General features: G+C 44.2%; 3 protein-coding genes across 5 annotated transcripts; 2 read left to right on the top strand and 1 right to left on the bottom strand.

Annotated features, from left to right (window-relative positions):
• Nucleotides 1–105,807: 105,807 nt before the first annotated feature.
• Nucleotides 105,808–141,989, top strand: MPP2 (MAGUK p55 scaffold protein 2). Of its 2 annotated transcripts, none has more exons than XM_044298083.1 (13): nt 105,808–105,908; nt 116,688–116,790; nt 125,247–125,335; nt 125,715–125,867; nt 126,848–126,997; nt 127,101–127,328; nt 127,935–128,066; nt 129,083–129,188; nt 135,775–135,843; nt 136,264–136,425; nt 137,374–137,576; nt 140,643–140,771; nt 141,380–141,989. In XM_044298083.1, the coding sequence occupies exons 2-13, from the start codon at nt 116,754–116,756 to the stop codon at nt 141,554–141,556; spliced, it is 1,635 nt and encodes a 544-aa protein (XP_044154018.1). In that variant the 5' UTR covers nt 105,808–105,908; nt 116,688–116,753; the 3' UTR covers nt 141,557–141,989. The 2 variants fall into 2 exon arrangements, with proteins under 2 accessions (XP_044154018.1, XP_044154019.1); XM_044298084.1 differs by having other exon boundaries at nt 105,815–105,923.
• A 2,664-nt stretch (nt 141,990–144,653) lies between these two features.
• On the top strand, nt 144,654–193,707 carry LOC122942047 (all-trans-retinol 13,14-reductase-like). The gene is given in 13 exon segments (XM_044299540.1): nt 144,654–144,720; nt 147,376–147,501; nt 154,629–154,811; nt 155,577–155,806; nt 160,937–161,132; nt 186,451–186,645; nt 187,686–187,805; nt 189,122–189,260; nt 189,730–189,802; nt 189,804–189,840; nt 191,880–192,046; nt 192,863–193,022; nt 193,560–193,707. Coding segments are annotated over 13 exon segments (1,839 nt in total). The 3' UTR covers nt 193,706–193,707.
• Nucleotides 193,708–195,788: 2,081 nt separating this feature from the next.
• TMEM92 (transmembrane protein 92) lies at nt 195,789–212,638 on the bottom strand. 2 transcript variants are annotated; one of them, XM_044299179.1, is made up of 5 exons: nt 212,332–212,638; nt 206,165–206,184; nt 203,483–203,542; nt 196,605–196,755; nt 195,789–196,254 (listed from the first exon to the last, which is right to left on the bottom strand). In XM_044299179.1, exons 1-5 carry the CDS (start codon nt 212,533–212,535, stop codon nt 196,138–196,140), a joined length of 552 nt encoding a protein of 183 aa, XP_044155114.1. In that variant the 5' UTR covers nt 212,536–212,638; the 3' UTR covers nt 195,789–196,137. The 2 variants fall into 2 exon arrangements, with proteins under 2 accessions (XP_044155114.1, XP_044155113.1); XM_044299178.1 differs by having other exon boundaries at nt 203,477–203,542; nt 212,332–212,632.
• Between the last annotated feature and the right edge of the window lie 75,720 nt (nt 212,639–288,358).

Genomic DNA, 288,358 nt, shown 5'->3' with positions numbered 1-288,358 from the left:
CGTAGAGAAAGCCACCAGAACAGACGTGAAACCGCCCAGGACAGCTGATTCTTTCCAGGGTGCCCCGCGGCCTTGGAGTTATGGTAGGTTCGCAACAACCGAGTGCGCAACTCCTCAGGCACAAAACATCTGCCGTTGGGTCTCCCAGAGGGAGCACCAGATTGAGCCGCCAAAATCTGCTCACCCAGAGGAGAGGTCAGGCTGGTGCGAATAGCAGCCAGGATCTGATTCGGGGGTATGACCGTAGTCGGAATCGACTCCTCCCCGGACAGCTCGGAGTACTGCCGTGATAAGGCATCCGCTCTGATGTTCTTGGAGCCGGGTAGGTAGGAGACCACGTAATTAAAACGTGACAAGAACAGAGCCCATCTGGCCTGACGTGGTGTCAATCTCTTGGCCTCAGAGAGGTAGGTCAGATTCTTGTGGTCCGTCAGGATGAGAACCGGAACCACCGAGCCCTCGAGCAAGTGCCTCCATTCTTTAAGGGCCTGCACGATGGCCAATAACTCCCTGTCACCAATCTGATAGTTGCACTCCGCGGAAGACAGTTTCCGGGAGTAAAACCCACAAGGAAGCAGAGGACCCTCTGGTGTTCTACGCTGAGACAGGAGGGCGCCTACTCCCGTCTCAGACGCGTCCACCTCGAGGACAAAAGGCAACCCAGGGTTGGGATGCGACAGAATCGGAGCCGACACAAAGGCGGACTTTAGAGCCTCAAAAGCTCGGATGGCCTCGAGCGGCCAGACCTGAGGATTACTGCCCTTCCTGGTCAGATCCGTGAGAGGCTTGGTTAGCATGGAAAAGTCCCTGATGAACTTCCGATAATAATTGGCGAAGCCCAAAAAGCGCTGCAGGGCACGAAGCCCACTGGGCTGGGGCCACTGTAAGACAGCCGAAACCTTCTCAGGATCCATGGAGAACCCCTCAGCGGAAATGATGTAACCTAAGAAGGTTACCTGGGATCGGTGAAATTCGCATTTCTCAAGCTTACCGAACAGCTTGTTCTCTCGTAAGCGTTGCAACACTCGTCTGACATCCAGAATGTGGGCCTCCATGGATGCAGAATATACCAAGATGTCATCCAAATAGACCACCACACACTGCTGCAACAGGTCACGGAAAACATCGTTGATGAATTCCTGGAAGACTGCGGGCGCATTGCACAACCCAAAGGGCATAACCAAGGATTCATAATGACCGGTCCTGGTGTTAAACGCGGTCTTCCACTCATCGCCCGCCTTGATCCTTACCAGGTTATATGCCGCCCTCAGGTCGAGTTTGGTAAAGACCGTGGCCCCTTTGAGGCGATCGAACAGCTCGGAAATCAAGGGTATCGGGTAAGCGTTCTTGATCGTGATGCGATTGAGACCCCTGTAGTCGATGCAAGGCCTCAACTCACCGCCCTTCTTTTTCACAAAGAAAAATCCAGCCCCTGCCGGGGACGAGGATTTGCGAATGTGTCCGCGTGAAAGCGCCTCCCTCACGTACTCCTCCATGGCCTCATTCTCCGCTACCGACAGTGGATAGACTTTGCCACGAGGAGGAACGGCACCAGATTGTAACTCTATGGCACAATCGTATGGGCGGTGCGGAGGTAGGGCAACCGCACGCACCTTATCGAATACATCCCGGTACTCCTCGTATTCAGGAGGCAACAGAGAGTCCGAGGAAGTACACAGCAACTTGACAGGCCCATGGATGCAACTAGCCCCACACTGCGGTGACCACGAGAGGATCTCGGCCGATCTCCAATCGAAAGTCGGATTATGCTTCTGGAGCCAGGGGTACCCCAAGACCACCGAGTAGTGTGGAGACGAAATAACCTGGAGACAGACCGACTCTCTGTGAACGGCACCAATGGCCATCCCCACTGGAAGGGTCTCCTGAGTCACGTGTGGCGGCAGAAGGGGTCTGCCGTCTATCGCCTCAAGAGCCAGTGGGGAACCTCGAGGCTGCAGAGGAATGGAATTGGCGGCGGCGAACACACTATCAATGAACAAGCCACCAGCACCAGAGTCCACCAACGCCTGGGTCGTCACCGAGCCCCCGACCCAGGAGAGGACAACAGTAATCAGTGGTTTGTCAACACGGGAAACCGGGGACGAGGAGACTCCACCCAAGATCTGCCCCCGACAGGATCTCAGGTGCAAGCGTTTCCCGGACGGTTCGGGCATGCCAACCGAAAATGCCCACCGAGACCACAGTACATGCATCGGCCCTCGCGTCTCCGGAGTACCCTCTCCCCCTCGGACAGGCGAGCAACCCCCAGCTGCATGGGTTGACCCCCAGACCAGTCATCCCCAGGAGGCGTGGGAGGAGAGGGAGGCACGGGTGGGACAGCAAACGTAGGCGCCAATCTGTTAGAAGGCCTCCGCAGGCTCTCCTTAAAGGAAGGTCTCTCCCTGAGTCTGGTGTCAATCAAAATCAGGAAAGAAATAAGGGACTCGAGCTCCACTGGTAGGTCCTTGGCTGCAATCTCATCCTTCAAGGCATCCGAGAGACCATGAGAGAAAGCAGCGACCAGAGCCTCATTATTCCAGCCCACCTCTGCTGCCAGGGTACGAAACTCAATGGCGTATTCAGCTACGGATCGTGAACCCTGTCTGCTGGACATAAGGAGCTTCGCAGCAGAGGCAGCACGAGCCGGCACATCGAATACCTTCCGAAGAGAAGCAACAAAACCGGAAAACTCGGCAACCACCGGATTGTTGTTCTCCCATAAAGGGCTGGCCCAGGCCAAGGCCTTGTCCGAGAGCAGCGAGATCAAGAAGCCCACCTTTGATCTCTCAGTAGGAAAGGCATGTGGCAGCAACTCGAAATAAATGGCCACCTGGTTAAGGAAACCTCGGCACTGAGTTGGCTCTCCCCCAAAGCGCTGTGGAAGGGGGGCAGAACCGGTCATACCCCGAAACACCGCAGGTGCAGCAACAGGTGTCGGGGTAGACTCTGGCGCAACAACCGGAGCGGCAGTAGGAGCGGGCCCAGGAGCGACAACCGACCCATCGGCAACGGAAGCTAAATGAGCCGTGCGTTCAAGCAGGGTTTGTAACGCCACAGCGAACCGACCCAACAGGTGATCCTGCTGATCAAGTCTGGCAACCAGCGTAGGTAGCGAGGATGGCCCTGTACCGTCAGAATTCATGGCTTGGTCCTAATGTCATGGAACCATGAACCAGACGTACAACAGAGATAGGTGGAATAAGAAGGCTTTATTGAAAATCAAGCCGTAGCTAAAGTCCAAACGGATGGCTAAACTGAAGCAGGGTCTTGCGTAGACGGAGGTCAGGAACCAGGAGGGTAGTCAGACGTAGCCAGGATCAGGAACCAACGGGGTAGTCAGACGAAGCCAGGATCGGGAACCAACGGGGTAGTCAGACGAGGCCAGGATCAGGAACCAGAAGCAGCAGCAGTCTTTGAAGCATGTGCACACAGGAGGACCAAGCAAGGAACTGAAGCCACAGACCTTCTATATATATGAGCTAGGCATCCAGCTCCTCCCAGTGGGAAGGAGGAGCCGCAGGGTGGGAGGCTACAAGAAACCCAGAAACCAAGATGGCCGCCAGCACATGTCAAACGAAGGAGAACAGTGAGAAGGTAAGACCATGACACTGGTGAACTCCTGTGGCAGAATATGGAACTGTAGGTGGAACACTTTCTGGAAGATCCGCTGTAGACTTTTGGCATTTCATCATAGGTAACAGATTCTCCAGAAAGCAGCAGGAGATTGCTCCTAGATTTCTCATAGCAAGGAGCTCTGCATTGCTGCAGAGGTTAAAGGGGTAGGGGGTCAGCCTGTCAGTGCTCAGACCATATGCCGCACACTGCATTAAATTGGTACTCCCAGAAGGAAGCCTCTTCTAAAAATGATACACAAGAAAGACCGCAAACAGTTTCCTGAAGACAAGCAGACTAAGAACATGGATTACTGGAACCATGTCCTGTGGTCTGATGAGACCAAGATAAACTTATTTCGTTCAGATGGTGTCAAGCGTGTGTGGCAGCAACCAGGTGAGGAGTACAAGGACAAGTGTGTCTTGCCTACAGTGAAGCATGCTGGTGGGAGTGTCATGGTTTGGGACTGTATGAGTGCTGCCGGCTGTGGGAAGCTATAGTTTATTGAGGGTACCATGAATGCTAACATGTACTGGGACATACTTAAGCAGAACATGATCCCCTCCCTTCAGAAACTGGGCAGCAGGGCAGTATTCCAACATGATGATCATCCCAAACACACCTCCAAGACAACCACTGCCTTGCTAAAGAAACTGAGATGAAAGGTGCTGGACTGGCTAAGCATGTCTACAGACCTAAACCCTATTGAACATCTGTGGGGCATCCTCAAACGGAAATTGGAGGAGCGTATGGTCTTTAACATCCACCTGCTCCGTGATGTCGTCATGGAGGAGTAGAAGAGGATTCCAGTGCCAACCTGTGAAGATCTAGTGACCTCCATGCCAAAGAGAGTTCAGGCAGTGCTGGAAATAATGGTGGCCACATAAAATATTGACACTTTGGGTGCAATTTCCCCATTTCACTTGTTTCCAGTGGTTTAGACAGTAATGGCTGTGTTGAGTTATTTTGAGGGCACACCAAACCTACCCTGTTATAGAAGCTGTACAGTGACTACTTTATATTGTATCAAAGTGTCATATCCTTAGTGTTGTCCCATGAAAAGATACAATAAAATATTTACAAAAATGTATATATACATCTAATCTAAGTGTAAAAGTTATTCAGACGGATCCGTCCAGACTTTGCATTGAAAGTCAATGGGGGACGGATCCGTTTGAAATTGCACCAAATTGTGTCAACTTCAAACGGATCCGTCCCCATTGACTTACATTGTAAGTCTGGACGGATCCGTTTGTCTCCGCACGGCCAGACGGACACCCGAACGCTGCAAGCAGCGTTCCGGTGTCCGCCTGATGAGCGGAACGGAGGCCAAACGGTGCCAGACTGAGACATTCTGAGCAGATCCGCATCCACTCAGAATGCATTGGGGCCGTACGGATCCGCTAGTGTGAAAGTAGCCTAAGGCTGTATATGTTTAATTTATTTGGTAAATAAATTCCATTAATCCATTCACAATGTCATGCTCTTCCAGAGGTTTTTGTAAGATTATTGGGCAGTTTCTCTGCCTACAAGATATTATCACAGATGCTTGGTTTACTTTTGCAGTTCTCAAAACTGAATTTGACTCAGCAGAGATCACATGCCTCTTCTTCACAGCAAAAATGTTATAACATGAACAGAGTTGAAAAAAAGACCTTAATCCTAACTTATACAAACCTATGAATACAGAATCAACCTAATCAAACTAATATGAAAAGTTGTTATTCTAAAAATCTTCATCTACTACTACTTCATATTATAAATTATACCAGCAAGAATTAGTCTTTATGTAGAAAACTATGATTTAAATCAAGCCTTACTGACTAGTGATTTAAATCGTGATTTAAATCAGTTTGATTTAAATCAAATCCACCCTGATATATGTATATATATATATATATATATACAGTACAGACCAAAAGTTTGGACACACCTTCTCATTCAAAGAGTTTTCTTTATTTTCATGACTATGAAAATTGTAGATTCACAGTGAAGGCATCAAAACTATGAATTAACACATGTGGAATTATATACATAACAAAAAAGTGTGAAACAACTGAAAATATGTCATATTCTAGGTTCTTCAAAGTAGCCACCTTTTGCTTTGATTACTGCTTTGCACACTCTTGGCATTCTCTTGATGAGCTTCAAGAGGTAGTCACCTGAAATGGTTTTCACTTCACAGGTGTGCCCTGTCAGGTTTAATAAGTGGGATTTCTTGCCTTATAAATGGGGTTGGGACCATCAGTTGCCTTGTGGAGAAGTCAGGTGGATACACAGCTGATAGTCCTACTGAATAGACTGTTAGAATTTGTATTATGGCAAGAAAAAAGCAGCTAAGTAAAGAAAAACGAGTGGCCATCATTACTTTAAGAAATGATGGTCAGTCAGTCCGAAAAATTGGGAAAACTTTGAAAGTGTCCCCAAGTGCAGTTACAAAAACCATCAAGCGCTACAAAGAAACTGGCTCACATGCGGACCGCCCCAGGAAAGAAAGACCAAGAGTCACCTCTGCTGTGGAGGATAAGTTCATCCGAGTCACCAGCCTCAGAAATCGCAGGTTAACAGTAGCTCAGATTAGAGACCAGGTCAATGTCACACAGAGTTCTAGCAGCAGACATCTCTAGAACAACTGTTAAGAGGAGACTGTGTGAATCAGGCCTTCATTGTAGAATATCTGCTAGGAAACCACTGCTAAGGACAGGCAACAAGCAGAAGAGACTTGTTTGGGCTAAAGAACACAAGGAATGGACATTAGACCAGTGGAAATCTGTGTTTTGGTCTGATGAGTCCAAATTTGAGATCTTTGGTTCCAACCACCGTGTCTTTGTGCGATGCAGAAAAGGTGAACGGATGAACTCTACATGCCTGGTTCCCACCGTGAAGCATGGAGGAGGAGGTGTGATGGTGTGGGGGTGCTTTGCTGGTGACACTGTTGGGGATTTATTCAAAATTGAAGGCATACTGAACCAGCATGGCTACCACAGCATCTTGCATGCTATTCCATCCGGTTTGCGTTTAGTTGGACCATCATTTATTTTTCAACAGGACAGTGACCCAAACTCACCTCCAGGATGTGTAAGGGCTATTTGACCATGAAGGAGAGTGATGGGGTGCTGCGCCAGATGACCTGGCCTCCACAGTCACCGAACCTGAACCCAATCGAGATGGTTTGGGGTGAGCTGGACCACAGAGTGAAGGCAAAAGGGCCAACAAGTGCTAAGCATCTCTGGGAACTCCTTCAAGATGGTTGGAAGACCATTTCAGGTGACTACCTCTTGAAGCTCATCAAGAGAATGCCAAGAGTGTGCAAAGCAGTAATCAAAGCAAAAGGTGGCTACTTTGAAGTACTTAAAATGTGACATATTTTCAGTTGTTTCACACTTTTTAGTTATGTATATAATTCCACATGTGTTGATTCATAGTTTTGATGCTTTCAGTGTGAATCTACAATTTTCATAGTCATGAAAATAAAGAAAACTCTTTGAATGAGAAGGTGTGTCCAAACTTTTGGTCTGTACTGTATATATATATATATATATATATATATATATATAAAATCTTTTTTTGATTGAATAAAAGCACTCAGAGCTACGGGAAATGTATATTGTGGACGTGCTAGTGGCAATCTAGCATCACATGTCCTCAGCTCTATAGTCTAAAACTAGCTGACAGAATCCCTTTAACAATATATAACATAAATAACATTTGTACCCAGGTCTGGGGTACAGCACAAATAGATTATTACAGCTTCCAGTGCTGACAATGGTAACTATCTAGATTCCTATGCACTGAGCTTCCCCTAATGGTGGCTGCAACTAGCCAGCTTTGTAATAGAAGGTAAGCAGGAGATTTGTCATTCTATTTATGCCAGTTGTTTGCTATAAAAACATTGAGAAATATGGTGTTCAGAATGAATGCCATATTTTTGAGGCATCTGTTTCAGTTTTTCCTGATTTAGGTGACTTTTTCAATAACTTTTTTTTATTAGGATTTCTTCTGCTTATTAAAAAAAAATCATAAATCTACAGAGTTGCACTTTGCATTGGCTGTGTTTCACACATGATAAGTGAGAAACTAGATGGTACAAGGTGTCCATTGGTAGCATAGAGTAAAAGACTATCCCAATAATGCCAAGCCTATTTACATGTATGATACAATTCACCTTGAAGGTTAACATTGCTGTTGTGACTTTGATACCAGCACAGAATCTATTACATTGACTTTCTAGATAAATTATAATTGATCAGCAGACGCATGGTCAATTTTGATGTAGAAGAGCCAAATAAGTCGTTGTGCCACTGTTCTCTGTGCACGAAGACTGCAGATAATTCAGGAGGTGGGCTTGCAGTCTTATGCAATATACACTCACCTAAAGAATTATTAGGAACACCTGTTCTATTTCTCATTTATGCGATTATCTAGTCAACCAATCACATGGCAGTTGCTTCAATGCATGTAGGGTTGTGGTCCTGGTCAAGACAATCTCCTGAACGCCAAACTGAATGTCAGAATGGGAAAGAAAGGTGGGCTACAACAGCAGAAGACCCCACCGGTTACCACTCATCTCCACTACAAATAGGAAAAAGAGGCTACAATTTGCACGAGCTCACCAAAATTGGACTGTTGAAGACTGTAAAAATGTTACATGGTCTGATGAGTCTCGATTTCTGTTGAGACATTCAAATGGTAGAGTCCGAATTTGGCGTAAACAGAATGAGAACATGTATCCACCACCAACTGTGCAGGCTGGTGGTGGTGGTGTAATGGTGTGGGGGATGTTTTCTGGGCACACTTTAGGCCCCTTAGTGCCAATTGGCCATCGTTTAAATGCCACAGGCTACCTGAGCATTGTTTCTGACCATGTCCATCCCTTCATGACCACCATGTACCCATCCACTGATGGCTACTTCCAGCAGGATAATGCACCATGTCACAAAGCTCGAATCATTTCAAATTGGTTTCTTGAACATGACAATGAGTTCACTGTACTAAAATGGCCGCCACAGTCACCAGATCTCAACCCAATAGAGCATCTTTGGGATGTGGTGGAACGGGAGCTTCGTGCCCTGGATGTGCATCCCTCAAATCTCCATCAACTGCAAGATGCTATCCTATCAATATGGGCCAACATTTCTTTTTTGTCAAATCTTTATTTTATTGTTTTGACAATGCAAGTTCACAATCACAAAGACATTTTGTAATAAAGAACAAATAACCATAATACCCCGTACTCAAACAATGGTCGTCAATGCAGAGTGTACAATATCATATGCAGGAATGTAAGCATAATAAATTATAAACGTCAGGCATACGAGTAGTAAGTAATCAGTTATAATAGAATCGCACATTCTGTCATAAAGCAATAAATAAATAGATAAGCCATGGCCTACACCAAACAGGGCCAATGAAGCCAAGTGGTCAACACATTTATTGCAAACCTTCTCTTGCTGAACATGCACTTAACCAAGTGTAAGTATCCCTAGGTGCATGTAAACCATATTCCCTTACTTAGTGCGTTTTTTGTACCAATCTATCCATTTGTCCCAGGTCAGTAAGAACTTGTCATGCGACAGCGTTTCCCAGCTTGTCAACTCCTCGAGTTGGCATATCTCCTGAACTTTGTAAATCCATTCCTGAAGGCTGGGGGTATCCTTGGATAGCCAATACTTCGGTATGAGCAATTTCGCTGCAGCTATAAGCTGCGCCGACAGGGAATGCTTGGCAAGTTTGTAATTACAATCTGGCAAATTTAGGAGAGACACCAATGGGGTGATAGGGGAGTTTACTAAGCAAATGTCTTGCACTGCTTTGGATATCATATCCCAATATTTAGTGATAAGAGGGCAAGGCCACCATACATGGAACATGGTGCCCCTGTCCCCGCTACATCTCTAGCAATCTGCGGAATATGTAGGGGTGATAATTTGTAATTTTGCAGGGGTTTTGTACCATCTGGTAATTATCTTGTAGGAATTTATCTTGTAGGAATTTTCTTGTGTTTTAATACATCTCGAGTGGCCATGGGAATGGGTTAGTATTCTCCTGGTAGTGTCATCATCTAAAGGGTGTCCAATCTCCTTCTCCCACTGCTCAATAAACCAAGGTTTGGCATCCGAGTCGATCTCTAAAATTTTATTATAGAGATGAGAAATCGTACCCTTTTTGCCCACAGATTGATTCCACAGCGCTTCATACCAAGTAGGGGTGTAGTTGCTCGGTGTTCTAGATAAGTATTGCTTACAATACCAGTTAAGGTGGGAGTATTGTGGTACAGTCCAGGGGATATGCCCAAAACGAGACCTCAGAATCGACACCTCTGGAACTAGACGATCAGCTAGGAAATCACCAATTGCTATATCACCCAATGCCTCCCATAAACCCATATCATCATGAAAGTCTGTGTTGGATAAATAGGGTAAATGTCTGATAGGTGTGAGAGGTGATATGGAGTTGGAGGCGTTTAAATAGCCTGACAATTTGTGCCAACAATCCACTACTCCTCTTAACGATACAGGTATTGTGCAGTTGTGCTGAGAAGACCTACCCAGGTCCCACAGCACTGCTAAAGCTTTTGACCCCAGTACTCTCCTAGCAATTTGACATCCTAATTTGTTTACTCTGGGATTTATTATCTCTGAGTGCAGTCTTATTTGTATAGCCTTATAGTAACCACCTATATCAGGCAAACTAAAACCTCCTTTGGATCTAGGCAGTATTAATCTCTTGTAGGCTAATCTAGGTTTAGCTTCCAGATAAATGTGGAGAACGTTTTCCGAGTTAAGAAGTGATGAGGTATTAGTACTGGTAATGTCTGCATTAAGTATAGTAATTTAGGAAGTATATAGGTTTTTAAGACATTTTTCCTCCCTAACCAGGTTAAAAAAGGTATTTTTAGCTCTTTCAGTTGGAGTTTGATATCAGCTAATAGTTTAAGGTAATTCTGGGAGAAGAGTTTGTCTGGATCTCTGGTAATTTGAACTCCTAAATAGTTGATGCAGTCACTCTTCCACTGGAAGGGATAATTTGCTTTGAGGTGGGCTACAGTCGTCTGAGGAGTATAAACTCCTAGAGCCGCACATTTGGCCAAATTTATTTTGAAGTTGGATACATACCCAAATTTATCTAGCTGCCGCAGTAGAGCTGGAAATGCTACTTTTGGGTCTGATAGTAACAGGAGCATATCGTCAGCAAATGCAGCTACTGTGTGCGATTGGGGGCCAATACGTAGTCCCTGAATTTCTTCATCTTGCCTAATAGCCTGTAGGAAAGTTTCCAAGCATAGAATGAAAAGGGTAGATGAGAGCGGACAGCCCTGTCGGGTCCCATTACGGATATCAAAATGAGGCGAGAGAATGCCATTTATACGAATTTTCGCCATGGGAGAGGAGTACAAGGACAACACTGCGGTTACAAATTGAGGAGGGAAACCGAATTTATGTAAGGTGGCCTCCATGTAATGCCAGTCGACTCTGTTGAATGCCTTTTCGGCGTCTGTGCTCAAAAGGGTAATTTTCTGACCACGAGACAGAGCATATTGCTGTGCTTGTATGACCCGGAATGTGCTGTCCCTGCACTCCCTGCCATTCACAAATCCGGACTGCTCTGGGGAGACCAAACCATCTAGCAAAACTGCGATCCTGTAGGCCAGGATTTTTGCCCAAAGCTTGATATCTGCGTTAAGCATAGAAATTGGGCGATAACTAAATGGGAAATTTAAGTCTTTGCCAGGCTTAGGCAGGACTGTGATGTGTGCCTCTAATGACTGCTTGGGAAGGGGAGTACCGGTCATTAAGGAGTTAAATAGGGACACTAAATGGGGGCCTAGTGTAGGAAAGAACTTCTTGTAGTAAGCGACCGTCACACCATCAGGTCCTGGGCTCTTGCCTTTGGGAGTTGATTTTAGGGCCTTCTTAACTTCTTCCAAAGTCACTGGGGCTATCAATACTTCCTTATCGGAATCTGATAATACTGGCAAGTTAAGACCTTGTGGATAGGAGGTTGTCTTGTCTTGACGGTCTCTAATCACTTCACCAGAATCATCTTTCCTCAGATTGTATAGATCATGGTTATACGTAGTAAACACCTTAGATATGACCTTAGCATCTGTGGAGAGAGAACCTTCTGGTGTCATCATTTGCCTAATATAGGATTGCTCTGCTCTTTTTTTAATCATTGCCGTCATGATCTTACTGCCTCTATTACCGTGGATATAGTGTTTTTGTTTAACCCTCAGATATGCTTTGGCAACCCTAATGTTAAGCAAAGACTTGAGTTCCTGCCTGAGTGATACCAGTGTCTCAAACTCTTTTTCTGCTAAAGACCTTTTGTGTGAACTTTCCAATTGGGAGATACTGGTTAAGAGTTCCGATAAGCACTTTGCCCTCTCCTTTTTAATATATGAACCTAACGCAATGAACTCCCCTCGTATTACGGCCTTATGCGCCTCCCAAGAGACAGCTGGAGATGCAATGGTGTTCACATTCAGATCAAAATAGTCTTGCAACTTCTTTGTGATAGAGTCCACATGAGCTTGCATATCTAATATTGTGTGATTTAGTCTCCAAGACCACTCTCTCCCAACGAAATCGGGGAGTTGAATGGCGCAGGATACCAAAGCATGATCCGACACTGTTATGCTATCAATAGTGGCAGACTTAATCAGGTAATCTAGTCTTTGGTATGATCTGTGTGGGTTAGAATAAAAGGTGTAGTCTCTTCTATTCCCATGTACGGACCGCCAGATATCTGCTAAATGTAGTGCCTTTAAACGTACCTGTAGGGATTTCAGGGCCCTAAACGAAATAGCTGACCTCTGGGATGAAGAGTCCAATAGGGGATTTAAAGTCAAATTGAAGTCTCCCCCTATTAAGATCCATCCAAAAGCAAAGGCAGATATTTTGTCCAGTGACTCTAGTAACCATTTGACCGTTTTGGGGGCGTATAAATTACATAGGGTAAATTTCGTATGACCTATTTCACAGTTCACCAACAGGTATCGCCCCTCCGGATCAATTAGTTGGGAATGCAAGGTAAAGGGTACATGTCTCCTCAGCCCAATGCTAACCCCCTTGGATGCAGCTTTATCGGAGCATGAATGGAACCAATAGTGGAATGCGGAATTGCCTAAATTGGGAATGTGATTGGCAGTGAAATGTGTTTCTTGCAGCATAATTATATCCGTCGCCGCTGCTTTGATTGTCCGGAAAACCCGGCTCCGTTTTACTGGGCCTTTGCAACCATGGACATTGAATGTTGCGATATTTAAGTACTAACGGTGCAATTTATGCGTTGCACAAAAAAAAAAAATTCACCCTGCACATACCTATCAGGACCAAGGGATGGAGTATATAACTTAGAATGCATCAAAAAATGAACAAAAAACATTGTACAACTTAAGCAATAATATAGATGAGCCAGACTCCTAGATAAAACTTTGTTCCTTGGGGGGGAAAACTCTGATGTCACAAACATATCCTGATCGGCCTAGATCCTTCTTCATACCCGATAGGGTAAAATTGAATCATAGCGAAGGAACTACCCATTATAACATACATCTATGTTAACACTATGTAAATTCTAGCTACAAAATACTGTAGTATAAGGCATTATAGAGAGCTAATGTACAGCATTTGTCACATAGCTTAAGATAAACAGCGGTCGGAGGGTGATATTCAGGAAGGTTAACAAAACTAAATATACTTCTCTAGAGAGCATGAAAGGGAGAGTAAAGGCGGCCTCTTATGTGTATATGGTCGCGTGTAGCAGCCATCTATTAGAGGTTCAGATGTCCACATCTCTGCCGTCAGCTTTTCTGTTCCGCCCGCTCCTCTGTTGTTTCGGATTCAGCCATGGTGAGATCGTCGGTAGGGGCGGCAATTCTTCTTCTGAAGGGACTGACAACCAGGAGGGGATCTCCACAGGGGTTAAGTCCAGCATTTCCCAAAAGGGGACTAAGTCTGCAGGAGTTCTTACAGTGAAGCGGCGGTTCCTCGCAGTGATCAGTATGCAAAAGGAAATAACCACCTATAAGGAAACTTTGAGGTACGCAGGAGATCCGTTAGTGGTTTCAACAGTCTCCTCTTTTGGAGAGTAGAAGCTGCCAAATCTTGAAATATTTGAATATTTCTGCCTTGTAAGGTTACTTCCCTCAACTCCCTTGCTTTTTACAAAATTTCCTCAGTGTCCCTGTAACTTAGTATACCACAGATGACGTCTCTGGGGTTCTCTGAGGTACTAGGTTTGGGTCTCAGTGCACGATGGACCCTTTTGACAGTGATGTGCTGAGCTCTTTCTTGGCCCAGAAGGGAGGTGAACAGTATGTCCATAGTTTTCATCAAGTCCTCTTTATCATCAGCCTCAAGGAGGCCTCTTATCCTGATATTACGACGTCGACTCCTATTCTCCTGGTCCTCCATTTGTAGCAGCAGGCTGTTCATGGCTCTAGTGTGGGAGCCCAATGAGCTTTTGACTGCCGTATTAAAAGAAAGCATGGCGTCTTGCACTTGCTCTAGGGACTCGACTCTGTCCCCAATATGGCGGACGTCCGCCTTTATAGTAGCCAGGTCAGCTGCAATGGGGGCTAGAGCTTTTTGCAGAGCTTGCTGTATGAAATCCCGAGTGAGCGCCGCTTGCTCAGCCTCCACCTGTGACCCGCTCACCTCACTTGCTTCCTCGTTCAGTGCTTCGGGACTCGAGGCCTCACATGAGTCTCCTGCCCCATGCCGTTTCAGCGCCATCTTTAAAGTGCTCGCAGGTGTCTGGGGAGCTGATTTCTGGAAATACTTCTCCATGTCAGATTGATGCGGTGAGTCCCTCTTTTGGTCCGAAGTGACTCTAGTCAGTTCCTTGGACTGAATCTTCATCCCTGTTCTCCGGGTAGTGCTGTTATAAGGCTGAATTAGAATCTAGTGGCGGGAGCTCCGCTCTCAAGCAGCCGCCATCAAGCTCGGTCAGGCCCCCATGGGCCAACATTTCTAAAGAATGCTATCAGCACCTTGTTGAATCAATGCCACATAGAATTAAGGCAGTTCTGAAGGCAAAAGGGGGTCCAACACCGTATTAGTATGGTGTTCCTAATAATTCTTTAGGTGAGTGTACATGCAATATAAGGCGTCATAATCTCTACCACCTTCAAAGTCAGCCCTGCTACATCTTTAAATATATTTGGGTATCATTGCTCTACAATTCAGTTATTAGAAAAAATTACGGTAGGATTCTCCTTCATCCATTATTATGAGGTATCAAGAGGTTTGTGTCTTTTTAATGCCATTTGATGAATTCATACAAGATTAAATGGGTACTCCCATCACATACAATGGGGGCATATCGCTAGGATATGCCCCCATTGTCTGATAGGTGCGGGTCCCACCTCTGGGGCCTGCACCTACAAGGACAACGGAGCGGGGAGAGCTGTGGCTGGAGGACCCCGGGTTTCCCGGGGTCCGTCCACCACCAAGCACTGCTCCCCGCTGCCCCCATACAAGTGAATAGGAGTGCACTGCGCAAGCGCGGCCCCTGCTCCCATTCATTTCTATGGGGCAGACGGAAATAGCAGAGTGCGCCCTCAATTAATTTTCACGCTACGTTCTCATTGTAGGTTTTTATGGGGGCATATCCTAGTGATATGCCACCATTGTATGTGAAGGCAAAACCCCTTTAAGAGAAGACATAGAGCAGGGATGCTCAACCTGCGGCCCTTCCGCTGTTGCAAAACTACAAATCCCGACATGCCCTAATACCTGTAGGTTGTCTAGGCATGCTGGGAGTTGTAGTTTGGGCATCCCTGACATAGAGGATATAGGTACCAGACAAAAAAGTGGGGGAGACTTATCAAGAGGTTTTGTGACTTTTTAATGCCAGAAATCAGGCACAATAAACCTACTCCTATGTTTTTTTTTAGTTTAGAGGTTAGTAAATTAAAGAATGTGAAGTGTAGTTTCCTTAGCAAAGACATGAATGGAGTAATCTGGAAACACATTGAGGCAGCTGCCACAAGAATAAGTTTTCTCTTGTTCTATACTTGACATTTTGTTTGATAAAATTTCTAATGGTGACATCACAGGGTATATGCACTGGTAGAAATACAGTATTGTAGAGCACATCAGAAGTAAATGTTCTACAAAGACTCTTATTGCGTTACAAAAGGCCTATGGACCCAAGATTTCAGGAACTGATTTTTTTTCAATTGCTAATACCAGAGAATTCTACCCCAAGACTCTTTACTAGAATGGAGGGTCAAATCAAGTGTTTATGACCAAAATATGTAAAGTGGAGAAATGCCACATATTTTGGCTAATGGAACCAAGGGTATACTTACCATAGAGGCAGACTATGTGGTTGCAATGAGGTCCTTGAAAAGAGGTGCCACAGCCCCTTTTGATCTCATCAAGTTTGCTACTGGGTGAGAAGAACTTGTGCAAAACTTGAAGAACTACATATAGTTTTCTGAAGTGAGGTTTAGGGATAGAAGGGGGCTCTTTAACACTACATGAGGCAACAGCCTTGTCTTTCAAAGTTTTTCTACTAAATAGTATTTCCAACTGTTCGCTTGGCTATGTTGCTTGGGGGCAGCAATTGGCACACAGGGTGTACCTTTGTACTGGATGCCTCCTCAAAGGTATTCTCCTCTGATGTACATGTTCCCCTTCCTCATCTTCCCCATTGGCTCAGACTACTATGATGACTTCTTCCAGGCAGCCAAAGTTTGACACACAGGCATCTAACATTCCTCACGTTTCCATTTTTCTCCCAACCTTCTCAACACAAACAACACTGTGCCTGCTTTACTCCCCAATGCTCCTAAATACTATACTGCAGAAAACATAATGTACTAGTAATAAAAAGGCCCACTGTAGTGCCCACAGTGATGATAATGCCACTATAGTGCCCCCACCAAAAAAAATGGTCCCTATGGGTCCCCCAGTAATAACAATTCCTCTATAGTATCTCCACTAAGAATAATGTCCCCTATTGTGCCATCAGAAATAATAAGGTCCCAGTAGTGCCTCAGTATTAAAATGCCACCATAGTGCCAACCCAACTTTTGAAAAGTCCAAAGAGGGACAATTTATTTTTACACTAAGCCTCTATGCCCCCTTACTACCCCCCACACAACAGTTTATGTCCCCTTTGTGCCCCTACACAGTAGAAAAGTCTCTGCTACTAAACACTGGTCCCAGTCTGCAGACAAATAGGGGCTCTGACTGCTCTCTTTATATACAGTTGCTAGCTGAACTAGAATCTTCTACTGGGTGGGGTGGGGTGGAGTGGAGATTCACAGAAACAATGTTGCAATTTTAGTCCATCATAGACCTGTATAGGGTTTCAAAGAAAGTCTATGGAAATGAATAAGCAATTTTTTTGAGACTTAAACAAGTCTTCAGACATACACAACGGAGTTAAACCAAACAGTCAAAAGGTCAGTGTGTCTGTTTTTTCCCACCAAAACTGCATAGGTAGAAAGTTACAAAGTCTTAATATTAGCTGGCTATGCATTAACCCTTTCGACAAAACAGTGCATATACAGGTCCTTCTAAAAAAATTAGCATATTGTGATAAAGTTCATTATTTTCTGTAATGTACTGATAAACATTAGACTTTCATATATTTTAGATTCATTACACACCAACTGAAGTAGTTCAAGCCTTTTATTGTTTTAATATTGATGATTTTGGCATACAGCTCATGAAAACCCAAATTTCCTATCTAAAAAAATTAGCATATTTCATCCGACCAATAAAATAAAAGTGTTTTTAATACAAAAAAAGTCAACCTTCAAATAATGATGTTCAGTTATGCACTCAATACTTGGTCGGGAATCCTTTTGCAGAAATGACTGCTTCAATGCGGCGTGGCATGGAGGCAATCAGCCTGTGGCACTGCTGAGGTGTTATGGAGGCCCAGGATGCTTCCATAGCGGCCTTAAGCTCATCCAGAGTGTTGGGTCTTGCGTCTCTCAACTTTCTCTTCCCAATATCCCACAGATTCTCTATGGGGTTCAGGTCAGGAGAGGTGGCAGGCCAATTGAGCACAGTAATACCATGGTCAGTAAACCATTTACCAGTGGTTTTGGCACTGTGAGCAGGTGCCAGGTCGTGCTAAAAAAAATGAAATCTTCATCTCCATAAAGCTTTTCAGCAGATGGAAGCATGAAGTGCTCCAAAATCTCCTGATAGCTAGCTGCATTGACACTGCCCTTGATAAAACACAGTGTACCAACACCAGCAGCTGACATGGCACCCCAGACCATCACTGACTGTGGGTACTTGACACTGGACTTCAGGCATTTTGGCATTTCCCTCTCCCCAGTCTTCCTCCAGACTCTGGCACCTTGATTTCCGAATGACATGCAACAGTCCAGTGATGCTTCTCTGTAGCCCAGGTCAGGCGCTTCTGCCGCTGTTTCTGGTTCAAAAGTGGCTTGACCTGGGGAATGCGGCACCTGTAGCCCATTTCCTGCACACGCCTGTACACGGTGGCTCTGGATGTTTCTACTCCAGACTCAGTCCACTGCTTCCGCAGGTCCCCCAAGGTCTGGAATCGGTCCTTCTCCACAATCTTCCTCAGGGTCCGGTCACCTCTTCTCGTTGTGCAGCGTTTTCTGCCACACTTTTTCCTTCCCACAGACTTCCCACTGAGGTGCCTTGATACAGCACTCTGGGAACAGCCTATTCGTTCAGAAATTTCTTTCTGTGTCTTACCCTCTTGCTTGAGGTGTCAATGATGGCCTTCTGGACAGCAGTCAGGTCGGCAGTCTTACCCATGATTGCGGTTTTGAGTAATGAACCAGGCTGGGAGTTTTTAAAAGCCTCAGGAATCTTTTGCAGGTGTTTAGAGTTAATTAGTTGATTCAGATGATTAGGTTAATAGCTCGTTTAGAGAACCTTTTCATGATATGCTAATTTTTTGAGATAGGAATTTGGGGTTTTCATGAGCTGTATGCCAAAATCATCAATATTAAAACAATAAAAGGCTTGAACTACTTCAGTTGGTGTGTAATGAATCTAAAATATATGAAAGTCTAATGTTTATCAGTACATTACAGAAAATAATGAACTTTATCACAATATGCTAATTTTTTGAGAAGGACCTGTATAGTCTAATAACAGTGCAAATAAACAGGATATATTGCAATAAAAATTTTAAATGCAGTTTAACAATATAAAACAGTATAAATGGACACAACAGCATAAATCATAGCACAAGTTAACCCTTCAAAGTGCAATAAAGTAGTGAATTGATGGCTTTGTGTATTATTAATAGGGGCAAATGTCCATAAACGTCCATAAAGTATCCTTGCACCAGGGCAATACATTCTCCCCTACTTTAACTGTGGCTTCCCTTACACAGTCAGCATGGTTATCAGCAGACATCAGGATCATTGCGGGTCACTGCTGGGGCAGGACAGGATCGCAGGTACTTTGGTCAAGTCACAGATCTCAGAAATATAGGGCTGGGCGCTCCCCTAATTTTTCACTGACACTCTAGCCAGCATCTGCACCTGCAGCAAAACTCTCAATGGAGCATCATTTGCAGGACTGCATTAATTACTGGGCTGGTAGACAATAACAGTACTGCCAACATAGTCAACAAGTAGAATATGCACAGTGTACATAAAAATAAGCCCTTTCTCAGGGCAGTTGTCATATCAAGCATCATTTTGACAATTTTTCACGTAGCGCTTTATAGGTCTGACCATAATGCTTTAGCCTTTTATTATGGCTGGCAATATACCACTCTTCCCTTGCTGAATTTGATCAGTACATAGCTTTTTACATAGATTTTCTCTAGTCACGCAGGATGCAGGAAACACATACAGCTACAGCTTATGTGGTTGGTTCACCTCAGTTGCGGATTGGAGTGTTAAGCTAGTCACCACTGGCTGTCTTGATCCACAGCAGTTGGATCCACATGTGTTGCTGGTGCCAGACTATGTCCTGTTTATGACGATAAATTGCAGTGGCCGAGTTTGGGGTGGCCCAAATGCTATGCTACAGTTATGTTCAAAATAATAGCAGTCAGACATCACTAACCTGATCAATCACTGTTTTTGGTAGAAATTATATTTCTATATGGCAAATAATTTACTAGCAGGTGTAATAGAGTAATAGAAACCCAAGAGACCCAACAATCATGACATGCATGCTGCTGATTTTCTGTAATTGAATCACTTATTGAAAGGGGCATGTTCAAAATAATAGCAGTGTGGAGTTCAATGAGTGAGGTCATTCATTCTTTTAAAAACAGGTGGCAATTATTGCCCTTATTTAAGGAAGGAAGGCAGCAAATGTTGTGCATGCTGGTTACAGTTCCTTTTGTCTCTGAAATTCTGAGGAAAATGGGTCGTTCCAGACATTGTTCAGAAGAACAGTGTACCTTGATTAAAAAGTTGATTGGGGAGGGGAAAACATATAAAGAAGCGCAGAAAATGATAGGCTTCTCAGCTAAAATGATCGCAAATGCTTTAAAATGGCAACCAAAACCTGAAAGATGTGGATGAAAGCGAAAAACTACCATTCAAATGGATAGAAGAATAGCCAAAATGGCAAGGACTCAGCCAACAATCAGCTCCAGGAAGATCAAAGAAGGTCTAAAGTTACCTGTGAGTACTGTTACAATTAGAAGACGCCTATGTGAAGCCAATCTATCTGCAAGAGGAAGGAGCAGCCACTGAGGAAGGGGTAAGAGGTCCCCGAAACGCGTCTGGCGTAATCAGCTGAGAACTCCCACCGGACCGAACGAAAGAGGCCTCTATACAGATGATATGAAAATTTGCTAATATTTTCAAAAGATTGGAGCGCTCCAAATAGAAGAAATCTTTTGTATGTAACTTCCGACATCAGTTCCCGCGATATCTCGCTACAAGCCGCAAGTCAGAACTACGTCACGGACCATGTGACTTGTCGGCGTCTGTTTGAACAACGTGGGATTAAACACGCATCAGCGAGTCTAAAGTCGGTTTTGTTATGCCGTATCATCACATTTACTGAACCGCAACTTACCTAGGATAAGGTAAGATCCATATATTTCTCTTTCTAGTGCACACCAGCACTTTATCCATCATTATTTATAATCAATCGGGTCTGGATAGACTTTACAAAGAAAGTTTAGGAGTATATATCTCCGCTAAAGTCTTTTCAGTCTGCGGACATCAGCTACGATCAGTGATGATATAGTACAAAGATGCTGGGTTGTACAATAAGGGGAACAGATTTTTTTGGGGGGTGCAAAATGATCAAATGTAGTTTAGAAGAGGTTATAATGAGGTTAGTGTATGATAACATCACACTGATGAGTTGCTTAGATAAGGTGTCTTTAATCTTAAAAGTCTTCCCACTGATTGTTGTCTGCGGTGACCAGGAACGGGGTAGACAAATAGTTTGTAGTTTTGTTTGTGATGCCAATTGCAGCATGCACAGGGTACTACCCCAGGGCCCTCCAAGGTGTTTTAACGCACGTGCCAGGTTAGAAATGCCAGAGTGGTGTGATTGCCTATAATGTCTCTGTATGGTGATGATAATGGTGTCAACGGTGTCTCCTACCTGGGTACGGGCGGACTCATGGCTCCTGGCTTGCAATAAATTGAGTGTAGTGACAGTAGGAGTAATAGAGGGATTTTGCAGCAGAAATTGATATTCAGACCTTTAGGTGAAGTTCAAACTTGTCTTGACTCTTTACTGAAGATAACTTTCATTCAAGCAAAATACAGCTCTGGTCTTTGGTCCCAGCAGGTTTTGGCAATGGTTGGCAGGAATAAATCTTCTGCCCTTTAAATCAGGAGCTTGCAGGAAAAGACGTCTGCTTGTTAGCTCTTTAACTGTGGCAGGAATTTGGCTTGTGCACTTCTCTATATCTTCTGCTTTGTGCGGACTGACTAGCTGAGGAGGAATATGGCTTCTCCTAGGTCTCTGGACTTTACTCGCAAATATATTCTCAGGGAATGCTTTTGTCCTGGAACTCTGGAGATTGTCTGCTTTCTTGTCATCCAGCTGAGGCTGCAGGGCTCAGTCTGGGTATATGATCAATGTCTCAGCTGAGACAAGATCCTGGCTTTCTTCCCTATGCAGGGGATCTTCTGAATAGTGATGGACGAACATCTGCTGGGACAGTTCGTGAATCAAATGTTTGCAAACATTCATTTTAATGGCAAGCGAACCTGAAAAAACCTTCAGCTCATATTTGCAGCCAGGAAATAATTACTAGAAGTGCACAAATAGTCCCACAACATGGACAGTGACATACCAGATGTATTATTCGAATTTGAGATTTCCATATTTTTTTTTTTCAATGCAAAATATTGGCAACATAATTTTCGTGTACACGCATGCGCAAATGCACTATACCATACCCAAATGCACTATAAAGAAAGTATATTGGTATATAACACCCCGCTTGAATCAGTGTTTTTGGGGGGCGACTGGTATATCACACCAGTAGAAATTATTTGTTCCAATAACGCTTGTCCCTCTATATACCTGCAGTATCGCAGCAGAACCGCACACAACTGCTGCACAATACAAATGCACTATAATATACATTCTAACATAGAAAGTATATTATAACATTGTACAAGGAAGACAATCTATTAGAATATACATAAAGATAAAACATAACCTTTAATAATTTTACTATGAGGGTCCATTTACAACGTCCATAAGTGTTTTGCAGATCCGCAAAACACGGACACCAGCAATGTGCATTCTGCAATTTGTGGACCGCACATCGCCGGCACTATAATAGAAAATGCCTAATCTTGTCTGCAATTGCGGGCAAGAATAGGACATGTTCTATTTTTTTGCGGAAACTGAAGTACAGATGCGGAAGTGCAGATCCGCAAATCCGGATCCGCAAATGCAGATGCGGACAGCACATTCCGGCCCCATTGAACATGAATGGGTCTGCACCCGTTCCGCAAAATTGCGGAACGGATGCGGACCCATTTTGCGGACATGTGAATGGAAAAGATATCCTTTAAAATGAAAATAAATTAAATTATTAAAGTTAAAGGGGTACTGAACTTTGTTTTAACTGATGATCTATCCTCTGGATGGTATAAGTATATCGCACCCCTCTGTGTATCACACATATAGATAGCACACCTATACTAGTGCTTAAAATGACTTTTGTGGCCCTATTAGCTAGCGTTTGGTGTCTCTAACAGTCTGTCCCTGCTGCACACAGCAACCTCTCCCTACACTGGCAAAACACTGAATGTAAAATGGCGGCAAGATCAGGTTTATTTATAAGGTAGGGGGTATGTCCATGTGCTGAAACGTCTCAATTGGCTGTCCTGTACCACCTGATGGATGTGTCATGGGTCAAAGTTCTTCATAATGTAAAAGAATATGTCCGCATGTTCGGCGAATCGCGAACACGCAAAGTTTGCCTCGAAATGACCGCCGGGCAAACCACAAGGCCATCTCTACTTCTGAACTCTATCACACAGCCTTCCCCAACAGGGGTGGCTGGCACACTCTGACTCTTACTTCCTTCTCCACCCAAGGTGTAGGATGTGGGAACAGTCCACACCTCCACAGTGGGGGGAGCTAAGCTAGAATGAACCATTCCAGCCTACAAAACTAAAACTAATTGCTGCCACCTGCTGGTGAACATGGAAAATTACAAGGAAATTTACATTTAACATAGTTTTAAATGCACAGTTGTGAAAACATAAGCAAAATCATATCAGATCACTGGCAGATCGGGGAGGGGGGGGGCAATGGGGCAATTGCCCCCCCCCCCTAAGCTGCTCAGAAGTGGGGGGGGGGGGCGGTGGCAGTGGGGCACAGGGAGATGAGCGCTCATCTCCATAGTCATCTGTATTGCTGTCCTAGCACATAATGGGGGGGCTGTCATTACTGGCACATAATGGGGGGCTGTCATTACTGGCACATAATAGGGGGTGTCATTACAGGCACATAATGGGGGAGCTGTCTTTACTGGCACATAATGGGGGGCTGTCATTACTGGCACATAATGGGGGGCTGTCATTACTGGCACATAATGGGGGGCTGTAATTACTGGCACATAATGGGGGGCTGTAATTACTGGCACAAAATGGGGGGCTTTCATTACTGGCACATAATGGGGGCTGTTATTACTGGCACATGATGGGGGGCTGTTATTACTGGCACTTGATGGGGGGCTGTTATTACTGCCTGCTTGTGGAAGCGCTCATCTCCATAGTCATCTGTATTGCCGTCCTCAGGTCAGCGATACAGATGCATGTGCTCAGGCAGGGGAGGGAGAGGTGTGTCCCTTTCCCTTCCTCTGATAGGCTGCAGGCACAAGGCCGGCAGTCTATCAGTCTATCAGAGGCCGGTGCAGGCGGTGCGATGATGTCATTGCGCCGCCTGAGCCCTACAGCGCGGGACACAGGCCGGAAGAGGCCTGCATCGCATCGCTGCCAAGGAGGTAAGTATATGTGTTTATTTTTTTTATTTTTATATATACAATACTTTTACTAGCACTTAATGGGGGGCTGTCATTACTGGCACATAATGGGGGGCTGTCATTACTGGCACATAATGGGGGGTGTCATTACTGCCACATAATGGGGGGCTGTCATTACTGGCACATAATGGGGGGCTGTCATTACTGGCACATAATGGGGGGGCTGTCATTACTGGCACATAATGGGGGCTGTCATTACTGCCACATAATGGGGGGCTGTGATTACTGCCACATGATGGAGGCTGTCATTACTGGCACATAATGGGGGGTGTCATTACTGGCACATAATGGGGGTTGTCATTACTGGCACATAATGGGGGGCTGTCATTACTGGCACATAATGGGGGACTATTATTACTGGCAAATAATGTGGGGCTGTCATTACTGGCACATAATGGGGGTCTGTCATTACTGGCACATAATGGGGGGCTGTCATTACTGGCACCTACTGGGGAACTGTCATTACTGGCACATGATGAGCAGGCTGTTATTACTGGCACATGATGGGGGCTGTTATTACTGGCACATGATAGGGGGCTGTCATTACTGGCACATGATGGGGGGCTGTCATTACTGGCACATGATGGGGGCTGTCATTGCTGGCACATAATGGGGGGGCTTTCATTACTGGCACATAATGGGGGGCTGTCATTACTGGCACATGATGGGGGGCTGTCATTACTGGCACATGATGGGGGCTGTTATTACTGGCACATGATGGGGGGCTGCTATTACTGGCACATGATGGGGGGCTGTTATTACTGGCACATGATGGTGGGCTGTTATTAATGGCACATGATGGGGGTGCTGCTATTAATGGCACATGATGGGGGGTGTTATTACTGGCACATAATGGGGGGCTGTCATTACTGGCACATAATGGGGGGGCTGTCATTACTGGCATATAATGGGGGCTGTCATTACTGCCACATAATGGGGGGCTGTGATTACTGCCACATGATGGGGGCTGTCATTACTGGCACATAATAGGGGGCTGTCATTACTGGCACATAATGGGGGGCTGTCATTACTGGCACATAATGGGGGACTATTATTACTGGCAAATAATGGGGTGCTGTCATTACTGGCACATAATGGGGGATGTCATTACTGGCACATAATGGGGGCTGTCATTACTGGCACATACTGGGGAGCTGTCATTACTGGCACATGATGAGTGGGCTGTTATTACTGGCACATGATGGGGGCTGTTATTACTGGCACATGATGGGGGGCTGTCATTACTGGCACATGATGGGGCTGTCATTGCTGGCACATAATGGGGGGGCTTTCATTACTGGCACATAATGGGGGGCTGTCATTACTGGCACATGATGGGGGGCTGTGATTACTGGCACATGATGGGGCTGTTATTACTGGCACATGATGGGGGGCTGTTATTACTGGCACATGATGGGGGGGCTGTTATTACTGGCACATGATGGAGGGCTGTTATTACTGGGACCCATGATGGGGGTGCTGCTATTAATGGCACATGATGGGGGTGTTATTACTGGCACATGATGGGGGGATGTTATTATTGGCACATGATGGGGGCTGTTATAACTGGCACATGATGGGGGGGATGTTATTACTGGCACATGATGTTGGGCTGTTTTTACTGGCACATATTGGTGGGGCTGTTATTACTGGCACATTATTGGGGTGGCTGTTATTACTGGCACATTATTGGGGGCACTTATTACTGGCACATTATTGGGGGCACTATAGGGGCATCTACTGAGGCCACAAAGAAGGGGTATTTTATATGGGGGGCTCTGTACAGTAGAATTTTATACTGGGACACATTGGGGAAGGGGCGAGTGGAGTACTATGCGGTCATCTACGGGGGGCACTAAGAAGGGGTATTTTATACTTGAAAATTATGGGGGACACTGAGGGCATCTACTGGGGCATTTTATACTGGTACATTATGGGGGGCACTAGGAGGAAGGGGGGAGAGGAGCACTATGGAGGCATTTACTAGGGGTACTATATAGGGGTATTTTATACTGGCACATTATGGGGGCACTATGGGGATATTAGCTCAACTGGGGGCATTACAAGGGGGTTGCACTGTCACGTTATAAGGAGAACTATTTCTACTGGGGGGGACATTATGGTGGGCTTTATTACTCCCCCATGGTATGACCCCCTAGTAGCCGCACCAGCCTCTCCCTGCTCTGCTATCCCTCTGCCCCTTCTCCAAATCCTTGTTATGAAATCTTTCTCATTAGGATAAAACACATCAGCTTCGCCGAGTCCCCGGTCAAAGTGTTGAAGTGGTGTTCGAGATCCCCAAGGGCCAAGCCAAGTAACTGTAAGTTTTCATGTGAAATATGTTTATGTTATACACATATAGCCTACACTGTGCCACACAATATACAGTATACCGCTACACTGTGTAGTCTGTTCTATAAGCACCATTGTTTTGTGGCGGCGGACAGAAAATAGTCTGGAAGTGCCCCTCCCAAGACCAGGCTCTGGATCCGCCACCATATCAGATGACAAGGTAAAGGCTCTTAGGAGATAGTAGCAGGGTAGAGGCGTGTCGTAACACAACTACAAAACTACTAGTGTTACATATCCAGTAAAGGAGTTATGCAAAAATTTGCACAAGAAAGCACTTATCACAAGATTCTCAAAAGAAAATTGTTGAGAAGAATATGTTCCAACAGAGCTCTCTAGTGTTCTGAAGGGGAACTACATGTTCAAAAAGGGTGACTGAAGGCATATGCATATGCTGCGAAGATACAAGATGCGCAGCACCTGAAACTACGGATACTGGAAGCCTGTGCTAGCATTTCTCCTGCAGTGTTGCTATCAGTGTGTGAAGAGTGGGAGAAGAGGGTTGCATTGACAATCCAACACAATGGTCAACACATTGAACACATTTTATAAGTGGTCAGAAACTTGTAAATAACTCATAAAGTTACGTTAAAACCAAGCACACCATTGTTTTTCTTGTGAAATTCTCAATGCGTTTGATACGTCACATGACCCTCTTCTTATTGAAAAAAACAAAAGTTGGATTCAAAATGTCCTACTTCAAAATGGCCGCCATGGTCACCACCCATCTTGAAAAGTTTCCCCCCCTCACATATACAAATGTGCCACAAATAGGAAGTTAATATCACCAACCATTCCCATTTTATTAAGGTGTATCCATATAAATGGCCCACCCTGTATATATATATATATATATATATATAAGCAAAAAACGGAACAGCACCTCCTGCTGCTACTTTATTTGTTTGCTATATATATATATATCTGACAACTGCTGTGCGTTTATAACTCAACACACAGCCATTAATGTCTAAACCGCTGGCAACAAAAGTGAGTACACCCCTAAGTGAGAATGGCCAAATTGTGCCCAATTAGCCATTTTCCCTCCCTGGTGTCATGTGACTCGTTAGTGTTACCTCTCAGGTGTTGAGCTGCAGAATGGTGGCCAAGACTAGAGATGAGCGAATCGAAGTTGACGAAGTGGAATTCGATCCAAATTTCAGGAAAAATTTGATGTACTACAGCCACTTACAGGGGTGTATTAATAGGAATGGTACTTACAACCCATTAGCTGTTCTGTGTTGATTTTACATAGTTTTTTTATTTTCGGGTATATTAATAGGAAAAATGTATGTCATAATTGTTATTCAGCTGTGAAGTTACATTGTACTACAGCCATTTATGGGGTGTATTAATAGGATAGATATGTACGTCCTATTAGCCGTCCTGTTTTTTTTTTACATTGTTGAACTTTTTGGGGTAGGTGTATTAATAGGAAAAAAAAGAAACAAATATATGTCATAAGTGCGGTAAATTTCCCTCTTATCTTTGCCCTACCATTCCTCCCTTAAACCCCCTTTTCCGCGGAGCTACCATCGTGATTCTAAGTGTTTTCATTTCCAGTTACCCCATATTCGCAGCCAAACTACTTTTTTCCCCGCTGTTTGGGCAAGACTGTGTTCATACTCCTTAACCCTGTACATATACTCCGTCCATTCCTGGAAACCATTCCTGGAGTATTTCGAGGAGCCCCAATATTGGACTAATATTACCTTGGCGAGAGCTATACCCCTCAACCAGAGTAATTGCTCAGTTTTATTTATTTTTATCTCTGGGAGGGTGCCAAGAATTACATATTCAATAAGAGCTTCATATTTCGCCGGGGAGCTGTTCTTCAATTTCTGGAATATTTTACTCCAGTAGTCTTTTATACCTGGGCATTCCCATAGTAGGTGTTTATAGTCTCCTCTATCTTTATTACATTTATAGCAATTTGATTCTTTGTCTTTATATATAGTATGTAATAGTACTGGTGTATAGTAGAGACGGTGTATGATTTTCAAAAGAATCCATGTATGAGCAAGAGAAACTGTAGACTTTTTAATATTTCTATATGCGGTATCCCACGGGATCGGTTCTATATTCTGCAAGTCTTTTTCCCATTTTGCCTCACATCTAAATGTAACCGATTTTATATATTCATATTTTAACTTTGCATAGCTGTGTGATATAGCAGGAATGTTTAATGTCATATCATAACAAAAATCTAAAAAGGTGTTCCGTGCAATATTTAAAAAATTCTTATTATTGGTATGGTGTATAGCGTGTCGTAGCTGTTCATGTCGAAATGTATCAATTAATCCTAGTGTAGTGTCTGAAAGGATTTCGGTTAATGGCTTAACCTGTCCTTTGTGAAGAACCTGTGAAATTAAGTGTATCCCCTGTTTTTCCCAGTACTCAATATCCACTAACTGCCTGACTTGCGGTAGACAGACGTTCCCCCAAAGAGAGGTAAACTGAACCGCAGGGCATAATCCGACCAAAAGCCTAACGTGTTTCCAAATATGCCTAAGCATTCTGCTAAATGGATTGGTTGCTGTTTTCTTCTCAATAGTGCCCGTTTCCAAAATCTGAAAGAGATCTTCCCAAGGTCTGCATTCCTCCCTAAAAATTAGCCGTATACAGTTATTCTTTCGATTTCTCATACACCATCTCAATTGTGCAGCTACATAATATCCTTTAAGAAAGGGGATAGATAGTCCTCCCTCTTCTTTGTATAGGCCTTGTAGTTTAATTCTAACCCGTTTGCGACCCCATATTAATTCGTTAAAAAGGGTCTCCAGTTTATTAAAGAACTTATCTTTAGAGTTGAGCGAACACCTGGATGTTCGGGTTCGAGAAGTTCGGCCGAACATCCCGGAAATGTTCGGGTTCGGGATCCGAACCCGATCCGAACTTCGTCCCGAACCCGAACCCCATTGAAGTCAATGGGGACCCGAACTTTTCGGCACTAAAAAGGCTGTAAAACAGCCCAGGAAAGAGCTAGAGGGCTGCAAAAGGCAGCAACATGTAGGTAAATCCCCTGCAAACAAATGTGGATAGGGAAATGAATTAAAATAAAAATTAAATAAATAAAAATTAACCAAAATCAATTGGAGAGAGGTTCCATAGCAGGCCCTTGCCACAGATGGCGTTGCGCAGTGCACACTTGATTTTATCGGATACTTGGTTGTGCAGGGAAGGCACGGCTCTCTTGGAGAAGTAGTGCCGGCTGGGAACAACATACTGTGGGACAGCAAGCGACATGAGCTGTTTGAAGCTGTCTGTGTCCACCAGCCTAAATGACAGCATTTCATAGGCCAGTAGTTTAGAAATGCTGGCATTCAGGGCCAGGGATCGAGGGTGGCTAGGTGGGAATTTACGCTTTCTATCAAATGTTTGTGAGATGGAGAGCTGAACGCTGGCGTGTGACATGGTTGAGACGCTTGGTGACGGAGGTGGTGGTGGTGGTGTTGGTGGTACATCCCCTGTTTGCTGGGCGGCAGGTGCCAACGTTCCTCCAGAGGCGGAGGAAGAGGCCGAGGCGGCAGCAGCAGAATAGGCCGAGGCGGCAGCAGCAGAAGAGGTAGCAGGGGGAGCCTGAGTGACTTCCTTGGTTTTAAGGTGTTTACTCCACTGCAGTTCATGCTTTGCATGCAGGTGCCTGGTCATGCAGGTTGTGCTCAGGTTCAGAACGTTAATGCCTCGCTTCAGGCTCTGATGGCACAGCGTGCAAACCACTCGGGTCTTGTCGTCAGCACATTGTTTGAAGAAGTGCCATGCCAGGGAACTCCTTGAAGCTGCCTTTGGGGTGCTCGGTCCCAGATGGCGGCGGTCAGTAGCAGGCGGAGTCTCTTGGCGGCGGGTGTTCTGCTTTTGCCCACTGCTCCCTCTTTTGCTACGCTGTTGGCTCGGTCTCACCACTGCCTCTTCCTCCGAACTGTGAAAGTCAGTGGCACGACCTTCATTCCATGTGGGGTCTAGGACCTCATCGTCCCCTGCATCGTCTTCCACCCAGTCTTGATCCCTGACCTCCTGTTCAGTCTGCACACTGCAGAAAGACGCAGCAGTTGGCACCTGTGTTTCGTCATCATCAGAGACATGCTGAGGTGGTATTCCCATGTCCTCATCATCAGGAAACATAAGTGGTTGTGCGTCAGTGCATTCTATGTCTTTCACCGCTGGGGAAGGGCTAGGTGGATGCCCTTGGGAAACCCTGCCAGCGGAGTCTTCAAACAGCATAAGAGACTGCTGCATAACTTGAGGCTGAGACAGTTTCCCTGGTATGCATGGGGGTGATGTGACAGACTGATGGGGTTGGTTTTCAGGCGCCATCTGTGCGCTTTCTGCAGAAGACTGGGTGGGAGATAATGTGAACGTGCTGGATCCACTGTCGGCCACCCAATTGACTAATGCCTGTACCTGCTCAGGCCTTACCATCCTTAGAACGGCATTGGGCCCCACCATATATCGCTGTAAATTCTGGCGGCTACTGGGACCTGAGGTAGTTGGTACACTAGGACGTGTGGATGTGGCAGAACGGCCACGTCCTCTCCCAGCACCAGAGGGTCCACTAACACCACCACGACCATGTCCACGTCCGCGTCCCTTACTAGATGTTTTTCTCATTGTTATGGTTCACCACAACAACAAATATATTATTTGGCCCAATGTATTGTATTCAAATTCAGCGGGATATAAATTTGAGGCCTAGTATTTAGGCGCTGGGTGACCGGTATGGATTTAGTGACAGAATTAGACTTGGAAATGCACAGAAGCGTGTGTGTGAAGTTATTCTGAATGACCCTATGTGCACCTTCAATATGATCTACCCTTTTAGGGATAGATTTCAAATAGCTCTGATATAGCAGAAACGACTAAATTATGAAATTGCTAAATTGGGAATTGTATTTCAACCCAGAACAAAAAATGTGCTTTGACGGACACTAAATAACTTTCCCAGCCACAACAGGACAGCGGTAACGAGAGATTTAGCGGGATATAAATTTGAGGCCTAGTATTTAGGCGCTGGGTGACAGGTATGGGTTTAGTGACAGAATTAGATTTGGAAATGCACAGTAGCGGGTGTGTGAAGTTATTCTGAATGACCCTATGTGCACCTTGAATATTATATACCCTTTTAGGGATAGATTTCAAATAGCTCTGATATAGCAGAAACCACTAAATTATGAAATTGCTAAATTGGGAATTGTATTTCAACCCAGAACAAGAAATGTGCTTGAACGGACACTAAATAACTCGCCCAGCTACAGCACTAGGGACAGATTTAGCGGGATATAAATTTGAGGCCTAGTATTTAGGCGCTGGGTGACAGGTATGGGTTTAGTGCCAGAATTAGACTTGGAAATACACAGTAGCGGGTGTGTGTGAAGTTATTCTGAATGACCCAATGTGCACCTTGAATATTATATACCCTTTTAGGGATAGATTTCAAATAGCTCTGATATAGCAGAAACCACTAAATTATGAAATTGCTAAATTGGGAATTGTATTTCAACCCAGAACAAGAAATGTGCTTGAACGGACACTAAATAACTCGCCCAGCTACAGCACTAAGGACAGATTTAGCGGGATATAAATTTGAGGCCTAGTATTTAGGCGCTGGGTGACAGGTATGGGTTTAGTGCCAGAATTAGACTTGGAAATACACAGTAGCGGGTGTGTGTGAAGTTATTCTGAATGACCCAATGTGCACCTTGAATATTATATACCCTTTTAGGGATAGATTTCAAATAGCTCTGATATAGCAGAAACCACTAAATTATGAAATTGCTAAATTGGGAATTGTATTTCAACCCAGAACAAGAAATGTGCTTGAACGGACACTAAATAACTCGCCCAGCTACAGCACTAGGGACAGATTTAGCGGGATATAAATTTGAGGCCTAGTATTTAGGCGCTGGGTGACAGGTATGGGTTTAGTGCCAGAATTAGACTTGGAAATACACAGTAGCGGGTGTGTGTGAAGTTATTCTGAATGACCCAATGTGCACCTTGAATATTATATACCCTTTTAGGGATAGATTTCAAATAGCTCTGATATAGCAGAAACCACTAAATTATGAAATTGCTAAATTGGGAATTGTATTTCAACCCAGAACAAGAAATGTGCTTGAACGGACACTAAATAACTCGCCCAGCTACAGCACTAAGGACAGATTTAGCGGGATATAAATTTGAGGCCTAGTATTTAGACGCTGGGTGACAGGTATGGGTTTAGTGCCAGAATTAGACTTGGAAATACACAGTAGCGGGTGTGTGTGAAGTTATTCTGAATGACCCAATGTGCACCTTGAATATTATATACCCTTTTAGGGATAGATTTCAAATAGCTCTGATATAGCAGAAACCACTAAATTATGAAATTGCTAAATTGGGAATTGTATTTCAACCCAGAACAAGAAATGTGCTTGAACGGACACTAAATAACTCGCCCAGCTACAGCACTAAGGACAGATTTAGCGGGATATAAATTTGAGGCCTAGTATTTAGGCGCTGGGTGACAGGTATGGGTTTAGTGCCAGAATTAGACTTGGAAATACACAGTAGCGGGTGTGTGTGAAGTTATTCTGAATGACCCAATGTGCACCTTGAATATTATATACCCTTTTAGGGATAGATTTCAAATAGCTCTGATATAGCAGAAACCACTAAATTATGAAATTGCTAAATTGGGAATTGTATTTCAACCCAGAACAAGAAATGTGCTTGAACGGACACTAAATAACTCGCCCAGCTACAGCACTAAGGACAGATTTAGCGGGATATAAATTTGAGGCCTAGTATTTAGGCGCTGGGTGACAGGTATGGGTTTAGTGCCAGAATTAGACTTGGAAATACACAGTAGCGGGTGTGTGTGAAGTTATTCTGAATGACCCAATGTGCACCTTGAATATTATATACCCTTTTAGGGATAGATTTCAAATAGCTCTGATATAGCAGAAACCACTAAATTATGAAATTGCTAAATTGGGAATTGTATTTCAACCCAGAACAAGAAATGTGCTTGAACGGACACTAAATAACTCGCCCAGCTACAGCACTAAGGACAGATTTAGCGGGATATAAATTTGAGGCCTAGTATTTAGGCGCTGGGTGACAGGTATGGGTTTAGTGCCAGAATTAGACTTGGAAATACACAGTAGCGGGTGTGTGTGAAGTTATTCTGAATGACCCAATGTGCACCTTGAATATTATATACCCTTTTAGGGATAGATTTCAAATAGCTCTGATATAGCAGAAACCACTAAATTATGAAATTGCTAAATTGGGAATTGTATTTCAACCCAGAACAAGAAATGTGCTTGAACGGACACTAAATAACTCGCCCAGCTACAGCACTAGGGACAGATTTAGCTGGATATAAATTTGAGGCCTAGTATTTAGGCGCTGGGTGACAGGTATGGGTTTAGTGCCAGAATTAGACTTGGAAATACACAGTAGCGGGTGTGTGTGAAGTTATTCTGAATGACCCAATGTGCACCTTGAATATTATATACCCTTTTAGGGATAGATTTCAAATAGCTCTGATATAGCAGAAACCACTAAATTATGAAATTGCTAAATTGGGAATTGTATTTCAACCCAGAACAAGAAATGTGCTTGAACGGACACTAAATAACTCGCCCAGCTACAGCACTAAGGACAGATTTAGCGGGATATAAATTTGAGGCCTAGTATTTAGGCGCTGGGTGACCGGTATGGATTTAGTGACAGAATTAGACTGGGATATGGCCAAAAAATAAACAGACTATTGCTGGTTAAATGCACTTGGTGTGACAGCTTCACCCTGATGTAGGCTTTAGCCAAAAAACAACCACACCATTGAGGGTTAAATGCACTTGGTGACAGGCGCAGCTTGCCCCTGATTTAGTATATGGCCAAAAAATGAACAGACTATTGCTGGTTAAATGCACTTGGTGTGACAGCTTCACCCTGATGTAGGCTTTAGCCAAAAAACAACCACACCATTGAGGGTTAAATGCACTTGGTGACAGGCGCAGCTTGCCCCTGATTTTGTATATGGCCAAAAAATGAACAGACTATTGCTGGTTAAATGCACTTGGTGTGACAGCTTCACCCTGATGTAGGCTTTAGCCAAAAAACAACCACACCATTGAGGGTTAAATGCACTTGGTCGCAGCTTGTGCTGGCGCACCACAAGACACAAAATGGCCGCCGATCACCCCAGAAAAATGTGACTGACAAACGGTCTGGGCAGCCTAAAAACAGTGAGCAATTGAGGATCAGCAGCTCAATGATCCACAGCTGCAGATCGATCAGTTAATCAAGTCCTTTGGAGGAGTTAATCTGCCTAATCTCGCCCTACTGTCGCAGCCGCAACCTCTCCCTACGCTAATCAGAGCAGAGTGACGGGCGGCGCTATGTGACTCCAGCTTAAATAGAGGCTGGGTCACATGGTGCTCTGGCCAATCACAGCCATGCCAATAGTAGGCATGGCTGTGATGGCCTCTTGGGGCAAGTAGTATGACGCTTGTTGATTGGCTGCTTTGCAGCCTTTCAAAAAGCGCCAAGAAAGCGTCACAAAAGCGCGAAGAAAGCGACGAACACCGAACCCGAACCCGGACTTTTACGAAAATGTCCGGGTTCGGGTCCGTGTCACGGACACCCCAAAATTCGGTACGAACCCGAACTATACAGTTCGAGTTCGCTCATCCCTACTTATCTTCAATCGTTATTGGGCTTGCATTTAGTACATATAACATTGGTAGTAATGTCATTTTTATGAGAGCAATACGATTGATTTGTGACAAGGAGTTTTAGCCACGCTCTAATTTTTTCCCTTACTTTGTCTATTATTGGCAGTATATTCATTTTCGTATACTGTTCTAGTTTAGTCCCTATGTGGATGCCCAGGTATAATAAAGAGTCCGATGGATCCAATATGCTAACCCGGGACTTATAACCCGGAGGTGCTGGATGTCTTAATGGAAGAAATGTAGATTTTTCCCAGTTTATTTCGTATCCAGATAAGCCTCCTAAGTCGTCCACACTTTCCATAATCCTTGGTAAGATCGTATATCGCCTCCCCCAGAAAAGCAAAATATCGTCTGCATATAAGCTTATTTTATCAACCTCTCCCTCGCAACCAAAGCCCTGTATTTTCTTGTCTGCTCTAATTTTACATGCCATTGGTTCCAGGAACAACGAGAAGAGCAGAGGGGAGAGGGGGCATCCCTGACGAGTTCCTTGAGTCAAGGAGAAAGGTGACGAAGACTCCCCATTGATTCGGACTCTGGATGCGGGGTTTTGGTACAGGATGCGGACCCATCTGGAGAAGTATTCGCCTATTTTCAGCACTTTCCAGAGGAAGGGCCACTCCACCCTGTCAAAAGCTTTGGCCGCATCCAGAGACAGGATGGAGCAGTCCTCCCCCTCCCCCGTCTGTATGTTCAAAAAAGCCCTCCTCACCTTGTCCTGTATGTTCCTTCTGGGGATAAACCCAGTTTGGTCAGCGTGGATGACTTTGTGGATTACAGTTTTTAATCTATTAGCTAACAGTTTGGCGAGGATTTTATAATCTGTGTTCAACAGAGAGATGGGACGGTAAGAGGCCGTTAGTAACGGGTCCTTCCCCTTTTTGGGGATTAAGGTAATAATTGCTTCCATCCAGGAGGGGGGTAGCGAGCCCAGTATCCAGGACTGGTTTAATACTTCCAGCATTTTAGGGAGAATAATTCCTTCATGCTTACAGTATAGTTCGAATGGAAAACCATCGTGCCCTGGGGATGTATTGCCCTTAATGGATTTCAACGTGTCTTGTAACTCAATCAGTTGAATCGGTCTATTCAACCATTCTATATCTTGTTTGTCAAATTCCGGGATCTTAATATCGTCTAGATATCGATCTATTTTTCCTCACTGATCTATAGGCCCCGCCTGGTATAGCCCAGAAAAATATCGGGTAAATTCCCCTAGGATGTCGTCGGGGTCTCGTAAGGTGCTACCTGCCTCTGTCCTAATGCCGACAATATTATTACTCCTTCTTTGATTTTTTTTTATTATAGTGGATAACAATCTACTTGGTTTACCGGACTCGCTAAAGGTCCTCAGCCCCAAAAAGAAAATTTTATTCTGCGCTTTTTTATATAGATATTGTTTATATTCATCTCACGCTTTTTTTTAGCTGGTATTGTTTTTCTGGGGTGTTTAGCTGAGTGATCTCCTTGGTTAATTGATTAATCGTCCCTTCTAATTCTCTTTGTGTTTGGGCGAAGGAGTTTTTCTGTTTCCTAATTTGATATGAATATAATCCTAGTAGGTATGCCTTTAGCGAGTCCCAGACCATGTTAATATGTGTTGGATTAACATTGTTGGTCCATAAGGACTCAATTTCTGTATTAATCTTATCCATATCTCTTATCAATGTGATCCAGTAAGGGTTAAGTTTAAAAATCCTATATTTTTTTTTTTTTTTCAAACTGTCAATTAATACCATGACCGGGGAGTGGTCGGAAATTCCGTGGCTTTCGTATTTCATCTTCCTAACCATATTAATAAGCCTGGGGCTGGCGAGGGCCAGATCAACTCGAGACATGGACCTGTATGTATTACTAAAGCAGGAAAATGCTCGTTTATTTCCGTAAAGGGACCGCCATATATCGACCCGTGCCATCTCTTTGCACATTCTGAATAGTAATGTACTTGAACTGGCATTTTGTTCATAATTGGTTATTGTAGATATCCTGTCTACTTTTACGTCCATGACCGAGTTAAAATCGCCCACCACCAGCACCAGGCACTCCTCTCGTAATGAAATGTATTCCATCAATTTACATAACACCATTACTGTAAAAGGAGGTGGGATGTAGATGAAGGCAATAATACTCCTTTGACCCTGACAACGACAGTGGAGAAAGATGTACCGACCCTCTTGGTCAATTAATTGTTCTATTGGGTCGTAATCTACCTGTCTATGAACATAGACGCTAATTCCACGAGAATATGTAGTATGACAGGAGTGATTTTCGTGTGAGGCCTATCTCCTTCTGCCGAACGCTGCCACTTTTTCATGTGATAGGTGTGTTTCTAACAAGGCCACTATAGCCGGTAAATGTCTAAAAACTAAATCAAACACTGCACACCTCTTGATTTTATCCGCAAAACTGCGAATATTCCATGTCAATATCTTGGAATTTTTTTTTTTCTTTTATGACAGTGCAGAGCAGAAGGAGAGGGGCACATCTAACAACACTTCGGTAGTCCCCCGCGGAAATAACCCTCCCTTCCACCCCCACCCCCGTGCTGACCTGCGAGCCGCAAAATGCAACTCATAGGTCTCTAACTATAGGCTATCCACTCCCCCCGCTATCGACCCCCCCCCCCCCAGCTCCCCCCTTTATTGCTTTATCGCTACGGATGGTTTATTTAATGCCCTTAGAGTCCATCCATTCTGCTGCATAACTAGGATTGGAAAAGAATTGAACCGTCTTTGTAAATAACCCGTAATTTCGCTGGGTACATCATGGAGTATTTTAATTGGGCATGTATCAGTCTCTTCTTAACCACCTCCGGACCGCCTAACGCAGATGTGCGGTCCGGAGGTGGCGGCCCTGCGCAGAGTCACGCATATACGCGTCATCTCGCGAGGGCCGGGATTTCCTGTGAACGCGCGCACACAGGCGCGCGCGCTCACAGGAAAGGAAGGTAAGCGAGTAGATCTCCAGCCTGCCAGCGGCGATCGCTCGCTGGCAGGCTGGAGATCCGAATTTTTTAACCCCTAACAGGTATATTAGACGCTGTTTTCATAACAGCATCTAATATACCTCCTACCTGGTCCTCTGGTGGTCCCTTTTGTTAGGATCGACCACCAGAGGACTCAGGTAGGTCAGTACCGTCGCACCAAACACCACACTACACTACACCCCCCCCCCCCGTCACTTATTAACCCCTTATAAACCCCTGATCACCCATGATCACCCCATATAAACTCCCTGATCACCCCCCTGTCATTGATCACCGCCCTGTCATTGATCACCCCCCTGTCAGGCTCCGTTCAGACGTCCGTATGATTTTTACGGATCCACGGATACATGGATCGGATCCGCAAAAAGCATACGGACGTCTGAATGGAGCCTTACAGGGGGGTGATCAAAGACAGGCGGGTGATCACCCATATACACTCCCTGATCACCCCCTGTCATTGATCACCCCCCTGTAAGGCTCCATTCAGACGTCCGCATGATTTTTACGGATCCATGGATACATGGATCGGATCCGCAAAACACATGCGGACGTCTGAATGGAGCCTTACAGGGGGTGATCAATGACAGGCGGGTGATCACTCATATACACTCCCTGATCACCCCCCTGTCATTGATAACCCCCCTGTAAGGCTCCATTCAGACGTCCGCATGTGTTTTGTGGATCCGATCCATGTATCCATGGATCCGTAAAAATCATGCGGACGTCTGAATGGAGCCTTACAGGGGGGTGATCAATGACAGGCGGGTGATCACCCATATACACTTCCTGATCACCCCCTGTCATTGATCACCCCCCTGTCATTGATCACCCCCCTGTAAGGCTCCATTCAGACGTCCGCACGATTTTTACGGATCCATGGATACATGGATCGGATCCGCAAAACACATGCGGACTTCTGAATGGAGCCTTACAGGGGGTGATCAATGACAGGCGGGTGATCACCCATATACACTCCCTGATCACCCCCCTGTCATTGATCACCCCCCTGTAAGGCTCCATTCAGACGTCCGCATGTGTTTTGTGGATCCGATCCATGTATCCATGGATCCGTAAAAATCATGCGGATGTCTGAATGGAGCCTTACAGGGGGGGTGATCAGTGACAGGGGGGTGATCACCCTGATCACCCCCTGTCATTGATAACCCCCCTGTAAGGCTCCATTCAGACGTCCGCATGTGTTTTGTGGATCCGATCCATGTATCCATGGATCCGTAAAAAATCATGCAGATGTCTGAATGGATCCTTACAGGGGGGGTGATCAGTGACAGGGGGTGATCACCCTGATCACCCTAATCACCCCCTGTCATTGATAACCCCCCTGTAAGGCTCCATTCAGACGTCCGCATGTGTTTTGTGGATCCGATCCATGTATCCATGGATCCGTAAAAAATCATGCGGATGTCTGAATGGATCCTTACAGGGGGGGTGATCAGTGACAGGGGGGTGATCACCCTGATCACCCTGATCACCCCCTGTCATTGATAACCCCCCTATAAGGCTCCATTCAGACGTCCGCATGTGTTTTGCGGATCCGATCCATGGATCCGTAAAAATTATACGGACGTCTGAATGGAGCCTTACAGGGGGGTGATCAATGACAGGGGGGTGATCAGGGAGTCTATATGGGTGATCACCCCCCTGTCATTGATCACCCCCCTGTCATTGATCACCCCCCTGTCATTGATCACCCCCCCTGGTAAGGCTCCATTCAGACATTTTTTTTGGCACAAGTTAGCGGAGATTTTTTGTTTGTTTTTGTTTTTGTTTCTCATATTCTACTAACTTGTGTCAAAAAATAAAATCTCACATGGACTCGCCATACCCCTCACGGAATCCAAATGCGTAAACATTTTTAGACATTTATATTCCAGACTTCTTCTCACGCTTTAGGGCCCCTAAAAAGCCAGGGCAGTATAAATACCCCACATGTGACCCCATTTCGGAAAGAAGACACCCCAAGGTATTCCGTGAGGGGCATATTGAGTCCATGAAAGATTGAAATTTTTGTCCTAAGTTAGCGGAAAGTGAGACTTTGTGAGAAAAAAACAAAAAAAAATCAATATCCGCTAACTTATGCAAAAAAAAAATATTCTAGGAACTCGCCATGCCCCTCATTGAATACCTTGGGGTGTCTTCTTTCGAAAGTGGGGTCACATGTGGGGTATTTATACTGCCCTGGCTTTTTAGGGGCCCGAAAGTGTGAGAAGAAGTCTGGGATCCAAATGTCTAAAAATGTCAAAAACACCCCAAAACACATTCCCCAACTTCTCCTGAGTACGGCGATACCAGATGTGTGACACTTTTTGCAAAAAAATCGTTACATTTTGATTAATAACAAAAAAAGTAAAAATGTCAGCAGCAATAAAATACCACCAAATGAAAGCTCTATTAGTGAGAAGAAAAGGAGGTAAAATTCATTTGGGTGGTAAGTTGCATGACCGAGCGATAAACGGTGAAAGGAGTGTAGTGCCGAAGTGTAAAAAGTGCTCTGGTCATGAAGGGGGTTTCACCTAGCGGGGCTGAAGTGGTTAACATCTTTGTATCCTCTTCTTTTGTCTTGCGTTATTTTTGAAAAGTCTGGATATATCTCTATATTAGAGTAATTTAATTTAACCGTTTGTATCTCTCTTTTCCATCTGAGGATGTCATCTCGATCTCTTGAAGTTGCTATTTTAATTAGCAAAGGCCTTGGTGCTGACCCTGGTGGTGGTTTTCTTGTTTGAATTCGATGCGCTCTCTCCACTGTATATGTTGGGGCTGCTTCTACAGCTGTTACATTATCTAATAGCCATTTTTGGATAAAGCTCGTGGGGTCATCTCGTTCTGCTCCTTCCGGAAATCCAACCAATTTAAGGTTGTTTCTCCGGGATCTGTCCTATATCTGCCATTTTTTCTTTTATTGCCTTATTATCACTTTCGACTGCTTCAATCCTTTTTTTTTATCTGATTAGTTTATTTTTGTAATTCTGTGGTTAACGTTCTAGACTCTTTTATACGTTGCCTCATTTTATTTAGATCATCTCGAATCACTGAGATGTCAATCTGCACCGCTGCCACCGTAATTGTCAAGGTGTTTAAAGATTGATTAGTTATTTTAACTGCCTCCTCCAGTATGCCCGCTAATTTGTGGTCATTGTTACTCATTTGGTTGTCTGCATCTGATGTCCTACTTTCTCCTGCCCTGTTTAGCTGATTTTCAATTTCATCATGATCCTCCATTTCCTTTGACTGCTTCTGGTTACTCCTCGTCTTGCTTAGTGGGGGAGGGGATTTGAGATATTTATCTAACTGCGTCATGGTATTCCGTACTGCACCTCCTTTTGGTGATGAATTTCCCACAGACTTTCTGTTCAGTAGTTTTGGAGCCATTTTTTTATTTATTTTTTATTTATTTTATTATTAAATATGTTTTTGTTCCCCCGTATATCAACCCCTAATACCCTGCCACCCTTGTCCGCCTCAAACACTTGCTTCAATCAGGGGTCCTCGAGTGACAAAGGCAGAGGTATTAAAAGGGATTGAGTATCAGCCCCCAACTCTTGCTGCTTCAGTGTAACTATCAAATTCCAATGTTACTCAAACCTCTATATTTCTGAACAAGCAATACTACATATCTTATATAACGGGAAATCTTTATAAGCAATTCTTAACATATATAAATAAAATCAAAACCCCACTTTTTAAGGACCAGCTGAGTTCTAAAGTCATTTTGTGGGGCTTACATAGTAGAAACCCCCCATAAATAACCCCACTGTAGAAACTATACCCCTCAACTTATTCAAAACTGATTTTACAAGCTTTGTTAACCCTTTAGGTGTTCCACAAGAATTAATGGAAAATGGAGATGAAATTTCAGAATTTCACTTTTTTGGCAAATTTTGAATTTTAATCCATCGAGGGTTAACAGCCCAAAAAAACTCAATATTTATTACCCTGATTCTGCGGTTTACAGAAACACCCCATATGTGGTTGTGCCTGTAAGGGCACATGGCAGGGTACAAAAGAAAAGAAGCTCCGTATGGTTTTTGGAAGGCAGATTTTTCTGGACTGGTTTTTAAACACCATGTCCTATTTGAAGCATCCCTGATGCACCCCTACAGTAGAAACTCCCAAAAGTGACCCCATTTTAAAACTACAGGATAAGGTGACCGTTTTATGGGTACTATTTTGGGGTACATATGATTTTTAGTCGCTCTATAGTACGTATTTTGCAAGAAAAGGTAACCAAAAAATGGCTGTTTTGGCACTGTTTTTGTTTTTACAATGTTCATCTGACAGGCTAAATCATGCGCTATTTTTATAGAGCAGGTTGTTACGGACGCAATGATGTCAAATATGTCTACTTTCTTTGTCTGTTTCAGTTTTACATAGTGTAATAAAGCATTTTTGAAAAAAATATGTTTTTGTGCCATGAACGCCATATTTTTTTTATTTTTTTCGCCGATCGTCTTGTGCAGGGGCTTGTTTTTTGCAGGAAGAGATGACGTTTTTATTGGTGCTATTTTTGGGTACATATGATTTATTGATTATTCAATCTTACCATTTATGTTGCAAGGTGACCAAAAAATTGGTTGTTTTGGCACAGTATTTATTTATTTTTACAGTGTTCATCTGAGGGTTAGGTCATGTAATATTTTTATAGAGGAGGTTGTTACGGACGCAGCATTATCTAATATGTATACTTTTTCTTATTTATTTAAGTTTTACACAATAATAGCATTTTTAAAAACAATGTGTCTCCATAGTCTGAGAGCCATAGCTTTTTTATTTTTTGGCCAATTGTCTTAGGTAGTGTCTCATTTTTTGCGGGATGAGGTGACAGTTTGATTGGTACTATTTTTGGGGCATACGCCTTTTTGATCGCTTGGTGTTGCACTTTATGTGATGTTAGGTGACTAAAAATGGCTTTTTTGGCACTGGTTTTATTTTATTTTTTTAACGGTGTTCACCTGAGGGCTTAGGTCATGTGATATTTTTTTATAGCTAGTTGTTACAGATGCGGCGATACCTAATATGTCTACTTTTTTTAATTTATTTCACTTTAATACAACAATAGCATTTTTGAAACAAAAAAATGAAGTTTTAGTGTCTCCATATTCTGAGAGCTATAGTTTTTTATTTTTTGGGCTATTGTCTTATGGTTCATTTTTTGTGGGATGAGGTGAAGGTTTTATTGGTAACATTTTAGGGGGCATACACCTTTTTGATCGCTTGGTGTTGCACTTTTTGTGATGTAAGGTGACAAAAACGGCTTTTCTTGACACAGTTTTTATCTATTTATATTTACAGTGTTTATCGGACGGGGTGGATCATGTGATATATTTATAGAGTCGGTCGTTATGGATGCGGCGATGCCTAATAAAATCTGGGGAAAGGGTTGTTTTTTTGTTTTTGTTTTTTACTTGAAACTTTATTTTTTTATTAAACACTTTTTTTTCTTCACTTTAAAAAAAAACAACTTTATTTCTGTCTCACTCTGGTACTTCAGTTTTTGGGGGTCTGATCCCCTCTGCGATGCATTACAATACATATGTATTGTAATGCATTGCCTGTTAGTTTATTACTCAGTGTAATAGACTAATAGGTTGCCTAGAAGACCCAGCCTGGGGCTGGATCTCCTCGGCCCCTGTAGAAGGTCCCCATGCGATGCAAGGCATTGGGCAGCCTCTGCACGGCCTGCGCCGCCCACTCTATGAATAAAGCAGGCGGCGTGGGCGCATGACGTAGTGACTCGCGCTGCCAGCGCCCGTCCTCCCGGCCTGCCTCTTCCCTCCTCTCTGCTACCTACCGAGCGCTTGTAGTTGTAAGTAATATACAGTGAGCGGGGCCCATGTAGTAGAATACAGTCACTGCACGGGCCCAGCTGTCATTATAAAAGCAGATGCGACCCCCCACCCCCTGTATTGAGGGTCATTCACTGCAGGGACACTTATGGAGGGGATCTGTGGGTGACACATAGCATATGATGCTATATATGTGTCATCCACAGATACCCCCCCCCCCCCATAACTGTCATACAGAGATCCCCATAACAGTGCCACCCACAGATCCCCCATAAGTATCTGTAACGGATCACCTGGCACCCCGACTGAGTACCTCCATTGATGGATGCTCCTAGCGTTTCCTGAGATCTCCAAGCACTCTGGCAGACACCACAATCACCGAACCGAAGAAGCAGATAAATCCTCTTCAAGCCTGAATGCTGTAGACAGTTGAATAGGAAACCATACGAATAGGTTTACACTCCTAGCAGTCAAACTGGGACAGCATGCAATAAATCCTCCCCCAAGAATGAGACGACACTTCACCTTGAGGGTAAAAACAGGAACTGACTTTATTTGGACATAGCACACCTACTTTAAACCCCCCCAACAGCCTCATTTGCATACAATAGGGCACATGGAGGGCTATGGTACAAGGAAGGGTGGGGCCCGACAATAGCAAGGGCTGATGGGAGATGGAGGAGGGACAGGAAAAGGGGGAGGAGAAGAGGCACAGAACAGCAATGCCTTTAACATCACAGCAAGATACACACAGCCCACAATACATCGCAATACAATCCAACCGAACCCATAACAACATATACAATATTCAAGACAGCCCGAATGCAATCTGCTACACAGTCTCAAAGGCCATTGTTCTCACCATGTGCCTCTGATACATGAAATGGTGGCCATCCAGTAACTCCACAGTATGTCCCCAGATGGTTCTTAAAGGGCCATAATCCAGGGGCAGGAGGCGGGCAAACAGCCCCCTCCAAAACACCGTGGTGAAGTGGCTTTCGCCACATATCTTCCCATTCGGGGGGAGACTAACCAGGTAGCTGACCTTTTGTCGGTCAGTGCCTGAGTTAGTCAAGTCACCCACCCACAGTAAATTACAATCAACAAGGTAGCCCCCCCACAATAATATACAATCCGCAGTGTAGTCCCCCCCCAACACTTGGTTACTGCACCCGGGCAATTTTGTAGCTTGTTTCGGTCCCATGGCTTCACCATGGCTGTGTTGGGCACTGGTCTCTTGCCTTTGTGGGTAGCTAAGTGAGCCGATACCGGCGGTACTCTGCCCTGGTGCCAGCGCTTCAGCTGGTGGGACCTGCAGATAAACAAGCCTGGGACAAGGGGACAAAGGAGGGCAGAGGCCAACTGTGTTCTGCCCCGTTGCCAGCTCTTCCGCTGGAGCAACCGGGGTATAGTCCTGCCCGGTGACAAAGGGAAAGTTAGGGCAGAGGCCAGCGGTGCACTGCCCAGATGCCAGCTCTTCTGCTGGGAAGGGGTCAGAGGAAGTTAACGGCTCCTCTACTGACCTCAGTACCTCGGTAGGGGTTAGCTGTGGAGGGTAGGGATCGCTTACCTCCTCCTCCTGGTACTCACACTGCCGCTGGAGATCTGGGCCGACTGCCCAGCATCCCTGTAGGGCCGGTAGAGAGACTTCGGTCCCATCTCCCCCTGCCTGCTGGGAGTCCTCCCAGGACCAGTCTATGAGGTCCGCGACCTCCGGTACTTCTGGTTCTTGTCGGGGGAGAGGACCGACTGTCTCTTCTCCCATGAATACACACTGGCGCTGGGGAGAAAGGATGGCACCTTCCAATCCCTGTAACTCACACTTCCGCTGGGGAGCAAGGACGGTACCTTCCGCTCCCTGGGTCTCACTTGGCTGCTGTGAAGAGGGACCAACTGTCTCCTCTCCTAAGGGTGGGCTAGGCTGCCGCTGGGGAGGGGGAACGAGACTCTCCCCTCCCGGTTGAATATTCTGCTGCTGGGGATCTGGGCCAACTGCCTAGCATCCCTGTAGGGCCGGTAGAGAGACCTCGGTCCCATCTCCACCTGCCATCTGTGGGTCCTCCCAGGACCAGTCGATAAGGTCCCTCATTTCTGGAGCTGGTTGGGGAGTAGGAGGTACTGAATGCAAGTCTCCTGATGACGGGCTTAGTTGTTGGGGAGGGGGAACGAAACTCACCGCTCCCAATGGTGTACAGTCCATAAGCCCCATCAGGTTAGAGACAGGCAGTGTCACTTGATCATATAAGTCCGCATAATTCTGTTCGATCTCCCACTGCTCTGGTGGTACTTGCAGGGTATAGGGTGACCGACTGGAGCTGACTTGGTGCTGGTAATCCTGCTCCAGTTCCCATTTCTGGACAGCCAGTTCAATCAGGTCTGGCCTTAGGTCTTCGGCCATAGGGAGATCCAGCACGGCCTCTCTGTAGTCAAATATGTCCCAAAGCCGTGACTCTGCCGCACTCCCAAATTCCGGTTCTGCAAAGGCCCCCCATAATAAGCCAGGGCCATTATAATCCTTGCCCTCGGGTTTGTCAAATTTGGCCATTCCGGGAACCCGCTGAACCGCGTACCAACGTAGCGCTTGGTATGCATCATCGAGACCCAGTTCCCTCCATGCCAGTGAATTTAGTTGCATCGCCAATTCCTCCTGGGCCTGTTCTCCCAGCATAGGTATCCGTAGGGCCACTCTGGCCTGTAACCGCTGCTCCTTGCTGGGAAGACGCTCACCTCGCCAACGCTGTACACCTTCTAGGGTTTCTTCCCACATCTCTTGTCGGACGCTCTCTCTGCAGTCCAACCTGGTTGCCTCTCCTATTGGCTTGACCAGTGGTGCCAAGAGGTTCTGTAACCTCTGGTTAAATTCATTTCCTACCTCGAGCGTTGTCCAGGGACTCGCTGGTTCTATGCCGCTCCATAATAATTCCTGTGTCTCCAGGGTGTTGTTCCTCTCACACCAGGACGACATCCCACTGCTTGCCACCAATGTAACGGATCACCTGGCACCCCGACTGAGTACCTCCGTTGATGGATGCTCCTAGCGTTTCCTGAGATCTCCAAGCACTCTGGCAGACACCACAATCACCGAACCGAAGAAGCAGATAAATCCTCTTCAAGCCTGAATGCTGTAGACAGTTGAATAGGAAACCATACGAATAGGTTTACACTCCTAGCAGTCAAACTGGGACAGCATGCAATAAATCCTCCCCCAAGAATGAGACGACACTTCACCTTGAGGGTAAAAACAGGAACTGACTTTATTTGGACATAGCACACCTACTTTAAACCCCCCCAACAGCCTCATTTGCATACAATAGGGCACATGGAGGGCTATGGTACAAGGAAGGGTGGGGCCCGACAATAGCAAGGGCTGATGGGAGATGGAGGAGGGACAGGAAAAGGGGGAGGAGAAGAGGCACAGAACAGCAATGCCTTTAACATCACAGCAAGATACACACAGCCCACAATACATCGCAATACAATCCAACCGAACCCATAACAACATACACAATATTCAAGACAGCCCGAATGCAATCTGCTACACAGTCTCAAAGGCCATTGTTCTCACCATGTGCCTCTGATACATGAAATGGTGGCCATCCAGTAACTCCACAGTATGTCCCCAGATGGTTCTTAAAGGGCCATTATCCAGGGGCAGGAGGCGGGCAAACAGCCCCCTCCAAAACACCGTGGTGAAGTGGCTTTCGCCACAGTATCACCCACAGATCCCCCATAACAGTGCGCCATCCACAGATCCCCCATAACAGTGTGCCATCCACAGACCACAATTAGTTCAAAACCCACCAAAAGCACACCTTTTAGTTCAAAATATTATTTTTCTTATTGTCCTCCTTAAAAACCTATGTGTCTTATGGGCCAGTGCGTCTTATAGGGCGAAAAATACGGTAGTTATAGGAAAAGAATATGTCTTATTTGACCTTCTTGGCAAATTGTGCTAATTTTTTTTTTGGGGGGGAGTTTATTAATCTGAAAAAATATATAGATATATATAGATATACAGTACAGACCAAAAGTTTGGACACACCTTCTCATTCAAAGAGTTTTATTTATTTTCATGACTATGAAAATTGTAGATTCACAGTGAAGGCATCAAAACTATGAATTAACACATGTGGAATTATATACATAACAAAAAAAATATGTTATATTCTAGGTTCTTCAAAGTAGCCACCTTTTGCTTTGATTACTGCTTTGCACACTCTTGCCATTCTCTTGATGGGCTTCAAGAGGTAGTCACCTGAAATGGTCTTCCAACAGTCTTGAAGGAGTTCCCAGAGATGCTTAGGACTTGTTGACCCTTTTGCCTTCACTCTGCGGTCCAGCTCACCCCAAACCATCTCAATTGGGTACAGGTCCGATGACTGTGGAGGCCAGGTCATCTGGTGCAGCACCCCATCACTCTCCTTCATTGTCAAATAGCCCTTACACAGCCTGGAGGTGTGTTTGGGGTCATTGTCCTGTTGAAAAATAAATGATGGTCCAATCCATTCTTGTTTAGTGTATTACGTATCGTAGATTCGCTAACAGGGATGTTAGCATATGCCAGAGACTTTTGTAAGTCTTTAGCTGACACTCTAGGATTCTGCATTGATTGAGCAGTCTGCAGTCATCTTTACAGGACGGCCACTTCTAGGGAGAGTAGCAGCAGTGCTGAACTTTCTCCATTTATAGACAATTTGTCTTACTGTGGACTTATGAACAGCAAGGCTTTTGGAGATACTTTTATAACACTTTGCAACTTTATGCAAGTCAACAATTCTTAATCGTAGGTCTTCTGAGAGCTCTTTTGTGCGAGGCATCATTCACATCAGGCAATGCTTCTTGTGAAAAGCAAAAGCAAACACTGGTGTGTATTTTTTATAGTGCAGGGCAGCTATAGCCAACACCTCCAATCTCATCTCATTGATTAGACTCCAGTTGGCTGACACCTCACTCCAATTAGCTCTTGGAGATGTCATTAGTCTAGAGGTTCGCATACTTTTTCCACCTGCACTGTGACTGTTTACATTCCATGGTAACATTTAATTATATGTCTTAATTGCCATTCAGTGGTGAAGTAACATTGTAATACAGCCATTTATGGGGTGTATTAATAGGAAAGATACGTACGTCCCATTAGCGTTCTGCGGTGAATTATGATTGTTATATTTCTTTTTTGGGGTTGTAGAAATAGAAAAGGAAAAACATATGGCATAATTGGCAGTTAGCGGTGAAGTTACATTGTACTACAGCCATTTACGTGATGTAGAAAAAGGAAATATGTACGTTCCACTAGCCGTTCTGCGGCGAATTGTGATTGTTAGATTTCTTTTTTTGGGGTGTAGTTATAGAAAGAAGAATACGTTTTAATTAACCTTCTGCGGTGAATTGTGTTTTTTTTTGTGTTTTTTTTGGGGGGGGGGTTTATTAATCAGAAAAAAAATACATATGTCTTAATTGCCGTTCAGCGGTGAAGTAATATTGTACCACAGACTTTTTTGGGGGCAGAATGTTTCTGTCGCAGGCAGCAGAGGAAGGGGGGAGCAGGAGTCGCAGCGAGAGGCCTGAACTCCCGGTGTCATCTAGCGGTCGTGTCTTGACCAGCATCCAGTGGTGCTTGAATGATTGACTCAGTCTTCGACTTGGTCGCAAGTGATATCAGACACTCCCAGCCAAGAGTCGGTGGGTTCCTCTGACACAACGCTTAGTTGACATAGCCCGGGAGCAGGCCCTGTGCCCCCACCTGGGGGGAAATGGGGGCCTTTTTTACACCCACTTAGAGGGAGGACAAACTGAACTATTATCGAGACATCCTATGTAGTCAGTTGGCCGCTGCCTATGTGTGCCATCGCCCATCCTCACAAAGGTCTGGCCGGGGGGGCCCTCTGTGCTCACGTTCCACTGCCATGGCTGCTGGAGGGTTTTATTCTGCTGCTGGAGCAGTTTTCTACTGAAGAAACTACTCCCCATCAGCAGCAGCTAGACATAGAGCAGAACCTGAACTAGCAGGTTGTGGCATACTTGGAGTGCCGCCTGCCCCCCCCACATTGAAGATCCCCTAGACTATTGGGCAGCCAAACTCGATTTGTGGCCGCAACTGACCGAGTTTGCCCTGGAAAAGCTTTCCTGCCCGGCCAGCAGTGTGGCATCATAGCGGGTGTTTAGTGCGGTGGAGGCAGTGGCGTATCTATCACGAGGCAAACAAGGCATTTGCTTAGGGCGCCACTTGTTAATGGGGCGGCAAAATGCTTCGTTTGCCCCTTGTCCCATCAGTCTTATCTGCCTCCGGTATACTCAGAAGATCCGATGGTATATTCTAACCCCCAGGCGTTCCCATGGTGACGGGGACGCTTGCCTGGGGGTTAGAATATACCATTGGATCTGAGTTTTCACGCTCTCAGTGAGAGCGTGAAAACTCAAATCCGATGGTATAGTCTAACCCCCAGGCGTTTCCATGGTGACAGGGACGCTTGCCTGGGGGTTAGAATATACAGGGCCCCGCCGCTCACAGGAGAACATTTAAAAACGAATCAGTAACCTTAACTTTATTCATTGGTGATCTCTTTACTGTATACCTTACTCTGTCTTTCAGATCCGGTAACAGCAGGCAGTGCGGGCGGGCAGTGCTCACTCACTGACTCACGCACCTGCGCCGCCTGATGCTGCCACACCTGCTGCCAGGTGCTCCTACTGCCATCCACCATCTTCAGCTGGTACAGGTATTGCCATTTGCCTCCCAACTCCCCATTCTGTCACTGGGCCATTCTGTAGTCTTCTCATGCTGCTGCTACATTACCACTTTGTGGTCTCCTCATGCTGCTGCTACCTTAACACTATGTCACTGGGCAACTCTATGGTCTCCTCATGCTGCTTCCACTTCAACAACATGTCACTGGGCAACTTTGTGGTCTCCTCATGCTGCTGCCACTTCATTACTCTGTGGTCTCATGCTGCTGCCACATCACTACTCTGTGGTCTCCTCATGCTGCTGTCACTTCACCACTCTGTGGTCTCCTCATGATGCTGCCACCTCAACACTAATGTCATTGAGCCACTCTGTGGTCTCCTCATGCTGCAGCCACATCACTACTTTGTGGTCTCCTCATGCTGCTGCTACCTCAACACTATGTCACTGTGGTCTCCTCATGATGCTGCCACTTCACCACTTTGTGGAATCCACATGCTGCTGCCACTTCACCCCTCTGTGGTCTCCTCATGCTGCAGCCACATCACTACTCTGTGATCTCCTCATGCTGCTGCTACCTTAACACTATGTCACTGGGCAACTCTGTGATCTCCCCATGCTGCTGCCACCTCAACACTATGTCACTGGGCCACTCTGTGGTCTTCTCATACTGCTGCCACATAACCACTCTATGGTGTCCTCATGCTGCTGCCACATAACCACTCTGTGGTCTCTTCATGCTGCTGCTACCTCAACATTATGTCACCTGGCCACTCTGTTTTCCTCATGCTGCTACCACTTCACTACTCTGTGATCTCCTCATGCTGCTGCCACATCACCACTCTGTGGTCTCCTCATGCTGCTGCCACATCACTACTCTGTGGTCTCCTCATGCTGCTGCTACCTCATCACTATGTCACTGGGCCACTCTGTGATCTCCTCATGTTGCTGACACCTCAACACTATGTCACTGGGCCCCTCTGTGGTCTTCTCATGCTGCTGCCACTTCACCACTTTGTGTCCTCATGCTGCTGCCACATAACCACTCTGTGGTCTCTTCATGCTGCTGATAACTCAACATTATGTCACTGGGCCACTCTATGGTCTCATCATGCTGTTGCTACCTCAACACTATGTCACTGGGCCCCTCTGTGGTTGTCTCATGCTGCTGCCACTTCACCACTTTGTGTCCTCATGCTGCTGCCACTTCACCACTCTGTGGTCTCCTCATGCTGTTGCTACCTCAACACTATTTCACAGGTCCACTTTGTGGTCTCCTCTCATGCTGCTGTCACTACACCACTCTATGGTCTCCTCATGCTGCTGCCACATCACTACTCCATGGTCTCCTCATGCTGCTGCTACCTTTTCACTATGTCACTGGGCCACTCTGTGGTCTCCTAATGCTCCTGCCACTTCACCACTCTATGGTCTACTCATGCTGCTGCCACATAATCACTCTGTGGTCTCCTCATGCTGCAGCCACATCACTACTCTGTGGTCTCCTTATGCTGCTGCTTCCTCAACACTATGTCACTGGGCAACTCTGTGGTTTCTTCATGCTGCTGCCACCTCAACACTATGTCACTGGGCCACTCTATGGTCTCCTCATGCTGCTGCCACATAACCACTCTGTGGTCTCCTCATGCTGTTGCTACCTCAACACTATGTCACTGGGCCACTCTATGTTCTCCTCATGCTGCTTCCACTTCACCACTCTGTGGTCTCCTCATGCTGATGCCACTTCACCACTCTGTGGTCTTCACATGCTGCTGCCACCTCACCACTCTGTAGTCTCCTCATGCTGCTGCCACATAGCCACTCTGTGGTGTCCTTATTCTGCTGCCACTTCACCACTCTGTGGTCTCCTCATGCTGCTGCTACCTCAACACTATGTCACTGGGCCACTTTGTGGTCTCCTGATGCTGCTGCCACTTCACCACTCTGTGGTCTCCTCATGCTGCTGTTACCTCAACACTTTGTCACTGGGCCATTCTTTGGTCTCCTCATGCTGCTGCCCATTCAACAATCTGTGGTCTCCTTATGCTTCTGTCACTTCAACACCTGCCACCTAGACGTCACACGCTGTTCCCACCCTCCCCACTTCATGACTGGTCCCTATTTTGCTTCAGAATTGGCTTATGATTTGGTAGCAAAAAGCAGAAGTGGGTACAAAACACAAAAGACATGCAAATATTCCATTCCATTCACGTGTCATCTCACGTGTTTTGGATCCACTCCTGATTTTTTTTTGTTTTAGCAATACTGATGGATAACTGACCAAATACTGAACGATTTAAGGCGGATGCTCAACAGACAGGTTCAGTTTTTTGGGGGTTATTGGTTTGACAGATCAGAGGAAGGGCAAAATAATCAGTGACGTCAACACAAACTAACTGCTGACGTCCTCGCCACTCTGTCTCTACTTGTATAAGCGTTAATAGAACAGGTTCTGTAGACATCTATGTGGAATCAGCTGACGACGGTGTAAATGGAGTGTGCTTCTTCTTGACTCTAACATTGACCTGTAAGGCTGAGTTCACACTTTAGTTATTTGGTAAATTTTGGCCCCATAACTGCCCAAATAAGTGAAGTGTGCAGTGATTCCAAGAACGACACCTGTCATCTGCATGTCATACTGACTCACAGCATTGTTTCACTACTACAGCAGACTCTATATGCGTGTTGCTGCAAGGCACAGTGTTCTACACCACTATACAGTCTGTCTGCAGCCAGGAAATAGCTGTTTTTTAACGCAACTCGCCATGAATAAATTTGTATCGAATCAAATCTTTTCGGAAAATTCTGTGAACCGACCGAATCAAATTATTTAGAAATTCCCTCATCTCTAGCCAAGACCATATAGCGGTTTAACAAGGAAGGTTCCACTCAGAACAGGCCTCGCCATGATTGACCAAGGAAGTTGACTGCACGTGCTCAGAGTAATATCCAGAGGTTGTCTTTTCAAAAAAGGTGTTGCTGCAGAGGTTAAAAGGGTGGGGGTCAGCCTGTCAGTGCTCAGACCAAACGCTGCACACTGCATCAAAGTGGTCTACATGGCTGTCATCCCAGAAAAAAGCCTCTTCTAAAGATGATACACAAGAAAGCCTGCGGTTTGCTGAAGACAAGCAGACTTAGGGCATTGATTACTGTAACCATGTCCTGTGGTCTAATGAGACCAATATAAACTTATTTGGTTCAGATGCTGTCAAGCGTGAGTGGCGGTATCCAGGTGAGGAGTACAAGTGTGTATTGCCTACAGTCAAGCATGGTGGTGGGAGTGTCATGGTTTGGAGCTGCATGAGTGCTGCCGGCTGTGGGGAGCTACAGTTCATTGAGGGAACCATGAATGCCAACATGTACTGTGACATACTGAAGCAGAGTATGATCCCCTCCCTTCGGAAACTGGGCCGCAGGGAAATAACATAGCAACCCCAAACACACCTCCAAGACGACCACTGCATTGCTAAAGAAACTGAGTGTAAAGGAGTTTGGACTGATCAAGCATGTCGCCAGATCTGAACCCTTTTGAGCATCAGAAGTTGAAGGAGAGCAAGGTCTCTAACATCCACCAGCCCCATGATGTCATTATGGAAGAGTAGAAGAGGATACCAGTGGCAACCTGTGAAGCTCTAGTGACCTCCATGCCCAAGAGAGTTAAGGCAGTGCTGTAAAATAATGGTGGCCACACAAAATATTGACATTTTGGGCACAATTTGGCCAGTTTCACTTTTGTTGCCAGTGGTTTAGACATTAATAGCTGTGTTTTTACACTGTTATACAAGCTGTACACTGACTATTTTATATTGTATCAAAGTGTCACATCTTCAGTGTTGTCCCATGAAAAGATATAATAAAATATTTTGAAAAAATTTGAGCTGTGTACTCACTTTTGTGAGATACTGTATATCCTGTTTGTTTGCACTGAGTTTACACTTGACTGTGGAAAAGGTACCGAGAGACTTTTTGGACTTTCTAGCTAATAATAAGAAGCTAGCAATTTTCCACAGCTACCATAAGGCTTAAAGAAGAATGTGTTTTGGAGGAAAAAGCCAGACTTGTTTACCACCAAAAATAGACAGACTGATCTTTTGAATGTCTGGTTTAGTTGTTGTTATGTCTGAAAACATGCTTTTGTCTGGAAAAGCTGCCATCTCATTGCCATTGAGCCTCGTTGAAGCTCTAATGCAAGTCTATGAGAGATAGGAGTTTTAATATTGTAACTGTTGAGTTTTTCCACTCCACACCTCCCACTGAGAGGTTCTAGTTCAGCTATAATCTTTATATACAGTATAAGGAGATCATTCAGAGCCCCTAGTATTCTGCAGTTGGGAAACAATGCTTAGAGGAGGAGACTCTGGCAAACTATTCAGTGACGAGAAGAAGACACTGAGACGGGGATACTCTGCCACAGACCCTGGATTACCAGCCTTTAGCCAGGGTACCAGCCTTCTGAAAGAGAGAGAGGGACAGCTAGCTCGGGCCTTTTCTCAGCATTAAACCCTTCTTCTGCCATGGACAAGACTGGAGAAGCCAGCCTTATGCCTCACCTGTATTGTTTTGCACCTCAATTTCCCCAGCAAAGAAGGTCCCTGGTTTACTACAAACCTTGACTTTCTGGACTTACCCCTTTGGGGTGCACCATGCCTTGCCATCCCCTCCGAAGAGCAGCAACAAGTGGTGACACCTTGATGGAGTCCGGGGGACCCAGCATAGCGTTGGGGCCACCCCAAACCTGGCCATTACACGTCAATCATGGCTTTACCAGTTTAGGGTGAAGAGATTCAAAGAACCAGTAAGGCTCCATTCACACGTCCGCAAAATGGATCCGCATCCGTTCTGCAATTTTGCGGAACGGGTGCAGACCCATTCATTTTCAATGGGGCCGGAATGTGCTGTCCACATCCACATTTGCGGATCCGCACTTCCGCATCCGTGTTTCCGTTTCCGCAAAAAAATAGAACATGTCCTATTCTTGTCCGCAATTGCGGACAAGAACAGGCATATTCTATTAGTGCTGGCAATGTGCGGTCCGCAAAATGCGGAATGCACATTGCCGCTTTCCGTGTTTTGCGCATCCGTGGCTCCGTGTATCCGCAAAACAGGTTGCGGACGTGTGAATGGAGCCTAAAGGGAGGATCTCTATGCCAACACCCTCTCAAGCCTGCAGAGATCAGTTTATCAGTTTTGTGCTCCTTTAAGGAACTAAGCTAGCATTGGTGCATGTTAATTCTTATCATCATTAGGATCATTGCTAGATATGAGTGAATTGATTCAAAATTAATTGGATTCGACCCAAATCTGAATTTTTGTTAAGGAAATTGAGTCCTGAGAGACCTCTTAGCGTCATACACAAATTTTCAGGCCGACTGACACATTTTTTACTCTGGTAGAATTTATTTAAACAATCCAATTCCGTTCAGTACGCATCAGGATGTCTTCAGTTCAGTCACTCTTACGGTATTTGGCCGGAGAAAATACTGCAGCATGCTGCAGTATTTTCTCCGGCCAAAATTCCGGAACACTTGCCGGAATGCCAGATCCGGCATTAATTTCCATTGAAATGTATTAATGCCGGATCCGGTACCAAGTGTTTCGCATACGCAGACCTTTAAAAACTTGAAGAAAAAAAAATACTGTATCCATTTTCCCGGATGACACCAGAGAGACGGATCCAGTGTTTCAATGCATTTGTCAGCCGGATCCGCATCCGGATCCGTAAACAAATGCTATCTGTTTGCATATAAATTTCCGGATCCGGCAGGCAATTCCGGCGACGGAACTGCCTGCCGGAATCCAACAACGCAAGTGTGAAAGTACCCTAAGGCTCATAGCACTCATCTGCATCATTTTTATTATGTCACATTGTTGTTTGGTTTATTATCTTCATTGATGGTAATAAAGTAGATTCTTTTCATATTACAAGTGTGGTTCAGTTTATTTGGTTGGTTAGGGGAATATATGGAGGAGTCAAATCTAGTACATAGTAAAATAATTAGTGATCTAAAATCACACTGAGCTTCTAAACTTTTTACGTTCAAATTTATTGAAATTCTTTACTTGCCTCTAATGAAAAGCAACCCCAGAAGAGTGCCAGTGAATGTTCATTTTCACAGAGGTCCTGCTAGTCAAGGTCTCCCCCTGGTGGTCAATATTGTTATTGACCTAAATCATAGAATATACTGTATTTAAGAACTGTACATTAGAAAATAATCTCTCTCTATATGTGAAATAAAATGTGTCACATAACATAATGTTGTATCACATCTACATAAAGACATAACAGTTCAGACTAAGGAAGCAGTTTCTTTCTAGCATTACACCAGAAGTGACTTTACTGCTGCCACAATGTCCAATGATATCACTCTTACTAGTTGACTCTGCGGTGAATATAAAACATGGAGACATTAGAGGGGTTGTCCGAGACCCCGAAGTTTTCTCCTAACAATGGATGCATATCTACCTCTTGCAACGAGCCGGACCGCAGGAGAAACACATGAGGCTCGTGGGTAGTAGTGGTTTGTACTCACGGTTAGCAGAGCCTCCCTGGGCCGGCAGTGCAGTGGAGGGGAAGACAGCACTAAATCCTCAGGGGCACTCTCTATTGCAGGGAACACCAGCCAGATGGAAGTTAAGGTGCCCTTGATGGTATAGGTGTTTAAGGTGCTTTGGTGGCTGGGCCCCTGTGTTCGTGACACCAGCACCGTAAGGTGCAAATGTTGAGTGTAGTAGTAGTAATGAAGAGTCAATTGTTGTAAAACAATTGAACATTTACTTGAATCAATAGTCTCAAGGCAGATGTTACAGTCCATCAATAAAGTACATTCATATGGCACCAGTAATGATTCAGATGTTAAGGTAATTGTTATCCTTATATCAGGTTTAGGCGATTGTCAATGGAGGGATTTTCTAATGCTGTGACTTGACAGGCAAAGACTGAGTATATTTACTTTAAGTCCCAACTATAGCACTCTGGTACTAAATATGCAGTTTTTTTACTTATCTTGAGCTATCCAAGTTCTCCCTCATGGCAGGCATCAGTCTTCTGCTACATTATTTGCAGGATGCTCTCCTAAAAAGGTTTAGGTTTTCCACTATGTCTGGAAGGCTTCTAGTGAATAAGGACAATTATGCCCAGGGGCGTAGCTAAAAGCTCATGGGCCCTGGTGCAAGAGTTCAGCTTGGGCCCCTGTCCCTCGGTGCTTGTTGGCAAGGGGCAGAGAAGCACATAGCCTTCCTGCTGCTAGAGGCAAACATTGAAAGGGCACCCCCTCATGCCAAATTCTTAACCTAACCTCTTCCCTCCAGCCAGAGGTGTAAATTGACCAGTATGCACTTTCTATAATGCCAGTGTCTTATGTGGCACAAGGGTCTTTGGCCCCCCTCAGGCTCCTGGGCCCGGTAGCGACTGCTACCTCTGCGCCCCCTATAGCTACGCCCCTGATTCTGCACACTAATTATCCATTCATAACCGGGCCGGCACTTGGAAAGTTGCTCTTAGGCACTTGTGCTGATGAGGTTCATAAGCTAGATTCAGCTATAACCCTCAGTAGACGTGCTTCATATTTAGACATAGACTCACTGTCTGGTGCTTGGTTGCTGTGTTTGTCTTCTCCAGGCTTGATCCGGGTCCAGAGGAAAGGAAAACAGCTACATGTCGATTTAGGCCTGTTTCTGTCCTCCATAAGCTTGCTTTCCTCCTCTCACTAACTACTTCACTTCCTGTTATTCTCTCTTCTAGACACACCCAAGCTATATATATTATGTGGCGTCAGCACCACGCAGGGGTGAATGGGTGAAATGACATTGCCAGCCTGATAATAGGAAATACCATACAATGCAAATACATAGACAGATATTTAAAGTGTCCCATCTACACACATATGTGGGACGCTGCACTCTTGCCACGGATTCCACGCTTTCCCAACAAAAAATACCAACCAAATTTACACAGGTAAAAAAATGGTGTGATTTTGAAGCTGTGACTTAACATGGGGAGTTATTTGAGCTTTGTGGCTTTTTTAAATGAAAACTCTTTTTTTTTTTCTTTCATTTTTAATACAAAATGCAGCGAAAATTATGCAAAGGTCTCATGTGAGAACAGGTGTACTTGAATGAGCTCATATGCAAAAGCAAAAAGCAAAAAACAACAACTGAAAACCAAGAAAAATATATCCCCTATACTTAATTCAGTGCTGCCCTGAACTGTGGAGCTCTATGCAGGGTACTAGTTTGCCTTGGTCTGTCATACAGGTTTGATTTATAAACCAAAAACTAACTGAAAACAACCATTTATGGTGACAAAGAGAGAAAATGTATTTTCTGGCTGGTCAAAAGATTTAGATATTCCTCTGTAGTGATAAATAATTGTTATCACTAATACTGCAGCATATAACAAGTATAGCTAAATAAACAGTTCACATGTTTTCCTCTACAGATCCTGTCTGTGTCACAAGCCCCAGAGGAGTAGAGCAGAGGATGGGAGTGGTAGTGACTCTAATAGCTATTCAAAGTAGCAATGCTCACACTGAGGCCAAAGCAGTGATAGGAGTTTGGTGGAGGGCAGAATATGTAGGTCCTGTGGTTGGCATATGGTGCTAGAGTCAGTAACCAGGTCACTTGTAGGAGATAAACATCTCTCTTTACTAAAGTGCAGAATGGGGGTTGTTGTACATACAACAGTATCAAAGCTCACTTCTAAACAATTCTCAGTGCAAATCTTCCCAGACAGCAATGTATGGATATAGGACAGGATTGCAGTTGTAGTACTACTTCCATCTAGCTCTACAAAGTCTTTTTCTGCAGAATCTTAGGAAGGTAATATTATTCTTGCACTGGTAGCTGTAATTCCTGGCTGAACAGACAAGCTCCTCCACCAATCAGCTGTTTCAGGGAGCTGCGATGCTCACCGGAGCGCTGGTGAGCACTGTGGCCTCCTAGCAGATTACCAAGCACAGCACCCTATACTGTATAGCGGCTATGCTTGATATTGCAGCTCCGTCTTATTGACTTGAATGGGGCTAAGCTGCAACTAAGCCATGTGACAGATGTATGGTGGCATCACATAGCCTAGGAAGAGGCGACAGTGCTGTAACAGCTTATTTGACCTATTAAATTATGGGGTCCAGATGGCATACACTCTCGGATTCTAAGATAATGAAGTTGTGTAATAGACAGAACCTTATTTCTATAATGAGAGAGTCTGTTCCACAGGACTGGCGCTTAACAAATGTTAAAATATTCAAAAAGGGGTCTGAAGCAAAGTCTGTAAACTATAGGCAAGTAAGTCTAACATCTGTTGAGGGTAAACTGTTTGAAGGTTTTCTAAGAGATGCTATCCTGGAGTATCTCAATTAAATAAGCACCATTTCAGCATTGGTTTATAAAAGATCTGTCCTGTCAAACTAATCTAATCAGTTTCTATGAGGAGGTAAGTTCTAAGCTGGACTGAGGTCAGTCAATAGATGTCATATATCTTGACTTCTTCAAAGTATTTCATACTGTACCACATAAAAGGTTAGTACATAAAATGAGAATGCTTGGACTGGTGGACCACATCTGTATTGGTCCCATGTTTATATGGGATTGCTGAGAAAAAGGATGCTTTAATATATGTTAATAAGCCTCTAGGAGCAACAGGAGCGTTGCCGTTACACTTAGTCCCCTTTCACACGGGTGAGTATTCTGCGCGGATGCAATGTTTGAGTTGAACGCATTGCACCCGCACTGAATACCGACCCATTCATTTCTATGGGGCTGTTCACATGAGCGGTTATTTTCACGCATCACTTGTGCGTTGTGTGAAAATCGCAGCATGCTCCTCTTTGTGCGTTTTTCACGTAACGCAGGCCCCATAGAAGTTTTCACGCACGGTTGCTAGGAGACGATCGGGATGGAGACACGATCATTATTATTTTCCCTTATAACATGGTTATAAGGGAAAATAATAGCATTCTGAATATAGAATGCATAGTAAAATAGCGCTGGAGGGGTTAAAATAAAGAAATACAAAATTTAACTCACCTTAGTCCACTTGATTGCACTGCCCGGCATCTCGTCTGTCTCCTTTGCTGAACAGGACCTGTGGTGACGTCACTCTGGTCATCACATGTTCCATCACATGATCTTTTACCATGGTGATGGATCATGTGATGACCGGAGTGACGTCACCACAGGTCCTGTTCCTGCAATGAATGCTCACCACAGGTCCTGTTCAGCAAAGGAGACAGAAGATATGCCGGGCTACGCGATCATGTGGACTAAGGTGAGTTAAATTTTTATTTATTTTTTAACCCCTCCAGCGCTATTTTACTATGCATTCTGTATTCAGAATGCTATTATTTTCCCTTATAACCATGTTATAAGGGAAAATAATACAATCTACAGAACACCGATCCCAGACGGGCGTTGCGGGAAAATGTGCGGGTGCGTTGCGGGAACACCCACGATTTTTCAGCGCGAGTGCAAAACATTGTAATGCGTTTTGCACTCGCGTGAGAAAAATCGTGCATGTTTGGTACCCAAACCCGAACTTCTTTGGGTACCAAACATGCACGATTTTTCTCACGCGAGTGCAAAACGCATTACAATGTTTTGCACTCGCGCAGAAAAATTGTGGGTGTTCCCGCAACGCACCCGCACATTCTCCCGCAACGCCCATCTGAAAGAGGCCTTAGAGGCTCAGCACGGCAGTTGCAGAGCTTCTAGGTGTAACAGCAATGCCCCTGTTGCACCTAGAGGCTAATTTGCATATATTAATGGGACGTTCCAATCTTTGACAATTGGGGCATATCACTAGGATATTCCCCGATTGTCTGCTAAGTGTGGGTCCTACCTCTGGGACCCGCATGTATCTCGTAAACGCAGCCAAAAACAAAGCCGGCCAAGTGGTGGCCGGCAGTGCCAAGTGTTTCTAATGGCCCGCTGAAAATAGCCAAGTGCGCACCCGGCTATTTTTGGAATCCCTATAGAAACAAATGGCCACCGCTTCCATTCAGTTCTATAGGGCCAGCGCTCGGCTATTTTAAGCAGCCCCATAGAAATGAATTGAGGGCGTCCGTTCATGTGCAGTGCTCTCTCCTTCACTTTGCTGGCTGCATTTACAAGACAGTTGTGGGTCCCAGGAGCGGGGCAGTGTGCCAGAGAGGAACAGGGCAGTGGGGAGCAATGTCAATGTGCCAGAGAGGAGCGGGGCAGTGAGGAGCAGTGCCAGTGTGCCAGAGAGGAGCTGGGCTGTGTGAGCAATATGGAAGGGTGCCGGTGGGCATATAAAAGGGAGGTTGATGGGAAGGGCCAGCAAAGGGGGCACTGAAGCAGCGCTGTGCATCTTGGGACCCGACAACACTTGGCAATGGATGTTGTGGAGAGAAGCCAACTCGAATGTCACATGACCGCAATTCAGAGAGCACCAACGGGGCAGAACTCAAAATTTAAGTGAATTACAAGGTTGTTGGAGTGAGTGGGGGGGCAATATTAAGGCTATCTAATGTTTTAGGTCTTGGATAACCCCTTTAACTGAAGCAACCAGTGTCAGGGGCCAGCTGTCAAGGCCTGTCCTGTGAACGAGGGTGAGAATATAATTATGTCATCAAGGTAGATGAGCAGACACTCATAGTTCAGGTCCCCCAGATATAGCTCCATCAGTCTCTAGAATGTGGTCAGTGCATTATTTAGTCCGAACGGCTTATGCAGGAACCCAAACAACCCTATGAGGGTAATGAAGGCTGTCTTTTACTTGTCTTTCTCATCAATTGGAACCTGCTATTACCCTGTGGCAAAGTCGAGAGTAGAGAAGTATTGGGCACACCTCAGTGTTGCCAACAAATCTTTAACGGAGGGAATCTGGTAGGCATCTCTCACCATGCAAGCATTGACACATCTATAATTCACACAAAATCAGAGGGTGCAGTCCCTTTTTTTCACTAGTACAATTGGGGAGGCCTGGGACTCTTGGTTGGATCACCTGCTGCTCCTGCATCTGCTTCAGCATGGCTTTTACCTCTTTGTACAGGGATGGAGGAATATGTTGGTAATGCTGCCGTTGAGATCTCGTGCTCCAACGTCTGAGTTAGTCCAAAGTATGCTTTGTGCAGGGAGAAGGCACCCAAGTGAGTAGCCAGAACCTGGGACAGTTTGGCATGCTCAGTCACGTTTAACTTGTCCCCCTCTGAACACACTTCACTTAGAATGCTCTCAGCTTAGGGTGGAGCGGTTCTCTACCACCACACCTTCCTTTCACCATTCAACACCAGATGTCAATATCAGCTTAAATGACCCCAGGGCTTGAATAGGAAGGTTATTGGCAGTTTTCAAGTTCACCCACAGTGCGCTGTCTTTAAACAGGGTAGATGGGAAGTATGTTTCAAATGCCACCTCTACTAAATAAGAAAGACATGGACCACTCTTTATCAACCCCAAGAGAACCCTGCTTATGAACATGAATAGAACTTTGTTACAGATGTTGCATGCCCTGGAAAAAAGAGAAAGATGGCCAGACTTTGTAGCTGCATTGTTGTGGGTATAAAACAATACCGTTCACTCTACCACAGGACACTCAGCAGTAACGGTTGATGTCTCTTGAGCCTCATGATGGTCCAGAACAAGGAGGAAGTGGAGGAATGGACTCCTCAGACTTGGATGGGTGATCATCGACAGAAAGTGCAGGAGATATACAACCTAGTCGCCCACCGTATTGGCCCCCGCGCTTTGGTGGTGAGCTGAGGGTTGAGAGCGCTCAGCTATTAGAAATGAATGGAGGGCAGCTGTGCATATGCAGTGCACCCTCCGTTCATTTCCTCGCTCCGTTCTCATTGTAGGTGTGGGTCCTAGTGGTGGGACCCACACCTATCAGACAATGGGGCGGTGGGGGCATATCCTAGCGATATGCCCCCATTGTCTGAGATGGGACAACCCCTTATAGCCCAGGTGATGGGGTGTAACAAGGGATTGCAGTGTGACCTCTTGTCCAGTAGATGGTGCTAGAGCACAGGGGAAGCACTGTGGCCAGAGAATCAGGAAGTCTGGATGGTGGAAGCAGGCAGTGCTGGGAGGATGGAGGAGGAGAGTAGGGTCACTAAGAGGCTTGAGCAAGAGAGGAGTGTGTTGTGGTGTGATGCTCCTCACACAGAATAGGGCCTGCAGAGTAAGGAGTACAAAGGAATCTCTGAGTGCCCCAGTGCAAAGGACTGTGATAGAGAGAGAGCTGGCAGAGAGAGAGAGAGAGAGATAAGGAGTCTCCCGACCCTCAGGCACAATGCTGAAGGGAGAGCTTCACTGCCTGGTAGGCCTTATGCAGCATCACTGACTGAAAAGCTATTCCTTACAATTATTATTACTTTCATACTTTTGCTTGTTTGTGCTATATTTAAAACGTCTGTAAAGTTTAGTTAAAGCCACTGGAGACAGTGGAGTCGTGTTTGTCTCCAGGGCACAGTATTACAGGCCAATAAAATTATTGGGTGCATCAAAAGGGGCATAGATGCACATGATGATAACATAATCCTTAGTCTGCAGTGACCGGACCGCAGGGGCAGTGTGAGTGTAGTGTACAGTGGGTCGATGGGGTAGTAGTGTTACTCACTGTTCTGTAGCTCCCAGGGTCGGATTTCAGTGAAGGGAAGGATGGCACAAAATCCCTCAGGGCACTCTCAATTTGTGCAGGGGTTCCCAACCAGATGGTAGTCGAGGTGCCCTTGATGGTGTAGGTGCTTTGGGTGCCTTGGTGGCAGGCTCCCTGGTGTTCGTGAAACCACTACCGTAAGGTGCGTTGAAAGATGGTGTAGAATAAGGAGAGAGGCAGTGGTTGAACCAATAAGAACTTTACTTGAAATGTTTGCCTTGATATAGGTGGTATCCATGCAGATACTACCTTGGTACAGAAAAGGTATGCAACCTGCCACTTCATACAACAGGCCCGTTGTGACAGTGTTAGATGGCAAATTCCAACTCAATCTGTGAGAGAATGACACTTTCCTTCAACTGACTTGCTCTAGAAATTCTGCCTTTCGGGTACTTGGATCTTCCTCTAAACTAGAACTTAGTACTTGGCAGCGAACAGGGCGGTCTCCCTAGCGGCAGGTATCAGTCATCTGCTCGATTATTTGCACAGGTTGCTTCAATACCGTTAATCCACTTAGTCTCTGACTCCAGGACAGTGGCACTACAAAAAGGTGATCCAGTAAGGCTCCATTCACACGTCCGTATAATGGATCCGCATCCGTTCCGCAAATCGCGGAACAGGTGCGGACCCATTCATTCTCTATGAGGACGGAATGGATGTGGAGAGCACACTATGTGCTCTCCACAGCCGCATTTCCGGAGCTCGCCCCAGATCTTCTGGTCCAACGGCTCAAGAGAAAAATAGAACATGTCCTATTCTTGTCTGCAATTGCGGACAAGAAAAGGCAGTTCTATGGGGGTGCCGGCCGGATCCGCAATGCACTACAGACGTCTGAATGGACCCTAATCCTTGAGCTTAGTTCCATATCTTCATTTACCCCTCTGGGGGAGTACCCAGGGGCACACAGTATAAATTACATATTCTCCTCCCTACTCCAAACTAACTCTAAACTAATTTCCTATCACTAAGCTGTCCTATATAAATGAAGGGACAGCACCACCTAGTGGCAAATGTTTGTAAATGCAGCCACCAGCCTGTTAGATGGAATCAGCAGCTTTAACCATTCACACGTCCGCAGAATGGGTCTGCATTCGTTCCGCAAATTGACCCATTCATTCTCACAATTGCGGACAAGAATAGGCAGTTCTATAGGGGTGTCGGCCGGGTGTATTGCGGCTCCGCAATACACTACTGACGTGTGACTGGAGCGTTAGGCTACATGCACACGACCGTATGTGTTTTGCAGTCTGCAAATTGCAGATCCTCAAAGTAAAATGGATGCCACCCGTATGCCACCCCTTTTTTCTTTTTCGCGGATACATTGTAACAATGCCTAAAACGGACAAGAATAGGACATGAGGAGAAAACCGGCACTCCAATTTGCTGAAGGATGTTTTCTTTATTGGTCACTCCTACATGCAATAGAAACGCGCGTCACTATTGCATGTATGAGTGACCAATAAAGAAAACATAATTTAGCAAATTAGAGTGCCGGTTTTCTCCTCAATGATTTACCTGGGATGACACCCGCTGACCGAGCACCCACTTAAACACAGTGCCGCCCGACATTCTTATACAAGAATAGGACATGTTCTATTTTTTTTTTTGCGGGGCTACGGAACAGACATACTGATGCAGACAGCACAAGGTGTGCTGTCTGCATTTTTTGCGGACCCATAGAAATAAATGGGTCTGCATCCTATCCGCAAAAAAACGGAATGGACACGGAAACAAACAGTGCATGTAGCCTAATACATAGCAATAGAGAATTAGAAATTGATTATATCCAAAAAGTTTGAGGTGTCCCCTTTTCGAACATAGTGGGGCACTGCAAGTCCACTTAACAAATCACTAGTCAGACCACACATGGAGTACCATGTACAGTTCTAGGCTCCTGTGAACAAGATAGACAAAGCTAGAGAGGGTTCAGAGGAGGGCAACTAAAGTAATAACTGGAATTGTTAGACTACAGTTCACAAAAAAAAAAAAATGGTTATTTAGTTTAGAAAAAAAGATGTATAAATATATCAGGGGACAGAGATCTCTCCCATCATCTATTTTTCCCCAGCACTGTGACGAGGGGGGATAAAAGGGGATTCTTTACTGTAAGAGCAGTGAGACTATAAAACTCACTGCCAGAATAGGTGGCGAACTCGCTAAAGGAGGGGTCTTCATGTATTTTTGGAGTGTAATAATATTACAGCTTATAGTTACTAGATTTTTGGAGAAGGGTCGCTGATCCAGGGAATTATTCTGATTGCCTGATTGGAGGCGGGAATTAAATAATTTTCCCCCTAAAATAAGGAAATTGGCTTCTACCTCATAAAGATTTTCTTTTTCTTCCTCTGGATAAAGTTTTCAGGATTATAAGCTGAACCGAATGGATACCTCTTTCAGCCTTACAAATTATTTTACTATGCTACAATACAGCCCAAGGAAATTGGGTCATGAGATCTGCAAGCAGTACCTCTCACTCCCGTCGCTAGCACCATGATCCTGGTTTTGGTTTGCAGCTTAAATTCATAGCTTTAGCTCATATTTTTAAGTGCTATACAGCCTGGGATTTACTATGGGGAGAGGTTATATGGAGTAATAGGAGGAGATATAGAGAGAGGTTATATGGAGTAATATGAGGAGATATAGGGAGAGGTTTTATGGAGTAATAGGAAAACATATAGGGAGAGGTTAAATGGAGTAATAGGATGAGATATAGGGAGATGTTATATGGAGTAATAGGAGGAGATATAGGGAGAGGTTATATGGAGTAATAGGAGGAGATATAGGGAGAGTTTATATGGAATAATAGGAGGAGATATAGGGAGATGTTATATGGAGTAATAGGAGTAGATATATGGAAAGGTTATATGGAGTAATAGGAGGAGACATGGGGAGATGTTAAATGGAGTAATAGGAGGAGATGTAGGGGAAGGTTATATGGAGTAATAGGAGGAGATATAGCGAGAGGTTATATGGAGCAATAGGAGGAGATATAGTGAGAAATTATATGGAGTAATAGGAGGAGATATAGTGAGAAATTATATGGAGTAATAGGAGTAGATATATGGAAATGTAATATGGAGTAATAGGAGGAGATATAGGAAGATGTTATATGAAGTAATAGAAGGAGATCTAGGGAGATGTTATATGGAGCATTTGGAGGAAATACATGGAGAGGTTATATGCAGTAATAGGAGGAGATATGGGGAGAAGTTATAAGTAGTGTTGGTCAAGCACCAAAGTGCTCGGGTGCTCGAGTAGAGCACCTCGGGATGCTCGGGTGCTCTTCCAAGCACCCAAGCACAATGGAAGTCAATGGGAGAACCCGAGCATTAAACCAGGCACCCCCTGTTCTGAAGAAGGGAGGGTGTCTGGTTCAAAGTAAAAGGTCAGAAATTGATGGAAACACCACTGAAATAAGAACGATATTGTCCGAGTAGTACGCCACTTTTACAGACTGACAATAATACGCATCAAATCGAAGATAAAATCGATTTTAGAGAAAAAATAGATGGGAAACATTCTTTCCTGTATATTTACTTGTATATAAAGGGAAAGGGCTGCTAAAAATTACAAGGAACCGGCACTCCAATACACCCTTTATTACACATAAAGGACGGCATTGTACACAGCCTTGAAAAATTATAATTGATGGCATGCTGGTGACCCTCAAAAACATTAGGAGCAAGGGCCTGCTGGTTACCCTCTGAAGCATTAGGGGCGAGGGCCTGCTGCTGATCTGACCATCCAAAACATTAAAGATGAGGGTCTGCTGCTGAGCTGACCGTCTAAAACATTAGGGGGGAGGGTCTGCTGCTCAATTGACCATCTAAAACATTAGTAGTGAGGGCCTTCTGCGGAGCTGACCATCTAAAACATTTTGTGGGCAAGGGCGTGCAGCCGAGCTGACCATCTAAAAATTTTTGTGGGTGAGGGCCTGCTGCCGAGCTGACCATCTAAAACATTATGGGCGAGGGCCTGCTGCTGAGCTGACCATCTAAAAAAATTGTGGGCGAGAGCCTGCTGCGGAGCTGACCATCTAAATAATTTTGTGGGCGAGGGTCTGCTGCTGAGCTGACATCTGAAAAATTGTGTGGGCGAGGGCCTGCTGCCGAGCTGACCATTTAAAAAAAATTGTGGGTGAGGGCCTGCTGCCGAGCTGACCATCTAAAACATTATGCGCGTGGGCCTTCTGCCGAGCTGACCATCTAAAAAAATTGTTGGCGAGGGCCTGCTGCCGAGCTGACCATCTAAAAAAATTTGTGGGTGAGGGCCTGCTGCCTAGCTGACCATCTAAAAATTTAAGGGTGAGGGCCTGCTGCTGAGCTGACTCTCTAAAACATTATGGTTGAGGGCCTGCTGGTGACCCTCAAAAACATTATGGGTGAGGGCCCGCTGCTGAGCTGATTCTCTAAAACATTAGGAGCGAGGGCAGCCTAATAAACATGTTGATATGATGGAGGAGGAGGACGAGAAAAGGAAGATTGAACCATATACTCTTTTTAGTGGTGGAAGGGGTGCATGGGAATACAGTGTATTCAATACACCATGAAAGCCACATTTAGAGTTCCTTTTTGTTCAGCCGCTTTCCTCTGGTGGAGTAGAGAAGTCAGGGGCAATCAAGGCCTAGTTCATTTTTATAAATCACAACAGAAAGGAGATATATAATAAAATATAAAGTTTATTAATATCAATATAAAAAAATGTGATTCACAATTCATACTTGTGAACAAGCGGGGACAAAACACAGTAGCACACCACCTTGCTAATAACCCCAGAACTGTAACAGTTAGCAGCAATACAACAATGACCTCAGCTGATGTAAATAACAAATCCCAAACAGGGTAAAGATGGTCATATGGATATAAAGTGCGAATGCAATGAAAGGTATGCCAAAAAGTGACCAGTGCATGGCGAACATAGCAGGAAAAAACAAACAAGTGTACTAGCTATATAATTCATGTAGCATAGATGGCGAGGAAGCGATCACAAGCGAAACGCGCGTCGAGGAGCGCCACCACTTGGCTTTCATCCCCTGTTTTATTGATATGTCGCCATCTATGCTACATGAATTATATAGCTAGTACACTTGTTTGTTTTTTCCTGCTATGTTTGCCATGCACTGGTCACTTTTTGGCATACCTTTCATTGCATTCGCACTTTATATCCATATGACCATCTTTACCCTGTTTGAGATTTGTTATTTACATCAGCTGAGGTCATTGTTGTATTGCTGCTGTTACAGTTCTGGGGTTATTAGCAAGGTGGTGTGCTACTGTGTTTTGTCCCCGCTTGTTCACAAGAATGAATTGTGAATCACATTTTATAATATTGATATTAATAAACTTTATATTTTATTATCTATACATGGTTTTTTTTCGCACTCCTTTCTGTTGTGATTTATCTTGATTTCGGGAGTGTATATGAAGTAATAGGAGGTTGATTTCAGTTTTATAAGCGTTAGGCCTCATGCACACGACCGTTTTTTTTTTAAGGTCCACAAAAACGGGGTCCGTAGGTCCGTAATCCGTGACCGTTTTTTCGTCCGTGGGTCTTCCTTGTTTTTTGGAGGATCCACGGACATGAAAAAAATCTAAGTCAAGTTTGCCATTGAAATGATAGGAAAAAACGGACACGGATCACGGACACGGATGACAATCTTGTGTGCTTCCGTGATTTTTCACGGACCCATTGACTTGAATGGGTCCGTGAACCGTTGGCCGTGAAAAAAATAGGACAGGTCATATTTTTTTCACGGCCAGGAAACACAGATCACGGATGCGGCTGCCAAACGGTGCATTTTCCGATTTTTCCACTGACCCATTAAAAGTCAATGGGTCCGCGAAAAAAAATGAAAAACGGCACAACGGCCACGGATGCACACAACGGTCGTGTGCATGAGGCCTTAACCCGTCAGCATTTTCAGTTGACAGGCGGATGCGCTTATCAGTTATTATGCCCCCAGCAGCACTAAATACATGCTCTGACAATACGCTGGCGACGGGGCAGGCCAGCACCTCCAAGGCTTAGAGCGGCAGTATGTGCCGCGTGTCCGGCTTGGAAACCCAATAGTTGTAAGGCACACAGGGATCACTGAGGACACTGACATGGTCTACTATGTAGTCCTTCACCATCTTCCAAAATTTTGACATCCTTGTGACACTAGGCCGCGCATCAGGTGGGGGGGGGGGTGCGGTGTCATAAAACTGTCCGAGGCCTTGGTGAGTGTTGCCCTGCCTCTGTTGGAAATGCTGTGTATTCTCCTCGTCTCCCCTCCTCGGTTGGCCAAGGAACTACGTACTCTGCAGCCAGCGTTGTCAGCTGGGAAGTTTTGGAGCCATTTTTCCACAAACACACTCTGGTATTGCACCATTTTGCTCGTCCTCTCCACCACAGAAATGAGAGATGAGAAGTTCTCTTTGTAGCGGGGGTCGAGAAGGGTGAACAACCAGTAAAGGGTGTTGGCCAAAATGTGTATAAAGCGAGGGTCACAGGAAAGGCAGCATAACATAAAGTCAGCCATGTGTGCCAGAGTCCCGACAGACAAGATGTTGCTGTCCTCATTAGGAGGATGACTCTCAATCTCCTCATCCTCTTCTACCCATCCACACTGAACAAATGGAATAAAACTTCCATGGGTACTACCCTCTGTAGCGGAGGCAACCATCTCCTGCTCCTCCTACTCCTACTCATCATCCAATTCGAGCTGAGAAGACGAACTGAGGGTGGTCTGGCCATCACCCTGTGTATTTTCTTCCCCCATTTCCACCTCTTCCACTAAAATTTGCTGTGGGGTCCAGTCAGTTCTAGCTACATCACTGCACATCTCCTTCTCTCCTCCAAGCCCGGCCCAGGGGTGACGTCATGACGTGTGTCTCACTGCTGCAGCGGGCCTAAGGTGAGAAGGAGCGCAGGGAGCTCCGGTTAGTGAATGACAGGACTGCCGGCTCCCCTGCGCTCCAGCAATGATAGGTATGTGAGGGGGCTACTGGGGGGTCATTACACTGTGAGGGCCCCTTCTTACATAATATATTGACCCCCGGTGCCCCCCATTTAGTATAATGATCCCATTGACCCTCCATTTAGTATAATGACCCCCAGTGCCGCCCCCTCCATACAGTATTCACCCAGTGTGGAGGCTACTGGGGGTCATTATTCTAAATGGGGGGAGACTGGGGGTTATTATTCTGAATGGAGGGCCGCTGTGGGGTCATTATACTGTGTTTGGGGCCACTGAGGGTCATTATACTGTGTTTGGGGGCCACTGAGGGTCATTATACAGTGTAAGGGGGCATTATACTGTGTGAAGGGCCACTAGTGGTCATTATACTGTATAGGGGCCACTGGGGGTCTTTATACCGTGTGGGAGCCACAGTGAGACATGTAAATGTAAAAAAATGCCTCAAGGGGGCCCACTAGGATTTATCACCCAAGGGCCCACATGAACCTGGAGCCGGCCCTGGTAACTGTCTGCAGCGGACACCGTCTACAGAAAAAGTACACTGGATGTCACAGATATTTTTAGGCTGCGCACATGTTACACAGGAAATGTAGCGCAGATAATGTCGCTGTCACCAGCGGCAAAAAAAATTACACTGAATTTCACTGATATTTAGGATGCGCTAACGTTATACTGGAGATGTAGCGCAGGTAATGTCGCTGCCACCAGCAGCCAAAAAATTTGACTGAATGTCACTGATATTTCGGATACGCAAATGTTATACAGGAGATGTAGTGCAGGTAATGTAACTGTCTGCAGCGGACAGTGTATACGAAAAAAGTACACTGGATGTCACAGATATTTTAGGCTGTGCACACGTTATACAGGAGATGTAGTGCAGGTAATGTAACTGTCCGCAGCGGACACTGTATACGAAAAAAGTACACTGGATGTCACAGATATTTTAGGCTGTGCACACGTTATACAGGAGATGTAGTGCAGGTAATGTAACTGTCCGCAGCGGACACTGTATACGAAAAAAGTACACTGGATGTCACAGATATTTTAGGCTGCGCACACGTTATACAGGAGATGTAGCACAGATAATGTCACTGTCTGCAGCAGCCAAACAGTTGCAAACTATTTAGAGACGGTTGCGCTAAAAATATATATTGCTGCCAGATGCAGCAATAGTCCTTAAAAGGACTCTTTGGTCTCTAACAAGTTTTAGAAATTTAGTGCAGGTTGCACCAAAAAAATGTATTGCTGCCACATACAATAGTCCTTAAAAGGACTTTTGGGTCTACAAGTATAAAAACTAAAATATTGCTATTTCAATCCCTACACTATCTCCCGTTCTGATCTCCAGCTCACCCTGACTAATACTGAGCCGAACACGTGTCATCGGGTGCTATATAGCACCCAATGACACGTTCCGGACAGCCAATCACTGTAATGCCAACAGCCAACATGGCTATGGTATTACAGTGAATAGCAGTACTAAGGCTACTTTTACACTGGCATTTTGGCTGCTTAGCAGCCAACAAACGTGCGGGGAGAAGACTCGAGCACCACAATGTGCCGAATATTGCGATGATCCATCCGAACTGGTGTTCTGCTGAGTAATATAACGAGTAATAGAAGGAGATATAGGGAGAGGTTGTATGGAGTAATAGGAGGAGATATAGGGAGAGGGTATATGAAGTAATAGGATGAGATATAGGGAGAGGTTATATGGAGCAATAGGAGAAGTAATAGGAAGACGTTATATGGAGTAATAGGAGTCGATATAGGAGGAGGTTATATGAAGTAACAGGAGTAGATATATGGAAAGGTTATATGCAGTAATAGTAGGAGATATTGGGAGAGGTTATATGGAGTAATAGAAGGAGATATAGGGAGAGGTTATATGGAGTAATAGGAGGAGATATAGAAAGAGGATATATGGAGTAATAGGAAGATATATAGAGGTTATATGGAGTAATAGGACTCGAAATAGAAGGAGGTTATATAGAGTAACAGCAGTAGATATATGGAAAGGTTTAATGGAGTAATACAAATAGATAAAGGGAGATATCTGGAGTAACAGGGGGAGATAAAGAGAGAGGTTACATTGAGTAACAGGAGGAGATATAGGGAGAGGTTATATGGAATAATAGGAGATATATGAAGAGGTTATATAGAGTAATAGGAGGAGATACAGGGACATGTTATATGAAGTAATAGGAGGAAATGTATGTAAAGGTTATGTGAAGTAATAGAGAAGATATTGGAAAAGGTTATATGGATTAATAGGAGCAGATACTGGGACATATGGCTATATGGAGTAGTAGGAGGACATATAGGGTGAAGTTATTTGGTGCAATAAGAGGCGATATAGGAGGAGGTTATATGGAGTTATAGGAGGAGATATAGAGAGAGGTTATAAAAAAGTAATAGGAGGATATATAGGGAGCGTTTTTATGGAGTAATAGGATATTTACGTAGATGTTATATGGAGTGATATAAGAAGAGGTTATTTAGAGTAATAGAAGAAGATAAAGGGAGAGTTTGTATGGAGTAATAGGAGATATAGGGAGGTTATATGGAGTAATAGGAGGGGATATAGGGAGAGGCTATATGGAGTAATAGGAGGAGATATAGGAAGAGGTTATATGGAGTAATAGGAGGAGATATAGGGTGAGGTTATATGGCGTAATAGGAGGGGATATAGGAAGAAGTTATATGGAGTAATAGGATGAGATATAGGGAGAGGTTATATGGCGTAATAGGAGGGGATATAGGGAGAAGTTATATGGAGTAATAAGAGGAGATATAGGGAGATGTTATATAGAGTAATATGAGGATATATTGGGTAAGGTTATATGGAGTAATACAAGTAGATATAGGCAGAGCTTTTATGTAGTAATAGGACGAGATATAGGGAGATATTATATGGCAGTGGTGGCAAACCTATGGCATGGGTGCCAGAGGTGGTATTAGAACCCTCTCTGTGGGCACCCACACCCTGGAAAAAGTCTATGGTGTACCAATATGCCTTAGACTTTTCTTGCCATTCATTCGCACAGGGCGCACTATGAAAAGCACAGGCAGCACATTGAATATAGGCAAGCTATTATAGCCAAATGATAAAATACATGGAAGAAATAATATATTGGTATTCAGGTTAAATTGCCGTGTTGGCACTCTGCGATAAATAAGTGGGTTTTGGGTTGCAGTTTGGGCACTAGGTTTCTAAAAGGTTCACCATCATTGTTATATAGAGTAATTGGAGGAGAGAGGTTGTATACAATAATATTAGGAGGAGGTTATATGGAGTAATAGCATGAGATATAGGAGAGGTTAATATCAGAAAGAGAGATTAGATCAGACATAGTAAGATTAGATACTGATGGCCTGAGGATAGGTCATCAATATTTTCTTCCAGAACCCTATTGATAGGCATTGTAAGAGACACAGAGTAAGTGATAAAATATGAACATTTTTATATAATACCAATGTTGTATATATTCTAGATGTACCCTATAGATTAAGAATGTTCAAAACCATTAAGATTCCATTAAAATCATTGCTAGGTGGTTTTGAAATGTGTCAAAATGATCATGGAAAATATTGTATCTCACTTAATAACTACCAAGCCATGATTCGTCCAGGCGTAAATGTCCACTTTTTTTGTGAATGCGAAGCTATTGACTTGGAAAGGTGACATGTTAACATTGAGTAACGGAGGGGGGTGAGCATGGAAACAGGGGGAAGGATGAAGGCATGACGACAATATGGGAGGGCGCTGGAATACAGATAAAATCTAAGCTGTTAATTCAGGGTTAATTCTAGACACCACTGAACTCACCAAGGTAAGATAACATCACCCATATTCCGTATCTAAATTTTAGTCATTGTAAAAATTCCAACAGGATGATTACAGGGTAATTTGTTTGGGCCTGCTGATAAGAGAGGACAGGTGGTTTAGGCACATAGTGGGGTCTTTGTACTGAAATCAATATACTGTACATAGTAATGACTGGTATAGGTTGACTCATATTATAATATAAGATATATGAAGAGTTTTCAGACAGATATTAGCGTTCCCTGATGAATCTCATGGACTTATAATAGGGTCCAACATGTTTCCTTCAGGGGTCCACTGTTTTGACAGAAAGAGTAGATCTGTAGACTTTGTTATTCTTGCTGTCAAAAATCACTGGGATCTTGAACAGAACTGTCCCCAAAACTTAACCTATTAATCTGTATTACATCTCCAGTGTGTGGTTTCATTTCGGAGGCACATTAGATATAGTGTGTGTAAAAAGGTCTCCTCAGACTTCTAGATACAAAAATGAGGCTTCCATTCTGTGTAGTCTGCAGTTTTAGGCTCTGTTTGCGTTACCATTATAGTTTCCATTCACAAAAGAGCCATGACCCATACAAGGGACTTGTTTTCAGACAGAGTTTGCTGTATCTTAATGATAATGAGGTCCAACGTGTTTCTTTCAGGGGTCCAGTGTTTTTGACAGCAAGAGTAACTCTGTAGACTATGCTATTCTTGCTGTTGAAAATCACTGGAAACCTGAAAAGAACTCCCCTAAAAACTCAACCTAAGAATCTATATTGACCTAAGAGTCAATGAAAATATGACATCCTGAATTAGGTTATAAGATTAAAGTTGGCTAGGAAAAACATAAAGGAATGTGGTCAGGAAGGAGAGCAAGCAATACAAAATGCAGGATGGTCAGAGAGGTAACTATCTCCTTAAAATCACATCATGATAAGCCCTTTCCATGTGGCCTAATAGGGTATATCATTGTCATACATGACATGTGGACCCTCCGGCATGAGGCAGAACAGAGAGTTGGAAACATAAAGAGGCTTCATTCATGGTGACTCTTGATGGGGAGACAATCTCTCAGTTTCTTGCTGTACTTCTCTTCTATGCAGATGCTCAGATACGTCTCCGCTGTCTTTTTCATTCTTCTGGCTCTGAGTTACATGTATTCTGCTACACCCAGTGAGCCTCAACATCCAGGAGATCAGGCCTCTCCGGAGCAGATGGCCCAGTATTACTCAGACCTGTGGCAGTATATCACCTTTGTCACTCGTCCTAGGTAAGGAAGTTATTCATCATACAGTTAAGGCTATATAAATTTGAACCTGGCATGTAGGGGTATTTAATGGGGCAAGACCTGGTAGAGATCTTCAGTAGCAAAGTATCTTTATTGTTTCAGATTTATTGATAAATCCTTTCCATTTTGTGAGATTTTCATATATAAATGGCATAAGGATTAGCACTACCGTTACGTTAAATGTCCTCCCTTTACATGTAGATTTAATCCATAAGTTCTGGTGTCTTCCCACTAATTTAAAAATTGCCTTCCTATGAAGCCTGACCTTTGCCTGTGTGCTTTTTGTAAACGTACAACTTTTCATTTTATTGAGTTTCAAGATATATACGATCTGCTAATAATTGCTTTCCAGGATGTAAATGTGCCTTTACTCCAAGAATATTATGTGATCTCAGGGTCATAGCTATAGGGGCTACAAAGATAGACATTGCAATTAGGCTTAGGAACCTGATTGAGCCACAAACTCTCTCACAAAAGAATAGACCATTCTAATATTTATTATGGCACCTGGTAGGTGGGGGCCCTCTTAAAGATTTGCATTTGGGCCAGAATGCATCAGGTTCCACCTTATGTGTAGTGTTGAGCGCGAATATTCGAATTACGAATATTTATCTTGAATATCGCAACTTCGAGAATTCGAGAATATTTCGAATATAGTGCTATATATTCGCTATATCGAATATTTGTCATTTTTTAACATCTGAAAACATGATTCCTCCCTGCTTCTTGCTTGTGGGCCAATGAATCATTGGCCCCCAAACAACTCAAGCAGGGAGGAATCATGACTTTAGATGGGAAAAATTACGAATATTCAAGAAAATGAATATATAGCACAATATCGAATATATTAGTTTTTTTTTTGAAAATTTGTCTTTTTTTTTTTCAATCTGTACAGTTGTTCCACTTACATACTCCTCCCCGACAAGCGTCCCCGTTACCATTGGAACCCCTGTGGGTTAGCATATACAATCGTATCTGAGTTTTCACAATCTCAGTGAGATCGTGAAAATTCATATCCGGTGGTATATTCTAACCTCCAGGTGGCCCCATGGTGATGGGGACGCTAGTTGGGGAGGAGTATGCCGAAGTGGAACAACTGTACAGATTTAACAAAAAAAAAAGACAAATATTCTAAAAAACTAATATATTCGATATAGTGCTATATATTCATTTTTTTGAATATTCGTAATATTCTAAAACAAGAATATATAGCAATATAGAGAATATTCGGGAGAAAAAACGAATATAGAGCAATATAATATAATCTTCTTTGTCTAATAGTTGTAATTTTTTTCTCAGCTGAAGTTTAGATTGGAAAAAAAATTAACTATAAAAAAAAGAATCTAGCACTATATTAGCTAAATTGCTCTATATTCGTATTTTTTTTTCTAATATTCGCTATATTGCTAGATATTCTTGTTTTAGAATATTCGTCATTTTTTTCCATCTGAAGTCATGATTCCTCCCTGCTTAAGCACTAATAAGCAGGGAGGAATCATGACTTCAGATAGAAAAAAATGACGAATATTCTAAAAAACTAATATATAGCACTAAATTCTATAGTGCTATATATTTGTTTTTGATACACGCCTGTATTGATCGTGTATTGCATATTACGCGATCATTGTAGAATATAGAATATAAAGAATATTCAAATTCGCAAATATTCTACGAAATATTCGCAAAATATTGCGAATTCGAATATGGCCCCTGCCGCTCATTACTGCTTATGTGTTGCCTATAGGGATGTGTATTATGTAAATGAACAAAAAACAGAATATTAGTGGCTAGGTATTTAACTGATCACTCATTGGTTTCTTTAGATTTGGAAAAAGATGGAATGAAGTCGGAGTGGAAGATGTTCCCAGCTATTAAACTTTAAAGTAAGTCATATATTATAGGAACACAAAGGGTAGATTTTACACTGCTTTGCCTTGGCATGCTGCAATGACAACTCTGTCTGCAATGGAGACCCAGCACACTAAGCCATTGTCATGATATTAAAGTAGATAAATGTGAGGTGGGGCCTTGTTTTCTTTGCTATATTCCTACAAGAATGCATCAGCAACTTGCAGATACTAATGGACTAAAGCCTGTATTCAGGGGCGTAGCTATAGAGGAAACAGGGGAAGCAGCCGCTATGGGTCCCGAACTCAGAAGGGGCCCACCCAGGAGGATCACTAAAAGATTTTATTGTTAAGGCCCCCTCAACAGTATTATAAAACAAAATGATATACAATGACACTGTAGAAATAGAGCAGCTGCCAGTACTCGTCTGAGAGAGCGATCTTGACTAGCCACAAGAGTGGGGGTTGCACAGGAGAAGGGGGTTGTGAAGAATTTGCTGAGGGGTGAGCCCATTTAAAAATTTGCTGTGGGGCCCAGTCATTTCTAGCTACCCCACTGCCTGTATTACACAGGCCGACTGAGCAAGGGATTGTTGAGAGGGAAACGTTTCCTCCCGGCAATTGCCTGCTCTCTAGCAGAGGAGACACCTGCTATTACATGCTGTAATGGAGGAGCCATCGCTATGCCATCACTCGTTCCCATGCCGCCTAGTAATTTGCCAGCGGCAAGTCGTTATTGGACAGCACAATTTGCTGCCGGCAAACAATGATTTTTTCAGTGCTTATCTTGACTTAAAGCAAGGAGGCCACTTCCCCCTTGACTTCAGACTGACATGCGAGATAGTGCTGATGGTGATTAAAACATTGTTTTTGTCATGTATGGAGCATCAGATTAATAAAAGACTAGGGGCTACTAAAAGGCAATGATGGCGGTTTTATATGACGGGTTCCCTTTATTATGACATATATTTCATCTGTAGCATACATAGGGGGACTTTGCTATGGAGTTGTAGGTACTCACTGTATTACAGAAATTTTCTCCTTTAGAGGCAATGAGAGAATTCCTCAGTAATACAGCAACCTATGGTACATGGCATGATCTGTATAGCTCCAACAGGAAAAACTTCTGCGTGGCCACATACCTCAGCAACGCGCCACCCCCCAGGGCCCTGTCGCGTGCAAGGTGTAGTTGGAATGCCGAGTGGTGTAGTGCGCCTTGAATGTCTCTTTATTTGTCATGGTGCTCCTAACTGGATACTGCTGGAGTCCAGGCTTTGGCTCCGAAGCAAAAAAATAGGGGGAGTAATTGAGGGATGAAGGAAAAATAACTTGAGTCTAGACCTTGTGGTGAAATTCAATGGCAGCTTTACTTGAATAAACATTCATCCAAACGATTGGCAGGCTTTGTCTTGGTTCCAGCAGGCTTTGGCATAAACTGTCATCTAAATTCAATGCCTCTGCTTTCCCTCTTTCTCTGCTGTACTGACAGGCTTGGTTAAATACTTTGCTTTCTTTCTTTGCGCTGCACTAAACTTTGCTTAAGTCTGGTTTCTGTACATTAGGTCTGTTCTAGTATCTTTGGATGGAGTGCCATCGACTGTTATTCCCCTAATGACACTCAGTAAAACTTATCTTCAGCCAAAGAACTCTTCCTCTTGCTGATTTATCTTATGGTGGCCGAAGAACTATTCCCCTATGCCCCTATGGCTTCCAGACATCTTTCTTCATGGCCTGTAGAGCTTAGGGTGCTCTGGTTGGCATAGGCATGCCTAAGTGTACCCCACCTTGCTCCTCTGCTGTCTTAGAACTAGAACTCAAACTAACTGTAAACTTCTGCCCCACCCTTGAAGCAGGAATGGACCACTTCTGCCCAAAAGGAGGAGAATGGAATGGTGAGTTCCATTCTGTCTAAGGATAGCTCTGCCATCTACGCTGCCACCTGCTGGTGAACCAGGCATATTACATGAACAAAACAGTTGCATAACAATCATAGCATTGCACAATGTAGAGAACCTGGACAGAAATACATAAGATGTCATTTATGTTAGACTATGAAAGATAGTAGCAGAGTGCAGGAGTGGTAACACCACACTGAGGTGTTACATACACCCTTACTTAAAACCAAGTCACCCTCGGCTTGTGCTTAGGGTATGCTGTAGGGTCCCCTTTTAAAGTTCTGCTTTAGATTATTTTCTGTTACTGTATACATAAACTGACAAAGCAATTTCTACCCATAGGTCTCTGCCCATGTGAGTAGGGTGTCTATTTACTGTTTCCCTCTCGGTATAAACCAGAGAACCAAGCACTCAAATACTCCACGACCTGGTCAAAGTAGTATATGGAGCATGGGGTGTCATGTACTTTAATCCCTCCACAATACTATGAGACGCCTGCAAATAGAAGGGTGGCTTCATCCTGTAATCACTTCCTAGCACCAAGGTCTAATTATGCTTTACGCTTCGTCACCTTGATGTCTGAACTGGTAGCTTCACATCTTCCCTAAGGCAGTGCACAGTACCTTAAGGTACCTAAAAACATACATTTAGCAGCAGGGTTACCCTTTAAAGATGTTAAGACTGCTTGTGACGTAACCACTTGGTCCTCCGTGTGTCGCAACAGCAAATAACCCTAAAGACACAGTACATACTGTCTTCTCGCCTCCTAAGTCTGTGGAGAGAAAAAGGTTAAGGGCATATCCAAATAATACAGTACAATACCTAGGCTTTCTAAACTGACACAAAGCAAAGTACTTTGGAGTCCTCAGAGGCAGTCCAAATGAGCAATGAAGAAAAAGGTGCTAACTATCTAGCTAATAGTCCAGTGCATAGGAAACCACATTGCTGTACCTATAAAAAAAAAAGTCCATACAATGGGCAAATACATAAACGTTACTGGAATTTTTTAATACATTAGTGCAAAAATATCACAGTAGAAATCACAAAAAGCTCAGGTACACATTTTAGTATTTTCTTTGGGTGCTGGCTTGTAACGTTGCAACCTGTAGCACGTAGTGCAAAAAAGAAAAAGTAATTTGTAATCCACATGAGGTAGAACAACATCAGCAAATCTAATGAGAACCCGTAAGGCAGGTGGGGTACCCACTTAACCTGAGAATGGGGAAAAAAGGGAATTTGGCACGCAACTTGGAGATATTTGAAGATACTGAAGATGGGCGGAGTCCTAACAGACATGTCCATCTGGGTGAGGACCAACAAGGGGCAACAAAAACAAAACAGATGGGCAAACACGTTCTCACTCTTCAATTTCAGTACAAGATGTGGCTCTGATAGTCCATGATTTTTCTTAGCTTGACTGCAGGGAAACTCCTTAGAGCAGTGTTTCCCAACCAGTGTGCCTCCAGCTGTTGCAAAACTACAACTCCCAGCATGCCCGCACAGCCAAAGGCTGTCCAGGCATGCTGGGAGTTGTAGTTTTGCAACAGCTGGAGGCACACTGGTTGGGAAACACTGCCTTAGAGGAGGAATGTGAAATCCTCTTTACTGCTGGAGCTCCTGAAGCTCATCAGGGGTCATCCCTGCTCTTGGCAAGCAAGACGCTCTGCAGTGGCAGAGCTTCACTGCCCTCTAGTGGAAGACCCTGGCGATGACCGGTTAGTAATGCTGGCAATTGCTGCGGCCATGTCATGCTTCAGGTTACCGGAACCTCCTGCCGGGGCAGGGTTCTCGGAATATCTGGCTGCACGGGTTAAGGTAATTGAGGCTCCTCAGGTGGTGATGGGAACTGGTGACCCTTTACTGCTGCGGATGCCATTTTCCAAGGCAGTTGGTAACTGACCACTGTGGGGTTGTAAGAAAAAGCAGTGGTCACTTGATATTCCAGCTGAAAGGTAGGTGGAGGCGGTAGGCCTGGTAGCAGTAGCTCTGGCTGGGGCTGTGGTTTCTCTTGAAAATGGAGGACTAACTCTGTGGTTTCTTGAAGGCATCGCACACACCCTGCACCTTCTGGATCCTCTGGCCAGTGTTCAGCTACTGGACTAGGGGTTTGTTCAGTAGGGTCACCCCAGTGGCAAAACGTCCCATTGTAGAGCCCATATGGGGGGGGGGGGTATTCTACATGTATGTAGTCCCCCACATACAAGTTATGGCGGGCCTGGGGAAGGTAGGGGCACTTGACCGATTGACCACCCACAAACAGCTCCTCACCGTTGTCGTCGTCTGCCAAGAAGCCGCTCCCCTGATCCACCGAAAACCAGAGGACTGTGCCCAGGCGGCACTCCAGCTGCGGATCTTCCGGCCGCCTCCAGCCCAGCCGCCTCCACCACACCAGCTGGAACGGCGGACCCCTCTGCTTCTCTCTCTGATGTCCGCTTTACTTGGGAGACTTAGACCTCAGCAAGGGTGGCCTTTACTTCAGGCTCGTCGCCCCACACCAGCTCTCCCCAGTTTGGTCTGAGCTGACAGGTCATCTTGCTCTGCGCTGGCTGGCTCAAATTGGCTGGTTCAGGGGCGGACCCTTGTGGGCAGAGCTACTGTTTCCCTCGCTTTGGCTGGGTGGAGCTTTGTTGTCCCGCTCTGGCTTGGAAAAAATAACATACACCATCACTGGCAAAGAAGGTGGATTAACCCCCCCTGTAGCCGTTGCACACCTGTCACTCCGCAATAAATGCAGCAAAGTAATTTTTTAGGTGGTTCTCTGTCAACTCTGAAGGCCTATAGCAGTAAGGCACAAACGTTAATCCTGTTCGTGACTCCAATTTTTCAACATGCTGTTCCCCAGGGCCCTGTCGTGCTCCAGGTGTAGTTGGAATGCCGAGTGGTGTAGTGCGACCTAAATGTCTCTTTATGTGTCACGTGCTCCTACCTGGATAATGCTGGACCTCAGGCTTTGGCTTCAAAGCAAAATAAAGGGGGAGTAATTGAGCGATGAAGGAAAAACTTGAGTCCACACCTTGTGATCAAATTCAATGGCAGCTTCACTTGAACTATTCCTCTGGCCCCTATGGCTTCCAGACATCTTTAATTATGGCCAGCAGAGCTTAGGATGCTCTGGCTGGCGTAGGCACGCCTGAGTGTGCCCCACCTTGCTCCTCTCCTGTCTAGCATAGAACTAGAACTCAAACTAAGTGGAAACTTCTGCCCCACCCTTCTGGCACGAAGCAGGAATGGACCAATTCTGCCAAAGGGGGGAGAATGGAATGGTGAGTTTCATTCTGTCTGATAGCTCTGCCATATACGCTGACACCTACTGGTGAACCAGGCATATTACATAAACAAAACAGTTGCATAACAATCATAGCATTATACAATGTAGGCATTTATGTTAGACCATCAAAGATAGTAGCAGGAACTCCAGCTGTTGTACAGCTCCCAGCATGCTCAATTAACTTCTATGGGAGTTCCAAGAACAGGCAAGCAAGTTTGCATGCTGGGAGTTGTAGCTGGGTGTCAGTAATTGCTTATCCCTGCTTACAGGATAGAAAGTACAATTCTCAGTTTAACCCCATTGTTTTTCTTCCTCAGGTTGGGGACTAATTCTATGTGTCATGGACAATGATGGGTCATCCTGAAGACTATCAGAGACTATATTACTTGCTTTACTATAATCCATATCTTATGGTTCAGTCATATGTAATAACACATAACCTCAAATCATTAGTATAATAAAACTTTGTTACTTTGATTAAGATGTTGTGTGAGTACTTGTGTACCTCTACCCTGGGATATGATACTACATGATCAGATGGTCTAGGAGCTGAAATTTCCCTCATACTTTCAGGGATGTCATTGGCTAAGTAGAATTATTCTTTAATACATTTTTACCCATGATGACCCTAATAGGTCATTACTGAGGTTTGTGTCCTTCCTCTATGAAGGCATGTTTGAAGTTAGCTAGAAAGCCACAGGCTGCTTCCTGTAGGTAACTGGTGATCTGGAAAAACACGATGCAGCTTTGAGGTGATACTGTGACAACAACTAAACACCCAGGACTGGCATAAAGTCCACACCTGTGGCAGGCTTTACGATATCCTCTTCTGGCAGAGGCATGGCCCAGACACTGCCAGGGGCCACTGGACTCCATTTGTGCCAAAAACCCAATAGACCCTATTTATACCGGATGGGATTTGATGGGCCCCAGCAGAATGCCTGCCACAGGTGTGGACTTACCCTAAAAAGCTTTGCAGTGGTCATCTAGTGCAGTCCTAGCCCAGGCACATTTTGCCTGATATTTTTATTATCCAAAAACCAACAGGAGACAGTATTGACATCAAACATTATGATTTAAGGTGGGGCGCCTATGGAAAATTATGGTTTTCATTGAGGTTTCTCTTTAAATTTTGAGACCTATCAAGTTCAAAGTTATTCATACAGTACACCTGTGTGGCATATTTTAGGGTTATATAAATATCTAGTAGGGTGTTTTGAGTTCTTCTGTCTCTGGGAGCAAACACAGACACAAAATACTTTGAAATACTTTGGTTACCATGAAAAGTCAACTGATTAAATATGGCCATGCTATCTTGCCCAGCTATTTACAATGTATATGTGTTGCGTGTAAGTGGAGCATACTTATGGTATGCAGATAGGACTACTTTAATGTTTTGCTGTATTAAAGGGGTTGTCCGGGTTCAGATCTGAACCCGGACATACCCATATTTTCACTCAGACAGCCCCTCTAATGTTAGCTTCGAAGCATGTCATGCTCCAATGCGCTCCCTTGCCCTGCGCAGGATCGCGCAGGGCAAGGGCTTTTTTATTTACAATAATACGGTTTCACCCAGCAGTGTATTCAGTGACGTCACCGGCTCTGATGGGCGGGGTTTAGCGTTTTACAGGCTAGTGGAGCACTAAAGCCCACCCATCAGTGTTGGGGACATCACCAGACTCACTGCTGGGTGGAAGCCTCCACCTGGCAGCCCTTAAGGAGAGCCCAGTTTGTCACTGGAACTCTTCAAAATGCCTTTGCCCTGTGCGATTCAGTGCAGGGCAAAGGAAAGCATTGGAGCCTGGGTGAAATTCTGGATATGTTCGGGTTCAGAGCCACTAACACTTTCAGGGCAAAACGCGTCTAATCTTGTAAATGATACACAACTGTAGCTCTGTAATTGATTACGGTATATGGCATCTGTCATCCACAGTTTCAGATTAATTTTGGGCTTATTTGTTTAGTAGACGCTTTTACGATAAGAGCCATTTGTCCATGTACTAGGGATAAGGCCACAGCTGTTTCTTAAAAAAAGTAGTTTTAGCTCTAATATGGCTATATTTTGCAGTAGCACGTTTCAAATAGTCAATCATAATTCACTTCTAGCATGCTTATGATATAATTATATTTGACAGATGTGGTTTGTACAGTATTATTGTATCACTCATGTTCCACTTTATTTTCTTTATATACCTTTTAGTATTTCTTCTTTCTCTGAAAAGGTAACTAAGCTTTAGATTACCATGGGGAAAAAAGGAGGGTCAACGCATGAAACCCTTTATGAATGTTGGTAAAGGGTTACAAATAAACCTACTGTAGAGAATTCATGGTGGAAGGTCCTCCACAATGTACATTCATAATCTTGTTATGTAACTGTTTATTACATGTAATGTCCCTAGTTCACCAGCAGGTGGCAGCGAAAATGTCAGCGCTATCCTTAGCGAGAATGGAACTTACCATTCCATTCTCCCCCCTTTGGGCAGAAGTGGGCCAGTCCTGCTTGCTACCAGAAGGAGGTTGGGCAGTTCTGGTTGGTTCTGGTTGAGACTCCATGTTGTAACTGCCAGGATTTTGCCGACTACAAGAGTGAAGTGCAGCATAAAGAGGAAACAAAGACACCAAGTTAGCTTGTCAGTGCAGCAGAGTGAGAGAAAGATACAGCAGAGTTGAGTTTGCCTGCCAGTTTAATGCTAAAGCCTGCTGGAACCGAGACAAAGCCTGAAACTATTTGGAGAAACGTTTATTCAGGTAAAGCCGCCATTGAACTTCATCTCAAGATCTGGACTCAAGTTATTTTCTTCAAATCCCTCAATTATTCACACTATTGCTTCAGAGCCAAAGCCTGGGGTCCAACCGTATCCAGGTTGGAGCACCATGACACACATAAAGAGACATTTAGGCCGCACTACACCACTCGAAATTCCTATCAAACCTGGGATGCGATATAGAGGGCCCTGGGGAGAGGCCGTCCGTTGCACAAACCAATTTCAGGGCATAGACTGGAGCAGATACTATGTAGATCACATAATAATACTGAGGATAAATAGGAGAGCTTTAAATCCACATTGAGTTATTCCTGTAGGTGACAAGTATAAAGGGAAATAAATGACAAAAAAGGGCATTTAAAAAATACAAATCTGAGGGGTTAGCTGTAGCCTTTGAAGTTAACAAAGGGCTTAAAAAAATCGGTAAAAAGGAGATAAAATCAGCAAAATGCAAAACAAACAGCAGGTGGCAAAAGAGAGAAAAACAAATCCTAAAAGGACTGTTAGTACACCCAGTAATATACTCAACTAGCTAACTGTAGATATGTTTAAAGCTAAGGTAAATTAAGGTAAATGTGAGCAAGGCGCCGGGTCCAAATGAAATACATCCAAAAGTTCTTAAAGAGCTCTGTTCAGTTATTGCAGTGCTCCTGTTTAACCCTTAGGATACCAGCACTGGGACAGAAATCCCAGCGCCGTACAGTTACTGCGCTCTGATCGGCTGCAAGGGGTCAGGCAGTCACTGATAGCCGGATTCCTGTTGTATGCGCTGGCATCGGTGAACACACAAATGCCATCGCATTAACCCTTGCACTTCCGCGGTATCACGATCGGCGTGACTATCACATACGTGACACAGAGGGAGGGAAAGAGGAAGGCCCTGCCCAAGTGAGAGGGAAGGTGGTGACCCCTGACTCGCCTTGCGGCTGGCACCTGGCTGACCTGACGTCCCTAGACGGGTTCCTCACCCATACGCCGATCACGTGCCTAAAACCCTGGCTTTCCCTAAGATGAGCCCTAGATAGTGAACAGGGCGGTGGGAACACTAGTCCACACCACTAGCTCTAAAGGAAAACACCAAGGGGAGGACAGACAATACAGACTCAACATATAATCCCAGGTGGGTGACAACAGGAGACAACAAAAAGCCCAACAGGGATCCGGAGGGTAGCACTCTGGAACAACAACCAGGATTCACAGCTCCAGTGGGTCAGTATAGAAGTCCAGGCAGGAAGCTCTATAACTGGCAACTAGAGAAGTGTGAGAGGAGAATATAAGGAGGTTGGGAGTGGCAGACAAGAAACAGCTGAGGAGGAGAAGCTACGGATCCCTGAGTGAGACAAAAAGGATTGCAAGGCAAACACAGAAAACAATCACTAAGAAACAACGTGATCTTTAGACATAGAGCGCGCAGCCACCCGCTGCGACTTCCTGACCCCGGGTATAACGGAGTCAGACATGGCTCTTGACACCCTCGTGACACGCGGTCAGCGTTGAGCGCTGCATGTGCGGTATCCTGGCGGGTGCGGGGTGGCCATCAGGTCCCCGCGCTGCTGTGACAGGGACGAGATGGTAGGGAAGGCAGCCCAGTGCCTTCCTTAGGCATTGTAGCTGCCTTTCGTCTGAGCCTGTGAGATCCAGCCCCCTGGATCTCACAGGCAGGAAGCTGTAAGTGTATTACACAGTGTAATACACTTACAGCCAATACATTACAATATGAAAGAATTGTAATGCATTGTAAAGGTGCACTGTGTAAAACTTAAAAAAAATTAAAATGATAGACATATTAGGTATCTCCGTGTCCATAACAACCTGCTCTATAACAATATCACATTATATGCCCCCTCAGCTGAATGCTGTAAAAAGAAATGTAAAAAAAACTATGCCAAAAAATCTTATGTACCCCAAAATTGTACCAATCAAACCGTCACCTCATCCTTCAAAAAATGAGTCCCCACATAAGACAATAACTTAAAAAATAAAAAAACAATGGCACCCGTAAACCCATTCAATAAAATCTACTCTGCAAATGCCATAAGGCGCTCCTTCCATTCTGAATCCTGCCCTGTGCCCCCACAGCAGTTTACCACCACATTATTCAGGAGAAAATGGGTAACAAATTATGGAGTGCTTTTTCTCCTGTTACCCTTGTGAAAATGAAAAATTTGGTGCTAAAGCAACTCTTTATTGGAAGAAACTAAACTATTAATTTTCATAGCCAACTGTTTCCAACTTCCGTAAAACGCTTAGGGGGTCAAAGTGGTCAGTACCCCCTTTAATATATTCTTTGAAGGGTGTAGTTTCCAAAATGTTAACACTATTTGAGGGTTTCCACTGTAGGGGTACGTCAGGGTCTCTTCAAATACAGAATGGTGTCTAAAAACAATTTTAGCAAAATCTGCCTCCGAAATCCATATGGCGCTCCTTTCATTCTGACCACTGCCACGTGCCCATAGAGCACTTCACGACGACACATGTGGGGTATTTCTGTAAACTGCAGATTTAGAGTAATGTATATTAAAGTTTATTTTGCTGTTAACACTTGCTGTGTTGAAAGAAAAAAATTGATTAACATAAAAAATCTACCAAAAAAGTGAAATTTTTAAATTTCACCTCCATTTTGCTTTAATTCTTGTGGAACACCTCAAGGGTTAACAAAGTTTGTAACATCAGTTTCGAATAATTTGAGGGATGTAGTCTCTAAAATGGGTTGTTGTTTATGGTTGGTTTTCATTACGTAAGCCCCTCAAAATCACTTTATAACTGAAATGGTGCTTTAAAAAAATTTGTTAAAAATTTGAAAAATTGCTTGTAAATTTCTAAGCCTTCTAACGTCCTAAAAAAATAACATGACATTTACAAAATTATGCCAACATAAAGCAGACATATGGGGAATTTTGATTGATAACCATTTTATAATCTGTCTTAAAAGTAGAGAAATTCAAATTTCGAAAATTGTGAATTTTGGGTAAATTTGGGATTATTTTATAAATAAAGGTGAAATATATCGGCTCAAATTTACCACTGTCGTGAAGTACAATGTGTCACAAGAAAACAATCTCAGAATGGCTCGGATAAGTAAAAGCATTCCAAACGTATTACCACATAAAGTGACAGATTTGTCAGATTTGCAAAAATCAGCCTGGGATTTAAAGGGTTTCTACCACTTGCATATCACATATTTGGTGTTCAGACACTAGCGATCCGCTAGTGTCTGATGTAGCTTACAAGCTAATTATTACATTAATCCGTTCGGCCGATACCTCAAAAAAAGCACTTATATCTTTATGCAAATGAGCCTCTAGGTGCTATGCAGGCGTTTTTCCAGCACCTAGAGGCTCCGTCTACCTTGCAGTTTGCCGCCCAGCGCCTCGCTCCAGCACACCCATCTCTTACTGTATTCGATCCTCCCCCTGCTTCAGCCTTCAGAAATCCCGCGCCTGCGCCGTTCGTCGCGGCATTCGGAGGCATTCGGCGCAGGCGCAGTCAATGTCTGACCGCTCCCCGCTCAGACATTTCCACTGCGCCTGTCTGAGCACGGAGCGGTCAGACATTGACTGCGCCTGCGCCGAATGCCTCCGAATGCCGCGACGAACAGCGCAGGCGCGGGATTTCTGAAGGCTGAAGCAGGGGGAGGATTGAATACAGTAAGAGATGGGCGTGCTGGAGCGAGGCGCTGGGCGGCAAACTGCAAGGTAGACGGAGCCTCTAGGTGCTGGAAAAACGCCTGCATAGCACCTAGAGGCTCATTTGCATAAAGATATAAGTGCTTTTTTTGAGGTATCGGCCGAACGGATTAATGTAATAATTAGCTTGTAAGCTACATCAGACACTAGCGGATCGCTAGTGTCTGAACACCAAATATGTGATATGCAAGTGGTAGAAACCCTTTAAGGTGAAAATTGGCTCGGTACTGAAAGGGTTAAAAATCCTCAGTAAAGATTATATTGGTACTGGTACAGTGGCGCAAGGCAAATGTGGTGCCTATATTCAAAAAGAGATTTAGGTCCTCCACAGGTAGTTATAGACCAGTTAGTTTAAGTTCTGTGATAAGTGATAGCCAGCATGGGGTTACCAAGGAGGTGAGTAGTAGCCTGGACAGAGGGGCGGCTGTGGATGTAGCGTGATTACGATATTGCATACAGGTGAGCTGGGTATTTTAAAAGGAGCACACTTACAAGGAGAGCCCACCCCCCAGAGGAAGGCATCGTTGAAACGCGCGTCGGGGTACGTGGCTCTCCTGAGGTGGATATCCCTAATATGGTGGGTATGTGATAATACTATGTATTACTGTGAGGTTTAAGTTATTAGTGTCGTGATTGTCTACAGATTTGATATACATTATTCCAGTCTTGTCCCTTAACATTTTGTTCCCTAATACATGTATTTGGGTTGTTATGGTAGCCTTATTGTTATGCTACTGGCGGCTACTTGTTGATATGGAGATTTAACTGATAATATGCACATGCACTTTAGTCCTGCTTTAGTCCTATATATGCATACATATCAATTGTGGACACAGGTGTACGTACAGTATTGGGCCAGATGACTTTTTTTATCACTTCTGTTCCCTTCTTTCCACTACATGTATACTTTGTAATACCTCCTCAGGTGTAGTCCACTTTTTTATCTGATGTATTATGTTCTCTTTTTTATTTATGTAATTTGTATTTATTAAATTATATATATATTTTGATGTTAAACCTGTTTAGTCTCAGTTCATTTTTGGTATAAGTCTAAGTAAGATGTCCACAAACTACAAGCTAACTTGGATACAATAAGTGATTGGGCATCAACTTGGCAAATGAGGTTCAATGTGGATAAATGTAAAGTTATGCATCTTGGTAGTAATAATCTCTGTGCGTCATATGTCCAAGGTGATGTAACACTTGGAGACACACCTGTAGAGAAGGATTCGGGGGTCCTTGTAGATCGTAGATTAAATAACAGCATACAATGTCAATCAGCCGCTTCTAAAGGAATTGTCCGGGTTCAGAACTTTTATGCTCTGAAGCTCTCCTTTGCCCTGCGCTAAACCGTGCAGGGCAAAGGCATTTTCTGGAGTTTTGGTGACGTACCGGGCTCTCCATGGGGCTGACAGATGGAAGCTTCTGCCCAGCAGTGAGCCCGGTGACATCACTGGCACTGATGGGCGGCCTTTAGCGCTGCCCTAGCCTGCTGAACGGGAACCTCCGCCCAGCAGTGTGTTATTGTAAATAAAAGATCCCTTGCCCTGTGCGATCCAGCGCAGGTCAAGGGAGCGCATCGGAGCATAAAGTGCTCCTATGCTCAAGTCAGGGGGGCTGCCTGGGTGAAAATGGGGATATGTCCGGGTTCAGCTCTGAACCCGGACAACCCCTTTAAAATCCATTGATTGACATTGCATGCTGTTATTTAATCTACGATCTACAAGGACACCCAAATCCTTCTCTACAGGTGTGTCTCCAAGTGTTACATCCCCTAGGACATATGATGCACGGAGATTATTACTACCAACATGCATAACTTTACATTTGTCCTCATTGAACCTCATTTGCCAAGTTGATGCCCAATCACTTAGAGTATGCAAGTCAGCTTGTATTTTATGGACATCTTACTTAGACTGTACAGTACTACATAGCTTAGTGCCTGGGTGAAATTATGGGTATGTCCGGGTTCAGCTCTGAACCCGGACAACCCCTTTAAGGCTACCAGGATATTGTCATATATTAAGTGAGGCATGGCCTCTCAGAGAAATTTACAGTGAGAAAACCATCTCTACTCCACAGCGTTCCAGGAGAAGAGAAAGAAAAGAACTAGAATGCCCAGAATCTGCATGGCCGAGCACTGGAGTCAGTCAGTAAGGTATTTAAGGCTGATAGAGACTTTACTGCAGTGAAACAGACTTTGCTAAAACATCACATTTGGACACAGCATGGCCAACATATCTTAATACTGTACCCCTCAGCTGAGAACGACAGAATAACACTGCCAGCCTTAGATTCTGCAGAGAGACAGAGGGAACTAGTACTACAACCCCCATCCTGGCCAATAATTATACACTGTTACCTAGGAAGAATTGCGCTATCAATTGTTTGGAACTGTGTTTTGATACTGTTGGATGTACTACAGCACTCATTTTGCACTTTAGTATAGATAGATTTGTTCATTTTTTACAACGGACCTGGTGCCGGCCACAGCACCTATATCACTTGCCTTACACTTGTACAATACTCATAACACCAAGGACACCCCAACTACCATCAGTCAGAAGCCCCAAAATCAAGGTATTCCCTCCTAAAATTGCCCTGGCCCTAGGGATCATTGGTGGGAGGATTGCAACTTCAAATAATTATTACACCCAGAGCCACTACCACTCCTATCTGCTGTCCCCTCCCTCTGGGGCTTGAGGCAATGTCAGGAGAGGTGACAGGTCCTCTTTAAGGCTTCTCATAACATCCATCTGACATCAACAATCAGCTACTTGACATGCCAATTGTATCCCAATGGGTGGTACATTGGAATAAAGCCATCAGAGAGGGAAGGTGGTGAAGTCCCTAGGGCACGTGCCCTATGTGCCTTCCCCATAGTCCAGCCCTGCTTTTGTCATATCTCGTTCAATGTTAATGAGCCTATACTCCGTCCTCTTGTGGGAAATGACTTTGTCATATTACAAATATTCCCAGTGCAGCTTTAACCCTATTACATTATGGGTCCTGCTGATGATTTCACCTTTCAGTAGACCCACAGGTTGATGGGATAATTATATAATTGTAGCTGAATAATAACCTTATGTTACCTAGCTCACCAGATGCACTCTTTAGAGGAGGTGTAATTGAATAACTGGCTTAATCACTTTCGGGTAAATTGCTTATGTACACAGTGTAATGCTGTTAATGTGCTCCTGTCCTTACAAAATAGCATTTTCTCAATGAACAGTAAATCAAAAACCAGCTCTAATACATTACTCACCATTTACCCCCGGAGCCTATTTTAAAGATTTTTTTTCTCTCCACGGAGATTGTAGAGGGTGACATCCTGAAAAAAGAGGGTACTATATCTAGGGCTGCCACTATGAATTTAAGGGCCCCATACAGGCAAGTTGTGTGCCCCTCTGTGCATCTAATGGCACGCCCTGAGTGTTCCCAACACCTCCCTGCACATCCCAACCTTCAGAATGCTACCCGATCATACAGGAGAATACAGCACTATATATCTCTTACATCCAGTGATGTCTTCTCTAATGGAAATGCTCCCTTTCCTGATCTTCTCCATTTGGACCAGACCGGTATGATGACTTCTTTAAGCCATGGCTCATTTTGCAGAGTTTGTTACACAGACATTTTAGATTTCTAATTTTTCCATCACCCTCCCCACTTTGTTAATACAAATTCCCCATCCTGATACCACAATAGTGTCATCCTGGTACCTTCCATTGTGCCTGCTGTGCTCCCCAATGTGCCCATATAATGTACCACAGAAGAATAGTGCCCCCAGTAATAATAATGCCCCCCCATAGGGCCCCTAAAATTCCTCGACTAATAATTCTGACTCTTATCATGAAACCAGTAATAAAAAAGCCCCTATAGTGCCCCCAGTAATACCCTTTAATGCTCCAGTATTAAACATTTTCCCACAGTGCTCTCTGAATTAGACATGTACCCAAAGTGACCACAGTAATGCCCCCAGTATTGGACATGTGAAATAAAAATCTAATACTCACCTGGGTCCCATTTCCTCCTCAAACCTGAAAGGCGTTTGTCCTTGTACAGGAAGTCACGATGATGGCATCACTTTGCAAACTCCTGCTCAATTGTACTGTCTCATAGGCTCCAGGTCTAGCAGCCTGAGTCCTTTGATGGTGAACAGCAGGATAGGGAGCCATCAGTTCCCGTGTCTCACTGCAGTATTCTACTGTATTGTCATCCTGAGGACAACGATAAAGTTGAATTCAGAAGGGGGACCTGCCATTTACAGCTGGGGACATACGTACATGACACTCACAGCATTGATTAACAGAACAAGTCACTAGAAAATTACTTGTGCCAGCCTCTGCCTCCCCTCCCCCGAGCTTAGGATTCACATTGGGTTACTGATGGGAGTACTGGCTGTAGCAGTGGTGTCTAGCTGGCCACAGCTTCCCTCAACCACCAACTGTTTCTGAACTACTAATTGTAATTAGCTGATTTTGGGGCAGACCCAATGATAAGCTGGGTATCCCCAGACACCGTCAAGGTGTCGCCACATGTTGCTGCACTCTGGAGGGAATAGCAAGACATGGTGCATGCCAATGGGAAATAAATCCAGAGAGACAGGGTTTGCAGTAAACCAGTGTATTTCTTTACTGGAGTAACTCTATCTGGTCCCTCTCTGACTGCCCTCCTTTTATATAGTTTCTTAGTGAACTAAATCCTTCTGGTGGGCAGAGTGGAGTGGAGAAATGCCGCCTAAACAGAAACATTGTTGCAATTTCAGTCTGTCATAGACTTGTACAGAGTTTCAGTATAAGTCTATGGGAATGAATAAGCAGTTTTTCCAGACATAAACAAGTCTTCATAAATAAACTACAGAGCTAAACCAGATGGTCAAAAGGTCAGTGGTCAGTGTGTATGGCATTAATCATAGTGCAAGTTAACCCTTCAAAGTGCAATAAAGTCATGAGTTAATGGCTTTGCCTAGTAGCAAAAGGGGCAAATGTCCACAAACGTCCATAGTCAAAAGTACCCATGCTCCAGGACACTGATGATCACCCAATTAGCTTGCTTTGTAAAAACTTTAACCTCTTAATGACCAGGACTGAAACTGCCTTTATCACCAGCCTCTTTTGACTCTCTGCATTACAGCAGCCATAACCTTTTTATTTTTTCACTGACTTGGCTGTCTGAAACCTTGTTTTATACAGGAGAAATGTAATATTTTTTTACGTAGTTTGGGAGTACATATAAATTACAGTGTCATATATATAATCTTTTTTGTTGTTGCAGAAGGATAGAAAAAAAAGATTTTTGCTGACATTTTTATTTAGTTTTTACATTGTTTATGTTTCACACTAAATAACCTGATAATTAAATTCTTACAGTTGTGTGGATACCTAATATGTGCATTTTCTTTATTTAATGTGTGCACAGTTTTTAGTGCACAATGTATTTTGCACTAAATATTTTTTTTGCAGGGGGGTTGAGATTTTCTTTTGCTTTTTTTTTTTGAGACATTGAAAAGACAGAGAGGAAGGAGTACTGCACTCCCATCCTCACCTATATCCTTTGCTGTCTGGGAAGATTTGCATTGTCAATTGTTTGGAACTTAGTTTCAATACTATTGGGTGTACTACAATTCCCATTCACTTTAGTAAAGATAGACGTGTACCTTCTAAAACTTGCCTGGTTACTGACTCCAGTACTATACACTGGCCACAACACCTACATCTCCTGTTTTGTACCTACACCAAACCCACAACACCTAGAGCAGTGATGGCTAACCTTGGCACTCCAGCTGTGGTGAAACTACGACTCCCAGCATGCTCCATTTATTTCTATAGAGTTCTGAGAGCAGCCAAGCAAGCGGGGCATCTTGGGAGTTGTAGTTTTGCCACAGCTGGAGTGCCAAGGTTAGCCATCACTGACCTAGAGCATCACAACTACCATCAGGCACGAGCTCCAACATCAGGCTGTGCCACGATGGAAGAAAGGGAATGCCCTCTTATCAATGCCCTGGCTCTAGGAAACATCGATGTGAGGATTGCCACCATGAATGATTATTGCAACTAGAGCCACTACCACTCTCATCCTCTGCGGCTTGCAGCAGATGTGCTGCTGATAATGAATAGAAGAGAAAGCGAGAGAAAAACGACTGTGGTAGCAACCTTTCCTCCCACATTCAGTTTGCATTGGTCGGTGTTATCATTCATCAACTCTCATCGAGCAGTGTAATAGGGCCCTTAAATTAGACAGTCGTGCCGTTAATGAAAACACAGAAGCAGTGGCGTAGCGTGGTAGGGGCCGTTGCCTCAGGCACCAAATTGCAGGGGGTGCCAGGCAGCTGGAATTTCAATGAGGGCCCCTCCGTTATACCTCATAAGCTTCAGGCCCTTAACAGTGGCGTTTACTGGATCAGGGGGGTGTCCTCTTGAACAGCTCACTCTAAGACAGCAGCACTGTGCTGTCTGAGTGGGATCTGCAGGGAGAAAGTCACCCTCCCTCCTACCTCTGCAGCTGACAGAAGTAGATTTTTACCTTTGTTTTTTAAATCCCTGTCAGCTAAGAGGTGGAGGGGGTGTCGCCTAACCCGATATGGGCGAACAGCTCACTCTAAGGGTCAATTCAAACATCCGTAGAATGGGTCCGCATCCATTCCGCAATCATGCAGAACAGGTGCGGACCCATTCATTCTCTATGGGGCCGGAAGAGATGCGGACAGCACACAGTGTGCTGTCCGCATTTCCGGAGCGTGGCCCCGATCTTCCAGTTCGCAGCTCCGGAAAAAAGTAGAGCATGTCCTATTCTTGTTCGCAATTGCGGACAAGAATAGGCATTTCTATGCGGGTGCCGGCTGGGTGTATTGTGGATCCGCAATGCACTACGGACGTCTGAATGGAGCCTAAGTGTAGTGGAGCCTAAGTGAGTGTGAGCTGCAGGGAGAAAGTCACCCTGCCTCCCACCCCTGCAGCTAACAGAAGTTGATTTTTACCTTCATTTTTTCAATCCCCATCGGCTCAGGAGTGGGAGGGGGCGTGGTCTAACTGGATCATGAGTGTGGTTTAGCGGGACCTGGGGGGCGTGGACACATTGTGGCAGGGGGCGTGTCTGGGCTCCTTCCTGCAAGAGTGACGCCCCTCTGTGCACCTTACTGGCTCATTTGCATATCAAATAAACTGGATTTTCAGAGGATAAAAGCATCTATTGCTGGAACAAAGGCATATCTTGAAATAAGGTACTAAGTGCTATTAGGCCATGGCTTTCCTTCAATAGCAATTATCCTGGTGACAGATTTCCTTTAAAGCTCTCTTACAGCAGTGAAGATAAATAGCTGGGTTGTTATGGAAACCTGGAGTAAAACTGTACGTGGAGGCTGGAGGATCTGCAAGCTTCTATTGGCTAATAAGGGTCATGTGACCAAGCTTCTATTGGCTAATTCAATTTTTGGGAATATCTCGGGAACGATACGTCCTAGAGAGCTGAGACCTGCTCTAAAACCTTTCCGGACACCTGATGTACCTGTGTGCCAAATTTGATTGTAAATGCGACGGTGCGGATTCCTTTAGCGGACATACACACACACACACACTCAGCTTTATATATTAGATAAAAAGGGGGCCATTATATTAATAAAAAAGAGGGGGCCATTATATTAATAGTAATAATAATAATACAGAGGGGGTCATTAATATTAATAATGTTAATAATATACAGAGGGGGCCATTATAATATACAGGGGGAATAATATTATGGGGAACTATCTGTCTGGCTCTAGCACAGTATTGGGGGGCAGCAGGATGACAGTGTTGAGACACCAGGAAGGAGAGGATGATAGTAAAGTGAGGAACCTACATTTTTTTTCTGTGAAACTCTGCAGAAACGAGAAGCGTCTGAAAGAAGGTATCATGGTGGTCTTATCTCTGAAAGAAGACGTTGAGGAAAGTCTACATCACAGGAGACGTCACTGAATGTAACAGGTATGGTGCTGTTTTCTCCTACATATAATATTGTCTATCCACATATCTATTGCACAGTAGGCAGGGGCGTAGCTAAAGGATCATGGGCCCTGGTGCAAGAGTTCAGCTTGGGCCCCTCTTCCTTCAGTGCTTTATGGCCAGGGGCAGGGAAGCACATTGCCTTCGTGCTGCCTAAGACAAACATTGAAACGGCACCCCCCCGTACAAATTCTTGAAATTACCCCTTTCCCTCCAGCCAGAGGTGTAACTTGAACACCATGCACTTTCTATAATATTGGTGTTTTCTTATGTGGCACAAGGGTCTTTGGGGCCCTTTAGGCTCCTGGGCCCGGTAGTGACTGCTACCTCTGCACCCCCTATAGCTATGCCCCTGGGTTTTGTCACTTCAGCAACTGGCATTTATCATGTAGAGAAAGTTTATACAAGAAACGTATTAATGTATTGTTATTGTTCATATTGCTTCCTTTGCTGCATGGATTCATTTTTCCATCACATTATACACTGCTCGTTTCTATGGTTATGACCACCCTGCGATCCAGTAGTGGTGGTCCTGCTTGCACACTATAGGAAAAAGTGCCAGCCTCTCTGAGCTCACATAGGGTGGTACTTTTTTCTAAAGTGTGCAAGCACGGCCACCGCTGCTGGATTGCAGGGTGGTTGTAACCCCTGGAAATGAGCAGTGTATAATGTGATGGAAAAATGAATCAAGCCAGGAAAGGAGGCTATATGGATAATAACAATACATTAGTAAGTGCCTTGTATTACCATAACTTTCTCTACATGATAAATGCCACTTGCTGAAGTGACACAAACTCTTTAAGACATCCTCACTTGGGTCCCTTAGGGTGAGGGCAAATTTGACCCTTGTAAGTAGCCACCTACTCCAACATTGTTGATTGGAGCTGTTGATGCCTGTTGTCATACCATAATTATCAGGTTTGCATAATAGGGCTGACTGCGGTCAGAGAACAAAGCATAAAGGGGTTGTTATGTTCACATTAATAACCATTATTAATGCACAGTGATCATCAAGATAAATCTCTTACTAATGTCCACAACTGAGTTTTGGTGCTGGAGCACAACTCCTAATAAATTTGTCGCGTATTGTGATGTCCATGTGCCACCTTGATTTCCAACTTATAGTTTGATGGTATACATAGTAGGTCTAACTCTGTGCTTACCTGATGTCACTGTAACTTACCTAGCTGAACCTGAAGCTCATGTGATATCACAGCAGCTTACACTAGGTTCACATTAGCGCTAAGAAATCAGGCAGTCTGTTCAAGCATACATACTGGCTGCGGTTGAATGCCACCATTTATGTCGTAAAGCGGAACAGCCTGGCAGATTTCATAATGCTACTGTGAACCTACCTTTACCTGATGGAAAATTACTTAGGATGTCAATTTTGACATGGACCTCAATTTTAATGGCAATATACTTCATGGAAACCTACGTGTGATGTTACAGAACCTTACCTGACTGAAACAGAAATGTAATATCACAATCTTGTAATATCTTAAGCAGGGCCAACATTAACAGCAGAGGACCCATGTGCAAGAACAGTAGATGGGCTCCTTGATTTACTAATTAGGTTATAAATTGGAGTACTTCCCGCTGATCATCTCACTCTCCAGAAAAATCCACCATGAATTGTGAGACATGGATATGAAGGCACTTAACCCTTTAAAACTTGGAATCTAAGAGGAACCAGCAGGACCCCTGTGTAGCTGCTCAGGTTGCTCATATAATAGAGCAACTGCACATAGTCGTGTGACAACTAGAATTGTATTTATCATGTACCTTAGAAAGAAATTTTTAAAAATGCAAGCTATCAATAATATATAACAGACAATAAGATATTTATACCATTCCATTCTCATCAAGCTGGGCTAGCTAGCGCCTCTTCTCACTGCGCTGCCGCCGCCTGTCACTGTGACTAGTGAGAGTAGAGCCGAGTCAGAGAGAGTAGAGCCGAGCCGAGGCTAGTCAAGAAAAAACTCACCTCGCGAGTCGCGCCGCACAGTCACTCGTCACTGCCACTGCCGCCTGCTGCTTCTCCTGAAACCTGACAGACAGTATCTGACTGGGAGCCGGAGATGCGCGGAAACCACGCCTCCAGCTCCCAGTCACTCAGACTTCACACTGCTTCCGCGGCCGGCGCCCCCCCCTCTGACTCACGTGGTGAGCTGAGCTGCCGGCCCTAGTGCCTGCCTACTAGAGCCTGCGCTGCGCCGTGCGCACTGCCCCGGGCCCCGGCCGGCAGTACTATAAGATAACATTTTGAATAGGAGGCGGTGGGTGGGCCGTGGGCCCCCCTGGCTCAGGGGCCCGGTCGCAATTGCGACCGCTGCGACCCCTGTAGCTACGCCACTGACAGTAGGGTTGGGGGAGGAAATTGAGAATTTGGCCCACCCTGACGCATTCTGGCCCCAAAACATCAAGTGATTATGTGGCTAGAGTTATATTAGACGGTCAGTGGTAACAATTTTACTGCAGGCCAGTGGAGTACAGGCCCCAAACATTAGGCATTCACCGGACAGAAAACATCAAGTGATTATGTGGCTGGAGGTATATTAGACGGTCATTAGATATCAATTTTATTGCAGGCCAGTGGACTACAGGCCCCAAAAATAATTCATTTACCGTACAGAAAAGAACAATTGATAATGTGGCTGGAAGTACATTAGCCGATCACCATATAACAATTGTACTCTTGGCCAGTTAGATTACAGGCCCCAAAAATGATGCATTCACCGTACATAAAAGATCAAGTGATTATGTGGCTGGAGGTATATTAAACAGTCAATGGATATCAATTTTACTGCAGGCCAGTGGACTACAGGCCCCAAAAATTATTCATTCCCCGGACAGAAAACATCAAGTGATTATGTGGCTGGAGGTATATTAGACGGTCATTGGATATCAATTTTACTGCAGGCCAGTACAAATACATGTCAAATACATATGTTTAAAAGAACTAAAAATATTAAATTGATTAAAAACATAGCTAACGAAATGCCCCTCTTGAATAAACCCCAAATGATAATAGGTAAAAATTCGATAACACGTGGTCGTCACAGGTGTTGAATTCCTCTGAGGCCCCAACAATTAGGCATTCACAGTACAGAAAAGATCAAGTGATTATGTGGCTGGAGGTACATTAGGCGGTCACCGTATAACAATTTTACTGTTGGCCAGTTAGATCACAGGCCCCAAAAATGATGCATTCAACTTACAGAAAAGAACAATTGATTATGTGGCTGGAGGTACATTAGGCGGTCACAGTATAACAATTTTACTTTTGGCCAGTTAGATTACAGGCCCCAAAAATTATGCATTCAACGTACAGAAAAGAACAATTGATTATGTGGCTGGAGGTACATTAGGTGGTCACAGTATAACAATTTTACTTTTGGCCAGTTAGATTACAGGCCCCAAAAATTATTCATTCACCGTATATAAAAGATCAAGTGATTATGAGGCTGGAGGCTTATTAGACGGTTATTGGATATCAATTTTACTGCAGGCCAGTGCACTACAGGCCACAAAAATTATTAATTCACCGTACAGAAAAGAACTATTGATAATGTGGCTGGAGGTACATTAGGCAGTCATCGTATAACAATTTTACAGTTGGCTAGTTAGAACACAGGCTCCAAAAATTATGCATTCACCTGTAGAAAAGAACAAGTGATTATGTGGCTGGAGGTACATTAGGCGGTCACCGTATAACAATTATACTGCAGGCCAGTTACATTACAGATCCCAAAAATTATGCATTCAACGTACAGAAAAGATCAAGGTACATTGAGGCTTGAGGTACATTAGGCGGTCATCGTATAACAATTTTACTGTTGGCCAGTGAGATTACAGGCCCCAAACATTAGGCATTCACCGTAAGGAAAAGAACAAGTGATTATGTGGCTGTAGGTACATTAGACGGTCATTGGATATCAATTTTACTGCAGGCCAGTGGAGTGCAGGCCCCAAACATTAGGCATTCACCAGGCAGAAAACATCAAGTGATTATGTGGCTGGAGGTATATTAGATGGTCATTGGATATCAATCTTACTGCAGGCCAGTACAAATACATGTCAAATACATATGTTTAAAAGAACTAAAAATATAAAATTGGATTAAAAACATGGCTAACGAAATCCCCCCTCTTCAAAAAACGTCCAATGGTAATAGGTGAAATTCTATGAAACAAGGTCATCACAGGTGTTGAATTCCTCCGAGATCAATACCTTTTTTAGAAATGTGAGGTAATCCACACTGTCGTGAGCTGTGCAAGTGCGCTTATCGGTCACGATCCCTCCTGCTGCGCTGAACGTCCTTTCAGACACTCGACGAGGGGCAAGCCAAGAGTTCCATGGCAAATTGTGTCAGGTCTGGCCACAGGTCAAGCCTGGCCACCCAGTAGTCAAGGGGTTCCTCGTTTCTCAGAGTGTCCACATCGGATGTTAACCCGATGTAGTCGGACACCTGTCGGTCTAGGCATTCCCTGAGGCTAGATCCGGAGGGTGGCTGTCGATTGGTTGGCTGCAAGAATGATCTCATATCCGAAGTGACTAACACACCTTCAAACTGCCTGCTTCTTGCATGCGCGGTAGGATTGGTACCCGCACCTGTTTCTCTGTGGGTGAAAATTCCTCTGCCAGAGCCCGCAACAGCAGAATGCAGCATCTCTCGAAGCAAGGCCTCGAAATGCTGCATTGTGACAGCCCTCTGTGATGCTGGTAACATGTCTGCCATTTTGTGTTTGGACCGGGGGTCTAAGTACGTTGCCATCCAGTACTGGTCCTTGCCCTTTATGCTTTTTATACGAGGGTCCCCTTTGAAACACTGGAGCATAAAGCAATTTGAACTAAATTGGAAGCAGTGGAGCGGCCTGGCTCCTGCTCATCGCCAAGGAGAATGTCGTCCTCGGTCTCCTCCCCCCATCCAGGGACAACACCATGGATCCCAGAAAGGTTTAAAGCTTGCTCTTCTTGCTCCTCCTCCTCTCCCCAGGAACTATCCTTCTCCTCCTCTTCAGACTCCTGCTGACGTGTCTCAGATGGAGTACCCCCCCCCCGGGAATTCATTCAGCATTGCGACCTTCTCATCTTCCTGCTCCTCAATGGCTTGATCAATAACACAACGTAATGCACGCTCCAGAAAGTAGGCATAAGGTACGATGTTACTGATGGCGCCCTGGCTGTGACTGACCAGTTTGATGATGTCATCAAATGGCCGCAGAAGTCTGAATGCGTTGCGCATGAGCATCCACTTGCACGGTGAAAAAAAATAAGCTCCCCAGAACCTGTCCTGCCGCAGAGTTCGTACAGGTAGTCGTTAACTGCACGTTTCTGCTGGAGCAGCCTATCAAGCATATACAAGGTGGAGCGGGGTTAGGGTACTTTCACACTTGCGGCAGAGGATTCCGGCAGGCAGTTCCATCACTGGAACTGCCTGCCGGATCCATCAAAACGTATGCAAACTAATGGCATTTGTCAGACGTGCTGATACAGAGGATGAGGAGAGTGCAGAAGCAGGAGGCTTAGTGAGCCATTCAACCAACTCTGGTGTGTCCTTTGTAATTGCACGCACCTTCTCCAACTTCCCACTTAGGCTTCAGCCTGATGCACCTGCCCGACTTTGCCTGTCATTTTCAAAATTACCCTGTGACAGTCTGTATAAGAAGCAGGTATATACAACCCCTTAATGATTATTTGCTGGAAGCAGGTATAGCAAACCCCTTAATCAGTTTTTTTGGGGGGGAAACAGGTATATGACACCAGTTGCAATTAGTAGTTCCAATAGCGTTTGTCCCTCTGTATAGCTGTGGTATAGCAGCAGAATCGCACCCAACTGCTGCACAATACAAATGCACTATATAGAAATTATATTATAGGTATATCACACCCCTGACTCAACCCGTTTTTTGGGGGGCAACTGGTATATCACACCAGTTGCAATTAGTCTTTCCAATAGCGTTTGTTAGTTTGTATAGCTGCGGTATCGCTGCAGAACCGCACACAACTGCTGCACAATACAAATGCACTATATAGAAAGTATATTATAGGTATTTCGCACCCCTTCCTCAATCATTTTTTGGGGGGGCAACTGGTATATCACACCAGTTGCAATTAGTTGTTCCAATAGTGTTTGTCCCACTGTATAGCTGCGGTAGCGCTGAAGAACCACACACAACTGCTGCACAATACAAATGCACTATATAGAAACTATATTATAGGTATATCACACCCCTGCCTCAATCAGTTGTTTTGGGGGGGAAACTGGTATATCACACCAGTTGCAATTACTTGTTCCAATTGAGTTTGTCCCTCTGTATAGCTGCAGTATCTCAGCAGAACCGCACACAACTGCTGCACAATAAAAAAAAGCACTATATAGAAAGTACATTATAGGTATATTACACCCCTGCCTCAATCAGTTTTTTGGGGGGGCAACGGGTATATCACACCAGTTGCAATTAGTTGTTCCAATAGAGTTTGTCCCTCTGTATAGCTGCAGTATCGCAGTAGAACCGCACACAACTGCTGCAAAATACAAATGCACTATAATATACTTTCTATGTTAGAAAGTGTATTATAAGTATACCAGTCCTTAAAAGGACTTTTGTGGCCCTATTAGCTAGAGTTTGGTGTCCCTAACAGTCTGTCCCTGCTCCACACAGCAACCTCTCCCTACAGTGGCAAAAGATTGAATGTAAAATGGCGGCCAGATCGGGTTTATTTATAGGGTAGGAGGTGTGTCCATGTGCTGAAAAGTCTCAATTGGCTGTCCTGTCCCATCTGATGGGTGTGTCATGGGTCAAAGTTCGGTGCAATGCAAAAGAATATGGCGCCGGCGGACATCGCCATATGTTCGCAAGTTCGGCGAAGTTCGCCGTGAAACGATCGCCGGGCGTACCACAAGGCCATCTCTAATTATCTGTACTCAGAGAGTTATTACTGTTATCTGTGGTGTGACATAGGACTGCAAGTGACATCTACTACATTCTCTGTACTCAGAGGTTTATCACTGTGTTATCTGAGGTGTTACATAGGGCTGCGGGTGAATCTACTACATTATCTGTACACAGAGAGTTATCACTGTTATCTGTGGTTTTACATAGGACTGCAGGTAACATCTACTACGCTATCTGTACTCAGAGAGTTATCACTGTGTTATCTGTGGTGTTACATAGGACTGCAAGTGATCTACTACATTATCTGTTAAAAGGGGTGTGCCCACAGGCTGGGGGGTGCAATTTTTCGCTTGCCCCAGGTGCTGGCAACCCACGGTACGCCACTGCGCAGAAGTAATACTTCTCACAGTTGGGAGTTTGCTACAATGTATGCAGAGTCCTTGGAATCCTGTAAGTCAGTTGACTCCAACCTAAAACTACAATCCCTGCGGAAGCTGTAATGGCAGCCATCTTGGCTAGTTGTTGTCTATCTTTCCCAGTAAAAGATAACTAAAAAATTAACTTAATGATAGAACAAGAGAAATAAAAAAGGACAGATATTCATATTTTCCAAATTGCCAGTCCCTTTAAGGGTCCATTCACACATCCGTGTGTGTTTTGCAGATCCACGGATTCGTGGATCCGCAAAACACGGACATCTGCGACGTGCGTTCTGCATTTTGCGGACAGCACATCGCCAGCACTTAATAGAAAATGCCTATTCTTGTCCGCAATTGTGGACAAGAATAGGACATGTTCTATTTTTTGGGGGATTGGAAATGCGGACCCGGAAGTGCGGGTCCGCATTTCCGGATCTGGGCTGCACATCGTGTGGCCCCATAGAAATGAATGGGTCTGCAATTCCGTTCCGCAAACTGTGGAACAAAATTTTGGACCTGTGAATGGACCTTAAAAGTTCACAGAGCAGCAATGTCATTGTTTGCCGAATACATGGGAATGAAAGAGCTTAAAGTAATAACAATATCATCAGATTAACCTCTGCAAGAGTCAGCCATCTCCGTAAACCATTTGATAATTATCATGTCAATTGTCCCTCTGTTGTATGTTGCAGTACCCCTTCAAGCCCCCCTTTGCATTGGTTTTCACTGTTCTTGGCATTACCCTTTTAAGAACCAGCAGATTCCAAGCTGAGCTACATCTGGGTGATAGGACATATACCAAAGAGAGATCACAACCTAGAAACCCCAAACCTCTGTATTCTGACATCTTTATCAAGGGGAGGTGGGTAGAGTACATGTGAGTGACATTTACATATTCATGTGTGTGGTTGTAGTCTATATCTTGATTTTTACATGTGTGCTTATCTATTTATATGTGTGTACAGTATGTATGTGTATATAGGCATTTGTATGTTTATGTGTCTGTGTGACTGTATGTATGCATGTGAGCTTATTGATATGTGTGTGTGCGTATGTGTATATTAACCTCCTAACAGTAACATTAAACTGGAAAAAAACCTCTGAAAAATGTCACTTTTCTATTGTAAATTTTTAATATGTGTCCGCAGTAAATCTTGTTGGCGCACAACTCAGGGGACACAATTGCATTTTAACCCCTTAGTGACATAATTGATTTTAGCCTTAAGGATCAATAATATTTCCCCCCTTTGTGTTTAATTTTTTCTTCTAAATTCTTTTTTTATTTTGTGGGATTAGTTGTGCGTTTTTTAGGAACCATTTTGGGGTATATATAGTGTAGTAAATAACTTATTATTTTATCTTTAGTGAGAAAGAAAAACTGCAATTTTAACATTATTTTGTGGAATTTATTTACGGTGTTGACTGTGTGGTAAAAATAACATAACTTTATTATGTGGGTCACTACAATGATGATAATGCCACATTTCTATATATTTTTACTTTACTATTTCTTAATATTTTTACTATTTCTTTCCTTGCTGGCATTCCAAGCTTTCAAACAATACCAGAATCACAGCATTATCTTCAGTACATTGAAAGATATCACTGTTAGAAATCGGGATGCAATGAATGTAGCTGAAAATGAAAGTAAAAGCAGGTTTTACTCGATTTCTATCAAACAAGATCAGGCTTCTAGCTGCTACCAATCAGGAGATATTAGCAGCTAAAGCAGCGCCCCCCCCCCCCTTCCAGTTCTGCCCGAGCCCAGCCCGGGAAGAACTGTTAAAGGGGGTTGTCTCATTTCAACAAATAGCATTAATTATGTTGAGAAAGTTAATACAAGGCACTTACTAATGTATTGTGATTGTCCATATTGTTTCCTTTGCTGGCTGGATTAATTTTTCCATTACATTATACATTTCTCGTTTCTATGGTTATGACCACCCCGCAATCCAGCAGCAGTGGGCATGCTTGCACACTATAGAAATGTAGAAATGTCCTCCTTTTTGAAAACCAAAATATGGTCACCCTAATGTATTCTGAATATATATATATATATATATATATATTGTAGGAAGGTACAAGGGGTCATCATTGATGGTAGGTATGTGTCACCGAGATTCCTGGCCTCGGTGAAGTAAGAGCCGGTATTTTCATGGGCAGCTAATGCTTATTGACACTTTTGCTATTTAGTTAGTCTTGCCCAACCTGCCAGACAACTAGCCCCCAGCCACATTTCCGTAGTTCCCTGGTACCTCTCCCGATTATCGAGGTTCCGTTCAAGCGAATCTGTATGAATCTCATAGGCCCAGTACCGAAGTCCGCTAGATGGCACCAACACATCTTGGTCGTCCTAAACTATGCCACTCGGTACCCGGAGGCGGTGCTCCTGCGACATACATCGTCCAAACTCACAGCTAAGGAGTTAATGGAGATGTTTTCTTGAGTGGGGCTACCTAAAGAGGTTCTGACCGACCAAAGGACCCCTTTTATTTCAAAGGTCATGAGGGAACTCTGCAAATTACTGCACATAAAAGAGCTACGGACGTCCGTTTATCATCTGCAAATGGACGGACTGGTAGAAAGATTTAATCAAACATTAAAAAAACATGGTAAAAAGAGTGGTGTCTAAGGATGGGAGGGATTGAGACCTTCTTCTGCTCTATCTCATGTTTGCAGTGGTGCCCCAGGCTTCTACTGGGTTCTCACCCTTCGAACTGCTATATGGACGCCCTCCTCGCGGTCTGTTGGACATAGCCAAAGAGGCGTTGGAACAACAACCCACACCATATAAAAGTGTCATTGAATATGTCACCCAGATGCAAGAGCAGATAGAGACAGTGTTGCCGCTTGTTAGGGAAAATATGGAGGCAGCCCAGCGAGCCCAGAGTAGGGTCTATAATCAGCATTTTCGGGTCCAGATCTTTAACCTGGGAGATCGGGTTTTGGTTCTGGCACCGACGGTCGACAGTAAGTTCCTGGCTAGGTGGAAGGGACCCTATGAAGTACTCGAAAAAGTTGGTGAGGTAAACTACAAAGTACACCTGCCAGGGTGGCGAAAGCCGGAGCAGGTGTACCATGTGACTTTACTCAAATCTTGGAAAGATAGGGAGACCAGTACTAACGAAAGAACGCAGCTAGGTTTTCTAGGAGAAGAGGTTCCAGCCCCACGGTCTGATACAAGGGAAGCAGTTGCCACAGTGTAGATTGCTGACAGCCTTTTCTCTAAAAAGACTCAGGAGGCCAGGAAGGTTATCAGCTGGAACACGGATGTGTTCTCGGACCTCCCTGGACGCACTTCTATCATCCAACATGACATTGGCACTGAGCCTCAGGCCAGAGTCCGGTTGAAACCATACCGGGTACCCGAGGCAAGGTGACAAGCCATCTCGGAAGGAGTGCAGCTAATGCTGCAACTAGACGTAATTGAGGAGTCCAAAAGTAAATAGGCCAGTCCAATAGTCTTGATTCCCAAGCCAGACGGGATGTTACGGTTCTGTAACAATTTCCGCAAACCAAATGAGATTTACAAATTTGATGAATATCCTATGCTTCGTATGGATGAGCTTATTGAGAGGTTAGGCCAAGCCCAGTATTTTTCTGTTTTGGACCTCACCAAAGGGTACTGGCAGGTACCCTTAACGGAGGCTGCCAAAGAGAAAACTGCCTTCATCACACCAGAGCGGCAGTATCAGTATAAGGTGTTTCCCTTTGGTCTGCACGGCGCCCCCGCCACCTTTTAATGGCTTATGGACATTGTGCTGCGTCCACACCGTTGGTACGCTTCGGCTTACCTGGACGATATTGTCATCCACAGTACCGACTGGGAAAGTCACTTACCCAAGGTAGAGGCTGTAGTGGACATCCTTCGAAAGGCTGGACTAACAGCTAACCCAAAAAATGTGCGATAGGGTTAGAGGAGACAAAATATCTGGGGTATGTCATTGGGCGCGGAGTCATCAAACCCCAAGTGAACAAAATAGAGGCAATACGGAATTGGCCCCGACCTGTCACTACTAGGCAAGTAAAGTCGTTCCTGGGAATAGTGGGATATTATATGAGGTTTATCCCCCACTTTGCTACGGTGGCATAACAGGGCTCTTGAAGGATTGCGAGTCAGTGATGGTTCACTAGGATGATCAGGCGGAAAAGACTTTCTCCGCTTTGAAGTCGGCCCTGTGTGGGTCCCCGGTTTTGGTGATGCCTGACTTCAAAAGGGAGTTTATAGTACAGACCAATACCTCCGAAGTAGGCCTCAGTGCTGTACTGTCTCAGGAAGTCAACGGGGTGGAGCATCCCGTTGTCTTCCTCAGCCTTAAAGAGGACCTTTCATTACGATAAAAAATCTAAACTAAGTATTCAGATATCGAGAGCGGCGCCCAAGGATCTCCCTTCACTTACTATTATCCCTGGGCGCTGCTCCGTTCTCCCGGTATAGGCTCCGGTATCTTCAGATTTTCGGCTTAACCGGGAGGAGCCTCCTTGTTCTCCTGGGCATCTCCTTCTCCCAGGCTGTAGTGCTGGCCAATCGCAGCGCTCAGCTCATAGCCTGAGAGGTTTTTTTCTCCCAGGCTATGAGCTGAGTACTGCGATTGGCCAGCACTCCAGCCTGAACACAAGAGCAGGCTCCTCCCTGTTGAGCCGAAAATCTGAAGATACAGGAGCCTATACCAGGAGAACGGAGCGGTGCCCAGGGATAATAGTAAGTGCAGGGAGATCCCTGGGCGCCACTCTACATGTCTGTATACTTAGTTTAGCTTTTTTATTGTAATGAAAGGTCCTTTTTAAGCTTACCCCAGCCGAGACCAGGTACAGTATAGTGGAGAGAGAGTGCCTGGCTATCAAGTGGGCACTAGAATCTCTCCGCTACTATTTGTTGGGGAAAATTTCCGCCTGGTGACTGAACACTCCCCTCTCAAATGGATGGCCAAGGACAGAAATGCCTGGGTCATCCGGTGGTTTCTCTCTTTACAGAACTTAAAATTTTCAGTGGAACACAGGGCAGGCTGGTTACAGGAAAACGCGGATGCCCTGTCCCGGGTATACTGTCTAGCATGTGTTCACTCCCTCAGGGTTGAACATAGGGGGTAGAGGTATGTAGGAAGGTAAAAAGGGGTCATCATTGATCGTAGGTATGTGTCACCGAGGTTCCTGGCCTCAGTGAACTAAGATCCGGTATTTTCATGTGTCAGCGACAGCTAATGCTGATTGACATTTTTGCTATTTAGTATGGCTGTAAATAGCTGATCAGGGACGGCTCTTATTGGGAGTAGTCAAAGTGCTGGGTGGGTGACTACTCCCTACGTTCCAGGCCGGGTTTTGACAGCACCTGGCTATCCTTAAAAAGGCAGCTGGGCTCAGCAGCAGAGAACGCCCTGTGTGTTGTCATCTGAGCACTGTGCTGAAAAGCTGAGACCAGTGTGTTAGGAGAGCAGGCCACCTAAAGTCTGCATTTAGACTGCTGGAGGCAGAACCGCCTACAAGGTGATGTTTTTTGTTATGCATGAACTTTCTACTCAGTGTAAATAAACACCAACCCTGCAAAGAGTGTTTTTTGTTTGACCTTATGTGATTAAACATGCACATTTTACTTACGAACTTGTACCTTTCCTCTGTATATATATAAATATATTGTGGGCATTCGCTCTGGTAGTTGGGATAAGCGGGTGCAGTACAGAGGAAAGGTACAAGTTCGTAAGTCAAATGTCCATGTTTAATCACACATAAGGTCAAACAAAAAACACTCACCTAAAGAATTATTAGGAACACCTGTTCTATTTCTCATTAATGCGATTATATAGTCAACCAATCACATGGCATTTGCTTCAATGCATGTAGGGTTGTGGCCCTGGTCAAGACAATCTCCTGAACTCCAAACTGAATGTCAGAATGGGAAAGAAAAGTGATTTAAGCAATTTTGAGCGTGGCATGGTTGTTGGTGCCAGACGGGCCGTTCTGAGTATTTCACATTCTGCTCAGTTACTGGGATTTTCACGCACAACCATTTCTAGGGTTTACAAAGAATGGTGTGAAAAGGGAAAAACATCCAGTACGCGGCAGTCCTGTGGGCGAAAATGCCTTGTTGATGCTAAAGGTCAGAGGAGAATGGGCCGACTGATTCAAGCTGATAGAAGAGCAATGTTGACTGAAATAACCACTCGTTACAACCGAGGTATGCAGCAAAGCACTTGTGAAGCCACAACACGCACAACCTTGAGGCAGATGGGCTACAACAGCAGAAGACCCCACCGGGTACCACTCATCTCCACTACAAATAGGAAAAAGAGGCTACAATTTGCACGAGCTCACCAAAATTGGACTGTTGAAGACTGGAAAAATGTTGCCTGGTCTGATGAGTCTCGATTTCTGTTGAGACGTTCAAATGGTAGAGTCCGAATTTGGCGTAAACAGAATGAGAACATGTATCCATCATGCCTTGTTACCACTGTGCAGGCTGGTGGTGGTGGTGTAATGGTGTGGGGGATGTTTTCTGGGCACACTTTAGGCCCCTTAGTGCCAATTGGCCATCGTTTAAATGCCACGGGCTACCTGAGCATTGTTTCTGACCATGTCCATCCCTTCATGACCACCATGTACCCATCCTCTGATGGCTACTTCCAGCAGGATAATGCACCATGTCACAAAGCTCGAATCATTTCAAATTGGTTTCTTGAACATGACAATGAGTTCACTGTACTAAAATGGCCCCCACAGTCACCAGATCTCAACCCAATAGAGCATCTTTGGGATGTGGTGGAACAGGAGCTTCGTGCCCTGGATGTGCATCCCTCAAATCTCCATCAACTGCAAGTTGCTATCCTATCAATATGGGCCAACATTTCTAAAGAATGCTATCAGCACCTTGTTGAATCAATGCCACGTAGAATTTAGGCAGTTCTAAAGGCAAAAGGGGGTATTAGTATGGTGTTCCTAATAATTCTTTAGGTGGGTGTATATATATATATATATATATATATATAACTGCATGTAGTAAGTCTCTATATGCACATGCTTGTATGTAATGTGTGCACATATGTGTGTAACAATTGTGTGTCTGCATGCAATGAACATGCATATACAAGCCTATATAAACATATGTGAGTGTGTATTTGTCTGATGTACAGTTGCAAGGAAAAGTATGTGAACCCTTTGGAATGATATGGATTTCTGCACAAATTGGTCATAAAATGTTATCTGATCTTCATCTAAGTCACAACAATAGACAATCACAGTCTGCTTAAACTAATAACACACAAAGAATTAAATGTTACCATGTTTTTATTGAACACACCATGTAAACATTCACAGTGCATGTGGAAAAAGTATGTGAACCCCTAGACTAATTACATCTCCAAGAGCTAATTGGAGTGAGGTGTCAGCCAACTGGAGTCCAATCAATGAGATGAGATTGGAAGTGTTGGTTACAGCTGCCCTGCCCTATAAAAAAAAAAAACACACCAGTTCTGGGTTTGCTTTTCACAAGAAGCATTGCCTGATGTGAATGATGCCTCCTACAAAAGAGCTCTCAGAAGACCTATGATTAAGAATTGTTGACTTGCATAAAGCTGGAAAGGGTTATAAAAGTATCTCCAAAAGCCTTGCTGTTCATCAGTCCACGGTAAGACAAATTGTCTATAAATGGAGAAAGTTCAGCACTGCTGCTACTCTCCCTAGGAGTGGCTGTCCTGTAAATATGACTGCAAGAGCACAGCGCAGACTGCTCAATGAGGTGAAGAAGAATCCTAGAGTGTCAGCTAAAGACTTACAAAAGTATCTGGCATATGCTAACATCCCTGTTAGCTAATCAACGAAACGTAAAACACTAAACAAGAATGGATTTCATGGGAAGATACCACAGAGGAAGCCACTGCTGTCCAAAAAAAACCTTGCTGCACATTTACAGTTTGAACAAGAGCACCTGGATGTTCCACAGCAGTACTGGCAAAATATTCTGCGGACAGATGAAACCAAAGTTGAGTTGTTTGGAAGAAACACACAACACTATGTGTGGAGAAAAAGAGGGACAGCACACCAACATCAAAACCTCATCCCAACTGTGAAGTCTGGTGGTGGGGGCATCATGGTTTGGGGCTGCTTTGCTGTGTCAGGCCCTGGACGGATTGCTATCATCAAAGGAAAAAACAATTTCCAAGATTATTAAGACATTTTGCAGGAGAACTTAAGGCCATCTGTCCACCAGCTGAAGCTCAACAGAAGATGGATGTTGCAACAGGACAACAATACAAAGCATAGAAGTAAATCAACAACAGAATGGCGTAAACAGAAGAAAATACGCCTTCTGGGGCGGCCTAGTCCGAGTCCTGACCTCAACCCGATTGAGATGCTGTGGCATGACCTCAAGATAGCGATTCACACCAGACAACTCAAGAATATTGCTGAACTGAAACAGTTATGTAAAGAGGAATGGTCAAGAATTACTTCTGACCATTGTGCACGTCTGATCTGCAACTACAGGAAACGTTTGGTTGACGTTATTGCTGTCAAAGGAGATTCAACCAGTTATTAAATCCAAGGGTTCACATACTTTTTCCACCTGCACTGTTAATGTTTACATGGTGTGTTCAATAAAAACATGGTAACATTTAATTATTTGTGTGTTATTAGTTTAAGCAGACTGTGATTGTCTATTGTTGTGACTTAGATGAAGATCAGATCACATTTTATGACCAATTTGTGCAGAAATCCAGAACATTCCAAAGGGTTCACATACTTTTTATTGCAACTGTAAGTGTGTATGCATGTAGTGAATGTTTGCGCCTGTATTTTTAGTATGTAAGGGTACGACCACATGGCACAGTCATGTTGTAATCATACTGCAGTTAGGGAATGTATGCGGCCGACTGCATACGATTACCTCATGATTTTAGGGTGCGGTTTTTGCCTGTGATCATTTATGGACTGTTGTTTGAACTTGTTAATTTTCGTAATTCTTTAGCGTTCTGATTAACTTCAAACAATGACACATGTGGTAAAATATCTTAAACATATAATGCAAGTAGATGATCAACTGTATACCCTATGCGCAGGGGCGTAACTACCATAGCGGCAGACTATGCGACTGCTATGGGGCCCAGGGCAAGAGGGGGCCCAGTCTTAGTTGGCATTATCTCCTCTCCTACTGGGGGTGAAAATTTGGTAGGGACTCTACCCCCTAAAGGAACAACTTTTAGCAAATGAAGCAGTGGAAAATGTTTTAGGCGGAAACCCTTCTGTCCTGTGAGGGGGGCCTGGTTTGATCCTTGCTATGGGGCCCCTACTTCTCTATGTACACCACTGCCCATACAGGTAGCAGCTGCAAGCAGCAGGGCATCTTATGTGCCGTAAGTCAGGTGCCAAGTCTGCGCCGTATGGTCGGATCCTCATGTTTCTTACCTTTAAAATTAGACTAGATATTGAGAGATACATTTGTTATTTTCATATCTATCTCAACCTTACCCAACTCTAAAGCCTCATTCACACATCAGTGTTTAACGGACGTGTGCTGTACATGTTCTCCACGGACAGCACACGTTCCCATTTATTTTAGGGTCCATTCACACAGCCGCAAAATGGATCCGCATCCGTTCCGCAATTTTCAATGGGGCCGGAATGTGCTGTTCACATTTGCGGATCCGCATCCGTATTTGCGGATCCGCACTTCCACATCCTTGCTTCTGTTTTCGCCAAAATCTTATATTCGATCCGATGGTTTGAAACTTTGATTTTTCGAATATTCAATTTTTCGAGTATAAAAGTCCTGTCTGCATGGCCATGCAACTAGAGAAATATCGACAGGTGTATGGCGTATCATAGTGGCTGTCCTCACACTGATACTCCCTAGGGTCATGCATTGACAGGAGGGTGAAACCTTTTCTTTCCTCAGGGTACACCATGATTTTGGAGTTCCTGCTTGGTTGTAGTTGGGGTGTCCTTGATGTTAAGTGTTGTTCCGGGTGCAAGGTAGTAGGTTGTAGGTACAGTGGCCAACATATGGTGCAGTGAGTAACCAAACCAGTTGTAGTAAATAAATAAGTCTCTCTTTACTAAAGTTCCTCTCCAATAGCAATGCATGGATAGCAGTAATGATGGGGGTTGTGGTACACCATCTCTCTGTCTTTCTAAAGACTTTCTGCAGAACCTAAGCATGCAGCTGAAGTTCTTATAAATGTTGTTCCCTGGCTGAAGTTCATATAAACATCTGGTCCATCTTCAAGCTGCCAAAAGGGGTGGAGTAAAGGTGCTACCCCTGACTTATCCATACAATACTGTTGGGTATACAATTACAATAAATTAGAGCATTTCAATTAGCAATGCAACATTACAGTTAGCCCTTTTACAGTAACCCTGTTCTGGGGTGCTGCATCTGCTTTCTCCATGAAATCAAAATTCTGGAGCAATTTTTATTTTAGACCTATCCATTCCTCTGTTTTTCGCTCTGGAACTGTATGAATAAAGGGCAGCTGATTGTTAGCATGACTATTATCAATGGGGTTTACCATTACATAATCTTATAGTGTCCACAGCAGACAGGGTCAGGCTGCAGGGATACTCCCTAATGACATGTTGTCAGGTTATTCATGTATTTCCAGGGGCAATAAATTCATATATTTATTAAAACAGACATGTCAGGAGCTGTTTGGCTTAAACATCCCTTATTGGGACAGTCCAACTAAAGTCAGCTAAACTACCAGCATTTCTGTGGATACCACCAAACACCCTGTATTGCAGAACAGGTGTCTCTAGACCCCTGTCATCCCAATCGGTAGGAGTCCCAGAGGTCAGGGTCCCATATATTCAACATTTAAGGCTTATTGTGTGGTATATCTAGATCACTCTGTGATATTCCAAGAACAAACAAATGCTCAGTAGATGACATGATATTCCAAAAGCCATTATTTTATTTGCTACAATGGTCTATGAGGTGGATTAAAATGTAGGTGGAAACAGAAATGTATGTTCTGGCTCATTACTGAAAATTTCGACCTCTTCAGGTTAAGGCTTTTGTGGGAATCCCAACTCAAAAAAACAACCAGGAACATATCTAAGTGGCATAAAATCTCTAGCTGATGGGAGTTGGGTAGAATAGCTGCCACCCAAACAATCATTATAAAGTCATGGGCTGTCTGTGTAATACACAGATGTTCCCAGTTCCTCCAGGCCATGTATTGTAATGCACCTTAGCTAAATGCATTAGAAGAGGTTTGAGCTGTAATACCACAGTCTATGGATTAGGGTTGACTTGTTCTCTACAAACCCTTTAAAGGTACCTGTTGGCCGAACACATATTCAGCTATCTCTCTCAGCTCCCCCATACACATACATGCTTGTTTTTGCTTCCTACCTCTGACAGAAACTTCTCTCCTGGGAGAACAAAAGGATTGGGCATACTAAGAGGTAGTCCGCGAGGCACTGCAGAGGAGAGCTGGTGTGCAAGGCTTCATGGGATATTTAGTGGCCACTAAATGAGTCCTGGGATAGGGGAATGTGTTCTTTTGGTCGCTTTTTCTTTTTTTGCTATTCAGGAAACCTCTTTAATTCTCAGACCCATAATATTCCGTGGACCCAGCTGCCACTACATTGTTATCCAATCTAAAGTATTAAATGTCTCAATAAATATGTCAAATATTTTCTTTACTCCTAGGAGTCTCCTGTGATATTCTCCCAAGATATAGTCTGGCCCTTGTTTTCAATATCTATTGAGGTCTCAATGCCTGTCGCTGTCCCATCCATCAACTCTGACTCTGGTAAGTTACAGACACAAATAATTATTTGTGGCAGGCGCAGCACTATGAAGTGCCTTTTGCGCTGTGGCATTAGAAGGATTCTGATATCTCTGACTTTTAGTCTAACCAGACTGTCTATTACTCTGTAATTCCTCTAGCGCCGTTCTATGGAAACAGTAGGTTTAAAGAGCACACCAAATGCTTGAAATAACTTCTTTATTAACTTCAACTTTTCTTCATATAACACTGCCGCCTCCGCAGCAGATAGTCCATGTACAAAACACTTGTTAAAAAGGTATCATAAAATGGCGGTATGTATAAGATGGTGGTTCAACTGTTCAATCTTGTCATTCAACATAAAATGTTGGATATATTTCTCTCTTGAGTATCTGTACTCTCACTTTAAGTTATTTAAGCACTTTATGATCCCTCTGAGAGGTATATCTGAGGTCTAATAGTTCACTTGCTGAATTTGGTCACAATTTGCAGTATGCAGTTAGCATGCAGTAACTATTTGCAGATTGGTTGAGTATGATCTGGTATGGTTGTATGCAATTTGGATTGCAATATGGATTTTGAATTTAGATTGTGAACTTTGTAGTTTGCAATTGGTGGAAGTGTAAGTAAACACACATATAACTGGTTCAGTATACAGTTCTAATCACTATATTAACAGTAGGAACATTATATAACTGTTTTAAATACCTATTTTGTCCTGTTTGCTTCCATAAAACACAGCTCTCAGTGGAGTTTATGTCTGTTCAGCTTCTCTCTTCTGGTGTCATGATTCTAGCAGCTCCTGCTAGGGGGAATTCCCACACAAGCTGTGTGTGAGGCTGGCTGTGATTGGTTAAAACTCCTGGGTTGTGTGAGGCTGGCTAGGATTGGGCAAGACTCCTGCTTAGCAACAACAGTTTAACTCTATGTTTTCTGTTGAGTCTGCTGTGTCATTGAACTTACCTCACATTCATATAATGAATCTTAAGGCATATTATCTTTTCTGCTTCTGTGAACACAATATATATAACAGGTTTTTATGACATCCATACATGAAGTCACTGTAAATAACTTTGCTTTTGTCTTTAACACACAAACATAGGAACTGTATTAAGGTTATTGGCAGGTCTAGTTGTATAAACATATAAGCTATGTTAGCAACCTAGGACAGGTCTTAGCTGGCCAGCTACAGTATTCAAATTGGCAAGAGATTCTGACAGGGACATGGTGGCCTGATCACAGCCTCAATAAAAAAAAAATTATAATCAGTGTCAGATATACTGTATGCGGAAGGATTTATATGACCATTTACTAAATCAAATTGTGTCACTAATTAGAGATGAGTGAATTTTTTAAATTTGATTCTGAACCAATTCACCGATGTGATTTCAATCAAGTCCGAATATATACTACCCAAATCAAAAGAACTCTGATTGCCTGGAAAAGTCTCATGGGGAAATTTATTAAAACTAGCTTACAGGAAAACTGGCTTAGTTGCCCATAGCAACCAATCAGATTTCACCTTTCATTTTTCAGAGCTCCTTTAGAAAATGAAAGTGGAATCTGATTAGTTGCTATGGTCAACTAAGCCAGTTTTCCTTTCTACATATTCTTTTGAGTCAAATCAAACTAAATTCCGATTTTTTTTTAGGATTAGAAATGTTAGAAAAACTCAGGTTCGAATTTCCAAATTTTCCAATTGATTATATTTCCAAAAAGGCTGTAAAAATAGTTGCTCCCTATTATTTTAAATTTTTCTGGTTGTCCCACGACTGAATATTTACAGAGAACAAATAATGCTCCTGTATGTCACTCCTTGGTGTTCTTTTGACTTCTACCTAATGTGGCTTCTAGTGCACATTGACCAGCCTGAACCATAGCAGGAATCACTCCGCTGCCCATGTATAAAGGGATACAGACAGTCTCACTGTGCAGGGGCGGGCTGACCATAGACCTTACAGGGAAATTTCCCAGTGGGCCGCTACCCAGGGGGGCCACCAAAGCCCTCCTCTCTGCTGCCTGCACTCAGTTATCTGGCCAGCACAGCACATGCCCTCCTGAATTCAACAAGTGTGACCCGAATCTCACCATCTAAGCCCCATGCTCCATATCTTCATTAGAGATAACTGGAGAAAGACAGAAAATGGCAGCTATAGATGGCCACAAAAGAGAGAAAGATTTTGGGGCAGAATATTGTGCTGCCCTGTGGTATATAGTTCTGATGGGATATTATTTTGTGTTATGGTATTGCTGACCCCACATATTTGTGTTGTCCTCCCTTCTGTCAATTTTGACACGCCTACAATATGGGGCCACTTTTAGGGTTTTTTTTCAGGACTATTTTAAGTTCCCTGTACACCTCTGAGCAAGTGTGACCGCCAGCACTGGATACATTACATGTACATTCTGAGAAGGAAAAAAAGAGAGAGAAAAAAATGTATTAAGGGTACTTTCACACTTTTCCGGTTTTGAGTTCCGTCCTAGGGGCTCTATACCGGAAAATAACTGATCAGTTTTATCCTAATGCATTCTGAATGGAGAGAAATCCGTTCAGGATGCATTAGGATGTCTTCAGTTCAGTCACTGTACGTCTTTTGGATGAAGAAACCAGATGCAGACCTTTAAAAAATGTGAAAAAGATAAATACCGGATCCATTTTTCCGGATGACAATCCGGTATTGCAATGCATTTGTGAGATGGATCCGCATCCGGATCCGTCTACAAATGGTATCTGTTTGCATACAGATTGATGGAACTGCCTGCCAGAATCCAACAACGCAAGTGTGAAAGTACCCTGAGGCCTTCAATAATACAGAAATGGATCCGCAAAAAACTAATGACATACGGAAACCATTCCTAAATACGGATGCGGACAACATACTGAATGTTGTCCGCACATTTTATTCACCCATAGGAATGAATGGATCTGCATCTATTCCGCAAAATGCGAAACGGATGCGGAAACAATTATACGGTCGTGTGAATGTACCCTTAAATGGAGTTTATCATCTAAGGTATTTATGGCATATCCACCAAATAGTGGAAAACAAAGCAGAATGGAGAGATAACCACATCTCCTACTACTCCCCACATCTCTTCCTATTACCACTACCGCTTTCTTTAACTTCTCCTGATGCTCCATATACATATAATCTCTCCCTACCTCCTTCTATAACTACATATAACATCTCCCACACAAACACAGGGAGAAGTACAAACTCCACACAGTTGTTGTCCTTGGTCGGATTCAAACCTAGGACCGGAGTACTGCAAGGCATCAGTGCTAACCACTGAGCCACCGTGCTGCCCCTATATCTCCTCCATTTACTCCATATAACCTCTCTCTATATCACCTCCTATTACTCAATATATCACCTCCCATATCTCCTCCTATTACTCAATATAACCTCTCCCTATATCTGCTCATATTACTCCATCAAACCTCTCTCTATATCTCCTCTTATTACTCCACATAACCTCTCTCCATATCTCCTCTTATTACGCCATATAACCTCTTCCTATATCTCCCCCTATTCCTCCATATAACACCTCCCATATCGCCTCCTATTACTCCATATAACCTCTCTCTATATCTCCTCCTATTACTTCATATAACCTCCCCCTATATCTCCTCCTATTACTTCATATAACCTCTCCCTATATCTCCTCCTATTACTCCATATAACCTCTTCTTATATATACTCCTATTACTGCATATAACCTCTCCCTATATGTCCTCCTATTACTCCATATAACCTCTTCTTATATATACTCATATTACTGCATATAACCTCTCCCTATATGTCCTCCTATTACTCCATATAACCTCCCCTTTATCTCCTCCTATTACTCCATATAACCTCTCCCTATATCTGCTCATATTACTCCATCAAACCTCTCTCTATATCTCCTCTTATTACTCCACATAACCTCTCTCCATATCTCCTCTTATTATGCCATATAACCTCTTCCTATATCTCCCCCTATTCCTCCATATAACACCTCCCATATCGCCTCCTATTACTCCATATAACCTCTCTCTATATCTCCTCTTATTACTCCACATAACCTCTCTCAATATCTCCTCTTATTACTCCATATAACCTCTTCCTATATCTACTCCTATTACTCCATATAACCTCTCCCTATATCTCCTCCTATTACTTCATATAACCTCTCCCTATATCTCCTCCTATTACTCCATATAACCTCTCCCTATATCTCCTCCTATTACTCCATATAACCTCTTCTTATATATACTCATATTACTGCATATAACCTCTCCCTATATGTCCTCCTATTACTCCATATAACCTCCCCTTTATCTCCTCCTATTATTCCATATAACCTCTCCCTATATGTCCTCCTATTACTCCATCAAACCTCTCTCTATATCGCCTCTTATTACTCCACATAACCTCTCTCCATATCTCCTCTTATTACTCCATATAACCTCCCCTATATCTCCTCCTATTATTCTATATAACCTCTCCCTATATCTCCTCCTATTACTCCATATAACCTCTCCCTATATCTCATCCTATTACTCCATATAACCTCTCCATATATCTCCTCCTATTACTCCAGAAAACCTCTCTCTATATCTCCTCCTATTACTCCATATAACCTCTTCCTATATCTCCTCTTATTACTCCATATAACCTCTCCCTATATCTCCTCCTATTACTCCATATAACCTCTACCTATAGCTCCCCTATTACTCCATATAACCTCTCCCTATATCTCCTCCTATTACTCCATATATCCTCTCCCTATATCTCCTGCTATATCTATATATCTATCTATCTATGTAATCTATCTTAGGGTGACCACTTTTGTAACCCCCAAAAGGAGGATACCATATCCAGGAAAGTGGGTGACAATTCAACAAGTAGAATAGAGACCGTAATCTATATAATAGCATCAGAGAGGATGTACGAGAGGAGAAAACTACAACTCCCAGCATGTAGGCCAATTCAGAGAGGGAATAAAGAGGAGAGGACTACAACTTTCAAGGTGACATCCTTTCAGGTCCTTACCGCTTCTCCTCTCCACTAAACTCTGGTCTTGCAGTGATCACATGACGGTGATGTCATCACATGTCCTTTAGCTCATGCAGTGCAGTAGGTTATAGTGCCCCCCACTTTAAAATTCCAGACATTTTTGGTAATTTATATAATTTATATAAAAATACATAATTTAAATCTGTCTATCTATCTATCTATCTATCTATCTATCTATCTATCTTTACATCATGTTAGACATCACTTTCTTATTTCATATAGCATTCTACGCCCGACGTCACTGCTTGTCTCCTTTGTTTTTCTTTCTTCCCTGTCTTTCCTGCCTTCTGTGTGAATGTCACTTTGTGCGGCATGGTTGTGTGACACCCCCCTCCTTCCACGGGAGGTGGAGACAAATCCTCTCGTACATTAATACATTTGCCCTATTTAATTGTTGCTTTTGCTATCTGGATTATGGCATTTTACAACCTCACGATGTGATTCGCATCCTGAAGCCGAGCAGATGGAGCTTTAGAATAACCCTCCGGTATCATTAGTCCACATTGTATTGTTATGTGACGGCTTTATGCTCCTAGTGTAGTAGGAGCTGCTATGTATAGTAATGCTGATACTACAGCAACTATAATCATTGATATTATAGTCACATAATATATAATTGATGCAAAAAAAAGAATGATATGGCTGTTGGGTGGTGAAAGGGTTAATCATCGCAGCATCCAGGCTGGTACCCATCCTGTGTAATCCTCCAGTTGCTATGGAAACTAGAGAGCGATGTTCAAAGCGCCAAGCCTTAAAGGGGTCTTACAGTAATCCAATAGCAAGCAGTGGGTTCTGCAAACACTGATGCAGAAAACCCACTTCATTGCCCCCTCCCTTCCAGCACATAGTATTTGCACCTTTTGGCCCCGGCCAACCATTATGCTACATGCGTTTTGCCCTATGTTTTTTCTGGTTAAGCAGTCCTATACCCTATGTAAAATACACAAAATGGTAGTATAGGGATGCAATGGTTTCTATGGCCACTGCTACCCATGTCTCCCTTGGTCATTATCCTGCTCTTGTCAACCTCAGCATCTGGCCCTAATTCATTCAGACTGATGTGGCGGTGACATGGAGAGAAGGGAAGGGATGGACGAATAAAAGAGTTAGAACAGGAATGGAATAGGGAGGGAGCAGTGAGGAGTATCGAAAGGGGAAACTGTAGAAGAAAAGCCTGATAGGAACGAAACACTACAACCAGTTGGTCTAAGCTGTAGTTGGTGTCGGCTATGGAGTCTACAGAAGAGACTATTTCACAAAACGAAGGTAACTTCTCCACATACTTTCTACATACTATCACTTGGCTGACATCATCATCCTCAGCTCTCCACCGCATTACCTTATAACAATTCTCTACACTTTACACTATACATACAACCCTCAAGTTTCTTCATCATCCACCTCATGACCTCCCAGAAATCTTCTATCGCCTATTGCTGCTGGCATTACTTATTGTCTATTTCTTCTCTATGTTTATTCTCGGTCTTAAAGAGGTTCTGTCACCAGGATCAACCCTATTAAAGCAGGCATACTGGCTTGTAGGACTCATCATGCTGATTAAAACCAAAACTTTCTTTTGTCTGTATGCTAAACAGCTAGAGAGAAGTCTATGTTTTTATTCATATGCAAATGAGACGTTTGAGCACCAGGAGGTGGGGGTGAATCTGTTGAGCATTGCTTTGTAACACCCCCTGTGCTCTGCACACCCCCACCTCCCCTTTATTGACAGGGCTAAACATCAGCATGCTGAGGGCAGAGCTGTATCCTAGCATCTACATATCACATCCTCTATGTACTATAGCTTTAACACACTGAGATATGCTTAGAAAGCTAAATTATATATTACTGCTTTAGGTCTCCTGCACACAAACCCGTCTCCTGCACACAAACCCGTGTGATGCCCGTTGCCGTATTGCGGACCGCATTTGCGGATACTCAATACACGCTCGCCGTTCAGTCGGCTTTCCGCATCATGGATGCGGACCCATTTACTTTAATGGGTCCGCAAATCTGGAGATGCGGAATGGTGCGGAACGGAAGCACTACGGAGTGCTTCCGTGGGGTTTCGTCCCATACTTCCATTCTTCAAAAAGATAGAACATGTCCTATCTAATTGCAGAAGGGGCGGATCCCGGACCCCATTAAAGTGAATGGGTCCATGATCCACTGCGGCTGCCCCACGGTAGGTGTTCGTGCATTGCAGCCCGTAATTTGCGGGCCGCCTCACGGCCACAGGGCGCACACGTTCAGGCCAAGGAGGCCTTATTCACAGACACAATATATAATTATAAAGACACCAGTAATATGTGTTAACTTATAAGCATAGAAAAACACGTGTCTCTATATTGTAATGTTATAGCTTTGCGGTAAGTGTATGCTTTTGCATGTAGAGATCCCAGGAGAGACTTTTTTTTCTGTTATTTTTTTCTCTCTCCTTTAACCCATAATAAAAGGCTGTACTATAATAAATAATATGTAATTATATAATAACAATAAAAGGCTTTATTATATTGAGAATAGTGTTTTTGTTTTGCTTAGAAACCTGAAAACGATATATGATTATAAAGAAACCAGCAATATGTATTAGCTTTTTAAGCCTAAAAACATTATTCTCAATATGATAAAGATATAGACTTTTATTATGGCTTAAACGTGGAAGAAAAAAAATATCTAAAAGGAAAAGAAATGGAAGTTTTTCCGAGGATTCAAACCTGGGATCTCTACGTGCAAAATCATACACTTATCACCAAGCTATAGCATTACCACATAGAAATGTATGTTTTTTTTATGCTTATAAGCTAACACATATTACTTATAATCATATATTGTGCTTGTGAATAAAGCAGTAATATTGTTAGCTTTCTGAGCAAACCTCAGTATGATGAAGCTGTAGTACATAGAGTATATGATATGTAAATGCTAGGACACAGCTCTGTGTAGAGCACTGGGGTGTTACAAAGCAGTGCTCAAAGTTTTCATAGGAGGAGATATAGGGAGAGGTTATACCTCCTGGTGCTCGAATCTCTCATTTGAAATGAATAAAAATGCAGATTTCTCTGCTGCTGTTTAGCGTACAGACAAAAAAAAAAAGGCATTGTTTTAATCAGCATGATGTGCCCTACCAGCCAATATGTCTGGTTTGATAGGGTTGATCCTGGTGATAGAGCCTCTTTAAGAATCTCATTGCTTTTAGTACAGACTTCATGTATCCGCCATTAATATATTTCTCTCTCATGAGAACCAGAATGATTTTGAAATTTGTGTTTCCAATGTCTTAAAATAATTCTGTGAGGCAAAGAAATGTCCCTATTTATCTGTGCTATCAATGCTTATGTTGTGTCTCATCACTTTAGGGTTCTTCTCTGTGGTTACTTTTCATAATGTGTCTTGAGATGTTCTATTTCTCATCCCTTACAGCTATGCAGCAAGTCATGCAACCATTTGATCTCCCTCCATCCTCTGATCTGGACCTAATCTTCCTTAAAGGCATCATGGAGAGCCCAGTGGTAATTCTTATCTTTCACAAAATCATGCAAAATAAAAACCCTAAGCAGGCGAAAACTGAAATGGCGCCCCCCTTTCCTAATGTCAATTGCTTAACCTAACCCCTTCCCTTCGGTCTATGACCCTTTGGCTGCCCCCTCTTTCCTCTACCTGGTGCTTTCTGAGGCGATCGCCTCACCTGGCCACATTGGTGGTGCACCCCTTAACCCTAAGTGGCAGATAAGGTTGATGGTATTTTCCAGTTTTACAGAAACACATCTTCTACAGCTTTCTGATATATATTGTATTAGCATCATCATTTTCAAGATCTTTGAGGTTGAGTGTGGGGAATTGAAAATATTCTTGTTTCAGGTTGATATAAACATCCACTCTTTACTACAGGCTCATGAGCGTATGGAAGAGACAAGATTGGAAGCTGTGAGGGAGAACAACCTGCAGCTGGTACAGGAGATACTCCAGGATATGGCTGGAGTGAGGGACCCAAGTGGAGCAGCTGCTGAGTTGCAGAAGATCCTTCAAGAACCTCATTTCCAGGTGGCATATAGGGTTGAATGTAACATGATTTATTTTCCTTTAAAGGTGTTGTCTCATCATAGACAATGGGGACATATCGCTAGGACATGCTCCCATTGTCTTATAAGTACAGGTCTCACCGCTGAAACCCGCACCTATATCAAGAATGGAGCCCCGCAAGATGGTGGCTGGAGGACTCCGGTCTGGCCACCACCAAGCGGGCTCCCCATAGAAGTGAATGGGAGCGCACCACGCATGACCGGCCACTGCTTCCATTAACTTCTATGGGCTCGACGAAAATAGCCAAGCTAGAGGAGCCCCACAGCAAAGATAATAATGTGCCTCCCAATACCATTGATGATATAATTGTCTTATTTTTGTATCCCTCTCCTGAACTTGAACCATTTCTTCATCTTAGGGTAGGTCATTAATATCAGAACGCTGGGGGTGATGGGTGTTGGACCTCCAACCATCGGATATTGATGACCCATCCTAAGGAAAGGTCATCAATAGTAAAAGCCCGGACAACCCCTTTAAGCAGGTTGTAGCTAAGTGGCTAAGACATAAGGCTGGGCACTTTTTCTCCAAGGGTGCAGCCACACAGTCAGGTTTCTGCATGCAATTTTGGAAGCCAAAACCAGGAATGAATTTGAAAAAGAGTCCTATCTGTCCTTTATATTTCTTTCCTTTTATAATCCTCTCCTAATTTGGCAGCTGCCTGGTCTTGCACCATAGTATGCATTCCTTTAGGGGTTCAAGCGCTTCTTTTTAGCACTCAAGCTGCTTCTTGAAGGATCATTGCATGATTTATTCCTACAAGTGAGACTGTAGGACTATGCCAGTAGCCTACAGAAAAGGAAGGACAGGCTTCAAATATGGGTCTTTTCGTGATAGGGGTTAATGAAAAATTAGACTGTGAAAAAGTTATCTCTTTTCCAACAGGATGATTTGGGACTTTAACATAATATCATTTTCATTTTATCGGTTTTCTTCCTCTTTAGTCTCTTTTGCAAACTCATGACTCTGTGGCATCCAAAAATTATGAGACCCCTCCTCCTAGTCCAGTCATGGATCCCACTCTGAGCAACCAGCCAGTTCCGCCTGATGCTGTGCGTATGGTGGGAGTAAGAAAGAATGCAGGAGAACATTTGGTAAATTGGAAAGCAAAGCTGCCAGGGTATTTCCAATTATTATTACCATGCATTGTGCTTGTGTTCTTGCGTTGTCACTTTTGTTGTTGTCTCCTGTTACCAGGGAGTGACTTTCCGTGTGGAAGGCGGTGAACTTGTGATTGCCAGGATCTTGCATGGTGGCGTGATTGACCAACAGGGTCTTCTACATGTGGGTGATGTCATCAGAGAGGTGAATGGTCGGGAAGTGGGGAGTGACCCACAGGCCCTACAAGAAATGCTTCGGGAAGCCAGTGGGAGTGTGGTGTTAAAAATTCTTCCAAGCTACCAAGAGCAACACCCTCTACGCCAGGTACCAAAAAGAAGAAATTCATTATATTACTACAGTACATTAAAGAGGTTTGGTACTGCAGGTCAGCCCATTTTACGTTAAGGGGTTTCCAGGACTTAAGCATTGATGGCTTATGTGTACAATAGTCCAAGAATGTATGCTAGGTGGAAATCCAACATAGAACATCTAAGGATCGGTATGATCAAGGGGCTGGAACATCGTGGCCCTTCCATTGTTTAACTGGGCACATTGACTTGCCTATATGTGCATCTGTACCTTATATTGCAAATCAGTCCAGTGATCCCCAACCAGTGCTTGTCCTGCAAAACTATAACTATAGCTGACAGAGCATGCTGGGAGTTGTAGTTTTCCAAATCTGGAGAGCCACGGGTTGGAGATCACTGGTCCTTCCTAGGTAAATTCCAATCAAAAAAGCTATCTAAGGTTTAAAATTAAGGATGTGATTTTTATTTTATTTTATTATACTGCAACCATTTTATACTACCACTGTAATGCCCATTAGCTGTGTCTGGCATTACAGCTTGGCTCCATTTAGAATTTTATAGATAGGTGTCATCTCAACAGAGGTAAGTAGTACAAAATAACGCATCGTTGATCTTTTTGTAGGTATTTGTAAAATGTCACTTCAGCTATGACCCCTCTAATGACAGCCTGATTCCATGTAAAGAAGCAGGTTTGGCTTTTCAAGCAGGAGACCTGCTGCAGATCGTCAATCAGGAAGATCCCAACTGGTGGCAGGTGAGACGTGTGAGACATATTTATCTATGGTTTTCCTTGCTCAAATGTGAACATCACTTTAAATTTGCAATGTACACTATAACAATATAGATACATATTGGCATGCAAACTGAATACATAAAGTTCTCCAACAGGGCCAGATACCAGTTCTGTTCTCTAAGCCCTGAATATACTCCATGCTAAAATCTGGTTGCCATATACTGATCTTAGGGATTGCAGTTAAAGTCAGTAAAGAGTTATCACTTGCCACATTTTTGTAAGGTCATTTTATAAACATGGGATGTGCCCTTACAATCTCTTCATTATGAACAATTCCTTTTTTGAGAGACATTGGGGGGGGGGGGGTTGTTTCCCAACACAGGATGATCACTCACAGGATGACTCATGAAACTCTTTGTTGTATCTTGGCAGCAAGTGTTTCATTTCCCTACAGTGCCACCACTGGAGAAATGAAGTATTTTACATTGTGCACTAAGGGTCCTCCAGAATGATACACAGTTTTCCAAGTTGCACTCCCTTAGGGCTCATGCACACAAACACATTTTCTTTCCTTGTCTGTTCAGTTTTATTCGTGTACCGTATGCGGAACCATTCATTTGAATTGGTCCACAATAAACAGAAGTTACTCCATGTGCATTCAGTTTCCGTATTTCCTTATGTCCGTTCCGCAAAAAAAGAAAACATGTCCTATTATTGTTCGCATTACGGACAAGGATGGTACTGTTCTATTAGGGGCCAGCTGTTTCGTTCCACAAAATACGGAATGCACACAGACATCATCTGTATTGTTTGCGGATCCGTGTTTTGCGGACCACAAAATACATACGGTTGTGTGCATGAGCCCTTATAGTGTATTTGATAATGTTTTTTCTAAATAACATAACACCTTTAACCCTAAGAAGCTGTGGTCCTCAAGCTCAGCGCCAAATTGTATCACAGGATTTATTAGTATAACTACACATATCTGTATATCATCTTCACTCATACATATATTTTTTCTTGTTTCTCTCCTTCAGGCATGCCTAGTGAAGGGAGGAACTGCTGGACTCATTCCTAGCCAGTTACTGGAGGAGAAGAGAAAAGCTTTTGTTAAAAGAGATGGAGAGCTAGGCCCAAATTCCAGTGAGTAGCATATTGCTGATGTGTCACTTTAATTCCAATAGTGTAATTAAGGGAGCTGTATGAAAAGGAATCTGCTTGTTTTCCCTATACAAGGCCACTCTTGTCTATGGGTTGTGTCTGGTATTTCAGCTACACTGACGAGCAAAAGGGTAACAATGTTTTGAACTTTTGACTTTCAGGCTCCATATCTCTACATCCACCACAGCTTTGAACGTGAGACTACCATAATTTTATAGACAATCATCTTGGCTATCTCATACATAAATTAGACTTGCAACTTTGTAGCATATGATTAGTTGTGCAGATTCTTGTCATGTAACTGCATTGTCACTGTTTTGCTCCTGGTGGTGGAACAATCTTTTTCTTCTTGTATACTACAAATTACAACCTGTTTATACATAATAGTGTGATGACCGGGCCACAGGGGTGTAGTAAGTGTTATGGTGGTGGTGTGCCGAATGGGTGCAGTAGTGTCACAGTCCCTCCTGTGAGAGGTGAGAAGATCACCTGCACGTGAGGCTATCTGACAGGTCTCTCTGTTCTCTATGTATGTTGTTGTTTGGCAGGATCTCACCTCTCCTCAGGTGCCACTTGTTATCAGTGATGAGGCTCTATTTAGATCCGCCTCACACTGCTGACCAGGTGGTTGATCGTTTCTGCTTGGAGTTGCTAGAGCTTGTTTGTCTTGGATCTCCTGCTTCCCCATACATCTCTAAGCTAAGCACTTGTTGCATTCGCTGTTTCTTATTATCTGGTGTGTGTTGTTTCTCGGCCTCAGGGAGATGCAGGTTCCTTCATTCTGGAAGGAACCAGCTGTCTCATCCCCTGCTACCTATCCTAGGGCTTGTCAGTTTTTGCAGGGCTTTAGGTATCCGATGTATGAGTATTTCCATCATCAGGATGTGCTCATACTGGCAGGAGTTAGGGAAAGGCCAAGGGATTACTAGGAGTTCACCATCCCTCTTGCTTAGCTTTTGAGGCCTAGATTGTTGTCTATTCAATGTGGTGTGTATTTGGTGTTTTCCCTTCCCCTGTGACAAGTAGTTAATTTGCTCACGGTTAGCAGAGCCTCCCTGGGCCGGCAGTGCAGTGGAGGGAAGGACAGCACTAAATCCTCTGGGGCACGCTCTATTGCAGGGAACACCAATCAGATGGAAGTTGAGGTGCCCTTGATGGTATAGGTGTTTAAGGTGCTTTGGTGGCTGGGCCCCTGTGTTTGTGACGCCAGCATCATTAGGTGAAAATCCTAAGAGTAGTAGAAAGAATGAGGAGTCAGTTGTAAAACAGTTGAACATTTACTGAATCAATCGTCTCAGGACAGTTGGTACAGTTCATCAATATATCAATTGTAATAATCCAGATGTTACTTTAGCTATAATTCCTTAATACAGGTCTGGCAATTGGCAGTTGAGGAGTTCTCCTAATACTTTGACTTTTTTAACAGGCAGAATGACAATTCTTACTTAAGTACTTTTGCACTAAGTCCACTTTCTAGCACTCAGGTACTGAATATAATGATTTCCTATTTATCTTGAGCAATCCAATAATGGCATTCTCCCTTGTGGAAGGCAAACTCTCTGCTACATTATTTGAAGCAGGATGCTCTCCTGAACAATTCAGGTTCACTATGTTCCCAGAAGGCATTTAGTGAAAAAGGACAATTCTGCCCACTAATTATCCAATTGTGTCCAGGTACCTTTAAAGGGAACCTGTCACCTGGATTTTGTGTATAGAGCTGAGGACATGAGTTGCTAGATCGCCGCTAGCACATCCGCAATACCCAGTCCCCATAGCTCTGTGTGCTTTTATTGTGTAAAAAAAAAAACTATTTGATACATATGCAAATTAACCTGAGATGAGTCCTGTCTCTGACTCATCTCAGGAACAGGACTCATCTCAGGTTAATTTGCATATGTATCAAATAGGCTTTTTTTACACAATAAAAGCACACAGAGCTATGGGGACTGGGTATTGCGGATGTGCTAGCGGCCATCTAGCAACTCATGTCCTCAGCTCTATACACAAAATCCAGGTGACAGGTTCCCTTTCAGTTCTCATGGTCACTTGTGCTGGTGAAGTCCCTCAGCTAGACTCAGCTCTAATCTTTACTAGACTTGCTTTATATCCGTACATAGACTTACTGTCTTGTGCTGAGCTGCAGTAAACGCTTGATTTGTCCTCTCCAGGCTTGATCAGGGCCCAGAGGAAAGAAAGGCAGCTACATCTTGGAACTTGCCTGTTCTCCTCCTCCATCAACTTCCTTCTCCTCTCTCTCAACTTCAACTAACTGAATTCACTTCCTGTTCTAGCACACCCCAAGCCACCTAGGAGCGAATAGATCTAATGACAATGCCAGCCTGATATTGGGGAAATACAATACATTAAATATGAATAATTATACAGAAATTTAAGGGAACCACTTGTACACACATAAGTGGGACGCTGCATACACCACTGCTTAAAGATAAGTCGTAAGTCGTCCTCGACGTTTGACTTGCGGGACGCTGTGGATTTTTTCGCCGTCACCTGAAATATATAAAACATTCACCGCAAACACAAATATGCATACTTTTAATGCAGAGTACTATTATGGCACTGCAAAGAAAAAGGGGGTCAGTCAGCACACCCCAATGCGCAGGGGCACGTTGCTATGGCTGAAAACAACACTGTAAAACAAAACATGCAATGCAACAGCTCTCTGCAAACCAAATAAAGTACAAAAATGCATAATAATTGCTAATGCTATACTTATAAATTAGAAATGCTTGGCAAATACATTTTGTACAAAATTATTTGAGCCAGTCTGCCGCACGTCAAGGAGATCTATGTAAGATGGGTTCCTAACACTAAATTCTACCTGTTATGTGCCATGACGGCTACCATACAATTCAGGGAGTGTAGGTTCCACATGTATGCTGGGCCTGCTTAAATTTCTGTCATCTTTGGTGCCAAAATGGCCTCCATTATATCCAAGGAATGCAGGTACCAACATGCATGCCGAGCCCACTCCACACCTCTCATGGTACCAAATGGCCACCAAAGAATGCAATGAGAGTCCACACTATACCTCTCCTGGTGCCAAATGGCTTCCAGTGAGTGAGGGAGAGCAGACCAAGCTATATACTCACACTAGCTGGTAAAGAGTGCACGATCTGAGGTGTCAGCCACACCTCCAGTACAAACTGCAAAGAAAAAGGGGGTCAGTCAGCACATCCCAATGCGCAGGGGCACGTTGTTATGGCTGAAAACAACACTGTAAAACAAAACATGCAATGCAACAGCTCTCTGCAAACCAAATAAAGTACAAAAATGCATAATAATTGCTAGTGCTATCCATTATATCCAAGGAATGCAGGTACCAACATGCATGCCGAGCCCACTCCACGCAGTGACCGGAGACCTTAGACTTTTCCCTGCTTTTTATCAGCGCAGGATGTGCTGTGAATGGCACAGGCAGCGCAGCGATGCTGCCTGTGCCTGCAATAACCAATAGCAAAGCTCCGGACAGCAAGGAGCTTTCCTATTGGTTAGATTGGGCGGGTGCCAGAGCGATACAGCGCCCTGCAGTAGGGGAAGCCGGTGGAAGCTGGAAGGAGGAGGGGCCGGCTCCCGGGGGTGGCTGAAGCAAAGAGTGCCGTGCGCGCTGCCCAAGGACCCCGAGAAGCATGGCAGCTAAGGAGCGAAAACCTACAGCCCATACATCAAGATGGACCTGCAAAAGAAGGTGACAGCGCGGGGTGTAATGTATAGATGTGTTTGATGTATGTAGAGTAGTGTGTGATCATCACATACTGCACTATATACATCATGCACATGTATAAATCACATGCCCCCCTCACAGTAATAATGGCCAGATATGTGCCCTCTTCACAGCAGTAATGCTCACACGTGCCCCTCACAATAATAATGGCCAGATATGTGCCCTCTTCACAGTAGTAATGCTCACACGTGCCCCTCACAGTGTTACCTGGTTCTGGCCCGCAAAATTTATACCAAGTCTAGTGTGGCCATCAGACGAAAAATGGTTGGGCACCACTGCTCTAGTTAATCATTTACTTCTTCTATCATTCCTTTCTGAGGAACGCCTACAGCAGGTTCCTCACAGTTTCACTGATGCATTTTACTATTTTAAAAGAACAAAGAAAGAGACTCTGTGTGGCTTCCTCAGGGGTTAAGGAGCATCTGACACGAGCGCCTCATTTTTCAGATCTTTATAGGGCAAGAAAGCCCTCCTGCGCTACGTGCCTGTATTGACATTGAAGGGAAGCCAGTGGTGTTTGGGCGCATCTCTGTTGTGGTTTTGGCCTGGTAAGATCCTCAAGATCTCTGTTGGCAATGGCTGGCTGCCATAGAATATTTGTGCTGGCAAATCCCGTGGCATATTGGCACTGACTGGGGATGGTACCACTTGGAACTGAAACAGAGTTTGGTAAAAAAAAAATTACAGTAGAAATTAATTTTTGAAGTTATTACACGAAGTCTCGCAAGACTTTGCAAAGTAATAACTTTGGTTCATCTGAGCCAATACATTCTAATACTGTACGGAGCTCCAGCTCTGTACAGTATTCTAATGAAGTTTTATGCGAATCGACTTTGGATGTTTCATCCTAAGTCGATTTGCTCATCCCTAGTTATTAGGTTGATTCCCAATTTAAAGGTCACTGGTTCAAATCTAGGAACAGCCATGAAGAAGATTTCCAGAGAAAAGAGAAACAGCATAATCCAGCTCATTGATAGCTGTATCTCGGCCAAGAAAATTGCCAAACTGCATCATGAGAGTGACAGTTGAAAGAATAGAAAATTAAGTCCGTCCATCCATTCCAAAGCCAAGTGTTGGACGTCCAGGCAAAATGTTGGAGTCAATAAGTCAGCTCATCACAAGGTCTAACAGTTCTGGCGCAACAAACACGGCAGTGAAGATGGCTCGTATGCTTCGTTATAGTGAGATAACAGATGTTCATGCAAGCACCGTGCAATGTGCATTACACAAGTCTGGAATGGTGGCCCTAAAAATGGTGAAGAAGCTTTGACTTTAATATTGTCTTAAGAAGTGTTAGCTTGAGTTTGCAAAAAAGTATGTACAGTGGACAGTAGATTAGAAATAGGTAATTTTCAGAATTGACGAAAGTCAATAGACTGGGCTCTGATGAGTGCAAATGGGTCTGGAAGAAACAAGGGAAAAGGGGGCAAACAGATTGAGAACTTAAAGCAACTGTCAAGTTCTGTGGAGGAATCCTGATGATATGGGGTTGTTTCACAGCCAAATACATTGTATATTTGACCAGGATTGATGGTGGTCTAAATGCTGATCTATATGTGAGTATCCTACAAGACAAGTCACTTTGTACACTCGAGTACAATCGAAATTGGTGAGGAAATGGTTCAATGACAATGAAGTAGAGGTGCTGGATTGGCCCCCCAGACCTCAACCCAATCAAACACTTGTGGGTAGAATTAAAGAAAAAGCTGTATTCGTACCCAAGTGAGTCAACCAGTATGCACCAACATTGAGAACATGTAGAAAAGACCTGGAAACAGATTTTGGTCATGACATGCTTGAATCTGATCTAGAGCATGCCCAGAAGGATTCAGGCAGTGTTGAAAGTCAAAAGTAGATTTACAAAATAATAAAAATTCTAATGTGGAATTTTGAGAGCAAAACAGTAACAATGCAGTTACATGACAAGAATCTGGATAACTAATCTTATGCTAAATAGTTGCAAGGCCAATTCATACTGTATATGAGATAGCCAATAACAGCACAGCTGTTCCCCTGCTTGTTCTATGAGTTAGCTCATGTGACCTCACTGACCAATCCTAGCCCTTATGCGCATATATAAATGTCTCAGCCCCCTTCCCAGATGCCTCAGTGTCAAGGTCCTTGTGTCCTGTTAAAGTTCCTGATAACCACTTGTGTTCCTGACTCGTATTGTGTTCCTGGATTCTGCTACCCATCTGACCCCTGCCTGCTTGACTTGACTCTCCTGTTGCCGACCTGGATTGCCTGACCTGTACCTGTGCCACCTGCCCTGACCTTTTGCTTGTCTGACTACGCCTTATCCTTCGGTCCTGCGCTGTTGCTCCTGGTAACGACCCCGCCTGCTGACATCGCTTGTACTTCTGTTACCTTTCTAAGGTCTCTCCTGGTCCGCCTGGACCAGCTGCCGCGTGTGCTTATCCTCAAGAGGTAGCGACCTGGTGTTCCCCTCAGGAAAGTCTATCCCCACCATCAGGGGTACTGTGAAGAATTAAGGGGTTCACTTAGACAACGCCCTTAGAGGAGATAGGACACGTGGCACAGTGGGTTCACACCCGCTGGTTCGTGACAGAAAGATATGGAGCCTGACAGTCCAGCGTTAATAACATTGTTACCCTTTTGCTCGTCAGTGTAAGTTCCATTCCGTTGAATAAGGGTGAACTGCAATACTGGACGCTGCCCATAGACAAAAGTGGCACTGTTTCTGGGAAAAAAACAGACCCTTTTTCCAAATCTTGTACATGTTCTTTAACATATTTAGTTTGATATAGAAGGTCAGGAGACTATTGCAATGACATTTTTTTACATGTTCTTTAAACTTGTTCCTAGGTGCCCTATGTGGAAGTATGGGAGGGAAGAAAAAGAAGAGGATTATGTATGTAACCACAAAAAACGCAGGTACAAATTTTTAAAAAATATCCCAGGTGATACAAAATATTTAAGAAAATAAAATCGCCAGAAGTAAATATTAAAATGATGATTGATTTTAGTCCTAGCTTGTTCTATATGGTTCACTTGCTTTTAAACATTGAGTAGACTCTATATTGTGTATTCTTCCCAACAACAAGTGATCAAACTGTCATCTAGCGGCTGACCCAGCAACAAGTGTGCATTTCTCCTGCGGCGCCACTACAGGGGTAATGAAGCATTACACAATTTCTATTGACATATGTGGGAATTCCATGTAATACACTGACATACTAAACCCAAAGGATCTAGGGAAGATTTTGCTTGTCTCTTCTCATCTCCTTCGAATTTTCAGTCTTCAGTTTCAGAACAATGGTATGTTGGTAACCCTGATATCTTTCTTCTATGCAGAGTTTGATCGCCATGAACTTCTCATATATGAAGAGGTTGCAAAGATGCCCCCTTTCCGAAGGAAGACCCTCATTCTGATTGGTGCACAGGGCGTGGGAAGGAGAAGCCTAAAGAACAAACTTCTAACCTCAGACTCGTTAAGATATGGCACCACTACACCTTGTGAGTTCATGGCCACCTTGAACAAACCCTTTGTGAAAATAATCAGATTATACAATATCCAGTTGCTTAAACACTCCGCACTCTGCTGCCCAGAAACAATGCTGCTGTATGAGGATGAGTGATAGCAATATGAGCAATAGTAGCCATCGCCATCATCCTCATACTGTGGAGGTCATTGCTGCATGTAAATGTAGCTTTTTACCTCCACTAACGAGCAAGGAATTTTCAGGAAGGAATGCTTTCTTCCTGACAATTATCTGCTCATCTGTGCAGCAAAAGTGCTCCTTTAGACCATCAGCAGGTTAACCTGCCAGAAAGTGCTCCATTCCCATGCAGCGCCACCACAGGCGATACGAAGCATCACAGAGTTTCTGCTGAAATATATGGCCTGATTGTCCATAGTGAGAGACAGTCCTCTTTTAACTTTTCAAAATGTGTGGAAAACTGTAAAATAAGCGATTTATTAATGTATAGTTTTCACAGCCAATGTTTAATACAGTCTGTCTGCACTATGTTCTGGTCTGCAACATAGATGCTGATGGAAATGACTAGGCCCGTCCATCAGCGGCCTCCATTGACTAACTCTTTGCACAGCAGTGTTGGAGGGATTGCTTGGTACCATTTTCTCCTTCCTGGGCTCATGGTGTGGCTTAACCCTATAGTAGATATGTGAGTGTAGTTTGCATGTGCAAAAGTATTGAAACCTATGTAGATATTCTGGCACACCAGAATTGATCAGCAAAGCAGAAATCCCAAAAATGTACACATATCTGATACTGCAGGGCCCTCTCTCCTTCTGTACCAGTTTGTAACACATTTTGTTCATAATTAGTGCAATTGTCTGTATTATGTATGTGCCCCCTTATCATATGTACAGCGCTATGGAATGAATGGCGCTTTAATAATAAATAATAATAATACTTTCTCTCATCATCTCTTTCCTTGTAGACACCTCTAGAAAAAGGAAAGAAGGAGAGTGGGATGGTCAGTCGTATTCCTTTGTGTCTCGAGCTGAAATGGAGCAGGACATAAAGGCTGGGCGATATTTAGAGCATGGAGAATACGAGGGCAATCTGTATGGTACAAAGATTAGCTCCATACAGGAAGTGGTGGCATCAGGAAAAATGTGTGTGCTGGACGTGAATCCACAGGTGAGGAAGAGATGAAGTAATTCTAAAATGATCGATCTATCTATCTATCTATCATCTACCTATCTGTAAAGTTGCAGCCCACAAGTTCTCAGTGTAGAGGGAAAGGATAGGACATCAGACAGAAGCAAGAATTACACTCTTCACTTCTTTAGCAGAAGGCCTTGGCATACCCACTGGCCACGTCTCTGTATCTCTTTGATGGGAAACGGGGCCAACTCCTGGCCTCCCTCCATAGGTGGACTGGCCATAGAATCTACAGGGAAATTTCCCGGTGGGCCGATGCCCAAGGGGCCACCCATGCATTTCTCATGGCCGCCAGCAAGGTAAATAAAGATCTGATGCTCTCAGCATTAACCTAAGTAGGAGCATCAGGCAATTATACATCTGGCCAGTGGCTGCACGTGCCCATCGGAATTCACCTGTATTGCTGTCCTCAGGATGATCAAACAGTTTCATACTTTGGCATGGGTGGCAGTATGTTTTGGTGCACTGTGGTATTTTTTTCTGCATGTTATTGCTGGCTCTGTTGTCCCAGCTTCAACCAATTTGGCCTTGTCTAAGACCTAAAAAATTTTTTTCCAGGGCCACATTAAGTACCCAGTCCATCCCTGCCTCCCTCAGGTGCGACATGCCATCTAGTCACCGGCATGCCCACACTGGTGAGCTGGGGCAATGGCTTTTCCCCTTCTCTAACATATCAAATAGGCTCTACAAACACCTCCCACCCATACTATGTTTGTGCAGTGGCCCGGGAGGAGTGGCGGCAGAAGGTGGGAGTGGTAGTGTCTCTGGCCATTACAGTCAATCACAGTGGCTTTCCTTAAACTGTTGCTCCACAGGGTCGTGTAGTGAAAGGAGGGCAAACCCTTTCTTCCTCCGGAGCACACCCTGATGTTGGGAGTCCTGCAACATGGTAGTAAGGGGTGCCCGTCATGTTGATTGTTTGTGTGGTTGTAACGCAGGATGTGTAGAGTGCAATGGTTGATGTATGGTGCAGGAGTCAGTAACCAGGCCAGCTGTGCAGTATGGGAGTTGTAGTACATCCAAATATAGCAAGAAAACACCTTCCCCACAATATATTGTACATTTCCCCAGATGATTTTGTATGGATTGGGCAGTTGGAAATTATCGTACCCTTTCCTTATCCTTCTTAAGTCTCTTCCTGCAAAATCTATGGCTGTCAATCACTTTTGCAATTGTGCCTATAATTTGCAACTGAGGTGTACAGGTTTTTTTAAAATATGACTGGTAGGTTGTGTCCAAGTGTGTCTTAACAGTTTACCCCTCACTGCAGTAAAGACTAAATAGCTTGGGTAGCAGGATACCTTACTGACTCCAATGCTCGGACATACAGATTTCTGAATCTTCTTATCTCTTTCACTCTTTCTTCCTTTATGAACATCATCGTGTCCAAGTGTGAAGGGAGCCTTAATAGTTTACCCCTCACTGCAGTAAAGTCAAAACAGCTTAGGTAGCTGGCCATGCAGATTTTTGAACCTTCTTGTCTCTTTGTCTCCTCCTTCTTTTCTTTAGATCATCCAGAGATTAGTGAGTCTCTGTAGCTTTTGTCCGGTAATGCGAGGAATGGAGCATTTGGGGTTGATTAATCTCCTTGCTAACTCTAGATTAGAACTCTGTAGACAGAGCTTGGAGCTTATCCAGGATCCACACCCAAGCTTCCTTCAGGGGTTTTGGAACAGTTGCTTAACTCTGTCACATTCATATATTACCATATTGGGCATACACAACATTAAAGGAAATGTGTCATCAGAAAATGACATATATGTATCTACCTATCTTCTATTTATCTCTTATATATATATATATATATATATATATATATATATATATAAATGAGTTTCTGTCTGTCTGTCTATCTGTCTGTCTGTCTGTCTAGACGTTCTTTATGCGCGATCAAACGACTGGACCGATCTTCACCAAATTTGGCACACAGGTACATCAGGTGTCCGGGAAGGTTTTAGACCGGGTCTCAGCTCTCTAGGACGTACCGTTCCTGAGATATTCCCAAACATTAACCCCCTTCCCCCAATACAAGCCTGCAAGTCTTTCTCTTCAAATCCCAACTGCTATAAACACAGTTATACTCCAGGTTTCCATAACAACCCAGACATTTTTCTTTACTGCTTAGAGGGGCGGTCACTGTGAAAGTCAATGTTAAAGGGTCAGTCACTTTGAAAGTCACTGTTAAAGGGGCAGTCACTGTCAAAGTCACTGTTAAAGGGGCGGTCACTGTGAAAGTCACTGTTAAAGAGGCGGTCACTGTGAAAGTCACTGTTAAAGGGGCAGTCACTGTCAAAGTCACTGTTAAGGGGGCGGTCACTGTGAAAGTCACTGTTAAGGGGGCGGTCACTGTGAAAGTCACTGTTAAAGGGGTGGTCACTGTCAAAGTCACTGTTAAAGGGACGGTCACTGTAAAAGTCACTGTTAAAGGGGCGGTCACTGTGAAAGTCACTGTTAAAGGGGTGGTCACTGTGAAAGTCACTGTTAAAGGGGCAGCCACTGTTAAAAGGGCGGTCACTGTGAAAGTCACTGTTAAAGGGGCGGGCACTGTGAAAGTCACTGTTAAAGGGGCGGGCACTGTGAAGGTCACTGTTAAAGGGGCGGCCACTAAAAAGGTCACTGTTGAAGTGGTGGTCAATGCTAAAGGGACGGTCACTGTTAAAGGGGTGGGCACTGTGGAGGTCACTGTTAAAGGGATGGTCACTGTTAAAAGAGCGGGCACATGAAGGTCATTGTTAAAGGGGCGGGTACTGTGGAGGTCAATGTTAAAGGGGCGGGCACTGTGGAGGTCATTGTTAAAGGGCGGGTACTGTAGAGGTCACTGTTATGGGGAAACTGTCGATATCTTTTTTAGACACCCGGAAACATAAAATGAAATAGATGAAATATACCTGTGCGAAGCTGGGTCCTTCCTCTAGTCTATTATATATCTATCAATATCTACCTATCAATTATCTATCTATCTTTCTCTTTGTCTGTCTATCTAATATCTATCTATCTATTTATCTACTGAAAATCTTTATTTTATTTGAATTTCTTTTGCAGGCAGTGAAAGTCCTCAGAACTGCTGAATTTGTACCATATGTTGTTTTTATCGGGGCTCCAGATTTTGACACCCTTAAATCTAATAATCTGGGTGCAGTAGAGGCTGGTCTTACAGCTAAACAGCTATCAGTAAGTGATGTTTGTTATATTCTATAAATTATTTTGTGCACTGTGCAAGAAATCACCCCCTATACCGCTATGAATATTATTCTATATACTGTCTGAAAATTAACTATATTTAGAAAGGCCCCTTTAAAGAGAACCTGTCATCCATATTTAGACTATGATCTACAGTAATGCATACATTGTACTGCAGATGAGGAGTCCAGATTACTAGTTTTTATTTTCCTACCTCCCCCTGTTCCCCCGCTGTCAGCACTCAAAGCTGCACTGAAATACACAGTCACTACTGCTGTGCTTAACTTCTAACATAATGGAGAGGACTCATGTGCGCATGGACAGCAGTGCCGACAATGCATTTCAATGCCGCTCTGGTCTAAAATCAGGGCGACAGATTCCTTTTAATGTGTTTTTGGCTGAATCTACATGTAGTCTGTGCTTGGACAGTTTAATATTGTACTTGACATAGTGGGCCCCATTGTCCTATGACGGTACTGTGCTGTTGGTGCACCTGAGAAAGAATTGTTGTCTTAGGGACCCAAACACAAAAGCACCAAAAACAAGCTTGAAACCCCAGAATATACATTTTCATTACTCCCATGCCCTTCTCCCTACAGGATGGTGAACTCCTGCGCATTATAGAAGAGAGTGAACGCCTGCAACAGGCCTATGGCCATTATTTTGATCTCAGTTTGGTTAATTCTGATCTGGATGAAACATTTCAAGAACTTCAAGTGGCCCTGGAGAAACTGCGCACCGAACCCCAGTGGGTCCCCGTCAGCTGGGTCTACTAGAATTCTTTACTGCCTATATATTCTTTCCCTAAACATTCCTGGAGCCAGACAATATGGATGGACACTCTGATTACCTCCTGGGTTTTATCTCAAGAAACTCAATTCCTCTTTATTCCTACTACACACTGTACTTGTTCAGTTGTCTCAAAGTGCTCTTCCATTCCTTTCCCTTACCTCATCTTATGTTCATCATGGTGATTCTATTAACCCTTACCCTGTTATACTTTTTGGATGCCAACCGTGGTTTTAAAAGTAGATGAGGGTGTATTTAAAAATATCTACAATTGACAGGAAAAATAGCATAACATACCGGGGGACATTTATCAATAATGGTGTAATTTGTGCCAAAAAATTACTAAAATTACAAATTAAGGCTGGTTTCACACGGGCGTTGCGGATTGGGGCCGGATGCGTTCAGGGTGCGTTCAGTGAAACTCGCACTATTTTGCAAGTAACTTCAGTCAGTTTTGTCTGCGATTGCAATCAGTTGTTTCCGCGCGGGTGCAATGCGTTTTGATGCGTTTTTCACGCGCGTGATAAAAAACTGAATGTTTACAAACAACATCTCTTAGCAACCATCAGTGAAAAACGCATCGCACCCGCACTTGCTTCCGGATGCAATGCGTTTTTCACGCAGCCCCATTCACTTCTATGGGGCCAGGGCTGTGTGAAAAACGCAGAATATAGAACATGCTGCGATTTTCACGCAATGCAGAACTGATGCGTGAAAAACAACTCTCATGTACACAGACCCATTGAAATGAATGGGTCAGGATTCAGTGCGGGTGCTATGCGTTCACGTCACGCATTGCACCTGCGCAGAAAACTCGCTCGTGTGAAAGGGACCTAAAAGTGTTGATTTGATTCACCTCATATATCAAAAGGTGCATGGCACTTTTAAAATTAGATTTTTTTAAATATCAACTTGATTATCCGCCTATTTCTCTCGTTTTGCGACATTTTAACGTCAATAGCACTAAAATGTGGCTTTTTTATACTGAAATGCGAAATTTCAGCCAACCCCTGCCAGACAGCACTTGCAACTTTTGAAGCATATTTGCGACATTTACAGTGGTAAATTGCGACTTTTGTCTCAGACTCAGAACTTTTTTTATTGTTTTGTTTTTGTTGAATGTCAATTTACTGACAAAACCCTGTTGTTTAGGTCATTTATATTAGATAAAAATAAACGCCTCCTGTTTCAATACTTACCTATCACTTGTTTCCATGACAAGCAGTTTTTTTCACTTCATAAATGCAACTTTTTGACAAAAAGTTACATTTTTCTGGCATAGGCGTGAATTTTTACACAAAACACCACCACATAAGCTGGCTTAATCGTCCGTAACAATTTGAGCCATTTCTGCCAATTTGATATCCCCACCCACTTAGACATTTTTAACTTATTTCTGCCGTGATGCATTCTTTATAGTGAAAATTCTAAAGAAAACAGGTAATATATTTGGCGCAAATCAAAACACCATTCTTTTTGGTACATTTTACGCTATAATTCTGGCACAACATGCTTAAAGAGGACCTTTCCCCGATTATGACACTGTGAACTAAGAATACAGACATGGAGAGCGGCGCCCGGGGATCTCACTGCACTTACTATTATCCCTAGGCGCCGCTCCGTTCTCCCGCTATGCCCTCCGGTATCTCCGGTCACAAAGTTATGGTAGGCGGAGTCTGCCCTTGTTCTTCTGTAGCGCTGGCCAATCGCATTGCAGAGCTCACAGCCTGGGAGAAAATAACCTCCCAGGCTGTGAGCTCTGCGCTGCGATTGGCCAGCGCCAGAGCAGAACAAGGGCAGACTCCGCCTACCATAACTTAGTGACTGAAATCTCCGCCTACTATAACTTAGTGAGCGGAGATACCAGGGGGCATAGCGGGAGAACGGAGCGGCGCCCAGGGATAATAGTAAGTGCAGTGAGCTCCCTGGGCGCCGCTCTACATGTCTGTATTCTTAGTTCACAGTGTCATAATCGGTGAAAGGTCCTCTTTAATAAATGTCCTCCACTGTGCTATTCTTCCCATTTAACTAGCGGAATCCATCATTACCAGTCAACCGAAAGCCAAAACCTCTCCCTAGTGAGTGGGGGCCTATATGTCTAACGTATGGTTATGTAATAGGTTCCAGAAGAAGACTTGACTGTGTCCACTCACTGAGCCAATTTTAACTAAATACATCATTGAATGAATGGCTATGGTGGAAAAAGATGGTGAAACAAGGCCACCTCACGATCACATTCATGTACAGTATATAAAAATAATGGGGTCTCATTCTTCAAGAGGTTGTCCAGGATTGCAAAAAGGGTCTGTGTTTTTCAAAAACAGTGCCATTTTTTTCTTGTCCATAAGTAATTTCCGGTATTGCGGCTCAGCCGCATTTGGTTGCATGGAGCTTTTGGGGATTTTGTAATCCTGGGTAACCATCTTTAAGCTATGAAACATCAATAGATAGCTAGATGAATAACGTGGATGCCAAAATAACACTATTACCCTGCCAAGGGCTATTTCAACCATGAACTGACTCTGCAGTAGTCCCGTCAAAGCCATAATTTATGGGGAACATCACATTCAGTCACAAGAATTAACATTCCTTAAAGGTGGTCTTCCTCCCCCCCTCCCCCCGTATTGTATGTGCAAGTTCTTCCACAAAGTGTCAGTATTAGCATTAGAATTGTTTGAAGTGCTTTGTAGAACTTTATAATCTGAATATTATTTTTATATAGATATATTTTGTCTTTCTTGTGGGACAGAAGACTGACTTCTCTAAGATATTTTATTGTCTATCTATTAAAAGCATTTGTTATAGTGACTAGTGATCATTCCGTGAGAATTCAGAAACATTTGGTAAAAACAATAAACTTTATATTGTCTGTAAGTTTTTGTGGCAATTTTACATGACGTTCCTGGAAATTTGATGTATTTATGAAGCCCTAAAATGGTGAGGGGAACGTAGATCCAATGAAAGAGGTCCACCAGCTAGATATTCTAGGCCACAATGTGATCCTGAAGACCAACCCTTAATTAGTTGGTACAACCTAAAATGAAGTACTGATGCTTTTTCAAAATACAGTACACAGGCTAGAAGATGAGGATGGCCGAGAAAAATTCTTTAGAAAAAGGACAGTTGGATAAGCAGAAATGGAGCCCCCCAAGTATATATTATATATAACATGATATGCATAGAAATATTATTTTTATTGGTATAAAGACCACCATGATAAATATTTGGACCATATGCAGTCAAAGAATCAGCGCCCACCTGTGCTCTTTTATTCCCACCATGCTCTATTGTGTACATTTCATGGACACCATAGGGATGGTTTTTGAGGGATAATGTGATTTTTGTATAGGACATAGATTATGTTATTCTACCTCTTGCAACCTATGGACCTTTATGGAGGATGGAAAAGGAACAGTAGCATCTTTATCCATTTATTTGATAGTTCCATCTGAAAAGACTAGCTTGCGCCAAACCTATTGAATTGGGCCTATTTCTTCCATACAGCAACTGGTAGACAGCAAGTGGTAGCTGATAGAACTGTGTGGGCCACCCTTTTCTGGTTTATGTGCCTGGGCTCTTAAGATCGGTACTACATGAACTACCCTAATGGCAGGCCTGAAATTAAGTTGTGGTAATGGCTTCACTTGACATGAACACTGTGTATTATCACCATTCAGTGGATGCTGCAATACTGGACACAACCTATTGACAAAAGTGGAGCTGTTTTTAGAAAAATAAAGTAGACTCTTTTTTAACCTCATATTGCCACTTTTAGATATCATTATACCCACTTTACCACTGATTTATTTTGTAGTCTATGGGAAGAATTTATCATGAGGAGAATTTTTGAAGAGAGTGGGGGGATGTTCATTATGGGTCTAAGCCAGGGTTCTAGCATACAAAACATACACATTTTGTTGTAACTGTGTCAACATTTGCAACTTTTTATCTTTCTCCAACACCCTTTTCTCTTTTACCCCAAAATGGGTGGAGTAGCAGGATTCAGGCTGAGATCGGGACAGCACGAGAATCTGAAAAGTGTTAGCACATGGACAGCAGAGGGTGCGACAAATCATGTGCCTCTTAATAAATATGTGTTGGCGTAATTTGCGCTAAATTTATGAAATGGCGCAAGTCACAGGGAACTTTCATTTAGAGTTATTACTGCCGTTTTTTGCCCCTTGAAGTGAGATTGCTCTCTTTGCGACTTTTAAAAAAGTCACAGTTGATAAGTCTGGAGTGAACCTCAATAACACAGTGAACCATGCACACTCTCCGCCCACTTTTCAAAACTGGAGTGAGTGGTTTAAAAATTATAAAATGTTGCAAAATGTTTGCACAAAATCCTAAAAATGAACAAATCCCTGTTTTGTGACTTTTTGAAGCTGGAATTCTGGAGTGATAAATTGCTAAATATTACCTTAAATCTACAGACCATCTGCTAGTGTTGTGTACAATCCCATTTCATATATTTGGAGATTACTGCCCTTAGCAATCAGCATTAGAAAACATTTTTACAGACAAACCTAAATTGGTCTCCCACTACAGGAACAACTGCAAGGGGTGGAGAATAATGGGAGGCCCATAGCCCATAGAGAAATTGTTAGCACCCTAAAACCAATAAAAACATATTGAACACAATTGTGGAAGTTTCAGTTATCACTGGCATTGTTATTTAGGCCTCATGCACATGACCATTGTGCGTTTTGAGGTCCGTAAACCGCGGATCCGCAAAACATGGATGGCGTCCGTGTGCATTCCACAATTTGTGGAACGGCACGGACAGCCATTAATATAACTGCCTATTCTTGTCCGCAAAACATTTTTTTTGCGGCCCACGGAACAGAGCAACTGGTGCAGACAGCACATGGAGTGCTGTCAGCATATTTTGCAGCCCCATTGAAGTGAATGGGTCCGCATCTAAGCCGCCAAAACTGTGGCTTGGATGCGGACCAAAGCAACGGCCGTGTGCATGAGGCCTTAGACACTGCTGCTGATACCTTTTTTTGCTAGGAATGCATGTAATGCTGGGGTTTATGCTAGTAGCAATAGTGACGTTCTCTGGATTAGGAGTTCCTGGGTCAGCGATTGGCCTAGCAATCCTTCTCTTGGGTTTACTGTGATAACAAGGAACCTTTGTACTGTGTTTTCTGACACTTTTACTTGTAGCTTCATTTCAATGTGTGTGGACGACTTCTGTGTTTGCCGTGCTGTGCATGATTCCCTGCCGGGCAGTGTGTGCAGGTATACCAGATCCGTGCAGTGTGTGTGCAGGTATACCAGATCCGTGCAGTGTGTGTGCAGGTATACCAGATCCGTGCAGTGTGTGTGCGGGTATACCAGATCCGTGCAGTGTGTGTGCGGGTATACCAGATCCGTGCAGTGTGTGTGCGGGTATACCAGATCCGTACAGTGTGTATGAATGTGGCCAGTCTTTATATGTGGTCTGAACATTATGTGAGGGATCATGTTTACTAAATACCCATGAGTGTATACTAGGTGTGAATATTGCATGATTGTATAGTGCCTTCAAGGAGTCTGTGTATTGTGCAGTCTATCTATCTATCTATCTATCTATCTATCTATCTATCATCTGCCTATCTATATATCATATATCTACCTATCTACAGTATTTATCTATCTACTATTTGTCTGTCTATCTATCATCTCTCTATCTATATATCATCTATCTAGCTATCTACAGTATCGATCTATCTATCATCTATCTATTGCTCATATATCTCGCTGTATTAAATGCTGCCCACAATGATTCTACTATGGCTCTTGCTTGCTCTGTTCTTGTTAGTTTCTTTGCTCTATTTCTACCTGAGGGTCTATTGTGGACGGGGCAGTATTTTTAGGGAAGAATGTATTCAGCCCCCAAGACCGCTAGTCACTGACAAGAGAACCAGGGACAAGGTTCTTAAACAAGGTGAGTATCTGGGACATGCAATGCAAACGTAAGGCTAACGCATCTGTGTTCCTGTAAGTGCTTTTGTGTTCTCTATACTGTAATTGTGTTACAAATGACATTATACAAGATACATGATATGTTATGACATAAGTTGTAATGTAATACCCATTGTATGTGCACTGAAGCAGCAACACTAGAGAAAATATTGTGGTTTGGGGGTTTGTGATAAATATCTTTAAAGAGGTTCTACAGGACTGGAAATACACTTGCTCATGGGTTGTGTCTTGCACTGCACATCAGCCGCCTTGAATGGAATGGGGTTAAGCTTTAATACCACACAACCTGTGGACAGGTATGGGGCTGTTTTTGGAAGAAAGCAGCTATATTTTTCGAATCCTTGACATCAGTTGATGAAAATACCCTTTTAAGATTCATCATTCCAAGGACACTGCTTAGCTGAAAATGAATTTCTAGAGTATCTCCTACCAGTGGTCAGTGAAAAATGGACCAAACACAGATGCCAGGGGTTTCTCACAGATCTACAGACTTCAATGAGAGTGTTTGGTCCACAACACAGACCCAAGTAGTGCATGTCTCTCTGATTTTTCCACTGACCCACAGGCAGTGTGCAACATACTGATTCGCAAAGGAGTGTGTGAGTGGCTGGATGAGTCATGTAGTCATTGTTCTGAGGCTTCCTGGGCTGGCATGCATTGATGGGAAGGAGAACATCAGTTCTTTCCTTCAGCCCACACTCAAGTTCTGGGGTTCTCCCACCTGTTGCTGGTTGAGGTGCCCATGATGTTGATGGTTTTACAGTGCAAGGCAGTGTTTCGGTTGTCTTGACTCCAACACTTTGCAGTGTAGTAGTGATACAAGCAGAAATAGCAAATGTGGTGCCAATAATCAAAAAGGGTCCAAAAACAGAGCCTGGAAAATATAGGCCGGTAAGTTTAACATCTGTTGTGGGTAAAGTGTTTGACGGTTTTCTGAGAGATGCTATCTTAGAGCATCTCAACGGAAATAAGCAAATAACGCCATATCAGCATGGCTTCATGAGGGATCGGTCATGCCAAACTAATTTAATCAGTTTCTATGAAGAGGTAAGTTCTAGACTTGACAGCGGCGAATCAATGGATGTCGTGTATCTGGACTTCTCCAAAGCATTTGACACTGTACCACATAAAAGGTTAGTATATAAAATGAGAATGCTCGGACTGGGAGAAAACGTCTGTATGTGGGTAACTGGCTCAATGATAGAAAACAGAGGGTGGTTATTAACGGTACACACTCAGATTGGGTCACTGTCACTAGTGGGGTACCTCAGGGGTCAGTATTGGGCCCTATTCTCTTCAATATATTTATTAATGATCTTGTAGAAGGCTTGCATAGTAAAATATAAACACTGAAGAGAACAGAATACTACTACAGAGGGATCTGAATAGATTGGAGTCTTGGGCAAATAAGTGGCTGATGAGGTTTAACAATGACAAATGTTGTGCACATGGGAAGGAATAATGCAAGTCACCCGTACATACTAAATGGTAAAATACTGGGTGACAATGACATGGAAATGGATCTAGGAATTTTAATAAACAGCAAAATAAGCTGCAAAAACCAGTGCCAGGCAGCTGCTGCCAAGGCCAATAAGATAATGGGTTGCATCAAAAGGAGCATAGATGCCCATGATAAGAACATAGTCCTACCACTTTACAAATCGCTAGTCAGACCACACATGGAGTAATGTGTACAGTTCTGGGCTCCTCTGAACAAGGCAGACATAGCAGAGCTGGAGAGGGTTCAGAGGAGGGCAACTAAAGTAATAACTGGAATGGGGCAACTACAGTACCCTGAAAGATTATAAAAATTAGGGTTATTCACTTTAGAAAAAAGACGACTGAGGGGAGATCTAATTAATATGTATAAATATATCAGGGGACAGTACAGAGATCTCTCCCATCAGCTATTTATTCCCAGGACTGTGACTGTGAAGAGGGGACATCCTCTGCGTCTGGAGGAAGAATGTTTGTACACAAACATAGAAGAGGATTCTTTACGGTAAGAGCAGTGAGACTATGGAACTCTCTGCCTGAGGAGGTGGTGATGGTGAGTACAATAAAGGAATTCAAGAGGGGCCTGGATGTATTTCTGGAGCGTAATAATAATACAGGCTATAGCTACTAGAGAGGGGTCGTTGATCCAGGGAGTTATTCTGATTGCCTGATTGGAGTCGGGAAATAATTTTTTATTCCCCTAAAGTGGGGAAAATTGGCTTCTACCTCACAGGTTTTTTTTTGCCTTCGTCTGGGTCAACTTGCAGGATGACAGGCCGAACTGGATGGACAAATGTCTTTTTCCGGCCTTATGTACTATGTTACTATGTTACTGTGTAAATGATGGAACCAGGTTAGTTGCAACAACTTCATTGTACGTCACACAAACACTGGGTACATAGTCGGCATACAGTATGCAATTCCCAAGACGATGAGAGATGGAGGGATGAGTCACATTCCTATAATTTGTACAATCCTTCCGAACTGACCAAGGGGTGCAACTGATTATCACAATGCAGGGGCGGATTGGAAAAAAAATGTCCAAATTGACAGAAGACAGGACAAAACAAGTAGGCCGGAACAAGAGAAATAGGTGGGGCCTGCAATACCACAGTGCAGCACAGAATACTACCCCAGCAGAACCAAATGCCACAGTGCAGCACAAAATACTGCCGCCCCAACCACAGTATTTAACTGTATGACCGTCATGAGGACCGTAATACAGTTGCGTTCAGGAGGGCACCTGTGGCTGTTAAGCATGAGATCATCATCAACTAGCTACAGAACTAGGTACAGCAGGGGAGTGCTGTGATGAGGATGGGAAGGGAATAGAAGTGGTGGCAAGGATGGTGGTCTTCCCACTCTGGAGCTTTCTGGGGCCATGCAGTGGTTGGAGGGCTTTGGGGCACCTGCCTAGTGTTAGGTAGGTGACCTTGGTATAAGTAGGTTTTGGGGTGCAAGGCAGAAGAGCAGAATGAGAGCTAGGGGCCAGCAGATGGATAGTGGATTCAATGGACAGGCCTGTTTTATTACAATAAATAAAGTCTCTCTTTGCTGAGTAGATAATGGGAGCAGTAGTCCATACAGCAACAATAGGCACAGTTCCAAGGTATATTATTAGAGGATAGGCTTCTCCCAGCAGTTCTGTATAGGCAGTAGCAATGATGGTAGGGATCCTCCCTTAGTGTCTCGTACATACACTTTGTGATCTTCCCAAATAACCACAGGCGTGCAACTCCATCCTCTCTTTCTGCAATGGCCAGGCTGCTGGGTGCAGATGTTAGATCCAGATGACCAGTCCATCTCAAAGTGTAGTGGGAGCTGAAGCAATGTACCGTTTCCACAAGCAGTAAAGTATTATTGCAGACTGTGCCTGAATTCAGCTCAGCCTAGAAATGTGGTTCTCTACCTTCTATGCATGTGCATTCTTTTTCTCTCAGGGAAAGTCTTTCAGTTAAGCTGTTCTCTGGCAGTTCTTAATCTCAGGAGTGGCATCCTGGGTACGGCTTCTCTTCAGGCACACATCGCAGGAGCTCACACAGGCGCGCACTGCCTCACTAACCAGGTGGTGGGTCCAGCCCATCACCCTGGTAACGGCTAAGACTGCCAGTGTTAACTATTAGCTGCCTATACATAACCATTTGGGATATACATACAGGTGAAACTCGAAAAATTAGAAAATCGTGCAAAAATCCATTTATTTCAGTAATGCAAATTAAAAGGAATTGCATTAATGCAGCTTAAAATTTGAATTCTGTGAAAAGGTTCAATATTCTAGACTCAAAGTGTCACACTCTAGTCAGCTGATTAACCCATACCCCCTGAGCAAAGGGGACCTCAAAATTGTGACTTTGGGGTTTCATAAGCTGTAAGCGATAATCATCCAAATTATAACAAATAAAGGCTTGAAATATCTCGCTTTGCATGTAATGAGTCTCTCATATGTTAGTTTCACCTTTTAAGTTGCATTATTGAAATAAATGAACTTAAATATTCTAATTTTTCGCCTGTAGTGCATGGAATAGAGTAATTTAACAACAAAAAAATCACAAAATGTAACTCCTGGCACAAAATTAACTCTTAGCAGTGATCACATGGGTCACTGCATCCCCATCATCCTCAGTACAGAGACTGTAATCTGTTGCAACTAAGCAGGCTTGGTTATTACTTGCATCATACGCCAGAATAATATCTGCCTTTACCCATCCACTTATCATCAATGACACCCCAGCCACCACGACAGGAAACCCCATAATCCAGGGTATGCCCCGAGGGGAAGAAGCATTGCGCTCCTCACGTCATTGCGCAACCTGGGGAGCGCCAGGTTACAGACTAAAACCTGATATACTACCATCCTCGCCACCGCAACCACTCCTTGCTCTCGTCTCCCTCTCTCGTGGCTCGCTGTAGATGCGTAATTTTACTGGTTTCTTCCTCAGATATAGACGGACCTTTTGAGTAGCCTCCTGCTTCAGGTCGTCGGACGACTGCAATTACTGTGCCTGTTATATTTACAGCCCTGCATGAGAAAGTAGAATCATATGACATTGAACATCCAAATATACGGATGAAGAAGCTGGCACATGAGATGTGAGGTGTATGAGATATGTGTTCAGACATAACTAGATCTGCTAGTATCATGATGGGCCCTTTAAAGAGCAGAACATTTCTACCTTAAGGCTTGTTCAAAACACGGATGCCGCCCATGTGCCTTCCGCAATTTGCGGAAACGGACAGCCCTTTTTAGAAATGCCTATTCTTGTCTGCAAAACGGGACCAGACTCATAATTTTTGTAGGGCCACGGAACGGGCAATAGGTTGCTGCTATACTTAGTGGCGTCGCTAGAGGGGGGCGAGGGGGGTCAATTGCCCCCCCTATGTTGTTCCTTGCCCCCCCGGGTGCCCCCCCGCTGATTCCCCTGAGTGAATACTAATGAGCGCTTCCATTATGGAAGCGCTCATTAGTACCGAAGAACCAGGAAGTGGTGAACGCTCTGTACTCACCACTTCCTGGTCCTCAGCTCGGCTATCGGCTGTGCAGGGCTGCGCACAGCGTGAGGTCGCTCTGTGACCTCACGCTGTGCGCGCCAGTTTAGAGCACAGTCGACTGAGGAGGGAGAAAATGGCAGGCGGCGTCCGTCCAGGAGCAGGAGAGGTAAGTGTTTTTTTATTTTATTTTATAAAAAATGTGGCTGCTGGGGGCATTATGGGGGCTAATAGGAGGCATATGGGGCTAATAGGAGGCATATGGGGGCATTTAGACGCATATGGGGCTAATTGGAGGCATATTTGGGGGCTAATTGGAAGCATATTTGGGGGCTAATTGGAGGCATATGGGGGCATTTGGAGGCATATTTGGGGGCTAATTGGAGGCATATTTGGGGGCTAATTGGAGGCATATTTGGGGGCTAATAGGAGGCATATTTGGGGGCTAATAGGAGGCATATGGGGCTAATAGGAGGCATATGGGGGCTAATAGGAGGCATATGGGGGCTAATTGGAGGCATATGGGGTCTATGGGGCTAATTGGAGGCATATGGGGGCTAATTGGAGGCATATAGGGGCTAATTGGAGGCATATAGGGGCTAATTGGGGGCTAAAAGGAGGCATATGGGGGCTAATAGGAGGCATATGGGGGCTAATAGGAGGCATATGGGGGCTAATAGGAGGCATATGGGGGCTAATTGGAGGCATATGGGGTCTATGGGGCTAATTGGAGGCATATGGGGGCTAATTGGAGGCATATTTGGGGGCTAATAGGAGGCATATTTGGGGGCTAATAGGAGGCATATGGGGCTAATAGGAGGCATATGGGGGCTAATAGGAGGCATATGGGGGCTAATTGGAGGCATATGGGGTCTATGGGGCTAATTGGAGGCATATGGGGGCTAATTGGAGGCATATAGGGGCTAATTGGAGGCATATAGGGGCTAATTGGGGGCTAAAAGGAGGCATATGGGGGCTAATAGGAGGCATATGGGGGCTAATTGGAGGCATATGGGGTCTATGGGGCTAATTGGAGGCATATGGGGGCTAATTGGAGGCATATAGGGGCTAATTGGAGGCATATAGGGGCTAATTGGGGGCTAATAGGAGGCATATGGGGGCTAATTGGTGGCTAATTGGAGGCATATGGGGGCTAATTGGAGGCATATGGGGTCTATGGGGCTAATTGGAGGCATATGGGGGCTAATATGAGGCATATGGGGGCTAATATGAGGCATATGGGGGCTAATTGGAGGCATATGGGGGCTAATTGGAGGCATATAGGGGCTAATAGGAGGCATATAGGGGCTAATAGGAGGCATATAGGGGCTAATAGGAGGCATATGGGGGCTAATAGGAGGCATATGGGGGCTAATTGGAGCCATATGGGGGCTAATTGGAGGCATATGGGGTCTATGGGGCTAATTGGAGGCATATGGGGTTAATTGGAGGCATATGGGGGCTAATAGGAGGCATATGGGGGCTAATAGGAGGCATATGGGGGCTAATAGGAGGCATATGGGGGCTAATTAGAGGCATAATGGGGGCTAATTAGAGGCATAATGTGGGCTAATGAGGCATAATGTGGGCTAATGAGGCATAATGGGGCTAATATGAAGAATAATGGGGGCTAATGAGGCATAAGGGCTGATATGGGGGCTAATGAGAGGCATAATGAGGGCTAATGAGAGGCATAATGTGTCATCCACAGATGCCCCCATAACAGTGTGTCTTCCACAGATCCACCATAACAGTGCGCCTGTGCACTGACGAGAGACAGAAAGAAGGGGAAAGAATCCGCGGAAGCAAGCAGAGGACGGCACAGCAGACGACTGAATAGCTTCTTTTGTAAGTAAATTGTTTTATTATAAATGTATCCCTGCATACCGCAACTCTCTAGTATTTTGTAATCTTATTTCTATATACTTATTTTGTTTTTGCCCCCCCATTTTTGACTGTGGTATCTTTGTGCCCCCCCTATATATTGTTCCTAGAGTCGCCACTGGCTATACTCCTCCTATCTTCTGCAGTTACAAAAGATCAGACATGCAGTCTGACCGATCTTCATTTTTCCTGATATCTGCTTCTTTCCTTTGTCCAATGCAGGATTCTCCCAGGACAAAATCCCACCCAACCTGGATGCACTGGTGATTGGAAGTGGTATAGGAGGACTGTCAGCAGCTGTTGCTCTCGCAAAGGCTGGGAAAAGAGTCCTTGTCTTAGAGCAGCATGATCAAGCAGGAGGTAGTTGTCACACGTTTCAAGAACACGGCTATGAGTTTGATGTGGGTGAGTATTTAGGTAGACTCCAGAGTGGACCGTAAAATGATAGACGGTATAAAGCATAATAAGATTTCTCTTTTTCAATTCACTGATGGTTTTGGCTTCTGAAACTACTACTATAGTAAATTGTGCATATGAACAAAAAAGAAAACAATTAGCTGCGCTCACCTGAATCCATTATAGATGGAGGCACGGACTACGCTGGGAAAAGGCGTAACAATGTATAAGAAAAAAAAGAGAAAAATCCAGCTTCCAAAAAGTGACAGTTCAAACTTCACGTCTACGCGTTTCGGATCATGTAACTGCTGTGATCCTTACTCATGACTAATGAGTAAGGATCACAGTTAGGGTCCATTCACACGTCCGTATGTGTTTTACAGATCCACAAAACACGGACACCGGCAATGTGCGTTCCGCATTTTGCAGACCGCACATCGCCACCACTCTCATAGAAAATGCCTTTTCTAGTCCGCAATTGCGTACAAGAATAGGAAATGTTCTATTTTTTGCGGAACGGAAGTGCAAATCCGGAAGTGCGGATGCGGACAGCCCATTCCGGCCCAATTGAAAATGAATGGGTCTGCGGACCCCTTTTGCGGACGTGTGAATGGACCCTTACATGATCCGAAACGTGTAGATGTGGAGTTTGAACTGGTTTTTACTGAGCACTTGGAATAAAGGCTGTCACTTTTTGGAACCTGGATTTTTCTCTTTTTTTCTTATAAATTGTGCATATGCATGCAGTTTTCAACAGTATCTGAAATTGTATAGGTCTCCACTATGTCGGACAGATGCACGAAGGAGGAATGTTTAGGGTGATCATGGACCAATTAACGGATGGACAACTTCAGTGGAAACGTCTGGGAGATCAGTATGACTCAGTCATCATAGGCCAGAAGGTGTACCAAATTTATGCAGGAAAATGCGAATTTCCAGATGCCCTAAAAAAGCAGTTTCCAGGAGAAGAGGAAGCCATTGACAAATTTGTCACTTTGATGAAGGTGAGGATTTATTGATGTACAGTAACTTTTTTGTCTGATCCAGATATAACATGAAACAGCTAAAGAGTAAGGTCCTCAAATTAAAAGATTTCAGTTGTCACTGCAATGCTTTTCTTTCTATCATGGTCCAGGTAGTCCATGTGAACTTGCCATAATGATAGGCACTGCATCTGTTATAGGGCCTTTGGAAGGTCCTAATCTCAGATGTTCTCCTTTCTGATAGATTGTATGAAACTTAGAGGAAATATGTCACAGTAAATGTTTTTTGCCAGTTCAAATCAGATAGTAATATATCTCCCTTTTTTCAAATTTATTTTTATTTTGTGATTGCAGATTTATTTATTCTGTTTCCTGAACATTATGGGAGCGGCCATCATGCCTGAACTATTCTTAACAGCATTTACACAGCATTAAAACATTTATTTACGGCAGTCCCACGGGCCATAGACACAATGGTCAGGAGGGGACCTCATTGACTTGTATGGGAGAGTCTTCTAGGCTATGCTCTGTGCAGGGGCGGATTAAGTGCCTCATAGGCCCGGGGCTGTTTCCCAAACTTGGGCCCCTTTTCTCTATTTATCAATGACCCCCCCCCAATTCGGTGTTTATTCGAACCTTTATTGAAGTTTTTAGAACAATGGTAAATGGTCTTTCAAATAATATATTAAATGTTTTTTTGTTTTTTTTATTACAGGGAAAGATTTATCCAAACTAAATTTAAAGGAAAAGTGACTTGGTTACTTATAGCAAACAATCAGATTCCACCTTTCATTTCCCAAATGAGATCTGAAAAATGAAAGGTGGGATCTGATTGGTTGCTCGGGACAACCAAGTCAGTTTTCTGTACAACCAGTTTGGAAAATGTACAATAGTGCCATACTGTATACAATAGTAAGTGTCAGAGGACATACACTCTTACAGACCACATACATTTATAACATCCCCCATAATCATGTTCAAAAAATGAACAATCTAGAATCTGAAAATATTACAAAAAATATTACAAAATCATATGTGCACTCTCCACCCAGTAACTGCCTCCAAGATTGGCGCAAGTAAATGTACCTTGTGTATAATGAGACCCCAGTATAAGGCTATGTCTAACTTCAGTAAGTGGCATTTATCATGTAGAGAAAGTTAATACAAGGCACTTACTAATGTATTGTGATTCTCCATATTGCCTCCTTTGCTGGATGCATTTTTACATCACATTATAACACTGCTCATTTTCATGCTTATTATGACCACCCTGCAATCCATCAAATCCATCAGTAGTGGTAATGCTAGCACACTATAGGAAAGATTGTGCACTCATGTGGTCTCGGCCACCAGTGAGTCTGGAACTTTCTCCCATAGTTTGCAAGCACGACCACCGCTGCTGGATTATAGGGTGGTCGTACCTATGGAAACTAGCAGTGTATAATGTGATGGAAAAATGAATCAAGCCAGGAAAGGAGACAATATGGATAATCACTATACATTAGTAAGTGGCTCATGTTAACATTGTCTACGAGATAAATGCCATTAGCTGAAGTGAAAACCGCTTAAGTATAGAAAAAGCAGAGGGTTATACATGTATAAGTTACAAGTTTGGATGAATATTTAACCAAAAAATGTATAAAGCTCCTTTTGCTATATAAAAGTTATGTTTACAGTTGAGGACGAGTTGAAGAAAGCCAAGTTTTATTCCATATCTGTAGATATTTTATATCAATCCTTCATACAGCAGATTTGAACTTTACTACCTGGTGGCAGGTTATTTTTTTTATTTTTTTATAATGGATTATTCTGCACTATATAGGCCAAAAAAAATAGTACGGAGTGCTTCTTTAACTGGTTATTAAAGGGCTGATTTTAACAAAGGCTCTGGATTTGGTTTTCTGATTTACATATGCTCCATATATAAATATATTTAACTTCTCACCTTTGAAATGAATAGCTTGTGATTCTCTTGTAGGACTGCCTGCCCTCGTCTTGTCTTGTAGGCTTCTGTGAGACATATTTCGGAGGCGATAATGATATCTGTAGAACAGGGATGTCAAACTCTGGCCCTCCAGCTGTTGCAAAACTTCAACTCCCATCATGTCTGGGCATACTACAGCTATCAGGGAATGATGGGAGTTGTAGTTTTGCAACATCTGGAGGGCCATGAGTTTGACATCCATGCTGTAGAATAAATATAACATATTCTAGCTGCACACTAAAATCCTTAAAGGGAATTTCTCACCAGCGACCTGCCTACCAAACAGTTTGCATAGACACAGCTTCTTACCGTCAAAATGAATGGCTTGTGATCCTCTTGTAGGACTGCCTGCCGTTGTCTTGTAGGACTGCCTGCCCTTGTGTTTTTTGCTTCTGTGAGATGCTGGATTTCACTGGAGGTAATGATAGTGGAATAAGCAGATCTGTAGAATAAATAGAACATGATGGTGGATTAGTAATCTCTATATTTGAGGAGGAACCACTCTGGAGCTTTGGCTCGGTTCTGACTGAAATGGCGGCTGCTGGCCAATGTCTCTGTGCCACTGCTCTTTCTCTCTCCTCACAGGTGCCCAGTAGTGTTGAGCGAACTTCTGTTTTCAAGTTCGGTATATAAGCTATGGGTTATCTAAGAATTCCGTTATAGATTCTGCAAACAGAAACCATAACTTAGGGTCTGTGGTAGCGGAATATCCATAACGGAATTCTTAGATAACCCGAACCTTATACGCCAAACTTAAAAACATAAGTTCGCTCATCCCTAGTGCCCAGCACACCAAGTGTTTGAACATCAAAATGGTGGATTATTAATCCCTGTATCAGATTCATACAGGGATTAATAATCCATCATTTTGATGGTCAACAACTTGTTGTGCTGGGCTGGGCACCTGTAAAGAGAAGGATCAATTGTAATCCACATTTTAATATCAAACACTTGGTGTAATAATCCATACTTTTTATAGTCAAACACACTTTGTGATGGGCAGTGGCACCTGTGAAAAAAAGAGGCAAAGCAGAGGCCAGACAGCAGCAGCCATTTCAGTCAGATTAGAGCCAAAGCTGCAGACTAAGTTCCTGTAGCCTGTAATCTGACTAAAATGGCGGTGGCTGGCCAATGTCTCTTTCTCTCTCCTCACAGGTGCCCAGTAGTGTTGAGCGAACTTCTGTTTTCAAGTTCGGTATATAAGCTATAAGTTATCTAAGAATTACGTTATGGATTCTGCAAACAGGAACCATAACTTAGGGTCCGTGGTAGCGGAATATCCATAACGGAATTCTTAGATAACCCAAACCTTATACGCCGAACTTGAAAACAGAAGTTCACTCATCCCTAATCCCCAGCCCAGCACAAGTGTTTGAACATCAAAATGGTGGATTATTAATCCCTATATCATAATCCCTATACAGGGATTAATAATGCATCATTTTGATGGTCAAAAACTTGGTGTACTGGACTAGGCACCTGTAAAGAGAAGGATCATTTGTAATCCACCATTTTAATATGAAACACTTGGTGTAATAAATAATCCATAATTTTTATAGTCAAACACACCTGTGAAAAAAAGAGGCAGAGCAGAGGCCAGACAGCAGCAGCCATTTTAGTCAGATTAGAGATAAAGCTGCAGAGTGGCTGTAGCCTGTAATCTGACTAAAATGGCCACTGCTGGTTGCTCTGCCTCTCACTCACAGACACAGGCAGGCAGCCCACAGTTCCACTGCCCTGCTGCCCAGGCCATCACCATTCATAAAAATTTACTAGCTTTGGCTGCTGCTGCGCCTGCTCACTGGAATGCTGGAAGTTTCAAAGCAGGTCCTCCTTGGTGCTTTCTCTCACAAGACCCAGCCAGGCTGTCCTGACTCCTGGCGCTGGCAATAGTAAGTGGTGGCACTGAGAAGACTGGAGGTGGGCACATCGGTGGCGGGAACAAAGCACTGCAGAGCTCCTTCTGTGACGCTGTGCAGGAGGCGGAGCTACAGTGAGTGACTGACTGAGTCACGTGCCCCCTCCTCTCCTCAGCAGTCTGCCTTCCTCCGAATCCGCCCTGCTTAATTTTTACAGGCAGCCTTCCACTGAGTTCCACCGCGACGCTGATGGGGGCGGGATCAAGCAAGCCGTCCGGCTGTTACTGTCAGGCAGCGCAGCGCAGCGTGTAAGTGAAGCGCTGGCTGTGCGTCGCTGCCTACTATTGCAGATGTGTTTTAGTAACTTTGGGGTCTGGTGGTGGCGCAAAATGGGGCGTTTAGGATGGCAAATTGGCGATGGGCCCTTCACTCACCCTGGGCCCGGGGCTGCCGACCCAAACGCCCCAATTATAATCCGCCACTGGCTCTGTGACCTGTGCAGAGGTCATTGTACAAAGAAAGAATAGATAAGCTTCTTTTCACCTCTTGTGAATGGTGGATCCTGTCTTATCTGTCATGCTGATTATGCCTGTAATGATATAACTACAGTAAAGTGATCAGTGATCCGTACAGACCAAGAAGTGGTGCCTATTATTAGACTTAGTGGCCAGTGCGTGGGTGGAGTTACATGTGTAGATAATCGGGCAGATTATCGGGGACGAATGTTCCTGCCAGCGCTCATTCCCGACAATCTGCAGCAGTTCAGCACCTAAATTATCGCTTCTGGGCATCAGATCGTGCTGTCTAAACAGCGATCTGCTGCCAGAAACAATGCAGCTGTATGAGAACGAGCGATAGTAATAGCAACCACTCGTCTTCATACTGTGGAGGTGATCTACATGCAGTGCTTCACCTCCACTGAGCGAGCAGCTGACTTTTGGGAACAATGGTTCCTTCCCGACAATCTGCTGCTAATCTAGGAGTGTAAATATCCCTTTATAGGATTTACTCTATCTGAAGGCACAAACAAAGGAGCATTTGTTCAAGGCTGATTTTGCCATTCACTGTGAATGTGAACAGAAGGGTCTCGGTAGCTTGAGTCGGTTTGAACTAACCTTTAGAGTGTGGCCTTGTTTCTCATGAGTCCCCCATATTTTCCATATAATGCATGTCATGGAGCATACCTGCTAGAGCCCCAGCCACAGATGCAACCATTGAGATCCACATTCATAACTTTTTTAGAACTAATCCAGTCTTTTCTTATTAGTTTTCCATTACTAAGAGTTTAGATGTCTTTTGCATCTACAGAAGGTGGCTCGTCATGTTCCTCTGCTAGCAATACTGAAGATGATTCCACAGTATTTAGCCCTGTTCCTCCTGAAGTCTGGTCTTCTTCACCGACTTTCTCCAGTATTCCACCTCGCAGAATCCAGTCACCAGGATGTGGTAGGAGGACTAACAAGCAACAAAGAGCTCCAGACCATGTTCAGCTACCTTTTCTATGGTGAGTGAGCATATACATAGTATATTGCGACTCTAATAATGAACTGAAAGGGGTTTCTCTGAAGTTACAGAAGTACATGTCACTACAGTTGATATGATGTTAATAAGGGGTTCAGGCAATATGTCCTACAGGCTCATGTCCCCAGCTCTTAAACCATATTGTAGGGCAGTAGTGCCCACCTGAAACTCCTAACCCACCAGGCAGCTGCCAGGTGACCATGCAGCCATCATTATTTGCTTCTTATAATATCTCTCCATCTCCCACTTACTTCCCTTGCTGGGGACGTCTGCCCCCACCCCTTTACAGCTCCTTGGGCTTTCTCTAAGGCTGTATTACACCAACAGATTATCTGACCAATATGTGTCCAATTAGTCCAAGAGTTGGTGTGTTTAGCCAAAAACAATAGGCCATCTGACCAAAGATTGGTCAGAAATCTGTCAGATATCTGTCAGAAAATCTTTTGGTGTAATACAGTCCTATCTATGCTTGTAAATTGTTATAATAGCTAGATAAAATATGGAGCTTTTCAGTAGAGGTGATTCATCATGGCTCCTTATCAGGTATCTTCAGCATTCCCTGTTTGATCCATCAAGAACACAGTGAACCTTTTTGTATCAGTTCTACATAATGAATCAGTGCTTGGTTGAGAAGACTGATAAAACAATTAGATAAAACTAGAGATGAGACCTTTGTACCTTGAATATAAAGGACAAGTATGAATGTGAGTAAAACACAAGATAATAAATAGTACCAGCTCTTAAAGGGCCACTAAACCCGGAATCCAAGCAAAGAAAAAAGAACAAAATGTAACATAATCTTCTTATGTTTCTTTATTACTTGCTCTTGTTTTGTCAGATACCACAATCACAAACTATGGAAAATATGCTTGAGAAGCAGTGCATTGTTCTCTCAGGCTACAGCCATGTCTCTCCCCCCTCTGATGCATAAGAGCCAGGAAACTTAGACTGGGTTAAGTATTCATTCTCTACAATGACCAATATGCCCTTATCATCTTCACCGCACAGAGGTTGTATCTAGCTTTCCCTGGCTGCAGAATGCCAGATCAGCCTGTTAATGAATAAGTAAATCCCCAGTATTGTAGAATACCTAGCTGGATATGCTAGCCATGAGCCTGGAAAAGCTGAGTAAGAATGCCATTAACAAATCCTCCATGCTGTAGCATAGCTAAACAGATTTATCATTCAGAGGGAAAGCTGGGTAACAAATTCATAATAATAATGCATGTAAAGTACTGTGAAATGTGTTGGCGCTATAAAAGTGAGTAAAATAATAATAATAATAATAATATGTCTACCATAGCATAGCTAGTGCCATAGCTAGTAGAGTTGAGCGAACACCTGGATGTTCGGGTTCGAGAAGTTCGGCCGAACATCCCGGAAATGTTCGGGTTCGGGATCCGAACCCGATCCGAACTTCGTCCCGAACCCGAACCCCATTGAAGTCAATGGGGACCCGAACTTTTCGGCACTAAAAAGGCTGTAAAACAGCCCAGGAAAGAGCTAGAGGGCTGCAAAAGGCAGCAACATGTAGGTAAATCCCCTGCAAACAAATGTGGATAGGGAAATGAATTAAAATAAAAATTAAATAAATAAAAATTAACCAAAATCAATTGGAGAGAGGTTCCATAGCAGAGAATCTGGCTTCCCGTCACCCACCACTGGAACAGTCCATTCTCAGATATTTAGGCCCCGGCACCCAGGCAGAGGAGAGAGGTCCCGTAACAGAGAATCTGTCTTCATGTCAGCAGAGAATTAGTCTGCATGTCATAGCAGAGAATGAGGCTTCACGTCAGCCACCACTGCAACAGTCCATTGGCATATATTTAGGCCCAGCACACACACAGGCAGAGGAGAGAGGTCCCGTAACAGAGAATCTGGCTTCATGTCAGCAGAGAATCAGTCTGCATGTCATAGCAGAGAATCAGGCTTCACGTCAGCCACCACTGCAACAGTCCATTGTCATAAATTTAGGCCCAGCACCCAGGCAGAGGAGAGAGGTCCCGTAACAGACAATCTGGCTTCATGTCAGCAGAGAATTAGTCTGCATGTCATAGCAGAGAATCAGGCTTCATGTCAGCCACCACTGCAACAGTCCATTGGCATATATTTAGGCCTAGCACACAGGCAGAGGAGAGGTTCATTCAACTTTGGGTAGCATCGCAATATAATGGTAAAATGAAAATAAAAATAGGATTGAATGAGGAAGTGCCCTGGAGTCCAATAATATATGGTTATGGGGAGGTAGTTAATGTCTAATCTGGACAAGGGACGGACAGGTCCTGTGGGATCCATGCCTGGTTCATTTTTATGAACGTCAGCTTGTCCACATTGGCTGTAGACAGGCGGCTGCGTTTGTCTGTAATGACGCCCCCTGCCGTGCTGAATACACGTTCAGACAAAACGCTGGCTGCCGGGCAGGCCAGCACCTCCAAGGCATAAAAGGCTAGCTCTGGCCACGTGGACAATTTAGAGACCCAGAAGTTGAATGGGGCCGAACCATCAGTCAGTACGTGGAGGGGTGTGCACACGTACTGTTCCACCATGTTAGTGAAATGTTGCCTCCTGCTAACACGTTGCGTATCAGGTGGTGGTGCAGTTAGCTGTGGCGTGTTGACAAAAGTTTTCCACATCTCTGCCATGCTAACCCTGCCCTCAGAGGAGCTGGCCGTGACACAGCTGCCTTGGCGACCTCTTGCTCCTCCTCTGCCTTGGCCTTGGGCTTCCACTTGTTCCCCTGTGACATTTGGGAATGCTCTCAGTAGCGCGTCTACCAACGTGCGCTTGTACTCGCGCATCTTCCTATCACGCTCCAGTGCAGGAAGTAAGGTGGGCACATTGTCTTTGTAGCGTGGATCCAGCAGGGTGGCAACCCAGTAGTCCGCACAGGTTAAAATGTGGGCAACTCTGCTGTCGTTGCGCAGGCACTGCAGCATGTAGTCGCTCATGTGTGCCAGGCTGCCCAGGGGTAAGGACAAGCTGTCCTCTGTGGGAGGCGTATCGTCATCGTCCTGCCTTTCCCCCCAGCCACGCACCAGTGATGGACCCGAGCTGCGTTGGGTGCCACCCCGCTGTGACCATGCTTCATCCTCATCCTCCTCCACCTCCTCCTCATCCTCGTCCTCCTCGTCCTCCAGTAGTGGGCCCTGGCTGGCCACATTTGTACCTGGCCTCTGCTGTTGCAAAAAACCTCCCTCTGAGTCACTTCGAAGAGACTGGCCTGAAAGTGCTAAAAATGACCCCTCTTCCTCATCCTCCTCCTCCTCCTCCTGGGCCACCTCCTGTTCCATCATCGCCCTAAGTGTTTTCTCAAGGAGACATAGAAGTGGTATTGTAACGCTGATAACGGTGTCATCGCCACTGGCCATGTTGGTGGAGTACTCGAAACAGCGCAACAGGGCACACAGGTCTCGCATGGAGGCCCAGTCATTGGTGGTGAAGTGGTGCTGTTCTGTAGTGCGACTGACCCGTGCGTGCTGCAGCTGAAACTCCACTATGGCCTGCTGCTGCTCGCACAGTCTGTCCAGCATGTGCAAGGTGGAGTTCCACCTGGTGGGCACGTCGCATATGAGGCGGTGAGCGGGAAGGCCGAAGTTACGCTGTAGCGCAGACAGGCGAGCAGCGGCAGGATGTGAACGCCGGAAGCGCGAACAGACGGCCCGCACTTTATGCAGCAGCTCTGACATGTCGGGGTAGTTGTGAATGAACTTCTGCACCACCAAATTCAGCACATGCGCCAAGCAAGGGATGTGCGTCAAATTGGCTAGTCCCAGAGCTGCAACGAGATTTCGCCCATTATCACACACCACCAGGCCGGGCTTGAGGCTCACCGGCAGCAACCACTCGTCGGTCTGTTGTTCAATACCCCGCCACAACTCCTGTGCGGTGTGGGGCCTGTCCCCCAAACATATGAGTTTCAGAATGGCCTGCTGACGTTTACCCCGGGCTGTGCTGAAGTTGGTGGTGAAGGTGTGTGGCTGACTGGATGAGCAGGTGGAAGAAGAGGAGGAGGAAGCCGAGAAGGAGGAGGTGGCAACAGGAGGCAAAGAATGTTGCCCTGCGATCCTTGGCGGCGGCAGGACGTGCGCCAAACAGCTCTCCGCCTGGGGCCCAGCTGCCACTACATTTACCCAGTGTGCAGTTAGGGAGATATAGCGTCCCTGGCCGTGCTTACTGGTCCACGTATCTGTGGTTAGGTGGACCTTGCTACAGATGGCGTTGCGCAGTGCACACTTGATTTTATCGGATACTTGGTTGTGCAGGGAAGGCACGGCTCTCTTGGAGAAGTAGTGCCGGCTGGGAACAACATACTGTGGGACAGCAAGCGACATGAGCTGTTTGAAGCTGTCTGTGTCCACCAGCCTAAATGACAGCATTTCATAGGCCAGTAGTTTAGAAATGCTGGCATTCAGGGCCAGGGATCGAGGGTGGCTAGGTGGGAATTTACGCTTTCTATCAAATGTTTGTGAGATGGAGAGCTGAACGCTGGCGTGTGACATGGTTGAGACGCTTGGTGACGGAGGTGGTGGTGGTGGTGTTGGTGGTACATCCCCTGTTTGCTGGGCGGCAGGTGCCAACGTTCCTCCAGAGGCGGAGGAAGAGGCCGAGGCGGCAGCAGCAGAATAGGCCGAGGCGGCAGCAGCAGAAGAGGTAGCAGGGGGAGCCTGAGTGACTTCCTTGGTTTTAAGGTGTTTACTCCACTGCAGTTCATGCTTTGCATGCAGGTGCCTGGTCATGCAGGTTGTGCTCAGGTTCAGAACGTTAATGCCTCGCTTCAGGCTCTGATGGCACAGCGTGCAAACCACTCGGGTCTTGTCGTCAGCACATTGTTTGAAGAAGTGCCATGCCAGGGAACTCCTTGAAGCTGCCTTTGGGGTGCTCGGTCCCAGATGGCGGCGGTCAGTAGCAGACGGAGTCTCTTGGCGGCGGGTGTTCTGCTTTTGCCCACTGCTCCCTCTTTTGCTACGCTGTTGGCTCGGTCTCACCACTGCCTCTTCCTCCGAACTGTGAAAGTCAGTGGCACGACCTTCATTCCATGTGGGGTCTAGGACCTCATCGTCCCCTGCATCGTCTTCCACCCAGTCTTGATCCCTGACCTCCTGTTCAGTCTGCACACTGCAGAAAGACGCAGCAGTTGGCACCTGTGTTTCGTCATCATCAGAGACATGCTGAGGTGGTATTCCCATGTCCTCATCATCAGGAAACATAAGTGGTTGTGCGTCAGTGCATTCTATGTCTTTCACCGCTGGGGAAGGGCTAGGTGGATGCCCTTGGGAAACCCTGCCAGCGGAGTCTTCAAACAGCATAAGAGACTGCTGCATAACTTGAGGCTGAGACAGTTTCCCTGGTATGCATGGGGGTGATGTGACAGACTGATGGGGTTGGTTTTCAGGCGCCATCTGTGCGCTTTCTGCAGAAGACTGGGTGGGAGATAATGTGAACGTGCTGGATCCACTGTCGGCCACCCAATTGACTAATGCCTGTACCTGCTCAGGCCTTACCATCCTTAGAACGGCATTGGGCCCCACCATATATCGCTGTAAATTCTGGCGGCTACTGGGACCTGAGGTAGTTGGTACACTAGGACGTGTGGATGTGGCAGAACGGCCACGTCCTCTCCCAGCACCAGAGGGTCCACTAACACCACCACGACCATGTCCACGTCCGCGTCCCTTACTAGATGTTTTTCTCATTGTTATGGTTCACCACAACAACAAATATATTATTTGGCCCAATGTATTGTATTCAAATTCAGCGGGATATAAATTTGAGGCCTAGTATTTAGGCGCTGGGTGACCGGTATGGATTTAGTGACAGAATTAGACTTGGAAATGCACAGAAGCGTGTGTGTGAAGTTATTCTGAATGACCCAATGTGCACCTTGAATATTATATACCCTTTTTGGGATAGATTTCAAATAGCTCTGATATAGCAGGAACCACTAAATTATGAAATTGCTAAATTGGGAATTGTACTTCAACCCAGAACAAAAAATGTGCTTTGACGGGCACTAAATAACTTTCCCAGCTACAACAGGACAGCGGTAACGAGAGATTTAGAGGGATTTAAATTTGAGGCCTAGTATTTAGGCGCTGGGTCACCGGTATGGATTTAGTGACAGAATTAGACTTGGAAATGCACAGAAGCGTGTGTGTGAAGTTATTCTGAATGACCCTATGTGCACCTTCAATATTATATACCCTTTTAGGGATAGATTTCAAATAGCTCTGATATAGCAGAAACCACTAAATTATGAAATTGCTAAATTGGGAATTGTACTTCAACCCAGAACAAAAAATGTGCTTTGACGGGCACTAAATAACTTTCCCAGCTACAACAGGACAGCGGTAACGAGAGATTTAGAGGGATTTAAATTTGAGGCCTAGTATTTAGGCGCTGGGTCACCGGTATGGATTTAGTGACAGAATTAGACTTGGAAATGCACAGAAGCGTGTGTGTGAAGTTATTCTGAATGACCCTATGTGCACCTTCAATATTATATACCCTTTTAGGGATAGATTTCAAATAGCTCTGATATAGCAGAAACCACTAAATTATGAAATTGCTAAATTGGGAATTGTACTTCAACCCAGAACAAAAAATGTGCTTTGACGGACACTAAATATCTTGCCCAGCAACAACAGTACAGCGGTGGGTAACGAGAGATTTAGAGGGATTTAAATTTGAGGCCTAGTATTTAGGCGCTGGGTCACCGGTATGGATTTAGTGACAGAATTAGACTTGGAAATGCACAGAAGCGTGTGTGTGAAGTTATTCTGAATGACCCAATGTGCACCTTCAATATTATATACCCTTTTAGGGATAGATTTCAAATAGCTCTGATATAGCAGAAACCACTAAATTATGAAATTGCTAAATTGGGAATTGTACTTCAACCCAGAACAAAAAATGTGCTTTGACGGACACTAAATATCTTGCCCAGCAACAACAGTACAGCGGTAACGAGAGATTTAGAGGGATTTAAATTTGAGGCCTAGTATTTAGGCGCTGGGTGACAGGTATGGGTTTAGTGACAGAATTAGACTTGGAAATACACAGTAGCGGGTGTGTGTGAAGTTATTCTGAATGACCCAATGTGCACCTTCAATATTATATACCCTTTTTGGGATAGATTTCAAATAGCTCTGATATAGCAGGAACCACTAAATTATGAAATTGCTAAATTGGGAATTGTACTTCAACCCAGAACAAAAAATGTGCTTTGACGGACACTAAATATCTTGCCCAGCAACAACAGTACAGCGGTAACGAGAGATTTAGCGGGATATAAATTTGAGGCCTAGTATTTAGGCGCTGGGTCACCGGTATGGATTTAGTGACAGAATTAGACTTGGAAATGCACAGAAGCGTGTGTGTGAAGTTATTCTGAATGACCCTATGTGCACCTTCAATATTATATACCCTTTTAGGGATAGATTTCAAATAGCTCTGATATAGCAGAAACCACTAAATTATGAAATTGCTAAATTGGGAATTGTACTTCAACCCAGAACAAAAAATGTGCTTTGACGGACACTAAATATCTTGCCCAGCAACAACAGTACAGCGGTGGGTAACGAGAGATTTAGAGGGATTTAAATTTGAGGCCTAGTATTTAGGCGCTGGGTCACCGGTATGGATTTAGTGACAGAATTAGACTTGGAAATGCACAGAAGCGTGTGTGTGAAGTTATTCTGAATGACCCTATGTGCACCTTCAATATTATATACCCTTTTAGGGATAGATTTCAAATAGCTCTGATATAGCAGAAACCACTAAATTATGAAATTGCTAAATTGGGAATTGTACTTCAACCCAGAACAAAAAATGTGCTTTGACGGACACTAAATATCTTGCCCAGCAACAACAGTACAGCGGTGGGTAACGAGAGATTTAGAGGGATTTAAATTTGAGGCCTAGTATTTAGGCGCTGGGTCACCGGTATGGATTTAGTGACAGAATTAGACTTGGAAATGCACAGAAGCGTGTGTGTGAAGTTATTCTGAATGACCCAATGTGCACCTTCAATATTATATACCCTTTTAGGGATAGATTTCAAATAGCTCTGATATAGCAGAAACCACTAAATTATGAAATTGCTAAATTGGGAATTGTACTTCAACCCAGAACAAAAAATGTGCTTTGACGGACACTAAATATCTTGCCCAGCAACAACAGTACAGCGGTAACGAGAGATTTAGAGGGATTTAAATTTGAGGCCTAGTATTTAGGCGCTGGGTGACAGGTATGGGTTTAGTGACAGAATTAGACTTGGAAATACACAGTAGCGGGTGTGTGTGAAGTTATTCTGAATGACCCAATGTGCACCTTCAATATTATATACCCTTTTAGGGATAGATTCCAAATAGCTCTGATATAGCAGGAACCACTAAATTATGAAATTGCTAAATTGGGAATTGTACTTCAACCCAGAACAAAAAATGTGCTTTGACGGACACTAAATATCTTGCCCAGCAACAACAGTACAGCGGTAACGAGAGATTTAGAGGGATTTAAATTTGAGGCCTAGTATTTAGGCGCTGGGTGACAGGTATGGGTTTAGTGACAGAATTAGACTTGGAAATACACAGTAGCGGGTGTGTGTGAAGTTATTCTGAATGACCCAATGTGCACCTTCAATATTATATACCCTTTTTGGGATAGATTTCAAATAGCTCTGATATAGCAGGAACCACTAAATTATGAAATTGCTAAATTGGGAATTGTATTTCAACCCAGAACAAGAAATGTGCTTGAACGGACACTAAATAACTCGCCCAGCTACAGCACTAGGGACAGATTTAGCTGGATATAAATTTGAGGCCTAGTATTTAGGCGCTGGGTGACCGGTATGGATTTAGTGACAGAATTAGACTGGGATATGGCCAAAAAATAAACAGACTATTGCTGGTTAAATGCACTTGGTGTGACAGCTTCACCCTGATGTAGGCTTTAGCCAAAAAACAACCACACCATTGAGGGTTAAATGCACTTGGTGACAGGCGCAGCTTGCCCCTGATTTTGTATATGGCCAAAAAATGAACAGACTATTGCTGGTTAAATGCACTTGGTGTGACAGCTTCACCCTGATGTAGGCTTTAGCCAAAAAACAACCACACCATTGAGGGTTAAATGCACTTGGTGACAGGCGCAGCTTGCCCCTGATTTTGTATATGGCCAAAAAATGAACAGACTATTGCTGGTTAAATGCACTTGGTGTCACAGCTTCACCCTGATGTAGGCTTTAGCCAAAAAACAACCACACCATTGAGGGTTAAATGCACTTGGTGACAGGCGCAGCTTGCCCCTGATTTTGTATATGGCCAAAAAATGAACAGACTATTGCTGGTTAAATGCACTTGGTGTGACAGCTTCACCCTGATGTAGGCTTTAGCCAAAAAACAACCACACCATTGAGGGTTAAATGCACTTGGTCGCAGCTTGTGCTGGCGCACCACAAGACACAAAATGGCCGCCGATCACCCCAGAAAAATGAGACTGACAAACGGTCTGGGCAGCCTAAAAACAGTGAGCAATTGAGGATCAGCAGCTCAATGATCCACAGCTGCAGATCGATCAGTTAATCAAGTCCTTTGGAGGAGTTAATCTGCCTAATCTCGCCCTACTGTCGCAGCCGCAACCTCTCCCTACGCTAATCAGAGCAGAGTGACGGGCGGCGCTATGTGACTCCAGCTTAAATAGAGGCTGGGTCACATGGTGCTCTGGCCAATCACAGCCATGCCAATAGTAGGCATGGCTGTGATGGCCTCTTGGGGCAAGTAGTATGACGCTTGTTGATTGGCTGCTTTGCAGCCTTTCAAAAAGCGCCAAGAAAGCGTCACAAAAGCGCCAAGAAAGCGACGAACACCGAACCCGAACCCGGACTTTTACGAAAATGTCCGGGTTCGGGTCCGTGTCACGGACACCCCAAAATTCGGTACGAACCCGAACTATACAGTTCGAGTTCGCTCATCCCTAATAGCTAGACAATTTTGCCTGTCAGATTCCTGGGAAAGCTGGGTTACATCTATGTGGAGCTGTAAGAGACTGCAGAATACTAAATCTATCTAAATAAATCCCCCTCCCACTCCTAAATAGTACGCATAAAAGGATGCAGACAATAGGGAGGGCTGTTTTGGAGTATTGATACTCCTTTTTCAAGTCTAAAGGGCATTGAAACAGTAACTAAATAATATGCTAAAAAGGCAAGTATAGGCAACAGTGTGCATAAGTGGATCATAGGATAGCTAACTATATAGATTACTATATATATATCTATATATACAGTACAGACCAAAAGTTTGGACACACCTTCTCATTCAAAGACTTTTCTTTATTTTTATGACTATGAAAATTGTAGATTCACACTGAAGGCATCAAAACTATGAATTAACACATGTGGAATTATATACATAACAAAAAAGTGTGAAACAACTGAAAATATGTCATATTCTAGGTTCTTCAAAGTAGCCACCTTTTGCTTTGATTACTGCTTTGCACACTCTTGATGAGCTTCAAGAGGTAGTCACCTGAAATGGTCTTCCAACAGTCTTGAAGGAGTTCCCAGAGATGCTTAGCACTTGTTGGCCCTTTTGCCTTCACTCTGCGGTCCAGCTCACCTCAAACCATCTCGATTGGGTTCAGGTCCGGTGACTGTGGAGGCCAGGTCATCTGGCGCAGCACCCCATCACTCTCCTTCATGGTCAAATAGCCCTTACACAGCCTGGAGGTGTGTTTGGGGTCATTGTCCTGTTGAAAAATAAATGATGGTCCAACTAAACGCAAACCGGATGGAATAGCATGCCGCTGCAAGATGCTGTGGTAGCCATGCTGGTTCAGTATGCCTTCAATTTTGAATAAATCCCCAACAGTGTCACCAGCAAAGCACCCCCACACCATCACACCTCCTCCTCCATGCTTCACAGTGGGAACCAGGCATGTAGAGTCCATCCGTTCACCTTTTCTGCGTCGCACAAAGACACGGTGGTTGGAACCAAAGATCTCAAATTTGGACTCATCAGACCAAAGAACAGATTTCCACTGGTCTAATGTCCATTCCTTGTGTTCTTTAGCCCAAACAAGTCTCTTCTGCTTGTTGCCTGTCCTTAGCAGTGGTTTCCTAGCAGATATTCTACCATGAAGGCCTGATTCACACAGTCTCCTCTTAACAGTTGTTCTAGAGATGTGTCTGCTGCTAGAACTCTGTGTGGCATTGACCTGGTCTCTAATCTGAGCTGTTGTTAACCTGCGATTTCTGAGGCTGGTGACTCGGATGAACTTATCCTCCGCAGCAGAGGTGACTCTTGGTCTTCCTTTCCTGGGGCGGTCCGCATGTGAGCCAGTTTCTTTGTAGCGCTTGATGGTTTTTGTGACTGCACTTGGGGACACTTTCAAAGTTTTCCCAATTTTTCGGACTGACTGACCTTAATTTCTTAAAGTAATGATGGCCACTCGTTTTTCTTTACTTAGCTGCTTTTTTCTTGCCATAATACAAATTCTAAAATTCTATTCAGTAGGACTATCAGCTGTGTATCCACCTGACTTCTCCACAACGCAACTGATGGTCCCAACCCCATTTATAAGGCAAGAAATCCCACTTATTAAACCTGACAGGGCACACCTGTGAAGTGAAAACCATTTCAGGTAAATACCTCTCGAAGCTCATCAAGAGAATGCCAAGAGTGTGCAAAGCAGTAATCAAAGCAAAAGGTGGCTACTTTGAAGAACCTAGAATATGACATATTCTCAGTTGTTTCACACTTTTTTGTTATGTATATAATTCCACATGTGTTAATTCAAAGTTTTGATGCCTTTAGTGTGAATCTACAATTTTCATAGTCATGAAAATAAAGAAAACTCTTTGAATGAGAAGGTGTGTCCAAACTTTTGGTCTGTACTGTATATATATATATATATATATATAATCATAAATTATCAATACAGAAATATGAAATTAATTGTCAGTATAACACTGGTAATGGGTATTTAGGGGACCCAAATAATTACATCACATAATGTCACAATGTGTAAAAATAACATTGGAAGAAACAGGACAAACATAGATGCATTCATTGATGGTTTGTAGGCCATTAATGGATGGATGGATAACTGGCTTAGGACTTCCCTTGTCACATCCTTAAAGGGAGTCTGCCACCTACTTTGAGCGTTTTAGCATATTTGCCCAAGATAAAAATAGCGCTTCTATTGTTTCTTTCACATGTCCACAAAAAACACTTTATAATGATATGCAAACTAGGGCCTGCAAGTGCCCAGGCCCCTCTCTGACGTGCTCAGATAACAGCTCCTCTTGGATTCCTTTGGCCCGCCCTGCTTTCTTTATTCATCCTCCTTTTCTCCTTTAGATCTCATGCGAGCGCCGTTCACCGCTGGGCCCACGCATGCGCACTGTTAAGATCACTGCTTTTGCCCATAGTGTTTTTTTCCGTTTGTGGACATGTGAAAGACACAATACAAGTGCTATTTTTATGTTGGACAAATGTGCTAAAATGTGATATGAGCGGTCTAAAACGCTCAAAGTAGATGACAGACTCCCTTTAAGGCTTGTAAATGAACTGGATCTTGATATAGGAGCCACTAAATATGGTGGATCTGGTGATCTCTATAATGGGGACACCCCTTTGCTTGATTTTCCTTCCCTTGAGGCATATCTGGCTTTCACTGTGTTGAAGACCCATAACTGGGGTTCCACAATTATTTTGCATACTACTGTTTCCCAGGGAGCTTTGCACTTTGGATTGCTCCATGGTGTTTTTTTGTAGTTATTCTCCCTAAGATGAAATAAAGTGAGGAGTTGATGACTTTGCATAGGGGAAACAAGGGCTAATGTTCACAAATGTCCAGACTTCAAAGTACCCCTGCTCCAGGACACTACATATGTAATTAATTTATTTTACTCCCCTCTCACAACTGAAACAAATGCATGCTTGGCGGTATGTCAGAGGGAATAAAAGGAATCAGTTGAAAGAGTGTTCACTGATAGCTACTGAAGATGTACAGGCACCTGCAGTACCCTTTCAGCCAAGGAAACACCATAATACAATGTATCAAGAGCTAACTAATCTAATAAATAGTGTTGAGCGAATCAAACTCCACAAAGTGGAATTCGATTCAAATTTCAGAGGAAATTCGATTCGCTGCAAACCTAAATTCCTTTGTGTTTTGTGGTAACAAATCGATTTTCCCTGAATGGCGGTGAAAAATAAATAAATCATACAGGGAGTGCAGAATTATTAGGCAAGTTGTATTTTTGAGGATTAATTTTATTATTGAACAACATCAAAGCTAAATATTTTTGGAAGTAGTTTTTAGTTTGTTTTTAGTTTTAGCTATTTTAGGGGGATATCTGTGTGTGCAGGTGACTATTACTGTGCATAATTATTAGGCAACTTAACAAAAAAACAAATATATACCCATTTCAATTATTTATTTTTACCAGTGAAACCAATATAACATCTCAACATTCACAAATATACATTTCTGACATTCAAAAACAAAACAAAAACAAATCAGTGACCAATATAGCCTTTCTTTGCATGGACACTCAAAAGCCTGCCATCCATGGATTCTGTCAGTGTTTTGATCTGTTCACCATCAACATTGCGTGCAGCAGCAACCACAGCCTCCCAGACACTGTTCAGAGAGGTGGACTGTTTTCCCTCCTTGTAAATCTCACATTTGATGATGGACCACAGGTTCTCAATGGGGTTCAGATCAGGTGAACAAGGAGGCCATGTCATTAGATTTTCTTCTTTTATACCCTTTCTTGCCAGCCACGCTGTGGAGTGCTTGGACGCGTGTGATGGAGCATTGTCCTGCATGAAAATCATGTTTTTCTTGAAGGATGCAGACTTCTTCCTGTTCCACTGCTTGAAGAAGGTGTCTTCCAGAAACTGGCAGTAGGACTGGGAGTTGAGCTTGACTCCATCCTCAACCCGAAAAGGCCCCACAAGCTCATCTTTGATGATACCAGCCCAAACCAGTACTCCACCTCCACCTTGCTGGCGTCTGAGTCGGACTGGAGCTCTCTGCCCTTTACCAATCCAGCCACGGGCCCATTCATCTGGCCCATCAAGACTCACTCTCATTTCATCAGTCCATAAAACCTTAGAAAAATCAGTCTTGAGATATTTCTTGGCCCAGTCTTGACGTTTCAGCTTGTGTGTCTTGTTCAGTGGTGGTCGTCTTTCAGCCTTTCTTACCTTGGCCATGTCTCTGAGTATTGCACACCTTGTGCTTTTGGGCACTCCAGTGATGTTGCAGCTCTGAAATATGGCCAAACTGGTGGCAAGTGGCATCTTGGCAGCTGCACGCTTGACTTTTCTCAGTTCATGGGCAGTTATTTTGCGCCTTGGTTTTTCCACACGCTTCTTGCGACCCTGTTGACTATTGTGAATGAAACGCTTGATTGTTCGATGATCACGCTTCAGAAGCTTTGCAATTTTAAGAGTGCTGCATCCCTCTGCAAGATATCTCACTATTTTTGACTTTTCTGAGCCTGTCAAGTCCTTCTTTTGACCCATTTTGCCAAAGGAAAGGAAGTTGCCTAATAATTATGCACACCTGATATAGGGTGTTGATGTCATTAGACCACACCCCTTCTCATTACAGAGATGCACATCACCTAATATGCTTAATTGGTAGTAGGCTTTCGAGCCTATACAGCTTGGAGTAAGACAACATGCATAAAGAGGATGATGTGGTCAAAATACTCATTTGCCTAATAATTCTGCACTCCCTGTACTTACTTCATTCTTTTGAGCACGAAGAGCCAGCCACAATCTTGATTAAAGAACCTGCCCGTAACCCCTTGACGTATGACATCAACACGCCGGCCGATGTGATGACATCATTAGTAATGACCTTGTGGCTCGCCCAGCGGTCGGTTCACGCCGAACTTTGAGCGTTCGCGATCCGTCGAACATGCGAACATATGGCGATGTTCGTGCACGCCATATTCTTTTGCATTGCGCTGAACTTTAAACCATGACACATCCATCAGGTGGGACAGGACAGCAAATTGAGACGTTTCAGCACATGGACACACCCCCAACCTTATAACAGAACCTGATCTGGCTGAAACTTTACATTCTGTATTTTGCCAGTGTAGGGAGAGGTTGCTTTGTGGAGCAGGGAAAGGCTGTTAGGGACACCAAACGCTAGCTAATAGCGCCACAAATGTCCTTTTAAGGACTGGTATAGGTGTGCTATCGATAGGTGTGATATACAGAGGGGTGTGATATACTTATAATATACTTTCTAAAATAGAAAGTATATTATAGTGCATTTGTAGTGCAGCAATTGTGTGCGGTTCTGCTGCGATACTGCAGCTATATAGAGGGATAAACGCTATTGGAACAACTAATTGCAACGGGTGTGATATACCATAACCGAACAAATCCTCAATAAATGAGAAGTCATATGTGAGTCAAACTCATTGTAACCAATAACAAACACACATGAATATGAAATGCAATTATTTTATTAATATGTCACATAAAAAAACGACACAAATACAATCGATAATAGATATAATATATAAGGTGCAGTAATGTGGTGGCGCTACAGAACAACGCCCCCCCATGGATACACAAGGAACGTTATATATGCCCAAAGCCCCTGTCTCTAATCAGCCCAATATTTAACAAGATTGACTGAGGGAGGGGGGTGATATATGCCTATAATATACTGTAATATACTTCTATATAGTGCATTTGAACTGTGCAGCAGTTGTGTGCGGTTCTGCTGCGATACTGCAGCTATATAGAGTTTCAAACAGTATCGGAACAACTAATTGAAATGGGTGTGATATACCTGTAGACCCCCCAAAAAACTGATTAAGGCAGGGTGTGATATACCTATGATATACTTTCTACATAGTTGTGGCGAAACCAACCTCGCCACTGGGTTTTGGAGGGGCCTGGTTGCCAGCCTCTTGCCCCAGGATAATGGCCCATACTAACTTTGAAGGAGAAGACAGACCGGCCGCACAGCTTAAATCTGTGGAACTGTTTTGGGCAGGAAAGCCATGCTTGCGGCTGGCCAAATGTGACTTCCATGGAATTCAGGAACCCCTGCTCGGGTCTGGGTGATTTTTGGATATGTTGTTCACCCAGATCAGAGCTATCCATGGATGTACACATTATGGGGATGTGTGGGGTTTTGAGGTGTTTTCTTTGTGTTGGGAAAAATGTGTGTTTTCTGTCTGTGAGTGATTAAGTTAGCCCATTACGTTTGGTAATTGTATTTTGTTGATTGCATCTCAGACAATGCCAGTGTGTTAGTTAATTGCGTCAAAGACAATGCTCATTGTATTTTGTTGATTGCGTTACAGACAGAGGGAAGGGGGTTTTGTGTACAATTGCTGGGAAGGTTTCAAAACTGTAAATGCATGTGATTGGCTAAAATATAAACTGTCACAGTCGTATAAGGGCCCCATGGGGAGTGTCCCTTGCTAGGAGACCTGCATAAAAGGCTGAAAAATAACCCATTAAAGAGTTCCTGCTGTACTCCTTCATGAAGTTTTGGCTCATGTTTGGGGAATGGGATAACTACACTCTTGGGGATTGCTATATCACAATACTCCCCTGAGTATAAGCTCTTGTAAGAGCTTGTTCATGGTTCCTGCTCTCTGGATTTAGGAGAGGTTCACCCACTGGAAGCTAAAGTCCGGTCTTGGGTCCAGCGTGGGTGGAGGACGGTGAGACCCCAACCAAGCTACAGCGGTTCGTGGGGTCTGTGGTGGTTATGGTGTCAAGTTGAGAGCTTGGAGCCCTCGGGAAGCACTAGGAGCATCCATCAACGGAGGTACCTGGTCGGGGTGCCAGAAGATCTGTTACAATAGTGCATTTGAACTGTGCAGCACTTGTGTGCGGTTCTGCTGAGATACTGCAGCTATATAGAGTTTCAAACTGTATCGGAACAACTAATTGCACCGGGTGTGAGATACCTGTAGACCCCCCAAAAAACTGATTGAGGAGAGTGTTATACCTGCTTCCACAAAAGACTGATTAAGTGGTTAGATATACCTGCCTCCACCAAATATTGATTGAGGCCTGCAATATACCTGCTTCCACAACTACTGATCTTCTCTAGGGACTTAGGCACAGGGTCATTTTGAAAATGACAGGCACAGGAGGAGTCAGGCCATTCCACAGGGGTGGTAGGGGTCAGGCAGGTGCACCAGGCCGGAACCTAAGTGGGAAGTTGGAGTAGGCACGTGCGATTACTTCAAAGGATGCACCAGAGTTGGTTGAGTGGCTCACTCACCCTTGCGCTTCTGCACCCTCCTCATCCTCTGTATCTGCACCCTTCTCACTCTTAGCTGTGTGCACCCCCAAATCCACCACCAACTTAGCCCCTCCATACGAGTCAGGAATTATTTTCCCTTCCATTACCAGACCTTACCGATGCACAGCCATTTTTTACATCAGATGAGGAAAAGGAGTTATCAACGGCTGCCACCCAGCGGTCTGACGACAGTACCCAGATCTGCCCAAGGAGGGAGGTCCCCACTGTTGCTGCCTACTCCGAGATCTCAAATGCCAGTGGTGGTGAAGGTGAGGATGATGATGTGTCGATGGATGTCACATGGGTGCCCACAAGAGAGGATGAGGAGGGGAGTTCAGAAGGAGAGAGGGAGCAGCAGAGAGAGAGGAGAAGAAGGCACAGCTCACAGGGCACAGGAGGCAAAAAGTGTCAACTCCTGACCATAGTGTTGCCATCTGCAGCCCTTTACTGTCAACGCATAAGTCTTGGTAAGCCCAACACTCACCTAGGGACGACCTCCTTAAGAAGGCACCTTGCCTCCCATCACCAACCCCAGTGGGAGCAACGCCATCAGAACCCACAAAGCCACACTCCCGGTGCTCTACATCCTGCCTCTTCTCCTTCTCCTCTCTCCTCCCGTTTGTCCTCCACTCCACCTTCCACTGTGCCATTGTAGCGTTCATCTGGCATAAGGCAAGCTTCCATGGCCCAAATGTTTAAGTGTAAAAAGATAATGACGCCGGATAACCCTCTTGCCCAACAGCTGACCGCTGGCTTGTCGGAACTACTAGCCCACTAACTACTGCCATATAAACTGGTGGACTTGGAGACCTTTAGAAATTTTTGGGCCATTGGCACAATGCAATGGAAGGTCCCCGGAAGGAAATATTTCTCCCCAAAGGGCATCCCAGAGCTATATGGTCATGTTCAGCAGCAAGTGAATATTTCTCTGGCACACAGTGTCGGTGCCAAGATACATCTGACCACAGACACGTGGTCTAGCAAACACGGGCAGGGAAGGTACATAACTTTTACTGCCCAATGGGAGAACCTTCTGACAGCCGTCAAGCATATAACCTGTGACTCTCGTGTGGATTTGGTGTTACCGCCACGGATTGCATGCAGGCCTTCCTCTCCTTCTCCTCCTCCTCCATCCTCAGTCTCCTTCTCAGCTGACTCCTACTTTTCCACTGCTACCGCCTCTGCCGCTGCACACCCCAAGCTCCCCAGAACCTATTTGACGTCCCAGGTGAGACGTTTCCATGCTGTGCTGCGGATGTTGTTTCTGGAAGCCAAGAGCCACCCTGGTCCTGCACTGCTTTCAGCTCTGCAGTCACAGGCCGATCAGTGGCTAACCCCACTCAATTTGACAGTTGGTAAAGTGGTGTGCTACAACGGTGCTGAAACAGGGCAAAATGACACATGTGCCATGCATGGCACATGTCCTGAACGTAGTCATGCAGCGATTCATTGCCAAATACCCCGGGGTCCAGGATGTCTTGCGGCAGGCCAGGAAAATCTCTGGCCATTTTAGAAGATCTTACACGGCCATGGTTCGCCTTGCTGAAGTTCAGCGGCGACACTGCTTGCCCGTCAGACGTCTGGTTTGTAATAGCCCGACGCGCTTCCAGTGGGCTCTCATGCTCGACGCATGCAGACTTCTGCGGCCATTTGATGAGATCACCAAACTGGTCAGTCACAGCAAGGGCGCCATCAGTGACATCGTACCTTACGCCTTCTTTCTGGAGCGTGCATTGCGTCGTGTCATTGCCGTCGAGGAGCAGGAGCAGGAAGATGAGGAAGTCGCAATGCTGAATTAATTCCCAGGAGATGGCTACTCCATCTGAGACAAATCAGCAGGAGTCTGAAGAGGAGTCAGAGAAGGATGGTGGCTGGGGGGAGGAGGAGCAAGAACAGTAGTGGGACTTCAAACCTTTTGGGGCTGTGGGAAGGAGACCGAGGACGACATTCTCCTGGGCGATGAGCAGGAGCCAGGGCGATCCACCACTTCCAATTTAGTGCAAATAGGGGCCTTCATGCTCCAGTGTCTGCAGAGGTACCCCCTTAAAAAAAAAACATAAAGGGCTAGGACCAGTACTGGGTACTTAGACCCCCGGTACAAACACAAAATGGCAGACATTTTACCACCATCACAGAGGGCTTGCAGAATGCAGCATTTCCAGGCCTTGCTGCGAGAGAAGCTGTATTCCGCTGTTGTGGGCGCTGGCAGAGGAATTTCCACCCACAGCAAAACAGATGCTGGTACCAATCCTACCATGCCTGCAAGAAGAGGGCAGTTTAAAGATATGTTGGTCACTTGGGATATGAGATCATTCTTGCAGCCAACCCATTGACAGCCGCCCTAAGGATCCAGCCTCAGGGAACGCCTAGACTGACAGGTATCCGACTACATCGGGTTAACGGCCGATGTGGACGCCTTGAGAAGCGAGGATCCCCTGGACTACTGGGTGTGCAGGCTTGACCTGTGGCCAGAGCTGGCACAATTTGCCTTGGAACTCTTGGCCTGCCCCTTTTCGAGTGTCCTGTCCGAAAGGATGTTCAGCACAGCAGGGGGGATCGTGACCGATAAGCGCACTCGCCTAGCTCACGACAGTGTAGAGTACCTCACATTTCTAAAAATTAAGGAGGCATGGATCTCGGAGGAATTCAACTCCTGTGACGACGATGTGTAATTGAATTTCCTCATGTCAGCCCACACATATCCGCCACCACCATTGTCTTATCTACATACAGAGGCATAAAATGCCTTTTCTGTCAGGTGAATGCCGAATTTTTGGGGCCTCTACTCCAGTGGTCTACAGTAAAATTTGTATCCAGTGACCACCTAATGTACCTCCAGGCACGGAATCACAAATTCTTTTGTGTCAAGTGAATGTATAATTTTTGAGGCCTCTACTCCAGTGGCCTACAGTAACATTTTTATCCAGTGAACGCCTAATGTACCTCCAGCCAAATCAGCCAAAGTTCTTCTCTGTCTGGTGAATGCCAAATGTTTGGGGCCAGTACTCTAGTGGCCTACAGTATAATTTTTAACCAGTGAATGCCTAATGTACCTCCAGCCACATCAGCTAAAGTTCTTTTCTGTCTGGTGAATGCCAAATTTTTGGGGCCTGTACTGGCCTACAGTAACATTTTTATCCAGTGAACCCTAATGTATTTTTGGGGCCTGTACTCCAGTAGCCTACAGTAACATTTTTATCCAGAGACCACCTAATGTACCTCCAGCCACAGAATTACAAGTACTTTTGTGTCAGGTGAATGCCTAATTTTTAGGGCCTCTACTCCAGTGGCCTACAGTTCTATTTTTATCCAGTGACGGCCTAATGTACCTCCAGCCACATCATCACAAGTTCTTTTCTGTCAGGTGAATGCCTAATTTTTGGGGCCCGTACTCCCGTGGCCTAAAATAAAAAAATTCTAGGCTCCAGCGGGGCACATTTTTGAGAGTTTCCCTTTAAGAGGCATAAAAATGGCCCCTGATTAAAATACATATTTTTTGTGGGAATTTTTGCCAATGATCCCCCTCTGGTATATCACTGTCCATGTTGTGGGACTATTTGTGTACTTCTAGTAAGTGTTTGTAGGCTGCAAATATGACCTGAAGGTTTTTCAGGTTTGCCTGCCACTAAAGTGAATGGGGCCCATCGCGAATGTGCGGTCTGTGAACATTTGATCACGAACACGCATTCGCGAATCGTCCCGGCCGTGTTCGTCATCACTAGACATTATCATGGGCCGCGCAAGATTTTGCTCTGGATCTACAATCAAGATGGCAGCGGATGGCTTTTTGCAATCAAATGGATGAGGTTATGTTTTAATTTTACTCTGTAATATTGCTGTCAGATGCCGTGATCAGCTATGAATGCGGCATCTGAGGGGTACAATGATGGGGATCGCCGCAAACACCGCTCCCTGTCATTGCACTCACTACTTACAAAGAAATGCCCTTCTTACAAAGAGAAGCAATAAAAAAAAAAATTCAGCTAAGCAGCCGTATCGAATCTTCTAATACTTCGCTCATCACTAATAATAAAGTCTGTATATACAGTCCTATGAAATTGTGGGGGCAATGATCAACTTAAAGGGAATCTGTCACATGGTTTGAGCATATTAAAGTGTTACTACTGCCATGTACAATAAAATACCTTATTTCTTGCTGTAGTCTTCATTTTTTGTTTCATAGTTTCATTAGCAATAAAATCCACTTTTTCTGTTATGCAAATGAGTGTCCAAGGTGCCCAGAGGGGCATTATTATCCTAATCTGGAGCCCAGGAACTCCCCCGTACCGTACCCAGTCCATCTTTCTTTAGAGTCCAAGCACGCCTCTTACAGCATAAGTAACTGCCCACAACCGAACTCTTTGCACCGCACCCCTCCGCTATGTCATTATTTGGATGTAACTAGGCCCACAGATTCCTTGCGTCCGCTCGGTGACACATTTGAAGCTGTTGCCCTCAGGAGTTTCTACATCGCGCAAACAGTCCGCAGTACTGCGCCTGCGTGATATTTTACCGAGCGGACGCAAGGAATCTGTGGGCATAGTTACATCCAAATAATGACATAGTGGAGGGGGGCGACGGCAAAGAGTTCGGGTGTGGGCTGTTACTTATGCTGGAAGAGATGTGCTTGGGCTCTAAAGGAAGGCGGACTGGGCACTGTAGGGGGGAGTTACTGGGCTCCAGAGAAGGATAATAACACCCCTCTGGATTTTCTCGCTAATGAAACCATGAAACAAAAAATGAAGACTACAGCAAGAAATAAGGTATTTTATTGTACATGGCATTAGTAACACTTTAATATACTCAAACCATGTGACAGATTCCCTTTATTATTCAGTTCATGTCTTTCCTTTAACACCTATTTTAGCTTCTATTGCCCCTGAATTCATCTTCTGGTTAATCCGTTAATTCTCTGTAATTAGTTTCTTGATGTGCTGATTACATGTCTGATAAACCAATTAACGAACAAGACGCATGACCTACATTCCAAAGTATGAACACTGGGCAAAGGTTATTATCAGATAACGATTTAGAATGGCATGTTCCCTGGGTGCCAGGGGGGCACCAAGAAGCCACTCTTTCTTGGGTGTTTAAATACAGGGCTGGGGTTGTGAATCTCCAGGTTAAGGAAAACTTTTCTATACTGTACATCTGTGAGAATGATGCTATCAACTCAGGGCCAGGGCCACCCATAAGCAGAGTAGGCCGCCCACCGCGTAGAGCACACTCATGCTGCACCGGCGGAAGGACGGGAGCGCGAGGAAGAGGAGATGCTGCGTTCTAGGTAAGTATTGTAGTATGTAGTTAGTTCTGCCTGCCACGATGATTTAAGTTTTGATGGGGGGCATTGAGGGCTGAGTGGGGGGTGTTTGGGCTTATCTGAGGTCTGAATGGGGGCTGAGTGGGGGGTCTTTGGATATCTGAGGTCTGCAGGGGGCTGAGTGGGGGTCTTTGGGCTCATCTGAGGTCTGACGGGGGGTCTGTGGGTGGGTCAAAGGGCGTGGTAAATGGGCAGAGTCCAGGGGGCAGCAAAATTAGCTTTTGCCTAGGGAGGCAAAAATCCTTGCACCAAACCTGTAAGAACGCCTCTTAAAATACTGAACGTTTTAGTTCTTCAAATAAGTTGTTTTGTGGCACAGGGACACATGGTATTGTTACATGGGCTCAGGTCAAATCGAGGCGCATCTGCATGACTATACAGAGCATAATCTTGATGGTGGTTTCGGACAACCATATACAGTTGAAACCAGAAGTTTACATACACTATATAAAAAGACACTTATGCATATTTTTCTCAATATCTGACATGAAATCAGAATAAACCTTTCCTGTTTTTGGTCAATTAGGATTACCATAATTATTATTATTTGCCAAATGCCAGAATAATGAGAGAGAGAATGTTTTAAGGCATTTTTATCACTTTCTGCAATGTCAAAAGTTTACATACACTAAGATTACTATGCCTTTAAATAATTCTGGACTGCCTATATGATGATGTCATGTGTTTGGAAGCTTCTGTTAGGTTTGTTGGCAACATCTGAGTTAATTAGAGACACACCTGTGGATGTATTTAAATGCACACCTGAAACACACTGCTTCTTTGTGTAACATCATGGGAAAGTCTAAAGAAATCAGCCAAGATATCAGGAAGAGAATTGTGGACTTGCACAAGTCTAGCTCAACCTTGGGTGCAATTTCAAGATACCTGAAGGTGCCTAGTTCATCTGTACAAACAATTATATGCAAGTACAGACAATATGGGAATGTCCAGCCATCATACTGCTCGGGAGGGAGACAGGTTCTGTGTCCCAGAGATGAACGTGCTTTGGTCCGACATGTGCATATCAACCCAAGAACAAAAGCAAAAGAGCTTGTGAAGATGACGGCGGAAGCTGGTAAGATTGTGTCAATATCCATAGTGAAACGAGTACTGTATGAACATGGGCTGAAAGGCCACTCTGCCAAAAAGAAGCCATTACTCCAAAAGAAACATAAAAAAGCCTGATTAGTGTTTGCAAATGCACACAGGAACAAAGACCTACATTTTTGGAGACGTTACATTTGGAGGAAAAAGGGAGAAGCTTGGAAGATTAAGAAAACCATCCCAACTGTGGAACATGGGGGTGGCAGCATCATGTTGTGGGGTTGTTTTGCTGCAGGAGGGACTGGTACACTTCACAAAATAGATGGCACCATGAGGAAAGAAGATTATGTGGAAATACTGAAGTAACATCTCAAGACATCAGCCAGGAAGTTAAAGCTTGGGCAGAAATGGGTCTTCCAAATGGACAATGACCCGAACCATACTGCCAAACTGGTTACTAAGTGACTTAAGGATAACAAAGTCAATGTTTTGGAGTGGCCATCACAAAGCCCTGATCTCAATCCTATTGGAAATTCAAAGCAAATCTGAAAAGGCAGGTGCGAGCAAGGCAACCAACAAACATGGCTCAGTTACACCAGTTTTGTCAGGAGGAATGCAAATTCCGACCAACTATTGTGAGAAGCTTGTGGAAGTATATCCAAAACGTATGACCCAAGTCATACAGTTTAAGGGCAATGGTACCAACTATTAATGAAATGCATGTAAACTTTTCACTTTGCAGAAAGTAATAAAAATGCCTTAAAACATTCTCTCTCTCATTATTCTGGCATTTGAAAAAATAATAATAATTATGGTAATCTTAATGGACCAAAAACAGAAAAGGTTTTTTCTGATTTCATGTCAGATATTGAGAAAAACATGCATATGTGTCTTTTTATATAGGGTATGTAAACTTCTGGTTTCAACTGTACATTGCCATGGTATGCCCAACTGCTGGAGCCATGTTGATCTTCACTTGTATATTGCAACATATTAGCTGCCAAATGTAACTTAAAGGGGACCTTTCACCTGGAAAAACATTGTGAACTAAGTATCATGACATATACAGCGGCGCCCAGGGATCTCACTGCACTTACTATTACCCATAGGCGCCGCTCTGTTCGGCCGATGTGCCCTCCGGTATCTTGGCTCACTTGGTTATAGTAGGCAGAGTCTGCCCTTGTTCTGCTGGGCGTCTCCTCCTCCTAGGCTGTAGCACTGGCCAATCGCAGCGCAGAGCTCACAGCCTGGGAGTTTTTTTTCTCCCAGGCTGTGAGCTCTGCGCTGCGATTGGCCAGTGCTACAGCCTAGGAGAAGGAGACGCCCAGGAGAACAAGGGCAGTCTCCTCCTACTATAACCAAGTGACCAAACATACCGGAGGGCACAGCGGCCGAACGGAGCTGCACCCAGGGATAATAGTAAGTGCAGTGAGATCCCTGGGCGCCGCTATATATGTCATGATACTTAGTTCACAATGTTTTTCCAGGTGAAAGGTCTTCTTTAAAGAACAATTCCAAGCAAAAATATATATGGCTTATACAGAAGGAAATTCACCAAACCAGCCAAAAAGGTTATCCCTAAGCTGTACCTTCCTGACTGTGCATGGTAAATTTTTACTTTCTTTTCCAGGAGTCCCTCCCAATGACTCTAGCTTCATGATCAATGCCCTTCTTCTCCATCACTACAAAAGAGGAGCCTGGTATCCTCGAGGGGGGAGCAGTGAAATTGCCTTCCATATGATTCCTGTTATAGAGCGAGCTGGAGGCACAGTATTTGTACGAGCCCCTGTTACACGGATCTTAATGAGCAATGGTAGAGCCACAGGTGAGCAATTAAGGACAATCAACTGAAGACATGAAATTGACCATCAGTAGTAGGGTATTTAGGATAAAACACAACCATGAGGTCTTTACAGTCTACTTGGTAACAAAGTTCTTATGGGATGGAGTATTATTCAAGGCCTAGATGAAACCACCCAACACTATAAAACAAAACAAAACCGCCAACAGTTGTGTATGTAAATTAGCAAGTACACTGCATTAAAAAAAAACACTGGAAACCAGTGTCAGTGTTCTCACCTATTGGGAAACAGTGTGACCATGTAAGGTATGTAAAGGAATGCCTTTGGCAACAAATCATACAACTAAACATACAAAAATTGCCAGTCCGCATAATTATCATCAAAAATACTTTATTAAACAATGCAAGGAAATATTTAGAAAGGTTTAAAAACAACAGTGCAGGTAAGATGGCGACATTACTGGAGGGGACAACGTGGGCAATATCATATATCAGTAAATTATCCATCCAGGATGGCGCTAACCGTGACTTGTGTTTCAGCGATCCTTCGACCCCCGGACAAAGGATCTCCGAAATGTGCGTTAGGGTTGGCACCATCCTGGACGTAGACACACTATGGGTAACTTTACTGTTTTTAAAATGTCACTTTAGCCAGTATTTGCACTTGCACTTTACTTCTGGTGTTTTGATAATTTACTGATATATGATATTGCCCACGTGGTCCCCTCCAGTGATGTCGCCATCTTACTTGCACTGTTGTTTTTAAACCTTTCAGATTGTTTCCTTGTATTTTTTAGGATAATTATGCGAACTGGCAATTTTTGTAGGTTTAGTCACCCAACACTATAGCTGGACCCACCACTATAGCTGGACCCACCACAATTTTTGCCTTTAGGCAGCAAAAAGGCTATGCGCTTCCCTGCCCCTGACCACAAAGCACTGACGGAAGGAGGTCCAAGCTGAACTCTTGCACCAGGGCTCAGGAGCCTTTAGCTACACCCCTGATGCTAATTATGAAGTAAGGGACGTAAAAACAGAATCTAAAGACGTTATCTTCTCTTTAGGGGTGGCTGTTCAGAGAAAAGATAAAGAGATACGTATTTATGCTCCTGTGGTCATATCCGATGCTGGCATATTCAATACCTATGAGCAACTTCTACCTCCTGAGATTAGAAACACACCAGGTAACTTGTGATCATATTGAACCAGCATGCAGTGTTTCTGAATGAGAAATTCCCTTCCCTATTAACTTCAAAAAAAGAATATTAAAAACTTTTACCTATGAATCTAGAGAAATCTTATAATTATTAGTGATGAGCGGGAGGTGCCATATTCGGTTTTGCGATATTTCGCGAATATTCGATTAAATATTCGTCTTATATTCGTCGAAATTGAATATTCGTCATTATTCTATTTATCGCCAATAATATGCGATTTTTTAGTTTTAACTGTATAAGGCAACTTTCCTATTGGTTGGCTAATGGCTATGGTTAATATGTGTATTTCACAAATCTTCGCTATATTGCTATATATTCTTGTTTTAGAATATTATGAATATTCTAAAAAACAAAGTTATAGCAATATAGCGAATATTCGTAAAATACACATATAGACTGTAATTTAGCTAATATAGTGCTATAATCTTTTTTTTATAGTCAATTTTTTTTTGTCTCTTCTGAACTTCAGATTTGGAAAAACATTTACACTATTTAAAAAAAAATAGTATAGCTCTATATTAGCTAAATTGCACTCTACATGTGTATTTTACGAATATTCGCTATATTGCCATAACTTCAATTTTTAGAATATTACGAATATTCAAAAAAATGAAGTTATTGCAATATAGCGAATATATTCGTTATTTAGAATATTCATCTTTTTTTTTTTTCAGTCTGTACTGTTATTCCACTTTGGCATACTCCTCCTAGACAAGTGTCCCCGTAACCATGGGAACGCCTGTGGGTTAGAATATACCATCGGATCTGAGTTTTCACGATCTCAGGGAAAACTCAGATCCGATGGTATTTTCTAACCCACAGGCGTTCCCATGGTGACGGGGATGCTTGTCGGGGAGGAGTATGCGAACAACTGTACAGATTGGAAAAAAAAGGCAAATATTCTAAATAACGAATATATTCACTATATTGCTATATATTAGTTTTTTAGAATATTCGTCATTTTTTTTTCCATATGAAAACATGATTCCTTCCTGCTTAAGTCGCTTGTGGGCCAATGACTCATTGACCCACAATAAAGAAGCAGGGAGGAATCATGTTTTCAGATGTAAAAAAATGACGAATATTCAATATAGCGAAAATACTGTATAGCACTATATTCGAAATATTCACGAATTAGCGAAGTTGCAATATTCACGATTAATATTCGCTATTCGAATATGCGCGCTCAACACTAATAATTATGTAAAGATTCTGTTTTACATAGACATAAGTAAATAGATAAAGGTTCTGGATAATCTGTCTGGTCTTTTCTTCCTTTCTAGAAGTGGAATCCCTCCTGTCTAGTCTGCAGTATGGGATGGGTTGCTTTTTAGTCTTTGTAGGTATACGTGGGACAAGTGATGAGCTGGGGCTGAAGTCTACCAACCTCTGGATCTACCCAGACAGTGACCTCAACAGCTTGTGAGTAAACACAAAACTTCTCTATTGGCAAATTTGACATTATCTTGGACCTGAAACCTTAACCCACAAAATTTATAGCAAGGACTTGATGACCAACTGATGCCAACTCTGGTACCCTCACTATCCAATCTTTCTTGCATTTCTTTTTCAAAGCTTTAAAAACCATTTACTTTGCAAATTGTTTAAGACGGCAAACTCTGGAATGCACTTAAAATAGCTATTTTTATTTTCTTTCCGTAAACATACATGCTCGGATTGCCCAAGCTCCCACATATATCACAGAAAGACCACTCTGGCAGTGAATCTTCTCCCGGGGCAACAAAGGATCTTGCATGTTGAAATTCAACATGGCGGTCCTTATAACATCTTTTATCACTGTAGCCCCCAACTGTTTATGGAAATGGAAGTAGCTAATACACAGTCACCTCAAAAAGCATTGTTATATTTTTTTTAATTATTTTTTATACAGGATGGATAATTTCTCATCTTTGGAATTTGAAGAGGTGTGCGAGCACTTACCGCTGATGTTCATCACTTTTCCAGTCTGCTAAGGATCCCACTTACAGTCAAAGGCATCCAGGTCAGGATTTAGCGAATGTATATATTTTTGAAGAAATACAGAGCCAGTTACAATATATAGGACATGTATGGTCAGCCAGCCACTGAATATCACACTAGACTAGAGAAAATACCTTTGCGAGTAGACTTGTGAGAAGAATCACGGATTCAATTTCATTGTATAGACTATGGGCTAATCCAGCCAAAGCCACTTGATAGCAGGGCCGACGCCACCCACAAGCAAGGTACTCCACTGCGTAGAGCGCACTCTTGCTGGAGGCACAGGCCCCCGGCCTGCGGCGCCGCCTCCTAGCTAATTTATTCACTTTACTTGCCTCTGTGTAATCTTGCACAGGCGCACTGGCAGAGGCATCGTCGAGCGAAGTGCACATGCGCCATCTTCCAGCACGGCTCGTTCGAAGATGCCTCTGCCAGATTACACAGAGGCAAGTGACGTGAATAAATTAGCTAGGAGGCAGTGCTGGGCGGGGAGGGGATCTGTGGATGACACTTTAGGGGGATCTGTGGATGACATTTATGGGGATCTGTGGTGGATGACACTGTGGGAATCTGTGGATGACACTTGTGGGGATCTGTGGATGACACTGGGGATCTGTGGATGCCACTGTGGGGATCTGTGGATGACACTTGTGGGGGTCTGTGGATGACATTTATGGGGATCTGTGGTGGATGACACTGTGGGGATCTGTGGATGACACTGTGGGGATCTGTGGATGACACTGTGGGGATCTATGGATGACACTTGTGGGGATCTGTGGATGACACTTGTGGGGATCTGTGGATGACACTTAGGGGGAGCTGTTGATGACATTTATGGGGATCTGTGGTGGATGACACTGTGGGGATCTGTGGATGACACTTTAGGGGGATCTGTGGATGACATTTATGGGGATCTGTGGTGGATGACACTGTGGGAATCTGCGGATGACACTTGTGGGGATCTGTGGATGACACTGGGGATCTGTGGATGCCACTGTGGGGATCTGTGGATGACACTTGTGGGGGTCTGTGGATGACATTTATGGGGATCTGTGGTGGATGACACTGTGGGGATCTGTGGATGACACTGTGGGGATCTGTGGATGACACTGTGGGGATCTATGGATGACACTTGTGGGGATCTGTGGATGACACTTAGGGGGAGCTGTTGATGACATTTATGGGGATCTGTGGTGGATGACACTGTGGGGATCTGTGGATGACATGGTATGTAGCTGGAGGGAGAAAACGTGGCCTTACCACAATGAAGGGTACAATCTGTATAAATAGGTGGGCGACAAAAAAGGGGTGGGTCAAAGGGCATGGTCAATAGGCGGAGTCAAGGAGGGCGGCATAATTAGCTTTTGCTTAGGGTGGCAAAAATCCTTGCACCAGTCCTGCTTGATAGGTGATGAATGTCAGATATACAGGTACTCCACCATTCAACAGAACGGCATCCTGGTTCTCTCACAGATACATACCTATGGCAAGAGGAGTTTGGAAATAATGGAGGTCAAACATACTTGAATCTATAGGAGTGGCAGAAGCGGCTGACAGCAGTGCTCCATATGTTACATGTACAGCCCATTGATATCAATGATAACTTTGCAACGCTTCATTTCTTCTGTGATGGCGCTGTACAGAACTTTATTACAGATGATCATCGGAGACAACCCCTATAAGAGGTCCGATCTTGACTAACAGGATGGTTATCTCTAGGTAGTGTGTCACAGACAAATGTATTCATTTGGAAGTGCGGCTTGAACGGCGCAGTCATGCAGGCCACAATGGTAGTCATTTAACTCTTTAGAAACTGACTGCTTATTCAGTGTTCTTTGTTGATGGCTGTATGGTTTTGTGGGTTGCCATGTGGCCATTAACAATGTATGCTGAATAAACAGTTTCCTATGATTCCATTGAATACCACCGTGGTTTGCATGGCCACATGGTTCAAGCTGCCTGGCAGCCATGACATGTGGTTGTACCCTACATTTTTATAGAGGTTTCTGTTGTGATGTCAATGACTATTACAAAGTGTAGATTATGTTACCTCCTCTACAGGCCATTCATGTATGACACTGTTGACCATGGCACCTTACAACTGGTTCCACCAATGGAACGATCAAAAACCACGCCACCGCGGTCATGAGTACCATAGTATGAAGATGAAATTGGCCAAGCGCATGGTTGAAAGAGCAATAGAAGAATTTCCACAACTACAAGGCAAGGTACAGGCACAATTTCGACAAACACACTTATTTGAGGATTTTTTTTGAAGGGCAAATCCATGTTTATCCTTGGTACATATCACATTTACCATGTTCTAATAAACTGTGATTTTAATATTTTTCATTGGAAGAGTACTGGAGATCATATACTTTGTCTTCTTTGAGTTTCAAATTACCCCAAAACAATGTGTAAAATATGACATTGGCCTTTATGGTTACATTGGTGCTGGCATGAAATCGTCATTGAGCTAAGTAGCCATGAGACTGTAACTATGAATTCCCAAGACACATTCATGACTGGGGTATTTTATAGAGATGAATGAATCATAGTGCATATTATTTTGTGAAAAAAGGGACTGTCTGATGAACAGAGGCAACCTTCTATATATTTGCATAAAAATAAGGTTTCTGGAGATTTTGTTGAGGGGAAGGGGGGGACGGGGACTTCAAGAATAGAACAAACAGTAGCTGGCTGTTCGCCTGGAGACCCCCACACAGCACTGGCCCATGAGTAGCAACAACTATTTTTCCCAAGACCCCCCATACACATACACTTACTTTAGCCGAGCGTGTATGTATTTTCAATTATCTTAGCTTTCTCTCCCCCAACGTAATATGTCAGGGGTGAGTTTGTAGCTCCCCCAACACGTTACACTATCGGCCAAACCCACTGTTCTCAGGATGTTCTGCAGCAATACACTAATATGTATGGGGGCCTATAGAATCACAATCTATTTCTAATGTCCGTATCAGTTTCTTGTGTCTTATGCACTCTGCTATGTGAGCACTTACCTTTTGCATTTGTATTCTATATAGATTGAATACATGGAAGCTGCCACCCCAGTAAGCAATGAATATTACTTACGGGCACCAAAGGGGTCCATGTATGGTGCTGAGCAGAACTGCAGCAGATACCAATGCGAGATTATCAGCAGAATGAGATCACAGACTGCAGTACCCGGATTATACCTGACAGGTGAGAGGTGTCCAACCTTGAGAAGTCATCATGGGCAATAAGAACAGCTTTTCTAGTCATGATGCTTATCAATAATAACACTGGAAAACTCAGTCCTGAGTCATGTCCTTCCTGCATAACAGAAGGGGCGCCAGCAGGGGTTAATCACCCTACAATTACTCAGAATGCCCAACTACAGTTTCTGAATAGATAAATGGGTTTTCATAACCAGACAGCCCCCTTTAAGGGCCTTATTTACCAAGTGGGCACCAGGCCTGTGGTTTTGATGAGATGAGGTCCCTACCCCAATGTTAACTGAAAAGCCACTAGTGTTAGTCTGTCGATGGCTGTATGATGCCAAAGGGCCACTTCCCCCTCCAAGCACCGATCTCTCCCCCTGTGACCGTGATCATTAAACCCTAAATATAGTATTATATGCTGGGCATTTAAATGAATGGCTGATCATGTAATACGTGGATGGGCAAGATTGATATACTTGTTTATGTATGACCCAGGTGAATATTATATCACACTATGAGTCTTCTCCTTGTGTTACAGGGCAGGATGTCTTCAGCAGTGGGGTGGCAGGTGCGGTACATGGAGGCTTGCTCTGTGCCTCCGCTGTGCTCAATAAAATCCTGTACATCGACCTATTCATGCTGAAAAAGAGGCTTAAAAAGCGGATAAAACAGAGACGCTCATAGAGAGAAAGAACTAGCGCCAACTGAGACAAGTCCTCAGCAATCATCGTGACATTGTATAAATGTTTGTATTGCAAAATAATCTTTCTGCTATTCATTGCTCAGAATGATGATAAATGACTAAATAAATACAAGTACTCACAGACATATATACAGTACATATGAACAAAACTTCTTATAAAACAAGAAAGTGACTTTATTTGGTCTGTGAGTATCATAATGATATTTCATGATATATTCTTTTGCATTCTATTATAATATAATATAATATTTATTCTGTATCCCTCATATATAAATATGTTGTATCGTGAAAAGTTACCATTTACTGTGTTTTCTAATATTATCAATAGTGATGAGCGGCAGGGGCAATATTCAAATTCTCAATATTTCGCAAATATTTGGTAGACTATTCGTCATATATTCGCGAATTCGAGATTATTTTCTTGATCGCGAGAAATCGGCAATGTAATATTCGTGTAATGCGCTCGAAATACAGGCGTGGGTCACTGTTGCTAAATTTTTCAAGCCGCTAGAAGTTTCCTGAGACTGGAGAAGATGGTTGGCACGGCAGAACATTACAATAGCTTCAAATGCAGATAGAGTGCTCCAATATATTAGCGATTGCGAAATCGGCACCAATGATGCGACTATTTTGGCGCAATACGTGCAACTTCACATTTTAACAGGTCTGACTACTTATTACTGATTGGTGCACTAAGTATTGTTGTGAACTTCTGACATCACAGCACTATGTCTGTATGTATGGACAGCAGAACCTATCAGTTGTTACACTATATCAGGATATAACCTACACTGACTATCTGTATTATATATATGAGCTATCTAACTATCTAATGTAATGACACAGGAAAGCACAGAGCACAGCAATGACACTGCTGTATCTCTCAGATCTGCAAAATACTGCATACAAGGGCTGCTGGGGAGGTTCTTATATAGGAAGGGGTAGGCAACTTTCCTATTGGTTGCTAGGCACGTTGCTAAGCTCAGACAAAGACATTGCAGCCTTCTCATTGGCCCACAAGCAAGAAGGGAGGTTACTGAGGAAAAAAAGAATCCAGAATATTCGAAATTATGAATATATATCACTATATTCTAAATATTCGCAAATTCTCAAAGTGCCGATATTCGTGAATAATACTCGCTATTCAAATATTCGAGCCCAACACTAATTATGAATCCATACAATGTTTGCTTTATACCACAGCTCTCTCTATATCACCTCCTATTACACCATATAACCTCTCTCTATATCTTCTCCTATTACTCCATATAACCTCACCCTATAGCTCCTCCTATTACTTCATATAACCTCTCCATATATCTCCTCCTATTACTCCATATAACCTCTCTCTATATCTCCTCCTAATTCTTCATATAAGCTCTCCCTATATCTCCTCGTATTAATCCATATATATCCTCTTCTTATATCTTCTCCTATTACTTCATATAACCTCTCCCTATATCTTCTCCTATTACTCCATATAACCTCTCCCTATATCTCCTCCTATTACTTCATATAACCTCTCCCTATATCTCCTCCTATTACTCCATATATCCTATTCTTATATCTCCTCCTATTACTCCATATAACCACTCTCTATATCTCCTCCTATTACTCCATATAACCACTCTCTATATCTCCTATTACTACATATAACCTCTCCCTATAGCTCCTCCTATTACTCCATATAACCTCTCCCTATATCTCCTCCTATTACTCCATATATCCTCTTCTTATATCTCCTCCTATTACTCCATATAACCACTCTCTATATCTCCTCCTATTACTACATATAACCTCTCCCTATAGCTCCTCCTATTACTCCATATAACCTCTCCCTATATCTCCTCCTATTACTCCATATAACCTCTCCCTATATCTCCTCCTATTACTTCATATAACCTCTCCCTATATCTCCTCCTATTACTCCATATAACCTCTCCCTATATCTCCTCCTATTACTCCATATAACCTCTCCCTATATCTCCTCCTATTACTTCATATAACCTCTCCCTATATCTCCCCCTATTACTCCATATAACCTCTCCCTATATCTCCTCCTATTACTTCATATAACCTCTCCCTATATCTCCTCCTATTACTTCATATAACCTCTCCCTATATCTCCTCCTATTACTACATATAACCTCTCCCTATATCTCCTCCTATTACTCCATATAACCTCTCCATAACTAATCATCATTATTTTTCACTGTACAAATTCTCTTCTCATTACTAGAAGTAATCTGTGTCGCTTTTTGGGTTCCTCTTTATGACCTTTATGTGGTTTTCTTCTACTTTGTCTTTATTCTGCAAATCTCCACGTCATTGCTCCATGCAGTAGCCCCACAGATCCCTCCACTGATCTGTGTGACATCTGTCAGTAAACATAATTGAGATTCAAGTGTCTCTATCATCGGCTTTGAACCCCCAAAACAGCAGGTGTAGGGTCAGGGTTGTTGAGTATCACACTGCTGTAAGATGGCGGACTGGAGGTACTGGGAGGGTAAAGGAATGGCTTGGCTGTAACCTACAATAGTGGGGAAAATAGTTTAGCATATACAATGTACAACATTGAGAGGATATAAATCAAGCTCCACCATGGATGTGATGGACTATCCACTTGGGACATTTTTGGGGTAGACATCTCCTTTTATAACATATGTATACAGCACACAGATAGGCTTCTTCTGGGAAAACCAAATTACTACAGACTCTCCGATTGCCCAGAAGGACTTACTGCTTAAAGGGGTTGTCCATTGGTTGTCAATGGTATTGCAGCTCAGCAGCATGGAAGTGAGTGGGACTACCACACACAACTAGTGGAGCATAATGATTTTTTAATCTCTGAGAACCCCTTTAAGGAACTCTGTGACTTACCTCTTCATATGGTGGTGGTGCACCCATGTTTATAAGAGGCGTATCTCTTGGTGATGGTGGTGTAGACCGATTTCGGAAACGACAAACATTATTACAGATACCACATAGGCATAGGACAGAGAACATAATCAGCATACAGATAAATAGTGGCCTGCAGAAAGAAAGAATAAGGCATGTTAGGCATAGTTAACACCAATAAATATAATTCATGGTGAAGTTTTTGTGTTTCTGAATCTCCATTTGATTTGTTTCTGCGCCCTTTTATTTCATTATATATCTTTATAGCAGTCAACAGTAGCTCCAAATACTGTGCTTTATGGATGCTTTAAATAATTAAATTCTGTATACCTGCAGTTGTAAGGCGCAGTAATGCCCCTTTAAGAGTTGTACAGTGCCACACCTATGTTTCTCCCTCCCCTGGTGTGTCTGCTCCTTGGATCACTTTACAGTATGCACTATGCCTGCAATATCACTTTAAGCCACTAGATGCCACTGAAGGACTAGAAATGAACTGAATTGGAAGGAAAGATCACAAGATTTGCAAAGGTATGCTGTGTAGAGTATCAAACAGTATATTGCATACTGATTTATTATTGAATTTAAAGGGAGCTGTATATTTGTGTATACAGTAAGCTCCCCCTAGTGGTGGATTCTCACAGGATAATTTATTTAAAGGGGATCCCAGCAAGTGTATCCCTATGAAACTGTCTGACCTGCTGCATGTGCGCTTGGCAGCTGAAGACATCTGTGTTGGTCCTATGTTCATATTTGCCCCATTGCCTGCATTGCTGAGAAAAATTGTTTAATATATGCAAATGAGCCTCTAGGAGCAACGGGGGCTTTGCCGGTACACCTAGACGGCTCTGCTCTATCATTTGCATATATTAAAGCATAATTTTTCTCAGCAATGCAGGCAATGAACATGGGACCAACACAGATGCCTTCAGCTGCCAAGTGCCCATGCAGCAGGTCAGCCAGTTTCATGGGCATAGATGCGCTGACAGATGCCCTTTAAAGAGGTGCCATTACTTTATTATTCCTTCTAGAAGTTATAAATGAATTACTGTAAAGATTTTGCAATTAAGGTCGACCTGGGTGTTACCAGATGGGGGTGTTTCCCTGCACACTGATTGTGTAACCAGTACATTTCCCTTTTTTAGTACTCAGCACCATCTAGTGTCTGTAGCATGCATGTATAAATGAGATTGATGTCACTAGTGCAAAAGTTGATCAGGGGAACGGGAAACAGGCAGAGTGAGAGTTCGACAACCTAAGGCCTAGTATGTCATGAGTCAGGAATATTAGATCCAAATTACATCAAACTGAATTATCATTTTGGGGTGGTATTAGTGTACAGTGCATGTTAACAAATGAAAAGTAATTAGACCAGTGCCACCTAGAGGACATGTCGGTAACTGCAAGTGAAAGTCCAATTCAAGACAAGTAACTATGGAGAAAACGGTGAATCATTTACACTTTGTTTTTATATTAACTTTTCTTATTCAGAGCTTTTCTCACACAAACTAGAGTCTGTACAGAAAAAAAAGACTCAACCAAAGGGTTTTACATGAGGTGATCATAAGCAATGTTAGGACTAGTAGTTGACGTTTCTGGAAAGCAGCAGTATTCAATTATCCGTACAGGCATGCTGCTCTTCCCTTGGCTCTCCAGTGGTTATGAAACTACAACACCCAGCATGTCCTGACAGCTGGGGCATCGCTAGCCCAAAACATCTGGGGCTCTTTTCCTAATGTCCTGAACTTCTTGACCGCAGCGGCACATCCACCTGTATCGCTGTTCTCAAGACTATTGCCACAGGCCACTAGATCTATTAGAGCATACATCAGCATGGCACGTTGTACGATGACGTCATCACGACCACCTGTGCCAGGACGCAGGGAACGCAGGCTGGAAGAGGTCTGTGGTCTGTCTTCACAGACAGCAACAGGGAGCGGCAGTGAGATGAGTATTTCATTTTTTTGTTTGTTTGTTTTATTTATTACTATGGCTATAAATGCTGCTGGGGCGCTATAGATACCTGGATACTACTGGGGCGCTATAGATACTTGGATACTACTGGGGCGCTATAGATACCTGGATACTACTGGGGCGCTATAGATACTTGGATACTACTGGGGCGCTATAGATACCTGGATACTACTGGGGCGCTATAGATACCTGGATACTACTGGGGCGCTATAGATACCTGGATACTACTGGGGCACTATAGATACCTGGATACTACTGGGGCGCTATAGATACTTGGATACTACTGGTGCGCTATAGATACTGAAACTACTGCGGCGCTATAGATTCAGGGGCATTATAAGTTCTGGGGCACTACATTACTACTGATTATAACTACTAAGGCATCACAGGGGGCGGGGGCACTAAAACTACTAGGGGCACCAAAGTGGGGTATTTTAACTACTGGGGCGCGACAGCAGCTAGTTTAACTACCAAGGGCACTCCAGTGGCATTTAACTGGGGCGACTATAGGGAGCATTTTAACTACTGGGTACATTACAGCGGCCATTTTAACTATTGGGGACACTATAGGCAGGTTTAACTAATGGAGGCACTACAGTGGGGCATTTTTACTATTGGGGCACTATTAGGGGAATTTTAGCAACTGGATGGACTGTAAGGGACATTTTAAATATTGGGGGCACTACAGCAGCCATTTTAACTTCTGGAGGCACTATAGGGAGCATTTTAGCTACTGGTGACACTACACTGGGGCATTTTACCTACTAGAGGCATTTTGACAACTGGGAGCACTATAGGGGCCATTTTAACTATTGGGGCACTACAATGGGGCATTTTAACTACTAGGGAACTATAGGGGCATTTAACTTCTGGAGGCACTATAGGGGCCATTTTAACTATTGGGACACTACAATGGGGCATTTTAACTACTCAGGCACTATAGGGGCATTTAACTACTGGGGGCACTATAGGGGACATTTTAACTAATGGGGGTACTACAGCAGCTATTTTAACTACTTAGGGCACTTTTTGTTTTAACCAGTTTTGATAAATTTCCCTCTATATGTCTTTAACGCTAGGACATTGGAGGGAAATGGATTGGATCGAGAATTGGCACATATGTCTAGGGACTTGGACACTAGCAACGCTGGGTCCTGCCTAAAAGCCTGAATGTTGGGCGGAGAGCCATGGGTTGGTGAGCACTGCCATCTGGCATGTGTGGGCTTGTTCAGACATACCCAGTTATGAATTGTGAATTATCAGGAAGCAGGAGCTAACCTCCGTGTCTCGTACAATAAAGATCTCACCCCTCACACTGGCACAATTGTGTCACATTATTTATTAGGTCTCCCATATCCACACATGGGGAGGTTGCCAGTCATTATTCTAGGAATACAAACAGTTGTGTCTGTATTTCTAGTTGGTGCTGCTCTGGGCACTGAGCATGAGTATCTATTGTGCCACTTGTATAATGATGCCCTATTTGGCAAGCCATGGTCTCATTCAATAGCGTGCAGGAACTTGGGAGCTACCAATGTAGTTCTCAACCTCTTAAGCTGGTCATACACATGAGATAATCATTGGACAATGGTCAGCCAAATTAAAGGTGTTGGCTGGGTTTGGAGCAGAACCCAGACATATCTAAGTTTTCACCCAGGCTGCCCCCCTGATATGAGCATCGGAGCATTTCATGCTGTTTGTCTATATTTTTTTACACTGCTAGGCAGAGTCCACTCCTTAGTGACGGTGACGTCACCAGGCTCACATGTGCACCCATGAGGCATCGAACATTAGTCTACATGACTGTCCCATACACATGCAATAAACTGTCATTCATAGTCTTTTTCATGAATGATCATTGGGCAAATGTTCAAAATTGGCCATTTTGACCACATGTGGATGAGCAGCTTTAAATTCACATTTGTTTCAGCTTGGCATAATATTGTTGGTTTGGTAATTACCAAATTACCACCGTAATTGGTGCTATTCAAGCAATTTTATGTGATTTCTCCCCAAGACCATCCCTTAAAATAGGTAGATAGTACAAACACCTGGGGTTCTAGTTCTCAGGAACTGCTAGAAGGAGACATTAGCAACATGACATGGGTGTCCAACCTGACCTAGACAACTCAGAGCTGCAGATTGCCACTCACACATTCCTTGTTATAAGACTTGGGAACTTGAAAAAAGGTGACAATTGAAGGGGTTATGTTTTTGGAACCACTTTCTACTTTGCACTATAGCAAGGAATCATTTGGTTACTATATGGCGGTATTATTTTTTCTGTCATTGTATGGCGGTATAATTTGTTGGTCACTGTATGATGGTATTTTTTGGATGGTTGTATGACAGTACTATTTATTTGGTCAGGGTATGGCAGGAGTATTTTTTCTGGTCACTATATGGGAGTATTATTTATTTGGTCACTGTATGGCAGTATTATATTTTGGTCACTGAATAGTTCACTTTATGGCAATATTATTTTTGATCACTGTATAGTATTATTTGGTCATGGTGTGGCATTATTAGTCACATTGATTGGTAAATTTTCTAGAAATTGCTCTGTCTCAAAAAGGTTGTCCGGGCTACAGATATTGATGACTAAGAGTGGGTTCACATCTGCGTTCTCGATTCCGTTATGGCTATCCATTATAACATGGTTATAACGGAAAAAAACGGAATTCATAAGACGGAAGTGAAAACGGAAGCCTTTACCCTAAGTTCAGACCTGAGTGTTTTACAGCGCGTTCCTACGCGCTGTAAAACGCTCAACAAGGAGAAACCGATGCTTCCCTATGGGAATGGTTCTCACCTGGGCGTTTTACAGCGCTTACGATCGCGCTGTAAAACGCCCGACGCTTAAACAAGTTCTTGAGCTTTTTTGGGGCGTTTTGTCGCGCGTTCCCGTACATAGAAATTCGGGAACGCGTGACAATGTGTGTTCGCCTGTCTCTGTATGCGTGATTGTAAACGCCCGTACAATCGCGCATACAGAGCGCTCCTTTCAGAACGCTCAGGTCTGAACCCAGGGTTACCCTAAGTTCACACCTGAGCGTTTTACAGCGCGTTCCTACGCGCTGTAAAACGCTCAACAAGGAGAAACCAATGCTTCCCTATGGGAATGGTTCTCACCTGGGCGTTTTACAGCGCGTACGATCGCGCTGTAAAACGCCCGACACTCAAACAAGTTCTTGAGCTTTTTTGGGGCGTTTTGTCGAGCATTCCCGTACATAGATATTCGGGAACGCGCGACAATGTGTGTTCGCCTGTCTCTGTATGCGCGATTGTAAACGCCGGTACAATCGCGCATACAGAGCGCTCCTTTCGGAACGCTCAGGTCTGAACCCAGGGTTAAGAGGCATTTCGTTTTGATGCGTCTTAATAGAAGTCTATGAGAATCATAATGGATCCGTCTGGTTCCTGTTATGCAAGACGGAAAACAAAGTCCTGTAGACAGGACTTTTTTCTCCGCTCTGCATAACGGAAACGGGACGGACCCGTTATGATTCCTATAGACTTCTATTAAGACGGAATGCCTTTTAAAAGCGGCGTTTTGCTTTCCGTCATAATACAAATATATGGGCAGCATAACAGATACGTCTTTCGGATTCCGTTATTTTCCATTATAACCATGTTATAACAGAAAGCCATAACGGAATCCAGAACGCAGATGTGAAGCCACCCTTATCTTCATATTAGTGGGTGTCCAACACCCAGCACTGCCAACGATGAGCTGTATCGGGCAGCTACGGCGCCAGAAACTATACAGTGTATGGAGTGGAAGCAGAAGGCTCCATACAGTGTGTAATTTCGAGAGCTTAGGTACTGCAGCTCAGCTCCCATTCAATAGAAGGGGTTATGCCATGATTGATGTAATAAATAAATCAAATCTCTAACAAAGCTAGAACCAGCCCTGCACCTCATACGGAACAAGAGATATCTACATTTATTTTTCCTATTTTTCTGCTAGATTTATATCTGGCTTGCAGCTCAGAGGGTGTGTTCTTTCATCAGGGGTGTGTCCTTTCTGCTGCAGCTCTTTCCTTATAACTGCCACAGCTTCCAACAGAAAATATGGCTGGTGACAGTTGAAGAGTTAAATTAAGCATGTGTGTGTGACCGCCTCAGTGATATGGACAGAGAAATAAGGAAAAGAACAAACAGCAGGTGACGAGACAGATACATTTTATTGAATAGCTCAATGAATGCACTAAATTAATTAGATGTAATTACAAAAGTATTCAGATCCAGGTCGTGGTTTGAAAAATGTAGAATATTTTTTATGGTACAGGCCCTTTAATGGCCATAGTTTTTTTTACACGCCATAGTTTTCAGCGCTGCGACTCCCGAAACAACTCGTCAGTGTGCGTGTTGGGGGTCAGACTCCAAACCAATCTTATATTGATGGGCTATCCTGAAGATATTTTATAAATTCTGTACCTGTAGCCTGGACATCCCCTTTAATACCCTTAAAGTGAAACCACATCCATTTAAGTTTGGTTCTAGGTAGGTATAATTTTCATTTTGCCATCCAAACTGTTGTGTCAAGTGGTGACTGTGTGCACTGGCAGTGTAACAAACCAAATCAAATCATGTGATGTTTGCTCTCAAGAACAGCAGCACTTTTGTTTCTCCAGTACTGGCAAGGTTATCGGATAAGGAAAGATACTGGCTGAGGTTGGACACTTAAGAAAGAGGCAGCCTGAAATCAGTATCAGTACATGGCAGCAATACTATAGAGTCACTGCCAGATAAATAATCTACATGTCATCAAAAAGATATGTGACCTACAATTTTTCAGAATTATAAAATACACGTGACACCTTTTTCTCTTGTTGTCACTTATGAAGACCTATCATTAAGACACAGAGGAGGAGACATACCCGTACCAGCTGTAGTCCAGGTAGACTTTGGCCTCAGAATCACAACAGGAAGAACCGTCCAAACACCTACACAAGACACGCAACGTGAGCGACACAGGATATAGCAAATGATGTAATACCAAAATTATCAACTATTACTAACAGTACATAGGCCACAAAGAAAATAGGTTATATGGAGTAATAGGAGGAGATATAGGGAGAGGTTATATGGAGTAATAGGAGGAGATATAGGGAGAGGTTTTATAGAGTAATAGGAGGAGCTATAGGGGAGGTTATATGGAGTAATAGGAGGAGCTATAGGGGAGGTTATATGGAGTAATAGGAGGAGATATGGAAAGGTTATATGGAGTAATAGGAGGAGATATAGGGAGAGTTTATATGGAGTAATCAGTATCAGGACATAGGGAGGAGATATAGGGAGATGTTATATGGAGTAATAGGAGGAGATATAGGGAGAGGCCATATGGAGTAATAGGAGGAGATATGGAGAGTTTATATGGAGTAATAGGAGGAGATATAGGGAGAGGCCATATGGAGTAATAGGAGGAGATATGGAGAGTTTATATGGAGTAATAGGAGGAGATATAGGGAGAGGCCATATGGAGTAATAGGAGGAGATATAAGAAGAGGTTATATGGAGTAATAGAAGAAGATATAGGGAGAGGTTATATGGAGTAATAGGTGAATATATAGGGAGAGGTTATATGGAGTAATAGGAGGAGCTATAGGGAGAGTTTATATGGAGTAATAGGAGGAAATATAGGGAGACGATATATGGAGTAATAGGAGCAGATATAGGGAGAGGCTATATGGAATAATAGGAGGAGATATAGGAAAAGATTATATGGAGTAATAGGAGATATAGGGAGAGATTATATGGAGTAATAGAAGGAGATATAGAGAGAGGTTATACAGAGTAATAGGAGGAGATATAGGGAGAGGTTATATGGAGTAATAGGAGGAGATAAAGGGTAGGTTATATGGAGTAATAGGAGGAGATATATGGAGAGGTTATATGGAATAATAGGAGGAGATAAAGGGTAGGTTATATGGAGTAATAGGAGGAGATATAGGAAGAGGTTATATGGAGTAATAGGACGAGATATTGGGAGAGGTTACATGGTGTAATAGACGAAGATATAGGGAGAGGCCATATGGAGTAATAGGAGGAGATATAGGGAGAGGTTATATGGAGTAATAGGAGGAGATATAGGGAGAGGTTATTTGAAGTAATAGGAGGAGATATAGGGAGAGGTTATATGGAGTAATAGAAGGAGATATAGGGAGAGGTTATATGGAGTAATAGGAGGAGATATAGGGAGATGTTATATGGAGTAATAGGAGGAGATATAGGAGAGGTTATATGGAGTAATAGGAGGAGATCTAGGGAGAGGTTATATGGAGTAATAGGAGGAGATATAGGGAGATGTTATATGGAGTAATAGGAGGAGATATAGGGAGAGGTTATATGGAGTAATAGGAGGAGATATAGGGAGAGGTTATATGGAGTAATAGGAGGCGATATAAGGAGAGGTTATATGGAGTAATAGGAGGAGATATAGGGAGAGATTATATGGAATAATAGGAGGAAATATTGTAGAGGTTATATGGAGTAATAGGAGGAGATATAGGCAGAGGTTATATGGAGTAATAGGAGGAGATATAGGCAGAGGTTATATGGAGTAATAGGAGGAGATATAGGGAGAGGTTATATGGAGTAATAGGAGGAGATATAAGAAGTAGTTTTATAGAGTAATAGGAGGAGATATAGGGTAGGTTATATGGAGTAATAGGAGGAGATATAGGCAGAGGTTATATGGAGTAATAGGAGGAGATATAGGGAGAGGTTATATGGAGTAATAGGAGGAGATATAAGAAGTAGTTTTATAGAGTAATAGGAGGAGATATAGGGGAGGTTATATGGAGTAATAGGAGGAGATATAGGAGGAGGTTATATGGAGTAATAGGAGGAGATATAGGGGAAGTTATATGGAGTAATAGGAGGAGATATAGGAGGAGGTTATATGGAGTAATGGAAGCAGATATTAGGTGAGGTTATATGGAGTAATAGGAGGAGATATAGGAGAGGTTATATGGAGTAATAGGAGGAGATATAGGAGAGGTTATATGGAGTAATAGGAGGAGATATAGGAGAGGTTATATGGAGTAATAGGAGGAGATATAGGAGGAGGTTATATGGAGTAATAGGAGGAGATATAGGGAGAGGTTATATGGTGTAATAGGAGGAGATATAGGGAGAGGTTTTATGGAGTAATAGGAGGAGATATAGGGAGAGGTTATATGGAGTAATAGGAGGAGATATAGGAGAGGTTATATGGAGTAATAGGAGGAGATATAGGAGAGGTTATATGGAGTAATAGGAGGAGATATAGGAGAGGTTATATGGAGTAATAGGAGGAGATATAGGAGGAGGTTATATGGAGTAATAGGAGGAGATATAGGGGAGGTTATATGGAGTAATAGGAGGAGATATAGGAGGAGGTTATATGGAGTAATGGAAGCAGATTTTAGGTGAGGTTATAGGCAATAATAGTAAAAAAAAGGTGGGTTGTCAGGTCATGGCTCTCAGACCCTCCCTTTGATTTATCTGATATACACTATGGTCAAACAGATAATTTAAGAAGACAAAGAATATTTAACAAGTGAACTCGTTAGGTGATAACTTACTCTGTGACCCGGCATAGTTTCTGGAAAAAAAAAGAAGAAGAATGAAGGTTAGAAATGGTAATCTATGACCTTGTTTTACACCAGAGACGTAGCTTTAAGTTCCCTGGTCGCCAGTTTCAAATTTCTAACAGAGCCTGCAGCACTGCCATGTCCCTCATATAAACTGGTGTCTATTTATGTGGCAGAATGGCCTTTGCACCCCCTTAGGCACCAGAGCCGAAGACATTACTGCCTCTTTACCCCCTGTAGTTGTACACATTTTCCATACCACACAAGCAGGTTACTATGGAGGTGCAGTCTTGGGAACCAATTTGATGGCTATGAATTTTTATCCTATCCTTTCACTAAAGAAATCAAAAGGCAGCCAGCAAATGCCATGATGTCAGCTTCCCCCTCCCTTCAGAGGAGCCTCTGCCCCATACGGGTCACGCGGCTTGTCTGTCCAGATGTAAGTGGCTTAGATGACATCATTCAGGACAGCATTTTTCATGTTCATTAATGAAAGCTTAATAATTATGTATCTGTAAATAAAAGAGTGGCTACAAGGAAGCACATCATCGTGTATAGTCAGGCGTGCTCACGTAAGTAGGATTAGTCATTACTAAACCTGTCTGTATAGTAAAAGCAATGGGGGTCATTTATCAAACTGGTGTCAAGTAGAACTGGCTTAGTTGCCCATAGCAACCAATCAGATTCCAGCTTTCATTTTTGACAGTGAAAATGAAAGGTAGAATCTGATTGGTTGCTATGGGCAACTAAGCCAGTTTTACTTTACACCAGTTTGCTAAATGACCCCAAATGTCCACACAAACATTATCATACAACTGTTACAGCCTTAAAGGCCTTGTCCTGTTTTAAGTAAATAATGCAACATTTTGGTGTTTTTGGGTACATTGTTATCACTACATACAAACACGTTATGTATAAACAAAATGTATGTTACTGGTTCACATACCATCTAACTCTAAAGTCTCCCATACACATTAGGCAACATTCAGACGGCCGTAGTATTTTGTGGTTCGCAAATTGTGGATCCGCAAAACACGGATACTGGCCGTGTGCGTTTCAGATTTTGTGGACCGCACATGGCCGGCCCTATCATAGAAATGCCGGACGTGATCTATATTTTTTGCAGGACCGCAGAACGGAACTACAGATGCGGATAGAACACAGTGTGCCGTCTGCATCTTTTGCGGCCCCATTGAGATGAATGGGTCCACACCCGTTCCAAAAAATTGCGGAATGGATGCGGGCCCATTCATATGGTTGTCTAAATGAGCCTTTAGTGTATGTTCTCCCCATGTTTGTGTGGGTTTTCTCTGGGTACTCCGGTTACCTCCCACACTCCAAAGGCATACTGATTGAGAATTTAGATTGTCAGCTCCACTGGGGAAATAGAGCGTCATTTTTCAAACTGGTGTAAAGTAGAACTAGCTTAGTTGCCCATAGCAATCAGATTCCACCTTTCATTTTGGACAGCTCCTTTGGAAAATGAAAGGAGGAATCTGATTGGTTGCTATGGGCAAGAAAGCCAGTTCTACTTTACACCAATTTGATAAATGACCTACATTATATCTGTAAGGTGCTGCAGAATACATTGGCACTACATAAACAAGTAAGGGCTCTTTCACACCTGCGTTCTTTTCTTCCGGCATAGAGTTCCGTCGTCGGGGCTCTATGCCAGAAGAATCCTGATCAGTTTTATCCTAATGCATTCTGAATGGAGAGAAATCCGTTCAGGATGCATCAGGATGTCTTCAGTTCCGGACCGGAACGTTTTTTGGCCGGAGAAAATACCGCAGCATGCTGCGCTTTTTGCTCCGGCCAAAAATCCAGAACACTTGTCACAAGACCGGATCCGGAATTAATACCCATTGAAAGGCATTGATCCGGATCCGGCCTTAAGCTAAACGTCGTTTCGGCGCATTGCCGGATCCGACGTTTAGCTTTTTCTGAATGGTTACCATGGCTGCCGGGACGCTAAAGTCCTGGCAGCCATGGTAAAGTGTAGTGGGGAGCGGGGGAGCAGCATACTTACCGTCCGTGCGGCTCCCGGGGCACTCCAGAGTGACGTCAGGGCGCCCCACGCTCATGGATGACGTGATCGCATGGCACGTCATCCATGTGCATGGGGCGCTCTGACGTCACTCTGGAGCGCCCCGGGAGCCGCACGGACTGGAAGTATACCGCTCCCCCGCTCCCCACTACTACTATGGCAACCAGGACTTTAATAGCGTCCTGGCTGCCATAGTAACACTGAAAGCATTTTGAAGTCGGATCCGTCTTCAAATGCTTTCAGTTCACTTGCGTTTTTCCGGATCCGGCGTGTAATTCCGGCAAGTGGAGTACACGCCGGATCTGGACAACGGAAGTGTGAAAGAGGCCTAACGTATTAGTGTTTTGTCTGCTGAGAAGGAACGAAATGTGTATGGTGAGATCCCAACTTTCCCCTGACAGATGATGTTTGGGGAGAGAAGATTCGGGCAAAATTAATTCCCCCGCCCCCGATTCTTTTGACCCGATTGTTTGGTCTACAGCTATTGAATATGTATGGCCAGCTTTAAGGATACTAATGCTAGGAACAACTTTATTTAAAGCAGACCTGTCTATGATAAATAATGTATAGGGCACCAGGATTTTTCATACTTTAATTCACTAGCTTCTATTCTGGATTACTCTTCCCTCAGAACTGAGTATTAGGGTCCATTCACACGTCCATAGTGTGCTGTGGATCCGCAATACACCCGGCCGGCACCCCCATAGAACTGCCTATTCTTGTCCGCAATTGCGGACAAGAATAGAACATGTTCTATTTTTGTCGGGACCCGCGGACCGGAAGATCGGGGCCGCGCTCCAGAAATGCGGATGCCGACAGCACACTGTGTGCTGTCCGCATCTCTTCCGGCCCTATAGAAAATGAATGGGCCTGGACTCGTTCCACAACGTTGCAGAACGGATCCAGACCCATTCTACGGACGTGTGAATAGACCCTTACAGTGAGTGCTCAATAGCATTCTGACATGGGTCACCTAGGTGGACATAACCTACAAGTGCCCCTTTTTAGTCAGACAGTTCCTTTGATTCTTATGGGGTCATTTATCAAACTGATGTAAAGTAGAACTGGCTTAGTTGCCCATAGCAACCAATCAGATTCCACCTTTCATTTTTGACAGCTCCTTTGGAAAATGAAAGGTGGAATCTGATTGGTTGCTATGGGGGCAATTAAGCCAGTTCTACTTTACATCAGTTTGATAAATGACCCCATAAAAATCAAAGGAACTGACTGACTAAAAAGGGGCACTTGTAGGTTATGTCCACCTAAGTGACCCATGAATGCTATTGAGCACTCACTGTAAGGGTCCATTCACACGTCCGTAGAATGGGTCTGGATCCGTTCCGCAATGTTGTGGAACAAATCCAGGCCCCATTCATTTTCTCCACTGAAGCTTTCTAGACCTTACCTGTGGTACCTGTGGTACCTCTTTTCTAGAGAAAGTCCAGGCTCCACTGTGTTACTCAGGTCAGTAAGTTGCAGGCCATAGACATGAGATTTCAATCGGATCTGCTAATGCAAGGTCAAAAGATTGTTCTCTGTCTGAATGCGTTTCCCATAAGATAATGGAAATATGAATGGGAGAGTCAAGAAAAACGGTTTATTTTACTCTCAGTGATGAGTTGAGGGCCTCATACAGATCAACTAAAGTCATCAGGACCTGTTCATTTCAGTGGAATCTTCCTTCCGACTATCTAACAGCAGATTCTGAGGGAAATAATGATCTGCATGTTGTAGACACAGGGGCAGGGGTACACCACCAATGAGGCCAGGTGAGGCAATTGCCTCATGCAGCACGAGGAAGGGGCAAGAGGGGGGCAGCAGAAGGGCCATGGGCAATGAGTGCTTTCATTGTGGCAAAGGGGTTAGGTTAAGAAATTGGCATGGGGGGGCGCCATTTCAGTTTTCGCCTCAAGCAGCAGAAAGGCTAGGTGCACCCCTGCACGGGGGTAATCTACTATCTTTAAAAAAAAGTGGATCTATCTTGCAGCTTCCCTGAACAAATAGCTGATGAATAAATCTCCGTAGATAAGGAAGGCGAGACGTAGGTGGAAATTTACATTACCTTATCTAGGGAGATAGCATATTCATGTCCTGGTATTCAATGTCCCAGAACTGAATAAAAAAGTATTTCTTTGCAACTTTCTCACAAAATGGGATTAATGTACAGTATCTTATTAGGTGACCAAAAACCTTCAATAGCTGCGAGCCCAACACCTCCTAACATTAGATTGTCTGCCAGTTTTGCCAAAATTAATGGGTTTCGAACAAACAGTAATCTATTATGTATAGCTAGCGTTGAGGTCCCGATACACTTTAAAGGGGTTGTCCGGGTTCAGAGCTGAACCCGGACATACCCTTATTTTCACCCCGGCAGCCCCCCCTGAGCCTAACATCGGAGCATCTCATGCTCCGATGCGCTCCCGTGCCCTGCGCTAAACCGCGCAGGGCACGGGCTCTTTTGTTTTCAATAACACACTGCCGGGTGGTAACTCCCCCCCCCCCCCCCCGCCAGCAGTGTGTTCGGTGACATCACCGGCTCTGAGGGGCGGGCTTTAGCTCTGCCCTAGCCGTTTTACTGGCTAGGGCAGAGCTAAATCCTGCCCATCAGTGAAAGTGACGTCACCGGGGTTCCTGTCAGCCCCATGGAGAGCCCCGATACGTCACCGGAACTCCTAAAAATGCCTTTGCTCTGTGCAATTTAGCACAGGGGGGCTGCCAGGGTGAAAATGGAGGGATGTCCGGGTTCAGCTCTGATCCCGGACAACCCCTTTAACTAGCTGTCAGTTTTCTCTCCTGGACCAACCCATACACATACATGCTCAGTTCGGCTGAGCTTGTATGGGTTTATAATGGGGAGAGAGGCAAAAACTTCTGATCAGTGGAGAACAAAAGGTTTAAACATTTAATCCGATCAGCTGTTTGAGGGGCACACAGCACTCTGGTGAGAGTGTGGGCCTCTTCCTATGCCTGTGATGTCCTCCAGTCTCATGCCCTTTGTTCACCTTGGTCACATTCAAGTGAATTGGATTGAGCTGCAATTCCAAGCACATCCACTATACAATATATGGCACTGTAAGTGGTATAGCATGAAGAGGCCAAACATTCTAACATGGATAGGCCATCAATATCTAATTGGGAGTGGCCTGACTCCTGCCAACCCCCGGTTAGATATTGATGGCCTAACCACGTTAGAATGTCAGCTGTCACTGCCAGTTGGGCTGACAAAAGTATATCGTGCATGGGTGGGGGACTTGAGTCTAAGGACAGCAGTGCTCGGGATACGTTGCTTTAAAGTAGATGTGTCTAAACCAAGTCTTTATGTTTAGATCATTTGTAGTGCAGCCAAGCAGATCACCTGAGAACACACGTGGTTATAAAAAAACAACATTACATACTGTCAGCTTCCTTGTTCATCATGTGTGACAGCAAGCAGGATATGATTCAGGATCCTGCATGTTGGACATGTGTGCAATCCACCTATAGACAACCTGGGTCTTTCCAGCTTCTGTGGAAGTACCTAATATCTGATATATCATGTCAGGGCCACATGAAGGTAGCTTCTAATATTGAGCTTTGTGCCTGACATTAAGTGACATTAAGTCACTTCACAGGTTTGATAAAGTCATTAATCCTCTTCTAAGGTCCTAGAGATCCAAACTAATCCTATGGACAGAGAGTAACCTAATCCTGTGAGAAAAGGAAAGATCAATACCCCAGTAATAAAGCAGAGGTCTAACCGCTGCTCTGTCAGGTGAAACATCTACATATGTATGACCCCATAATTCATCTACACAAGTTTTCCATCCTAACAATTTATAGTATGGGAGATGAAACGTGTGACATGAAAAGAACCCTTGTTCTGAACTTTTATGCCCGTCTATGTTCTCTGTTAAAGAATAAACATTTACTAAAGGTTTTTAGGATATTTTGTCTCAGTACCGTTGAGAATCAGCTAATTCTCTGAGGAAATGTATGCCTTGGCATAGACACAGAAGAGCCCTGAGTTATTGAGCTGCCCTCAAGTCTATGGGCGTCTCTCTGGCAAGGTGTTTTTGGATATAAATGTATGTACCATACACTGATGATATATATCAGGATCGTCACTTCTTACCGATGCGCCAACAGGGACAAGACAGCCAGCCAGCAACTTGATACAGATTTTCATTTGGAAAGAGTTGACTTCCATGTCTGCTTCCTGTCTTGGTGGTCTTTGTCTTTCTGTGTCTAGTCTTGCTTTTCTTTTTCCCTCTGACCTATCCTGCTTACATCCTCTGTCTTGTCTGTCTGTCTCTCTTCCTCTCTCCTCCTTAGACATTAGATCTCCACCCACCTCCTATTTCTTAACTTCTTGAAGTCTCACTCAGTCACCGCCTCATTATAACCCTCATTGCCCTTCTGCTTCGCTGTCTTTTCCTGGTTGACACCTTCTCCCCCTTGCAGGGCACAGCCTCCTTCACACCTCCCATCCCTCTGCTTCACCTCCCACTTCTTTGTTACAATATATACAGTACACCTAGACCGCTGGTGTCCTTGCTTACTCCACCTCCTCCTTGCCTTGCTTTGTCCTTACTAGGAGTTACCGAAAAGATATTGACTGGTCCTTAGAACATCTGTCTGACCTACACGTGGAGTTCTTGGGCTTGGATGTTCTCAGCTCAGTTTTTTTCTAGCTTGAAATCTCATTGGGATTTTTTTTACGTAACTATCAACTGCTTCCTAATGATTTAATAGTATTACTATAATTATTAACCCAATAGGACAAAGCCGTTTTGAGCCTTAGAACCATGCTATCTCCATAGCTTCTCCAGCGCTGGGAATCATGTTGCTTGGACTGACAGTTGCCAGTATAAGGGGTGTCCCACTCTGGCACTATACTGAAATTGTTTGATTGTAGCAGCGAAGGAGTTAATTTATGGGGTTGAAGTAGTTATGCTGGGTATTCAGCTGCATATAACCGCTTTGCTTCTTCCAGTGATTATGTGGGCACAGTAGCAGGACCTACATGATCACTCTGACATTACATCAAGGTGTGGGAAGGGGTTTATATTATCATCATGCCTAGAGATTAGAAGAAATTAGATTAGTTACAAATTACTTAGTCACAAATCGCTTTTTATTATACGTAGTGGGCGCAATTACGGGGAATGGCGCTCACGCTGCCCCTGTCATTTAAACCCTCAGATGCTTTACACAGTTTCTGCTCGTCATTTGATGCGGCTTAGCAGGAAAGGGACATGGCTTAAAATGCACAGAGTGTTGAGATTTTGGCACAAAGAAAGGCGTCCAATTGGTGGTATAAATGCAGTGACCCAGTGGTTCACTGCTAAAGTTATCAAACGGTTCACTGTGAAAAGGGTTAATAATATGGTTCACTTCTACCTATGCACTTTCAATGTTACAAATGATTAAAGTGGTTCTCAAAAGGCTGTGTATATAGGTAGGAAACAGTTAACTGGCAATTCATGGTTAAAGTTACAAAATACCTGTAGATTTATCAGTCTAATCATTATTTTGGGAGGCAGGGTTGTGTGTGATAAGAACCACAATATGTATACCACAATATATAATACTATTGACAATTTATTGATACTGTTAATAAAAATGTTGAAAATAAATTGAAAAAGTATTGTAGTTGATCAACTAAAATTTTTAAAAACTATATAGAAAAGATGCTAAAAAATGCTAAAAAATATATATATATACGGTATATTAAAAAAATAAAAAATAATAATAAAGTCATAATATATATAAAATATTGTTATTTACTGTAATTCTTATTAGTGTCCAATAGGGGGAGCAGTTACATTAAAGCATCCAGATTCATTCATATAGTTTATGGATAGATAGTCTAGTATAAGGCAGCACAATGTTGTGGAAATCTTTCCTGTTTTTTGTGTCCGTTCTTTCTTTTTTGCGGATAGGATGCCAACCCATTCATTTCAATGGGTCCGCAAAAAACGGGGACAGCACACCATGTGCTGTCCGCATCAGTATGTCCGTTCCCCCGTAAAAAAAATAGTGCATGCTCTATTTTTTTCTAGTTTGCGGAAAAGGATAGGCATTATTACAATGGATCCGCAAAAAAAAAAACTGATCTGCAAAAAAAAAGTCATCGGAGCATCATCCTTTTTTTTTTGCGGACCGCAAAACAAATACGGTCGTGTGCATGTAGCCTTAACTAGATATGACCCAGTCATCCTGCAGTACAGGGAGTGCAGAATTATTAGGCAAGTTGTATTTTTGAGGATTAATTTTATTATTGAACAACAACCATGTTCTCAATGAACCCAAAAAACTCCTTAATATCAAAGCTGAATATTTTTGGAAGTAGTTTTTAGTTTGTTTTTAGTTTTAGCTATTTTAGGGGGATATCTGTGTGTGCAGGTGACTATTACTGTGCATAATTATTAGGCAACTTAACAAAAAACAAATATACAGGTCCTTCTCAAAAAATTAGCATATTGTGATAAAGTTCATTATTTTCTGTAATGTACTGATAAACATTAGACTTTCATATATTTTAGATTCATTACACACCAACTGAAGTAGTTCAAGCCTTTTATTGTTTTAATATTGATGATTTTGGCATACAGCTCATGAAAACCCAAAATTCCTATCTCAAAAAATTAGCATATCATGAAAAGGTTCTCTAAACGAGCTATTAACCTAATCATCTGAATCAACTAATTAACTCTAAACACCTGCAAAAGATTCCTGAGGCTTTTAAAAACTCCCAGCCTGGTTCATTACTCAAAACCGCAATCATGGGTAAGACTGCCGACCTGACTGCTGTCCAGAAGGCCATCATTGACACCCTCAAGCAAGAGGGTAAGACACAGAAAGAAATTTCTGAGCGAATAGGCTGTTCCCAGAGTGCTGTATCAAGGTACCTCAGTGGGAAGTCTGTGGGAAGGAAAAAGTGTGGCAGAAAACGCTGCACAACGAGAAGAGGTGACCGGACCCTGAGGAAGATTGTGGAGAAGGACCGATTCCAGACCTTGGGGGACCTGCGGAAGCAGTGGACTGAGTCTGGAGTAGAAACATCCAGAGCCACCGTGTACAGGCGTGTGCAGGAAATGGGCTACAGGTGCCGCATTCCCCATAAACTGCAGCAGAAGCGCCTGACCTGGGCTACAGAGAAGCAGCACTGGACTGTTGCATGTCATTCGGAAATCAAGGTGCCAGAGTCTGGAGGAAGACTGGGGAGAGGGAAATGCCAAAATGCCTGAAGTCCAGTGTCAAGTACCCACAGTCAGTGATGGTCTGGGGCGCCATGTCAGCTGCTGGTGTTGGTCCACTGTGTTTTATCAAGGGCAGGGTCAATGCAGCTAGCTATCAGGAGATTTTGGAGCACTTCATGCTTCCATCTGCTGAAAAGCTTTATGGAGATGAAGATGTCATTTTTCAGCACGACCTGGCACCTGCTCACAGTGCCAAAACCACTGGTAAATGGTTTACTGACCATGGTATTACTGTGCTCAATTGGCCTGCCAACTCTCCTGACCTGAACCCCATAGAGAATCTGTGGGATATTGGGAAGAGAAAGTTGAGAGACGCAAGACCCAACACTCTGGATGAGCTTAAGGCCGCTATCGAAGCATCCTGGGCCTCCATAACACCTCAGCAGTGCCACAGGCTGATTGCCTCCATGCCTCGCCGCATTGAAGCAGTAATTTCTGCAAAAGGATTCCCGACCAAGTATTGAGTGCATAACTGAACATAATTATTTGAAGGTTGACTTTTTTTGTATTAAAAACACTTTTCTTTTATTGGTCGGATGAAATATGCTAATTTTTTGAGATAGGAAATTTGGGTTTTCATGAGCTGTATGCCAAAATCATCAATATTAAAACAATAAAAGGCTTGAACTACTTCAGTTGGTGTGTAATGAATCTAAAATATATGAAAGTCTAATGTTTATCAGTACATTACAGAAAATAATGAACTTTATCACAATATGCTAATTTTTTGAGAAGGACCTGTATACCCATTTCAATTATTTATTTTTACCAGTGAAACCAATATAACATCTCAACATTCACAAATATACATTTCTGACATTCAAAAACAAAACAAAAACAAATCAGTGACCAATATAGCCACCTTTCTTTGCCAGGACACTCAAAAGCCTGCCATCCATGGATTCTGTCAGTGTTTTGATCTGTTCACCATCAACATTGCGTGCAGCAGCAACCACAGCCTCCCAGACACTATTCAGAGAGGTGTACTGTTTTCCCTCCTTGTAAATCTCACATTTGATGATGGACCACAGGTTCTCAATGGGGTTCAGATCAGGTGAACAAGGAGGCCATGTCATTAGATTTTCTTCTTTTATACCCTTTCTTGCCAGCCATGTTGTGGAGTACTTGGACGCGTGTGATGGAGCATTGTCCTGCATGAAAATCATGTTTTTCTTACCTTGCAGACTTCTTCCTGTACCACTGCTTGAAGAAGGTGTCTTCCAGAAACTGGCAGTAGGACTGGGAGTTGACCTTGACTCCATCCTCAACCCAAAAAGGCCCCACAAGCTCATCTTTGATGATACCAGCCCAAACCAGTACTCCACCTCCACCTTGCTGGCGTCTGAGTCGGACTGGAGCTCTCTGCCCTTTACCAATCCAGTCATCTGGCCCATCAAGACTCACTCTCATTTCATCAGTCCATAAAACCTTAGAAAAATCAGTCTTGAGATATTTCTTGGCCCAGTCTTGACGTTTCAGCTTGTGTGTCTTGTTAAGTGGTGGTCGTCTTTCAGCCTTTCTTACCTTGGCCATGTCTCTGAGTATTGCACACCTTGTGCTTTTGGGCACTCCAGTGATGTTGCAGCTCTGAAATATGGCCAAACTGGTGGCAAGTGGCATCTTGGCAGCTGCACGCTTGACTTTTCTCAGTTCATGGGCAGTTATTTTGCGCCTTGGTTTTTCCACACGCTTCTTGCGACCCTGTTGACTATTTTGAATGAAACGCTTGATTGTTCGATGATCACGCTTCAGAAGCTTTGCAATTTTAAGAGTGCTGCATCCCTCTGCAAGATATCTCACTATTTTTGACTTTTCTGAGCCTGTCAAGTCCTTCTTTTGACCCATTTTGCCAAAGGAAAGGAAGTTGCCTAATAATTATGCACACCTGATATAGGGTGTTGATGTCATTAGACCACACCCCTTCTCATTACAGAGATGCACATCACCTAATATGCTTAATTGGTAGTAGGCTTTCGAGCCTATACAGCTTGGAGTAAGACAACATGCATAAAGAGGATGATGTGGTCAAAATACTCATTTGCCTAATAATTCTGCACGTAGTGTATAACAGAATTCTTTGTATCATAGAGCCAATCTCGGAAAAAGACAGACAAAGCATCGCTGGTCCTTTGAAGACAAAGACCGCTCGAAATTCAGCATTACCGACTATTCCACCTCAAGGCCACCATGCCGTTGCTCCCGCTCACGTGGGATACCAGGTCATGGGCAGGTAGAGCTCGGCCGGCCAGCACTTCACCTTCCCATGGACATCAGGATGGGTAACGTAATTTACTTTAATTTAGTCGGTAATGTCATTTGTATAAGGTACTTGCTCTGATCATCCTTGCCCCAGGAGCGGCATAGCGGCATATCGATATCACAGTGGATATTACAAAGTGCTCCGACAACTAAGTACAGGCCTTTGCCCCTAGAGCGGTATATCGCCATCACAGCGGACATTACCAATTACTTTTATATACATAAAATAGCGCTAAAATTACAGCACGAGGAGCACATTTAATGTATCACTGTTATTTGGTAGCGGGATATATTCAAGCATTCTCTCTCCTATCATAGAGAGACATAAACAACCAATATCTAGTTAAAAGAAACTTTTTAAAATCAAAAGTAAGTCCTTTGTCCTATCAGTACATACTGAACCGCTGATACGGTATCACGATCGGCGTGGCTATCACATACGTGACACAGAGGGAGGGAAAGAGGAAGGCCCTGCCCAAGTGAGAGGGAAGGTGGTGACCCCTGACTCACCTTGCGGCTGGCAACTGGCTGCCCTGACGTCCCTAGACGGGTTCCTCACCCGTACGCCGATCACGTGCCTAAAACCCTGGCTTTCCCTAAGATGAGCCCTAGATAGTGAACAGGGCGGTGGGAACACTAGTCCGCACCACTAGCTCTAAAGGAAAACACCAAGGGGAGGACAGACAATACAGACTAAACATATAATCCCAGGTGGGCGACAACAGGAGACAACAAAAAGCCCAACAGGGATCCGGAGGGTAGCACTCTGGAACAACAACCAGGATTCACAGCTCCAGTGGGTCAGTATAGAAGTCCAGGCAGGAAGCTCTATAACTGGCAACTAGAGAAGTGTGAGAGGAGAATATAAGGAGGTTGGGAGTGGCAGACAAGAAACAGCTGAGGAGGAGAAGCTACGGATCCCTGAGTGAGACAAAAAGGATTGCAAGGCAAACACAGAAAACAATCACTAAGAAACAACGTGATCTTTAGACATAGAGCGCGCAGCCACCCGCTGCGACTTCCTGACCCCGGGTATAACGGAGTCAGACGTGGCTCTTGACACCCTCGTGACAGTACCCCCCCTTTCACGAGGGGCCTCCGGACACTCAGGACCAGGTCTCTCAGGATGAGAGGCATGGAAAGCCTGAATTAACCTGTTGGCGTTTACCTCTGACGCTGGAACCCACATTCTTTCCTCGGGACCGTAACCCCTCCAATGCACCAGATACTGAAGAGAGCGGCGGACCCGACGAGAATCAACAATTCTGGATATTTGAAACTCCAGATTACCATCCACAATAACAGGAGGAGGTGGCAGCGGTGATGGTTCTAGAGGTGGAACATACTTCTTGAGTAACGACTTATGGAAGACGTTATGGATCTTAAAAGTCTGAGGTAGCTCCAGGCGAAAAGCCACAGGGTTAATGACGGCTACTATTTTATAAGGACCAATGAACCTAGGGCCCAGTTTCCAAGAGGGAACCTTCAACTTAATATTCCTAGAAGACAACCACACATTTACCACTCATATTTTTCAAGTTAGCTTGCACCTTCTGCCATACCGATGAAAGAGATGAAGAAAACCGTTCCTCTTCGGGAACCCCAGAAGACCCCCCCTCTTTGAAAGTACAAAATTGGGGATGGAAACCGTATGCACCAAGAAATGGTGACTTGCCAGTGGATTCCTGACAGCGATTATTTATGGCAAACTCGGCTAACGGTAAATATGATGACCACACCTCTTGGTTTTCAGACACAAAACACCTTAAATATGTTTCTAGGTTTTGGTTGGTACGCTCAGTCTGTCCATTCGACTGAGGATGGAAAGCTGAGGAAAAGGACAAGTGTACCCCCAAACGGGAACAAAAAGCTTTCCAAAACTTAGAAATAAACTGGGTTCCCCGATCCGAAACCACATCGGAAGGGACCCCGTGAAGCTTCACGATTTCACTGATAAACACCTGAGCAAGAGTCTTAGCATTAGGAAAGTGCGGGTAGCGCAATAAAGTGTACCATTTTGCTAAACCTGTCTACTACTACCAAGATAACTGTTTTACCCGCAGACAACAGTAAGTCAGTGATGAAATCCATTGACAGATGTGTCCATGGCCTATTGGGGATGAAAAGTGGTTATAAAGACCCTGCTGGACGTGTATGAGAGACTTTCGCGCGTGCACAAGTAGAACAAGTAGACACGAAATCCATTACATCCTGACGCAACCTTGGCCACCAAAAAACGACGAGACAATAGCTCCAAGGTTGCTTTACTACCCGGGTGCCCAGCAAGTGCCGAATTATGATGTTCCTTTAATAATTCAAGACGCAGGTTTAACGGTACAAACAATTTCTCTGAGGGGCAAGAGGCCGGGGCGTCCCCCTGGGCCTCTAACACCTTTCCCTCTAGAACAGAGTGTACAGCAGAGACAACCACTCCTCTTTGTAAAATAGGTACCGGATCACTAACATTACCCCCTCCAGGGAAACTACGAGATAATGCGTCTGCCTTGGTATTTTTTGCCCCAGGACGATAGGTGATTACAAAGTTAAATCTGGTAAAGAATAGCGACCACCTAGCTTGTCTAGGGGTGAGACGCTTAGCCGATTCTAGGTACAGAAGGTTTTTGTGATCCGTAATCACCGTGACGGGGTGGATTGCTCCCTCTAAGAAGTGACGCCACTCTTCAAACGCCAGTTTAATCGCCAACAGTTCCCTATTTCCAATATCATAGTTCTTTTCTGCTGTAGATAACTTTTTGGAAAAGAAAGCGCAAGGACGCCATTTGCCAGGAGACGAACCCTGAGACAATACAGCCCCCACTCCCACCTCTGACGCATCTACTTCAACAATAAAAGGCTGGGAGACATCAGGTTGAATTAGAACAGGTGCCGAGGTAAATCTCTCTTTTAGAGAGGAAAATGCAATTTTAGCGGCGTCAGACCATTTAGAAAAATCAGTCCCCTTCCTAGTCATGTCAGTAAGGGGTTTAACGATCACTGAATAATTTTTAATGAACTTTCTATAGAAATTTGCGAAACCCAAAAACCGTTGTAGAGCTTTAAGGTTCTCAGGAAGATCCCAATCTAAAATTGCCTGGACCTTCCTAGGATCCATACGGAAACCTGAAGCAGATAATAGATATCCCAGGAACTGTATTTCCTGAACGGCGAAGACACATTTTTCAATTTTCGCATATAATTTATTCGTCCGTAGGACCTGCAGTACTTGCCTGACATGTACTTCATGTGTTTTCAGATCAGCCGAATAAATTAAGATATCATCTAGGTATATGACTACAAACCTGCCGATGAGATGACTAAAAATATCATTAACGAAATGTTGGAAGACAGCAGGGGCATTGGTTGTGTTAAAAGCTGTCTTCCACTCATCCCCTTCCTTGATACGAATCAGATTGTAGGCCCCCCTAAGATCAAGTTTGGAGAACCACCTAGCACCCGCAATCTGATTAAAAAGGTCAGGAATGAGAGGAAGAGGGTATGGGTCTCGGATGGTTATCCGGTTTAGCTCACGGAAATCTAGGCAAGGACGCAGGCCCCCATCTTTCTTTTTAACAAAGAAAAACCCTGCAGCCACGGGTGAAGAAGAGGGTCTGATGTGTCCCTTAGCCAGACTCTCGGAGATATAATCTTTCATGGCTTGTCTCTCGGGACCCGAAAGATTATACAACCTGGACTTGGGTAATTTTGCACCGGGAATCAGGTTAACCGGGCAATCATAAGGACGATGAGGTGGTAGCTTCTGACAACCCTTTTCAGAAAAAACGTCCTCAAAGTCCGAAATAAATGTAGGTAGGGAAGCTATGGAGGCGATTAAGCAATTGTTATTTAAGCAATTCTCTCTGCAATGCTCACTCCACTCCAATATCTCCCTGGCCTGCCAATCCACCACTGGATTGTGCGCTACCAACCAGGGAAGACCCAATACCACAGGAGAGGGAAGGCCCTCCAGAACGTAACATGAAAGACACTCATTATGATGGTCCCCTACCCGAAGGTGTAAGTTATGGACAATGTGAGTGAGGTTTCTCTGAGACGGAGGAGCAGAATCAATAGCGAATATGGGAATAGGTCTCTGCAGCGTACAGAGAGACAAACCCATAGTGCGGGCAAAATGGGCATCTATCAAATTTACCCCTGCTCCACTGTCTAGAAAAAAAGAAATAGACTCCGTCTTAACACCAAAAACAATAATCGCTGGCAACACAAATTGAGATGTTCGTATGGAGGAAACGTATACCCCCCGGCTGACATCCTCCGCACAGCCTGGGGTTAGTAGTTTTCCGACGGTCTTTTGTTTTTGAGAAAGGAGGGACAGACATTAATGAAATGACCCCTCCCCCCACAGAAAAAACAAGCCCCCCACCTACGGCGAACCTCAGGAGGACGGACCTGACGAGAAGTTCCTCCTAGCTGCATAGGCTCATCTAAGTCAGTACAGACTAACTGCTGCTTGGGAGAGGTTACCAATTGCTCAGGAATTTTCGATCTCTCCCTAAGACGTCTATCTATTCTGATAGAGAGGGACATAACAGCATCAAGGGAAAGGGGGGTCTCATACAGCGCCAGCGCATCCTTAACCCTTTCAGATAACCCAGAGCAGAACTGACTCCTGAGAGCCGGGTCGTTCCACTGAGTATGCGTAGCCCACCTACGGAACTCTGAGCAATATTCCTCTGCTGGCCGATCTCCCTGTAGGAGTCTCCGTAACTTCGACTCAGCCAGGGCGACTCGGTCAGGGTCATCATATATGAGACCCAAAGCCCCAAAAAATCCCTCCACTGACCGGAGAGCCTGGGAACCAGGGGGTAACGAGAACGCCCAGGATTGCGGGTCCCCCTGAAGCAGGGAAATAACAATCCCCACCCGCTGTTCTTCATTACCTGAGGAGTAAGGGCGCAGCTTAAAATACAATTTGCAGGCCTCACGGAACGTCACAAATTTGTCCCTTCCCCCAGAAAATCTGTCAGGAAGAACAACCTTGGGTTCTGTAACAACCTGGTTACCCATAGCAACCGCTGGGCTTGCGGTCTGCTGCATTTGCTGCTGTTGTTGGAGGACAGACGCCTTCAATCCTGCCACCTCCAAAGACAGGCCTTGAAGCTGTTTTGCCAAAGCAGCAATAGGATCCATATTGGATTCTAAGTAGAGAGAATTTTTTATTTTTATTTATTTATTTTTTCTCCCCAAAAATAAGGGCCAGTTATAATATCACGATCGGCGTGGCTATCACATACGTGACACAGAGGGAGGGAAAGAGGAAGGCCCTGCCCAAGTGAGAGGGAAGGTGGTGACCCCTGACTCACCTTGCGGCTGGCACCTGGCTGTCCCTAGACGGGTTCCTCAACCGTACGCCGATCACGTGCCTAAAACCCTGGCTTTCCCTAAGATGAGCCCTAGATAGTGAACAGGGCGGTGGGAACACTAGTCCGCACCACTAGCTCTAAAGGAAAACACCAAGGGGAGGACAGACAATACAGACTAAACATATAATCCCAGGTGGGTGACAACAGGAGACAACAAAAAGCCCAACAGGGATCCGGAGGGTAGCACTCTGGAACAACAACCAGGATTCACAGCTCCAGTGGGTCAGCATAGATTTCCAGGCAGGAAGCTCTATAACTGGCAACTAGAGAAGTGTGAGAGGAGAATATAAGGAGGTTGGGAGTGGCAGACAAGAAACAGCTGAGGAGGAGAAGCTACGGATCCCTGAGTGAGACAAAAAGGATTGCAAGGCAAACACAGAAAACAATCACTAAGAAACAACGTGATCTTTAGACATAGAGCGCGCAGCCACCAGCTGCGACTTCCTGACCCCGGGTATAACGGAGTCAGACGTGGCTCTTGACACCCTCGTGACATACGGCACAGGGAAGATTTCCACAACATTGTGCTGCCTTATACTACTGTAGACTGTCCATCCATAAACCATATGAATGCTTCTGGATTGCTAACAACTTCAATGTAACTGTAACTCCCCCTATTGGACACTAATAAGAATTACAGTGAATAACATAATTTTTATATATTATGTCTTTATTTTTATTATTTTTTTAATGTATTTTTTATTTTTTCATTTATATATGTATATATATATATATATATTTATATATTTTTTTCAAATTTTTCTCATCTTTTCTATATATTTTTAAACTATTTTAGTTGATCAACTAAAACTTTTTAAATTTATTTTCAACATTTTTATTACTAGTATAAATAAATTGTCAATAGTATTATATATATTGTGGTTATTATCACACACAACCCTGGATATTTATGAGTGCCTCCCACATTTATAATTCATTATAATCTATCTCCTTCCACAACACAGGGGTGAGTCGCTGGGGAGAGCACCTATCCAGAGATTTTTTTAGTTTGGTGTAGCCACTGATCCAGTTCCATTACCTTGCTAATCATTATTATGACAAAGGCTCTGTCAGCCTGTACGCCACCAGGGGGCTAGAGTACTTTTTCCAAACTGTTGCAATAATAAATCTGTCTAAAACAATGTAGCTCTGCCTACAAAACATCTATCCACCACTATGTAATTGTAAACTGCCGCAAACCACCATAAAAAAGCGCCAAATATGTCATAAATATGGTGCAAATGTCTACTCCATTAACAAAAACAGGCGATCCACTTTTGTGGTGCAATACATCTGACACATTATCCCCTATACAGTACATTGTCTAATTCTTAGACAGGATTTCTTTTTACTAACTTAAAGGTAGGCAGAAGAAGACTTAGGCCCCATGCACACGGCCGTGTTTCACAGCCGTGTGCGGGCCGTGGAACCGCGGCCTGGATCCCTCCTGAGAGCAGGAGCGCACGGCGTCACTGGTTGCTATGACGCCGTGCGGTCTCCTGCTGCCGGCACAGTACAGTAATACACTGGTATAGATCATACCAGTGTAATACTGTATTGCGGCGGCAGCAGGGAGCGCACGGCGTCATAGCAACCAGTGACGCCGTGCGCTCCTGCTCTCAGGAGGGATCCAGGCCGCGGTTCCACGGCCCGCACACGGCTGTGAAACACGGCCGTGTGCATGGGGTCTTAAAGGTAGGCAGGCAATGTCATAGAGCAGCAGGAAATGCTAGCAGAATGCTTGGGTGTATAGGGAGAGGAATTACCAGTAGAAAGAGGGAGGTGCTCATGCCGAACTACAGAGCACTAGTGAGACCTCATTTGGAGTATTGTGCGCAGTACTGGAGACCATATCTCCAGAAGGATATTGATACTCTAGAGAGAGTTCAGAGAAGAGCTACTAAACTAGTACATGGATTGCAGGATAAAACTTACCAGGAAAGATTAAAGGACCTTAATATGTATAGCTTGGAAGAAAGACGAGACAGAGGGGATATGATAGAAACTTTTAATTACATAAAGGGAATCAACAAGGTAAAAGAGGAGAGAATATTTAAAAGAAGAAAAACTGCCACAAGAGGACACAGTTTTAAATTAGAGGGGCAAAGGTTTAATAGTAATATCAGGAAGTATTACTTTACTGAGAGAGTAGTGGATGCATGGAATAGCCTTCCTGCAGAAGTGGTAGCTGCAAATACAGTGGAGGAGTTTAAGCATGCATGGGATAGGCAGAAGGCCATCCTTCATATAAGATAAGGCCAGGGGCTATCCATAGTATTCAGTATATTGGGTAGACTAGATGGGCCAAATGGTTCTTATCTGCCGACACATTCTATGTTTCCATGTTTCCATGTAACCGGCCGTCTTTTACTTTGCTTTACAGATAGATGGTGCTATAACACAAGGGGAAGGCTTCATTATCTCAGCATGTGGATAAGATTCACAAAGGTGCCTATTGTGCTAGAATCTCATGTATCATCTTCCTGGATCCATGAAAGCACGACAAGAAGACCTTTTTGTGTCCCTTGTCCCTTAGTTTGGAGGAGAGTTATGGCAGATTTATTTGGGATTTGGGAATATTATCGTTCCAATTATCAGAACCCAACATTGGTATGAACGGTCATTCCTGATAATCAGCCTGTGTAAATGTGCCGCAGCGCCAATCACCCGATGCTTGTTCATTGGATGAATTCATTGTTCATGCAGCACATGAATTCATAGCTCTTGGGCAATAGATCATACATACTTACCAACATTTCAGTTGGTAAAATCGGGGCATATAAACCCTGCCCCTGGGAATGCTCCGAACATGCATGGAAAGTTTTGCTAACCCCACCCTTTTCTTTTGCCCGTGACAGCGCAAATTTGGCGGGACTGTCTTTGAAAATCAGGGACAGTCCCGGCAAATTTGGGGCACTTGGCAAGTATGGATCATGCTGTGTAAATAGGAAATTGCTGCCCAGAAACAACGTAACTGTTGCAGTAGCCATTGCTTGTCCCCGCACAGAGGAGGTCATCGCAGCATGTAAGTTTACCTCCACCGGGACAGCTCCTTCCCAATCATTGCCTGCTCAGTCTGTAGGTCTAAATGCACCTTTAGATTGTGGACCAGACTTGTATGGGAGATATGGAAGCATCAGAATACTTGCTTTGTCATGACACAAGGGAAGCAGGTCACCTCTGCGGCCAGTGATTGGCTGCAGCAGCATCAAACAGGAAGTTTACTGTACATCCATAGAGCCCAGCTTAGCAGCCAGGCCTCCGGGGGAAAGATGGAGAGGGGAGCCCACATCAGAAAGCAGGTAAGTATGCTTTTTATTTGCAGGTCCGTATAGGTGTGTGGGGGGATTACCAAAACTCCCCCTAAAGGTGCACGACCCCTTTAATGGAGAGTGACAAAAGCCCCTACTCTCATTGTTTGTGGGATTTCCGGCAACTGTTCATGGTTTATTATGAAATCTCTTCCTGTTATTGTCTATGCAAATTTCTCATCATGGAAATTATTAATCCTTTCAGCTCAGGAGGTTTTTTGTTTTTACGTTTTCGTTTCTCACTCCCTGTTTTTCTGGGACTCTAACTTTTTTAGTTTTTTGTTTACATAGCCATATGAGGGCTTGTTTTTTGTGGGATATTGCATATGATGTTTTGGGGAGCTGGAATTTTTTTTCCAAATGAGGTTAAATTGGAAAAAAAACGCTGTTCCTCAACAGTTTTATTGGACCTGTTACTTTCATTCTCCGGGTCAGTATGATTACGGTGATACCACATGTGTATTGTTTTTCTTAGGTTTTAATACTGAAAAAAATAACTTTTCTGTAGTTATGTGTACGGATCTGTGTGAGGGCTCATTTTTTTGTAAAGCGATCTGTAGTTTTCATTGATACCATTTTGGGGTGTGTATGACTTTGAAGGTGAAGCGACCAAAAAACTGTGAAATTCCATTTTGACTTTTTTCAATTTAAACTTTTTTTCATTTTTTTTTTTTTTCCATTTAGCAGTTTGCTGTGTAAGATTAATATTTTTATATTTTAATAGCATGGGCGTTTTCGTACGTGGCGTTGCCCATGATGTGTATATTTTTTATTGTTTATGTATTTTTATATTCATTTTGGGGAAAGGATGTGATTTCAATTTTTATATTTTTTAAATTTTTTTTACATTTTTAAAAACATGTTTTGCTTTTTTAGTAGGATCTATAAAAAGCAATCATTAGATTGTTTCTCTTATACACTCCAATGCATTACCATTATAAGAAATACAGTGTATTCCTATGGAGAACTAATGTGCAGCAGCTTCTGTTCATTCAGGAGGACAGAAGCTGACACTGGGTCCATTCACACGCCTGTGTGTGTTTTGCAGATCCGCGGGTTTCCGCAAAACCGGAACACCGGCAATGTGCGTTCTGCATTTTGCGGACCGCACATCGCCGGCATTTAATAGAAATGCCTAATCTTGTCCGCAATTGCAGACAAGAATAGGACATGTTTTATTTTTTCCGGGAACGGAATTGCGGACCCGGAAGTGCGGATCTGCAATTCCGGATCCAGGCAGCACATCGTGTGGCCCCATAGAAATGAATGGGTCCGCAAAATGCGGAACAGAATTGCGGACGTGTGAATGGACCCACACACTGCATCCGGCTCCCATGATCCTCACCCGGGGGAGACGGGGCACACTCAGAAGCGCACGCTTATGGGTTTTTGCAAGTTCAGATGTTGTGGTCAGCATCTGAAGGGTTAAAAGTTTGTGATCGGCATTATTGTCAGTTGCGGACATTAGGCGCAGGTGTCTGCTGTATGAAACAGCAGGCACCCGGCTGCTTTGTTGTCCGCTCTGCTCTGCAGAGGGCCCCATTGTTAAAGACCTGACATGCGACATACTTGTACGTAGTAACATGTTGGGAAGGGGTTGAAGCAAGCACTGGAAGAGTAATGATACTATAAGTGGCTTGCTTGATTAGTAAAAGTTGCCAATGCTATTGCGCAAAGTAAATTTTTCCTTCTATTTTGATGTTAAAAGGGTTATCTCATGATTGATGCAAAAAATGAAAATCAGACATCATATAGTACATGACAATCTATTTCTAACAAAGCTAGAACCAGCCCTGTACCTCACATGGATCCAGAGATCTCCACATTCATTGCTCCAATTGTTCTACATTCTCTTCAGGCTGGCAGTTCACAGGCGGGTCCTTTTTAGGGAGCATGGGTTTTTCATGGGGCGTGTCCTTTCTGAGGCAGCTCTCTCCCTGTAACTATCCCAGCTTCTAACAGAAGGCAGAGCTGTTGGCAGTTGAAGGATGGAACTGAGCATGTGCGTCCCCGTCACTGATGTGGACAAAGAAATAATGATAAGAATAATCAGGCTGACATTTTAGTGGTTGTGTTCTTTCTGCTGCAGTTCTCTCCTTATCATAGTTCTGGCGGGGGTCCTTTTTTTGCTGCAGTCCCTGTTCTTTCTCCCTGTAAGGCCCCATTCACATTTGTTCCGATGTGCGGTCGGGCTCCGGAAATGCGGACCCGCACATCCGGGTCCGCATTTCCGTTCCCGAAAAAAATAGAACATGTCCTATTCTTGTCCGCAATTGCGGACAAGAATAGGCATATTCTATTAGTGCCGGCGATGTGCAGTCCGCAAAATGCAGAACGCACATTGCCGTGTCTGTGTTTTGTGGATCCGTGGAGGCAGTTGAAGGATGGAACTGAGCACGTGTGACTACCTCAGTGATGTTACTGAAGTGAACAAAGAAATAAGGAAAAGAACAAACAGCAGGTGGCGCTATACAGATGCATTTTATTGAATAACTAACGTAAAATATTTTTCATGGACCAACCCCTTTAATTGTTGTTGAGCAAATAAAAAACCCTATAATGCGTGTCGATAGTCCCTATAAAACCAGCACTCCAGGGGCATATCTTTATGAGGTGTAGAGGCAGCAGTTCCACCAGGGCAGGGGCAGATTGGCCAGAGACCTTACAGGGAAATTTCCCGCTGGGCCGATGCCCAGAGGGCCACCCAAGCCCCCAACTCGGCCGCTGGCTGGGTACATAATAAGCGGTAATTAACTCTATTAGAATTGGGTACTCATGTACCCAGCCAGCGACATGCCCTCCTGAATTCAACTGTCCCTCATCTCACCTCCTAAGCACCCTTCTCCATATCTTAATCAGAGACAACTGGAAGAGGAGGAGAGAAAATGGCCTCTATTGATGGCCAACTCAGAGGGATAGCTTTTGGGGCAATATATTGTGCGGCAGTGGGATATGTGGTATGTGGTATTTTGCGCTATGGTATTGCTGACACGCCCACTTTTGTTGCCCCGCCTCCTGTCAATTTAGACCCTCCTACAATATGGGGCCACTTTTAGGTAATTTTTTCCAGGGCCACTTTAGGTTTCCAATCTGCCCCTGCACCTGGGATCTAGTGTGTGAAGGGGCTCAGAGACCCCTCTACCACATAAGAAGATGCCAGTATTACAAATAGTGATATGTTAGGCGGGGGTCCTGGTGCAGATTTGGTACTGGGGACAAACAGTGTCAAGCTATGCTTCTTAGGGGAGGCTCACATCTGCGTTAGTAATTTCGTTATAGTGTTCCGTTATAACAGTGTTAGAGCAGAATATATTGGAACAGAATTTTAGGACAGAATGCAAAACCCTTTAGGAGGCATTCCGTTTTGCTCCATCCTAATTCATTTCTATGGGCACAAATAATGGTCCTGTTGACAGGACTTTTTTCCCGTCATACATAACGGAACAAAACTGAACCATTAAGAGGGTGCCTCTTAAAGGGTTCCGTTTTGCATTCTGTCCTAAAATTCTGTTATATTCTGTTAGAACCCTGTTATAACGGAACACTATAACGAAATTACCTAACGCTGACGCGAACCCGCCCTTATGGAAAGCAAGCATGGCTGAGCAGTTTACTGGCCACTCACTAATGCATCTTGTAGCAGTAACCATTAGATCTTGTGATTCGGCCACCAGGCTGTTTCGAAGAACTGCTTCCCCACAGCTTCTTTGGCACTATGGCCACTATGACTGTTATTATGGAACATGGGAATCTGAAACAGGGCCATACAAAAATGTACGTGGTGTCCCTGTTCCTCTCTCACCTTACTCAGGCGCCACAAAAAGTAAAAACCATTTGAAAGCCAACACAGGCTCTCATACTTATATATGCAATGTAATACTTCATTCTACCCTTACGTGGTGGCGCTGAATACTTTTCGCCAAGTTCACTGACATGTTATAGCCGGTTGTTGGGGGGTCTCATCAACTTATCGTCGAGGGATCCTTCCAACAAAGAGGATTTCCAAAGGGCACCAGGCACAATAAAGAAAACGTTGTCTTAATTATTTTTGCTATTTACTTTTGCGTTTTGGCTCATTACATTGGTTGTGATCAGCCTGAACAAACAGATGAGGTCAGCCTGCAAGTATGACAGCAGTTGGCCAGCATGCACATATGGAGATGGCGTTTCCAGCAGATGTTCCAAGACCTTATCAGTTATAGCAGAGCTGTGTGTGTTCACTGTAGGATGTGTTTTCCTGGCATCCACCAAGATCTACGACTTATACATCATAGAAAGAGCATTTTCTAATATCTAATAATCGGAAGTGTTAATGCAGCGTCCTGCAGGAGAGGCGAGGATGGGAGGGGTGGTAGCGGCTACGATGATGGTAGTAGTACTCATAGTGGCAATCTTCCTTCTGGCGCTTCCTAGGCCGTGCACAGTGAATGGAGGGCGCACCGTTTTCTTCCCTCGGGGCTCTCCCTGACTTTCTGGGGCTCCTGTCTGGTGGTGGTGGTGAACGGTTGGCAGGATGCAAAGAAGGAGGTTATATGTAGGGGTCAGCGGATGGTGCAAGCAGTAACCAAGCCAATTTATTTTGAATAAATAAAGTCTCTTTTTACTGAGTAGATGATGAGAGTTGCAGTACAAACAGCAGCAATTGGCACAGTCCTGACATATATCACACAGCCTACTTCTAGGGAAGTGGAATAATAGTAATAGTAATCATGGAAGCAGTACAAATCTTGCTGTACTCAGCTCCCCCTAGTGGCAGATGAGGGAAAATATGTTCTTGTCCCTTTCCCCAGGCCCAAGAGCAGTTGCAGGTGCATGGTTGCTTCCTAAGTTATATGTCTGGGTATTAGAAAGTACTTTATTTATTTATGATATATCTCTACATATACATTTTTTTATATTATTTTCCATAAACTACAGTAATTTATCCCACTCTTGTTAATCATTGCGGGTAATCCTATTCACCCATTTTCTTACTGATGACGGCTGCCATGTGTTTCTTATGCACTGATGCCCAAAAACCATACACAATACACCACTATCTTTATATATATATATATATATATATATATATAGATAGATAGATACCCTTAGTGTTATATCCAGTAATATATTATGCCTTGGTACCAGAAAACATAAAAACAGTTTGCTGTGCTGCAGTGATACTGGGTTCACACCTGAGCGTTTTACAGCGCGTTCCTACGCGCTGTAAAGCGCTCAACAAGGAGAAACCAATGATTCCCTATGGGAATGGTTCTCACCCGGGCGTTTTACAGCGCGTATGATCGCGCTGTAAAACGCCCGACGCCCCAAGAAGTACATGAGCTTCTTTGGGGCGTCTTGTTGCGCGTTCCTGTACATAGACTTTCGGGAACGTGCGACAATGGGCGTTCGCTTGTCTCTGTATGCGCGATTGCAAACGCCGGTACAATCGCGCATACAGAGCGCTCCTTTCAGAACGCTCAGGTGTGAACCCAGCGTGAAGGGCTGTAATTGTTACTGAACCCAACCCATTCCTTCCATGTCAATCAGATTTGTAGCCATAGTAAAGCTTATGCCTTGTCCGATCAATTATTAAAGGGATTTCTATGGAGATTCAGAAATATTCTCTGACGCATCCATGTTCAATACTTGCCTGCAGCTGGGGTAACCCTTCTTATTATTAATATTAGTGATGAGCAAAGTTTTAAAAAATTCGATTAGTTACAAAGTACTTTGTCACAAATCGCATTCCATAGTATGTAGCAGATGCAATAACGGGGAATGGCGATCGCTCCAGCCCCCATCATTGAACCCCTCAGATGCTGCGTTCAATGGTGATTGCAGCATCTGAGAGTCACACTGAGGCCTTTCAGAGGTTAAGCAGGGGTAAAAAAAATAAAGTACCTTATCCATTCGTGATTTTCTGCGGACCCATTGATTTTAAATGGATCCGTTGAAAACTCGGCTAATGCACCTTTTGCCATCCGCGTCCGTGATCCGTTGTTCCAGTCCGTCCAAAAAATATAACCTGTCCTATTATTTTCGCGGAAAACGGTTCGCAGACCAATTCAAGTCAATGGGACCGCTAAAAAACGCGGAGGCACAATATTGTCGTCCGCGTCCGCGCCAGTTTTTTTCCTATCATTTGCATGGCAAACCTGTCTTAGGGTCCATTCACACGTCCGTTGTTTCTTTCCTGATCTGTTCTGTTTTTTGCTGAACAGATCTGGACCAGATCTGGACCCATTCATTTTCAATGGGTCCTGAAAAAAAACGGACAGCACAATGTCAGATTTTTTTTCAGGACCCATTGAAAATGAATGGGTCCAGATCTGGTCCAGATCTGTTCAGCAAAAAACGGAACAGATCAGGAAAGAAACAACAGACGTGTGAATGGACCCTTAGACTTTTTTTTTAAATTCCTTTATGTCTAGTGGTTCTCCAAAAATAAAGGAAGACACACGGAAACAAAAACGGAAACGGATCACAGAACAACGGAACCCCATTTTGCAGAACGGAGCACAACGGTCGTGTGCATGAGGCCTAAAGCCATTTTCTTACAGCCATATTTGTAAAAAAAATTCTGGCTATGGTCTTGTGTGAGTGCTTGTTTTTTGCGGGATGAGGTGACATTTTTATTGCTACCATTTTGGGCTAGATACAACTTTTTGTTTGATTGATATTATGTTTTGTGTGAGGTGACAAAAAAAAGCAGTTTTGGCATAATTTTTATTAGTTTTTTTATGCCGTTCACTTAATGGGGTAGATTATGTGATGTTTGTGTAGAGCGAGTTACTACGGATGCGGCAACACCAAATATGTCTATTTTTTTAAAACGTTTTGCACAATAAGGCCTCCTGCACACGAACGTGTGCTTCCCGTTGCCATATTGCGGACCGCATTTGCGGATCCGCCATACACGGGCGCCGCTCCGTGGCCATTCCGCATCACGGATGCGGCCCCATTCATAAGTGCTTCCTTGGGGTTTTAGTCCCGTACTTCCGTTCCGCAAAAAGATAGAACACGTCCTATCTTTTTGCGGCCGGATCGCGGGCCTATTAAAGTGAATGGGTCTGCAATCTGCTGCAGCTGCCCCGCGGATGGTGTTTGTGCATTGCGGCTCGCATTTTGCTTGCCGCAGTATGACCACGGGGCGCACACATTCATGTTCAGGAGACCTAAGAGCATTTTTAGAAAGAAAATCATGTTTTTGTGTTTGTTATTGTTTTTATTTAATTTTTTCTGGCTATGGTCTTGTGTGGGGGCTCATTTTTCACAGGATGAGGTGAGGTTTTTATTGCTACCATTTTAGAGTACATACGACTTTTTGATCGATGTTATGTTATTTGGGAGGTGAGGTAACTAAAAAAGCTGTTTTAGCTAATGTTTATTTATTAATTTTTTTACGGCGTTCACCTGATGGGGTAGATCATGTGATATTTGTATATATCGGGCCGTCACGGAAGCAGCAATACCAAATATGTCTATTTTATTTTTATTTTTTTCCTATTTTTAACATTTTGACTAAATTGGGGACTTTTTTTTTAGGCTACTTTCACACTTGCGTTCAGAGCGGATCCGCCCTGGTGGATCCGCTCCTATAATGCAGACGATGGGATACGTTCAGAACGGATCCGTCTGCATTATATTGTAGAAAAAATTCTAAGTGTGAAAGTAGCTTTAGACGGATCCGTCCAGACTTTACATTGAAAGTCAATGGGGGACAGATCCGTTTGAAAATTAAGCCATATTGTGTCAAATTCAAACGGATCCGTCCCCATTGACTTACATTGTAAGTCTGGACGGATCCGTTTGCCTCTGCACGGCCAGGCGGACACCCGAACGCTGTCCGCCTGCTGAGCGGAGCGGAGGACAAACGGTGCCAGACTGATGCATTCTGAGCAGATCCGCATCCACTCATAATGCATTGGGGCTGGACGGATCTGTTCGGGGCCGCTTGTGTGCCCCTTCAAACGGAACTCACAAGAGGAGCCCTGAACGCAAGTGTGAAAGTAGCCTTACATGTGAAACTTTTTTTATTTTTTTTATTTTTATAAAGCACTTTATTTTTTATTTTTTTTATTTTACACTTTGTGTCCCCCATAAAGTCATACAAGACCTCTGGGGTTTTCACTATTGATTTCTCCTGTAACTGGGGCTGACATAGTAGCCCCAGTTACAGGGGAATACACGCCCCAGAGAGGCTGTACAGCTAGCACATGACCACCGGGCCGGGACAGGAAGCAGCATAGCGCTTCCTTGTTGTATACACAGCGGAGGACCCACCACTACACTATTTGTCCCCCTGCAGAGCATTGCATTTGGTCACCTCTGTGAGGGGAACTACAGAGCAACGCCATTGAAGTGAATGGGCCAGCTACAGTTTGGGCACATCGTAAATAATATATATTATATGTTACAATGCCAATAAAATCCTCAGGGAGCCTTTTGAAGCATGTGGAGGGCACAGATGTTACTTTAGTGAGCGTTCACCAAGTGCCACATCTACTGCAGGGATATATACATGGGTAGCAGAGTATTCTTAGCTGTAGTGTTTGGAAATGGAGTTAGGGTTCTTTTGCATGGCAGATAAACTGCACATAATGAGCTCAGTCGGCAATATAGCAAGTCGGTTGGTTCTTTCATTTCCCTGTTATTATGATGGGTTCACGCGCATGATCGTGCGATCGCTGGTTCCCTCTCATCTAGTTAATTTATTGTCTACACCACATTTTCTGTTTTACACAAGGTCTTTCTGAAGTTTCTGCAAATATCGCAAGACTTACTTTGTCTCACCTCTATCATGTGTCAGTTCATTTAGTAGCATAAATTACCGTGTACAAAACAAAGCTGAGCTCGGCTTCATTAATGAGGCATGTCATTTATGCGAATAAACAAACTGACACGTGATAGAACCGAGACAAAGTAAGTCTCGTGATAGTTACAGAAACTTCAGACATACATTTTATAGAAGGACGGTGCTCATATTCTTAAAGTTTGGAGTAAGGTTCGAGTACAGCAATCCAAACCCAATTCACTCAACCCTAGTCATCACCATGAAAAACAATATAGTTCTTTAGGCTGAAATGGCTGATAACAGAGAACAATAGACTTTATTCAACTGTGCAATAAATGTACACCACTCACAAAAAGTTAGGGATATTTGGATTGTGGGGGAAATTTCAGGATGAACCTAAAATGCACTGTAACCATTTCAGGTGAACTTAATGTCACCTTCTGTAAACTTTTTAATGCACATGTCCAGCCGTTTAAAGTTTCAGTACTTTTTGCACAACTTGCTGTTCTCCAACAAAAAACGTAACGGCAAAATTCACAACAGGTGTTTGATCCATGAATAGCCCAATACATTTCCTGGTTGTTAGAATTGGTATTTAAACAGTCCTCCTCATCATGATTTTCACATTTTGACATAATGAGACCAAGGCGACACCTAACAATTGACCAACAGTACTTCGCCATTGTGAGGCTTCAAGCAGGATGTTCTCAGACAGAGTGCTGTTCTTTCAAATTCAATTCATACACTGTATTATTATCTCTTCTTTTACTATGTTGTTTCAATGTATTGTTCTCTGCTGCCATCTGCTGGCCGGAATTCGTATGCTGCACGCCTTGTTCTTGTTATTAAAGTTTTTCTCTGCTAGACGTGGTTTTAAAGGGACACTGACAGGCCCAAAAAGCATATTTTGTGGTATATATGACATTATAGGTCTTATAAAGGGTATTAGAATCATCTAAGTATCCCCCCTGTCCACCTTATAAATACAGTAATCTGAAGTTTTATAACCTGCTTTCCTAGTGTTCAATCTGTCCAAGGGGCGGTGCTTAATATGAACTTGCGCCCAGCCAGCCTCGCCACAACTGCCGTTTGAAGCGCCGCCCAGCTCATCAATATTCACTGAGCTGGACGGCTACTCTAAAGCGTTGTACTAGTGTCCCCGGCCATCTTCAGCGCATGCGCCCGGCACCCTCACTGGCCGGGATCGCATCGCGCGTCTGCTTTATGCGCATGCGCCCGGCACCCTCACTGGCCTGGATCGCATTGCGCGTCTGTTTTATGCGCATGCGCCGGGCACAGCAGCGCCCCGCATGCGCATAAAGCAGACGCGCGATGCGTCTGTACAGCTGGTATAAGTTATACATCTTCTTGTATATAGTGATATGGACCATGCTGAAATAACCTGGTGATCTCCTGTATATAATTATATACGTACAGCTGGTATAAGCTATACATCTTCTTGTATAGATGATATGGACGACCATAACTTGGGCTTCTCCTGTATAATACAGCATGGTCCATATCACTACAAGACGCTATATAACTTATACCAGCTGTACATATATAATTATATACAGGCGATGCCCAGGTTTTACCAGAATGATCCATATCAATTTATACAAGAAGAAGCAGCCTAGTAACTTTAGTAGCGCTCTAAAATGGTACCGCCGCCTACCTGTTGTTACCGCGAGGAAGCAGCGCGGCAATATGGGGTAGGCGCCACTCATCTGAACTCCCGCATAGAACGTCCTGACACAATTGTCAGGACATTCTGAAGCGCAGTTGTACTGTGGCTGTGGGACACAAGTATGGGCACTGCCATTGCTGTGAGTGGTACTAACTACTCACACATATAACGGGCCTGTGGGCCTTGTGTTTGACACATGTCTCCTAAATTCACCACGTCTCAGTAACTTTGGGACAATTACACTTGTAGAAATCATTCATAGCAGTGGCGTACATAGAGAAGTAAGGGCCCCATAGCAAGGATCAATCCAGGCCCCTTACACAGGACAGAAGGGTTTCCGCCTAAACCCCTTTCAATGACCCTTGGGCCATTTTTTCACTTCCTCATTTGCTAAAAGTTGTTCCTCTAGAGGGTAGAGTCCTGACCAAGTTTTCACCTCCAGTAGAAAAGGACATGATCACAACTGGGCCCCCTCTTGCCCTGTGCCCCATAGCAGTCGCATGGTCTGCCTCTATGGTAGTTACGCCCATGTATACTAGCAAGCACACAGCAGGACGTTTAACTAGTGGGAACTAATGACACTGGCTAGTTTATTTGTGCACCATTAGCACAGACTGTTTAATGTAACCGCAATGTAAACAGTTTTATCTGTATTTAATGAGCCGAAGAGTTTCTCCTGAAATATCGAAAGGCCAGAAATCTTCCTAATATCCTCTAGGGGGCAGTACACGCTCAGATATAGAGAGGAACATCTAACTATATCCAGTTAGACTTTACTATTACACAAGCATCTTGATTCTTTGATGGACCAAAATTACAGCCGCTTAAATGCAATACTGTGGTATTATTGAACCCACTTTCTTAAGTCTTTTTGTAACTTTCTATAACTTAGTTATGAAAGCGGGACAGTCACGTGCAGTGTTATGCACCACAGCCCCGTTTTCAGATGTCTAGAACACCTATAGCAGTTCCCTTATAATAGTATTAGTCAGAGTGAAATAAGGGTAAGTCTACACGGGTGAGATTTCCATATTGTTCACCCCGGAGAGGCTAAATAGTGGGGCTTTACTTCCAGCACCCAACTGTGAGGGTATTATCATGAAGGGGTGCAGGCACTCACACACACTGGAGGAAGGGATCACTGGTCGACAGGGCAGAAAGCCAGCACTGGCTGGCAATAGTCGACAACCATTTCTGATTGTCAAAGGCAGACTGGGAACTTAAACTGGCCCTAAAAATAAAACTAAAAGTATCTCCATGTTGTAAGAGGGTCCAAAATGAGCAGCAAAAGTAGGGAGGGACAACAGAAGCAGGTGGGGCCAGCAATACCGTAGTGCAGTACAAAATACTGTCCCAGCAGAACCAAATACCACAGTGCAGTACAAAATTCTGCTGCCCCCGCTGCAGTATTCAACGTTTTTACCGTCCTGAGGCTTTGACTTCAGGAGGGCACCTGGAGGCGCTGGCCAGGTGCATAAAGTATCTAGAGCAGGCATCTCAAACTGCGGCCCTCCAGCTGTTGTAAAACTACAACTCCCACAATGCCCTGCTGTAGGCTGATACCTGTAGGCTGTCCGGGCATGCTGGGAGTTGTAGTTTTGCAACAGCTGGAGGGCCGCAGGTTGAGATGTCTGATCTAGAGCATCAGATCATTATGTAACCAGCTAGCAGCATGAGGATGGCTTGGGCTGCGCCCTGGCCATTGGCCCACCGGGAAATTTCCCAGTAGGGTCTATGGCCAATCCCCCCTGCTGAGACTGTTGGTAGTCACTTTCAGGAAAGGAGAAGGGGGAGAGGGAACCATCTAACCCTTGGCCCCGACATGCCCTCCCACCACAAATGACACAGACAACCTTGTCAAGTTTATAACTTTTATTTAACCATTTTGTTGGGTGGTAGTCGGCCACAGCTAATTCTTTAAACGGCATAACCATAGCTGAGCCCGTGCGATCCGCCAGCCGCTGAACTCCCAGCGGGCGGATTACGCCAGTTCACCTGCTCAGTATCCAACTTCTCTTTACCAGCCGCCAGCTGTGACTTAATAGGATGCCCCAATTAACAAGACCTACATGACCAAAAACCCACACCAAAATAAACCTCGCACCCAAGCCATAGGGAGGGAGGGACACAGCGCTTCTGCAAAGAGGAAGAAGGAGGGGACGCAGAGCCTTATAAAGGGGCACTCAGCAGCACGCCCCTTCCTGCCAACAGGATGCTACCATTAACCCCCAATGCACCAGAACCTTAACCCAAACGAATGGGGCCCTATAACAAGGATAGGGAACCTAGGAAAAAAGGGGAGGGGGGACCCACAGTCCCTGTACACCCTCCCAATATGGTCAGGTGTCCACCAGACTGTTGGTAGTCACTTTCAGGAAAGGAGAAGGGGGAGAGGGAACCATCTAGCCCTTGGCCCCAACATGCCCTCCCACCACAAATGACACAGACAACCTTGTCAAGTTTATAACTTTTATTTAACCATTTTGTTGGGTGGTAGTCGGCCACAGCGAATTCTTTAAACGGCATAACCATAGCTGAGCCCTTGCGATCCGCCAGCCGCTGAACTCCCAGCGGGCAGATTACGCCAGTTCACCTGCTCAGTATCCAACTTCTCTTTACCAGCCGCCACGGAGGAGACCCATCCTCACACGGGGCTCCGACCACCACCCAACAAGAACATGGCCTGTTCAATCCCGTCCTGGATACCAGAGAGAAAAATGTCCAGGCCGATATCGGACAAGTGGACACCATCCGGCCTCATCAATGATCGATTGTCCCCCTCCAACTGCCGATGACGAACAACTACTCCCCCGTGGGATCTAACAAAACGGGACATGCAAGCATTCACCGTCCGCCTGCACTTCTCGATGGCCTCACCATCTCTACCACTTTGCCATACCGCCCGCGGTAAAATCTCCGACCAAACTAAAATGACCTCCCGGAAAAAAGATGGAAAACGTTCCAAATCAGCCCGCATGAGCGTCAAGAGCTCAAGCAACGGCACTGACCCGATGTCGTTGCCCCCCGCGTGGACCACCAACACTACCGGACCACTAGCCTGCATGCCAATTTCCACCACCTGTGACAACAGCTGGGACCATCTGAGGCCCCGGATACCCCTCCATGACACTCTCACATCACTGAAGCCCAGGGATCTCCCGCCGGGTCAAACATTCGGCTCTCTGCGCTGCCCAGAAAATGTAGGAATGACCCACCATCAACACCGTCGGACCTACTGCGCCTGTGAAGAAACAACCATTAAAACCGCGAAGCATGTATCATTATTTTTTTAATTTATTTTTTTTTTTTTTTTTTTTTTATACACATAAACCTAGTCTCTTTCCATTCTTACTGTTCTATAACAGGTCCGGTCTAATATATCTCGCAAAACAAGCAGACTTCCACCTTCCGATCCTCATGACCTCAGACTCTGGCAAACCCGCCCTAGCGGCTTCCGTCGCCGCCCCAATTCGAAAAGAATGAGTGCCAAATTCCCTGGGATTCATACCAGACAACTCCAGACATGACTTAAAAACCGAAGTGAACTGGAACTTAGTCAGAGGGGAGCCATCAGCATGCGCCAAAAAGGTATGGCCCGGACCCCGCATGGAGCTATAACTAGACGTCAGCCGAACCGGGCATGACACACCGGGAACCGGGTGAAGGGGGATCCATGACCCGCTACCAAACTGGTCCGTCTTGGAGCGACTCACCCTGATCCTCAATGCGCCATTACCCAGGCCACGTCAGCACAAGAAAGGCCACCTGATCTGCTACCAGACGGAGCAACCAGCTCGCCGATCCGTAACGCTGCAAAGAATGCTATACTGAAACTAGCCGAAAACAACGCAACCTCGAACGGGGACCGACAGACGTCAGAAAGCTTAGCAATGAGTCTGCCTAACAGGTTAAATGATACCGGGCACCTACATTCACGGTATACAAGTTCCTTCCTCCACCCCCGAAGAGCCTGGCATATAATGAATCTCTTAGTAACATCTGGCCAATCGCGCAACTTAAAATGGAAGGCAACCCCTGACAATCTACGCTGCGCCACCGAAGCTGACACCCCGCTAGCGCGCAATTGCAACAACCATTCAACCGTTACCTCAAGGCGGAGATCATCACTGGACGCCACATCTCTCCCTCCCACCAAGCTCTCCCATTCCCCCCACGCCTTACTATGCGCCTGCCAGGTTGCAGGGGAAACCGAAGCCTGAATCAGCGGCATTAATTGTCGCCCACCAAGAGCCATAGGTGGTGCGGGCACTCCTTGCCTTCCAGATCTGCCTCCGGGTGAAGGGGCCGAAACTCCTGCCAATGAAAACGGGAAAGAGCATCAGCAATCTTATTTTCTACCCCCGGAACATGACGAGCCCTGAAATAGATGTTAAACTCGAGACACCAAAGCACCAAATGCCGTAGCAATGACAAAACCGGGAGGGAAGAGGAAGAAAGACTGTTAATACCATAAACCACCGACAGATTAACCGTCCAAAACGAAACATGTCTATTGGATAAACTCCTACCCCAAAGCTCTACCGCCACAATAATAGGGAATTAGGAACCACCTTGGACATATAACACGTATGCCCATTAAAAGCCAGCAAAAAAGATCTCCAAACCTTTAAATCATCTTTCAGAGACCTAGTAAGCCTGATACGATGACTAGGGGCTTTAACACCACACGAAGCCAACGACAAACGCCGTGCAAAAACCCGCCCCATGGGCATCACTCTGCACGCAAAGCACAGAAGACCTAACAAGGACTGAAGCTGAAGCAGAGTAACCTTCCTAACGGCTAGGAAACCATCAATCAAGCCAAGAAGCTTCTCGGCGGGAAGTCTAAAGACCATCTCTATCGTGTCAATCTCAATCCCCAGGAAAGACAAACGCGTCACAGGACCCTCCATTTTCTCAACCGAAATGGGAACCCCAAACTGAGACATCCTCGTCAGAAAGTTGTCTAACAGGAATCGACAACCGCCTACTGGACCAGGGGAAACAAACAGAAAGTCATCTAGGTAATGTAAAATAGATGTAGACCCCGTGTCATAACGAACAACCCATTCCAAAAAGGATCCGAACATCTCAAAATAATGACACGATATAGAACAACCCATTGGGAGACACGTGTCGTAGTAAAACAAACCATCTACCCGGCAACCTAGCAAATGAAAACAATCAGGGTGGACCAGAAGGAGGCGGAACGCCGATTCTATGTCTGATTTCGCCAAGAGAGCCCCCCTACCGGCTTCCCTAACCAACTCTACTGCCCTGTCAAATGACACATATGACACTGACGCATCCTCCGGGGTAATGGCATCATTCACAGACGAGCCCTTGGGATAAGACAGATGGTGTATCAACCGAAACTTACCCGCCTCCTTTTTAGGGACCACCCCAAGCGGAGAAACCCTCAGGTTGGGGAAAGGTAACTCAATAAACGGGCCCCTCATATGCCCCAATTCCACCTCTTTCTCAACTTTCTCCCTGAGAACATCCGGGAAATCACGAGCAGACCTCAGATTATGACATGACCGGACAACGACTCAAGATAAACGGAATAAAGAACCCCTCTGAAAACCCCACCCTAAGCTGCTCGGCCGCCTGCCTATTGGGGCAACTGTCTAGCCAGGGGGACATCTCTGCTACGCTCACCGGAGTTCTTAAGCAAACCCTGCTCGCCCGGTTTGGGGAGTCTAATGGGAGGGCGGGGACACTTATTGGCTGAATGGGGGCCACCACATGCGGAGCACTCATGCTTAAATCTACACAACCCCGCAAACCTGCAATTACCCTCATTGAACAACCAACATGACCCTGGTCGGCAGACGGCCACCGGGCCCGGGGAAGAAGACCCCCCTGGTCCAGCGGCCACCCCCGAAAAGGGGGGAGGTTTCTGCCCCACCATCAACCTAAGCCAGACATCCGTGGCCTTAACACCCCACCCCAAATCCGGCTGCAATGCTAAGCGGCGCCTAAACTCCTCATCATAACGCCACCATGCGGAGCCACCGTGGCTTTTATAAGTGCTGTATATGACGTCCTGGTATATAAACAATTCCGAACAGCGTTCGGGGTGGCGCTGACCCATGACACAACCCAAAACCGCAAAGGCTTGCAACCAATTATTCATCGTCTTTGCCACTTTCGGCCTTCGCTCATAAGGCTTCTCCGGGAAGCGCCTGTCCTTATCCACCGTGTGTTGGTCCACAGATATGAGGGACCAGATATCTATATACTGATTGGCCCAAACCTTCTCCCTAACAGCCTCCTCCAAATGGGCTCCTAGCGAGCTAACTCCACAGAAACAAGAATCCTTATAAACACTAGCTAATGCTGGCACCGGCCTGACCGGGGGAGGAGGTGGAGTAGGCTGGCTTAGCGGGGGCTGACTAAACTTTTCCAACAACGCTTTTAACAACGCTGCTGTATCAGAACCCCCACTGCCCGATCCCCATGCCCCTATGAACTGGTACTCACCAGACGTAGAAGGAATCTGCTCCGCCACAGGATTTGTCGCAGCAACTGCAGGTTGTGGAAAGGTCTGGCAACCGCCTCTTGCGTGTCTTGTGCAAAACCCGACCAGACTCTCCTGAAGCAGTGGAGGACCCCTCAGAGGAGGATGGGGACCGCCACCTAGAAGATCTGGAGCGTCTACTCCACCGCGAATCGCCAGAAAATAGTATTATATATTATTTATTCACTTAGCTTTATAATGAGATCTCCATACTTTTCTTCATGAAGCCTCCCTTCCACCTTCAGATATTCCACCACAAAATGTCCACTGCTAGTTAAACTCTGGCTAAGGGAAGGTTGTTGTTGACTTTGCCATGTCACCAGCATCATACCTGACAACCTTGAATACTAAATATATCCTTGAATACTAAATGCTATATAAGGCTACTTTCACACTAGCGTTCTGCTGGATCCGGCAGGGTTCGGAAAAAATGCTTCCGTTACTCATAATACAACCGTCTGCATCCGTTATGAACAGATCCGGTTGTATTATCTTTAACATAACAAGGACGGATCCGTCATGAACACCATTGAAAGTAAATGAGGGACGGGTCCGTTTTCTATTGTATCAGATTGTGTCAGAGAAAACGGATCCGTCCCTATTGACTTGCATTGTCGGTTATGCTCCGCATCCCATGACGGACAGAAAACCGCAGCATGCTGCGTTTGCTCTTCTTTATGGGAACGCAACCAAATGGAACGGAATGCATTTTGGAGCATTCCGTTCTGTTCAGTTACGTTTTGTCCCCATTGACAATGAATGGGGACAAAATGGAAGTGCTTTTCTCTGTTATTGAGACCCTATGACAGATCTCAATAGAAAATAGAAACGCTAGTGTAGCCTAACACAAGAAACACTAGAGTAGCCTAACACAAAAGCATACAGATGTATGTGAGGTGGATTGACTTTTGGACATTGAGACTAGGATTGTAGCTGGAGTAGCAATCCCATCTGTGTACTGGTGCCTGAGGTCCCCCCAAAGACTTTTTTTTTGCTAAAAATCTGTTTTATATTTTTCATATGTTAAGCAATTACAGTACAAGTCTGATTATTAGATTTGCCAAATAATTAGACTGGCATTACACCAGGATAATAATTGGAAAGATATGTGTTTTGCGTCAGTGACATTTCTTTTCTTCTTTTTCTGCCACTTGAATATTGCAGACCATTTTGGGGTATCGGATTAGAATGCACAACTGCAATCCTGGACATCTGCATCGATTACTAATAAACTATGATCTGATTGCTATCTAAAGGTGCATTTACACAGCCAGATAAGCAGCAGATTGTCAGGAAAGTAGCGTTCCTTTCCGACAGTTGGCTGCTCGTTCAGTGGAGGTGAAGCACTGAACTTATATGCAGCGATCTCCTCCACACTAAGGCTGGGTTCACACCTGAGCGTTTTACAGCGCGTTCCTACGCGCTGTAAAACGCTCAACAAGGAGAAACCAATGATTCCCTATGGGAATGGTTCTTACCTGGGCGTTTTACAGCGCGTACGATCGCGCTGTAAAACACCTGACGCATAATCAAGTACTTGAGCTTCTTTGGGGCGTTTTGACGCGCGTTTGTGGCCATAGGACACTGCAGTCAATCACACAAACGCGCGTCAAACGCGCGTTTACTATTACAAAAAACGCGCATAAAAACGCTCAGGTGTGAACCCAGCCTTAGAGAACAAGGAATCGCTATTGTAATCGCTCGCCCTCATACAGGAGCATTGTTTCTGGGCGGCAGATCACTGTTTAGAAACTTCTGCCCAGAAACTATAATTTTGATGCCTGCACGAATGACAGTTTCATTAACGAGCGTTCATCAGGTGATCTGCTGCACCTTTACATGGCAGATTGTCAAAAACAAGCGTTTGTTAGGAATGTTCATTAGCGATAGTCTGCCTGATTATCTGCACTTGTAAATCCAAGTCACAATCATAGACATACACATTCTATTAAACTAATAACACTGGTGCAAATACGATTTCCACAACATATAGGAGTAATTTTGGACCATTCCTCCCTGCAAATGTGTTGCAGTTCATCTAGGATGGCTTGCATGCACAGCCCTCTTCAGGTCCTGCCACTGCCTCTCAATAGGGTTTAGGGCCCCTACGCCATTTTTCTGCCAGGATTGGGGCTTTTTAAATGCCATTACGTCTAAACTTAAGATGAAGTGGCTTTTCTATGCGGCCTTCAACACTTTCCAGAGAGGGGGTGGAGCCATCTTCCCGACACAATCAACATCATTTATGCCAATTTACTGGAAATCTAAACCAGCTTAATTCTGGAGTAGACTTCACTCAAGGTGCATGGACTGCTGGAGGATGCTCTTGATTAGAGGCAAGCAAATCTAAGCTGACAAAGTGGAATTCGATCCAAATTTCAGGAAAAATTTGATTTGCACCGAAGCTGAATTTCCTCGTGCTTCATGGTAAAATGGCTGCTGCATGTGTGAGGACATGGAGAAATGAACTCTGGGGAGGCGGGATCACCCATAATGCCATGCATGCAGCCAATCAGCAGCCAGCCAGCCCTGTGATGTCATAGCCCTATAAATAGCCTCAGCCATCTTAAATTCTGCCATTTACCAGTGTACTTAGTGCAGGGAGAGGCGCTAGGGACAGTGCTAGGAAAGACTTCATTGTGCTAAAAAAATGATTTACAAGTGCAGGGCAAAATTATTCAAGGTGTAAGGAAAGGATAGGTAGGAATCATTCCACAGCATTTGTGTTGAACAGGGTTCAGTAGGGGAGGTTACAGCCTGGGTAATAGGAACAATCCTATTACACCTTGCTGCACTGACTGGGGATCCAAATTGCCATTGTACAGCTCTGTAATTCCAGAAAAACTTTCCTATTAGGGTGCAAGTGTTGTGTGATACAGCCATTAACAGGGGTTATTACAACAAAATATTTATATGTCCTATTTGCCCTTGTGCGGTGCAGTTATATGTTCTAAAGCATTTTTTGGCTTGTATTAGTGGGAAAAAAGGGCTTATTAGCCATTGTGTGGTGAAGGGCTAAAATTACAGCCTTTTTTGTCATGTATTAGTGGCAAAAGTAAAATATATTTGCTGTTCAGCGGTGCAGTTATATGTTCTAAAGCCTTTTGTGGCATGTATTAGCGGAAAAAGAAAAAATATATTTGCCATTCAGCGGTGCAATTATCTGTTCTAAAGCCTTTTGTGGCGTGTATTATTGGAAAAAGAAAAAATATATTTGCCGGTCAGCGGTGCAGTTATATGTTTTAAAGCCTTTTGTGGCAAGTGTTAGTGGCAAAAGAAAAAATAACTGCACCACTAAATGGCAAATATATCTGTTCTAAAGCCTTTTGTGGCATGTATTAGTGGCAAAATAAAAATATATTTGCCATTCAGCGGTGCAGTTATATGTTCTAAAGCCTTTTGTGGCGTGTATTAGTTGAAAAAGATAAAAATATATTTGCCGATCAGCGGTGCAGTTATCTGTTCTAAAGCCTTTTGTCTCGTATATAAGTAGGGGGAAAATAAGGGCCTATTTGCCGTTTAGCAGTGCAGTTATATGCTCTAAAGCCCTTTTTGCCATGCATTAGTGGCACAAAAAAGTATTTGCCGTTGTGTGATGAAGTGAAAAAATTACAGATCTTTTTTGGGTGTATTAGTGGAAAAAGAAAAGGGCTTATTAGCCGTTGTGTGGTGAAGTGAGAAAATTATAGACTTTTTTGGGGTGTTTTAATTTCCTTTTTATTTATTTGATCTGATCTAACAGTGCGTCAGACAGAGAAGTGCCAGGCTCTGCACAGGGGAGTGTCAGAGGCCTAAATGTTTCTGGTGCAGGCACAGGTCGCAGCAGAGTCAGGGGGCGTGGAAGCAGGAGTCACAGCGAGAGGCCTGAGCTCCAGGTGTCATCTAGTGGTCGTGTCTTGATCAGCAACCCAGCGGTTCTTGAATGGACTCGGTCATCTCTGTTTGGTATCCACTCCTGGTTTTTTTGGCATTAGCTACTGATGGATTACTGACCAAATGCTGACCAAGTGAAGGCAGATGCTCCACAGACAGGATCCATTTTTGGGGGGTTATTGTATATAATCAGTGACGTCAACACAAACTTACTGCTGACACCCTCTCCACTCTGTCGGGGGGCTCTACTTCTATAAGCGTTTAATAGAACAGGTTCTGTAGACATCTATGTGAAATCAGCTGACGATGGTGTAAAAGGAGTGCGCTTCTTCTTGGCGCTAACATTGACCTGTAAGGCTGAATTAATACTTGAGTTATTTGGTCAGTTTTGGCCCTGTGACTTCTCAAATAAGTGAAGTGTGCAGTGATTCTAATAGCGATGCCTGTCACCTGCATGCCATACTGACTCACGGTATAATTTCACTACCACAGCAGGCTCCCTATGCGTGTTAATGCAAGTCACAGTGTTCTACACCACTATAAAGGCTCTCTGCAGCCAGGAATAAATTCGGATCAAAGCTAATTTCTTTTTTTAAATGCAGTGATCCGGCCGAATAAAATTTTTCAAAAATTTGCTCATCTCTACTCTTAATGTATGATGTTACCTGTGACTCATCATAAATTAAGTGCAACCACTGGTAGTGCCAGGGATATCATGACAGGAGTACAAATCTCAGTCTTCATAAATAACACCCAAAGCTTTTTTTTTCAACTATTCTTTAGTTATGTTACTTGTCTGCTTTGGATCATTGTTGCATCACCCAACATCTCTTCAGCTTGAGGTCAAGGGCTGTTGCCCTTGCATTCTCATGTAAAATATTTTGATACACCTTAGTATTTAATTTTCCCTCAATGATCACAAGACATTCAAGCCCGCAATGCTGCAATGCTGACCCAAACCATGATGCTCCCTCCACCACGAATCACATTTGGGTTGAGGCTTCGGTGTTGGAGTGCTGTGGTCCTTTTTCTCCAAATAGAGAGTTTAGCATTTGTGCTAAAACGTTCCATTTTTGTTTCATCTGTCCATAGACCATCTTCCCTGAAGTGTTGTGGAACATTTAGGTTGTTTTAAACAAGCTTGAAAAGGGACACAATAGTTTTTTGGGCAGCAGAAACATCTTTTGTTGTGTCCTTCTGTGAACAACATTCTTGTTTAGTGTTTTTATAGTAGTGGACACACGAACAGAGGTTTTTGCAGTTCGTAGAGTCTTCTGAAGATCGTTCACTGGGGTTCCCAATGAATGAACCCTTGTGTTCTTTGTCGTCCCTCTCAGGATTGCTAATTGTACTCTTGGAGTGATCAGGGTGCCAAAAGTTATAATAATAATAAATATGAATAATCTTAATTTTTATAGCGCCAATATATTTTGCAACACTTTACATATATCATAGAGAACATAAACAAACCAATCAGCTTATAATCTTTGAGGAATTAGTTGAGACACAAAGGTTAAAAGCTGTTGTCTTGCACAGTGGACCAGCCATCTTAACAAAATAGGGAAGTAGAAATAAAGCTACATGAGCACAAATTTACTTGTCCAGGCTCCAGCGCTGTGGTCACTGGGTGAGACAAGCTGGCCAGTCACAGGCTATGCCTGGCCATGCCTCCCTGCTGAAGCGGTCACGTCTGTAACACACTGCAAGGGGGCATTACCACTCTTTTTACCCCTCCACTATCTTTAATGGTGTAACCTGTATCATCTTGTGTATTTATCCCTAGGTCCTGCATAATGTGTAAATGTATTTATGGTTCTGTAATGGTTTAACATGTAATGGGCCTGGTTCACCAGCAGATAGCAGCACTTCTGGCAGAGCTGTGTTAGATAGAATGGAACCCTTCTTCCAATCTATCCCCCCTTTCTAGAGAGGGAGGAGTTAGTCAGATAGAAGTTAGTTCAGAGTATCCCCTGTAAGGGGAAGGAGCAGGCCCTCGTCCCTCCTGGATGAGCTTGCAGGAGTTAGTTGAGAGCAGCCCCTGCAAGGGTAAGGCTGTGTGTCAGCCAGAAGAGCACTGTCTGCTCTGCTGGGCTTAGAGGTCCAAGCTACAAGCCTCAGAAGCTAGGAGGAAAGGTTCCCTGGACAAGATACAGCACAAGATAAAGATAGAGTCAGACAAAGAGAGAAGGTACAGCTGAAAGCAGTGTAGAAAAAGTTCCTTTTGAATCCAGCCAACATAGCAGAGCTGGAGGAGTTCTTATGTAACAGAGCTGAGAGTGTTTGCCTGCCAGAACTTCATTCCAAAGCTTGCTGGGAACCAAGATAAAGTTGGAAGATTGTTTCCTGATGGAAGTTTATGCCAAGTAAAGCTGTTAACTACTTCAATACTCGTCTGGACTCAAATCCTCATCACCTATCCCTTTTAATTGCACCTCTACGGATGACTACACCTGGGGTTCCAAGATATCTAGGTTGGCGCACCATGACAAGTGCTAAAGCCACACCTTGAAGGACACTATAGGCAACCCTCACACCACTCTGGCATTCCTACACTGGATTCCACCATCACCTTCTGGCAGCACAAAAAATGTTTAATCCACATCTATAACATCTTAAAGGGACCCCCTTGTTGATGTCACACCCAGTAGCGTGCTGCGCGTAAATAGCAGCAGAGCGCAGTGTTCTGTTTTTCCCTGCAAAATATGTACGCTGGGAAAGATTAGTAGAGGATTGGTTCTAGGTGCGCCTGGTACTACTGAAGCCCAGCCATCCTATGGATATGCAACTTGTGTTCTAGTCTTATGGAGTCCCGAGTCCATGGACCTATCAGGTTTTGATCCAGGGATTCGGCACTCTATTTAAATCCCCTGCTGACAATACACCTTTGCCAGTCATTGACTCCCTAGCTGTGCTCCTGGTTCTGGTTCTGTGTGCGTTTGGAATGCTTCTATTATTTTCCTCAGCTTGCCTTTGACCACTCTCTGTCTTATGTTTTGGTACTATGTTTCTCACCTGGTTCTGACTTTGGCTTGGCTGTTTGAATACCCCCTGTCTTATAATTCAGTACTGACCCATTTCCATATAACTCTGTGTGTATATCTTGCATTTTAGCAGAGTAGGGAACGTCATCCAGTTGCGGACTTGCCGCCTAGGGTTTGCACTGCAAGTAGGCAGGGAAAGCAGACAGGGTTCCAGTTAGGGCTCACTGTCTGTGTATTCCTGCCAACTGTGGTTACAACTTCATAGTGTAACTGCTCTAATTGTAAAGAACCTTTTCCTTTATTGATGTTAAAATCGCTTTTCCTCCACACATAAAGAATGCATAGGCAGACTGAGAACTTAAATTGGCTCTGGAAAAAAACTAAAAATGTCCCTATGTTCTAGGCGGGTCCAAATTGACAGAAGGCGAGGCAACACAAGTGGGCAGGGACAACAGAAGTAGGCAAACTCAGCAGTACCAAATATCAATAGCACAGTGGATCACAAAATATGGCTACCCACACCACAGTATTCAATGGTACAATGGGGATACAATTGAGCATTAATTAATGCTTAGAGCATCAGATCATTATGTATCTGGCCGGCAGCTGTGGGTCTGGCTTGGTCAGCCATTGTCATGAGCCCACAGGGAAATTTCCCTATTAGTGTTGATGGCCAGTCCATCCCTGAAAGAATATCCCCTGGTACTTTGTTATGTCCTTGGAATGAATAAATCCTGTTCAGCAATGAGCCATTGAATTGCTGTCCCACCATTTAACACTATGCGGACCATATTTTCTATTATTCTCATAAATCCATCCAGCACCTGCCAGACATACTTACTGAAGGGAAGGACATAAACATGGTCGGACTGGCCTGCTGGAGTACCAGTGGATCCTCCGGTGGGCCTAGACTCTGATACCATAATGCAAGGCTGGCGTCTACACCCGGCATACCTGGGCAAGTGCCGGGGCCCACAGCTCCTGCGGGGGCCCACTGCACAGCTGATTATAATTATGAAACAGGGCAGTGGCATGCTAAGGGGGGGGGGGGGGCGGTCCCAGTTGCCCGGTCTCAGGGGGGTGCCCACTCTCAGGCAATGAGCAAACGTCACAGTATGCATTATTACAGTGGAGGGGGATTGGATTTCTACTATGGAGGGGGCACAGAGGGCATTACTACTATGAAGGGGGAACAATGGACATTAAAACTGTGAAGGGGCACATAGGGTATTACTACTATTAAGGGGCACAATGGGCATAATTACTATGAAGGGGGCACAGTGGGCATTATTACTATGAAGGGGGCACAATAGGGATTATTACTATGAAGGGGAAATTATGGGGATTATTACTGTTAAGTGGGCACAGAAAGGGCTATACAACTGTGAAAGTGGCACAGAGAGGGCATAACTACTGTGAGGGGGCACACATCTGTACAAAACTACTGTGAAGGTTGTACAATGAGGGCAATACTACTGTGAGGGGGTACAATTTTTATTGGGGGGGTTCCAGAGAAAAGACCCGCCCCGGGTGTCAAACACCCTAGGCACGCCACTGAAGCAGAGAACTATTCGCTCCCTGCTCCACCTTTGAGCTGCCAGCTCTCCACAGCAGCAGCACGACGTCCTCACACATTGTCCTGCTGATCTGTGTAGGAGGAGGAGCGGGGCAGGCTGAGAATCAGTCTCTGCTCCTCCTACACAGCAGCGCAATGTGTCACAGTATCCTGCTGCTGCTGATGGGGAGCAGAGAAGATGGGAGGAGCCAGGTGACTGAGGCGAGGAGTAATTATTGGTTGTTTTTTTCACTTCCTGTGAAGGGGAAACATCTGGGCATAACCATTGTAAAGGGGTCACTGGGCACATATCTTGGCATATCGACCGTAAGAGGGCACATATCTTGGCATATCTACTGTGAGGGGGGCGCATATCTTGGCATATCGACTGTGAGGTGGCAAATATCTGTGAGTGGACCCGAGGGACTGAAACACTGGGTAGAAAATAAAAGTAGGTTCATAAGGACATGTTTCACATATATCCGCTCTGTAGCATGCTCAGTGTAAGGTATTTAATCTATAATACATGCAGTTTCATTGTTCTAAGCACTGTGCAAAATGCCACAAGGGGGCCCACTGAGACTTTATCGCCCAAAGGCCCACATGAACCTGGAGCCGGCCCTGCCATAATGAACGCCAAATATCCAGGAGAAAAAAAAAACATTTGGCTGCCTTTGGATCCAACCACTAGCACTAGGGTCTGTTTCTTTGATTTATAGCCTATTAAACTTTATTGATGATATAAACTCTCAAGAATAATTTCCTCTGGTAGGCCCAAGGAACCCCAGTCTAACACTGCGCATGGGCAGCAGAGTGGAGGGAGATAGAGCAGAGCTGCTCCTCCCTCGTCTCTGCAGCTCTTGTTACTGGGGTCTGGTCTAAGGGTTCTGTATTTGTGTAGAAGGTCTCAGTTTGTATTTGTTTGGTTCTGATCTGGGGTCTGTATTTGCTTACACATTCTGATCTGAGGTCTTTATTCCAGTGAGCATATATATTGAGGGGGTGTTTGGTCGAGGGGGTTTTAGTTATTTTTGGAGATTTCATTTATTCTGAGGTCTGTTTTTATTCAAGGTCTGATGTGAGGTATGTACTTATTCTGGGGTCTCTATTTATTTAAGGGGTCTAGCCTGAGATCTGTACTCAGGGCGAGATTCTCAAATAAAGTAGTGTACCATTTGTACAGATGGTGGTTGCTACATTTGTATCCCAGCCAGATGGAGGCCATAAAGAAACTCTTTTGGCTTCCATCAGGCTGATGTGCCCATATAGACATGTTTAGCTCACAGGTCAGCAATTTTCCCAGCAAGCACAGAAAACACACATTGCCTGAATCTGTGGGGTTTATTACTATTTGTGACACAAAGGGGGCAGGAATATAACTATTACATGGGACAATATTACTTTTTGGTGCACAATTGAGGGTACTTTTACTGCATGGAGCACCATTTAGGCACTAGTACCACAATGGGGCATCACTTCTTTACACTAATACTGTCTTGGGTTACTTGGCTTTATTATTTTTGGAGACACAATCTATCTGGCACTATTATTTTGGTGTCACTCTGTGTGATATTATTATTGTATGTGCATACGGTAATTGGCACTTTGCAACACAGGAAATACAGTAATGCCTGGGCAACAGACTCAGAGGGCTCAGTAGGATGCTCAATTTATTTATAGGATGGAAAAGAAGGTGTTGAAAAAGCAAGAAGTCAAACATGACTAGGCAGGAAACCATATGAAGAGTAGTTATGGTTGGAAGAAATTGTCATAGCAGTCAGGGCCAGATAGAGAAGAAAGGGGATAGTGATTTTCTCAAATCAGATGTGATGTCACCAGTGAGTCAAATTCATTTGCATCAGCATGCCTATAAAATTCCAGAACAGATTAAATTGTTTTTGAAAGTTTAATTGTCTGCAAAGACACTGGAAAATATTATTGTTTGGAAGGGTGCTCTCATTAAATTTTTGCACTGGGCCAGGGGTGTTGCTAGGTTAAAACATTCGGGACCTGGGCCCCTGATGTTTTGTCCCAGGCCCGAATGTCCTGCCTGCCTGCTAGATACAGCTGAATTGCTGTCCTCAGGAGCGAGTGATGTAATTTACATGGGACTGAATATTGAGAGGCAATGTTATTTACATGGGACTGTATGTTAAAGGTGTTTGGTGGGGAATGATGTTATTTACATGGGACTGAATGTTGAGGAGGTGATTTTTACACGATTGAATGTTGGAGGTGGTTGGGGAAGGGGTGATATTATTTACTTGGGACTGTATGTTGAAGTCGGCTGGGGAGGAGGTGATGTTATTTACATGAGACTTTATTTTGGAGGGGACTGTAGATAGAGAGGGATGTTGTTTACATGGGACTGTATATTGGAGGGAGCTGGAGAGATGGTGTGATGTTTTTTACATGGAACTCTATGGCGGAGGGTGGGAAATAGTGTTATTTACATGGGACTGTATGTTGGAGGTGCTGAAGGGAGGGGAGTGATATTATTTACATATGACTGTATTTTGGAGGGGCAGGAGAGATGGTGTGATGTTATTTACATGGGACTGTATGGTGGAAGGAGGAATAAAACTACAGAGGGCACTGCAGGGGGCATACTGGGGACACTTTAGGATGGGCAGTATAAAACTGGGGGCACTGTAGGGATATTATAAATCCAGGGGACATTATAAGCGTCCTTTTTACTACTGTGGGCTCTATAGGAGTGACTTATAGATCCGCCTTATTTCTACTAAGAGCACTAGGAGGGGCCATATTACTACTAAGGGGTCTGTAGAGAGCTTTATTACCACTGAGGGAACAATAGGGGGCCTTATTTCTACTGGGGGCTCTGTGAGGTTATGATTAATACTGGAGGGGTCTTCTACTAATAGGGGCACTCTTGGGGAGCGTTATAACGGTTGGGGGCACTGTAGGGGCAGTATTACTAATGCGGGCATTGTTGGGGAGCATTATCACTGTTGGGGGCACTGTAGAGGCCGGGGGTAGTATTACTAATGAGGGCATTCGAAACGGGGATTTCTATTGGTGGGACTATGAGGAGCACTATTACTATGGGGGAACAATGTTTTTTTCTGGATAGTATTTGGGGGTACTGGGGAGCACAACAAGTGGGGACTCCAGTTTAAGGGATCATAATAGAAAAGTGAGTAAGCTAAGATGTCTGTGTGTCACGCTCTGCAGAGACAAAGCGTGGCTGAAAGAAGTTGTACGGACCAAATTGAGAAGATGATGACAGAGAAGATCTGCATCAGAGGAGACGTCACCCGGAGGCACTGGATGTGACAGGTATGTGCAGCTGTATAGCAAGTACCGCAAAATGCAGTGTGTGTTGGGGGAGGGGGGTGACTTACAGTAGTGGGCCATATTCATTGGGGCTTGCATTAGGCTATCCAATGTGTTATGGCTGAAGATCATTTAAGTTGTGATGAGCAAAGTATTCTAAAATTCGATTAGGCAGCTTCGCCAAATTTTACCAACAATTTGCTTCGTAACTAAATACTTTATCACCAAGCGCATTTATTTGTAAGTAGTGGGTGCAATGACAGGAAACAACAATTGCGCCACCCCCCTCCCCCGTCATTGTAACCGTCAGATGCCGCATTCATAGCTGACCGCAGCACCTGACAGCAATAATACAGTATAAAATAAGATAAAAATTAATAAAATCATACTTACCTCATCCATTTGATCACGAAGAGATTCGGTTGCCACCAACTTGATTGAAGATCCAGGGCGAAATCTCGCACGTCGGCCAGCCTGGTGATGTCTTGTGTCACCCGGTGATGTCTTGTGCAAGAACTCAAATCAAGATGGTGACGGCTGTCTCTTCTCGCTCAAATTGATGAGGTAAGTATGATTTTTTTTTCATATTTTACCGCCATTCAGGGAAAATCGATTTTCTACCAGGAAGCACCTCCAGCAATGTTCACCCATAAACAGTAAGGGCATTATAACATAGGGCAGAAGCCACTGTAGATATGTGGCATCCCCTGTCCAGTGTGGCGTCATAGCGTTATGGGTGAACATTGCTGGAGGTGCGACCATACAACCGCTAGGACGACTATTTTAGGAATAGACTATCCTGCATAAATGTTGCACTAGCCCCGTGTCCCCTGATGAGTTTGGGGGCTATATAAATAAATGAAACGCATAGGGACATTATTTTCTATATACCTGAGCACCTATGGGTAAGTTTCTTAGCACCCTTTTGAATTACTAGTGATAGGGTTCTATCCTTTTACTGTCCTTTCAAAACTATACACTATTCAATTAGACGATGAAAGGGTGACGTGATTGAGGATTGTGGAAAACAACAGAGTCCCAATTCATCTGTGAGGACGTGAATTCAATTAAGTGATGTCAGCAGGTTGCAGGTCCCTCTAAACACATGGCACGATGTGACTCTCCTTCAGAGAAAAGACACGCCCGCTTGCTGGCACAAGCTTTTTAACCTGTAGCCGGCCCCTCCCGGCCTCAGGTGGGCTGGCAGCACATGAACCACAAAACTGTTTAGGGTTCATAGCTTCAGACCAGAAGGTCACAGGGAGATGGTTCTGGGACCAACAGACCCGCCTGGGTTCTGGCTACAAGTAAAGTCCAAACCTGGTACCGTTATGTGGTTTCTGTGGGGAGATATGTATATCTCCCGTCCCTAGCATCCCACCGCCAGACTATGACCACAGACCTGTTTATCGTGGCCACCGGCACATAAATATGTATCCGGTTTGTGCCTGTGATGGCCGGGCGATTCATAATTCCTTATGAACCGCCGACTCCAATATGTCTGATAAATTTTGATTGCACTGGGGAATGGCCTAGACCCCTGCGGAGAGGTTTTTCCTGTTCCATTAGCTGGGTTCCTAGCTGGCTGAATGGAGGTGAGAAATTGTAAACAAAGGTGGCCTGCAAGAAGTTCTCTCTCAGTTGGCTGGGCTTTGAAGCAGCCTCCCCCCCCCCCCCCACCCCTCCTGTGGCGCTCACTACCTCTGCTACCTTTCAGCAGATGTTGGTGTGGGAACATGACGGACAGTAAATAATAATCCATATTCCTCACAGGGCCTATTTGCCGTTCAGCTGTGCAGTTATATGTTGTAAAGCCCTTTTTGGCATGTATTAGTGGCACAAAAAAAAGTATTTGCCGTTGTGTGGTGAAGTGAGAAAATGACAGCCCTTTATGGCGTGTATTAGTGGCAAAAACATATATTTGCCGTTCAACGGTGGAGTTATATGTTCTAAAGCCCTTTTTGGCGTGTATTAGTGGCACAAAAAATGTATTTGCGGTTGTGTGGTGAAGTGAAAAAATGACAGTCCTTTTTAGCATGTATTAGTGGCAAAAACATATATATTTGCCGTTCAAAGGTGGAGTTATATGTTCTAAAGCCCTTTTTGGCGTGTATTAGTGGCAAAAAAATATATTTGCCATTCAGCGGTGCAGTTATATGTTCTAAAGCTCTTTTTGGCGTGTATTAGTGGCAAAAAAATATATCTTATTTGCCGTTCAGTGGTGCAGTTATATGTTCTAAAGCCTTTTGTGGAGTGTATAAGTGGAAAAAAGTAAGGGCCTATTTGCCGTTCAGCGGTACAGTTATATGTTCTAAAGTCTTTTGTGGCATGTATAAGTGGAAAAAAGTAAGGGGCCTATTTGCCGTTTAGCGGTGCAGTTTTATGTTCTAAAGCCTTTTTTGGCGCGTATTAGTGGAACAAAAAAAAGTATTTGACGTTGTGTGGTGAAGTGAGAAAATTACAGACTTTTTGGGGTGATTTAATTTCCTTTTTATTTATTTATTTGATCTAACAGTTTTATGTTCTCAAGCCTTTTGTCTCGTGTATAAGTGGGGGGAAAATAAGGGCCTATTTGCCGTTCAGCGGTGCAGTTATATGTTCTAAAGCCCTTTTTGGCATGTATTACTGGCACAAAAAAGCATTTGCCGTTGTGTGATGAAGTGAAAAAATTACAGATCTTTTTGGCATGTATTAGTGGAAAAAGAAAAGAGCTTATTATCCGTTGTGTGGTGAAGTGAGAAAACCATCTAACAGTCGTGTCTTGACCAGCAACCCAGTGGATCTTGAATGGTGACATCAGACACCCCCAGCCAAGAGTTGGTGGGTTTGTCAGACACAACCTTTAGTTGGCAAGGCCCGGGAGCAGGCCCTGTGCCCTCACCTATCCTCAACCTTCCTCTGTCCTTTTCTGTTCCCTCAGCCAGAGAAGTATTATATGCTGTGGGCTCAGGTCCACTATACAACAAGGACGAGCTACTAGAGAACAGTCAACAGCTACTGGCCAGCCAAGATGTGGAGGAGACATCGCCACTTCCTCCGGTAAGCGGGCAAGTAGTGATGAGGAGAGTGGCATGGGAGCTGGTGTTGCGAGCAGCCAGGCTCCTGACCCAGAGACCGTTGAGGACATCAGTGACGTGCAGACAGTACTCAATGATGATGATGTAGCTGATCACACTTGGGAGCCAGGTGAATTAGAGGCTTCATCATCATCAGGAGAAGAGGGTGGCAGCTTGCCCGTGAGGCAGTGGTGGAGTCAGCAAGTTGCTAGTGTGGCCTGGAGTCAGCAGGGTGGCAGCAATTGGAGGTCAGGAACTAAACGTGCCCGAGGTAGACCACTCACTTCGCCACACCCTACCTGCCCAGAAAGTAGTAGTGCAGGGGTTCACGGAAGCAGCAGCGGTAGAAGTCAGTCAGTGCAGAGTTTTTGGGGTAAAATCACCTACTCGGCAGTGTGGCAGTTTTTGTTAAGCCACCGGAAGAGGTGAACATGGCCATTTGTATAATCCCTGGGCAGAAGGTGAAGAGAGGCCAGGGTGCCAATGTTGGCATCACGGCCCTGCGTCAACATATGCAGCGTGGTGGTCCAGCCTGCCGCAGCAACTGCTGCATCACCCATTTGCACGCACCCGATTTCAGGCAGTCAAGGCTCCACCACCTCAGCCGAAGGGAGCTGTCTGTCCTTCCCATCATCTGCTGGTCCTGATGCTCCTGCTCCTCTTCCTCATCAGTCATTCCGTCAGCAATCGATCACCGAAGTGATTGCCAAGAGACAACATCTGTGGCCTCCTGATGCTGCTGACACCTCCACATTGTCATTGTGCCAGTCTGTGGCCTCCTCCTGATGCTGCTGCCACCTCCAGGATCTGTCATTGGACACTCTGTGCTCTTCTCATGCTGCTCACCACCATGTCATAGGGCAACTCTGTGGACTTCTCATGTTGTTCCCAACCTCCCCGCTTCATGACTGGGCCACTATTTTGCCTTTCGGCCTGGCTGTTTAATCATTTGATCTGTCAGAAGGAAGGAAAAATGAGACGCACAATGGATCCTGTCTATGTAACAGCTGTAAGGCTTGCATGACATGGTCCCTATTTTGCATCAGAATCAGGCTTATGATTTGGTAGCCAAAAGCAGGAGTGGGTACAAAACACAGAAGACATGCAAATATTCTATTCACGTGTCTGTTTTGGATCCACTCCTGTTTTTTTTTGTCTTCAGCAATACTGATGGATTACTGACCAAATGCTGACCGAGTGAAGGCAGATGCTCCACAGACAGGATCCGTTTTTTGGGGGTTATTGTTCTGACGGATCAGAGGAATTTACTGCTGACACCCACTCCACTCTGTCCGGAGGGCTCTACTTGTATAAGCGTTTAATAGAACAGATTCTGTAGAAATCTATGTGGAATCAGTGAAATGGTGTAAAAGGAGTGCGCTCTTTCACGCTATAGTAGGATCTTGGGCCTCTGCATGGTTCTTTATACCTGGCACTAACATTGGCCTGTAAGGCTGAGTTCACACTTTAGTTATTTGGTCAGTTTTGGCCCCGTGACTGCCCAAATAAGTGAAGTGTGCAGTGATTCTAAGAGCGACACCTGTCACCTGCATGTCATACTGGCTCACAGTATTGTTTCACTACAACAGAAGACTTACTATGCGTGTTACTGCAAGGCACAGTGTTCTACACCACTATAAAGGCTCTCTGCAGGCAGGAAATAGTTCTTTTTTAACTCCCGAAATAAATTCGGATTTAAATTTTTGAGAAATTCGCTAGTTAGGCCCCTTTCACACGAGCGAGTTTTCCACATGGGTGCAATGCGTGACGTGAACGCATAGCACCCACACTGAATCCTGACCCATTAATTTCAATTGGTCTGTGTACATGAGCGCTGTTTTTCAAGCATTATTTCTGCGTTGCGTGAAAATCGCAGCATGTTCTATATTCAGCGTTTTTCCTGCAGCCTTGGCCCTGTAGAAGTGAATGGGGCTGTGTGAAAAACGCATTGCATCAGCAAGTAAGTGCTGATGCGATGCGTTTTTCACAGATGGTTGCTAAGAAATCTTGTTTGTAAACCTTCAGTTTTTTATCACGCGCATGAAAAACGCATTGCGCCCGCACGGAAAAAAACTCAACAACTGAACGCAATCGCAGACAAAACTGACTAAACTTGCTTGCAAAATGGTGAAAAATGGTGCGAGTTTCACTGAACTGGTCAACGCATCCGGACCTAATTCGTCACGCTCATGTGAAAGGGGCCCTATTGTACTATGCATTCTGTATTCAGAATACTATTATTTTCCCTTATAACCATGTTATAAGGGAAAATAATACAATCTACAGAACACCTAACCCAAACCCGAATTTCTGTGAAGAAGTTCGGGTTTGGGTACCAAACATGACAATTTTTCTCACGCGCGTGCAAAACGCATTACAATGTTTTGCACTTGCACGGAAAAATCGCGCATTTTCCTGCGACACACCCGAATCTTATCCGGGCTAAAAACATGACGCCCGTGTGAAAGAGGCCTTATAGTCATATTTGGTGTGCTGAAGGGGGTCAGGTATTATTTGTAGTTTCAATGCCATAGGTTGGGGTGTGTCCCATATAATTGGGGAAGGTCACAAGAAACAAAAATTGCATGGAATCCCCTCTTCAGAATATTCCTGATGTCCTTTCTTAAAAGTTGGCAAGTATGAGTATGCAAGGCATTCACGTGAGCCTTTACATATTTTTTTGAATAGTCTCTGCTGCACTACATAATGAACCCAAAAAAATGCTGGAATATTTTTTTAAGTACTGCAGTCAAGATGAGAGATCCCCTTTAAAGAGAATGTCCATCACTGAATAAAAAGTCTCTCTTGAGATTAGTAAAAAAAAAGGAAGGGGTCTCTTAGGCTTCTTGCACAAGTTGCGGATTATGTACATTTTTGTATGCTGAGATTTTCATGCGGAAAAATACACAGCGTAATACCGTACCAGCAAAGTGTATAAGATGAAATACATCTCACATACACTTTGCTTTTTCTTTATGGGCTTTTTCTTTCTGCTGTGTGGATTTTGAAGTCTGCAGCATTTCAATTGTTTGTACAGTTTTTTGTGCAATTTTCACTCTTTTCAATACTGCAAAAAACACATCAAATCCACACCCAAACTCACAAGGAACACGTGCAGTTTTTGGTGCAGAAAGAAACAGAAATCCACATGGAAATTTGTGCTGAATTTCTGCTAAATAGCCCCCATTCGTGTGCCGGTAGCCTTGAACAGGAATCCCTCCGCTACTCATATTATACCACCAATTACAAAAACAATGCAGTGGTCTACAAAGGAGCCAACTGCCCATTTTAGTAAGAAGCTACAAAGGGGACAACTACCATTATCTACGTTATCATTAACTCAGTGAAGGAAGTAGATGGTGGGTGTTATGCTGCATCTTGGATGCCTCTTGACTGGACAAGATTGAAAGGAACAGGGATTTTGTGGTTTATAACTGCAAATCACGTACCACATTGTAGAAGACCGGCAATTATTTCTTATTGCTAGCTTCATTGAAGATAAAACATACTGAAAAGTCATGTATAAAGGCTGGGAGGGTATTACGTCTGATGCTTGTCCTGATGTGATACAGTATGCAGTATGTTCCTTACAGTCACTGCAGTCAATTTCCTCTTGACCCGTACATGTGGCAGAACACAGAGATCCGTGTCCACTCTTGGCCTTAGCTCTAGTCAAGGAGCAGAAATGGCTTGGCGTTGATCTAGAAGACACAGTAGTAGAACAAGATGTACTGGGCCAATTGCACAAATTACACATAGTGTGTATTAATCTGCATGAATCAAAAGACATAGGGAGAGCAGATCAATCACAACTCCGATGGACAATATCATGCTTCTGAGTTTGAGGAGGATCAATAAAACCTCTAGTATTGACCGTATTAAACAGTCAGGTTGGAAAATCTAAGCAGTTCAATTGCCAGTTGGCACATTTTCATAAACATGCCCCATTGTGTTGATTACCGTTAGCAATTTAAATTAAATGTCATAATAAGGGATCTAGGTTATCTAGGGTATTATGGATTCCACAATCACTGCTGCACTGTTTGCTTCTTGATCCCATTGTTAGTAAAGTTCCATCTTCATTCAAAAGGATGAAGGATTATCATCAAGTCAATTGTACCTGAAGAAGGGGTTTATCCCCGAAACACGTTGTACTGCTTGCTTAAATAAAAAGAACCCTCATCAATCCAACCACTGGGTGGTTTTTGTGCCGTGGGATATTCCTTTTTTCTATTGAACCACTGTGATTCAGTGCAGGCAGGCAGGCGTGATACAGTGCAGACATGTTTGGCACCATTTGTCAGTCGAATGTGGGATATACTGTGTGGGGAGGCACTAAGGAGAGGTCATACTATGTTTGGAACACTAAAGGGGCATTAGACTGTGTGGGGGTTCTGAGAGGGCATCATACTGTGTTAGGGCACTAAGAGTACATCATTACTTGCTAAGGGGACATCTAAGATGATATTCTTACAATGTATGGTGCATTATTACTGTGTGGGGGCACAAAGAGGGTTGGGCGGGATTAAACATGTATAGAGAGACATTTGGGTTGGGTTCGAAGCAGGGCTTAATGTAAAGAAAAAATTGCCTCGGCATCAGGGGCATTGCTGTGTTAAAACATTCGGGCCTGGGACCCTGATGTTTTGTCCCAGGCCCCAAATGTCCTGCCTGCCTGCTAGATACAACTGTGTTGCCGTCCTCAGGACTGCAATACAATTGAATCAAATGCACACACAGAGCTGAAGGAACTGTGGTGACATCACAGGTCATATGACTAGTAAAACAGGCAATGGTTGAAAAGGACCTGTGATGATGTCACCATCATGTGACCAGTGCAGGAGAGGACAGTGGTGAAGAGAAGAAGTCCTGGGGGAAGAAGCTATGGTGATGTCTGCTACATGAGGAGAGGTAAGTGAAGGGAGAGGCAGACAAATGCTGGAAGTTGTGGTATTTAACTGGAACTACTGTATATGTTAGGGCTGAAGGGTTATTTACATGGAACTGTGTGTTGGGGGTTGTTGGGGCAGGGTGATGTTATTTGCATGTGACTGTATGTTGAAGGCGGCTGTGGGAGGGTGTGATGTTATTTACATGGGACTGTATGTCAGAGGGATCTAAAGGAGGGAATGATGTTATTTACATGGGACTGAATGTTGAGGGGGCAATGTTATTTACATGGGACTGTATGTTGACTGTGGCTGGTGGGGGGAATGATGTTATTTACATGGGATTGAATGTTAGGGGTTGATGTTTACATGGGATTGCATGTTGGAGGCTGCTGGGGAAGGAATGATATTATTTACTTGGGACTGTATGTTGAAGGCGGCTGGGGGAGGTGATGCTATTTACATGGGACTGTATTTTGGAGGGGGCTGTAGATAGAGGGAGATGTTATTTACATGGAACGGTATATTTGAGGAGGCTGGAGAGATGGTGTGATGTTATTTACATAGGTCTGTATTTTGGAGGGGGCTGGACAGATGGTGTGATGTTATTTACATGGGACTGTATGGTGGAGGGAGGAATATAACTACAGGGGGCAATTCAGGGGGCAATTGTTATCACTTGCAACATCTGACCTTACTGGTGTGAAAAGGGTGAAATATCACCAATATCAGATTACAACGGTCAATATTCCCCTTTTCCCCCTAGCTTGTGGGCTTGTTCTGAGTTTATACCACAGCTACAGTATAATGTTTTGGTATCACCAGGAATAACACACAACTCTTGCAGATATAACATAAAAGACACCTTTACTTAACTACAATGTACTACAGCATATACAAATACTTTCAATATTATGGTCATATCAGTATACATCCACCATGTAACTGACCTATAGTCTAATAATATAGACAAAAAATACTTAGCCTTAGAATGTACGGTGGTCCTACTTCCTCCATCTAAGACCTCACAGGAAGATGGTCTCGCCCAGGAATGCCCGTGGCTAGGTATATTAACACCTGCCTCCCCCTATTTCATTGACCTGTGATGTAAGCACAGGAAGGGGCAGGGTCATGACTATGGAACCACATGGCAAAATGATGTTACTCACTCAACCATATGTTTAATTTAGGCCTCTTTCACACTTGCCGGAATTACACGCCGGATCCGGAAAAACGCAAGTGAACTGAAAGCATTTGAAGACAGATCCGTTTTCAAAATGCATTCAGTGTTACTATGGCAGCCAGGACGCTATTAAAGTCCTGGTTGCCATAGTAGTAGTGGGTAGCGGGGGAGCAGTATACTTACAGTCCGCGCGGCTCCCGGGGCGCTCCAGAATGACGTCAGAGCGCCCCATGCGCATGGATCACGTGTCCATGCGATCACGTGATCCATGCGCTTGGGGCGCCCTGACGTCACTCTTGAGCGCCCCGGGAGCCGCACGGACTGTAAGTATACTGCTCCCCCGCTCCCCGCTACACTTTACCATGGCTGCCAGGACTTTAGCGTCCCGGCAGCCATGGTAACCATTGAGAAAAAGCTAAACGTCGGATCCGGCAATGCGCCGAAACGACGTTTAGCTTAAGGCTGGATCCGGATCAATGCCTTTCAATGGGCAATTATTCCGGATCCGGACTTGCGGCAAGTCTTCAGGATTTTTGGCCTGAAGACTTTTCTCCGGCCAAAAAACGTTCCGGTCCTGAACTGAAGACATCCTGATGCATCCTGAACGGATTTCTCTCCATTCAGAATGCATTAGGATAAAACTGATCAGGATTCTTCCAGCATAGAGCCCCGACAACGGAACTCTATGCCGGAAGAAAAGAACGCAGGTGTGAAAGAGCCCTTAAATATCATGTGGTAGGCAATAACAAGTGCTCGGCGGCACTAAGTCAGGTGCTCGGCGGCACCAAATCAGAAACCATATGTCCTACCACAATCCGGGGGGTTCCAGTGCACATCGATGAATCCAGGAGGGAAAGCAAAAAAACATCCATCCCTGGGCTAGATGATGATGTGGTATTGAAGGACAGGATGGGCAACGAACTGTCCCTGATATTGCCCTACAGGGGGGTGCTATTCTGGCCCTGATAGCCTAACCCCAGACCACCCGCCCTGATAAGAGCGACCTCGTCCGGAACCTTAACCTATATAAAAATGGCCCTAGTAAGCCCCTAGCCCCTAGGCCCCTGACTTCCAGGGGATCACTATATAGATCAATGTGTTTTTGACTCATTATAAAAGTATATTATAAGTATATCGCACCCCTCTGTGTATCACACATATCGATAGCACACATATACTTGTGCTTAAAATGACTTTTGTGGCCCTATTAGCTAGCGTTTGGTGTCCCTAACAGCCTGTCCCTGCTTCACACAGCAACCTCTCCCTACACTGGCAAAACACTGAATGTCAGTTCAGGTTTATTTATAAGGTAGGGGGTAAGGGGGTATGTCCATGTGCTGAAACGTCTTTATTGGCTGTCCTGTACCACCTGATGGATGTGTCATGGGTCAAAGTTCTTCACAATGTAAAAGAATATGGCGGGTGTGAATTTCTCCATATGTTCGGCAAATCGTGAACAAACAAAGTTCGCTGTGAAACGACCGCCGGGTGAACCGCAAGGCCATCTCTACTTTTCACTCCTACTCTAGCTGCTGTCCATGCTGCACACAACCGTTACTATGGATGTTAGGCTGGGTTCACATGACCATCATCCTGTCGACACAACTTTGTTTTCTGTCCAGCATAACGGAAACCAGACGGTTCTGTTAGGCTTTCCCATAGGCTTCTATTATGACGGATAAAACAGAATGCCTCTTAAAGGCTTCCGTTTTGATTTCCGTATTATGGATTGCGTTATTTTCCGTTATAAGGCTCCATTCACACATCCGCAAATGGGTACACAGCCGTTCCGCAATATCGGGTACACAGCCGTTCTCAATGGGGCAGAATGGGATGCAGAGAGCACACTATGTGCTCTCCACATCCGAATTTCCGGAGCGCGGCCCCGAACCTCCGGGCCGCGGCTCTGCAAATAAACAGAACATGTCCTATTCTTGTCTGCAATTGCGGAAAAGAATAGGCAGTTCTATGGGGGGTGCCGGCTGGGTGTATTGTGGATCCGCAATATGCTACGGACGTGTGAATGAACTCTAACCATGTTATAAAGGAAAGCCATAACAGAACGCATAACGGTGATGTGAAAAAGCCCTTAGTTGGTGGTCATAATGTGACTCCATTGTGTATTTTTTTTGTTTAAAATCCTGTAGTTCCGATAATGGCCACATGAGGCAAATAAACTTCACACAGCCTGAAAGTTTATGATTTTAATTTTCTTCATAAAAACCTCACGCAAATAACTACAAATCTCCTGTATGATATAGATTGAAGTGGGTGAAAAAGACAAGCCTGCAATTTTAGTGGATGTGTACAATTCCTTTTGTAAAAGTTTGTTGCTTCATATGATTTGTACTTTAAAGACGATGTCTGTTGCCTCAAATGTCTGTGTGTTGAAAATGACTTTCCAGCATGTTGGAAAATCATGTTGGCGGACATCTGCTACTTTGATCAGTTTAATATTGGCATTTACATTCATGAAATAGTTTATTGCATTTGCATGGTCTCTGTACAGCGCCAGCCAGCGAGTATAAATAAAGGTGCCATACAATGTCTAATTAGAAGTAATATACATGAATGTAGTGTAATATGTTGGCCACATAACACTTTCCTACAGTTACCTGTAATAATGCTATGCAGTGCCACCCCCACAATACCCTGCAAAAATAATATACTTTATAATGTCTAAATACTGTAGCATTGCCACACAATGTGTATGCTACCATACGGTGCTCAAATAATACCAACATACAGCTCCATATATAAAGTATTCTATAAACAGTGCTGTATAGTGCCACCATTACCATACTATGCAAAAATAATAATACAGTGTTTAAAACTGCAAATGTAATAACAGAGTGTTAAATAGCAGTGCTCAAATAATACCAACATGCAGTGCTCAAATAATACCAACATGCAGTGCTCAAATAATACCAACATAAAATGCTCAAACAATACCAACTTACAGTGCATAAGTAATAACAACATACAATGATCAAATAATACCAGCATACAGTTCCATATATACAGTGATGTTATACAGTCGAGTCACATTATTAAGTGACAGGAGAGGAGTAGGAGCAGCATGAGAAGCTGGAGGGCGACAATGAAGACGACGAAGATTACCCCAACAGACCATGGCAATTTGCAGTGGAGATGGCGGCAGGGAAGCCCTACGAGTCCCTTGCGCAAATGGCCACATGCATGCTTTCTTGTTTGTCTAGTGTCAGGATTCAGCAGAGGAATGACTACTGGCTATCCAATTGTCACGCCCTGCCCTGTGAGAGACCTGAGAAGATCTGACAGACTTGCTACACGTAAGTCTATCTGACAGATTGTTCTGTTTCTCTTTGTTGTGGTTTTGGGCAGGATCCCACCTCCTCACAGGTTCTGCTCATTAGCTATTTAGTGGTGCTATTTATACCCGCCTCTCACTATAGCCATTGCGGTTTATATTTGCTTCTGGAGTTCTTAGCTGGTGTTTGGTGGATCTCCTGCTTCCCATCCGTCTTAAGCTAAGTCCTTTTCCTTCTCTTTTGTTGTTTGTTCTGGCTAAGCCTCAGGAAGACGCTTTTTCTCCCTTCTCCCTAGCTGAGGGTTTGTTACAGTTTCAGCTAGGCTTAGGTTCCAGCGCATGAGCACTTCCACCTTTAGGATTTGCTCATGTTGTCAGCAGTCAGGGAAAGACTCAGGGATTGTCAGGTTGTGACCCTTTCCTGTTCCCTAGCTTTGGGGCCTAGCAGGATGTGTTGTTGCTTTTGTTGTATTTGGTTTGCTTCCCTTCCCTCACATACCGTGACACCAATTTGTTAGACCCTCACTACCAGTAAAAAATAGGGGCATTTTTAGATCTTCTAAGAGAGATGCAAAAATTGACTACTGTAGAGATATGCTGTGTAGTCGGTTGGTCGCTGCCTACAAGCGCCATCACCAGTCCTCAGGAAGTTCTGACCTGGGTGATCCTCTGCTTTCACACTCCACTGCCATGACTGGGAGGGGGGGGGGGGGCAACTTAAGTCTGGAGTCTCTGATGAGCAGTTTTCTTCAGTGATCTTCTGAAGAAACCACCCAGCAGCAGCAGGACATGCAGCAGAACCTCATCCAGCAGTTGGTGGCATTCTTGCACTGCACCTTGTCCCCCATGATCCAAGATCCCCTGGACTTCTGGGCATGCAAACTTGAAGTGTGGCTGCAACTGACCGAGTTTTTGCGCATGCTTTCCTGCCTGGCCTGTAGTATTTCATCAGAGCGGGTGTTCAGTGCGGCGGGGGTCATAGTTACCCCTAAGAGAACTCGACTTTCCTCCCAAAATGTTGAGAGACTAACCTTCATAAAGATGAATCAGGCATGGATCAACCAGGATTTTCAGACACTGGTGCCTGATGCAACAGAATGGATCATTCTGCCTCTAATGATCAAACTGTAGTGTGCTGCCAAACTGCAATATTCATCAAAATGGGACATTACTTCTGGCCACGTACTGCTTCCAGCCTGCCATCATTCTGATGCTGCCACTCGCCTGGTGCCTCTATTGCCATTCTTACAATGGGGCTTCTTGGCCTACTGAAATGTACATTTTTTACAAGGATATGCACACCACTGGGCCTTGCTATCACACTGCTGTTGTTGGGTTCTGCTACTACTGTGATCTGCCACCATCTTGTGCTGTTTGCCACTGCTGCCCCCCCTTCTCCACACTGTCAAGGGGCCACTATTCTCACTGTTACTGCAACTGCTGCTGTCCCCCTTCCCCACTCTGTCATAGGGCCACTATTATTACTGTTACGTCCACTGCTGCTGACCCCCCTTCCCTCTCTGTTAAATTGCCACTATTGTTCCTGCGTTCTTCTGATCCGTCAGAAGAACAGAAAAGAAAAAGGATACTGTATTTTGAGCATCCATAAGATCTCTTTCCCATGGTCAGTATTTGGCCAGTATTTGATCAGTATTTGTAAGCCAAAAGCAGGAGTGTGTCCAAAGCACAGAAGAGATGCAAATATTTCCATTACATTTTGTCTCTGTTTTGGACCCACTCCTATTTTTGGCTTACAAATACTGATCAAATAATGATGCAAAATACTGACCAAATGCTAACAGTTTGATAGAGATACAGGATATATTTTTTTTAACTTTTCAGTTCTTCTGATAGAACAGAAGAAAAGAAAAATGACCAGTTATGTGAACACAGCCTTATTGCCACTGCTGCTGCTGCTTCCACCGTCCTCACTCTCTCATGGAACCACTATTGTCACTGTTACTGCCATTGCTTCTGCTGCCACCCTCCCCACTCTGTCATGGGGCCACTACTTGAATGTTGGTTCACTGCACAGTTAAAGAGGTTGTCCGGGCTTTACTCTATAGCTGTATGGGGTGACGGCGCGCTCAGAGTGCATGTGCCATCTCCCTTCTCTCTTCCTGGTCTCCGATATATGTCTATGGGGCAGCACTGCATGCACCATCTCTGCGTACAGCTGATCAGTGGGGATGCCGGGTGTTGGACTCCCTGCAGTTTAAGTTCCAAGCTTTCACAATGAGATTGGGCCACCGAGTGGGAAGAATATGATTGGGCTGAGTATACCTGATTTATAGTAATTCATGACCAATTAATGTCATGGTGGGGAGTGGGGGGAACTCCACCCATACAATGTAGATCGGCAGGATATGTCACTAGGCCTGGAAACATGAATAAAGGCAGCAGGTAACCTAACACATCCCTAAATCCTAGCCCTGAACTCCTAACTGTATGAGCGAACCCTAATGGTGAGAGGGCTCATACCTGGAACCTCGGGCCCTACTGACCCTAGAGATCCCTGGTAATAATGTCAGAGCTAGGAGACAACCTGTAGAATAAACCAGATTGGCAGTTAAGCACCCAGCGCAAACAACACACACTGAAACAACAGCACTTACCTGCCACAACTGGATGAAACAACAACTGCTACTGATTAGTGGTTCCCCCTCTGGGAAACCCTGGAGCCTACTTCTGCAAGCAGGTGGTCAACATGGCTCCCCCTCTGAGGAACCCAGGAACCCAGGAGCCCCCTCACCGGAGGCACAACACACAGGGAAATGCCTTGCATACATGCTGGACGAACAACACCAAAAGACCAGACATGAAACTACAACAAGACGTACACCACACCCTGAACATAAACCCACACCAAACATCAACACAGGTAAGGTAGGGAACATGGAGGATACATAAGGGATGACAATCTATGCCCAACAAGGTGTCACTCAAACTGGACAGATGGTAAGGTCCAGGATGGCAGCATAACTCAGGTTTCACAAGAAGCTGAAGTCCCACTAACCTCAGGTTCCAAGCCCAAGTACTATAAGAGCAAACCCAGCTCCACCTTGCTCACACCTTAACCCCATACCCATCAGAATGAGAAGGGACAACAACTTTAAAGGTGAAGTGTGTAAACATGCTAAAAATTACACGTTGCCACCGGCAACAAGCATGCACGGCTAAAGTGTCACGGTCCACTACAACCAGACCATGACAGAGCCGTGACACTCCCTCCCCTCAAAGCCCTCCCCAAAACATAACGGGGAAAAGGGTGGAGGACCCACCACAAAGGGGGGGGGAGTACAGAATCGGTGTCAGAACGTCCCTCAAAACTGCCGCCAGCATGCCAGGACCACCAACTAGGCCCCTGGCAGCCAGCAAACAAGCAGTCAGGAGAAATTGCACTGAACACCACGTCCATCTCAGACACCGTTCCCACTCCAGACTGATGCCAGCAAACATGCCCCAACCAGCACACAGCCAGTACACCAAATGAATGCTGCAAGTAACAAGTACAAGAGATAGGAACAGCTGAGAAAGGATGAGGGGAAGTACCAACAGAAGCCACGCTTTACAACCATGGCAACACCTGTTACCAAAAACCGGGCCATTATCGGTAACTCCCCTTTCACCCTCTTTCCGGAGAACAAGCAAGTATGTCAGAAACGGAGGGTGATACAAGCTGCACCCACTTCCGCAGGCAGAAATAGAGAGGCCTTGTTGGACATACTGTCACGCCAAATATCAACACAGGTAAGGTAGGGAACATGGAGGATACATAAGGGATGACAATCTATGTCCAACAAGGTGGCCCTCAAGGTGGCCCTAGGGCAGCATAGAAAGGTGACAGAAATCCTAATATAAATAAGGAATTAATTACTTGTATTGTTTTCTTAAAATCAGTATCTGAACTGCTACAACTAAGCTGAGCATTGGAGTCATCTAAGTACACTGCATGAAGTCAGGAGTCCTCACAATCATGAGTTCCCAACTTTCTTTGCCCCCTACAGATGATTGACAGCTCTTATTGTACTGTGTCAATAGGTTCATGAATATGAGGACTCATGGGCGGACACAGACAGCAGAGGGCCACTGTGCAAAGAATGTGCCTGGGCCCCTCAACCGCCCATGTCAAATTCTCAACCTAACCTATTCCCTCCTAATATTACATACAGCAATACAAAACACACAAGGTAAGGCTATTTTCACACCTGCGGCACTACGATCCGTCCGGACACAAACCACGGCATGCAGTGGTTTATGTCCCGCTGATTCTCTGCATTTTTGCCAGATTGTGGCTGGATCTCTATCGTACCCCATTATAGTTAATGGGGCCGGCAGGCATTCCGTCTGCATCCAGCAGTGCCGGATCCAGTGAATTCCGGCAGGTTGTTCTCAGCTGGAACAGCCTGCCAGAATCACTAACGCAGATGTGAAAGTAGCCTAATACAGAGCCACATACCTTGTACATCCAGTGACGTCTCCTTAGATCTTCTCTTTCCTCATCTTCCCCTTTCAGACCAGACCTCAATGATGATTCCTTTCAGCCATTTCTTCTCTCTGCAGAGGTTGACAGACATCTTAGTTCTACTTTTCCAACATCCTCCAACCTTCTGAACACCCCATCCAGTCAGGCCGGACTGGAGCACAGCGGTGGGGGAGGACGCGCATGAAGAGGCCTGGCGGTGAAGGACAGGTGAGGAAAGGGTTAGTTGGTGGTGGGGGCGGGATAGGAGTAGAGGCGCGAGTTGCCAGGGCGGCGGGGGCGTGGCCAGAGCGGGGACGGAGGGAGAAGGCGGAAGTCGGGACAGTGCGGCCAGGGGAGCGAAACGCCCACCCACCCGACCCTATTGGATGTGGAAGTAGGGGAGTGGTGGTGTGTTATATGTCGCGGCAGTCGTGGAGGCGGGGGAGGTCCTTGAAGTGGAGGAATATGGTGGTACCTGAGGATGGGAGGGCCCCGCGGGAGGGGCTGGACTCTCATTGAGGAGCTGGTAGGAACTAATTACGCGTCCATCAGTTGCTGCCTCCGAGCTGGGTTCAACGGCTGGGGGCAAGATGGAGACGTAGGTGTTCCAGCGTTTATGGAGTTATTGGGGCTTCTAGGACCTCCCTCGTCATTGGTTAATTTATTGTTATATATTTTGTATTTATTCAATAAACGGCTGCTGTGGCCGATTAAATCCAAGCAGTGGTGTGGTGTGTTTATTTCCTGGGTTAGGGTGTGGGGTTGGGGGTAAGATGATGGTTGAGTTAGTGGGACTGAACAAATAGCCAGTGCCCTCTTCATGTGCCTGCTGTGCTCCCCAATACTATACTACAGAAACAGATAAACCTCCTGAAAATACTAGTACCAGATAGTGCCCCTTCAATAATTATTGGCACACAGCACCCTAAAAAATAACTGTGCCCAGAATATAGTGTCCCTGACACTAATAAACATAATGTCTCCCAAAAATAATGATATAAAAAAATGCCCTGTTGTGTGGCAGTAAAACAATACCTCCTTTTAGTGTCCCTAGTAGAGCCAATTTCCTTATAGTGCTCTCATAATGTGTGCCAATGCCCCCTACTGTGTGCCCCCCAAAAAACCTCTTAGTGCCCCCAGTTGAGCTAACATCCCCATAGTAACCCATAATTTGCACCAGTATAAAATACTCTTATATAGTGTCCCCAGTAGATGCACCCATAGTGCTCCTCCCCCGTTCCATGGTGCCTGACATAATGTGCCAGTATAAAATGCCCCTATAGAGTGCCCCAAGTAGATGCTCCAATAATGTTCCTCTCCCTCTTCCCCATAGTGTCCATATAATGTACAGTATGCCAGTATAAAATGCCACTATGGTACTCATCCCCACCCCCATATTGCACATATAGTTCGTGCCAGTATAAAATGTCCCTATATAATGCCCCCCAGCAGATGCCCGATAGTGCCACCCATGTGTAACAATCTACTGGGGCCCCCAGTAGATTGCCTCATATGGCTCCCCCCCCATAGTGCCAGTATAGTTCTAATATATAGGGCTCCCAGTAGATGCCCCCTGTAGGAAGGCGCAAGGGTCCGTCATTGACGGAAGGTACATGTCACTGAGGTTCCTGGCCTCGGTGACATAGGAACTGGTTATTTTGTGTGTCAGCCGCAGCTAGTGCTCGCTGACACTGTTTTTTCTTAGTGTGGCTGAAAAGCCGATCCGGGCCGGTTCTTATTGGGAGCAGGCAAAGAGCAGGGTGGGTGGCTATTCCCCACGTCCAGGCCAGGTTTTGGGAGGAGTTCTGCCATGCTACAAGGCTGAGAGCTGCCAGCTGGAAGCCAGGCGCCCTAAAGCCTGCTGTGGACTGCCAGGTGACGTGTTTCTTTGACTTCTGTGGACTTTTGCTGTGTGAGTTAACACAAGGATTCCTGCAGTGTGAATTAACACCAGGGCCCTGCTTAATTTTGTGGGTTTTTTTCCTGCCTTTTTTGTGTGAATAAACACTGACTTTTGTTTATCAACCGTGGTTTTGCCTCTGTATTGCGTCCGCTTACCCTGCCTACCAGAGCAAATCCCTACACCCCATAGAGCTTCTGTCCACCATGTGTGTCAGTAAATAATGCCCCCTAGTAGATGCCCCCATAGTGCTCCTCCCTCCTATGTGTGCCAGTAAATAATGCCCCCTTGTAGATGCCTCCATAGTGCTTCCTCCCATCTGTTCCAGTAAATAATGCCTACTAGTAGATGTCTCCATAGTGCTCCTCTCCCCCGTGTGTGCCAGTAAATAGTGCCCCCTAGCAGATGCCCCCATAGTGCTCTTCTCCCCCATGTAGGCCAGTAAATAATGCCCCCTAGTAGATACCTCCATAGTGCTCCTCTCCGCCATGTGTTCCAGCATAATGCCCCCTAGTAGATGCCCCCATAGTGCTCCTCTCCCCATGTGTGCCAGTATAATGCCCCCTAGTAGTTGCCCCCATAGTGCTCCTCTCCCCCATGTGTGCCAGTATAATGCCCCCTAGTAGATGTCCCCATATTGCTCCTCTGTCCACATGTTTGCCAGTATACTGCCCCCTAGTAGATGCCCCCATAGTGCTCCTCTCCCCCCTTCCCCATTCTGGGCAACAGCATAGTGTTAATAAAAAATAAATAAACTCACATACTTATTTCCATGACACTCTCAGTGAAGCGGTGAAGGCCTCTTCCAGCCTGTGTCCAGCGCTGTATGGCTCAGGAGGTGCAATGGCATCATCTCGCTGCCTGCACCAGCCTATCAGAGGAATGGGTAAGGGAAACACCTCTCCCCTGCCATGCTGCAGCATCGATGCAGCAGATGAATATAGAATGTCATGTGTCATTGAGTGGGATGACATCTCACGGTGTCAACAATATATTAACCACTTATGATAACGTGTCATCATACCAGCCACTTGGTATCAAGTACTGAGGTACATGCCTTTAGTTTTCATCACTGACCCTAGTATGATGTAAAATATTTGCCATGCCACAGAGTTAAAGCTCCTGATCATCCAGGTCAGCCTTCATGTCCAATAAGCTGATATTATAAAGTGCACTTCATTGGTTCAAGTGTACAAAGAAATTCCTTTGAATTATTTTTCCTTCCCACAACTTCACCTTTTTTGTAAAAATCTGAATTTCTTTCAAATTCAAAAATATTATACATACTTTCTGTTAATCATCAAATGTAATAAGCATCAATTATCACATGCCATGGTCCTTTCAAATTTACCTTTAACATCCATACCCCAGTCACATCTATGAATACCATGTCCTACCATAACAATATCTAAACTCTTGTCAAATCCATGACCACAACTACCACTATATTCACTGTCGCTGACTACGTCCCTGATGACCATGAACCAGTCACATCCTTGACAATACCCATACCCTTGTCATATACATGACCAAAGCCACATGCTTGCACGATCCATGACTGCATTCAAGAACCTGTCTCATCTATGACTATGTCCCTGAGTATAGCCTTCAACCTGCTATAACCATAATCTTATGACCACATCCACTGATCTAAATTATTGACTAAATCTATTTACCCATCATATTTATGACCAGATTGCTGCATAAGTAATAGTAAGTGACAACAATGTAGGGAAACATACAGTAGGCAATGTTATCTTCACTGGCTTAATGCTTTAACACAACAAAATCACATTATGGTAATACAACAAACTGCATTAAAGTGACCACAAGATAACAATGGCTACATCTGTAAAGTGGTTGTCACTCTGTTGTAATTGGGAAACCCCATTCTGCAGGTTCTTAAAGGGGTTCTCCAGGAATTTAAAAATGAAACTACTTAAATATTATTTTATAAGAAATATATTGACAAATACCTTTCATTACTTAAAACGGCTTGTTTTGTCTTGGGAGCAATCATTAGAAGAAATAAAAAGGCCGCCTTTATATCAGTGCACACAAAACCTGTCCTAATTACACAGTAGGACAATGAGCCATAATGCTCCCTCATCCTCCTCTCTGCTCTCCTTGTCAGGAATCTTGTTCCTGAATACAGATGAAGCTCTGTGGGAATGGAAAAGATGATGAGACATGAGAGGAGGGTGAGGTGTGGCTAATGAGCAGCATCACTTGTGTACAGTCTCCATTACCCCAGCCCCACATTAACACAGCCTGTCCTGTCCGTCCTCTCTGTACTTCATGTCTCCTCATAAACTAAATTCCCCAGAGATTCAGCTAAAGTTCTTATCATCTGTATTCAGGATCATAATCCCAGAGAAGTAGAGAGGAGGAAGGGGATGAGGCAGCTCTTTACCTCAGTGTTGTAAAGTAACTTGTCCTCATGTGTGATTAGGACAGGTTTTGTGTGAACTAATGGGACAGTGGCCATTTTGTTTCCCCTGATGATTGCTACCTAGAGAAAGCGAGCCATTAAAAACCACCCATTTTGGGCAAAACACTAAATTTGCAGCCTTTGCTACATCTGTCATTGTGAGATACACACGTTAGATACTGTTGTTCTATTCTGTTATTAAAAGAACACCCATTTTGGGCAAAAAACTAAATTTGCGGCCTTGTCTTCATCTGTCAGTGTGAGATACAAGCTTGAAATACAGCAATAATATTTTGGGTTTAAAAAAACACCTATTTTGGGCAAAGTACTTAATATTGCAGCTTTTGCTGCATCTCTCATTGTGAGATATACGCGTTAGATACTGGTATTCTAGTCTGTTATTTAAAAAAAACACCCATTTTGGGCAAAAAGCGAAATTTGCAGCCTTTGCTGCATCTGTCAGTGTGAGATACACGCGTTAGATACTGGTGTTCTATTCTGTTATTAAAAAAACTCCCATTTTGGGCAAGATCCTAAATTTGAGAAATATGAGGAGAGTGTCAAATAAGGGACGTGGCCCAGGTCATGGTGCTGCTGGTGGGGGTCCTGTTGCAGGGAGAGGACGTGGTCGATCTGTGCCAGCTACACGCACAAGTGAAACACCTCCCTCAGGTGCGAGTAGGCGACAGAACCTTCAGCAGTATTTGGTCGGGCCTAATGCGGCTCTACAAATGGTGAGGCCAAAACAGGTACAGGCGATAGTAGATTGGGTTGCTGACAGTGCCTCCAGTTCCTTTACATTGTCTCCCACCCAGTCTCCTGCTGAAAGATCAGAGTTGGCACCTGCAGCCGATGTCCATCAGTCTTTCACCTCACCTCCTTGCAAATCAGCCAAGCAGTCTGAGGCCCAAGTCATGCAGCAGTCTCTTCTGCTTTTTGATGACTCTGCTTGCAGGGTTTCCTAGGGCCATCCACCTAGCCCTCCCCAGAAGTGGAAGAGATGCACCGATGCCCAATACACGGGAGGACCACCGCATCACGTCTCGGATGTTGACGAAGCACAGGTGCCAACTGCTGTGGTATTCGAAAGACCGACAAAGAGGGCAGGGGTTAAGACTCGGTGGAAGATGATGTGGAGGACGATGAGGTCCTCGACCCCACATGGAATCAAGGTCATGCGAGTGACCTGTGTAGTTCGGAGAAGAGGCAGTGGTCGCACAGTGCCACCAGCACAGCAGAAGAGGGAGCAGGGTGCAAAACCAGAGCGGCCTTCCCCTAGACAGTACACCTGCTACTGCCCACCGCAGCAAGGGACCAAGCACACCAAAGCCAGCTCCAAGGAGTTCCCTGGCGTGGCAGTTCTTCAGACAATGTGCTGACGACAAGACACGAGTGGTTTTCACACTGTGCAATCAGAGCCTGAAAAGAGGCATAAACATTCTTAACCTGCATGACCAGGCATCTAAGTGCAAAGCACGAGCTGCAGTGGGGTAGAAACCTCAAAAACCAAGAACGGTCTCTGGCTCCTTCTGCTTCCTCTTCTGCTGCAATCTCGGCCTCTTCATCCACCTCTGGAGTGACAGTGCCACCTGCCACCCCGCAAGCAGAGTATCTGCCAGCAACACCACCACCTGGGTCACCAAGCATATCCACAATGTCCCACGGAAGCGTTCAGCTCTCCATCTCCCAAACACTGGAGCGAAAGAGGAAGTACCCCCCTACCCACCCACGATCCCTGGCCCTGAATGCCAGCATTTCAAAATGACTGTCCTTTGAAATGCTGTCATTCCGTCTGGTGGAGACAGAGTTTTAAAATCCTTATGACGGTAGCTGTCCCACAGTACTACTTTTCCAGGCGTGCCATCCCTTCCCTGCACAACCAAGTGGGGGACAAAATCAGGTGTTGACTGTGCAACGCCATCTGTGGCAAGGTCCACCTAACTATGGATACGTGGACCAGTAAGCATGGTCAGGGACATTATATCTCCCTAACAGCACACTGGGTAAATGCAGTGGCGGCTAGGCCTGAGGTGGATAGCAGTTTGGCGCATGTCCTTCCACCACCGAGGATTGCAGGGCGCTTCTCTTTGCCTCCTGTTGCTTCCTCCTCCTACTCCGCTTCCTCATCCTCTACCGGCTCCTCATCCTGTCAGCGTAACACCTTCACCACCAACTTCAACACAGCCAGGGGTAAACGACAGCAGGCAGTTTTAAAACGTATCTGTTTGGGCGGGCCTTGAAAAACAGACCGATGAGTGGTTAGTGCCAGTGAGCCTCAAGCCCGGCCTGGTGGTGTGCGATAATGGGAGAAATCTAGTAGCAGCTCTGGGACTAGCCGGTTTGACGCACATCCCTTGCCTGGCGTATGTGCTGAATTTGGTGGTCTAGAGGTTCCTTAAAAATTACCCCGATATGTCAGAGCTGCTGCATAAAGTGCGGGCCGTCTGTGCGCGCTTTCGGCGTTCTCACCCTGCTGCTGCTCACCTGTCAGCGCTGCAGCGTAACTTCGGCCTTCCCGCTCACCGCCTCATATGCGACGTGCCCACAAGGTGGAACTCCACCTTGCACATGCTGGTCAGACTGTGCGAGCAGCAGCAGGCGATAGTGGAGTTTAAGCTGCAGCACGCACGGGTGAGTCGCTCTGCTGAACAGCACCACTTCACCACCAATGACTGGGCCTCCATGCGAGACCTGTGTTCCTTGTTGCGCTGTTTCGAGTACTCCACCAACATGGCCAGTGCCGATAATGCCGTTCTCAGCATTACTATTCCACTTCTATGCCTACTTGAAAAAACGCTGCTGGCGATGATGGAAGAGGATGTGGCACAGGAGGAGGAGGAGGAAGAGGGATCATTTCATAGGGTTTCTGGCCAGTCATTGACAAGTGGCTCCGAGGGTGGGTTCCTGCACCCACAAACGCCAGGTACACAATTGTCCAGCCAGGGCACAGTTCTGGAGGATGACGACGTGGAGGAGGAGGAGGAACCGTGTTCACAGCAGGGTGGCACCAAAACCAGCTCATGGACATCACTGGTGCGTGGCTGGGGGGATACAGAGGACACAGACGATACACCTCCCACAGAGGACAGCTTTTCGTTGCCTCTGGGCAGCCTGGCACACATGAGCGATTACATGCTGCAGTGTCTCCGCAACGAACGCCGAGTTGCCCACATTCTAACCTGTGCTAATTACTGGGTGGCCACGCTGCTGGATCCCCATTACAAGGACAGCGTACAGTCCTTAATTCCGTCACTGGAGCTTGATCGTAAGATGCGCGAGTACAAGCGCACGTTGGTAGACCCGCTGCTGGTGGCATTCCCACCTGACAGCGGGGGCACAGTGGAAACACAAGGCGAAGGCAGAGGAGGAGGAAGAAGAAGTCGCCAACGCAGCTGGGGCACCACCAGCACCTCAGAAGGCAGGGTTAGTATGGACGAAATTTGGAAAAGCTTTGTCAGCACAACACAACAAACAGCACCACCAGCTGATATGGAACGTCTTAGCAGGAACCAGCATTTCAGCAACATGGTGGAGCAGTATGTGTGCACACGCCTACACGTACTGAATGACGGTCCTGCCCCTTTCAACTTCTGGGTCTCCAAATTGGGCACATAGCCTGAGCCTTGGAGATGCTGGCCTGCCCTGCAGCCAGTGTATTGTCTGAACGTGTGTTTAGCACGGCAGGGGGCGTCATCACAGACAAGCGCAGCCGCCTGTCTACAGTCAATGTGGACAAGCTCACATTCATTAAAATGAACCAGGCTTGGATCCCACAGGACTTGTCCGTACCTTGTGCAGAATAGACATGTATACCGGCCTTAACCAGCCATTGTTATACTACAGCGCAATTGCTTATTGTTGTATTTTGGATATTTCACACTCTTTTGGAGTGTACCCTAATTAAAAAAATTAAAATTAAAACCAAAAACCAGTGTTGGCTAATTCGTCCTCCTCCTCCGCCACTTCCACCTACACCGCTACGTCCACAGCCTACTCAAACGCCTACTCCATATGGACCTCCACCTCATAAATCAAGTTTATTTTTATTTTTTGTTGTACGTATTTTATTTAATGTCATTTCACTAATTTGTCTGTTACATATTTGGGTGAAATTCACAGATTTTTGGGTGTGATATACCACTGCTATACCTAGTAGACAGGTAACATTTCACTAATTTGTCTGTTACATTTTCGGATGAAATTCAACAATTTTTGGGTGTGATATACCCCGGTTGTACCTAGTAGACAGGTAAAAACATTTCACTAATTTGTCTGTTACATTTTCGGGTGAAATTCACCAATTTTTGGGTGTGATATACCTACTAGACAGGTAACATTTCATTAATTTGTCTGTTACATATTCGGGTGAAATTCACCAATTTTTGGGTGTGATATACCCCGGCTGTACCTAGTAGACAGGTAAAAACATTTCACTAATTTGGCTGTTACATTTTCGGGAAAAATTCACCAGTTTTTGGGTGTGACATACCACTGCTGTACCTAGTAGACAGGTAAAAACATTTCACTAATTTGTCTGTTACATTCTCGGGTGAAATTCACCAATTTTTGGCTGTGATGTACCCCTGCTATACCTAGTGAACAGGTAAAAACATTTCACTAATTTGTCTGTTACATTCTTGGGTGACATTTGACTATTTTTGCCGTGATTAAATCCCTGCTCTGCATAGGTGATAGGGACATAAATTTCAAAAAATCGTCTGTTACATTGTCAGGTGACATTTTACCAATTTTGCCATATACAAACCCCTGCTATGCATAGGTGACAGGGAATAAAATTAAAAAAATTCTTCTTTAATTGATGCGCGTCGCCTCCTTTCATTCAATGCTTAAACTTTAACAACTTGTCCCACATTTGCGCTTCAATAATTTATCCCACAATTAACCTACCTTGGATGTGGTCTCTCTTTCTCACGCCCCCTCTCCGGCATGGAACCCTGATTCGCCGATAACCTTGATCAACATGGTAGGCTCAGAAAAGAACATCGAAAGTTGATAGAGAAGATATCCAAATGGATTGTGGACGTCACGGGGACGTGCGATCAGGCAGAAGTTATCTAGAGTCAACAAAGCAGCAGCAGGGTCTCTCCTGGCTAACGTTTCCAAATCCTAAATACCCCAGTGACATTCCCTATAATTTTTTATTAATCATTCCAATAACAAGGCATCTTAAGAGTCCTGTATTGTTATTTATCGTCACTACCTCCCCGAGTCGGGAGTGGGTAATTGCCGTGCGCCCCCTCCTTTCCTTCGATTCTTCCGTTTTAATAGCTTCTCCCACATTTCCGCTCGATCACAATTAAATTTCATCCATTGATCTCCCTTGGATGTGCTATCCCTTTCTCACGCTCCCTCTCTGGCGTGGAACCCTGTTTCACCACTAACCGTGATCACCATGGTAGGCGCAGAAAGACGCAGAACATTAAAAGTTGATAGAGCAGACATCCAATTGGATTGTGAACATCACGGGGACGTGTGACATGGTGGAGCAGTATGTGTGCACATGCCTACACGTACTGAATGACAGGTCTGCCCCCTTCAACTTCTGGGTCTCCAAATTGGGCACATGGCCTGAGATTGCCCTTTACACCTTGGAGGTGCTGACCTGCACTGCAGCCAGTGTATTGTCTGAACGTGTGTTTAGCACGACTGGAGGGGGTTATCACAGGTTATATTTCCCAATGTTTTGGGGTGTACCCTAATTTTAAAAAATAAAATAAATTTTAAACCAAAAACCAGTGTAGACTACCTCCTCCTCCACTGCCGCTTCCACCTACACTGCCACATCCACCGCCTCCTCAACCTCCTACTCCATATGGACCTTGTCCTCCTAGATCCAGATTATTATTTTTTATTTTAAGTATTTTATGTTATTTAAAGTCATTTCCCTATCCACATTTGTTTGCAGAGTACTTGCCGTGCTCTTAACCACATTTTGCTGGCATTTGCAGCCCTCTAGACCTTTCCGTGACATTTTTAGAGCCATCTTAGTGCTCAAAAGTTCGGGTCCCCATTGACTTCAAAGTGGTTCGGGTTCGGGGTCAAGTTCGGGTCAAGTTTGGGTTCCGAACTCAAATTTTTTTGTGAAGTTCGGCCGAACCCGTCGAACCCGAACATCCAGGTGTCAGCTCAACTCTAGTATTTTCATTTTCTTAATTCCCAGAGAACCCCTTTAAAAAGGGCACCATAATCTATCTGCCCCAGCCTTGTGGTTGATATATAGCAGGACATGGAAGGTTTGCTCTATGTCTTAGGAAGTACAGATCTAAATCTATCTGTCCTGGAAGTATTGATGGAACACCAAATGCAAAACTATACATAGATATGACCTCCCTTGAGAAGATCATGATGTGTAAGTATAAAAAAAATATCAGCAGGAGCATTGTGATCGTGAACTGTAAAACACTGAAATTGTGATTTAAAAGGAAACGCTATGTCAGAAGCCACCTGGTCATGTCCACGTATCAAAGAAATATAAAAAAAAATCTCAACATTAACCCAGCTCCTTCCCGAAGTAACCCTTCCCTAGCCATGGCCATTTTTCCCATCTGCTTCCCATCTGAGTGACGCGTCAGTATGGTGCTGATGTGGCAGATACAATAAGTTTTTGGAAAGCACTCCAGAACTCGCTGCTTCCTCCCTCCCCTTGTTCTCATTCTGTATGCATTGTCCCCCGCCTGCCCTCTCCTCTTTCCATCTGGTTCGCTCTCTTTTTTTTTTCTTTCTCTTCCCTCCCTCTGTGTGCGGGGTGTGGCAGGGAAATACTCCACCACACTTTAGGTTTAGATTTGGGGGTAGAGAAAAAAGTGAGGAAGAGAGAAACCAGAGAGAAGATATAAGTGTAGCTGCAGGGGAGGAAGACAGGTCAGGACAAGAAGAGGCGGCGGGTCAATATAAAGAAATCTAAAGCCTGACTGAATAAATAATCTCTAGGGGCCAGCATGAACAGCCGTGTATTACAGTGTTACTACCTGCCAAAATAGCATTGCTCCTAAAAATCCCATTCTCCACATAATGTTGCAAGACCATCTGAATAAAACTAGATTCAATTTAATGTATGTGTCACTGGGAATTGTTTAGTAAAAGAGTGATCATTATGTAGCGGACTAATCCCACACAATGGCTGATATCAGGGAACAATAGATTGCACTACTAGACTGCACAGAAAATGGAGATAAGATAGGCTTAAAGGGATATTCTGGTGATTTAAAGTTATACCCTGTGCACAGGATAGAGGATATTAAATTAGTGGATGTTCTACAACTAGAACCTTCACAGACCATGAGAACAATGGACCCATACCATGCAGGTCCCCCTGAAATGGATGGAGCAGCAGGTCAAGCATGTGCCCTGCTACGCCATCCATCTCTATGAGACTACCAGAGATATCAGAGTACAGCGCTTGACTATTTCTGGCAGGTTATATAGAGACTAATGGAGCAGCAGTGCACAGGGTCAGACTGACGCACCAGAGTACCAGAGGATCCCTCTGGTGGATCCAGTCTCTGATACCATAGTGAGCCCCAAAGGGCCAGGAGAAAACAATATTTGGAGATGACGTGAAGCCAATCACCTGCCATTAGGTATAATTTCTTAGGTTAAAAACGTATTAGACTGTACTGATGATGTAAGTGTAAGTCTGATGCTGGCAGTGCGCATGCTCAATCTGCTGCTCTGTTCTTGAGATCGGTAGAGCCTCACCACACTAAGGGCCCATTCAGACGGATCCATTCATTTCAATGGGGCCGCAAAAGATACGGACATCACACCGTGTGCTGTCCACATCCGTTGTTCCGTTCCTATTCTTGTACAAAGACAAGAATAGGCATTTCTATCATAGTGCCAGACATGTGCAGTCTGCAAAATGCGGAACACACACGGCCGGTATCCGTGTTTTGCGGAAAACACTACGGCCGTCTGAATGAGCCCTAACAGTTATCCCCTATCCTGTGAATAGTTGGGTACATTCAAATTACACCTTTAAAGCCATTTACATGAGACAATGATCAGTCAAACAAATAAGCCCACCATCAACATGCCATACTAAACCAGCTAACCAAGGAGACAGTGTTTTGAAAAACCTGACTCCTTGGTCCTTGAGCACAATGGCAAATGATCGTCCGATCACACCAAAGACATATATGGGGTCATTTATTAAGACAATAAATGGCCTGGAAGGGGAAGAAGTTGCATATTATGTCACAAATCACTTTTGCAACAAAGTCTGCCCAAATATACACCAAAAAGTGGTGCATATTTGGTCATAAATGACCCCCATAGTGTTGGCTGACAATGGCCGTCATTTTCCAACCTGGTTGATCAGCATTTTTGCCTTCCATCGTGCTAGTTTTTCAAATGATTGTCAAAATGAACAACCTCAACTGACTTTAATCTCAGAATGCACCCCTTCAACCAAGACCCATAAACTGTTCCCCCACTCAGGTGGCAACCTGCACTTCTTAACCTTTATTCCAGGAATGTAGGAAGTGATTTTAGCGGACTCTCGGAGGAGGTTTTTTGGTTAGTCATGCCAGGACCCAACTGTGTAGCCCCATTAGTCCCATTCAATGCCAAGAAGGGACAAGGGCCAGGAAGGATTTCCCTTTGGAGACGATGCTAGCAGATTCCACATGGAAAAAAGGCTGTAGAAACATACCCTAACTAAGCTGATTTGCAGTTCAGGGTTCTAGGAAAGCTGGCATATTGGTTATCACCCAAATTCCTCACGGACGGATATCTCAAATAAATAGCTTTTTAAAATCTTAGCAACTCCAGTGGAAAATGTCCCTCAAAGGAATGTTTCGAACAAAACGTATACCCTGTGCTTCGCCAAATGCAGGGCATCAGGGTGGAGCATGACATTTTTACATTTTCATTTTGGTGTTCTTTGAATCCTTGTGTCTTGCTCCACCCACATAGTGTAGAAAACAGTGCATACATTATGTCTGGGGTGTCTAATCAATGTAGAATTATAAACAGGCTTTCACTCGGCTTCAACGACTGCTATGGATATGCAGTTTGAAGTGGCACAGATCTACGTGAGGATTAGCCCCCGTGTCATTCAAAATCAGCTTCAGATTTGACACATGTGAAGGGATGATCAAGTTGTCCCTGCTGCTCAGGAGACCACCTGCCCTTCCCCTCTGTGCTTCGGGCCCTACTTGAAGCAACGGCACAAGCACAAGATTGAGAGGGTTGGGCGAGATGTCCGACACTGTAAATCAAGGGACAGCCTCTGGTGCAGGGTGGACAGCCCCTGGCTGCTCAGGAACAAATTTGTACGTATCAATTTTCTCATCTCCAGAACTATCACATACAGTTTAATAATGTGTTGGAAAATCCAACTAGCCATAAATCTACATTCAGTGAAAGCCCTAACACTTAATAATCCAGAAAATCTGATAATCTGTCCCTGCACAAAGCTGCAAAAAGATGTTATTTACACCAGGGTTGTACTGGGCTCCCTTGGGCCCACGAGAAGAAATTATTCTTGGGGCCCAACCCCTATATCATCAATAAAATCTAATAGACTTTGATTCAAAGACATAGACCCTAGTGGCAATTTATTGTCTCCAAAGCCAGCTCCAAATATATTTTTCTCCCGGACTTTTGGGGCCCACTAAGGTGTCAGAGCCCAGACCCACCAGAGGATCCTCTGATACCCTGTTGGGTCAGTCTGATGCTGGATTCCACTGTGCAGGAAGCAGCCGCGTGGTTCTTCATTCTTGGGATCGGCAGGGGTGCCAGGAATAGGATTCTCACCAATATAAATGTTATGGCATATCCTTGTGATGTAAGTGATCACAGCATGCCAAGGATCCTCTTACCAGAACCTCATTTAGATGTGGTGAGAGAAATTGATCACTTATCAGTGAATGTTTTCTTAGGGTACTTTCACATTAGCGTTTTTCTTTTCAGGCATAGAGTTCCGTCACAGGGGCTCTATACAGGAAAAGAACAAATCAGGCATATCCCTATGCATTCTGAATGGAGAGTAATCCGTTCAGGATACATCAGGATGTCTTCAGTTCAGTCATTTTGACTGATCAGGCAAAATCAGACCTATAAAAATGAGAAATAAATAAATACCTGATCCATTTGCCTGATGACACCGGTAAAACGGATCCGGTATTGCAATGCATTTTTCTGACTGATCAGGATCCTGATCAGTCAGAAAAAATGACATGCTTTTGCATACAGTTTGCCTGATCAGGCAGGCAGTTCAGGCAACGGAACTGCCTGCCGAAATCAAACAACGCAAGTGTGAAAGTACCCTAATACAGCACACTACTGGACACCTTCAGTCAGCTTTACACGGTCTAAAAGCAGGTTCCTTTAAAGAAACTGTGTGCTGCATTATGGGCCTGATAGGAAAAAGCGAGACACAGTAATTTTCTCCACGGTATTCTTTGAATCCCTGTATTAGGCTCCTTCCCCTCAGGCCCTGCCTAAGCATAGCACAAAAGGGAATTTATCATATGACTTATGCAATAAAAAAGTTGGTGTGTATAACAGCTTGGCACAAGAACTTGCAACTTTTTGTTATTTTGCACCATTCTCACCACGTTTGAACAGTAGGTGGAAAAGGTTAGCTATCTTGAAGGGGTTGCACCACAAAAATATTTTAGATTTTGCAAACCAGCACTTGGATCTGAATACTTTTGTCATTCCATGCAATTAAAAATGTAGTATAGTCACTGAGGTTTTTAATAAAATCTGTCTGTATGGCACCACCTCCTTTTTGTTATTTTCCTAAATTCCCTGTCCTCGGTAACATGACATAGGTGGTCGCACATACTCAGTTCCGTCCTTCACCTACCACCAACCCTATCTATTGTTATAAGCCGTGGGCTGCAGTAGGAAGGACATGTCCCTGAGAAAAGACATGCCCTCTAAGCTGCCATCTTGAAATAAGTCTAGCAGAGCAATTGGAGCTGTGGATGGGGAACCTCTGGATTCATATGAGATACAGTGCAGGTTCTAGCTTGGTTAGAAAGAGTTGTGCCCCCCATTTCATGTACTACAGTGTATGTGATGTCTGATTTTCATTTTTTACATTCATCATGGGATACATCCTCTAATTAGGCTTAGATCGCAAGGTCACAAAAAATTCTAATTCTTACTCCAAATTTATCAATCAGCACACAACACAAATTTGCGAAAATTATATCAATGTAGACTAAAGCAAAATGTAAATTCAGAAATTCCCCTCATGATAAATTCTCCCTGTTTCTATTTTGCTGGACTGTTCCTTTAAGATATGCTGAAACGAGAAAAAAAATGATGGCCAAAAAGTTTTCTGCACCAGATACAATATGAGTGGTTTGGCTTTGCTTGCTATGTTAATTTATGCTATTCCTGTTCCCTAGCACTGTTACCAGATCTACTTCTTCTGACCGTGCAGCCTCCTCCTCCTCAGTGTCACTCACTCCTCAGTATGTGTGATCTCTGCTTCCAGACCCTGAGAGGAAATATTGCAAATCTGCAAGGATCGATGGTCTGCAGCAGAACACAGGTGGCAATGCTCTGCCAGCATCAGACACGTGGAGTCACTCTGGTGACAATGACTTCTTCCAGTTTTGCAGCCACAGAAAAGAACAGCTTAATCGGGAGGGTGTGGCCCAATGGAGTTCAGCCAATAACAGGCAAGCAGCGGGGGAAGGCACTTGGCACAGTGCTACTCCTCTGCTACAGATGTTGCTGGGCCTCGTGGAATGTAGTGTTGCTCCGGGATGCAGGATTTCAAAGTTCTGATTGCTACTAGGGATGAGCAAATCGACTTCGGATGAAACATCCAAAGTCGATTTGCATAATACTTTGTTTGAATACTGTACAGAGCGAGCATTATAGTGAGTATTAGAATGCATTGGTTCCTATGAGCCGGAGTTATTACTTGGCGAAGTCTCGCAAGACTTTACGCAATAGCTTCATAAATCAATTTGTACTGTAAAAAAAAATGGTACCACTTGGAACTGAACCCGAGTTTGCAAAAAGGTTTTTAACAGCAGAAATAAATTTTTTAA

The sequence above is a fragment of the Bufo gargarizans genome, chromosome 6, assembly GCF_014858855.1.
Source record: "Bufo gargarizans isolate SCDJY-AF-19 chromosome 6, ASM1485885v1, whole genome shotgun sequence".
In the NCBI taxonomy this organism is placed as follows: domain Eukaryota; kingdom Metazoa; phylum Chordata; class Amphibia; order Anura; family Bufonidae; genus Bufo; species Bufo gargarizans.
Note: the sequence above shows the minus strand (reverse complement) of the source record. Positions and strands in the feature narration are given on the sequence as shown.

What these genes read in the sequence shown, in the direction of transcription:
- MPP2 (XM_044298083.1), top strand. Translation starts at nt 116,754, where the DNA reads ATGCCTGTCGCTGTCCCATCCATCAACTCTGACTCTG. An exon ending in AGCAACACCCTCTACGCCAG is followed by an intron (nt 127,329 to 127,934) that starts GTACCAAAAAGA and finishes ATCTTTTTGTAG; the next exon opens with GTATTTGTAAAATGTCACTT. An exon ending in TGCTGGACGTGAATCCACAG is followed by an intron (nt 137,577 to 140,642) that starts GTGAGGAAGAGA and finishes TTTCTTTTGCAG; the next exon opens with GCAGTGAAAGTCCTCAGAAC.
- TMEM92 (XM_044299178.1), bottom strand. Translation starts at nt 212,535, where the DNA reads ATGTCTAAGGAGGAGAGAGGAAGAGAGACAGACAGACAAGACAGAGGA. An exon ending in TTGTCCCTGTTGGCGCATCG is followed by an intron (nt 206,185 to 212,331) that starts GTAAGAAGTGAC and finishes TTTTTTTTCCAG; the next exon opens with AAACTATGCCGGGTCACAGA. An exon ending in CTGGACTACAGCTGGTACGG is followed by an intron (nt 196,756 to 203,476) that starts GTATGTCTCCTC and finishes TTCTTTCTGCAG; the next exon opens with GCCACTATTTATCTGTATGC.